Source organism: Asterias rubens, chromosome 16, assembly GCF_902459465.1.
Source record: "Asterias rubens chromosome 16, eAstRub1.3, whole genome shotgun sequence".
Classification (NCBI taxonomy): domain Eukaryota; kingdom Metazoa; phylum Echinodermata; class Asteroidea; order Forcipulatida; family Asteriidae; genus Asterias; species Asterias rubens.
This window is the reverse complement of record NC_047077.1, coordinates 11,217,937-11,506,294: the sequence shown is the minus strand read 5'-3', so window position 1 is coordinate 11,506,294 and position 288,358 is coordinate 11,217,937. Positions and strand designations below refer to the sequence as shown.

The 288,358-nt window shown below is 38.8% G+C and overlaps 17 protein-coding genes across 22 annotated transcripts; 8 read left to right on the top strand and 9 right to left on the bottom strand.

The window, feature by feature from the left end:
• Positions 1 to 5,325: 5,325 nt before the first annotated feature.
• LOC117300696 (protein ABHD13-like) lies at positions 5,326 to 15,016 on the bottom strand. Of its 3 annotated transcripts, none has more exons than XM_033784436.1 (9): positions 14,910 to 15,016; positions 12,892 to 13,238; positions 11,547 to 11,749; positions 10,938 to 11,169; positions 9,680 to 9,780; positions 8,352 to 8,605; positions 7,371 to 7,475; positions 6,505 to 6,612; positions 5,326 to 5,703 (listed from the first exon to the last, which is right to left on the bottom strand). In XM_033784436.1, the coding sequence occupies exons 2-9, from the start codon at positions 13,140 to 13,142 to the stop codon at positions 5,599 to 5,601; spliced, it is 1,359 nt and encodes a 452-aa protein (XP_033640327.1). In that variant the 5' UTR covers positions 13,143 to 13,238; positions 14,910 to 15,016; the 3' UTR covers positions 5,326 to 5,598. The 3 variants fall into 3 exon arrangements, with proteins under 3 accessions (XP_033640327.1, XP_033640325.1, XP_033640326.1); XM_033784434.1 differs by lacking the exon at positions 14,910 to 15,016 and adding an exon at positions 14,602 to 14,897; XM_033784435.1 differs by lacking the exon at positions 14,910 to 15,016 and adding an exon at positions 14,616 to 14,897.
• Positions 15,017 to 15,110: 94 nt separating this feature from the next.
• Positions 15,111 to 31,708, top strand: LOC117300697 (signal transducing adapter molecule 2-like). Its single transcript, XM_033784438.1, has 13 exons — positions 15,111 to 15,234; positions 18,034 to 18,118; positions 20,335 to 20,410; positions 21,154 to 21,249; positions 21,621 to 21,700; positions 23,193 to 23,276; positions 24,381 to 24,460; positions 25,246 to 25,456; positions 26,087 to 26,181; positions 26,856 to 27,038; positions 27,617 to 27,855; positions 28,439 to 28,554; positions 29,271 to 31,708. Exons 1-13 carry the CDS (start codon positions 15,192 to 15,194, stop codon positions 29,551 to 29,553), a joined length of 1,671 nt encoding a protein of 556 aa, XP_033640329.1. The 5' UTR covers positions 15,111 to 15,191; the 3' UTR covers positions 29,554 to 31,708.
• A 2,788-nt stretch (positions 31,709 to 34,496) lies between these two features.
• LOC117300695 (schlafen family member 13-like) lies at positions 34,497 to 40,561 on the bottom strand. The gene is made up of 4 exons (XM_033784433.1): positions 39,314 to 40,561; positions 38,455 to 38,577; positions 37,281 to 38,028; positions 34,497 to 36,234 (listed from the first exon to the last, which is right to left on the bottom strand). The coding sequence occupies exons 1-4, from the start codon at positions 40,359 to 40,361 to the stop codon at positions 34,641 to 34,643; spliced, it is 3,513 nt and encodes a 1,170-aa protein (XP_033640324.1). The 5' UTR covers positions 40,362 to 40,561; the 3' UTR covers positions 34,497 to 34,640.
• A 201-nt stretch (positions 40,562 to 40,762) lies between these two features.
• Positions 40,763 to 45,072, top strand: LOC117301113. Its single transcript, XM_033785000.1, has 3 exons — positions 40,763 to 40,892; positions 42,744 to 43,806; positions 44,984 to 45,072. The coding sequence occupies exons 2-3, from the start codon at positions 42,747 to 42,749 to the stop codon at positions 45,070 to 45,072; spliced, it is 1,149 nt and encodes a 382-aa protein (XP_033640891.1). The 5' UTR covers positions 40,763 to 40,892; positions 42,744 to 42,746.
• Positions 45,073 to 46,085: 1,013 nt separating this feature from the next.
• LOC117300694 (non-classical arabinogalactan protein 31-like) lies at positions 46,086 to 91,035 on the top strand. Of its 2 annotated transcripts, none has more exons than XM_033784432.1 (4): positions 46,086 to 46,186; positions 66,366 to 66,754; positions 87,626 to 87,885; positions 89,667 to 91,035. In XM_033784432.1, the coding sequence occupies exons 3-4, from the start codon at positions 87,699 to 87,701 to the stop codon at positions 89,933 to 89,935; spliced, it is 456 nt and encodes a 151-aa protein (XP_033640323.1). In that variant the 5' UTR covers positions 46,086 to 46,186; positions 66,366 to 66,754; positions 87,626 to 87,698; the 3' UTR covers positions 89,936 to 91,035. The 2 variants fall into 2 exon arrangements, with proteins under 2 accessions (XP_033640323.1, XP_033640322.1); XM_033784431.1 differs by having other exon boundaries at positions 87,626 to 87,969.
• An 11,376-nt stretch (positions 91,036 to 102,411) lies between these two features.
• Positions 102,412 to 114,523, bottom strand: LOC117301133 (60S ribosomal export protein NMD3-like). Its single transcript, XM_033785023.1, has 12 exons — positions 114,228 to 114,523; positions 113,111 to 113,245; positions 112,432 to 112,525; positions 111,466 to 111,675; positions 110,772 to 110,941; positions 110,188 to 110,284; positions 108,729 to 108,846; positions 107,217 to 107,371; positions 105,945 to 106,106; positions 105,149 to 105,288; positions 103,972 to 104,042; positions 102,412 to 102,650 (listed from the first exon to the last, which is right to left on the bottom strand). Exons 1-12 carry the CDS (start codon positions 114,269 to 114,271, stop codon positions 102,493 to 102,495), a joined length of 1,554 nt encoding a protein of 517 aa, XP_033640914.1. The 5' UTR covers positions 114,272 to 114,523; the 3' UTR covers positions 102,412 to 102,492.
• A 4,750-nt stretch (positions 114,524 to 119,273) lies between these two features.
• On the bottom strand, positions 119,274 to 121,770 carry LOC117301043 (Bloom syndrome protein homolog). Its single transcript, XM_033784926.1, has 2 exons — positions 121,592 to 121,770; positions 119,274 to 120,637 (listed from the first exon to the last, which is right to left on the bottom strand). The coding sequence occupies exon 2, from the start codon at positions 120,539 to 120,541 to the stop codon at positions 119,366 to 119,368; it is 1,176 nt and encodes a 391-aa protein (XP_033640817.1). The 5' UTR covers positions 120,542 to 120,637; positions 121,592 to 121,770; the 3' UTR covers positions 119,274 to 119,365.
• A 2,477-nt stretch (positions 121,771 to 124,247) lies between these two features.
• LOC117301154 (phosphatidylinositol 4-kinase beta-like) lies at positions 124,248 to 157,393 on the bottom strand. Of its 2 annotated transcripts, none has more exons than XM_033785050.1 (15): positions 157,291 to 157,393; positions 146,057 to 146,767; positions 144,602 to 144,719; positions 143,582 to 143,841; positions 142,307 to 142,485; positions 141,388 to 141,478; positions 140,682 to 140,821; positions 139,989 to 140,222; positions 139,340 to 139,501; positions 138,021 to 138,203; positions 136,251 to 136,382; positions 135,404 to 135,537; positions 134,878 to 135,010; positions 133,914 to 134,034; positions 124,248 to 127,620 (listed from the first exon to the last, which is right to left on the bottom strand). In XM_033785050.1, the coding sequence occupies exons 2-15, from the start codon at positions 146,682 to 146,684 to the stop codon at positions 127,433 to 127,435; spliced, it is 2,703 nt and encodes a 900-aa protein (XP_033640941.1). In that variant the 5' UTR covers positions 146,685 to 146,767; positions 157,291 to 157,393; the 3' UTR covers positions 124,248 to 127,432. The 2 variants fall into 2 exon arrangements, with proteins under 2 accessions (XP_033640941.1, XP_033640942.1); XM_033785051.1 differs by lacking the exon at positions 124,248 to 127,620 and adding an exon at positions 133,702 to 133,841 and having other exon boundaries at positions 133,942 to 134,034.
• A 690-nt stretch (positions 157,394 to 158,083) lies between these two features.
• Positions 158,084 to 161,762, top strand: LOC117301153. The gene is made up of 4 exons (XM_033785049.1): positions 158,084 to 158,629; positions 159,135 to 159,275; positions 159,500 to 159,654; positions 159,876 to 161,762. The coding sequence occupies exons 1-4, from the start codon at positions 158,098 to 158,100 to the stop codon at positions 160,302 to 160,304; spliced, it is 1,257 nt and encodes a 418-aa protein (XP_033640940.1). The 5' UTR covers positions 158,084 to 158,097; the 3' UTR covers positions 160,305 to 161,762.
• Positions 161,763 to 163,981: 2,219 nt separating this feature from the next.
• On the bottom strand, positions 163,982 to 175,904 carry LOC117300845 (dihydrolipoyllysine-residue acetyltransferase component of pyruvate dehydrogenase complex, mitochondrial-like). Its single transcript, XM_033784694.1, has 13 exons — positions 175,758 to 175,904; positions 174,951 to 175,030; positions 174,553 to 174,635; positions 174,002 to 174,142; positions 173,097 to 173,201; positions 172,421 to 172,603; positions 170,805 to 170,945; positions 168,762 to 168,847; positions 167,467 to 167,607; positions 166,523 to 166,604; positions 166,006 to 166,086; positions 165,212 to 165,351; positions 163,982 to 164,238 (listed from the first exon to the last, which is right to left on the bottom strand). Exons 1-13 carry the CDS (start codon positions 175,880 to 175,882, stop codon positions 164,109 to 164,111), a joined length of 1,518 nt encoding a protein of 505 aa, XP_033640585.1. The 5' UTR covers positions 175,883 to 175,904; the 3' UTR covers positions 163,982 to 164,108.
• Positions 175,905 to 176,199: 295 nt separating this feature from the next.
• Positions 176,200 to 182,553, top strand: LOC117301203 (COX assembly mitochondrial protein homolog). Its single transcript, XM_033785108.1, has 4 exons — positions 176,200 to 176,277; positions 178,287 to 178,391; positions 179,085 to 179,175; positions 180,974 to 182,553. Exons 1-4 carry the CDS (start codon positions 176,247 to 176,249, stop codon positions 181,110 to 181,112), a joined length of 366 nt encoding a protein of 121 aa, XP_033640999.1. The 5' UTR covers positions 176,200 to 176,246; the 3' UTR covers positions 181,113 to 182,553.
• Positions 182,554 to 183,102: 549 nt separating this feature from the next.
• LOC117300952 (zinc finger protein 62 homolog) lies at positions 183,103 to 190,859 on the bottom strand. Of its 2 annotated transcripts, none has more exons than XM_033784822.1 (2): positions 190,587 to 190,859; positions 183,103 to 187,062 (listed from the first exon to the last, which is right to left on the bottom strand). In XM_033784822.1, the coding sequence occupies exon 2, from the start codon at positions 187,017 to 187,019 to the stop codon at positions 185,262 to 185,264; it is 1,758 nt and encodes a 585-aa protein (XP_033640713.1). In that variant the 5' UTR covers positions 187,020 to 187,062; positions 190,587 to 190,859; the 3' UTR covers positions 183,103 to 185,261. The 2 variants fall into 2 exon arrangements, with proteins under 2 accessions (XP_033640713.1, XP_033640712.1); XM_033784821.1 differs by having other exon boundaries at positions 190,648 to 190,859.
• Positions 190,860 to 192,093: 1,234 nt separating this feature from the next.
• Positions 192,094 to 197,124, top strand: LOC117300953 (MICOS complex subunit MIC27-like). Its single transcript, XM_033784823.1, has 6 exons — positions 192,094 to 192,127; positions 193,005 to 193,262; positions 194,131 to 194,185; positions 195,094 to 195,189; positions 196,187 to 196,374; positions 196,879 to 197,124. Exons 1-6 carry the CDS (start codon positions 192,113 to 192,115, stop codon positions 197,035 to 197,037), a joined length of 771 nt encoding a protein of 256 aa, XP_033640714.1. The 5' UTR covers positions 192,094 to 192,112; the 3' UTR covers positions 197,038 to 197,124.
• Positions 197,125 to 198,787: 1,663 nt separating this feature from the next.
• On the top strand, positions 198,788 to 205,774 carry LOC117301162 (survival of motor neuron-related-splicing factor 30-like). The gene is made up of 7 exons (XM_033785064.1): positions 198,788 to 198,863; positions 200,318 to 200,383; positions 201,083 to 201,231; positions 201,962 to 202,049; positions 202,834 to 202,925; positions 203,395 to 203,521; positions 204,084 to 205,774. The coding sequence occupies exons 1-7, from the start codon at positions 198,810 to 198,812 to the stop codon at positions 204,231 to 204,233; spliced, it is 726 nt and encodes a 241-aa protein (XP_033640955.1). The 5' UTR covers positions 198,788 to 198,809; the 3' UTR covers positions 204,234 to 205,774.
• A 5,211-nt stretch (positions 205,775 to 210,985) lies between these two features.
• Positions 210,986 to 222,367, bottom strand: LOC117300836 (ras-related protein Rab-32-like). Its single transcript, XM_033784681.1, has 6 exons — positions 222,027 to 222,367; positions 216,142 to 216,267; positions 215,500 to 215,578; positions 214,559 to 214,740; positions 212,982 to 213,125; positions 210,986 to 211,260 (listed from the first exon to the last, which is right to left on the bottom strand). Exons 1-6 carry the CDS (start codon positions 222,027 to 222,029, stop codon positions 211,147 to 211,149), a joined length of 648 nt encoding a protein of 215 aa, XP_033640572.1. The 5' UTR covers positions 222,030 to 222,367; the 3' UTR covers positions 210,986 to 211,146.
• A 356-nt stretch (positions 222,368 to 222,723) lies between these two features.
• LOC117300858 (very-long-chain (3R)-3-hydroxyacyl-CoA dehydratase 2-like) lies at positions 222,724 to 231,261 on the top strand. The gene is made up of 6 exons (XM_033784707.1): positions 222,724 to 222,892; positions 225,475 to 225,592; positions 226,516 to 226,623; positions 227,547 to 227,708; positions 227,881 to 228,019; positions 229,446 to 231,261. The coding sequence occupies exons 1-6, from the start codon at positions 222,777 to 222,779 to the stop codon at positions 229,523 to 229,525; spliced, it is 723 nt and encodes a 240-aa protein (XP_033640598.1). The 5' UTR covers positions 222,724 to 222,776; the 3' UTR covers positions 229,526 to 231,261.
• Positions 231,262 to 238,050: 6,789 nt separating this feature from the next.
• LOC117300706 (solute carrier family 12 member 8-like) lies at positions 238,051 to 284,276 on the bottom strand. Its single transcript, XM_033784458.1, has 12 exons — positions 284,170 to 284,276; positions 282,629 to 282,973; positions 256,100 to 256,246; positions 255,014 to 255,205; positions 254,319 to 254,553; positions 253,408 to 253,697; positions 251,383 to 251,529; positions 249,595 to 249,724; positions 248,428 to 248,781; positions 247,751 to 247,836; positions 246,701 to 246,876; positions 238,051 to 239,183 (listed from the first exon to the last, which is right to left on the bottom strand). Exons 2-12 carry the CDS (start codon positions 282,836 to 282,838, stop codon positions 239,009 to 239,011), a joined length of 2,142 nt encoding a protein of 713 aa, XP_033640349.1. The 5' UTR covers positions 282,839 to 282,973; positions 284,170 to 284,276; the 3' UTR covers positions 238,051 to 239,008.
• Between the last annotated feature and the right edge of the window lie 4,082 nt (positions 284,277 to 288,358).

The window sequence follows — 288,358 nt, the reverse complement described above, 5'->3', positions numbered from 1 at the left end:
GACTTCCTGCATGCACGATTTGTACCAAGCCTAATGGAAGTAAACATCAAATCTTATATTTTATGGAGATTGGACCGCTAATTCTTATCAACTTTTGATATGATGAAAGGGGGCACATCTCAAAGCTTTCTTTCATAGTTCTTGGATTTTATGTGGAAATTATGACACAAAATGTCAACTTTCCCATATCACATGTGCAGTATTGTGCCTGCAAGAATACTCAAAGAATGTACAAGGTCACACAACCTCCATGGTCACACTTATTGTAAACAACGTTCACATGGTCTATTTTGACCCCTTATAGCACAAATGGATGCACAGCTCCCATCCCACTAATGTATTGCACACATGACGTCATTGACAAGCATCTTTGATGTAAAACGATGGAAACGTGCACGCGTGTACGCGCTGCACGACTCTCAGCCAATGAAAACTTCACGCGTGCACGTTTCATAAAAAATTGTACACAGAAAGTGACTCCAAAATGTTGGAAACGCCATAGTTTTTTTTTCCTTATTTTTTTTGAAGGTTTTTTGCCTCACATTAAAAATAGTTTCTTGACAAAGTAGCTCCATATTGAAATAATATATAAAAAACTTGTTGTCTGTGTGTGTGTTATCGCTGGTGTAACTTATTTTTCATTCTTGAAACTTTATTTTATAGGTATTTTTAGGCAGCTGGATGGGCAAGCCCTCCGATGTTTGAGTTTACAGAGTGAGCCTCGCCCTCCGGGTTGGTGCAGGTTCGATTCCCGCTTATGTTTGTTAGCTGTTTGGTTATTTATTTATTTATTTATCTGGTGTGTGTTTGTTTTTACTATTAATTTTACCCGAACAAAATATTGACATATTAATCCAGAGGTCGTTGGTGCAGGTCTGCCCCAGTCAACCCAAAATAAATTTGTTAAAAATTCACATTCAGTTTTCATTGTGGTCCATGTTGGTTGCAATTTACACGGGTAAACTCGCGAAACAAGGGGCAGTAATGTAGAACTCCCACTCTCAGCTAGATGGTTAAAGAATTCACAGTTTTTATTACAATTTATTATTAAATTTGTGGTTTATATTGACAATTTATTATTTCATCTATACTTTTTAACTTGATTTAATTGGATTTGGACACTAAAATGTCAGTGTATTCTTCATATTATAATACCGCACACGCACTGACGGTATGTTTCATATACTGCAGTCACACGACCATCACAACAACGCTCAAAGGCGCATAACCAAATTATAATGTATGCGTGTATTGACCGCAGAAGTGGACTTCCGAGAAACTATTATGCATCCACGCGCGGAGGGAGGATGCACAGCAGATAGAACGGCAGTAAATAAAGATCACATGTTCTCTGTTATTAGCCGGCCGGCATCAGAAAGTTGGCTGAATGCCAGTACACGGGTTATTAAAGCGAGTGTGTTGTGCACTCGTTGAATGACATGGCATTGCGCTATGCGAAAGGGGCCCGAATAGGGTGACAATAATTATTCTTAGAAAATAGTTTTTGAAAATACAGTAGGTTAATTAGCGAAGTAATCCGAATAGAATGGGGTAGGTGTGTTTTGGATTGTGTGAAGTGGGTGGAAACAGTTCTTTGAAACTGACGTCACTTTAAATTTTTATTAAAAAAAGAATGTTGTGTTTTTTTTCTCCCTAAAATCAGGACCATACAATAATTATGATCAAAACAACACCTTTCAGCGAGACCAATGTTTGGTTATTTCGAATGCGTAATATGATCACAACAGGTGTCGGAAATTGAACAAGTCGGTGTTTGTGTAGTGTACATTTCTAAACAGTAAAATGTACAAGTTTTAATAAAAATGTTCCCCAAATATGGAGCTAAATTGATAAAAACACGAAGTCAAGCTGGAAAATAACTGAAATGGACTCATAACGTGAAATACAAGACGAATACAAATCATATATTTTTAAATAAGAGTCTGTGTTTTACAAATCAACACAAATACTTTTTAAAGTAAAAGTCGGTGACGGTTTTTCTCTGTTAGTTTCTACGATTCCCGTAACTCCCATTGTTACACATAATTATGTTCTTTCTTATGCACATATGCAAAGAAAAAAGCTGTTTACTTGTTCAGTGACAGTTTTATAAATATATATATGCCTCCATCAAAAATCTTTAGCAAAATAGATTGAACATCACAAGACCACTAATCACGTTCAATTAGTTTTTGTTATAATCTGGTTGTTTGTTTGCTCCCAATCTTTTTTGATCACCACTTTGTGACGGCGGTCGACAGATAAAATTGATTGGCTATATATGGGTGGTCGGTGTGTAGGGGCCTCTGTCAAAGCCGCGAATAAATATTTAATGTAGATAATTATAAATCCCCCATAAATTTCCCGAATTTGTAAAAAATATAATCCTATAATGATTTTTAAGGTCAGGTCATCGACCGATTGTTGCGCGACCAATAGATATTTCAATAGCGCAACGCGATCGGTCGATAGCGCAGCGCGATCGGTTGATCGCGCAGATTGACCGATGTTTTTATTCACAGCCTACTTGGGAAAGTACTAGGAACACGGTGCAAACACACATCGGTGTATACATGGGTAAAACCAAGATTATGATTATATTCTTTATCCCCAACGCAAATTTTGACATAATAGAAAATGTTGATGAGATCATTTTTATTTGACTACCTCGGCCCCTTCAGCAGCCATAATCTTCTTTCGTCCATGATTCCTTTCTACGTGACTGAACACTTTCATCCCAATGATATCCATGCTAAAAAGCACAGTGCAGGGACTCGAAGCATATGCTCCTGCATGCACAACAGTTCGTGTCAGTTTCACAACATTGATCAAGAGCAGCTTATATAGCGCCCTCTTTTGATAAAATACAGTTTAATTTCCGTACCTAAAAGGCACCGGACACATTTTTGTCTCCCCTTCAAATTATTGTAAAAGCACGCACTGCGTTTTTTTCTCCCCTTCAAATTATTGTAAAAGCACGCACTGCGTGGTAAGTGTCAAAGACCAGTATTCTCACTTATCCCAACATATGCATAAAATAACAATTAATCTGTGAAACTTTGACACAATTGGTCATCAAAGTTGCAAGAGAATAATGAAAGAAAAGACACCCTTAACTGTTGCATTTTTTTTTTGTGCTTTCAGATGCTTTCAAAGACTTAATATTAATTTAAGAAATTACCTCTTTCTCAAAAACTACTTCACTTCAAGGGAGCCGTTTCTCGCAATGTTTGTCATACTATATATAAACAGCTCTCCATTGCTCGTAACCAAGTAAGTTTGTTTGCTAACAATTATTTTGAGTAAGTTACCAATAATGTCCATTATTACACAAAAATGCCAAAATCAAAACTATCATCACAATTTTGTAAATTAATTTATTACAAGATGTTTGTAGCCCTTAAAAGCAAAGTAATCCTTTGTTTTTTCTTTAACCATTCAATTGTTTGAATCCTATAGAAATGTAGATATTATATACAACAATGTAAACAAATTATTTAAAAAGATGGTAGTTTTTTAGAGGCCAATGAGTAGCACGGAGGTGGGTCATGTCCATAATGCAGGAAGAATAATCCGTAATTGGAAACAAACTCTGAGAACAAACCAATCTGCTAACCCAGTGTAATGTGTGAACTTTCTTATGTTTTTCTAAACAAAACCCCAATGCGTTGAGGTTTTTCACAGAGGCTGAAATAGGTCCCACTTTTTACGAGTGTGCTGCTGATAAGTAACGTTTCTCAGATTAAAATGTTTGGGGATATAAACTGATTCAAAAATACTATTCAAAGCTGCTGTACTTCTAGCCAAGTAGGTTTTTTATTACCATTCGTTAATTTTAAGAGTGACGACTAAACCAGAAGGGGCCTACCTATCATTGGAAGAAAGTACTGTACTTTTTATATAAAAATCTGCATAATAATAACTTTATTTTGCATTACTTCCTGGGGAGAAAAAAAGAGTCAAAATATGAGCTAATAATAAGTCTTGCTAGTTTGCAATGATTCGGTTCATAACTTTGACTAATAAGCAAATGTAATAGATAAATTACTTTTAATAAACTATTAATTTAAATAAACTACACTCTAAAAACTATAGAGTTGAATCCAACACTTGCATGAGTTCGAAACGACTCTGGAGCGCCTTGGTTTCAGACGGTGATCTTGTCATGAGCCGAACCTAATGTAAATGTTATGTTAAACTTTGCATGTCTGAAACCAAAATTTATTTGGATCAAACTAGTATAGTCTATTTGTCTATGTATCCAAAAACAACTAGTACAGTGAGTCATTCAATATCAAAACCATAGATTGGACAAAAGTAAATAACTGTTGTATTTCATCCACAACTCAAATCATGCAGTTCATGCCTTGAACTACACAGGGCCTCTGTTGCCCGCCCCCCCCCCCCCTGGTATTAGCCTCGGTGCACCCTCATGACTTTGAGATTTCCCAATGGAAGTGCCCTTTGCAAAACGAAAGCAGCCTTGCCCTCTCAAAGTTAAAATTCCAGGCCTGGCACTAGTAACTTTATTTCTTTAGAGGAAAACAAATTATAATAACAATAATTGCTTTTCTAATCTCATTGCTTTCTATCATGACAATTTTTGGGACCTTATTTATAGAGACAGCATCTTAAAACTTATACTTTACAGAAAAAGAAGCTTAAAGGAACATTACAGAATTGTTTTTTGCTAACAAAACAGTTGCTGGCAGTGTAAGCACTTCATGTAATCCACCATATACATCAACTGACAAATCTGTAGAAGTTTGAGATCAATCGGTCACGAGAGAATAGTGAAAAAAACGATTACAAATTTTGCATTGCATCGACGCAAAAAAAGAAACGAATGAAACGATCACTGAGCGATAAACTCCAAACGCGAAGTTAGATTTATTTTTTTTCATCAAATATGACATTTCAGACAGAAATATTTCAAGGGAGAGAATACCATCTACTACCATCATCATTAGACCATGTAAGTTTGACGTAAATCTGTGATCTTCACAATTTTTTTCTTACCAATTCTGTAACGTTCCTTTAAATTAAACAAATATTACAGAGCTCCAAAATTACACCAAGAAGTGTCTTAATGAAAATAAGTGAAAAAAAGTTTTGTCTTGGAAACTGAAATTAGCTTTAAGCCAAATTGCTTTACAAAACAAATCACTTTTGTTTTGTTTCAAGGCACTGGACACGTTTGGCAATTATCAAAGACCAGTATTCTCAGTGTATCCCAACATATGCATAAATTAACAACCCTGCGAAAAATTTTGCTCAATAGGTCATCGAAGTTGCACAAACAACTTCTTGTGCTTTATTCAGGCCTGAAGTCTTTTATTATTGAGTGAGAAATTACCTTTTTTTTAAAACTATGTTACTTCAGAGGGATCCGTTTCTAAAAATTTGTATACACTGCATTATCAACAACTCGACATTGCTTGTTACCAAGTAAGTTTTTATGCTAACGGTTATTTTGAGTAATTACCAATAGTGTCCAGAGCCTTTAAGAGGTTAAATTTTACTAAAGAGATTAACAAGTGTCAAGCATGTAATTATGTAAATTAATGTTGTCCCTCTAAACTTGAAGAGACAATTTTATCATACTGTTTCTACAGGATGTCTTGAGGAGGTTGCATTGATGTCCTGAACACAATGAGCACCAGAAGGTAAGACTGTGATAGGATCCGTTTCTCGATATGTTACCTGAGGGAAAAAAAAGACAAATATTTTCACTCCAATCCTGTTTTTCATTTTCTTGTTACAAGACCCAGTTCCCAAATCTACACAGCAAAGTATATATTTTATACACATTGTGTAACCGCGATGCCTCAAAAACTCAAAAGTTCATCCTACAAGAATGTTACAGAATTGGTAAGAAACAAAAATCGTGAAGATCACAGATTTACATAAAACTTACATGGTCTATGGAGGATGATAGTTGAAAACATTCCTTGAAATATTTCTGTCTGAAATGTCATATTTGATGAGCAATTAATAATCTAACTTCGCGTTTGGAATTTATCGCTCAGTGAGCGTTTTATACATTTTTATTTTGGCATCAATGCAATCCAAAATTTGTGATCGGTTTTTCACTATTCTCTCGTGACCCAGATGGCCAATCGATCTCTACCTTCTACAGGTTTTTCAGTTTATAATGGTGAATTACATGAAGTGTTTACACTGCCAGCAACTGTGTTGTTAGCAAAAACCAATTCTGTAATGTTCCTTTAAATTTAAATTTCTCAGACTAATGTTGCTATGTTAGATGATTTAGGGCAAGCTTTTGCATAGTTACGGAGGAGGCAATGAAAACCCAACGACTGTGTATGATCAGGATTTGCTCGTCTGGAGGTTGCTATTCAAAAGCTTGCCACCAACCAATTGACATAGCAACTGTCTCAAATTTAAGTGGTAACTTGTGAGTAATGAAGTCATAGCTCCAAACTTAATTTTTAAAAATCAAGTTTGCAAATGGAAACTTCATAATCAAGCTACTCTCTGTACCTTTGTGAGGAATTCTCGGATGACAGTGAAGTAGCCATTGCAACGCCACGTCTCGTTGTGTGTACCGCCCTCAAACCGAATCAGCTGCTTGTGTCTTGTGCCGCATTTCTGTACCATACAAAAAATATGCAAAGTAAAAGGTAGGGTACAGTATTCTGTATTAAACAATAATAAGGGTACCAAATATTAAACCACAATTGAAACAGGGGTGGATTTCACAAAGAGTTAAGACTAGTCTTATCTCGAGTTAGGATGAGTTACTAGTCCTAACTTAGGACTAGCTGTACGTTTTTGATATCTCTTAGGACTAGTCTTAAGTTAGGACTAGTCCTAACTCTTTGTGAAATCGACCCCAGATTGGGTAAATTTTTACATGATTTGGGACTGAACAAAAATTTTTTTACTAGAGCCAGATTTGAACAACCGATGGATAGCTCAGATGGTAGAGAGCCGTCACATTAATCCGGAGGTCATTGGTTCAAATCCTGCTCTAGTCATTTTTTCATGGCATTCCCTGCTTCTGAATCGGCCGATTCTTTGCTTATAGTAAGCAAAGCCATGACAATGTACCCAGGTCTGAGGAACAGGGCCCAATTTTATGGCGTTGCTTAACGGTAACATTTGCAGAAACATTTGCTAAGATGCAAGCGTATTTCGAGGATTAGCAGAAAAATTAGGCGGTAATATTGCGTGTTTGCCATGGATTTGCGTTGTGACGTCATTTATTTTCTTGCATTTTCATGCCTTTTGATATGCTAACGGTTAGCAGCACTATGAAATGGAAATCGCACAGTGAGCACAAAATCGGCCGCTAAGCAGCTCTATGAAAAATGGGCCCTGGTTTTAAAATTTGGAGGATGACTTACGCGGAATAAATCACTCATCATTCTTGCTGGTACTAACTCATCATCAATGCCTGAGATGAAGAGAGATGATGAGCGTATATGCTTTGTCTTGTTGATAGAAAAATACTGTAGAGAGATAAAAACAAAGTTTGTATAATTATATACCTTTACTTTTTCTCCTTACATGGGGTGTCGTGGCCGAGTGGATAAGAGCACTGAACTCAAGCTCTGATGCTTCTGTTCAGCAGAGTGTGGGTTCGGATCCAGGTCGTGACACTTGTGTCCCTTACCAAGACACCTAACTATAATTGCTTCTCTCCACCCAGGGGTAAATGGGTACCTGTGAGGACAGAGATGGTTCTTGTGATTGGTTTAGCCGAGTAGCACATATATTGCGCACAGGCTGTATACTCCCCAGGGAACTGAGATGGTTTAAGGAATGATTTAAGGCCCAGTGACCAGGGGGTAATAATGCCGGAAGCGCTTTGAGACACCCCTTGGGCGTGAAAAGCACTATATAAAAACGGTCTATTATTATTATTATTATTATTATTATTATTATTATTATTATTATTGTAAAAACTTGACATTTTTGTGCAGGTTTTATGACCCATTATTTTGTTATGGTCCAGTAATCCACCCTTTCATACTGAGCATCCTTTGTCCTCACCACTTTACTCCTATTGGTTCTTAGCCACCAATTATTTCTAAAATAGAAACTTTGAAAGGCTATAATTTTACCACTTTTCTGGATCCCTTCTTTCCCTTAATCCTTTGCTCCTCTTTTTTGTATAAATGGATATGTATTTGTTTGCACTTGCTTATGCCTCTGGAGAAGGTTCGGTTTGGATCAAAAAATAAGGCCATCTACCCTACTCACTTTGTAATCATATAGTTGTATACATTGTTGAAGATTTTAACAGTTATGTTAAAGTGTCTTGCTCAAGAAAATTAGCAAGAGAACCAACCACAAATAATTGAACTTGAATGTCGCCAACTTACTTTATTTTTAACAATAAATAGAGGAATCCATCTTAAAAACTCCATCTTGAAGAGCACAGATCCCATATCAGGAATACTCGTAAACGTATTCTCTACAATCACACCAGCTATCCGTCCCTTATTGCAGGATTGAGATGCTACATGAATGGCTACAGCGCCCCCTAGTGACCGACCGAAGACAACAATGCGTCGCTTGTCGATGTCGCCTCGTTTGTGAAGATAGTCGAGACCTGCTTGTGCATCGAGGTAGAGACCTGTGGTCGTAAGAGATAAGAAGAATCAGAGATGCAAAATGACGTAGAAGGTAGGGGTCAAATGCAGGGGTGTGCTTGAAAGTTGAACACCTGGTCAAGGGGTCAAAAAGCTGCAGACTACCTGGCGGTTAAAAGTAGATTGCATTTAATCGGAAATTGACTTAAGTAGGAAAAATTACCACACAAAATGTCAAATTTCCCATATGACCCATGCAGTGTCTAGTCCACCAGGAAATGCCATTGAGCGTACAAGGTCACTCTTTTTGTTGGTACAGGTCACCAGTCTATATGAGGTTCTTTTAAGAAGAGAAGGGGTAGGTAAGGGTAACAGTGAAGAATTTTCAGCCTTCTAAACTTCTTGATTCTCAGAGTAGATTTAGACAGGGTAATTGACATAATATTACTTCAGTGCAAACATACAAACAGGGAAGATTTGAAAAGGGTTAGTGCAGCAATGGTTTATGTTTCACAGGGCGTAAATCTGGGTACAAATGGGTTTGTATGAGGTACACAGAGCTTTACAAGGCATTAATCTGGGTACCAATGGGTTTGTATGAGGTACACAGGGGGCGATTTACGGGTCATTAATCTGGGTACAAAGGGGTTTGTATGAGGTACACAGGGCGATTTACAGGGCATGAATCTGGGTACAAATGGGTTTGTATGAGGTACACAGGGCGATTTACAGGGCATTAATCTGGGTACAAATGGGTTTGTATGAGGTACACAGGGCGATTTACAGGGCATTAATCTGGGTACAAATGGGTTTGTATGAGGTACACAGGGCGATTTACAGGGCATTAATCTGGGTACAAATGGGTTTGTATGAGGTACACAGGGGGCGATTTACATGGCATGAATCTGGGTACAAATGGGTTTGTATGAGGTACACAGGGCGATTTACAGGGCATTAATCTGGGTACAAATGGGTTTGTATGAAGTACACAGGGGGCGATTTACAGGGCATGAATCTGGGTACAAATGGGTTTGTATGAGGTACACAGGGCGATTTACAAGGCATTAATCTGGGTACAAATGGGTTTGTATGAGGTAAAGATCTAGGCTAAAACTCACCTGCTTCACTAACGCGTCCCTCACTCCTTCCGTATCCTCTGTATTCTAAAAATAGAATATTACACCCGGTCATGTGATACAACCCATGCGCATTGAAAAACCTACAAAAAAATTACGAAAACAAATAATTAGAGAAATTGACTAAATTTACATTTTCAGCCCTAGTAATTTTCTGTTGACCTTTGGAAGTCAGATATTCTGCAGGAAATTACGGTAGAGTAGAACAGTCTCTACAAGAAACCCATCGTAATGTCATTACTAGTCATGTCGAACTTTAACCCACAGCCTCGGGGTGACCTTAATGATTTGAGGGGAAATACAAGTGGCCAGCATTGTCGCCACGGTGGGCGCTGCTGGGCGGGCCTGCCCTGAACTCACAATTTTTGCCCAGCACTCTTAGTAAAATACACTTTGCTGCCCAGCACAGATTTCAAATATTGTCCACTTTGCATTGATCTGAGACACAGCTAACGATGAAGAGTATCGCATGTCACAGAGAAAGAACACAATCAAAAAAGGCCATCAGCTAATTGCATGGCCCCATAACACAAACAGTTTGGCAACCTGGCCCCACTCCAGCCATAATGGCCCATAACATGAATAATTTTTGTTGATCCCCTTGCCCTCGGTAGACTTCCCGAAAATGTTATTTATTGCCCACCACTAAAATTGGTCTAGCTGCAACCCTGCAAGTGGGATGGGAAAAGTAAATGTTCTAATCTTATCTTGGGCACCTGCGGGTGCGGTGCACTACTGTATGAAAAGCTGTATAAATAAATAGTCTAACAACAAATCATCTTCCGTGAGTCTCTGAATTAAGTGAATCGTACATACTGAAAATGTTCTGAGGAGCATTAACGCCATTGGACACTTTTGGTTAACAGTATTGTCCAAAGGCCCACACTTTGTCGTGTATCACAACTTATATATAAAATAACAAACCTGTGAAAATTTAGGCTCAATCAGTCATCGGAGTCGGGAGAAAATAACGAGAAAACCCACCCTTGTTTCCGCACGTTTCGCCGTGTCATGACATGTGTTTACTATCAATCGGTAATTCTCGTTGTCGAGCATTGATAATTGTTTCAATGTTTTCTCATAAAGTAAAGCATTTCATGGAATAATATTTCAAGAGAAGTCTTTTACCTTTACCTTCTGTAAACCCTGTAAGTTATTTGTCAATTTGTAAACTTTTTGTTTGTTTTCTGTTCCGAAAGTGTATAATGGCTTTAACACAACACCCATGTTAAGGACTTACCGATGCGCAATATTCCCAGCATTTCCGTGAAAGAATAAAACCGTCGGTGCTCTGCTGAACAGTGGTTCCTTTTGCTTGAAGAGTACAGCATGGATTTTGATTCTATCTGAGGTCTGAATGTAGAGGTTCTCATGAGGTAGGCCAGTTGAAGCAGCCGAGGCAACGTAGTAACGAGATGTTATCGGCTCGTCAGGAAAATACAGAAGGTCATCCTGTACATTGTAGGCAAGTCCTGAAAATTCAAATGTAAGTTGGGTTTTAAAGGCACTGGACAGGTTTGGTAATTACTCAAAATAGTTGTTAGCATTAAAACTGACTTGTTAAAAGTATAGATCTGTGGATAACATAAAACATTGTGTGAAACGGCTCCCTCAGAATTAATGTAGTTATCGAGAAAGAAGTAATTTTCCACTAAAATATTTGAATTAGATTTTGAGGTCTCAAAATCAGCATCTGAAAGCACACAACTTCGTGTGACAAGGGTGTTTTTTCATCCATTATTATCTCGCAACTTCGGCGACCAATTGAGTTCAATTTTTTATGGAAAGTATTGGAATGAATGTGAACTGAATTGAATATACAAAACAAGAGTGGACGATAGAGACTCACCAAGCAAAGCAGCTAGCACCAACAGCAATACCAGTGTTGAGTCGTACATACAGTAGCACAACACAAGTACCAGTATCCACGGTGTACATAACCCCCAGAATGTTGCAATGATATAAGACACTAAGCTGTAGATCAGCTGACAGAGAAGGACCAATCGAGACGGGGACCTGTTCTTAAGTTGTCCTTTTGGGCTCGCATTTGGCCTAAGATATAACAATAATAATATAATGGATTTATATAGCGACAAAATACCGAAGGATGCAAGGCGCTTTTAAGGGAGAAAAAAAGACCAAAGGGATGGTGACAACCAGCTACAGATTTGAAAACAGAAAAGTCTAAACACCCTTTATTGAAGGACAGAACAGTCTGAGCAATTTTAATGGAAACAGGGGTGGATTTCACATAGAGTTAAAGGCAGTGGACACTATTGGTAATTACTCAAAATAATTATTAGCATAAAACCTTTCTTGGAGACCAGTAATGGGGAGAGGTTGATGGTATACAACATGAGAGACGTCTCCCTTTGAAGTGCCATAGTTTTCGAGAAAGAAGTAATTTTCCACGAATTTGATTTTGAGACCTCAGATTTAGAACTTGAGGTCTCGAAATCAAGCATCTAAACGCACACAACTTCGTGTGACAAGAGTGTTTTTTTCTTTCATTATTATCTCGCAACTTCGATGACCGATTGAGCTCAAATTTTCACAGGTTTGTTATTTTATGCATATGTTGAGATACACCAACTGTGAAGGCTGGTCTTTGACAATTACCATTAGTGTCCACTGCCTTTAAGACTAGCCTTTATCTCGAGTTAGGACGACTAAACTCGTCCTAACTTAGGACTAGCCATACGTTTTTAATATCCCTTAGGACTAGGCCTAAGGTAGGACTTATCCTAACTCTTTGTGAAATTGACCCCTTGAAGACCGTTCTATAGGCGAGAGGCAGTGGTGATGATTTTATATTAATCAGGGTGTATTCAAAGACGAGGGCCCAATTTCAAAAAGCTGTTAAGCACAGAATAATACCTAGCAATTTCATTTGCTAAGCAAAAAAGTTTCAATAATGTCATATCTGCCTTACACAATGGACCCAAATTGGGGTCAGATTCAACCATTACTTGGGCCGATTTGAACTACAGTTGGGATGGTCCAACTACAGCTGGGCCAGTCCAATTACATCTGGGCCAATCCAACTGCAGTTGGGTTGATCCAACTACAGTTGGGCCGACCCAATTACAGTTGGGTCGATCTAACTACAGCTGGGCCGATCCAACTGCAGTTGGGCCGATCTAACTACAATTCAACTATGATGGGTTAACTTTAGTTGGGCAGTACAGACTGACCTGCGTCTGTGTGTTGCATTGGCTTGACCTGCATTGTTAGATTCCACATTGCTAGCGTGTTGTTGCATTTCTTGATACTCAATAGAACTCTGGTTGTAATTCGGTCGTTCCATACTGTCCACGTACGGCCCTCGCTGATCAAAATCACCGGCCAAAATTGGACGTCTCATCGCTGTTCTAGTCCAGGGTACATTGCCGCACTCTGATCGGATCTGGTGATGAGGGAAGGTGTGGGTTTCTTTCTGGTGCATACAAAGGCTTTGATGATAAAACCTCTTTTAGAGAGTCCAGGATAGAACTGCAGGGAGCTGGTACATGAGGATACTTTCAAGAGAGGAATCCCAGAGCTGAAACATGAAAATAACATCAGAATCAATAAAACTATCATTACATCTAATCATTGTTTACCCCTTGTTTAAGGTCTTTTTTTTTGCCCCTCTCTATCTGTCTTAAATCATGTATTTCAACTTGACAGCTTCTGTTACACCTATTTTACCTGTTCTTGTGTGTTGTGTTGTCATTTAGCCTTTGAGATGACGTCAACCCATTAATTATTATACCAGTTCATGGGTCCTTTCGGTTAATAAGCAATTTACAATCAGTTCTATGTTCTCCAAATAACATCGTCATTATGAATACATTTTATACAGGAATGTGTATCGAGAAATAAACTTTTTCGACAAAATTTGCTGTTGTTCACAGGTAGACCCAGTAACTGGGGCACTGTACTTCTTTTTCTTTTAATTTGTCATTATCAATATCATCAGTCGCTAGAGAGATCCCTTTTTGTAAAATTAGTGAAAAAGTGGTGGCGCCATACGAAAAGTTGTCCTTATAAACGTTTTCTACCTCCATGTATCATGTCATGGCCCTGTCGTGATGTCAAACCATAGTGTCAAACTACATTGTACTTAGTAGAAACTATACCCATGAGCGGGGAGCCTTTTTTATAGTTTCTAGAAGTAGGGCTGTTAAAACGTTATCGTTTTACGTTATCGAATATCGATCGTAACTTAACTAAAAAGTAGTAGTAGTACTACTCTTACTCTACCAGCCCAGCACTGAAGCAGTACAACTTACATTACATTTACAATTACATATTTTTTATAATATAAATATAACAAGCAAACAATTTACTTTACTTTAGCCTAACGATTAGATGGATAACTTTCCGTATGGCGCCACCACTTTTTCACTCATATTTACAGAAAGGGATATCTCATTGAGGTAAATTAAATACTATATTATTTCATATCGAATGAAAAAGTGGTGGCGCCATACGGAAACTTTTCCGATTAGATTAATTTCTAGTTGCGATAACGTAACCCGACGGCCGACGTGGGTGTGGACCCTGGAGTAATTCGGTGTGGAATTTGGAGTGGAAGGTTAAAATAAAAGTTAATTTATTTTATTTTAATAAACAAAATGGTGATATTGAGCGCAAAGTTAAAGATTTTGCGCACGCAAGATTAAAACTTGCCTGTATACAACTCAACACAAGTTCAAAACTAGCACACGAAATTCAGGCTTGCGCGGGTTTTTGATTTGCGCTCAACATAAGAACTTCGAAACATGAAGCGTAGTCGGCTTTCACATTGAAAGCTCTCAAGCCAAACTTCCCTTAGGCAAACCATTAATTATTTATATTAATTAGTACACTCTTCATCAAAATTGTCTCCATTCAGGAAAACTAAAGGTTCCAAGACTTACACAATTTCACTTACAGTTACACTGAAATCAGGCCATGGGGATTTTAGGAGTTCGGGAAAAGTATCGTCGGATGTGTTTTTTACATGGTTAAATTTCATCTCTAGAGGGCGGCCATGTAAAGCTTCGCTTTCTATTTTGCGTACGTGTTTCCTTGCTGATAGTCTTGATTCGAGACGCTCTTGTTCATAATCCACAGCCGTCTGCCGGAGGATGGAGAGACCGTTCACGGAAATTAATAATATTGGCGTATTGAAGTAAGACTAGTGCAATGAGCCGATAGCCGGGAATTCTATTTCTATGTTTCTTACCCAAATAATATGCGTGGATGCTCATCGGCATAAGGTTTTTGTTGAAATTTAAAGCATGGAGAAAGTCATAGTTTAAAAATTTGCTCGTCATCCCCCCACCTTGACAAACCGACCACATTTTGATCATGTGTTGTTTTGTAATGTTTACGATGACGTCATGGCTAGAAAGGGTAGATGTGATCATGCGCACAAGTGCATTGCATGACCTGCGAATCTGATGGTCACGGACGACGTCTGAGGGTAAATTACACAGCAGTATAGCGTCAAAAACTTCCTTACAAAATGCCGCTTTTTGGGGGATCCTCACCTTTCGACCAAAGTGTTGGTAAGTTGAAATTAAAGTAGAGTAGATAAATACTATGTCAGTGATTTCCTAAGTTACTAGGATATTTATGGATGCATTTTTGTTTGATTTAGAGACTAGATTTGACTTACGGAATATATAAAAACTGTCGCTGTGTTTCCCCGTTTTATAAACGATGGAACCATCCTCATGAAGCAGGTTGCATATAATACGTGACATATAAAAGGTAATTTGATAAGACAATAGTTTTTCGTGAGTGTGGGACCGGTCCAGTTGCGTGGATAAGGGATTGGTTTTGTTAATAACTTAAAGATCCGCACATTTTGATGTGGATTGTTTATTCATGACGAGATAAACATTAAACAAAGATGTGTTTTTTTAGGGATTCAGGTTGATAAAATTTAAAAACTCCAAACATAATCTACACAGCTAGTAAATTCTTTTAAAAAAACTCTTTTTAATTTATAACTAAACTGATGCCAACATGGGCCAACCAACCATAGAGGGCCAACCTAATCAAAACAATCTCACTGATGATATGACTTACAGTACACTCTTCGCAGCTCTTAAGTCTTAAAAATAAAATATAGTGGACTTAAGTTTTTTCATGGAGGTAGACGGTCCCACCACTTGACTCGGGAGTGCCTCATCCATCCAACAACGGGCATGCTGGGATGAGTGAGCTGATGAGGGTGTACATCCATGCGCATTGTTGGAGCGTTCTCGAAATTCCCTGACCTAAGAAAAACCCTGGGTCATCTTGCCTGTTTACAAAAGACTCGATCAAATCAAAGCTCTGTTGTTTACCGTGGTTGCAAATAAATTGATTGATAATAAATTAATTTATATTAGTGACAATTATGATGACTCAGACTCATAAGCCCTTTCCACACGGACAAAATGTAGCCAGGGTCCCTCGCTACAAAAATTACGAGCGTGGATTGTTTATTTGTTATCACCATGTGTGACTGATTTTGTGAGCTTTCACACTGCAAAGTTAAAAAACTAACAACCCTTGTGCGCCATGAGAGTGATATGACGAATTGTTAATCCCCTTTTTTGGACAAGATAGCACCACAATAGCATGCGCTGTATGGGCATTTTCACCTAGGACGTCGTTCAATAAACAAGGATTCCTTTCACCACGTCCTTGGTCAAAACTTCCGCTAGTGTAAGATTTTGTCGTAGGTCCGGACCTCCGACAAAATGTAGCAATGTTGGACAAGATTTGACAAGGGACCCTGGACACTCCAAAAATTATTGTCCTTTCACACGAGGTGAATTTTGTAAAATCTTACAACCATGCTACAATTTAGCAAGGGACCCTTGCTAAATTGCTCTCGTGTGAAAGGGGCTATAGAGGAATCATCATGATGTAATCTGTCCAACCTCACTCGCGAGTCACAGTCATGAGAATGTGTTTGTGCATTTTTCCTCTATGGTTTGTGGCAATATGTCTCATTCACACTTTTAATTATCAGAAGACCAAAGTATTTTCATTAGAAATGAAAGGTGACAAAACATCCCCTGAAGGTGATCCCTCTGCTTCCCAGGTTGTGTGTACCATATATCGCCGACAATATATCGCGATATTCGATATAATCGCGATTAATTAAATTTGACATCATCAGTCTTCAAACTCCCAGTGAAAGTTGTAGAAGAGACAGTCAAAGCAACAGAGAGGTGTTCTAATGACCTATTCTTCTGGTTTTACTCCAAACCTATGGGGTGCAAGATGTCTCAGCTAGGAAATACATCGCGATATTGCGATACTTGCGATATATCGCGGCGATAGTCGCGATATATCCGCGATATATCAATATTTCGATTCAAACCAAATCGATCCGATATTGAAATCATTTCCAAATTAGTATCGCGATATTCAATAATATCGTGGTGTCGCCCAAGCTTAGGTGGTATGGCTTTGGACTGACACCTTGTACAAAGATGTTGACAAAATAGGGAGACCACCACCATATTAGGCAGGCATGATACTCTGCCTACTTCAGTCTGTGTCCGAATTTTTGCAAATGGAAAAATCTTAAAAATTTTTATCAAATAGCCTAAAAAGACTATCAGAGCCTACACCATGTGTTTAGGTCAGTTATTAGACTCAATCAATTATTCCTACTTTTTCCAAGTACCAAATACAGGGTGACATAGCTCAGGTGGTAGAGCACCCACACGCTAATCTGCCATGGGGTCAATGGTATTGGTTCAAATCCCGCTCTGGTCTGTTTGTCTTAGTTCAACCAAAACTAGAAGCCAGTGTCATTGCAAGTGGGTACCACTAACCATGAGTTTAAATTACTTTTAGGAAAGTTCTTAATGCCACTGGACACTATTGGTAACCGCAAAGACTAGTCTTCACAGTTGGTGTATCTCAACATATGCATAAAATAACAAACCTGTGAAAATTTGAGCTCAATCGGTCATCGAACTTGCAAGATAAGAATGAAAGAAAAAACACCCTTGTCACACGAAGTTGTGTGCTTTCTGATGCTTGATTTCGAGACCTCAAATTCTAAACTTGAGGTCTCGAAATCAAATTCGTGGAAAATTACTTCTTTCTCGAAAACTACGTCACTTCAGAGGGAGACGTTTCTCACAATGTTTTATACCATCAACCTCTCCCCATTACTCATTACCAAGTGAGGTTTTATGATGATAATTATTTTGAGTAATTACCAATAGTGTCCACTGTCTTTAAAGAATTGTTTTTCAAATAAATGCATGGAGAACATTAAGTTGCTGTATGTTTGTACTAAGTCCAATGTTTTTAAATAAAATGTATGATGAATTTATTTTTTAACCCTACAGAGAAAGCAACAAATGACAACAATGTTGCTGAGGATTGGGGAGTGATATTAGATATATGCGATAAAGTTGCCGGCAGTCCACAAGCGTAAGTTACATTTCAAACATAACCTTTCTACTGTCATAACTTACTCAGAGGAGAGAAACGTTGAGTGAAGGTACTTGCTCAAGGACACAAGTATCACCAGGGCTAGAAGTTTACAGGGCTGTGAGCTTCGTTTTTGAAAGGGCAAGGACACCAAGGCATTTTCACTTCAGCAAAGGGCACCCTATGAGGAAATTGTAAATTTCTACTGCTCCAGAGCATTTCAAGTGCACCAAGGCAATGACAAGGGGCAACGGAGGCAATCGCCTCCGTTGCCTCCGTGAAGTATCAGGCCTGAGTTTACACTGAGTTGATAGTGTCACTGTCAGGCCAGTAAACTTATGACTGGTCAATGGTTAATCCCAGGAAGGTTTTGGGGCTGTACACAGACATACACCAATTAAAGGCAGTGGACACTATTGGTAATTACTCAAAATAATTGTTAGCATAAAACCTTACTTGGTAACGAGTAATGGGGAGAGGTTGGTAGTAAAAGACATTGTGAGAAACGGCTCCCTCTGAAGTGGAGTAGTTTTCGAGAAAAAAAGTAATTTTCCTCGAATTTGATTTCGAGACCTCAAGTTTAGAATTTGAGGTCTCGAAATCCAGCATCTGATAGCACACAACTTCGTGTGACAAGGGTGTTTTTTCTTTCATAGTTATCTCGCAACTTCGACGACAAATCGAGCTCAAACTTTCACAGGTTTGTTATGTTATGCATATGTTGAGATAAGGCAAGTTAGAAGACTGGTCTTTGACAATTACCAATAGTGTCCAGTGTCTTTAAATAATAACACTCAGTGCCGTAAAGTTGATTGGTCCATTTGAAAATACATGAGGTGAATGAAAGAGAAATCCTTGTGACCTCAGAGCTTGGGTATGTAATTAAAAGCGAATATACTGGTTAATCCCAAGAAGGTTTTGTGCCTGTACACAGACATGTACACCAATTAGAAAAGTCTGAGATAAACAAAAAAGGTGTCTCTATTCAAAGTTTAGCAGTTCAAATAAAAACATGCATATTAGGTTGTGGCCGTGTCGGGACTGGGGAATTTTTTTCTCATTTTGATTCTGGTCATGTTCACAAATTTCTGGTCCAGTGAACGCTTTTGAGCCACAAGCCCTGTAGTCTTGTGGATTTTCTCCTGAACTCTTGCCCTAATTATGATGGGGTTCTAACCCAACGCCAATTACTTGACCCCAAGAACTCAAGTTCAAATTTCTGGTCCAGTAAACGCTTTGAGCCACAAGCCCTGTAGTCTTGTGGATTTTCTCCTGAACTCTTGCCCTAATTATGACGGGGTTCTAACCCAACGCCAATGACTTGACCCCAAGAACTCAAGTTCAAATTTCTGGTCCAGTAAACGTTTTGAGCCACAAGCCCTGTAGTCTTGTGGATTTTCTCCTGAACTCTTGCCCTAATTATGACGGGGTTCTAACCCAACGCCAATGACTTGACCCCAAGAACTCAAGTTCAGTACAGTGGACCACTTGGCCATGTCCTTCTACCGTACCAGCTGGGGTGGATTTCACAAAGAGTTAGGACTAGTCTTATCTCGAGTTAGGACCAGTTACTCGTCCTAACTTAGGACTATCCATGCAATTTGTATATCTCCTAGGACTAGTCCTAAGTTAGGACTAGTCCTAACTCTTTGTGAAATCGACCCCAGGGTTTGCCCATAGTGACTAGCCAGAAGTTTTGATTTTATTGTTCCATCAGCTGTTTCAGTCGTCAATATTTCAAATTAAATATTTATAGACGATTTTTAACAAGCCAGCTGAACCACTTGGAGAGAATTCTGACTTGTCCTCAGATGTTTGAACTGGCATTTAGCCAGTGGATCACTGGCTAAACAACACTCCAGGGAGAACAACACTTCATGCTATTAAATACTTCAAGTTGACTAGGCCTATGAATAATTTAGCAACAAAAATGTGCATACCTTGGAAATCTAAATCCCTGAAAACAACAAAATCCCTGAATATACGACGATGGAGAACAGAATACATGTAAATATACGCCAGATATTAAATATTATATTTTGGGGGTTTAGCAGGGACATTTTAAATTGAAAACAGATTTTGTTGATGTTTACTAGTCGTGGTGTTTTAGGCCTATATGAGGTCTATGAATGTTCATACTTTGAATATTAATGTTATGAATAAGTCTCTCAGATTTCAATCTGTTTCAATTCCATCATTTATTTCTATAACAACAGAGCTAAAGATGTCTTAAAATCTATAATGAAGAGGATAAGGAATCCAGTTCCACTTGTGTGCCTGAAGGCGATCACGGTAAGTCACAATTCAAAATAGTGTTCGGCACCTTACAGCTTTAATAGAGGTGACCTCAATCATCCATTATCTTCCACTCTTATGTCACCTCACACCAACAATTTTGGACTGGGATCAGATTGGTACGAACTTGAATGTACAGGTGACCGACAACTCCCGCATTTTTTTTTAATAAGGATTTTTGGTTAATTGTCTCTCTTTCATGCTCTATCTTTATGTATGCTTATCTTTGACATTCTTTACAACAAACTAGTGGTAATTCGTATTTACTTATTTTTGCCCAATAACGTTTTGTTGAAACCAGAGGCCTTTTTCAAACCTTGGCTTGGGCTTGGGTTCAAGCTTGGCCTCCGTGCGCTACGCATTGGAAACGCAGTGGCTTTTAATATGCTTTTAACCTGCGTGTTTGGAGCTGGGCGTATTGCACGCTGTGATTCAAACATCAGCAGAAGGAGCCTGGGGCCGGAGCCAAAGTTGAGGTTTGAGAAGGCCCCTGATGTGGATGTCACAAAGATTTAAGACTAGTCTTATCTCGAGTTAGGATGTAGTTGGTAATATCTTCGAGGACTCTTCGACCACTAGTGCATGAGCCACAATGTAAATTAATGCATCTGTGAAAGACTGAAAAAACTTCATGTTGTGAATTTGGCACCTTCCTAATTGGACTTGTTGTCTCAATGAAACATGGAGGAAGGTTTGGTTGTAAAAATGGATAACTATGGTTTTTTTTTTTTTTGTTGTAGCTCTTGGGTGCATGCGTCAGTAACTGCGGGAAGGTGTTCCATCTAGAGGTTAGCTCAAGAGATTTCACTTCAGAAGCTCGGACAATAATAAACAAGGTGAGATAGCAATGTTCCAAGGTTGTCCCAATCTAAGCTAAAGCCAACAATTCGCAATTAGTGTTAATTGTTTGTCCTTTTCAGTTGATTGGTCCATTTGAAAATACATGAGGTGAAGGAAAGATAAATATTTAATAGGACTTCACAGCTTGGGTAGTTAAAAGCAAAGGTGCTAGCTATCCAAGGAAAGGCTTTTGTGCATGTAAACAGACATAAGACTAGAGATGGCCAAAAATGTGTCTTTCCACATCTTCTAGAAAGGTGGAAAAGTTTGTTGCCAACAACCCACAATTAAATAAGTGTGCTAAGATATCTAGAAACCAATACAAACTAATATTGACTATTTTGTAATTGTTTGTTCTTTTCTGAAGGGTCACCCTAAAGTTTCTGAAAAGATGAAGGGTTTAATCAAGGAGTGGGCGGAGGAGTTCAAGAACGATCCACAATTAAAGTAAGATTTGAGAGACAATTTTTACTTTCGTTTAAAATTGACATCCTTAATGACAATACTATTTGTGTCAGCACAAATCTAAACAGTAGTTTGCAGCAGAATAAATTAAACATGTTTAAGCAGAAGAAAGCATTAGACGAATTGTGTTTTTCCTTTTTGAAGGCAGTGAACACTATTGGTAATTTTTCAAAATAATTATTAGCATAAAAGTTACTTGGTAACGAGTAATGGGGAGAGGTTGATAGTATAAAACATTGTGAGAAACGGCTCCCTCTGAAGTAATGTAGTTTTCGAGAAAGAAGTAATTTTCCACGACTTTGATTTCGAGACCTCAGATTTAGAATTTGAGGTCTTGAAATCAAGCATCAGAAAGCACACAGGTTTGTTATTTTATGCATATGTTGAGATACAGCAAATGAGAAAACTGGTCTTTGGTATATACACCAATAGTGTCCATTGTCTTTAAAGCAGGAGAAAGCATTACACGAATGGTGTTTTTCCTTGTTAACAATTTTGATGGTGTAATATGTAATAATTTTTGTAATACATTGTTGTACCGGTACTGAGGGCCTCCATGGAAAGCAGTGCTGGTAACAGTTTTTTTTGCTAAATGTGTCAGGACCAGGATTTGAACCCACACCCTGGGCCCAATTTTATAGCGCTGCTTAACGGTAAGCAAATTTGCATGCTTACTGTAGCAGAAAAATTTGCTTAAGCCTTAGCGTATTTCACAGGTTAGCAGAAAAACTGGGCGGCCATATTGCGTGTTTACCATGGATTTGCATTGTGACGTCATTTATTTACGCGTGGTAAGCACCGGAAGGTTAGCATGCCTTTTTCGTGTGCTTACAGTGAGCAGCGCAATGAAATAGAAATCGCACAGTAAGCAAAAAATCAGCCACTAAGCAGCACTATGAAATTGGACCCTGGTGACTGAGCCACCATAACCTAAATCTAGGTCACCGGACCTCAGGGGTTCGATTTCACAAACATGGACTCATTAGGAGTTAATAAAAACTTAAAGACACTGGACACTGTTGGTAATTGTCAAAGACCAGTCTTCTCACTTGGTGTATCACAACATATACTTAAAATAACAAACCTGTGAAAGTTTTAGCTCAATCGGTCGCCGAAAAAACACCCTTGTCACATGAAGTTGTGTGCTTTCAGATGCTTGATTTCGAGACCTCAAATTCTAAATGTGAGGTCTTGAAATCAAATTCGTGGAAAATTACTTCTTTCTCTTAAAACAACTCCACTTCAGAGGGAGCTGTTTCTCACAATGTTTTGTACTATCAACCTCTCCCCATAAATCGTTACCAAGTAAGGTTTTATGCTAATAATTATTTTGAGTAATTACCAATATGTCCACTGCCATTAAGGCTAGTCCAAAGTAAGAACAAGTAACTTATCCTAATTCGAGATAAGACTAGTCTTAATTCTTTGTGAAAGCCACCCCAGGTAATTTATTTACTTTTTCTTGTACATTCAGCCTGATAGTACAACTTTACAACAGTTTAAAATCTGAAGGAATAGATTTTCCATCGACAGACCAGCAAAGCTCAAAGGTAAGTAGGTATAATCAGGGGTGCGTTTCACTCGCGCAAACCTATCGCAACTGTTCACGCAAAGGTTTTTTTATTTTTGGAACGGTTTTTGCTTTTGGATCTCAATATGGCGGTGCCCTGAAATGAAGATGGCGTGCACTGTACTAGTATTTTTTTAAACTTTGTTTTTGCTGTATGTAGTCCTCTTCTGTACATCATTACATCAACTAATTAGCTGTGTTATTTCAAATCTTCAATATCAACAACCAAAAGTGCAATGTAATTATGTTTGTGACAAAGAAATAATACCGTATGTTTGTCCGTCATTTTAAAAACCACTTGCCAACACCTCAGAAGTGTGTTCGCGTAAAGTTGCCAACGTTTGCCAAACGGTGACGGCGCACAACTCATTCCAATTGAAATTGTTGGCTACCGTGCACAAACGTTGGCAATGTTTGCACTGGTGGAACGCACCCCAGCATTCTAGGGAGGGTATACCTTTGGTAATCACGCCAAAACATTAATGAGCGTAAAATTGAACTTGGTGCAAAGAAGTGCAGCTGTAGAACATTTTAAGAAATCCGCTCTCAGGAATGTGGTTGTATAGAAAGGGGGGATTGAACATTATTTGATTCTACGAAATGTTTCATTGGTGAAACATTTTTCAGATTGTGTATTTCATGGTTCGGTTTATGGTGAAATTCTGCGCTTACTGCTGTTAGATTTATACACTAACAGGACTATGTAAGCTCAGAATTCTAGTGTAAGCAGCCCCATGGTGTTAAAGACATTGGACACTATTGGTAATTGTCAAAGACCAGTCTTCTCACTTGGTGTATCTCAAAATATGCATAAAATAACAAACCTGTGAAAATTTGAGCTCAATTGGTCGTCGAAGTTGTGAGATAATAATGAAAGAAAAAAACACCCTTGTCATACGAAGTTGTGTTTTATACCACCAACCTCTCCCCATTACTCGTCACCAAGTAAGGTTTTATGCTAATCATTATTTTGAGTAATTACCAATAGTGTCCACTGCCTTTAAGCAACATGTAAATGTGACCTACGACTCCTCAGCGTAAATCATCACTATTTTCAGCTAAAATTATTTCCTAATTATTATTTTTTTTTAGGCACCGTCACCGCGACCCTGCTCCATCAAGTAACCCAGATGTTGTGTCAACCCAACAAGAAGAAGACGACATTGCAAAAGGTAAACAATTATATAAAACTACTGCAGCCGTTTTAACGAAACGCTAGGATTAATCCTATCTCAAGTTAGGACGAGTAACTTATCCTTACTATTAATCTTAAGGTCTGCATGCTACAGTGCAGGGTTGGGACTCGACCTTAGTCCTAAGATTAATCTTATTTTAGGAAGAGTACGGTGAAATCGACGGCTGGGTTCTTATATAGCGCTTTGTCAATTTTGAGTATTTGGCCTTGTAACTTATGCAAGATTTTGTTTTTACTCATCAAATTCGTATGCTTTAGGGTCTTTTGGGGCCCAAATGCTTTTTTTACAAAAGCACCAATCTTAAATACACCAACAAATCGAAACATAAAAACACTAAAGCATTATTTAAATCAGTTAATTGTTGATGATCATGAATTAAAAGATTTGTTTTTACAAATCCAAAGTTATGTATGATGTTACTTACATATAATTTAGTAGTTACGTTTCACTCCTAAGCTAGGAGCTTCGTCAGACTGGTGACCATTTCCAATACCGAACTGCCTTTTATACCCTTTCTTGGTGGACATAGAGGGCGTTGTAGGCGTGGTTTGGACTAATTGGTTGTAAATGTTCTGGAGCTTGTAAGCCCAGTCGTCTTTGTTGAGAGTGTTCTCCCTCTATGTCTGATCCAAATGGCCTCCCGATTTGTTAAAAACGAATCTTTGAATTCACTAAAACATTTAGCCTTCAAGAAAGACTCTGCTGGGATGGAAATGTCAGCCCACTAATTTGTATTGGTAATTTGTTCCTACTTTCCACAGCTATTCGACTCTCGTTACAAGAGACCGATAAAGCGAAAACATCCAGCCTTTACCCCTCTGCCAGTATGTATGCCAGCGTGACGCCAACACACACTACATCATCACCAAAAAGGGAACCTAGAAAGGTCAAAGCACTCTATGATTTTGAGGCTGCTGAGGATAACGAGCTGACGTTCAAAGCGGGAGAACTTATTAGCATTTTAGATGATAGGTAAGGTTCAATAATAGGGAAATTTCAGGACGCTTGGTGGCAGCAGACTTACCAGGTAAAATCCATTGTTCTCTGTAATGTGCGCGGGCTCAGAACTACGTAAACAATGATGGAAATTGACATGGTAAGTCTGCTGCCACCTAGTGTTCCAAAGTCTCCTGTTGTTTTCCATTAGGTAATATCATTGTTGTTTGAGGTTAAAGGTCATAGAATTCTTCCTGCGAATGCGCGTGCCATACAAATTTTCACGTCACAAATTTGCAACAAACAAATGGCATCACTTGACTTGTGCTCAAATCTTGCGAAACCTTCTCTGCAAAAACAGCCCTGTAATTTGTATCGCGTTTACATTCACAGGAAGTATGAACCAAGCTTTAGGCCGTCTCCATATTGGCTGATTTAGCTATGGCTGTGAATGTACAAGCACCAGACCCACATGATACTGTGAGCACCAGCTTTTGGAGCTTTTTGGGGCATTAAGCGCCAGTCCATGACTTTTGTCCCTTAAAATGGTGGACGTGGACACTATATTAAGTACTTTCTATTTGGGCTGAATGAAATTCCACTGCAAAGTATTCAAACAAATGTAAGCAATGACAATTCATTTTTTTATTTTTTATTTGTTTGCAGTGATTCTAATTGGTGGAAAGGGGAAAACTTCAGAGGGACAGGACTCTTGCCATCAAACTTTGTGACTGCAGATCTGACAGCTGAGACCGATGCAGGTAAGTTCAGTCGGAATAAGCTAGGGAAGTAACCAATGTTGTAGTCATGGTGGGTGGTGCCAGACGGGCCTGCCCAGAACTTACAAATTTCACGTAGCAAAATACACTGTGCTGTCCAGCACAAATTTTCCCTAGAATTGCACTTCAGCAATGATGGCCCCATATCTAAACATGAATTTTGTTGTTGAATCGCTCGCCCTTTGTGGACTAAATTAGATTAAGAGCCCACCACTAAAGTTGGTCTAGCTTCTTCTTTCCATGACAATAGCTAATGGGTTGACATCTCACGAGTTCTAATTACAGGGTCACAGTGTTAATTAGCTCAACTACTTTGCGTTCTACAACAAAGGCAAGAAACATTGAATGCTCGAGGCCTTTTCAAAACAATGCGATTAAATGATAATACACACCCTCTCTTGGTGAAATACCTCGATGCATTACATAATAGATACAACTAACGCCTCGTCCAAAGACTTGATGTGTCTGTGCATGCTCGGGAAAAGGTTTCCCCCGGATTGCAATAATTACCATCGCTGGTGTGCACACTAAAACTGTACTCCAGCTGTGGCGGCGCTGGTTCTAACACAAAAGCCGCCGACAGGATGTTCTGCATCTAATGTTAACTTATACTTAACAAGCAAAAAATGTGACTCCTAACTTTCTTATCCTATTAGATATTCGGGAACGGGAAAAGAAAGTGTCGTTCGATGAGGAGGTTGAGGTTCGGACGATCGAAGCGATGACTCCAGAGGTCGTTGACATTAACGAAGATCAGATGGATAAATGTATTGAGATGTTACAGAATGCCGATCCAACGGAACAGAGACCAGATACACAAGAAATGCTTGTCTTAGAAGGTCAGTCCAAGCAAGTCTAATTTCTTGTTGTCTGGGATGAGATTTTTTCAGACTTTTGTCTGATTTCAGACTTTTATTTAAACAAATATTTAGCTCTGATTACTTGGGTGTTTTTACTTTCTAAACATCTCCTTCTCCTATGGAACAAGTTGCCAGCACTAGTAAAATCATCTGTTTCTTGAACCCATTTTGAAATTTGAGTTAATGGTTTGATTTTATAGAAAAGTTTGCGGTAACACCATGTAATAACAATCTCTAAATGAGTTGGGGTGGTTCTAAAAAGAACCGTTGGATTAACTCGACGTTTCGATCAGTATGCTCTGATCGTCTTCTGGTTTGATTTTGTTTACCCATCGATGTTTTCTTAGGTAGTGCATTTGTATTGCATTTCTCTACCACAAGGTATAAGCTTAGGCTACTTTCTATTTTGGATTTCTCCATAGCTTAGGCTCAAGTTTCAATTTAGGTAAATATGTATATTATTGTTTGTATTTAGCACCATGAGCACTTTGATGGATTTGTGCGCTGTTTAAGCTTTCGTTCCTGTTATTATATTAATATTTTCTTAATCTTTACAGATACCTGTAAGAGAATGAACCCTCTCATCGATCAAGAACTTGAATCCGTGGATCGGAAACACATGGATCTTACCGTACTCAACGGCAAGCTGGTAGATGCATTTGAGATGTATCATAAGTTAATGGAGGAGGCACCTGTCTACGGTTACTCCCTCAAGAACACTAACATGATGACTGGCGCACAGCAGTACCCACAAGGAATGCCTGCTCAAGGCATGCCTGGATATGCTGAACAACCTGTAAGTATTTCTTCAATTTTACCTGGAAATCATAGGTTTTTTGTAATAATTGTGTGGTTTGGCCAAAGGAAGCTGAATTCACAATAGTTTTTTTTTCTTTGTATTTATTTTTGGTTTTAAAGGCCCTAATGAGCAATTTGGGATATTCTTAATGATTTTATATTTGTGATTTTTGTGAATTTGATCTGAAGTCTGAAATAAATAATAATAATAGTAAATGTATAAGTTTTATATGGCTCGCGTAGCTACCAAACAAGGTACTCAAGGCGCTGAGTATATACAAACTTTCAGAAAGAAAGAAATAATTCTAAAAACTTTTGAAGTCTTATATAGCGCACGTATCTACCAAACAAGGTACTCAAGGCGCTGAGTATATACAAACTTTCAGAACGAAAGAAATAATTTTGAAAACTTTTGCAGTTCTCTCCTATTGGCACGTGATTGCACATATCGACCCAATAAGCTAGCTTGTGCATGGGATGAACACTGCACCCGTATAGATAGACCCAGCCCCAACTTTGTTTTCCTTTTCAAGTCACACCTCTGATGTTATATTCTGCTTTATTTTCCACCCTCCTTCAAGTATGGTCAACCCCAGGGTATGTACGTACCTCAAGGGGCACCAAGTCAGATGGGCCAGCCCATTATGCAGCAGGGGCAGATGACGATGACACAACCTGGTCAAGTAATGTATTCACAGTAAGTCTATCTCTCTCTCGTCTTATCCGCTAAGCTAAAATTAGCAGGAAACCAGTCTCTGTCTTTGCATGACGAATGATAATTTAGCTGGTTACCTTATTCCAGTTATTGAAAATGTTGCTTAGCTACATTTTGTGTGCTTGAAGTTACTGGACACTTTTTGGTAATTACTTTAAATAATTGTTAGCTTAAAAAAAATTACTGGGCTGTTGGTAGTTAAAACATTGTGAGATACGTAGTTTTTGAGAAAGAGGTAATTTCTCACAATATAGTTGTCAATAAATACTGTTTGATAATTTTATAATATAGTAATATGGGCTTTTATTTTTTATATTTTAGCCTTTGCTCCTACCGTTGTGGTCACTGAGAAATCTGTGATTCATAATGCGCTATATAAATGATGTTTAATATTTTTTTAGCCACCGGGCAATCTCGGTGGTCTATGTGGTAAGACACTGCTCTAGAATTGCAAAGGTCGTGGGTTCGAATCCACCCAAATAATTATATGTAATGCCTGTGGTTTTGTTCACAGAACTCGGGAAAGCAATACAGTGTAGAGTACACAAGTAAATAAGTAATACAGTGCTAACAAGTAAACCATAAATGGTATTCTTATCCCCCGATGCGAATTTCCATCTATTAAATCTTTTTATTGTTTGATGAAAGGAAAACAGAATTGCAGAATGTAAAAAACTGTTGATTGTTTTTATTTGCAGTCCTGGAGCTACCCCAGCCTACCAGACCCAACCAGGCCAACAACCCCAGGGCCCCAACAACATGACCCAATACCAAGCCATGCCAGTCAATTCCATTCATCAGATGGGTGTCACTACATCAACATCCTACACAGCCCAGGGGAGTGTACCTACAGGGGTGCAGGGACCCCCGATAATGACACAGAATTACATAGCACCTGCAGGTGCACAGCAACTCATGGCTGGGCAGCAGCAGCAGCAGCAACCACTGCAGCAACAGCAGCAGCCAATGTATAATATGTGATCCTCCAAGTAAATGTCGACAGGGCCTACACAGAGCTGTGTAAGCATTAAAAAAACGCCAAATTATGGGGTTGTTGATCGGGAAACAAATGTTGGTTATTTATCCTGTGGTGTAACTAGGTACATGTACTGGAACACTGGGGGGGGGGCAGTGTCTTACAAGCATTTTTTATTAAGTTAATTTAACTGAGTGATTTGCCTGTGGATTTGTTTTCACAGAAATTGTGGGAAAGTAAACGGTGCGTAATACACATCGGTGTAATGGGTAAAAACAAATTATATTCTTTATCCCTGATGCAAACCTGACATCTATTAAATCTGAAGAATTGTTTGTAGGCAGCCAGTGTCATAACGACTGTTACTCTAGTAACACCACTTACATGACTCGCATTACATTCAGCCTCAGTAACGGAACTCAAGGAGAATTTGAGAGGTCTTGAGAATTTAAGGTTAAATAATTTGTATAAATAACATTGTAATGAATCAAGTCATGAAATTCACTCCCAACTGTGTAGCAACGGAATTATCTCCACAGTTATTTTGTAAATATTAAAAGATATGTAAGTATTTCTATGTTGTCTTGAATATCATACTCCAACATTAGGTCTTAGACCTCTGTCATGGTGTCGCCATTAAGCCTGGGCGACTGGTGCAACTAGTGTTGTCGTCACAACTATTGACTGTTTATTTGTGTCGCGACTATCGTTATTAAACTACTTACCTCATCGTGCCGCCATGACTACTACGAAAAAGTCGCGACTACCTGTGTCATGAACCATATGTGTTGCTCACGACTATTCACATAACAAAAACATAATTTACTTTATATGGAACACAATCAGACATCAGTGACACAATCCTTCTAACATTTCAGACAGAATTTCACTTTATTGTGCTCCGCAATGCTTCTTGAGAATTAAAAGTTAGTCGCGACAAGTGTCAAAGTCGCACTTATTTGAGGCGGGACTTGTTGAGAAGTAAATTTCACTAGTCAGTCAGGCTAGTCGCCATCTTGTTTTTCCTACCACTCAAAAAGTAATCCAAAAAGAGGCCAGGGGGAAAACATAGTCTGGTACCTTTCTAGTAGGATGGGAATCAAAATTGCTTTTCTGTACAAGGAGCAAGACTTAATGGCGGCAACATGATGATGGACTAATAATTTCCATTCACTTTAATAGTCACTCTATGCTTGAATTAATCTTTAATAGGAGATGAATTGAAGCATCAAACATTAACTTATAATTTTGTGTAGTTTTATTTTATTTAATTAATGGGAGGAACATTACCTTAACTCATAATGGAAACCGCATGGTTCGATAGACTGTGCAAACCTCAAGCGTATTCAAATATTTTTGGGACCACTTTGGTCTCCTGTACATGGCTTTAAAACGCAAAGGAAACGCTTTATCAGTTCCAATGTTTGGTTATGCTTAAGACTAGCACAGTCTATAGAAAACACCTTTCAAATTGTGGGAACTGTTGCTTCTTTCCTTTAAGGGTAGACTTGATGAAAAGTCGCTAGTCGTTGTCTATTTGTCTGCCATTACATGCACATGCGTCTCCAAAACACATTTCCTGTCGTTCATTCAACAGTCACAGTGCGATTTTAATGGTCGTAGGTAGCGCGTGACGTTGTCCTCACACACATGTTAGGATCGAGGATGTGACTACAGAGGGAACAATACACAGAGCAGTGGGTGCCAAATAAGACCGCACAATTACCAACTTGATTTCAAGACTACTTTAAGGGGGGACTCCCTGTTATCATTGATCATAACATGCCTGTGGCTACACATGAAATCAGGAACTCTCACCCAGTAACTGCACTCAAGCGCATATCATTAATAACGCTTCACAAATTCAAAATTTTGGGGATAAAAAGCGATATATTTTTCCATAACCACATTCATTCGAAGTGGAATGATTCTCAAAATGCTTTATACTAAATCAAAAACTGCCGTACTTCTAACCAAATAGGGTAACTTATATTGCCATTAATTTTGAGAGTAATTAACAAACGTATATTTGACCTTATTAATGGCCTGATGTTTGACGACCCCAGCAGACTCCGCTTGGGTCGAAACATCTGGGCCCAATTTCATGGCTCTGCTTACCGCAAGGACAGAATCCGCGCTTACGGAAGCAGGGAATTCTGTGCTTACGGCAAGCGTATTTCACGGGTTAGCGGCGAATTTTGGCTTCTGCGCGTGCGTACTTCATATTAATTGGTATTCTACACTTACAAGGCATTTATACCATAGGTCCTTTTTGCTGGTATTAACCATTAAAATTGCTAAGCATTTTTCAACAGCTACATACAATTCTATTTTCTCAAACTGTTTTGCATAGCATGGTATTTTACATAACGACACATTTCTGAAAAGTGATTTGTTTCTTTGATTGGAAAAGTTTTACATGAAAAATTTGATCCAGTGCTGTATCTCGAGCCTTCTATTCCTTACTTGAAAATGTTTGCAAGAAAAAGTTATTTTAACAGGTTTTTTTTAATCAAGCGAAACTGACCCTCAGATACTTCTTGCATGTATTGTTTCCATTTTCCACTGTACATAAATATATCTGGAAGCATAATTTTATGTATAAAAATGTTAAATAATTTTATTATATTATTAAGCAGAATTTGTGTCACCCATGTCATAAGGTAATGAATAAACAAATAAGTATGCCATTCTTTTGGAAGGTATTGTTCCTTTTTGCGTCGTGGGAATTTTTACCACTTATGCTATAAGAAGAAAGTATTGACCTTTATCATGCCGCCTCCATCTTGGCCATGCTCCTCATATAGAATAACAATAATGAATGTTAATTATAACTTTGCAAATAGGAACCAGACTATTTTGTCCTTCCAGCCTCGGTTTGGTTTCATTGATATCAACAGGAGAAATTCAAGATGGCTGCCCATGATAAAGTTCTATAGCATTGGTTTATAGAAGAGTCCATACAATTAATGATGTAAAACTATTTCAGGAAATTTTCTCCAAAAGAGGATCTTTTCTCACATAGATTATTATTTTGACAAAATTTGTCATTATGATTTAGTGTGCAACACATGTAGTCTATCACATGTATTACTGCCATCGTAGCTCCCTTTGTGACCATGGGAGATGCTCTCCCAAATCCTTTGAAAGATTCTGATAACTCAAAATACAAATATTTAGACCCAAATTCTTAAAACAGGTGCGCAGATATTATCTGCTTACCAGGCACCTAATAGCAGTTATAATTGTTGGTAACTGTAAGCAAAGGAAAAGGCACACAACTTGCCATTAGATCCCAATTTCATAAAGCCTGTAAGCATACAAACATGCTAAGCACAGCCAAATCTTGCTTTTTAAGCGAAACTGGTCAATTTGCTAAGCAGTATTTTCTGCTTAACAGCTTTATGAGATTAGGCCCAGTTCTTGCGGCCAGATGACTGACACAACGATGATAGTCAATGTGAGGGTACAGACTTGAAGCATTTCACATATTTATTGAGCTTTAGAATAATCAGACTTTTGAACAACGGCAAAAATGTGTTACTTTTCAACCAATGCTGTGTCATTTCTTTTAAAGAAACAAAAATAACACATTAATATAACATGATTGAAATTCTCTCTACTTTAAAGCAATTGGACCCTTTCGGTAAACAGTGTTGTCCAAGGCCCACACTTCGTGTATCACAACTTCTATATCAAATAACAAACCTGTGAAAATTTAGGCTCAATTGGTCATCGGAGTCGGGAGAAAACAACGGAAAAACCCACTCTTGTTTCCGCGCGTTTCGCCGTGTCATGACATGCGTTTAAAATAAATCCGTAATTCTCGTTAACGAGAATTTATATTGTTTTGCTGTTTTCTTAAAAAGTAAAGCATTTCATGAAATAATATTTCAAGAGAAGTCTTTCACCATTACCTTATGTAAACCCTGTAAGTTATTTGTAAATCTGTGAACTTTTATTCTGAACCGAAAGGGTCCAATGGCTTTAAAGGCAGTGGACACTATTGGTAATTACTCAAAATAATTATAAGCATAAAACCTTTCTTGGGTACGAGTAATGGGGAGAGGATGATAGTATAAAACACTGTGAGAAATGGCTCCCTCTGAAGTGACGTAGTTTTCGAGCAAGAAGTAATTTTCCACAAATTAGATTTCGAGACCTCCGATTTAGAACTTGATTTCTCGAAATCAAAATGCACACAACTTCGTGTGACAATGGTGATTTTTCTTTCATAGTTATCTCGCAACTTCGATGACCAATTGAGCTGAAATGTTCACAGTTTTGTTATTTTATGCATACGTTGAGATACACTAAGAGGGAAGACTGGTCTTTGACAATTACTAATAGTGTCCAATGTCTTTAATTTGGTTTGTCATTTTGTATTTTTCTGTATTATTATTTAAAACTTATTATACCAAAAAATATTAAAACAAAAATCCTACTCCTTTCTCCAAGGGACAATTATCCTAATATGTGACAAAACTGTATTTCCTTTACTATAGGAGCCTACAGTAAGCGCCTTCAGTAGTATAAGGGGAAAAAACGGAACTATTTTTTGGCTCAAAGTTAAGACTCTGATAAGCAAGCTCTGATATTCATAGCTTTTTGAATGTGTTGAGTTTGTCCCGGTTTTACTATTTTCTGTGCTAGTCCTCTAAACACATTCATATGATGCACATATGTTTTTTTCCCCATCAAAACAGTTTTTTGTGGTCACATTGTTCTCATCTCCTGGGCCCAATTTCATAGAGCTGCTAAGCACACAAATTTGCTTAGCATGAAATTTCTTCCTTGATAAAAACAGGCTTACCAACCACGTGATTTTCAGGATAAGAAAACAACAGCTGAATGCCAGCAACAAGCCATATGCAACAAATGGAAATTTGGTTGGTAATCCTGTTTTTATCCAGAAAGAAACTTCATGCTAAGCAAATTTTTGTGCTTAGCAGCTCTATGAAATTGCACAGGGCTACATGTATGGTTCCACTTTCCCCTTACACACTGAATCCATCAAACTCGGGTAATCTCAGAGAAGGTTTAATATTAAGCATGGTTATGATTTTGGCTGAGCAGTTCAGACTCCATCTGATTAGATCAAACCCATCATGGCCAGGAGTTTGTCATCTTCAGAGGAGCCGTCTTCATCATCCTCGAAGTATGTTTCGATCATTTTCAATTTTATCTTATCACGTTTCATCTCGGTTATGAATAAACAAATGTCAAAACTCAAGATTTCACACTTGGTTCTGGCCCTAGATACCAAGGCTGCTATATAATTTGCATATCTGTATCTCTTCAGTATATCTTCATTTGGCATTAAGCCAATCACCACTTGGTTCTCCCGCCCTGCAAAACCTTCTAAACTCTCAATACGTATACATTGGCCACGCGCAGGGACTTCGTGTGTGCCTTGTATGGCATGAACATTTGGGAGAATGTGAAAAAGGATCAAGCTGTAGAAACCTGCATGCTGGACATCAACTATGCGAAAGACGTGTTCTGGAATTGTAACAGGACCTAAAAGAAACTCAGAAATAACATACAACTTCTGAAGATTTGTTAGCTTCTGTGTCCCATACCCGAGAAGGGAAACTTTTCTCTCCTCCAACAGATCTTCGTCAGTCGAGAGGGGATGATCTTGACTTATAAACGTCTTGTAAAGTGTACAAAGATACTGCCATTTCTTTTCTAAAAGACACACCACAGCATCCCTGACAGGGGCATCATATCTACTTCTATCACCAAGAAGATGTTGCAAGAAGATTGGAGGAGTCACTGCGTGCTCTCCTCTCGCAAAGCAAGATGATGCGAGGCTGATTTTAAATGTAGCATCTTGATCACCATCTTGGCTTACTAGTAATTCTTGTGTGAGAAGGCAAAAAAAGAGTACAGCATGGAGGACTTGTGGGTGTGGTATGCCATTGTCTCCTATACCCATCTCTATCAACTGTTGGTTTATATCTCGGTACAGAGTCATGCACTCTTTTTGCTGTGGTGTTGTCATACACCTGTCTGGTGCAGCTCTGTCGTCGCTTTTATCATGACGAATAAGGGAAATCTCATTTGGACTGTATCCCATAGAGATAAATTTGTTGATGGTCTTGTGCAGTGATTCTGTTGACAACAAAGTTGGTCTTAGAACAGGTGGTTTACCCTTGAAGTCATGGGCTGTTGTTGGGAGTTCACCGTAGGCCTCTGTGGAGACGAAATGCTGAAAGAACTTGGTAATTTCTTCAGAGTTTCTTATGACGACATTCAACGTCACTGTTGAACCATTTGATTCCTTGATGAATTCTTGTAATGTTTTGTAGTAATGTTCTTTCTCAAGGCTCTGTGATTCGTCGCATATGATCACAATCTTAGAGTCTTGCTTTGTGCAAACCCAGATGCAAACACATCTCAACCAGTCTACATGATGGTTCTCAAGTCTCAATAGCCCCATCAGTTCTGTCTTCCTCACGGCAAGACGTTTCATATCCGGTGTGAAATTCTTAATATCTTCCTCTAAGTTTGTTGCTGGAACATTTCTCCTACTGAGTAAGTTTTGTGTGTCATCCAAAATTAGGTATTTGACTGTCTGAGGCATCGTCCCATCTTGCAACTTCCTGATGATGTTCTTAAATGCCTCCGAGAGACAAATTTTACTCCCATGTAGAGATGAGTTCTTTGGAAACGTCAATTCTCTAGGAGAAAGCAGAATAAAAACAGGAAGTTTCCATCAATTATATAAATGGTAGTATCTCAAACCTAGTGCCTGCTCTTTGAATAGTCCCGGGCTGCCAGAGTCCAGGGCCCAATTTCATGGCTCTGCATACCGTAAGCACAGAATCAGCGCTTACGAAAGCAGGGATATCTGTGCTTACGGGTTAGCGGCAAAATTTGGCTTCTGCGCATGCGTATTCCCCGTTACTAGGCATTCTACGCTTACAAAGCTAGCACAGAAATTCGGCGCTTGCACGTAAGCGGGGAATCGTGATCGTAAGGACAGAATTCAGCGGTAAGCAGAGCCATGAAATCAAGCTCAGATCTCACAGCAGGGTACCTGACCCATTTTTTATTATTTATTTTTTTGCGGGGGGAGGGGGAGGGGGAGGGGGGTCAAACTGACACAGAAACTGGTTTCAAAAATGACATGTTAACCTGAATTCTGAGTAAGTTTGACCCATTGATGGGTCATTTAACACAGATTGGGTCATACTGACCCAGAAAAGGGACGGGCCTCACTGTTACCCGAATCCAGGGCCAATAATGACCCAGGAGTTTTTTAGAGGGCACATGAGTTATCACTTCGGGCAGGATCTAGATTTGAACTCATATGAGTTTGTCTCAAATTAGGACAGGCCATCAGTTGTTTTTGCTAATTGGTGTAAGCATAATTTCTAACTAGCTGTGGTACATGCAGGACAATCTCCGACGCTGCTTGGAGGAGGGGGGGGGCTGGGTGCAGAGGACTAACCCTTTTTCAGACATTCAGTGTTAACAATGCAAAGTCGCTGATTTGTCGAGCTAGTACTCTTAGAATGCACTACTGGATGCAAGGATGCCACTATGATCACTTCTCCTCCTTAAACTTCTTAGGAGGGAGGTTGTTCAGAGGATGAGATGCTGGGTTTATATAAGCCCCACCAACTATGTGGCCAACTCTGACGAATCCCCACCTCTGTGGCCAACTCTTTGTCAGAGAGTTGGCCACACATGTGGGGCTAGATTTATTGGACAGGTCACTCACCTTACATATTTTGCCATCTGTACATTTGATGGGATATACAAGACCTCTTCAACCTCAGCTCCATCCAGACGTAGCTGCTTGGCTCTCTCAATGCCAACTACCGTCTTCCCGGTCCCTGGGTAGCCCTGGATGCAGACATAGGGGACCTCCTGACACGTCTTCAGAGCCAAGAGCTGAGATGGAGTCAAGAGGTTCATTACCTGGACTCCCATCAAGTCGTTCATGTATAAGTAAGTCTCGGGTGTGAATGCTGCTATGGCGATGACAAGGCCACTGACTAATACTTGTAGTTTCTGGAGATGCATCTGGTGGTAGCTGGCTGGTTTGTCTGCAGGATGGTAACAGAGGAGACTCTCAATGAGGCCTGGAATACAGTCTTGATCTGTTGAGAGGTCACACCAGCAGCTCTTCGTGAAGAACCGACCTTCTCCGCTGTGTTTAGTTAGAAGATTATCAAGCTCTGCTGCTGCTCTTCTACAATATCGCTCCCCATCCTCTGATGACCCTAAGCTTATTATAAATGGAACATCAGTTTCAGTGAAGACTAAAACATCACATTTTACACCTGCAGCCGTTGTAGGTCTTCGAATGCCTATGTCAGAGAGTATACACTGAGAAACAACACATACTCCCTTAGTGGTCGTAAACCTGTCCTTCAAAGCTTGGATGACGTTTTGGAGAAATGGAGCAGCCGTGTTATGCACCAGACTGTTGTAAGTCTCTGGCCAAATGTGTAGACCTTTCTTTACTGAAAATATAACATACATTGTTTGATTAATCTACACCTGGAGCATTAAGTATGCTAATGAAATACTAGTTGAGAAAAATTTGTTTTTGCCCTTGCACTGATGTGAATTTTAAGCACTGTTGTACTTTCCCCAAGTCCTGTGAACAAAATCCATATAAGCATACCACTGGTGGGATTTGACAGAACCCACGACCAACTGCTAAAAACATAGGAAATGATAAAGCCACAGATCTAGCTCTGTGTACTAAGATGTGCTGTAGCTTGGCAAAGGTCGTTGATTCGAACCCTACCCGATCAACATGCATGTGTGGTTTTTTTAGAGGACTTAGGAAAGTACCGAGTATAACTAATACACAAAGGTGTAAAAAGGGCAAAACCAAATAATTGTCTTTATCCTGATGCAAAATTAATATATACCATTCTTACTTGTAAACATTCTTTCTTGAATGTCTCTGTGGGAGTTTTTTAGAGCAAACACTTGGCAGCCACCGGCTGTGTAAGTACTCAGCTTTTCAAACTTCTGTTGCATCTCGTAACTGCATCGTTCCTCTGGGGTGAAAAAAGAATAATTAGCCACAGTGATGAAGTGTTAAAATATTAAAGGGAGGAAGATAGTTATCATCTCAATCTGATTAATAAAAGAGAAAGTAGAATTAGCTGTTGCAATCAACTTACCAACCAAAAGGACCGAGGGTATAAATGAAAAAAAACATATTTAAAAAAATGGGCTGCCGTTTCGACCATAGCAGACTCTTTCTCGAAGGTTAAAAGAGTTATAATGAATTGGATGATTGCTAATTTGTTTACTAACATAGTTTTCAGGTGAATATATTTCTCTGGGGGATTGTACTGGTAACCGGTGCGGTTCCAGGTGGAAATATTGCTCTATAGAGGATTGGTACTGCTATGAACTTTAGAATCAATCTACTTTAACCATTTTTTAGAATAAGTAAGCTTTTAGATGAAAAAATAGTTTTAGTTCTCTTGAGGATTGGAACTTAAAATCGGCCTTCGAGACCGCACAGGCTTAGGTCCTTTTGGTTGGTAAGCAGTTTGCAACAGCTAATTCTAGTTTAAACTTTAGAATCAGCGAGGTTTTAGAATCAGTGAGGTTTTAGATGGAAATATTTATCTGAGGATTGGTACTGGTATGAGCTTTGGATGGAAATATTTCTCTGGAAGATTGGTACCGTACTGGCATTCTGAATGAGATGAGGTTTCAGATTATTTTTATTCCCCTAATACCTGTTGCCAGTCCTGCCTGGTTCAATCTGTCTATACATACCAGCTAATTTCTCCCGCATCGTTGCCTCTATCCAAACTCCAAACTTCATTTCCTCAACCACCTTTTCTCCATCTTCATTAACCTCGAAAATATAAGATTCAGGCTTTTTCTGAAATACCCCTCCATAGAAAGGATTCACTCGAATCTCAACAAGATACTTCTCTTCTCCCAAGGTCTGAAAGAAGATGTCCCAGTGCTTCCCTCGTGTTGGAACCTCCTGCTTACTCCCCCAGATTTTCCGTTTGATACATTTGTCAAGATGACTTATAATCTTAGATTTTGTTTCTTCAGAAACCTCCTGACCAATCACTTTACAATTGGTGTCTTCAATACCCACGATTATCCAACCTCCCTCGTGGTTTGCGAATGCACCCATGTAGTCTGATGCATGTTTTTCAATGTTAGCAGCCAGCGCCTTTCCGTCTTTCAACTTCTTAAACTGGACTGTCTTAGACTCCGGTGTGTTGAAGGTGTCACCCAATTTGAGTTTTAAAAGTCCAATGATATGACATCGATCGTCATTAGATGCAACTTCTGGCAACTCTGGGCTCTCGACTTGAGGTAAGTGTTCATCGAAATCAAAGTATGGGCGACCGGTGGCCGCTCCTCCGTCCCCCCTCGACAAGATCGTCATCACCTGGTGGTAGCCTTCCACAAGCTCTGTACTCGTGTCTGTTGGTATTCTGATGTTATAACTCAAAGTGGTCGGTTGTGAAGTTGGTTTGGTATAATAATACAAGTACTCCGAGGAGGGACAACTGAAATCGAGACACTTCTGCCACTGAGGAGGCTTGAGTCTCTTACAGAGTTCTCCCCAAGTGCCTTCCCTCCATTGGTCAATGCGTTCCTGTGCCACACCCCTGGTATCATTTCTCAGTTTCAGAACTTCTCGTTGTTTTGAGTTGAAGGCTGCGCATGCAGCACGCACAAACTTCTCCCGCTCCGTTTTCATCAGCAGTGCTTCGTCGTTACTCGGTTTTGCCTTGGAAAGCGTGATGTGAATATCCATAGTGAAATCACTGGGAGCAAATTCGCCACGGGCAGCCATGTTGTTTCTAACACAAGCTCAAATAAGATTAAAATCGAAACCGAAATAAAACAGAGACTGTTCAAGGTATTTTTTTTCTAAAGATGTAATTCAACGGGTATTTCCAACTTCCATAGTTCATGGAATGTATTGTTAGTGTATACTGTTGTTTGCGTGCAATGAAAGAGCTCTTATTTCCACCTTTGAACTTGACATGCACTTCGCCCTTCGTCTCAACAGTGGTAAATGGAAGCCCATAATACAACATTATTCATTACAGATAAACATAATAAATATTCACAAATGCTAACAATGTCTGGGTACGTGTCATTGAACAGCAGGGTATATTGCGACATCGCTCATGATGGTAACCTGACTCAACATTGTATGAATTAAATTTGCCTCAACTCAAAGCAGGAACCATAGATTGAACGGGAGAATCTTGCTCTGACGGGCCTGGTGCTTGCATCCATGTTTTCCCAGCACGGTTCTCCGATATAATTATATACTCGCTCTCTCAACTCATCTCGTTAAAGGAAGTGGACACTATTGGTAAATTACTCAACATAATTTTAAGCATAAAAACTTACATGGTAACGAGTAATGGAGAGCTGTTGATAGTAGGCCTATAAAACACCGTGAGAAACGGCTCCCTCTGAACTTAACGTAATTTTCGAAAAAGAAGTAATTGTCCACAAATTTGATTTCGAGACCTTAGAATTAGATTTTGAGGTCTCGAAATCAAGCATCTGCAAGCACACAACTTCGTGTGACAAGGGTGTTTTTTATTTCATTCATATCTCGCAACTTTGACGAACAATTGAGCTAAAACTTCCACAGGGTTGTTATTGTATGCATATGTTGAAATACACCGAGTGGGAAGACTGGTCTTTATAACAATAACCAACATTGGTTATTACTCAAAATAATTATTAGCATACTGACTTGTTAACGAGCAATGGGGAGCTCCAGCTTTTTGAAAGGCAAAGTATATACATGTTGATTTTGGAACCGTTCGATTGTTTTAATCATAAATGTAGATAGGCCTATCTCCCACTTTCAAAAGGTATAGTAGCGTTTTTGAGTTGTTGCCGACAATTTTGGAGCGGTCATGTCCCCGCGCAGGAAGAATAATCCGTTATTAGGCCGTGTCCGAAACGGCGACTTCGGCTACAGCTACGGCTAGATCGCGCGCGTCTGCTATTCTTCAACACTGGTAGACGCGCTGATCTAGACGTAGCTGTAGCCGAAGTCGTCGTTTCGGACACGGCCTTAGAATACACAATCTGCTTCCATTTATCTATAGGTTTTTTTTTAAACCAAGAAGATGATTCTGAAACCGGGCAGGCAATCCGGACTTTAAGGATTACTAAGAAGTAACCTAAATATAGGTTTTCTCGGTCAAATTCAGCAAATGAGCAGTCAAATTCATTTTCATGCGTTCGAATTAAAGCTGTTTTGCCTCTCCAGTTGTTACTGCGTTTCAAATGCAGAATTCGGCCATTCAATTTCGTTTAGAGTCGAGTCAAATTCCTTTAGCACTCTGTTCAATTGAGTCTATTGCATTCCTTTTCGTGACACACACGCCTCAAGAAGTTGCATATGCATTAACAATGTAAATCATTCTTATGTAACAACTCCCCAAACCTGCTGCGTGGGGGGTCGTCGCGAACCGTGCCGGAATGTTCCGAGAGCACACGAAAAGTTCCGAACCGCTGTAGAGGTTAGTTTTTAGTGCCTTCCTCAAGAAGCGTCTGCGAATTTGAATGCTGCTTTGACGAATTGATAAGTTGAATGAATATTTTGTTAAATCGAATGACGCAACATTACATTTGACTCATCATAAAACGAAATCGAATGATCCTTTTCAGTAGCATTCGATTGTCGCGCGAAATAGAATAGCTTGGTGGTTAAATTGGCTGCTCATTTGCCGAAATTGACCGAGAAAACCTATATTAGTAAACTTGCGGGTACAACCATAATATAATATCCCTTTTTAGGGGGGTTTGGCTCTGAAAAGAGCCGGGCCCAATTTCATGGCTCTGCTTACCGCCGAATTCTGCGCTTACGATCGCGATCCCGCTTACGTACAAGCGCCGAATTTCTGTGCTAGCCTTGTAAGCGTAGAATGCCTCGTGCAACGTGTGAAGTACGCAAGCGCAGAAGCCCAAATTCGCCGCTAACCCGTGAAATACGTTTCCGTAAGCACAGAATTCCCTGCTTCCGTAAGCGCCGATTCTGTGCTTATGGTAAGCAGAGCCATGAAATTGGGCCCTGGTGTGGTCTCGACGTTTCGAACAAGTATACTCTGCTCGTCGTCAGGGTAGTTACCTCATATTCTTCACACAGTGCAAAGCATCAAACGCCATGTTTACAGTTACTATTTTGTTTGTCGAGGTGCAGAACATGGCCGACAGAACCGCCAATAAACTGCTTCAAATTACCATCGACGTACATATAATGAAAAAGAAAGACGAATTAAGACAAGAAAAGGAAGATATCATCAGAAAAATAACTGCTATCTCAAATTACCAAAGGCGTGGTGTCATCAGAATGCGAAACTTACAACATGAGGGGCACACCAGAAAGAGTGGCCTCCATGAAAAAGTGACAGCGAAGCACCTTGACCAATGGAAGATGATTATCGATCAAGAAGCTTTAAAGCTCATACCTGATGACTGGGATATTTTTGAGTTCTGCAGCCAATCACAAGACGAAGAATATCTATTCTGTCACGTGACACCTTCCGTTCGACCAATAACATTGGAGTACAGCCTTCACGTGCTATCAGCTGCCGCTGACGTCACGCGCGTAGTCAGGAACTTTGAAGAAGCATTGGCTATTCTGATACGCAAGCAACTATCGGAGAGACACTCCAAACCAATAGAATCGCAGCAATTGGATTTTGAATTCAACCGCTACCACTCCAACTCCGCATGTCAACTTTGTCATGACTTAAAAACAACCGCAAATGCACAGTTACAGATTTTCCAAAAGACTATTTTCATTTACAAAGATAAAGGCAAAAGTGAGAACCTTTCCCTTGACCGAGAAGAAATTACACAAATATTTGATAAAGTTTTATCAAACCTTATCAGTGCTTTGGCAAACTCCAGTGGTGGTGTCATAATTGTTGTTGATGATAGAAACGTCTTCGAGGTAGAAGATGGAAAACTCAGCGAGAAATACCAAGATCTTGTCACTGAATGTCTTGAAGAACACATAAGAAATAAGATATGGGGGAGGATGAACGCATCTCCTACAAGGAGGGAAAATTGGGACGTCCAGTTCCCGATCGTTGGTGGAGAAAAGATTGTTTTCACTGTCCGTGTTTTGGCTTTCTACGGCGGTGTGTTTGAGGCTGAGCCAATGGCTTTCACGATGGCGGAGACATCTGGGTTATTTAAAGTCATCAAGATGAATTTTGAAGATTGGTTCGTATCCATGATGAAAAGACACTTGGAAAGTAAGTATAAGGCTAGCGCTGTTTGTGCATTGCCCAATTTCATAGAGCTGCTTAACGGACGATTTTGTGCTTACTGGGAAATTTACAATTAATAGCGCTGCTTATACCGTAAGTACACGAAAGGGCGTGCTACCCTACCGGTACTTACTGTACGAAAATTAATGACGTAACAATGCAAGTACATTGTGAACGCGGGTGAAGAGCAAGATGGGCGCCTACTTTTCTTGATAACCTGTGAAAGATACGATTACACCTTATCAATTTCTTTTTGAAAATTTGCTTGCCGTTAAGCAGCACTATGAAATTGGTTCCAGACCATCCAGACGCTAACTATAATAGGACATCCCGTGTGTCTTGTGATGTTTGTGGCAGCACATGGGTAAATATCTTTTAAAGGCAGTGGACACTATTGGTAATTACTCAAAATAATGATTAGCATAAAACCTTTCTTGGTGATGGGTAATGGGGAGAGGTTGATGGTATCAAACATTGTGAGAAACAGCTCCCTCTGAAGTGCCATAGTTTTCGAGAAAGAAGTAATTTTCCATGAATTTGATTTCGAGACCTCAGATTTAGAACTTGAGGTCTCGAAATCAACCATTTGAACGCACACAACTTCGTGTGACAAGGGTTTTTTCTTTCATTGTTATCTCGCAAGTTCGATGACCGATTGAGCTGAAATTTTCACAGGTTTGTTATTTTATGCATATGTTGAGATACAACAACTGTGAAGGCTAGTCTTTGACAATTACCAATAGTGTCCACTGCCTTTAAGTACTGTTGGTTCTGAAAAGAATCGGTGGTTGGTATCTCAGCACAGGGGCCAATAGAGCTGCTTAAGCAGAAAAGTTGCTTAAGCACGAAAATAGCTTGCTTTTTTTTTACACAAGTTACTGGCCAAAACTCCATCCCATATACATTGCTTATGACTGGTACTTAGCTACTGTTTACTTGCATAAGAATTGAGTGGGGTCTTGGCCGGTAGTCTGATTTTACTAAGCAAGGTTTTTTTGTGCTTCAGCAAAATTTTATGCTTAAGCAGCTCTATGAAATTGGGCCCAGTTTGGAAGTTATATACTTTGTAGTATTTCATTTCATTTTCACTTTCTTTTTCATAATAAGTGCATAATATTGACCATTCTATGTATTTTGGTTTATTGGTTTTGCCTAAACGCAGATAAAGAATTAAAAAACGAAGCAGCCACAAAGTTACGTAACATCGAAGAACGAAGCTCCAACAAAGCGTGCGGATCATCAAGAGAGTGACGTCATATTTTGAAACTCACGTGCTGTTACTGATGAATTGAACTTCCACTGTATGTATGCGCCTAAATTTATTTTTTATTGGATGCAAATAACACGACGCGGCCCGTCGCGACGGGCCCTGCAATACCTATTATATTAAAAAGTACGAGTAAGGTTTCACATTGGTTATGGAGGACGAAACGTGGGCCATCTGCTTTTCTGGTATATCAGAATAGCAGAAAAGCGGATTTTATGTTTTTTATATGTTTTACTTTTTTTCACGAAAAGTGGCCATGGGCTGGATGGAGGATGGTGATTCAAAACAGCTATCAGAAGAAACGTGTACCCATGTTTTCCGTGGGGGACCGAATCTCTGCTGCCACACCGACGTATTGTTGTCTTATGGGATCAGGGGAGGGAGGGAGGACTAGACTCCCTTGGGTGCACAGACTCTACCATATGCTACAGAGGAATCTAGGTGTATCATTCAAAACGAAACACAGAAGAAAAAAAACACCCCATAATTATTGCGATGTGCTATGTGTGTACCTTTTGTCGCAGCACTTTTGTTTAGTGCACTCTAAAAAATATATTAGTAAAAACAACACTAATTAGTCATATGAGACATGTTTTGACTAACTTAGATTAACAATCATGTCTCCCTACGACAGTACTAATTAGTGTTGTTTTGACTAACATATTATTTTTAGAGTGTGGTGCCCCGGAGATCCCCCCCCCCGCCCCCCATATTATGGCAAACGGTGTACAAACTTCTTCTGATAGCGCCCTCTTTTGAATCATTGGAGGACCGAATCTCCGGCGGACAGAATTCCTGGGACAAAATCACCACTGCTGCTAGTGCTGTACTGGGACAGATTTTTCGTGCAGCTCAAACCCAAAGTGAATTGCGCCCCCTACAATTGCATAAACGGGTTACATTATAAAGCGTCGATTATCGACCTGAAATAATAAAACCAAAGATAGTAATAGAAGAGCGCCGTATCGTCGTAGCTCAAAAACACATACAGTAGCACACTTCGTCAATTTGGTGCAGTACGGTGTACGTGCATTTTTCGGGCTCAAGCACTCCGTCTTTGATTGCCAAGAATTTGAGGAAATTTCTCCAATTAAAAAGGTAATTATTCTTTAGAAGTATACGTATTGACTATTGTGAACAGTTGTTTAAATAATAGATATAACTGAACCTTCTTCTTGTGTTTAAAACGGTAGTTTCTGTCGGTTTCGATTTGTGTTTCATTTTTTGAAGACGGCACTGTTTTGGGAAGTTGTGTGCAAGTTTGTGCATGTGAACTCAATGTCGCTTATGACTTCTCTGTCCTTACTCTATGGTATGACCATGTTAACTGTCCCCTGAGGAGTAATCTGATGTAGGACAAATAACGGGACCGTGGCCTCTGCAGTGAAAGTTGCTTGATTCTCCTCCATGGAAACATAATTTCATTGTGTTTTGTTAAGGGGGGGCAGGGGGGGGGGGGGGGGCGGCGCCCCCCCCCCGCTCAGAACCCTTGCCCCCCCCCATATGAAATCAGAGAAAAGTATATTCTTATAGGCCTAATATATAAATCGTTTAAGGCTGCATAAAATGCTGCCGTAAAAAGGAAAACTTTTATTCATATATCAGTAGGCCCTATGTGGACTATAACATGAAAAATGCATGGAAACGCGCGCGCGATCGTATTGGCGGTAAATGTTTGTTGTGGTTTTGCGGTTACAGAGATTGCAGGGTGTGACAAAGCTCTGTTAAATATGTGGTGGTCTGAACGCAGACCAATAGCTTAGCCAACAACTTAGTCAGCTCATGGAGGTAGAAATTTCTACCTCCATTGTCAGATGCACTACAGAGAAATTTACTACAGCAAAATGGCCAGCGAAAAAGGTTGCTTAGACCATTTCTTCTCCTTTGACGAAAGCGGTGCAATTGAGAGGTAGGCCTATTTTAAATATCCATTTCATAACTAAAATGTGATTATTAAACGCCCACAATTTCAATCCTGTATTTTTTTTTGATGGCTTATGTATACACTTGTTACAATAAGGCCAAGTAAAAAAAAGAAACACGTTTAGTGTCTGGGTTTCTCAAAAAAAGGAAGGAGGGGCTTTTTATTTTCTATTTCAAGATGGCCGCCATGAATGTCAAATATCAATCGTTTTTTCCTGCTGCTGAAATACACAAAACATTAATGAAACAGTTTGGTCAAGGCATTCAGACAAGACATTCAGATTTTTTTTTTGCTGAGATCATTTAAAATAACCCTTTAAAAAAAAAAAGAAAAAAAAAAATGTGCATAAAAAAAACCTAAGAAAAAAAAGGAGGTGTCCTGTAAAAAGGAAGCGGGCGGGGACGCTAAACATTTCTATTTTTCTATTTTTACTTGGCCTAATATTATTATGTTTTGGGTATTTACACACCCACAGAGCCTATTTGAGAATGCCGTGTACAACTCTGAATTGGTACTTGGTGATCACAGTTGGTAATTTAATCCTTTTATACAGTCGAAAAGTTTTATCTTATACAAAATGACAAGTTCTCTAAGATTTTGTTGTTTTCGTTTTGGTACATAATAACTCAAAACGAATTGTTAGCATAAAAACTTACTTGGTAACGAGCAATGGAGAGCTGTTGATGGTATGTGAGAAACGGCTCCCTCTGAAGTAACATAGTTTTTAACACACAAAGTAATGCAACAAGAGTGTTTTTTCTTTCATTATTCTCTTGCAAATTCAATGACCATTTGAGAATCTATTTCACAGATTTGTTATTTTATGCTTGTTTGAATACACCAAGTGAGTATACTGGTTTTTGACAATTACCAAGGTGTCGAGCTAGGATTAATCCTAGCGTTTCGTGAAATCGGCTGCAGTACCTTTAAATTTGAATTGCTAAATGTTCACCTCTGTATGTCTACTGCAACTATTGAAGGCCCCCTGATCTTGCTGATGAGAAGATTCCAGCCCAGACAGTCTGACGCCTTCATGACACTGACAATGGTATTGCGCTGTTGGTTATCATGGGTGCCTGGTTGCTTCTAATTAGGGCCTACGAATACATGATATTTGATACGGATGGTACTGGTAGGCTATTCTAGACACAAACCCCAGGGAGTGTGTACTGATTGGAATTGGCGGGATGCATACAAAATTCATTGTAGTTTTACCCATACACTGATGTCACATGTGTGTCCACTGTATACTCTTTTCTGAATTCTGCGAAAAGAAATCACATATTACTCGGGTGTGATTCGAACCCACGACCTTTGCAATTCTAAAGCAGTGCAGACAAATATTGTTGAGCGCGATTGGAATTTATACTTCTTCCGAAATTTGAAGTCACAAAATTGCAATCAGGAAGAGAAGCTGTGCTCAACTGATGCAAAATCCTTGCATCAAAAACAAGGTTGTTTCGTCGACATCCGTTTCGCACTTGCAGGAAGTATGAAGTGGACTTTAGTGTACTGGGCTGAATGTCATGGCTCTGACTGAGTAGTTACGATGTAGCCCTTGCCAATAATTCACACAATTCTTCTTGAGTCCAACTAAACCTGTCCACACTGACACTGTGAATACATGTATGATTCATCCAACCTCTATAAAGGGTTTTTGAGAAAGTGGTAAACTAATGTCAAGAAAATAATTTATGTCTGAAAATTGTTTTAGCATACATCGTATCAATTGGGTGGCATGGTTGGTCTGTGCGTAAAGCGCTCGCCATTCACCAAGGTGAATCCGGTTCGATTCCCGGCCAGGGCCATATGTGAGGTGAGTTGTGCGTTGGTTCTCTGCTGTGCCTCAAAGGTTATCCAGACCACCCGGTTTTTCTCCCTCGGGGAAAAAATCAAACACTTTCGATCTTGGCTGTGCTCCATGGTCATAATCGGTTGATGTGGCTGGTAGCCAAAGGCGCCCTTGCATGGCCTGCTTCTCGAACATGTTGTACCTGTAGCCGCGTCCTTTGCAATTCAGCTCTTAGCCGCGAGTAAGGATGATTAGCCCCCTAAAGTGTTATTATTTATATTAAACGATTCTCCTCTCCTGAAAACATTGCTCGGTGATTTTCACTTTTTTCTAAAACTTTCTGACCACAATGAAGCTGAAACCTCTTCATGTAAATTACATTACATACATGGTGTACATCTCCATTAATAGCAGTGAGTGAGTAGGGATTCATGTCATGGCCAAAAATCAGGGCCCAATTTCACAGCACTGCTTAACGGTAAGCAAATTTGCGTGCTTACTGTAGCAGAAAAATTTGCTTAAGCCTTAGCGTATTTAACAGGTTAGCAGAAAAATTGGGCGGCCATATTGCGTGTTTACCGCAGATTTGCATTGTGACGTCATTTGTTTTTGTGTGGTAAGCACCGGAAGGTTAGCATGCCTTTTCGTGTGCTTACGGTTAGCAGCGCTATGAAATAGAGATTGCAAAGTAAGCACAAAATCGGGCGCTAAGCAGCGCTATGAAATTGGGCCCTGATCTACATCTACAAAAGATATCAAAACCCTCAGCTTTAGTCCTGGCAGTTCATGTACATTGTAGGTCGTGGTACATGTATATGGCTGATGATTGCTGTCAGATAAGCATGTACTATCATACCATATGGTACTGTCTGAATGCGGAGTACCGTAAGATTAAAATAAATCAATGTGACACACACCTATTTTTTTTTTTATTTTTTGTATATCAAAAAAAAAATTCTTTGTCTGACTCTGAGATCATTACAATTAATCCTTTTTGGTTAAAAAACATGTATTAAAATTGTGTATTTTGTATATATATATTTTTTTTGGGGGGGGGGCTCAAATACCAAATGTTACTTTAACAACACTTTATATTGAATTGTCAGCCATTTGGTGTGCTATCAGATGCCTGCTTGTATGAATTTCACATCATGCCCATTCCAGGAACTACATTACAGGAAACACCTGCATCAGTGACCTTAAATTCCTTGTTCTAGTTTGTTAAGGAAAACAAAATACAGTCCCCATCATTGTGTGGTAACCCAGAAACCCAAATAATGCAGTATTCACTTCCCTATGACTGTACATTATCCATGAATGTATCACATGAATGTTACGATACAATGTGTGTTCGCATTTTGACATGGCTCCTCGATAGATCTGTAATTTAGAGGGTGAGTGTGACATGCAGAGCGGAATTAAAGATACATCATACCTTTAGACAACAAAAACTACATACTTGAAGTTGTATTGTCATGTTCTCGGAACTACATTACAAGGGCAAATAATAATAATAATAAAAAGATATATGTAAAGCGCAAAATTGCCAAAAAGGCCTCAAAGCGCTAGATACAAGGTAAAAATTTCCAAAATACAACATTACAATACAGAGGGTTTCCGAAGAAAACAACTTAAAAAGACAATTACAAAAAAAGCTATGAGGCAGTTTAAGAAAAAACCCAAATCTGGACCAGCCAGTGAAAAATTAGAAACAACTCTACAAAAACAGTTAAAAAGGAAACAAAATACAATTAATTAAAATAATATTGCCTAAAAAGGTATTTTTGGACACAAGTACTTTCCCCAAAATAAAAGGCTGTAACGTAAGCAATAAAATGGCTGCTGACAAAGATCTGGCATTACTGTTACTGTTAGTGTTACACTGTAGTTGCTTGAATTACTGTTTCCAATTCTCATTCCCATGCAGAATCAAACCTTCATATGATGACTAATGAATGGTAGAAAACTGATCAATCCTTTACACTCAGTTGTCTTGAAACATAATTTTGCTCATTATCTTATTTTCACCCAATCTCCAGTAACTTTTCGTTACGCCCTTTCATGCACTTGACATTGCAAGAAATCCAATAAAATGATAATGATGTGTATATTTGGTTTGCGGTAACACCATGTGTGTATCTACTTGCCAGGTAGAGTTGTTCTTAGGGAACTGTCTTGCTTTATTCTACTGCCGTGGAGTAGATAATCGGAGGTTCGGAAGACTTCTCAGTTCTGAAAAGAACTGTCCTGCTTTTTAACTATTACCAGGGCGGATGGTATAGAAATTAGACTGGACTACTACTTTAGCTTATAGGATCGAAAGCAAGACAGTTCCCTAAGAACAACTCTACCTGGCAAGTAGATACACACATGGTGTTACCGCAAACCAAATATACATTGATACCTCACCATGCAATGCCTCAAATCCTAGATAATGATGTGGTTTAATACAGTACAGATTGCCATACACTGTAGCACGACATGTAGGATCAATCAGTCCTGATACTTCACAGGGGCAGCGAAGGCAATTACCTCCATGCCCCCTGGTCATTGCCATGGTGTTAGGGTGCCCTTTACTAGTTAGAGAAAATCCCTGGTCATTGCCGTGGTGCCCTTTAAATGCTCCAATACAAATTTACAATGTCCTCATCTATAGGGTGCCCGTTACTAGTTAGAGAAAATGCCTGGGTGCTCTTGTCCTTTCAAATTAAAAATAAAGCATGTATCAGGCCTGCGTTCTTCTTCCATGCCCACGACCATTTGCAAGGAGTCCAACAAAATGATTATGATGTGGGTGATAATCCAGATTGCTATAGTGCTACATCTGAGGTAGAATTATAGAATAACGAAGGCTTGACACTTCATTGATGCAATGATTGCCTCTGTAGACCATTTGCATTGACATCATCATGCTGCCATCTTAAAGGCACTGGACACCTTTGGTAATGCCAAAGACCAGTATGTACATGTGGTGTGTCCCAATGCATATATGTATAACCTGTGAAATCTGTGAAAACTTGTACTTTGGTCACCGTAAATGCAATAAAATAATGAAAGATAAACACCCTTGTTGCACAAATGTTTGTGCTTTCAGGTGCCTAATAAAAGGCTTCAAGGCAATAATGTCTGCTATTATTTGAGTGAGAAAATACCTCTTTAAAAAAAAGTAACATCAGACGGAGCCATTTCTCACAATGTTTTATAACTATCAATAGCTCTCAGTCTCTCGTTACCGAGTAAATTTTTATGCAAACAACTATTTTTGAGTAATTTACCAATAGTGTCTCAGTGCTTTTAAAGGTAAAATGATAATGCAATTAGAAAAGGCACACAGTGTGCAATGTTGTTTCGACCTCTAGCTGAGGGCACATTAGAAAACGCACATCTATTATATGCACTATTTGCACCGCTGTGGGCGTTGAGGGCGACTGACTCTTTGTCAGTCGCGATTCTGGTGTCCACCGGATGGACGTTTTGGGCGGAAGGTCCCAAAGTTTTAAAAAGATTTATTCCTCGTGCCCGAATTACCATTGGGAAATCTGGAGTGGACGGCAATGGTGAAACCACTGGGTGGGTGTCGATGGCTTAGGACCAAGGTAGTATCTATAGTATATGCTTTCGGGAAGGAAAGGTAAACTTTCTTATTTTCGACTATTTAGACCCATGTGAGGGAACATGTGTTTCACTTGCCGGGCACAATGGCGGCCAGTCCTTTTGCGCTTGGGTGCATTTGTATGGGACATAATGGCACCCTTTGTAAAATCGTTGAGAGGTTAACAATGGCACGTTTCTTGGTGGTATCAAGGGTCCATGGTGGTCGGTGGATTGCTTGCGGGCCCATGGGTGTCGCATGAGTGGGTACATGAGTGTAAGTGCAAGTGCCAGCGCGCACACAGACATACAAGATTGATTTTATCGGGGTAGAGAGTACCATAGAGGATGGTGGTGTGTTGAGATAACTCTATGAACCATTGAGGGTCGTGCTAGTTAGTTAAAAAATTCCGTGCTTGGCGCCAGGTTTTGTTCTTTGCCGTAGCTTGTTGGGGTTAAACTGCAGAGCTTTTGAGATCCGAAATATTCGGCGCTTCGGATCGGTACCCTAGATAATGGTCCGGAGTTCAGTGCTCCAATGGGGAGAGCCCCCCTTTTATTTGGTTAGCTTTGCATCCATGTTTTAGATAAACCCGGAAAAATTTGTAATTTAAATGGGAGTGCCTATCCTTGGTGAGCCTTGCATAAGGCATGGGTAGTGCCCCATAGTAATGAACATGGTAAGTGGGTGTTTTAAATTGGTAGTGCCCATTTTGTTTAGCTTTACATCGGGGAGTGCCCCAAGTAATGAACCCGAAACAATGGCCGTTTTAAAAGGGGGGTGCCCATCTTTGGTTAGCTTTCCTTCGGGGAGTGCACCAAGTATAATTAACCCGGAAAAATCGGGTGTAAATATGGGGAGTGCCCATTTTTGTTTGCTTTATGCATGTATCGGGAAGTGCCCCAAGTATAAACCTAGAAAATGGGTGTTTTAAACGGGGAGTGCCCATCGTTGGTTAGCTTTACATCGGGGAGTGCCCCAAAGTTACGAACCCGAAAGAAAATAAAAAATGGGTAGGGCCCATCTCTGGTTAGCTTTAGATCCGGAAATACCCCGAGTATGAACCCAAAATGTGTGTGTTTTAAATGGGGAGTGACCATCTTTGGTTTAGCTTTCCTTCGGGGAACGCCCCAAGTAATGAACCCGAAAAATCGGGTGTTTTAAATGGGGAGTGTAGTGTTCACGTGATCACACTCGGTTATGCAAATGAGTTGACCTCGTGTAAGGTCACACGGAGGCAGAATGGAAAACTGAGGAACAGAGAATAAAGCACATGTTGATGCAAAGAATGAATTCGTATATTATTGCTTTTAATAGTGTTGATTTAATTTGTTAGTCTATTAAGACATTACAGGAGTGCCTATATTTGTTTAGTTTTATGTTCGGAAATGCCCCAAGTATGAACCCGGAAAATGGGTGTTTGAAATGGGGAGTGCCCATCTTCTTCGGGGAGTGCCCCAAGTATTGAACCCTGAAAATTGTGTGTCTTAAATGGGGAGTGCCCATCTTTGGTTAGCTTTCCTTTTGAGAGTGCCCCAAGGATTGAACCCGGAAAATTGGGTGTTTAAGATGGGAAGTGCCCATCCTTGGTTTTCCTTCGGGGAGTGCCCCAAGTATGAACACGGAAAATGGGTGTTTGAAACGGGGAGTGCCCATCTTCTTCGGGGAGTGCCCCAAGTTTTGAACCCGGAAAATCGTGTGTTTTAAATGGGGAGTGTCCATCTTTGATATGTTAATTTTTGGTTTTTACCCATATACACCGATGTGTGTAGCACTGTATACTCAGTACTTTCCCCGAGTCCTGTGAAAAAAAAAAAAAAAAAAAAAAAAAAAAAAAAAAAAAAAAAAAAATCACAGGCATTTTTACTCGGGTGGGATTCGAACCCACGACCCTTGCAATTCTAGAGCAATAAAAACAAAAAATTAATATTCTTTATCCCGATGCAAATTTAACATATTTGATATGCTTTCCTTCTGGGAGTGCCCCAAGGATTGAACCCGACAAATCGGTTATGTAATGGGGAGTGCCCATCTTTGGTTAGTTTTATTTCCGGAAGTGCCCCAAGTATACACCCGAAAAATGGGTGTTTTAAATGGGGAGTTCCCATCTTTGGTTAGCTCCTTCGGGGAGTGCCCCAAGTATTGAACCCGAAAAATCGGGTGTTTTTAATTGGGAGTGTCCATCTTTGTTTAGCTTTCTTTCGGGGAGTGCCCCAGTAATGAACCCAGAAAAATTTGTGTTTTAATTGGGGACGGAATAGCCCATCTTCTTGTTTTGCTTTTCATCGGGGAGAGCCCCAAGTAATAAACCCGGAAAAAAAAAAAAAAAAAAAAAAAAAAAAAAAAAAAAAAAAAACGGGTGTTTGAAATGGGGAGTGACCATCTTTGGTTTTTCGTCGGGGAGTGATCCCATTAATAATACTATAAAATAACAAAAAAAAAAAAAAAAAAAACCTTTGGATGGCGAGTGCCCCACTTGGGTAGGCCTTGCGTAATGAGGGATTGCCCTGAGTAATGAGCCCTGAAAATGGCTGTTTCTAAACGGGGAGTGCCCCTCTCTTTTGGTCTTGGCCGGCACTGGGGCGTCCCCCTTGCTTGGGCCTTGGAAGTTAGGGAAAAACGGGGAGTGCCCCCTTAGGTTTAGGCGTATTTTGGTTTAATCGGCCAATGGACGCTGGAAAATCTCTACAGGCAAAATGAGGTCTAGTATTTGGAGAGTGCCTACATCCAGAGATCATGATTTGAAGCTTTTAGACGTACAAAATAAGTTTATATACTTGTGTAGAGCCAGTAGGGGAGATGACCTTAGCTTTTATCCACACCGGGTCTTCGTCAGATGTATAAGCAAACACAAGCAACATAGCAGAAGGAGGGCAAAGAACTATGGGAAGGCTCAGAAAAAGCGGAAATTATACCCATTCAAAGTTGTTATCTACAGACATGGGGTGGCTACGATCCCTTAAGAGCAACGCAGTGAGGACAGAATGATGGTCAATGGAAGGGTGGATTACCGGCCAAAAAGGCTAGCTAGTAGGGGAGTAGGACTTTCGTATCTTATAAAGTTAGAAATAAAAGGAAAGGCAACGGGGAATGCCACACTTCCGGTTTTGGCGGGCAGCAGGGGAAGGCCCTAGGAAATGGACTTGGAGGTGTGCACTTTGAAAGTTTGGTGCCTCTGTTGGTTTGGCCTTTGGCCTTAGTTAGCCTTGGTAAGAGGGCGGTATTTATAGGTACGGCTCAGGGGGAGTACCCCCTCAGTTACCCCTTAGTATGAATGGCGTTGCGTTTATGCATTGAGTATGGTCTGAGAGAGTTCTAAATGGGGAGTGCCTTTATAGCGGTTTTGGCACCATAATATACGAAACTGGCCCGGTTAATGGGGTTCCTATAAGACTAGAGCTCAATAAAAGAAGCTTCTTAAAGGAGGTTTGGCAGATTGTTTGCACTGGTATCACGGTTGTAACGTAGCTTATGTCATGGCTCTACGATCGTAACGTTGCTTATGTTATGGCTCTACGATCGTAACGTAGCTTATGTTATGGCTCTCCTTCGTAAGTACGTCTCCGAGTTCGCTCCTCTATCACCCGAGGACATCAAAGAGAAGCAGTTGTATGTGCCGAGAGACACGGATGTCTGTTTCCGTTGCCGAAAAAGGGGTAAATTTTTATCGAGACTGCAAGGAAATACTCTAAGTTTTCTTGAGCCGGTTTTGCATGGTGGACTTTTAGTCAACGTACATCGGGGGAAGGGAGCCTCGGGATGATATTTGGGTTTTCTATGTGCATGTTCTAAAGTGGGGAATTATTATATATTCAGGTTTGTTCGAGGAATGCCTCGCCCCCCCACTTACTAAAAAAAAAAAAAAAAAAAAAAAAAAAAAAAAAAAAAAAAAAAAAAAAAAAAAAAAAAAAAAAAGTAAAATTGCACGTAGAACACTGAGTCGCTTGTAGTGTTGTGGTTTAGTGTGTCAAATAAAACAATTTGAGCGGTTGGCAGTTGGCGCTAAGAATGGCATTTCTATGTGAAATGTATTCATTATTTATTGTCTGAGTTTTGTTTCCTTTTTATATATTTTATAGATCGGTCGTTGGCCGTTGGAAATGTTTTACAAGCTGTGCTTTGAACGGTTTCTCTCTTGATTAAACCTAGGAGTATAGGCGGTTCTTGAAGATATTGGGAACCCATGTGTGGGAGCGCTCATCTTGCTACCCCTTTGACCATGTTGCAGCTCAGGCTGCAAGGCGGCGCAGAGGTTCGTGTTTCTGGGTAGATATATCATGAGTTGTTGCAGGGCCCCCTGATGGATCAGAGCCAAGTCCTGCTAAAGTTCTTTCAGGTGTTTGCCGGCCTAATTTTCAAGCCCTGCGGTTTCGAGACCCAGATTTATCTTGTAGCTGGAAGGTCTGCACGATCATCCCCAGGCGTGGAATGACATATTGACTGAGCGCCCTCACGCCGGCCAGCAGATAGGGCGATGGTTGCGTCAGGGCGTAGACCTGTTTGAGTTTTCCCAACCCTTTAGAGGGAAATACCGGGGTAGAACCTTTGACTCGGCTATCCTTCCACCCAGGTACTTTTCTAACGCCCCTGTTTGCAAGGAATTCACCCCTTTCATTAATGAGACAATTTCGAAGCGCCTTGTAGAAGGGTCAGTGGAGCTTTTGGGGCGGTAAAAAGCACGAAACCGCCGAGGTGTGTCAATGCGCTCACCATCGAACCACCCCAAAACAGACTAGTTTTGTCGATGAAGGGACCGAACATCTGGTGTAAGGATACACCTTTCAAATTAGTTCAATTGGGGGATACTGTGGAATCGATTAGTCGAGGTGGAAAGTTCTCGGGAATCGACGACGCTCAGGGATACAAACAAATCCTTCTAAATGAGGGGTCTAGGACCTTCTGTGGCTTCGAGTGGGCGGGATTCTATTTTGTTGACACTACTCTCCCGTTCGGTTTCAAAAACAGTGCCTACATATATTCCTCACTTGGGTTTTGTCTCTCAACCTGGTTAAAAAACAGGGGCATTCACACAGAAGTTTGGATCGTCGAACGGTTCATTGGAGAGTGTGCTGGAGAGGGGAAGTCTTGTTCCTAAAGGCAGAATGTTTGTTTTTGTTTGTTTGCAGGGCTCGATAAGCGACTCGAGTCAAAAGGCTGCTAGAGCGTTGTATGTAGTCTGTTACATGCAGTCACTTGGATACTTCATCAACCTGAAGAAGAGCCAATTGCAGCCGGTTTCATGGATGATGCATTTGGGTCTAGGTTTTTTTTTCTTCAGACTCCCTATCTTTCTGGATCACGGATAAGAAGAAGTGCTCATTCGCCCATGTTAGGGAGGACATGTTGAAAGCAGGTTCGGTGCTTCTGAAAAAGATGCAGCACTTTGTCGGAAAATGCCAAGCTTCATTTTAGTGTTCATTGCTACTTCCCTTTTGTCCGGGAGTGTTGCTCCTTTATGGTCGAGTTGGATGAGGTCACACCTGTTCATTTAACTCAACCGGTGCGCGATGAAGTGCTCTTTTGGCGTTTTGTCGGCACCAGCGACAGTAAGGTTGGCGTCGGATGCCTCTGATCATAAAAGGGGTGGGTATTTGTCGCTTCCCGGTCAAACGCCATCACCTTCGGCGTTTATTGGTCATCTAATGTGCAATTTATAACAGAAATCTGCTACAAAGAGGCACTGGCTTTGTATTTTGTTTTGCTGTCAGAAATATATACACTCTTGGACAGAAGAGTCGATGTGCAGGTAGATTCACAAAGTCTCTCCTTGAAGCTAATTTCGGCCTAAAGTTGGAGTGGGTCCCAAGTGGGGAGAACCAGGCAGATTTTCCATACAGGGAGCTTTCTAGAGCGGGCGCTCGTCTTACAGCGTCGATGTGGCACTTCCTGCAAAGGGAGCTCGGTGGAAGTTCGGGGTTTTCTGTGGGTCTCACGACACTGCTCTCCAATGTTCCGAAAGGAAGATTCCCAGTTCCAGGCTCGTCAGGGGTAAACGTGTTTGCACAGTCATGCCCTCAGGGTGAGCAGCTGTATGTTTTCCCTCCCTTTGTGCTCATTCCAGCTCTGATCAAGTTTTTCATCGAATGGGGAGTGTGTCGGTGACAATAGTAGTGCCGAAGCACCACCATCCAAGGTCCTGTTGGCCGCGTTTAGTGTATTGTGCGACACGGTCTTTGCGCCTAGAGCGGAACTCGGTCAGACGGGCATCCTGGTATTTCCGTCAAGGCGAGGATATGGAAAAACTCAGAAGGCCTTCGATTCGAGCTTTGGGCATGCGAGTGTCGTTTTCCTGCGGATGGTCGGATTTCGAGGGAGGTTTGTTTGCCGCTCAACACCCAGTGCTTCTAGTATCTGATTTGATGTTCAAGGGTATGAGGGGATTTGGTTGGCCAGCGTCGCTGGTTGCCAGGTTGAGGGTAAATGGCGGAGCAAGATCGGGAGTCTTGTGCAGCGTTTTGGCAGAGCCCTGTCGAGCAAAGAAGCCGGAGTTGGCGGTTCTAGACGGAGGTGTAAACGACATCAGCAAGGCTGGCGGTGCATGAGTAGAGGAGTTGCTGAGAGTTCTTGCCTCAGCGGGTAAACGTTTGTAAACCAAGTGTCAGGGGATAAAGTTTGTATTTTCTCTCCAATGATTGTATAACTCAGTCAGACCTAGTAGGTCAGGTTCATTTAACGGTTTGTGGGAGTATGAAATCACAGAGACGACTGCAAAGATGACTCAGGTCAGTTTTGGTCTTGCGTACCGGAGTGCACGTGGATTTAGATATTTAGCTCAGGTTCCTTTTACCCCAAACAGGTTTTGGTAACCGTACTGTTTTCTTTCCTTTCCTTGTCTCTCAAGCTCGACCGGGTCAAGGAGAGTCTTAAAGAGTTGGACGATCGTTTTGACAAGTTTGACATTCAATACGCAGAAAAGGAGTTTGATAAGCAGTTTGTCGACCTTTCTTTGGAGCAATCATAGCTCAGGCTATTTCACTGACGGCGAGGGCTCGATTCAGCGACCCTAGAGGGTGTGGCTAAGTTTTTAGCGGATCGAGACTCAAAGGGTCGAACACAGGTTCATGCCTTGGGTTGCGAAAATTTTGGAAAAAGTGGACCTTTTGGCTGTGGGTGTGAGCGACATCTTTCAGCCGGAACAGTCGATTCATACATTGGTCAGCTCAGGGCCTATTTCAACACAGGTGGAAAGACACTTCCTTGGCGGCAGAATTCACAATGGGGCAACCCTTGTATTTCCTTTCGAGTGCGGAAATATTTAAAGGCAACGAGGCTTGAGCAAGCCCGGGTGACGCCCAGACAAGCAGTCCCCATTTTCTCGGACAGGATCAGGTGGCTCGCAAACGAAATCAGGAAGTGAATAACAAAGCTTCAGGAGACCGACCATGTACACTTCGTGGGGCAGTTCATTTTGTACAAGGACTTGGCTTTCTCCTTGTGTCTATGGTTGGCAGGAGGTAGGTCGGAAGACCTAGGGTGAACGAAGACCAGTGAAATCACTAAGATTTATGGCAGAGATCTTCTTCTCAGCCACACTATTGGCCAAACTGTGCGGCAAGGTGGCTCATCTCTCGTTGTAATCCCCAATTAGATAGTGAAATGGACCCGGCAGGGGCTTTGGAAGGCGTGGTCAGGTTTGCACGGGATACGGACATCTACACCGGATCACAGGTCGTTGACTAACAAGCCGTTCACTGGAAACGGCCCCACGAATCGCCTCAAACTATACTTCTCAGCTTCGTCAGATCCGGGTGACCGCGTCTTAAGACCCTACGGTGGAAGGGCGGGAGTAGCAGCCACTCTGCGGTTGCAGGGAGCCACGGACCAGGAAGTGACGGATCACTGCGGATGGGTGACACAGTGAGCGTACAGACACCACACTTGGATAGATGGATAGAGTAACCAGGCGCCGCACCACGGTTCTTTTAATAAGGAAGGCCATTGAGGATGAAGGAAAGGAGCGGCCATCGCCAGCAGACCAGGCTGGGGAGTTCTATCAGCCCTAAACTCCGGCTTCAAGGCTGAGAAGGCTTTTAAATCTCCAGCAGGGCAAGCAGCGACGGTGTGAGAGTTGGATGAGAGATGGGGGGAAAGTGGGGGACAGTGGCGTGCGGATCCTGGGTGCGGGTGAGGAACCTTTTCTACCCAGTCCTCAATCCATGTAGAGACCGGAGCCCAGGACGAACACAGCGGTGCAAATAATTTACTATTTGCACCGCTGTGGGCGTTGAGGGCGACTGACTCTTTGTCAGTCGCGATTCTGGCTGGGCTAAGGTGAGGGCGTCAATAGCGGTGGGACTGTCCGGCGGACCCCTTTTTGTATTTGGGTTTTGGGTTTTGGGGAATTCTTTTTACCCCACCCACCCTACCCCTTTTCGCTCCCGGTTCTGGTTTCTACGTTTAGAACCTTTTCTACCCAGTCCTCAATCCATGTAGAGACCGGAGCCCAGGACGAACACAGCGGTGCAAATAATTTACAACTTTCTTCTGACCCCGAGGGCGCCCTACTCAAATGGCATACGTGTATGAGGTCCACAAGCCAACTGGTCATTGCGCCCTCAGTGCCCCTTGAAATTATTCCAGTAGGAAATTTACATTTTCTTTGTATACGGGTTGCCTAGGGAAGTATCAGGCGCGATAGTCGAGAAGAAAGTTGGCATTCTTTGATTAGGGTATCGTCTTGCAGAGATTATGGTCAGGGTCAGGATTGGCAAATATTAATCAGTGAGAAAAAGCCTGTTAGAATTGAAAGCTTTTAACGCCTCATTAAATAGAACTTTCCAACTCTCAACAAATGAAAATATTCGTACCATTGCGCTTATAAACATTTGATACTTGTATTTAAAATATAATTACCCTTGTCGTCGACAAGTCTGATGTGTTCACACCCCAGGAGTACATGTTCACTGTTTACAAGAAGAAAAATTGAAAGAATAACACTTCAAAGTTTTTAAAATTTTGTTTTAAGTGCTCGGCTTAATTCATGGGTTCATATTGTTTTCATTTTACGAATCTTGACAGTGATAAAGATTTGTGTTAAAATTCATATAAATATCAAATAAAACAATCGCTATGTGAATAATGAATATAAAGTGCTTGAGTTTTGTCAATCTAGATTCTTTATTTGGTGTCCTTGTAGCAAACATCTACCCATTATTGTGGCTATGCGAAAAACCCAAATGTTTGAAATGTTCACATGTACACTATTCAAATGCCTACACTGTATATTTTTGTTGTCCTGGTTCTTTCAGGGTGAATGCATCAAGATTCGAGACACCCTATTGGCTAAACCACGAACACGTACATGTACTATAGATTGTCATTTCACTAGTCTCCCAGCTTTACCATCCTTTGTAATAATAAAGGGCTCCTTTTCAACACTGGACAAGCCAGCTGGACCACTTGGTGAGAATTTCGCCTGATCCGCAGAAATTTTAATTAGCGTTTGGGCAGCGGTCCAATTTTATGGGACCGGAGAGTGCTGCAGTTCGCATGAACAGTGAATGATGACAAAAAAGCAAATGTTTATGAGTGCAATGGTGGGAAGATGGAATGTTTTTTTTAGGCGGGGTCATGTTGAGTGGAACATTCCATCTTAAAACGAATGAAAATATTTGTATACCTGTAGTTAGGGGATCAAGACACCGAGTGTCAAGAGTTTTGATGAAATCACTATTATTGGACCGTAGTTGAAATATGACACCCTTGAGCAAGATTCCAGCAGTTATTGATGACTCTGCTGGAAACTGGAGCTGGTTTATTTATGTCATGGTAAGGTGTTAGGCCAAATAAAACAAAAACATGTTTAGCATCCTTCCTTTTTTTTAAGCCCCAGGGCCATTTATTTAAGACAAAAAGCTGGGCTATTTTTTTTTTTTTTTTTTAGCTGAGTAGATCGTAAAAAAGTAAAACATTTCTTGTTAAAAAAAATTAAACAAATAAAAAGGTGGTGGCTTCTAAAAAGGAAGCTGGCGGGACGCTATAAAACATGTTTTTTTATTTTTTATCCTTACTATGACCCTGAAGGCAGGACTGATGAAAATTGAAAACCAGTGGTGTCAAGTTTGATCGATTTTTCAATGCATCCCCTCTGATTGCGGAGGATGCAGGACTTTATATCAAAATATGAGTTGCTTATCACTGGGCTGGGCTAGAATTTTGGTGTATAAGTGACCATAGAGTAAGCTTTTTCATGCCCATCAATTTCGTTTAGAACGTCCCCAAAGCAGATATTGGTGAGAGGTACATTATGGTGCATACTGTATCATGTGTTTGAGTCGTGCGATATTTGTTTTCATTAGCGTTGAAAACACTGAACTTGTGACTTCCGTTTGAATCCATTATACACTGTCAGTACAGAAAAAAAAAAAGTTCACGGATTTACAAATAATTTACGGGGTTTACAGAGGATAATGGTGAAAGACTTCTCCTGAAATATTGTTCCATGAAATGCTTTTACTTTTTGAGAAAACATTAAAACATTATCAATTCTCGATAGCGAGAATTACAGATTTATTTAAATCACATGTCATGACACGGCGAAACGCGTGGAAACAAGAGTGGGTTTTCCCGTTCTTTTCTCCCGACTCCGATGACCGATTGATCCTAAATTTTCACAGGTTTGTTATTTTATATATAAGTTTCCGCACGTTTCGTCGTGTCATGACACGTGTTTAAAATAAATCTGTCATTCTCGATATTGAGAATTGAGAATTGTTTTTACATTTTCTCAAAAATTAGGCTAAAGCATTTAATGGAATAATATTACAAGAGAAGTCTTTCACCATTACATCTGTAAACCCTGTAAGTTATTTGTAAATCTGTGAGCTTTTAATTTTTGTTCTGTTCAGAAAGTGTCCAATGGCTTTAAGGCCCAATGACCAGGCCCAATGACTAATGTAAAGCGCACTGTCATTGATATGTTATCGTAAAAAATGTGCTTTCCTGTAAGAACTAGTTTAAACCACAAATCAAAGTGGGGTAGCATACTGTAACAAATTGCAGGGGATTTAAAATAATCTACAAAATTCTACATGTACCAACAAAAGGCATGTCAATCGTTCTCCTTGGGGAGTGTCTGGGCTAACATTTAAAACAAAAAAAGTGTCATTTTTCGTTACTGTCAGCTTCGTTTATTAACTTCAAGGAAATTCGTGATTCGAATTTCAACAGTTGTTTATAACTGGTTACCGACCAAACCCTATTATGTATACACAACCCGTGCTGATATTAATACATTGACCGATATTCCCGGCTTGGTTGGAAATGTAGAACTAGAAACATAGCCGATGAAATCAGAGCAGAATGTTATGAGAAGCAGTCTATTACAGGCCCTGGAATCCGAAGCGCTCAGGGGCAAATGGCTAAATGTAGATCGGACGCTACAGTCGTGGGTAATACTCCGTCCAATTTTAATACGAAACTCGAGAAGTGTTTTCGTTTGAAAACGCCAATTTCAACTTGCAGGGAAAACGATAGCTCAAGGGTAGTGTCACATTCGAGGCAATTTATAGGCAACCAGTTCCAGGCAGTCTCTGACAAGAAAATTAATTTCACATTTCAGTTCTCTTAATATTTTCCTGGGATTACAGGCTGCAGAATGTCTCTTTTGCTGCCAAAGGGTTTGTTGAGCAAGCAGTGCAGTTTGTTGCCTCGAACTTGCCTGAAAAACTTGTCCTCTAGTTGAGTTTTGGCAACTGACAATTTCAATTCTCTTATTATTTCCTGGGGTTACAGATAGAAGAATGTGTCATGTACTGTCAAAGCGTCAATGGGAGACTTTCTGGGACGATAGAGGGCAGCAGACTTACCGGGTAAATCCATTGTTCTCAGAATTATGCGCATGTTCAGAACTAAGTAAACAATGGAAATTTACCCGGTATGTCTGCTGCCACCTAGCGTTGGAAAGTCTCCTATTGGCAAGCAGTGCATTTGGTTGCTCCCAAATTGCCGGGAAAACATTGCCTTCTGCGACGTGGTCTAAATTTGAGACTAAAGCGTACTTGTACATGTAGTTGAATTTTGGAATTGATGAACACAAAGTCATCTCACGTAGAGCAGATAGTTATGAGAGAGCCATTTTGCTATCGTTGCTACGGACATTTAACAACTTCTTCACAAGTCTATGGAGTCTCTATGGCAATGGATGGATCAAGCCATCATAAATCATGAATGATACCCTAGAGTTAAACTTAAGCTTAGCAATCGCTGACCTCTTCAATAACCCCACCCCCTAGCCAAGGTTTGCTCTTTGACTACCAGCCACTTCAAGTTGTATTCACAGGTGCCTATGTAGATCTTACTGGCATGAAACATGTTCAAAACGATATAAAGCAGGCTGCGATTTCTCAGGATGTTTTTTCAAAGGGCCCGAAATTGTGGAGGCTAATGCCCCAGTCTTGGCCTTGGTGCCCCTTTTAAAGTTTCCAAGACTTTTAAGTTTTTCAAATGGAAGTGACCTTTGCAAAATGAAAATGACCTTGCCGTCTCAAAGATGAAATTGCAGGCATATCATTATGTTTTCTAAAACTCTTAATGCATGCAAATTTCCATGAAAGAAGTACATGGGAATCGCTAAAGGGAGAGAGAATAAGTCCACATCGTGTCCAAAACAAGATGTCTGGGAAGTTCAGGGTGAAGAGGAATCGAAGGTCGCAAGCCATTTTCTAGGGGTGTACTTGTTTTTCTTTCATTCCTAATATAAGGTTCTCATCCAGTCCATCTACCTGAGCAGCTCTTTTGTGTCATTTAAAGTAATGATCTTTGAAACGTCTTCTTCAAAGTTGTCGGTGTAATTTGCAAAAAGCACTTTGTGGTTTATCGAATGGACAGTACAGTAGCACAAAAACAAATCTGATTTATTCCGTTGTTCTGGAACTGATAGTTGCGTGTTTTGATCGCAGTACAAGCAGCAATTTGTCCAATGGTATTGATAATTTAGGATGGCAAGATTTTAAAATTCTTTCAGTTGTGACTTCTTTTGTTAATAATATTATCATCAAACAAAGCCAGCCTAAAGAGACACTCAAGGCGCGCTTATCAAAGAATTTCAAAAGCCCCTTCCCTCCACCCCCTCTTGTCTCCCTATTCATTGTTTACCTCTTGCTTTTTTTCTGTGTGTTTCGTACTCTTCAATTACTTACATGTACGGTAGTTGAATACCAGTAAATGTTTTTATGAAAGACTTTGCTTCGGTTGAAACATTAGGCCATTTGCTATTTGTATTTCTTTTGCAGAATTTAAAAAAAGAACACAATATGAACAATTTCGCAATAAAATATGACAATAAAATATGATACCCAAGCCTACATCTGTATGGACTGTATAGAGGGGTAACCCTGTTTCAGCCCCAGGAGTGGGTGACAATGGGCCCTGGGAAAACATTGTAGCCCATCTTGAAGTGGCCTTCCTTCCTCGTGTGTCTGGCGACATGCATGAAAAAAATCAACTCAGCATTTAATACGCCTCTCTTAATATAAATGCATGATGGCATAACTCCTACCCAAAATGAGGCTATTGGCGCACGTCCGCCACCACTTGCAGTGGCTGCGCCTATGGCCTTGTTTTGGGTTAGAATTGTGACATACCTCATGCATAAATATATTAAGAGAGGAACTTTGATTGGCTGTTATTTTCCCGCTTCTTTCTGGATCCTTTCCTTAATCCCTTTCCCCCTCTCTTTTTTTATAAATGGATATGTATTTGTTTGTACTTGTTTTATGCCTCTGAAGAAGGTCCGGATTGGATCGAAAGCTAAGGCCATCTACCCTATTCATTATCATTAAATATATTAAGAGAGGCGTATAATCACTCAAACCAAACCAAACCATTTCTTCAATGCCTTCCGTTATGGAACACTGCACAGAACTTTTCAACCCTGCATTGAAACCTTGAGGTTTCCTGATAGTAAGTGAAATGTGACTACACTATTTGTTATCTAACAACCACCCTTTTGTTCTCTTGTTCCTTACAGGACTACCCCCTGGACTACCAGCATTGTTGCATCACATAAAGGAAGTCACTATTAGAGCAGTACCCTCACACAGTGCTACCCTCACACAGTGCGCGGCTAGACAAGCTTCACATATCAAGTTGACGAGCCGGGATCCTCATCTACCCACGTTTTTGTTTGTAGCTGGTGCAAGTATTGGAGCGGTTAACGCTAAGAACTTCAAGAATGAATCCGGGCTACTTCGAAATGCTCCTGCAAGTTATCATTAAAATCTTGGACTAATAGTCTCCGAACAAGTTCCCTGAAAAAAAGGGTGAACTTGACGAAAACATTGTGTAGATACTTTGTAGGTTTAGACCTACTGCAAGAAAACTAAACTTGACATCGGTTGCATTGCCATCTTAAGTCAGGTAAGTTGAATTGCTCTTTCAAAATAGTGTTTGTTTGTTTGTTTATTGTTTTTGTTTGTTTGTTTGTGTATTTTGTTTAGATATTAATCTTCTTGTCGAGCAAACTTGGCAAAGCTTGATCCCACAAGGGGATTTTTTAGGATGTTGGACACTTCGTACCTTTGCCACTTCATACCCTGGACACTTCGGGACACTTCGTACCGTAACCAAATTGATCACTTTGTACCGTGGGCGGGGTACGAAGTGACCATCAGTCGAGTTGCTTCATACCCTCAGCCATGTCGCAGCCATGCCACGTACCTTCATTAAAATGTGTATTCCTCAACAATTTAATGTTCATACTTAATGAATTGTAATTTTTGTTTGAATTATATGTGAATGTAATTTTTAATGTGAAATTAATATTTTGTATAAGTTAATTACGCCAATATTTTTTACAAATAATTTAAAGTCAAACAATCACGCAATCGTCAAAATGGCTCCTTCTACAATGAACTTTCTATTAGTATTAGTATTATCTTGTCAATTCTGTTGAATGTTTGTTAAATGTTGCTGCATAGTGATAGTCCTAACGAGTTAAGTTAGTTACATTATAAGGAATGCTTTGAGCCCATGAATGGGTTATAAGCTGAGCAAACTAGGAAAGAAAGGGTTTTGACTCAGCTCCCCATCACCTCGATTTATTATAAATACATTGATTTACATGTAACAGCTACTGTACATCAATGGTCTGTTCTCAATCTGGGAAAATAAGGAATGCTTTGAGCCCATGAATGGGTTGTAAGCTGAGCTAGGAAAGGAAGGGTTTTGACTCAGCTCCCCTCCCCCACCTCGATTTATTATAAATACATTGATTAACATGTAGCAGCTACCGTACATCAATGGTCTGTTCTCAAACAATCTGGGGAACAGGTACATGCAGGTTTAGGAGATGGATATCAATGAAGAAAATCAGATTATTACACAATGTCTCAACAAATTCAACTCCAAAATGAAAGAGGATCATCTGTATTGGTTTATTTGATTGTCTGACTGATAATATTCGTACTATTGCACATCGAGTTCCGTTTCTCAAAAAATCAATTTCCCCAACTTCCACTTCATTTCCCCTTACCATAATATCGAACATGGGATTCTTCCGCATTCGGGCAGGAAATAATAGAATTCCAAACAAACATCCAACTGCTCACTCGGAGCAAGTGTTTATTAACAAATCACCGTGGCGCCAAGCGCACACCGCGACCAAATTAACTGTACAACCGCAAAAAAAGAGTGTACGTGCATTTGAATAAAGTTCCGTTGTAAAACGCTGCCACGCGGCGGTACTTAATCTCGGATTTAGCATCAAAACCGGATGGGTAGTAGAGCGTGCGAGTGGATTGTCGATTAAAAGCCCAAGGGGTTTGAACATTGTGGGCATCGTCAACTTGCTTTTCGCCGTCGTTCTAAGATTAGGGATAAGGTATTTTCACCTGCAAGATGTTATTGCTCCCATCTCTTCAAGACAAATCTGCACTTGATTGATTTTTCGGAGGCTGAGATGTTATCTGGAAAAAAGTTTATCTGACGTCAGGATGTTGTTTTTTTGGAAGGAAATAGTTTGTCATGTAATTTGATTGTTAAATAAAAGTAATTTTAACAAATTTGTTTTGAAAATAAATAACTGAAAATCAAAATTCAGATAAATTAATACTCAGCTGGCCAAGATCATAAAATTTATTTCATTTCTGATTTTAAACTAGTGTACAAACCTTATTGTTAGATTATAGTGATCTTATGCTATAGACCATGTGAACTTTGTTTAGCATAAGTGTGACCTGGTGCATTCTTTGAGTATTCCGGCAGGCAAGATACTACACAGGTCCTATGGGAAAGTTTACATTTTGTGTCATAATTTCCACATATCCAAGAATTATGAGAGTAAAGCTGGACAAGTTTTGAGATGTGCCCCCTTTCATCATATCAAAAGTTGACAGAAATTAGACTGTGCAATCTCCATAAAATACAAGATTTTATGTTTTCTTCCATTAGGCTGTGTACAAATCGTGCCTGGAGGAAGTCCAGGCTCTGTGGCTCTTTTGTAAACTTGTGATGTCACAGGTAACATCGTCTATTCAATACTTTAAAATCAAAATCTGGGGTGGGATATTTTTTAACATTGACCATTGTGAATGGCCCTTACTGCCGATCTGTAGATTAGAAAACCCATCTGAAGCTAGTCAAGGTTCATGATTTTTTTTTTTTTTTTTTGTGTACAGACGTGTCTGTTTGAGGGTTTAAGCCAGGAAACTACTCATACATGTATTTGGAGATGATGATGTTAAAAAAATTGGTTCATTTGAGTCACTATACATTGTATGGATTTTTGAAGCCATTCAATTATTTTTAAATCTAAATTGGGGGTGGGACTTTTTTGTTTAACATTGATATTCCGAATGGCCCCCTTAATGTTAGATTAGAAAACCCAAGTGAAGCCTTTTTCTAGAATTAATGTCGGACCCTTCGTACCTTTTCCACTTTGTACCCTGGACACTTTGTACCTTTGTAATGTAACCAAGTTTGTCACTTCGTACCTTGGGCGGGGTACGAAGTGGCAAAGGTATGAAGTGTCCAGACACCTTTCTCTCTGTCTGAATCTGAAGCAAGTCAAGGATTGCACCTTTGGAAGCCATAAAGCTTGTGTAACAGATCAATTGATACACACTGTTGGGGTCAGTTTTCTATTGATTTGGAGGTCAGTTATTGATCCAATGGCAGGATACACCCCAGGGGGTCTATAAATACAAGGCATTGATGTCCACCATAACCCTGAAAGAACTTCCCTTGGTCCAGTTACTGGTGTTGGTTAGGTAATTGGATCACTGATTGGCAAAGTGTTTGATAATGCTGAAGAGCAAATACCATAGAGCAAATAATGTGGCCCTTTCTCTTTATACGCAAGTAAGCTTCATACATTTACATCTACGTCTATTCAGCTACTTGTCAAAGTCTATTCAGCATCTAGACAAGGATGGTGATGGTGGGCGGTTTGTGTGCTCAGTGGGTGCCAAAATATATACAAAAATAGAGATGTGTGCAAGTGAAAACATGACTCTTGCATACCCACTAAAGCAAACAGAGAAAAAAAGACAAAGGCGGTACCGGGGTACGTACTTTCTATTTTTTGTATGTAAGCGTCCTACCTGATAAAGCACATAGAGAAAAGACTTAGTTGGTACTTTCTCTTTTTGCTAGTAAGCTTCATGACCACTATAGCTAAAGCAAATATCATAAAGAAAAGACAAAGGTGGCACTTTCTCTTTTTGCAAGTAGGCTTCATACTCACTAAAGCAAATTTCATTTAGAAAAGACAAGGTGGTACTTTCTCTTTTTTTTTTTTACTGGGGGGGGGTAATGGTTTATTGTTTATTTCACAAAATCATAAGTGAAAGCAAGACACAGCGTTTTAAAAGAGAATTAACACTTTGAACATTAATCTTGGTAAAAGTACAGAAAAGAAATCCCATTTATAATAGAGTCTAGCCAACTTATCGTTAAAGGTATTTAAATAAATTATTCTTTCGCTTGAAATAACTTTCTCTTTTTGCTAGTAAGCTTCGTACCCACTGTAAGAGTAAATCATTGCCAAAGTATCGAATTGGACAGATCCCAGTCTCCATGACCACTACAGGACAAATTCACAATGTACAAATGCCATTTTGTGTATCAAATTATAAACATTTTAATTTGTGACATATTATGTCGTAAAGAGCCCCAAATCCAAGATTTCCTTCGGCACAATTGTGCACAATGCTCAAACTCTACAAAGGAATAGTAAAATCTTATACTTTATTAAGATTACACTGTCTGATTTTTAACAACTTTTGATGTGAAGAAAGTGGGCGCATCTCAAAACATGGTCAGCTGTCACTTTTGTCTCCTGAATAATATAAAGACGATGACGAAACGATGAGACCAATTATGAACTCACTCCGCGGCAGTGTTGTTAATAACTAGAAGTCCCCTCGATCCACTAAGCGATAGTCGTCTCGGTCGATTTTCTACCTTCCGCCCAGGCAGAGCCTTTAACAAGTATCTTATTAAAGTCTAGTGGGACAATTCTTTTCAGAAAAATCTATTTGAAAAAATCTGCAGCAGTAGAATTTATAGCGTGACATTGAGTTCTCAATTAAAGAACATATTATCTACACAGCTAGTACAGATAGTGTGGTGTTACTGGGGTAACACTATAAGTTAATAAAACCAGCTGCCTACTCCGAATAATCATGGTTTCAAATGCAAGCCCACGGTAGAAATGACAGTGTTACAAGAAAACCTTTAAAAAATAGGGACCAGTGAAAAAGCTCCTGGACTTGTGAAATGACAAGCTAGCTGATCCTGCTGGCCAGTCACTGAAAATAATAATAACTTGGGGGGCTAATCATCCTTACTCGCAGCTAAGAGCTGAATTGCGAAGGACGCGGCTTCAACGTGTTTGAGAAGCAGGCATGCAAGGGCGCCTTTGGCTGCCAGCCACATCAACCCATTATGACCACGGAGCACAGCCAAGATCGAAAGTGTTTGATTTTTCCCGAGGGAGGAAAACTGGATGGTCTGGAAAACCCTTGTGGCACAGCAGAGAACCAACGCACAACTCAACTTATATATGGCCCCGGCCGGGAATTGAACCGGGGTCACCTTGGTGAGAGGCAAGCAAAATTGCGTCAGGCAAACCCTGGTACAAGTGTGCCACTCAAAACATAAATCATGAAACTGACGACAACTGTACAGTAAACGATTTCCCTTGTTTGTATAGCGGAGCAAAATGTGTCAGTTGCTACTCAAAAATCATCATTTTCTACTCAATATTAGCATTCACAGTGCACAAAATCTGTTCAGTCAAAATACTTGGCTACGCCAAATTGCTAGATGAGTCGTTCCTTGCTAAAGAAATAAAATTGACTGGCTTTCTTGCTGCTATGTAACCTACATGCATGTACATGTACATCTACATAGGACTCTTCCTCTGTGCTGTACATGTAGAAAAATGTATGCTGCCTTTGAAAACAATGTGAATCTTTTGAAATTAGTGGCTTCTTGCGAGTAAGATTTGAGTTATGAAGCTTTAAAAAATTTCCGCCCCACCCAGGTCAAAATTCCAGTTGAACCTAGTTAAACTGGGTTTAACTGGAACTAGTTGAAACCAGTTGATAAACTAGTTAAACACAGTTAAAACCAGTTGGTTTAATATGGAAAATGGACAGAAACCAACTGGTTTATAATTTCAACCTAGTTGAACACAGTTAAACCTAGTCCAAACCAGTTGGTTAATATGGAAAATGGACGAGTTTGATCACTATCCAGTTGAACCAGTTGACCCCAGTTAACTAGGTTCAACTGGAATTTTGACCTGGGCAGCAATGGACCCTGTTATCCGGGATGTCACTGTAGTATGATACAAAAGTGTAATGCCATCGGGGCAAGTATTTCTACTGCTAGGCAGATCAGTATGATTCTATGGATAGTATTTGTGTTTACTACTTGTCCTTGGTTTAGTGTGTTGTCCATGGTAGGAATGTCCACCATTATCCCATTTGAGTCCCATTAGTAAAAAAGAAAACGTCATTCATTTCTATAATGGGATCTGAGTGCATTTACCGCCTGCTCTCTTCACTTGGCACTCTAGACATTAATCACATCTCGGGGAGATGAAGACAGAATGCATTTCTTTTAATCAGAGTATTGTTCTTGTCCTGTCACGTTCAGCGTCTTGCAGGACTCTGGACTGACTGATGGGGGGGGGGGGGGTGTGTAAGAGAGGACGGAGGCTGATGTGAAGTCAGTAACCCCTTCTCTCTAGTCATTTCTCGGGCCGAACTCCACAACCAGGTAATTTGTTACAGAAAAGAATCCCAACCAAATTTACCGTTTCACATTCACATGCTGTTCATTGTACTAAATACATCTTCAATGAATGGTATTCTGCTAAATTTTGCTTTCCAAAATGATGAATTTGGGCCCAATTTCATAGTACTGCTTACCAAATATGTTTGCGCTTATGATGCCCTATATGATATGACAGGGTGTAGTGCTGAAGTGTACTGGAGTGCCATGAATTTGGGCACAATCTGTTCGTAGCTGCTTGTAACACATAAATGTACTAATTATTAAAGGAACACGTTGCCTTGGATCGGTAGAGTTGGTCTTTGAAAATCGTTTGTAACCGTTTGTTATCAAAATGCATAATATGGGTAGAAAGATGTTGTAAAAGTAGAATACAATAATCCACACAAACATGCCTCGAAATTGCACGGTTTTCCTTTTACCTCGTTGACTAACACGTCGGCCATTTATGGGAGTCAAATTTTTGACTCCCATAAATGGCCAACCGTGTTAGTTCGCACAGTAAAAAGAAAACCACAAAATTTCGAGGCAAACTTGTGTGGATCATTGTATTCTACTTTTAAAACATCTATCCAACCATATGCATTTTATCAAAAACAGTTAAAAACGGTTTTTACAGACCAACTCGTCCGAGCCAAGGCAACGTGTTCCTTTAAAGGCAGTGGACACTATTGGTAATTACTCTAAAATAATTATTAGCATAAAACCTTACTTGGTGTTGAGTAATAGAGAGAGGTTGGTACATGTAGTACAAAACATTGTGAGAAATGGCTCCCTCTGAAGTGGAGTAGTTTTCGAGAAAGAAGTTATTTTCCACGAATTTGATTTCGAGACCTCAAGTTTAGAATTTGAGCTCTCGAAATCAAGCATCTGAAAGCACACAACTACGTGTGACAAGGGTGTTTTTATTTTCATTTTTATCTCGCAACTTCGACGACCGATTGAGCTCAAATTTTCACAGGTTTATTATTTTATGCATTTGATGAGATACACCAAGTGAGAAGACTGGTCTTTGACAATTACCAATAGTGTCCACTGTTCTTTAAGCACCAACCAATGTTGCTTACATTGCAATCTCCGGAGCTGGGGGATCATTGATCTTTAAAATCTGTTTCCATTCAAAGCATCACTTTATTTAAGTGTCAGTATGGTAAATTTGATAGCATTTTACCTTCGTGGGGTCCTGACCGAAGAGAAAGGCTATTTCAGAAGTTTTCTCGACAGACATATAGAATTCCTGTAATTTAATGTCTCAGTGTGTGGTCATGGTTGTATATATTTATAAAGGGTTAACAAAACATTTCGTTTCTCAACATAAATATACAATCAACTTGACACACTGGTCGTATACGGTTACTCATTATACATGTATGTTAGTCTGCCATATGGATGTTATTAGTGAGCAAGTTCGGGTGGCGACTAGAACAACTCGACTAACAAGAAACCATGGAGCACAGGGATACGGACTTTATCGAATCATGCACTAGAGCATGGTCAATTTGCTCATTTCGAGAGCTACCTCACTGTTTAGTCTAATCGCTCACCCGAACTTTCTCTCAGAGAAGGTTCTGTTGGTCATCAACAACTCTCGCTCTCAACTTGTGGACAAGTTGTTAATAAATTGTTGTCGTACTGATAGTCGAGTTGCAGTGATTTTGTGATAATAACACTCGGCTCTCTGTCAGAGCCTAGACTGGGAGGGTCTATAAAAGTAATATATAGTATTTTATAGAGTCCTGTCCAGCAAGTTGAACAACCAGCACAACTGTGTTGATAGATTAATAATTAAATTCCTCTACATACAGTGTGTTAAATTCACAGGGCATGAAAATTAACTGGACCATGGTTAATTTCATACCACTAGATCCCAAATTCAGATAAATTTGTCAGTTGACCTTTTAGGAAAAAGGGAAATTTTCCTAGGCTGCCGTGCTTGGGAACCAGGAGTCGATTTCACAAAGAGTTTGGACTAGTCCCAAACAATCTATTTTTTCCTTCATGTCCTAACCAATCTATTTTTTTCCTCCATGTCCTAACTTAGGGCTTGTCCAACATGTATGTAGGAGATAAGGCTATTCCTAATTTAGAAGGAGTAACTTGCCCTAACTCAAGATAAGACTAGTCTTAAAGTCTTAACTCTTTGTGAAACCCCGGACTGGAAATTACATGCATGCCACCAAGGCCATGGCCTCGGTTGCCCCTGGTCTTGGCCTTTGTGCCCCTTCTAAAGTTTTCCATTGACTTTAATATTTTCCGATAAAAGGGCCTTTGCAAAATGAAAAATGGCCTTGCCCTTTTACAGATGAAATCTCAGGGCTGAAACCCACCCCTGGAGTGCATGGTAGGACTGTCAACATAACGCACCCACTCTGTGCTGGGTGTGTATTTACACTGCAAGTTCAACATAAGTTTAATGTTCTGGTATGAAGGATGAGTGTTACATGTTTGGATGTTATACAACGGTAATAGATTGTGAATTTTTATTGGTTGAGATCCAAGTGATTTGCTACAAAGATGGGCTACCTGGCTGAGGGGAATACGAGTTAAAAATGCACCCCAAAGGGTACATTGTCTTGATCAAGCCCACTGTTTGTCGATTCCAGGGCCTTGTACAACATCTTGAAGAGCCCTGGGTCCCAGGTTGTAAATACAATGGTACTGCTAGGTAAATCTATTTACGGTCCAGTTGGATGTGCCTGGGGAAAAGTGAAGCAATATTTCTGTTCACGAAAACAACTGTTGTTTACAATTCGTTTGATTTTTAAAGGCAGTGGACACTATTGGTAATTACTCAAAATAATTGTTATCATAAAAACTTTCTTGATTACGAGTAATGGGGGGAGGTTGATAGTACAAAACATTGTGTGAAACAGCTCCCTCTGAAGTGACGTAGTTTTCGAGAAATTTTCCACAAATTTGATTTCAAGACCTCAGATTTAGAATTTGAGGTCTCGAAATCAAGCATCTGAAAGCACACAACTTCGTGTGACCATGGTGCGACAAGGGTGTTTTTTTCCTTTATTGAGCTCAAATTTTCACAGGTTGGTTATTTTATGCATATGTTGAGATACACCAACTGTGAAGGCTAGTCATCGACAATAACCAATAGTGTCCAGTGTCTTTAACTGTGATATCAGTTGTTGTTGTTGTTGTTGTTGTTGTTGTTGTTGTTGTTTTTTCTGAATGTGGAAGATTATGTCTTTTGCGACCTTCAGGTCTGGGAGATCACCCTTTGAGAGGACAAGGCCATTTTAACTTTTCAAACAACACTTGTTCATTTAAAAAAATTTAAAGTCTAAGGCCATGTCCGAAACGACGACTTCGGCTACAGCTACGTCTAGATCAGCGCATCTACCAGTGTTGAAGAATAGCAGACGCGCGCGATCTAGTCGTAGCTGTAGCCGAAGTCGTCGTTTCGGACACGGCCTAAGGAAAGTATTTAGACAAGCATTTTTTTAAAATGATATCGAATTACACTTCTAATCTGAAGGGTTGCTGTTGCCCCGCCAGTCAAAAGGAAAAACATGCAGTTTAAGAAATAATTCAAACAAATATTTGTGTATCTTGTTGAAGTTGTTTTCTTAAAAAAATTTGGACATAATTTAAAATAAATGTTTGTTAAATTTCATACTGGAAGGCTAGCAATTTTTTTGTTACTGTACGTATTATGCCCCCAGGGATTTGTAAAATGAACCAATGGGGAAAAGATTGAACTAACTGCACAGGCTAAATAAAGTATCTCGGTCAACTGCATAATTATTGGCATACTTTTCACTTTGTTTGCATTGAAATGAGGATTATAAACTGTACAAAAATAAAAAATACTGTTCTTTGGAGAAAAGAGAAAAGTTGCTTAGTCCTTCTTGAGCGAATATCAAGGCCTGCCTAAAAAAAATGCACTGGCAAGGTGACCATAGCTAGCGCCACATGCAAACAAAACAAAAAGGACAAAAAGGGGCACCGTGGCCAAAACTAATCCTTGGCCTTCATGTATTTCCAGATCTGGATTTTTAGAATCAGTAGTAAGTTTGATGACGGTGGTTCATCAGTCTTTTTTTTTGTGTCTGATTATTCGTAGAAAAACCTCCATGACCGCTTTTCTCTTTGGATTAACGTCTTTTGAGTCAAACTAAGGCCGTGTCCGAATTGGTGGCTACGGCTGCGGCTACGACCATTGCCAGGGGTGTTGCTAAGGGCGTCCTATACTTCAATGCTTGACTTGATGACGCGGCGATCCGGCCGTAGCCGTGGCCGTGGCCGTAGCTGCCAATTCGGATCCGGCCTAATTTAAATGCAACGTACCATCAGCTCTGGATGGTTAACTGCACTTCTTAAGCCTTTTCATGTGGGTTTTTGTATCCATGGTAACGACATCGTGAAGAGGTATTGAAAGTTCGTTCCAATGTGGACATCAATGGATCAGTTCAGAGTGGAGTTTAATGACTGACTGAGAAGCCGAGATGCAAGCATCCGTGAAGATTTAGGCTAATGTAATGCATAGACTTCGCTCATTAAAGGGACGGTATATACGTTTGGTAAAATCACTCTGGAAATTAACTGCAATGCAAGCTTTTGATAATAGTTTATGTACATTAAAATCATTTTGAGACATTTTACTTCAAGTGCATGTGGTTATAGTTTATGTAAAAAGAAAAGATATCAGGTTTTTTTCCCGAAAATTTGAATCTGAGATGCGTTTTTGCTCAGATTGTGTAGTTGGGATTATTCTTCCGGCATGGACATATTTGCTCCGGATTTTCGGGGCTAAAAAATAATTCTTCCTTTTGAAAATGTATTACCACTCAAAACAATCAAACGGTTTCCTAAAACCCCCCAAAAAACACTTGGCCTTTAAAGCCACTGGACACCTTTGGTAATTATCAAAGACCAGTCTTCTCGCTTGCTGTATCTCAACATATGCACAAAATAACAAACCTGTGAAAATTTTAGCTCAATCTCGGTCGTCGAAGTTGCGAGATAATAATGGAAGAAAAAACACCCTTGTCACACGAAGTTATGTGCTTTCAGATGCTTGATTTTGAGACCTCAAATTCTAAACTTGAGGTCTCGAAATCTAAATCGTGGAAAATTACTTCTTTCTCGAAAACTACTCCATTTCAGAGGGAGCCGTTTCTCACAATGTTTCATACTACCAACCTCTCCCCATTACTTGTTAGCAAGTAAGGTTTTATGCTAATACATATTTTTAGTAGTTACCAATAGTGTCCACTGCCTTTAAATAAAGGAGCATTATCGCCGCAAATAGTTGTATCAGACAACACCATGACACATCTTCTTTTACATTTTCTCGACCACAAAAACCCTGCTTGTGAAAGGAGTGACCTTGTTAATATTCCGTGGCACATCCTGGCAGGCAAGACACTACACTGGTCAAGTGGTCGTTGAGTTGGTACTCCCATGGTACACCACAGGTTCTTTTTCACAGAGGACATGGAAACAAAATCCTTCCTCCATGGTCTATCTTAAGTGTGATGTACTTTCAAGGTAAATCACGGCCCACTTCACACAAACTTGCTCCACTTGTAAAGCCTGGTTCATACATGAACTTCATGCGAATGTGAAGCGACTTTTGACGTCACATGGCTGTCTTCGCAACGAAGGTTTTGCAGCAGTTCAGCACATTTGCTATTGTGAATAGTTATTCATCACGAATTTGTGATGTCAAAATTCATATTTGCAGGAAGTATGAACCATGATTTACATGTTGGAGTTTTATTTATAGGCAGAGGTAAAAAATATCCAGAATTCCTGAAAGAGGGAAGCAGGAGTTTTTTTATATATTTTTTTATTATATAGATTGCCACCATTCTTTATTTAAATTTCACACAACCATTGGCTTTTCCACTGTTTAACACACATTGACAAAATTAACGTGTTAGACAAGACAGTGAATAACACAGTGGTTTTTATTCAGTTTTTATAATAAAAAATAAAAAAAACATCTTTTTAAAAAGTTATTAAGTAATGAGTTACTAGCCTGACCTGCGGTTCAGGGTAGAATCAAGCCAAGCTTGTTTTTGAGTGTTTTTTTTTCTTTTTCTGAGAGTTGAACAAAATGAGCTACTTTGATAAATATATATTTGGCCCGGTAACGCCATGTGTGTATCTACTTGCCAGGTAGATTAGTTCTTTTGACATCTTGTCTGGCTTAATATTCCACTTTCGCGAGGTAGATTTTCGGTTTTTTTAAGGAGACTTCTCAGTTCTGGAAAGAACTGTCCTGCTTATTAACTACATTGTACCTCCGCGGAAGGTAGAAAATCGTCTGGGACTACTAATTTGGCTTTGTAGTGGATATAAGTGGATCGAGGGGGACCATGCAATGCCTCAAATTCCATATTTAAAAAAAAAACACCTAATTTTCCTTTCCTTTACAATTGTATCAGAGATATCATTGTTGCATGCTGTTAGATATGCTCTAATTATTTCCCGCAGTACAAACATGATGACGGAATTGAGTCATTGACATGAATAGCCCATTGATGTCAGCCAGCCATCATATTGAATTATAAATGAGTAAGGTCCCCTAAAATGCACGTAGGCACATTGTGGATGTTGTGGGTTGTAATCATGGTTATCGATTTGTACGGTATCAATACTACATTGAGCATGTAGTGAGTGCAGTGAAGCAGCAGAAGGTATTGATTCCCAAAAAATGTTAAGAGTTTCTGAATTACAGCCAACTCGGTTAACATGTTGAGACCTGGGACCAATTTCAAACAGCTGCTTTTTAAAGGATTTGGGTGCTTCTTATGTGACACAAAACACATAAGTACACAAAAGATTTACATTAAACTTACATACAGGTACGGTTTAAAGATAATGATAGAACATGTAAAAAGCTTCCCTTTAAATATTACTCGCTGCAAGGTGCTGTAGTTTTTGTGAAATCAGTAAAACAATTTAAAGACAGTGGACACTATTGGTAATTGTCAAAGACCAGTCTTCTCACTTGGTGTATCTCAACATACATAAAATAACAAACCTGCGAAAAAATTTTTGTCACACTCTTGTCACACGAAGTTGTGTGCTTTCAGATGCTTGATTTCGAGAGCTCAAATTCTAAACTTGAGGTCTCAAAATCAAATTCGTGGAAAATTACTTCTCACTCGAAAACTACGTCACTTCAGAGGGAGCCTCTCCCCATTACTCGTTACCAAGTAAGGTTTTATGCTGATAATTATTTTGAGTAATTGCAAATAGTGTCCACTGCCTTTAACGAAAATTATTTAAGCACGTTTATTTTAACATACTTATTTTATCGGATTTATGCAACTTTCCTGAAAAAAAATATTAACTTTTTTTCTTCTTCAAAAACTTGAAGACTGATAAAGCTGAAACTTCTTCATATGTGAGTTGTGTTACCGGTATGTACATTACGTCATCATTCACAGTGAGTAGGGATTAATTTCATGGCCACAAACTTCGATTCCACAAACATGACCCTGCAACATAAAAGGAATTGTCACCAAGATTACCCTGCTCTGATTAGTAACGAGTGAACTACTTTAGTAGGAGGCGGATTTAGTGAAGCATAGCTTTAAAGATATCCCTTCCAAATTGCTTTTAAACCTTACCTTTAAGGTATATACTTGGTGATCCCTCTTAAAGCCATTGGACCCTTTCGGTACAGAAAAAAAAAAATGTACGGGGTTTACAGAAGGTAATGGTGAAAGACTTCTCTTGAAATATTAGTCCATGAAATGCTTTACTTTTTGAGAAAGTGGTAAAACAATATAAATTCTCGTTAGCGAGAATTACGGATTTGTTATAAACACATGTCATGACACGGCGAAACGCGCGAAAACAGGAGTGGGTTTTCCCGTTATTTTCTCCCGACTCCGATGTCCGATTGAGCCTAAATTTCCACAGGATTGTTATTTTATATATAAGTTGTGATACACGAAGTGTGAGACTTGGACAATACTGTTTACCGAAAGTGTATAATGGCTTTAAAGGAACATTACAGAATTGGTAAGAAACAAAAATCATGAAGATCGTAGATTTACATAAAACTTACACAGTCTAATGATGATGATAGTTGAAAACATCCCTTGAAATATTTCTGTCTGAAATGTCATATTTGATGAGAAATCAAGAATCTAACTTCGCGTTTGGAGTTTATCGCTTAGTGAACATTTTATTCATTTGTGTTTTGGCATCGATGCAATGCAAAATTTGTAATCGGTTTTTCACTATTCTCTCGTGACAAAGACGGCCAATCGATCTCAAACTTCTACAGGTTTGTCAGTTTTTGATGGTGGATTACATGAAGTGCTTACACTGTCAACAACTGTTTTTTTTTTAGCAAAAACCAATTCTGTAATGTTCCTTTCAATTTGATTGCCAAAAAATATATTGGTTCAAAGTCTACACCAGCTTTTGGTGATAGTATAAAAGCGAGGTGACACCTCGTTTTGTCTTTCTTAAAGGAACACGTTGCCTTGGACCGGTCTAGTTGGTCTTTGAAAAGTGTTTGTAACTGTTTGTTATAAAATGCTAGATGGTTGGAAAGATGTTTTAAAAGTAGAATACAATGATCCGACCGTGTAAGTTCGCAAAGCAAAAGGAAAACCACGCAATTATAAGACGAATTTGTGTGGACCATTGTATTCTACTTTTAAAACATTTTTAACAAACGCTTTTTATACTGCCAACTTGTCCGATCCGAGGCAACGTGTTCCTTTAAACAAGAGCAAAATGCTTTCAAGATGCTGCATGTCAACCATCAAAGGAACCTCATCCCTGAAGACTAAATGTTCAATAAGGAACTCACTTAGATTGTTGTTTTTTAATCTTAAAATACAGAGGGGTGAAACCTCTTTTGTCTTTCTTAAAATGCTTTTCATGATGATGTGTGTCATCCATCAAAGGGTCCTCATCCTTGAAGACTAGCTTCAATAAGGAACTGCCCTAATTCTTCATCTTCAATTCCTTTGAAGACAAGCTTGACACCTTTGGTAATTGTCAAAGACTGATGTGTATTCTCACTTGGTGTATCCCATTCCCATCATATGCTGTAGAATAAAAAATCTGTGAAAACTTGGACTCAATTGGTCATCACATTTGCAAGAAAATATTGAAACGAAAAACACCCTTGTTGCACAACTTTGTGTTCTTTCAGATGCATAAATGGCTTCAGGCCTGAAGCCTTTTATTATTTGAGTAAAAATTACATGTTTCTGAAAAACTGAGTGAGCGGTTTCTCACAATGTTTTATACTATCAACAGCTCTCCATTACTCGTTACCAAGTAAGTTTGTAGGCCAACAATTATTTTGGGTAATTACCAATAGTGTCCATGCCTTTAAGGCTGGGGTTTTATTTTGATTCCAATAGAGATATTAATCAGAGGCAGGACAGTAGGACCTGATATCAGAAAAATGCGAAGCAACAAATGTCACAAGACAAGTTTTGACCAATATTGATTGAAGAAACAGTTGCAACCAATTTAGACAACGTTGATATCTGATCCTTTGCCCCCAATCACATAGACCAGCATGATTTGTTATTATGCTAGGCTCATCTCAGCAATAACAAGGCACGTCCCATTTGGCCAGTAACCAACTCGTGAGTTTCTGTTTGAAGACACCGGACACGTTTGGTAGTTGTCAAAGACCAGTATTCTCACTTGGTGTATGTATCTCAACATGGATAAAATAACAAATCTGTGCCAATTTGGATTCAACTGGTCTTTGAAGTAGCAAGAGAACAGTGAAAGAAAATACACCCTTGTTGCACAATAGTGTGTGCTTTCAAATGCCCAAATAAAAAGCTTCAGGGCTGAAGTCTTTTCAGATTCAAATTATATGCAAGTTACCTCTTTCTCAAAAATTACAATACTCCAGAAGGAGTCGTTTCTCTCAATGGTTTAACCTACATGTACATTAAAGGAACACATTGCCTTGGATCTGTCGAGTTGGTCTTTGAAAATCGTTCTGTAACCGTTTGTTGTAAAATGTATATGGTTAGAAAGATATTGTAAAAGTAGAATACAATGATCTACACAAATATGCCTCGAAATTGCACGGTTTTCTTTTCACCCTGTCGACTAACATTTATGGGAGTCAAAATTTTGACTCCCATAAATGGCCGACCGTGATAGTTCGCGACGTAAAAGGAAAACCGTGCAATTTCGAGTGATACTTGTGTGGATCATTATATTCTACTTTTAAAACATCTTTCTAACCATATGTATTTCATAACAAACGGTTTCAAACGCTTTTAAAAGACCAACTCGTCCGATCCAAGGCAACGTGTTCCTTTAACAGCTCTTCATTGCTTGTTACCAAGAAAGTTTTTATGCTGATATTTATTTTGAGTAATTACCAAAAGTGTCCTTGGGTCGATTACACAAAAAACTAGTCCTAAGTCTCTTTAGGTTGAAAACTTAAGGCTAGTCATAGTTACTCGTCCTAACTGGAGATAAGACTAGTCTCAACTCTTTGTGAAATCCACTCCTCTGCCTTCAACAAGGCACATCATAAAATCTGGCCGGTATACAACTCTGAGTGGGTTTGTAAACGAAGCGCACAGGGAAGTATTTGCAGGGTAGTCTTGTATGGTGTCGTGCAAACCATGTTCATTATTCAGTTTGGTGCTAACCATGTTCATTATTCAGTTTGGTACTAACCATGTTCATTATTCAGTTTGGTGCTAACCATGCTTATTATTCAGTTTGGGTCCCACGGTGTCGATCCAGACAAGATCAAGTGTCAAATATGATAATGACATCGGGTATTAATTTTACATGCAATGATATGTGTTTGGTAAACTTCAATCTTGTACCATGGGCAAAGTACAATTAACATCCTGATACCTGTAAGCTGTACAGCCATAGAGCTCTGTGGTACAGGCCATGAGTAAGGATTGTTGGGGGGGGGGGTCTGAATGTGCACTTACAGACCCAGGACACTATTGGTAATTGTCAAAGACCAGTCTTCTCACTTGGTGTATCTCAACATATGCATAAAATAACAAACCTGTGAAAATTTGAGCTCAATTGGTCGTCGAAGTTGTGAGATAATAATGAAAGAAAAAACACCCTTGGCACACAGAGTTATGTGCTTTCAGTAAATTTGATTTCGAGACCTCAAATTCTAAATCTGAGGTCTCCAAATCAAATTCGTGGAAAATAACTCCTTTCTCGAAAACTACATTAATTCAGAGGGAGCCGTTTCTCACACTATTTTATACTGTCAACCTGATCTCCCCATTACTCGTTACCAAGAAAAGATTTATGTTAATAATTATCTTGAGTAATTACCAATAGTGTCCACTGCTATTAAATTTCATAAAAATTCACCCTTCGGTACAATGAGCAATGTACGATGATCAACCTGCATGGGGGGGGGGGGGGGGGGGGTTGAGTGCACACTGCACATGTTAATTTCACTATTACGTGAGTCCTTTTCAAACTGCATCTCTTATCCCCATGGAATACATTTGTACCATGGGCAATGTATGTACACAATTTATGTAGGATTACTGACAACCTACTCGTACATGATCATCTGCAGGGGTCGCAAGGGGGGGGGGGGTATGGAATGCACACTTCAATTTTACCATCACATGCACTGATGGCATAGTACTTGTATGTGTTTGGTTAACTTCAACTTTGCACCTTAGGCATTATGTTGATAAACAAGCTATGTAATGATACTATGGAGTTAAAAAAAAGTGATGACACTTGTACCATGGAGGTACATCCAGGGTTGTACCTGCAGGACGATGGCTGGGGTGAGGTTGGAATCAACATTGCAGGGTTTTATCTTAATGTTTTCAGTGAATAACCAGCGGGACTTGGGCCAAATTTCATGGCTCTGCTTATCATTAGCAAAGAGTCGTCAGAGCTTACGGAAGCAGGGAATTCTTCACTGGTTCGTGGGGAATTTTGCGTTCTGCGCGTGCGTACTCAACGTGTTACTAGGCATTCTATGCTTAACAAGGCTAGCGCAGACATTCTGTGCTTGCCGTGCAAGCTCAGAATGGTGATCGTAAGCTCAGTTAGCAGAGCCATGAAAATGGGGCCAGCTGGCTTGTCCTGTACTAGTGTGTTTACATGTTGTAGATTGATTGAGTCTGCATTTGGATTAAATCATCAGTTAAAAAAAAAAAAAAAATACTTATTTTGGGGGTTTTAGCAGGCATGATATTTTTCCTACAAAAAAGGTTCTTAAAAGTTAAGTTTTTTTTTCTGATTTTGTTAAGACAAATTGTGATTAAATAGCCTGAAATGTACATTTGTATGAGAGCATACACCATGTGTACATGTACTTGTACTCAATCAAAAATTTTTACTTTTTTCCAAAGCCCTGTTTTGGCTTAAAGCCATTGGACCCTTCCGGTTCAGAAAAAAAAAAAAAAGTTCACAGATTTACAAATAACTTACAGGGTTTACAGAAGGCAATGGTGAAAGACTTCTCTTGAAATATTATCCCATGAAATGCTTCACTTTTTGAGAAAACAGCAAAACAATATAAATTCTCGTTAACGAGAATTACGGATTTATTTGAAACACATGTCATGACACGGCGAAACATGCGGAAACAAGGTTGGGTTTTTCCGTTGTTTTCTCCTGACTCCGATGACCGATGGAGCCTAAATTTTCACAGGTTTGTTATTTGATATAGAAGTTGTGGTACACAAAGTGTGGGCCTTGGACAACACTGTTTACCGAAAGGGTCCAATGGCTTTAACATGGGTGTGAATTGCATGTCCTCCAATTTGTTTGCACATTTGATTACATACCTACGTACAGATCTAAGTAAATAAATAATATTATGTTCTGCCAAATCATAAACTCCAACTGCCAAGGTTTAATGACACCTAATCCCATGGTCAAGCGTGGTGAAAAGTTACTTAGCATAGAATAGTATCGCTTAGCAGAAACAGGTTACCAGCCAAAATTACATTAAGTTTGCTGTGTTGTGGCTGGTGCCCCACTAAATTTTTGCTTTCCACATTTCATGGTCAAGCGTGGTGAGGGCCCAATTTCAAAAATTTGCTAAGCGTGGAATAGTATCACTTAGCAGAAACTAGGTTTCCAGCCAAAGTTACATTAAGTTTTCTTTGTTAATAATAATAATAATAACCCAATTAAATAGCACCTTTTCCTAAGGTTGCAAAGCGCTCAGAGAATGACAAGAATAAAACAACAACAATGGGAATGAAACAAAAATTTAAAAAAAGGAAAACCATGACCAGGCAAAGCTTGCAGCATTGAGCCGCCGCTAAATTTTTGCTTAGCAAAGAAATTTGTCGAGCAGTATATTCTGCTTATAACAGCTTTATGAAGTAGGGCCCTGGGCCCAATTTCATAGAGCTGCTAAGCACAAAAATTTGCTTAGCATGAAATTTCTTCCTTGATTAAAAACAGGATTACCAAACAAATTTCCATTTGTTGCATGTTGCTTCTTACTGGTATTCAGCTGTTGTTGGCTTGTCCTGAAAATCTCGTGAAGATTTGGTCGGCATTCCTGTTTTCATCAAGGGAGAAATTTCATGCTAAGCACATTTTTTGAACTTAGCAGCACTGTGAAATTGGGCCCAGACTGCTCACCCTGAACAAGTGCACCTTGTACTTGGAACAGCTTTTGATATTAAAATGTAGGCCTATTGTTATCAGGTCCTTCCCCTTAGTCTTATCTGTAAACCACAGATACATGTGGACTGTAATTAAAAATATGGCAATATTAATCACCATTTTGTTAATTATTAACAAGTTTAAGGTGTACTGTCCTTCATTAATTGATATAAGAACTGCTTGATTAGTACAGTGTACTGTTTGGAACATCTCACAGAGTGTTGAGTTTTTGGAGTTGTTTAGCAGCTGTTAATAAAGTTGTTTTGAAAGTTTGCTACAATTTTTTTACACACTGCAAGAGCTCTTTATATTTTTCTTGTTGGGTTTTTATCAAGTCAACCATGACCACGGAATGGTGAGTGTACACATAAAAGACCGTTGTGCGAGCCCTAGTTTTATCAAGATTGGATTACTGTAATTCCCTTCTTTATGGCATATCCAAACGTTCTCTGACCCGCCTACAGAAAGTACAGAATAAGGCTGCACGTATTGTTTTCATGAAGCGTCGTTGTGATAGTGCTACCCCTCTCTTGAAGAAACTCCACTGGTTACCTGTTAATAAGCGAGCTGACTTCAAAATCTGTCTACATATCTTCAAGGCACACATTCTGAAATACCCAGTAAACATCTGTGAAATGCTTCAGCAACATCAACCATCACGCATGCTGCGTTCTTCCTCACGCAACCTTCTCACTGAGCATAGGACAAGCACTAGTGCAGGAGACCGAGCCTTCTCAAATGCAGGCCAAGCTCTGTGGAACTCACTTCCTGATAGCTGCAGAAAAGCAAGCTCAGTTGATTCATTCAAGAAATTGCTAAAGACTCACTTGTTTTGTCTTTGATTTTGACTTTTGATCTGTGTTGGACATATCCAAGCGCTTTGTAACCTACGGAAAAGGCGCTATATAAATGCTAGCTTATTATTATCGAAAAAAAAAACTTTTGTTGCTATGAAAGTGACCATCATGTAGGGTAGGCCGTTTGCGCTTTTAAACGGGTACACCGATGCAGCACGCAGCATTGATTGATTTCTATGGCAAAAGCATGCACCATCACACACAACGCTTACAGACGCCATGTTGTGGGACAGGTATTTGAATGGTAACATCATATTCGATACGCGTCTATATACCGTTCCATTTTAGCCTGCATGCGTAAGTGCTGTATACTGCCGGTGGCTGCAGGCCATTGCTGGGTCGTGGCAGCACGATGTTTTGTACACAATTAAATGGACAAATGGTTGTTGTTGTTTTTCTTTATGTGACTTACAAATGTAGGTGTTTTCCAGTCCTCAACAATTTGAAAAATTTCCGCAACAGGACAGCAATTCTCTTTTTCTAATAACCTTCTCAACCTTCTCAACCTTTGTGTCTTTTAATACAGGCTTCCCTTTATCACAAGTCGCTTCCAATAGAAGCCCTCCTCAAGTCAGTCCAGAACTCCTGAAGAGAAAATTATGTCGACAATTCCAGGTGGTTGCTTTGTTGCCCCAGATAGCCTTCGACGTCTCAACCAGAAGCAACATGCCCGCCAAGCCAAGCAGCAGCAGGCCAGTGGTGGACCCCAATCACCTCCCCTCTCTCCCCCTCTCTCACCCCCTGCAGAAGTTCCTACATCACCCTCACTGGCCAAGTTTATCACAAGTAAGACATTTTGGACTTTTTTTGTATGGAATTCGTGGAAAACATGCGCAGACTTTTACGTACCAGAAATCGGATCCTTTGATGGTAAGCCCTTACTGTTGTGGCTTTATAGAACCTCACTGTAGTGGGATGACAACTGCATGCCAGGCTGACCATATTTGGCTTTAGTAGGTTTAGGAAATGCATGAATGGTCAGTCACTGTCTGTTTGCTGACACGCCCACTCTTCATCCAACTTCTGACACCATTTTAATATCAATCGTAATCAATGTCAATTACTTCAAAACCCGATTCTGGTCTCTACGTTACTTCAGAGGAGTAATTCTCACAGTGTTTTATACTATCAACAGCTCTCTATTATGAGTATACAGTGCTAACACACATCGGTGCATGGGTAAAAAAACCTAAATTAAAAATTGCACTGAGAAAAATTCACTCCCTTCAACTACGAGACCTGTGAAATCAAATTCCATTTGTAAACTCTTTGCCAGTAGTATTTTCTTCTCTTTTAGCATTTTGTAATTTTCCTGATGCAAATTTAACATCTATTATATCGTTGCGGTACCCGCTGCCAAAACATAGGATTCGAACTGCCTCTAGCTGCCGGGCAACCTCGGTAGTCTAGTTGGTAAGACACTGCTTTAGAATTGCAAGAGTCATGGGTTCAAATCCCACCCGAGTAATATGCCTGTGATATTTTTTCACATGACTCGGGAAAGTACTGAGTATACAGTGTTAACACACATTGGTGTATGGGAAAAAAAAACTAAATTAATATTCTTTATCCCCGATGCAAATTTAACATCTAGATTATAGCTCTCTATTGCTTGTTTCCAAGTAAGTTTTGATGCTAACAATTATTTCGAGTAATTACTAATAGTGTCCAGTGCCTTTAACGCAAAGCCAGCAAGTAAAAGAACAGTGGTACATACATGTAAAAACCCTTAATGTGAAATTTGAACCAATTTGTGTACAATAACATGTCTTTGACCCTTGATATTTGACGCCCAATGGTCATTTTCCCCCTCAACAAAAATCACTACATGGTGATGTCAGTTTTGAGTGTGTAGTGTTCACTTTATTATCACTGTATTAGCATGAATGTTTCTTTTCAAACCAAATCAATGTAGTAGTGTCAATCTCAGATCTTTGTGGAATTAAGCCATACAAAGGTTTCTGTCTCACCAACAAGATTCTTCACCATTTGTATTGACATCACCCTTTGCTTAGTAATGGACCCTCCCCATGAAATATGCTAATTACCTTCACGCATGCGCACAGACCCTGTTGGTTGGCAAACGCCATAGAGTTGTGCACTAAGCAGACGAGCGATCGCGCCTGCGTCACGCAGCCATTAGCCGTGTACAAAACAGCGCGATATTCCCTCATTTTGCCAACCAAAATGTTAGTGCGCACGTGCTATGTGCAATTTACATATTTCATGGGAAGGGTCTATTAAGATTGATTTTGACTACAGATCAATTTGAAGTCTTAATAATAACGGGCTGTCGTGGCGCTTCGAAGGCTTTTTCAAACACAATATCAACCTGTACCCTTGCAAGTACCAATTTCTACCCCGGGGTGAAGAGAAGCAAAACTAGTAAAGCATCTTGCTCAAGGATAGACACACGTGTCGTGACCGGGATTTGAGCCTGCACTCCCATGACTTAACCACTAGAACTTAAATTTGATGCGCTAAACCACTCGGCCATGACAACCTTTCCACTCTTTGTGAAATTTTGCCCCATTTTCTTTTGCTAATTCTTCCCTCTTCGTTTTTAGATGCTCCCTTGAGATTCTCCGAGATGTTTTCTCGTTCTCGCAGCTCCAGTACTCCTCCTGGTACCCCGCCATTGTCACCGTGTATATCGCCACGTAAATTTCCTGGTTACCTGGACGGAGAGACTCCACCGCCGTCTCCTTTCTTATCACCACGGAAACAGTCTCCGCTCAAGCCTCCATTTGTATCTCCTCTTAGCAAGGACGCCGAGTCCGGTGTAGAAACAATTGAGGCCAAGTCTAATCGGAACAGTCTGTCTCAGTCATTGTGAGTGAGTGCAGGGGTGAGTTAGACTTCTCTCAAGGAGTTAGGGTTCGACAGTAGTAAGTTAGGATGAGGTATAAGAGGTTTCTTAGTTGGCGTTATTGTTCAAATAACAACAATAATAATAATAATAATGAATACTTGTAAAGCGCCGTAAAGCATGACACTCATTGCGCATTAAAGAGAAGAAAAAAAACGTAATTCAAACAGAAAAATGATTATTGAACAAATGAGTTTTGAGTGAAGATTTGATGAAGATTATATGTTGCAGGTTGACTCAAAAAATTGCACTGAGAAAAATTCACTCCCTTCAACTAAGAGACCTGTGAAATCAAATTCCATTTGTAAACTCTTTGCCAGTAGTATTTTCTTCTCTTTTAGCATTTTGTAATTTTCTCCATTATTTCATGTTTATGACTAGAGTTGTCAATGTACATTTTGTTCAAAATATCATTAAGCTTTTAAGGCAAAAGCTGAACTTTTCTTATTAAAAAATTTTCTGAAATTTTGCCTTTAAAGGGAAATATTATTGTCTTATAAAACCTAAGACAAGGTGGAAAAATAATATTTCCATTATTAGCTGTTCTTTGAAAATAATGATGCCCCATTGGCAAATGACATCTTCCTAGAGCACATTTGAATCTTAACTTGTGGTGATTTTAACTTCATGGTGTAGTGGGATAAAATTGCCGGATAATTATTTGTACAATTTTTTTTTTTATAACCAATAACCAATAATTAATAACCATCCCAGCACAAGATGAGCCAATAAGGAACCTCCTTTTGGCTTTAAGCAGAGGGCGCGTTAATACAAATAACATTAGTGCATAAAGCTGTGTCTGAAAAACGGCAACTTCGACTACATCTACAGCTAGATCAGCACGTCTGCGAGTGTTGAAGAATAGGCAGACGTGCTGATCTAGCCGTAGCTGTAGCCTGAGTCGTCATTTTGGACACGGCATAAGGTCTATTAGTGACTGTCTGTTGCTAAGTGCGTTGGGTAGCCTATGCCTCAATGCATGTGAAGTAGTGCCCAGGTCAAAATTCCAGTTGAACCCAGTTAACTGGGGTCAACTGGTTCAACTGGAAAGTGACTAAACTCGTCCATTTTCCATATTAACCAACTGGTTTGGACTAGGTTTAACTGTGTTCAACTAGGTTGAAATTATAAACCGGTTGGTTTCTGTCCATTTTCCATATTAAACCAACTGGTTTTAACTGTGTTTAACTAGTTTATCAACTGGTTTCAACTAGTTCCAGTTAAACCCAGTTTAACTAGGTTCAACTGGAATTTCGACGTGGGTGATCTAGCCGTACATGTAACTACTAGCGGCAGTACGGGTAGGCCTCAAGGGTTTGTTTTTGTTGCCCTTACCAATAGTTGTTTCATTCATTGGCCAGTGATTAATCAATAGCCAATTAAACCAAAACAGTTATTTGTTACTTACTGCTGCCGAATCGCACCCCTGAGATTGAGGAAACAAAATAGTCTGCTTCCTACTGGTATAACAGTATTCAATATCAGCACTGAACACTGGGTACTAACCAAGATTGCTACAGCTTAAGGGTCTATTGTAGTTGCATCTCCAAAAATGTTTAGAGGCGTTTTTTGAAGAAATGAGAAATGCAAACGATGACCAGTTTATTTTTTGAATGAGGTTATTTATAAATATGTAAATAGGATTGTGAACTTAGTGTGCCAAAATAAGTTTGTGTGAATAATAATTAGATGATTATTGTACAGTTGTTGATAATGGGACACTATTAGCATGTTAACCAAGATTAGAGTTGAATTAAACATTTCATTTAAAAAAGTAAGAAGTTGTTTGTACCACTACAATCAACATGTGTTTTTTACTTTTAACTCTAAAGAGACGATTCATTTCTTTATTGTCATCACTATACGTCCAGATATTGCTAATATTATTAGCACTTTATGCAAAAAGGTTTTTGCAAATTGTTTATTTGACAGACTTTGTTTTATTTTTTTATTATTATATCAACATTTGAAACATTCAAAATATTAGTTCATGACTTTTACTTTCACTTTAAAGTGAAGTTTGGCAATTCTTAAGGAAGTTCTGGACATTTCTGAACAACCTACATGCGACTGTCGTTGTCTATAAATATAGTATTTAATCTTAAGAATTGTTGTAAAATAACAAATTATTTAAGAGGAAACGTAAAAAGACATATACTCGCTGCCATCTGAATTGTATTTTAAATTCATTTTAATATACAGTTAAGAAATAAGTTTGTACACAGAAAGGACAAAGTGAAAACACTCAAATGAAATTAAGTGTAAAGCCGTGTTTGACTGGCGACTTTGGCTACATTTATGGCTAGATCAGCATGTCTGCCAGTGTTCAAGAATAGGCAGACTCACCCGATCTAGCCGTAGCTGTAGCCGAAGTCGCCGTTTCGGACACGGCCTATTATTCACAGTGCCAGTAAGTTTGTTGCTAAGGTCTAGATGAAATAGCCTTCTCTCAAGACGCTTGCATTTCTCTCTGATGGTATTCACCACAAACAGCGCCACCACCGCTAACATGTAAAAAATACTGGTGCGAGCCACAGCGTAGTCTGAACATCTTATGTCACACGGCGAGGCTCATGCATGACGCCAGACACCTGCCCTGAGCCTACATCAATCCCCTTCCAAATGCACCTTTGACCTTGCACTCATTTCAATTGGAGATTCACAGTCAAATCCTCTGTACATGTTTACGTAGAACAAATGTACATATATGTACACATTTTTATGCATGCTCGAGCAGACGACTGAAGTTGCAGCTGACAAACATCACCTCGGACGAATCACAACACAGATACAGATACGTCACTGCACAATTATCCAATGAAAACATTGTATCCAATAAAAACAATTTGTCTGTGAAACCAGTGCCTGTTGTGGATATAGAAAGAAAACTATTCTTGCGGCAGCCGACTCCAGTGCTTGCACCAGTCTTCTTGAATCTTTGCGTAGGGGGTGGCCTTGTTCCTGTTGGGTACAATCCAGGAAATAAGGTTTATTGCGCAGAGCAAAATATCAAGAGAGGGCGCTGTTGAACCCACACAAAGATATAGGCGTTGCGTGCGCGAGTCGTGCATGACAACATACACCGCAGAGCAAATTGCCCCTTCCAATCACAACAAACCTTATGGAGAGTACCTTGACAGGAGGCTAGTCTAGACTCCGCAACCGCTTATGCTAGATATGCCAATGTAACTGAAGTTCGAACTAAATTGTTTGGTTAATTTCTGGATTGTATATCAACCTGCCAGTCCTGATATTAATGATATTATTGAATGTATATAAACTTATGTCATTCAACTTATAAAAAGGATAAAGGCAGAATTTCCTGTCTTTATTCAAGTTATTGTACATTGTGTTGGGGTTCTGAAAGCAAAAGAAAGAACCCAGAAATATGGTGGGCGAGACGGAGGGTGAATTTTTTTGAAGAACCTTTTTTCCCCTGTAAAGTTATTGTTTAAAGGTCCTTAAAATCGACAGATTCAGATGAGGATTTTAAAGACAGATTTTGAGGGATAAAACGTTAGCTTTTCAATTAGTAAACCAGAAGGGAAACTGACTGGGTTATTTTTTTACATAATTTTGGGTTGAACAATTTGTTACATTTTCTTTGTTCAACCCAAAACTATCAAATAAAACAAAAAATGAAGAAGAAGAACCAAAAACACCTGCACCAAAGAAGGATGTTAAGCATGGATGTTCAATGTTGGTTATCAGTGAACTACTTATTTACAAGTAATGACAGGAATATTACAGAATTGGTATTAGTAAAACAAATAATGAAAGTCACAGATTTACATAAAACTTACACGATCAACTGATGATAATAGTAGAAAACATCCCTTGAAATATTTCTGTCTGAAATGTAATATTTGGTAAGAAATAAACAAAACAAATTTCCCACTTGGAGTTTATCGCTTAGTGAGCGTTTTATTTTATTTATTTATTTGTAAGCAATGTCATGCAAACTGTGTTATAGGTTTTTTACTATTTTTGCTTGACCCAGATGGCCAATTGATCTCAAACTCTTAAAGGTTTGTCAGTTTATATACTTTGGTGGATTGTATAAAAGCTTATACTGCCCACAACTTTTTTTTTTATAGCAAAAACCAATTCTGTAATGTTCCTTTAAAGTGAGGGACGAGACATAAAATTATATGTTTAACTTCACAGGTGCAAAATTAGTTAATTGGTTTACTGAAAATATACAAAATATGTTAATATAAAACTTATTGAAGAGTGTGCTTATAAATGCTTGTATCAATGCAGGCTTTGTTTATTTATTATTATTTTTTAATTTTATTTAAATATGTTTATTGGTTCAAGGTAAGGTACAGGTATACTATAAATAACTAGTCATTGAAAATGTTAAAATAATTGATGAACTTCGCAATATCTTGTTCAACACTATTCAGAGTCTGGTAGTGTCTAGCATTCAACTTCTCAGTGGATAAATTTAGTTCCTCTTAGTTCAAGTGGTTTTTTTTTGTCTTCTATAGAAAACTGAAAAATATCATATATTTTTGTAGTGTTGGGCTCTTTTTCTTTTTGCTGATAACAAGTTGCATGTCTGCTTTCTAACGAATTAGGAGATTTCATTCGCTAACAGGAATAGACAAACAATTGTTGTAGTGCAATTCAAGGCGCTTTACATGAGGGGCCAATAATTATATTCATGTAATCCTTCTCAGCTTCCTGGGGAGTATACAACCCCTGGCTGCTTTTGCACTCCACGTTTTTTTTTTTTTTCAACCTCTACCCTCTCAGGTACCCATTTATACATGTACCCTAGGTGAACAGAAGCAATTTTAGTAAAGCATGATGCTCAAGTGTTTTGACTGGTAGTCGTTGGATATGAAACCCAGAAGCGCAATTTGTTTCTGTAATCCACTAACCCCTTGATAACTTATATCGTCCACATTGAGGGCTTAGTAAACATTTCGTATAAGGGTTACAAAATGATTTTAAATGGGCATCTTGAAATATTGTTAGAAAAGTAAGCATTTAATACTAGATGAAAATCCTTTGGGGATGAAGACTATTCATTTGGCTTTACCCATATACACCGATGTGTACTCGTTTAGTATACTCGGTACTTTCCCGAGCCCTATGGACAAATCACAGGCATATTTTTCAGGTGGGATTCGAAACCTACAACCTTTGCAACTCAGTGTCTTACCAACTAGACCACTGCACAGAGATTGCTTATTGAGCGCACTTTTGCAAGATTTATTAACTGTATTAATTTTTCAAAACATTGACATTTAGTACCTTACCTTTAACATGTATCATTATAACAAAAATATTGTAACATAAGGGGTCTTTTACACCTATAGTCTCTTGCCCCAGCATAGCCTCCATTCAAGCCGTCATCTATCACTACATTGCGTCCAATTGGCGGTTTAGGCTGGGGGCTAGAGTCAAGGTTGAGTAAGCACCCAGGCTTTTAATTGGTTTGATTTAAGTAGAAAATTTGAATGTAGACAAGGATGCTGTTCATTTAATAATTTAAGAAATTCTGTGCAAAATGCAGCACGACTAAAACATGATAAATTTGTATTTCACATCCCTACCAAGGACCTGGGTCCAATTTCATGCGCTTCTTACCCTAAGCAAAGAATCGGCGCTTACAAAAGCTGGAAATTCCATGCTGTAGTCGAGTGCATTTCGCGGGTTAGCAGGGAATTTTGTTTGTGCGCTTGCGTACTCCACGCTACTAGGCATTCTCTGCTTACACAACTAGCACATAAATGTAAAGCTTGCCATGTAAGCAAAGAATGGTGATCGTAAGCGTGGAATTCAGCGGTAAGCAGAGCTATAAAGTTGGGCCCTGGTCTTGAGTTGGTCTCAAGTGCGTCTGGTAATATCGTACTGAGTCAATCACAGCTCAATTTCATAAAGCTGCTTAAGCACAAAATGTAGATGAGCATTGCAAAATTTTGCTTCCCATAACAGGGTTACCAGCAAAAATACCATGTCACATTCATCATATATGTGACTGGTATTCTGCTCATTTTTGCTCTTTGAATTTGGCCCCTGGTCCAAGCCAAACATGCCCCCAAATTTGGATGTGTTTGGGTAGATATTGGTTTGAAAACAATAGGTACTAAATATGACACCTCGTGTATTCATACCTGAAATTGTTCAGTGTGATTTCACGAGTCCAAGTCCTTTTTGGGTACTTGTACAATGTAGGTCATGAAATATGTAAATTGCACATAGCGCGTGCGCACTAACGTTTTGGTTGGCAAAATGAGGGAACATCGCGCTGTTTTGTACACGGCTAATGGGTAAGTGACGCAGACGCAATTGCGCAAACTCTATGGCGTTTGCCAACCAACAGGGTCTGTACGCATGCGTGAATGTAATTAGCATATTTCATGGGAAGGGTCCATTGCATTGCTGCCTTAATCTTAATTTGTAGATTTTGTGTGATCTTATTTTAGTCATTAAAGTTTTACTTTTCTCTCTCACATGTTTATTTCAAACTTTAAACAAATGTTTTTTGTTTTCGAATACAGTATGCTAAATAAAGTAAGTGTGTCTAATACAGACACAGCACTTGTATTGTTGCCACTGGTGATATAATTGTCCTAAAATCAGCCGCTGCTTATACAAGGTTCCCAACACAGCGAAGACAATATGCGACTGTTGATAGTTTTAAGATCAAAAAGAAAACACACCTTATTACATGCCATTTTTAATAACTTTTCTTCTTTTAAGCACCTTGATATGGGTTTTTTTGCACTTTATAAATGTCTTTATTATCATTATTAAAGGCAGTGGACACTATTGGTAATTACTCAAAATTATTATCATCATAAAACCTTTCTTGATTACGAGTAATGGGGAGAGGTTGATGGTATAAAACATTGTGAGAAACAGCTCCCTCTGAAGTGACGTAGTTTTCAAAAAAAAAAAGTAATTTTTCACGAATTTGATTTCGAGACCTCAAGTTTAGAATTTGAGGTCTCGAAATCAAGCATCAGAAAGCACACAACATCGTGTGACATGGGTGTTTTTTCTTTCATTATTATCTCGCAAACCCAACGACCGATTGAGCTAAATTTTTCACGGGTTTGTTATTTTATGCATATGTTGAGATAGACCAAGTGAGAAGACTGGTCTTTGACAATTACCAATAGTGTCCACTGTCTTTAAGTACGATTCAAATTAGATCTTGTACACTAATCGCTTTCCACTCACACACCCATAATTCAGAGCTTCCATCTCTTCATGATTCTGCAGAAAGTTCCCTGAAAATAAAACAATCTTTCAATGTTCTGATGGAACAGATTTGAAAAAATATCTGTTTATGGACAAATTGTTCAAATTAATGTTGAATGTGGTTCTAACATTGCAGGGTACCAGCTAAAATAACATTCGTCTTGGTGTGATTGGTTACCGGCTATTATTATGCCAAATGATATGTACACTGCACCTGGTTTGGTATAGACTCAATGACAATTCGTTATTGCTGCCCCTAACACACATTCTGCTGTTAATGCAACAGTCACAGTGTGATTATCGTTCATGCAACGGTTGTAGGTAGCATGTGGCAAGGTCAGTCAGCACACAGCTCTAACCACTAACTCACGCACATACTGGGATCGAGGATTTGTGTACCGTCCCTGTAACTACATCGCTTAACAATTACAGACTTGATTTCAAGACTAGGTTTGGTACTACTTTTGTGCTAAGCTAAAATCAAAGGTTAATTTCTTAATGAAAGTGGAAACTTTGTCGGAGACTGGAATTTCACAACAACATTTTTATATCTGTCATCAGTGTATGATATTACCATCGTTAATCAAGTTTGTTTATAATTATAGACAAGATGGCGGTGTTAATGGATAAGTTCAGGACTTCATTTTCCTTTCCTTTCAGCTATGAAAGTTATATCTTTCAATAGGTGTTGGTTCTCATAAATCATATGGAGCCAAAAAAACTGGCAGTTTCACTTTTTCAACCTCGCAAATATTTGTTAATGACTATTAAAAGGGCTAGGTTGTTTGGTGCCACTGTCTTTCATAATTTTGATGCAAGTATCACTAGGTGAGGTTTTCGGTAACACTCTGTGAAAATCTCTGTTGATTAGTGTTGATTCTGAGAAGAACCTGTGGTTATTGGGAGGTTAAAGGAACACGTTGCCTTGGATTGGACGAGTTGGTCTATAGGGTTTGTAACCCTTTTTTACAAAATGCATACGGCCGGAAAGACGTTTTAAAAGTAGAATACAATGATCCACACAAGTTTGCCTCGATATTGCTTGGTTTTCCTGTGCGAACTAACACGGTCGGCCATTTATGAGAGTCAAAAATTTGACTCCCATAAATGGCCGACCGTTAGTCGACGAGGTAAAAGGAAACCGTGCAATGCGAGGCATGTTTGTGTGGATCATTGTGATCTACTTTTACAACATCTGTCTACCCATATGTATTTTATAAAAAAACGGTTACAGACGCTTTTCAAAGACCAACTCGACCGATCAAGACAACGTGTTCCTTTAAGCTGCACGTTACACGCGCAAAAGCGTAAACGTCAGAAAATTGATTACTTCTAGGAGACGTCACCACTTCGGGCTTATTTCATTCTCACGTGGGACGTCTGCGCGCAAGTACGTACCTGGCATAAAAAATGTTAACTTCAGGTACGCTAAAAACATGAGATTTTAACGACACAATTTTTTTAGCGTGCAGCTAAACCTCCCTAATGACTCATCGTCATGCTCATGTTTTTATCCTGCATTTTAATGTTTTTTGTTTACTGTAAGTTTGGATCAGTATTCTCTGATCGCCTTCAGAAGAGTGGCAATGATGTTGGAGCATACTGATGAAACGTTGAGTCATTAACCATATTTGTTCTTTTCAGAACCAACACTGGCATTTTCAGGCAACATAGATTAGTGCATAAGGCCTTGCACGCATTTTTAGGCAAAACTTGATAAGTAGCAAGGCTATAGACTTGCACACATTTGAAAAGTGTGCCTTGTATGCATTTTCATTCAAAATTTAACTAATACACAAGGCCTTGTTCACCTTGTTCAAAATTTGCAAATATGCAAGGCGATCATCCTTGTACACCTTTTCAGGAAAAGTTTGACAAATCTTGTCACTTTTCCTGAATAAATTTGACAAATACAGGCCTTGTATGCATTTTCAGACGAAATTTGTACGCTTGTCCAGGCAAAATTTGAAAAGGCTTGTACACATTTTTAGGCAAAATTTGACAAATACATGTATACAAGACTATAGCCTTGTACACATTTTCAGGCAAAATATGACAAATATACAAGACTATAGCCTTGTACACATTTTTAGGCAAAATTTGACAAATATACAAGACTATAGCCTTGTACACATTTTTAGGCAAAATTTGACAAATATACAAAGTACACATTTTCAGGCAAAATTTGACAAATATACAAGACTTTATAGCCTTGTACACATTTTCATGCAAAATTTGACAATTTATGATACATGACTATATATAGCCTTGTACACATTTTCAGGCAAAATTTGACAAATATACAAGACTATAGCCTTGTACACATTTTTAGGCAAAATTTGACAAATATACAAGATACACATTTTCAGGCAAAATTTGATAAATATACAAGACTATAGCCTTGTACACATTTTCATGCAAAATTTGACAAATATACAAGACTATAGCCTTGTACACATTTTTTGGCAAAATTTGACAAATATACAAGACTATAGCCTTGTACACATTTTTAGGCAAAATTTGACAAATATACAAGACTATAGCCTTGTACACATTTTTAGGCAAAATTTGACAAATATACAAGACTATAGCCTTGTCAACATTTTTAGGCAAAATTTGACAAATATACAAGACTATAGCCTTGTACACATTTTTAGGCAAAATTTGACAAATATACAAGACTATAGCCTTGTACACATTTTTAGGCAAAATTTGACAAATATACAAGACTATAAGCCTTGTACACATTTACAAGACTACAAGCCTTGTACACATTTTCAGGCAAAATTTGACAAATATACAAGACTATAGCCTTGTACACATTTTCATGCAAAATTTGACAAATATACAAGATACACATTTTCAGGCAAAATTTGATAAATATACAAGACTATAGCCTTGTACACATTTTTAGGCAAAATTTGACAAATATACAAGACTATAGCCTTGTACACATTTTTTGGCAAAATTTGACAAATATACAAGACTATAGCCGTGTACACATTTTCAGGCAAAATTTGACAAATATACAAGACTATAGCCTTGTACACATTTTTAGGCAAAATTTGACAAATATACAAGACTATAGCCTTGTACACATTTTTAGGCAAAATTTGACAAATATACAAGACTATAGCCTTGTACACATTTTCATGAAAAATTTGACAAATATACAAGACTTTATAGCCTTGTACACATTTTCATGCAAAATTTGACAATTTATGATACATGACTATATTTAGCCTTGTACACATTTTCAGGCGAAATTTGACAAATATACATGTACAAGACTATATAGCCTTGTACACATTTTCATGCAAAATTTGACAAATATACAAGACTATAGCCTTGAACACATTTTCATGCAAAATTTGACAAATATACACATTTTCAGGCAAAATTTGACAAGTACACACGAATCATAAGATCATCTTTTCTTCACAGTCTATAATAATTGTGAAGACATTTGTTACAGTGCATTAGTAACTGATTCCAGTATTAACTGTTACAGGTCTGTTACAATTCATGGTTTGTTTTAGTATCACGCCATTTTGTGATTTCCATATTAACATTATAATACCGTTCTACATATCATGACAAGGATGCCTTAATAGTAAATTTAACCAACTGTACAATGGGTGTTTGATTCCAGTGTTTTCTGTCACTTGTGATGACCATAGTACATGTACATGTCACTTCACACACCAATACCAAGGCAACTTTACAAAAGGTTCCACAAGGGCGTATGTTAAAGGCACTGGTCAATGACTGCTGGACAACTTTGGTGATGGACCCTTCCCATGAAATATGCTAATCACATTCACGCATGCGTACAGACCCTGTTGGTTGGCAAACGCCATAGAGTTGTGCATTAAGCAGACGCGCAATCGCGTCTGCGTCACGCACCCATTAGCCGTGTACAAAACAGCGCGATGTTCCCTCATTTTGCCAACCAAAACGTTAGTGCGCACGCGCTATGAGCAATTTACATATTTCATGGGAAGTGTCTATTGTTAAAGACCAGTATTCTCACTTTACATTTGCATAAAATAACAAATCTGTGGTATTGGTCATCGATGTTGCAAGAGAATAATAAAATGAAACACTCTTGTTTTAAGGTTGCACAACTACGTTACCTCAAGTTTTTATGCTTACAACTATTTTGAGTAATTACCATTTGTGTCCAGTGCCTTCAATATTTTGGAAATATATCATATATTCACACCAATGTCAAGTTGAACCCACAACCTTCATCCAACTGAGCTATTTATCCCTTGGTATTTTAAGCATGTATCTTTTGATTCCATACAAGATATTCTGACCTGAACCATTTTTTTTCTAACTTGACATTTTTTTAATAATCTTACAATTTAAGCTAGCCACATCTTAACAAGCAACAAATGGACCCAGATATATCCAGATTGAATAATTGAAATAATTACCTGAAATAATTGTGTATCGTACAATAAGCAAGCCATACCTTTATAAGCAAGCAATAGATCCAGATAGATCCAAATTTGATTCAGATGGATCCAGATAGATCCAAGTGGATCCAGATGGATCCAGATGGAATAATAGCAAATATTAATTGTTTATCTTACAAAAGCAAGCCATATCTTTATGAGCAAGCCATAGATCCAGATGGATCCAGATAGATCCAGTTCTATTTTTATCTTACACAATTCTCCATATGAGGGGGGGGGGACACAGACTCTCCTGCCACACCGGAATGCTGACAAGTCCTGTTCAGCCCGGTTCACACTTCATGCGAATGTGATAAAAATGTTGGCGTTTCAGGGCTGTTTTCGCAGCAAATGTTTCACAGGAGTTTAACACAAGTCAACTGATGTGAATTATTCGCTGTGAATTTGTGACATAAAAATTTGTATCGCATTCGAGGGAAGTATTTGCAGGAAGCATTTGCAGGGAGTATGAACAAGGCTCTAGTCAATGCTGTCTCTGCAGCCAATAGCTGTAGCCGGTTGATACAGACCATCATAGAGCAAGTTTGATTGGGCACAATTAGTCAACTCATAGTTGACTACTGACCAGCAATGTACATGTATATGCGCAGTGACCCACTCACTCGAACCACTCATTTGGATGTCTAGTTAACCTTCTGCCTTTTCGCTGCACTGTCACTGGTTCCCCTCTGCGCTTAACACATATTAGAATGTAACATGCTGTTGGGACCAGTTAAGAAACCATGGGCTTGAGGCTGGTTCCAAATGGTCGACCACACCGAGTCGAAATAGTCAACCTTTAGTTAACCATTGTGCACACTCGAACTTGCTCTTAACATCTTAAGCTGTAGCCATTGATCCGGCTGCTCCTCCACCTTCCATATTCTCCTGATCATCTTCTGCATCAGTAAGACGCAAGTCATCCAGCATCTCCTGTAGACTGATACGAGGAGCATCATCCTCGTCACTTGATTCCACGGCAATGTCCTTATCACGATCTGCATCACAACCAAGACAATAAGGACCATCAAGATATCAATCAAAGTCAATGATAACATTGTTAACAAGCATGCAAAAGAGCTGTGCACAAAACAAGAATAGCATTAGCTGTTGCAAACTGCTTAACAACCAAAAGGATACGGTATGCAAAAAAATAGTTAGTAGCCTGACGTTTCCACCCTAGCAGAGTCTTTCTAGTTAGCCTTTTTAAGATAAGAAGGCTAGGATCGAAACATCAGGCCATTAACTTTTGTTGTAAAAACAATGTTGATTAAACTACAGGCATGTTTGGCCCTTTCAAAGAATTACAAAGTATATGGGCAGACCAATAGTACATATGGCTTTTACTGATTCCTTGTCACCAATGTCACCTTGTTCTACTGCCTCCCATGCTCACCATCTTGGGAGTCAAATTGCAAGTAAAAATGATAGTTCGCGTGTAAAGGCTCTCGATACCGGGTATTCCTATGCTGACAACACAAGGACAAAGGCCTGGAGTCGGGGATTTCAAAATAACCATCAACGTATAAAGGGAGAATTGGAGCATGTTTTCCGACAAAATCAGGCCTCTTTTTGTGGGTAAAACAAAATGCTGCATGAAGAGTGCATGCTCCGTTATTTGTTCATCCAATGTGACACAAAAATACAAGTCACATTCCCAAGCATGAACTTTGAGAAACCTGGCATGATAACACGTCATCAGGCGTTAACTGGTTATTACAAAAATTACCGACAACTTAAAGATGCAAACTCGTGAACTGGGAAGGATGTATCATTCCAGGAATTGCTTACGACTTTGCTTTGGAGGCAGTGGACACTATTGGTCAAAATAGTACTCAAAATAATTACATGTATTAGCATAAAACCTTACTTGGTAACGAGCAATTGGGAGCTGTTGATAGTATAAAACAATTTGAGAAATGGCTCCCTCTGAAGTGACGTAGTTTTTCGAGAAAGAAGTAATTTTCCACGAATTTGATTTCAAGACCTCAGATTTAGAATTTGAGGTTACGAAATCAAGCATCTGAAAGCACACAACTTCGTGTGACAAGGGTGTTTTTTCTTTCATTATTATCTCGCAACTTCGACGACCAATTGAACTCAAAATTTTACAGGTTTGTTATTTTATTCATATGTTGAGATACACCAAGTGACAAGACTGGTCATTGACCATTACCAATAGTGTCAAGTGTCTTTAATCATGAAGAGACAATGCTACTAGCGCAGAAATTTGGCCCTTGCCGTGCAGAATTCGGGGGTTAGCAGAGCCAAGTAGTTGGGCCCTGATATTAATGATAACTGACAATCTAGATGACTTACCCAAGTAGATGTTGACATTCTTTCTGTAATCTGTATCCTCTTCAAGGTCTTCGAGGAAACCCATGTAATCCCTGGCAAGAAAAGAAACCAAAATATTAGGTTCATTCCAACAAGAAGTTGTATTCTATTTCTTCTAAAAGGGACGGTATACCTTTGGTAAATAAAATGCTCCAAAATTTCATGACCATAAAAACGTACATCGTAAGAAGCAATGCAGGAGCTGATAATGTATGAGATTTTGAAAAACAATTCCCCTCAAAAAAATGTGGATTAAGAGAGAAGGATTAAAAATCATTTCAAACTGGGAAATGTATCTCATATTCCAATTATGGATTGTTCTTTCTGAGTGGACATAACTGCTCTAAATTTGCTGCGATATCTCAAAAATGCTACCGCCCTTTGAAATGAAATTTTCACAGGTTAGTTTCATGATCGAATGGTTCCCAAATCCAAAAGGTATACTTTGCATTTATCTTTTGCATTTATCCTTCATGATCAAATGGTTCCCAAATCCAAAAGGTATACTTTGCATTTATCTTTTGCATTTATCCTTCATGATCAAATGGTTCCCAAATCCAAAAGGTATACTTTGCATTTATCTTTTGCCTTTGTCTATTTTCTTGCGACTCTGATGAACGATGGAGCTTAAACTTCTGCTGGTTTGTCACTAGTTGTATGTTGGGGCACAAAAAGTGTGAATACTGGTCTATGACTATCAATGTTGACTTCAATGATGAAAGGCAGGGTGATCGTATGATTTTCAATAAAGATCAATACCAAATATCAGGCTTGTTATCTACATGTTAGTTGCGGGTCAAGGTGGGATTTGAACCACACTTCACAGGGATGACTGGTAGGGCGGCACTTCCATGGCAAAACAGCTTAACATGAAATAATTACATTTTGAGAAAAGCAAGTACTATACAGAGATAAGCTATCTGCCATATAACGGGGAAAAAGTGTAAACAGAGGCCGGGATAGGACATGTTATTTTCACATCCATACAAAACATGCCTTGAACTTTGAAATTGAAAAAACACCCTAAATTTACCTGAACATTTTCCGATATATGAAACCATAAATTTTGAGTTACTTTGATTTGACATGGAAGGGCCGAGGGGAAGGTAAGATGTATGGCAGTTGAAGGCCTCGGTGGGATTCGAACCACACTTCTTACCTGTCTGCTTTGTCAGTATTCACTCCCTCCTCATCCTTACGGAGCATCTTCAGTTTCCAGTTGCGTTTACGATTACGCTTCTGACGATTGCCGTAGTATTTCTTGATCAGAACGACATCAGGAAGTAAATCAGCTCTCATCTGCAAAAAGAAAGAATGAAAGAAAATTAGTCTCCTGACGTTGACTAGAGCAAGCTAGAGCAAGCTAGTCGAAACGTTGAGACCAATTCAAAAACTTACTGTGCAGTAGTGCAATACGATCTTATAAGCTACAGTAGTAGTCCAAGCCTATTTTCTACACCTTCCGCCCGGGTAATACTTAAAAAAGCAGGACAGTTCTTTTCTGATAAATCTACTCCGCGGTAGTAGAATAAAGCAAGACAGTTCTCTAAGAACAAACTCTACCTGGCAAGTAGATACACACATGGTGTTACCATAAACCCAATAATATTGATGCCTCACCATGCAATGCCTCAAATCCTGTATAAAATTAGACGGATCGGCAACATTTGGGTGGGGCACCTTGTGACTTAATAGGCGATATCTTTTTTTTTTAAATCAAAAAAATCCTAATTATTGGCTGTTAGTTAAAGTTTTTTTTGTCAGCAGTGACTCTCCCCCCCTGGACCAAATTTCATAAAGCTGCTTAAGCACAAAAAGTAGCTAAGCACACACAAAATATGCTTACCAAAATAAGGGGTTACCAGCCAATGTACTATGTCACATGCACAATTTGTGACTGGTATCCTGCTCATTTCTACTAAGCAAAAAATAATGTTGAGCCCTGATCCACTTACCTCTGCAAGGTACGAATTGTTGACGTTGGTTCGGGTGAAATCAAAGCCAATTGCCAGGTCCCCGGCACGCAGCAGGTGCCCGAGATGGCTACGGCAATGATACTGAGTATCACATACACCCATATCCTGAGTACGCATCACCCACACATCAGCCAGTAAATGCTGCAAAAGAAGGAAGGAAAAAAATGAAACAAAGTTTGAGTGTACAATTTAGGTAAACTCTTGATCACAACACTGAAAATATTTTCATACCTGAAATTTTTGACCGACACTTCGGTCTTCATCAGCAGGATGTTGAACCCGTGACCTTGCCTACACGTGATCCCAAGAACGTATGAAAATATTTTCAGTGTTTTGATCAAGAGTTTACCTAATGTATCTAACTACCAACACAGATGAACTTTCACACTAAAGTTTGAGTGTTTTAGCTTGTTACCCTTTGCATTAATGTCATACATGTATATGCAGCTAATGTCTGACACATCAGGAGAATCACATTCGCTTGCCACTTCAGGAATGAAATTGCACATAAATATTCATTCATTCATCAACTTACTCATGGTTTTGTAAACATTTACAATTCACGACATCAACCGATTTGCAAATCAACAATAAAACTGTACAACTTGAAGAAAACACAATGAAATAACAACAAAGGATTTATAACAAAAAGATGTGTTATACCTCGGTAACAAACTGTGAAGTTTGATTGGTCAGGAACCAATCATGTGATGTGCAACAAAAATGCATGTAAGATGGCTAAGGATGCACGCTGCGCTTAATGCACAGCCCAGCAGGCAACATGAAAAGTGATGTACACCGGTGTACATCACCTTGATCGTTCCCAGTGTTGGTCGATTTCCAGCACTGTGTACGAAACACCTGCGGGTTCGAGGGAACAGTCGGGAATTGTTTCTTGTTCGTCTGCTTGAATGCAATGAATACTGATGATGAAAGTAGAAAACATTTCTGTCTAAAATGTCATATTTGATGAGAAATACATAAAAATTATTTCCCATTTGAAGTTAATCGCTCAGTGAGCGTTTTATTAGTTTTTTAAATCGACGTCATGCAAAATGTGTAATCGTTTTTTCACTAATTTTGTGTGACCCAGATGGTCGATCGATCCCAAACTTCCACAGGTTTGTCAGTTTATGTATATGGTGGATTACATAACGTGCTTAACACTGCCAGCAACTGTCTTGCTAGCAAAAACCAATTCTGTAAAGTTCCTTTAAATGAACATTTTCAGGAATAATTTTCCTATCACACCTTGTTTGATCTTGAGCCATGGCCAGCCACATGGGGTTGTTCCTTCTCCTCGATCCTCTCTACTTGCAGGACGGTGAATTCAGTCAAATGTTTAGGGTTGTCACACAAACTACTGAAAGGACTACGCCAGAATGAGGAGGCAGAAACATCAGCGACTATCGACAAGAAATGACAAATCAGGATTTTGTTTCAGAGGTGTGATTGTTCAGAAGTAAACAGTGAAGGTACACCTTTGGTAATTACTCAAAACAAATATCAACTTGAAAACTTACTCGGTAACGAGCATTGGAGAGCTGTTGATAGTATAACACATTGTGGTAAACGACTCCCTCTGAAGTAACGTAGTTTTTGAGAAAGAGGTAATTTCATAAAATAATAAAAGACTTCTAGCTAGAAAACTTTTATTCTTATCTGAAAACACACAAATTCGTCCAACAAGGTTTTTTTTTTCTTTATTTATTTTCTCGCAACTTCGATGATCGATTGAGCCCAAATTTTCACAGGCTTGTTATTTTATGGTTATGATGGTATACACCAAGTGAGAAGACTGGTCTTTGACAATCACCAAATGTGTACCTTCCCTTTAAAACTGTTTTCAAAAAAGGTTTTCAGATTAAAAAAAATTTGTACACGACTTCAATTTAGAAAGAAATATTTCACAGAAAATGATGGTTCTTGTCTGAACTTCATAATCAGAGCCCGATTTCACAAAGCCTGTAAGCAGGAAAAGCTGCTACATACATATAAGTATTGCTTAACAAAAACAGATAACAAGCCAAAATTAGGTTTACGTTATTAATGTTGTGACTGCTGCCCCAAACAATTTTTGCCGAGCAAAGAAATTTGTCAAGAGGTGTTTTCTGCTTAACAACTTCATGATACTGGGCCCAGTAAGCTTTCAGACTATTTTTGTCAGCTCTACCGATCCTGTATATCACCTTGAACAGAAAGTTCCGTTTAGAGGGTGAGAGGGTTGTTTTTAGCAGGCCTTGAATTTTTTTTTGGAAGAGGCACAATCTTCTTCTGGTACGGGGCACTTCTATGAGGAAAATGTCAGTTTGTATTGCAACTTTGCGAAGGGCACCACAGCAAAAGTACAGGACACAACGGCAATGGGAGACTTTTGGGCGGTCCTCTTTCACAGTTCTCGCCAGTAGTTCGCATGCTCAGACCTTACTGAGCATGTGCGCGCACGCTCAGAGCCGCAAAAAGGGACCAACATGTTTGCTGCCACCAGCGTCTCTAGCGTCTCTCAATGCTGTGGGTGCCGTAGGTTATTTTGAAGCCTGGTTAAGGGTTGAATCCAGGGCCCAATTTCATAGAGCTGCTTAAGCACCAAAAGTAGCTTAGCACAACAAAATTATGCTTACCGGAATAAAGTTACCAGCTACAATACTACTTTACAAGTGCAAAATGTAACTGGTATCATGCTTAGTAGTGCTTAGCAGAGAAAAGTTAAGGGATGGTTTCTGCCTAAGCAACGCTATGAAATTGGGCGCAGGGCCGTCTTACCTTGTAATGTAAGAGGGTCGATAAACTGTAAGCCACTAGTAACTCTGGTGCAGAGAACTAGCTGTCCAATGTTACCCAGCGACCTTGCTACCTTCTTAGGCAGGCAAACAATCTCATCCTGCAATGAACAATATGCAATATCACGCTTTAGTCAAGAATAGTAGTAATATAGGATTTGAGGCATTGCATGGTGAGGTATCAATGTATATTTGGTTTGCGGTAACACCATGTGTGTATCTACTTGCCAGGTAGAGTTGTTCTTAGGGAACTGTCTTGCTTTATTCTACTGCCGTGGAGTAGATAATCGGAGGTTCGGGAGACTTCTTAGTTCTGAAAAGAACTGTCCTGCTTTTTAACTATTACCAGGGCGGATGGTATAGAAATTAGACTGGACTACTACTTTAGCTTATAGGATCGTAATTAACTGTACTGCCGCGGAGTCAGTTCTGAAATTGGTCTCAGCGTTTCGACTAGCTTGCTCTAGTCATCGTCAGGAGACTAGTAGTAATAATAATAAAAGTTGCTTCGTACAAAGCGCTTAAATCTGTCGCTTACTGACGCCCAAGGAGCTTCGACAATTGAGTATTTTCCTTTGAGGTATTATGGAGCTTGAAGTATGAGACCTATTATTGTACAACGCACCATGTAATGGTTAACGAGGTGCTGTGGTGCAACTGCAATATGCTGCCAATCAGACTAGGGCCCATTTTCGTAGAGGATTATCAACCAAATTTACAGATGATTTTCAGGATGCGCAAACATCAGCTGAACACCATTAACAAGCAATATGCAACAAATGGAAATTTTGTTGGTAATCCTGTATTTATCAAGGAAGAAATTTCGAACTCCTTGTTTTGAATCATTGGCTAATAAACCATTCTAATCTAATCTAATCTAAAAATGTATAATCTAAAAATGCTGGCCACAAATCTAACTTTAAGCGTGAATCAGGCTTAATAAACCCAGTTCATACTTCCTGCGAATGCGAAGCAAATTTTGACGCGACAAATTCGCAATGAATAATTTGCAACAGTTGACCTGTGCTCAACTCCTGCGAAACATCAAAATTCGCAGTAAGTATGATCCGGGCTTAAAGGCAGTGGACAGAGCTGTTGGTAGTAAAAAACATAGTGAGAAACAGCTCCCTCTGAAGTGACGTAGTTTTCGAGAAAGAGGTAATTTTCCATGAGTTTTATTTTGAGACCTCAGAATTAAATTTTGAGGTCCCGAAATCAAGCATCTAAAAGCACAGAACTTTGTGTGACAATGGTGTTCTTTCTTCCATTATTATCTCGCAACTTCGACAACCAATTGAGTTATATTACAGGTTTGTTATTTGGTGCATATGTTGAGATACACCAACTGAGAAGACTAGTCTTTGACAATTACCAATAGTGTCCAGTGTCTTTAAGGGATAATAGAAATAAGAAAGTCTAGCCCCTACATGGAGTTGTCTTACCTTACATACAGGCACAATCTCCACAGAGAAGGTGTACTTATAGACGTATGTATTATTATGAATATCATGAGATATCAACTGCTGTGCCGTCTTGTATCTGAAAAGCGGGGAAAAAAAGAGCTTTTTAAAGACCTTCTATTGACCCCTAAGCACTGACGTCATATGTGGCTACTGTCTGCCATTGATCTGCCATTTCATGAGACCATTTCTCAAAAGAACTCACAGGGGTCGAAATTGCCCCTAGCCCAGGACTAGCAGATTTACAGCCGGGCTACTCATTTTTCCAGTTTGATAGTCCAGCGGGCTCGTGTAAAAATAATGCAAAAATCAACATCACAAACAATAATGACCTGTGCTGATGGTATTGTAAAATGAAATGTAGAATGCAATACTTTCGGTGACTAATTTGTGCCTTGACTAAAGACGTTGTGTTTTTCTGGCTACCAAAATCTCATCAGGGCTACTAAAAATTCTGGGTTACTAGCCCTGCTGACTAACATGAAAATACACTTAATTTCGACCCCTGTTACCTGGCAACTAGATACACACATGTTGCACACTCGAACTTGCTCTATGTTACTAACCTGCATGGTACAGCATTCATAAGAAAGTCCACCATCTTCCGAGCATGATCCTTAGTAGTGTAAAAGAAGTCAAGTCCTTCGTCATGTTGCTTGATGTTGAGCGTTTTGACATGCATGCTGTGCTTTAGGATGTACTGCTCCAAGTAGAAAAAGGTCTTCTTGTGAGACGTCTGGAAAATCAAATCAAACAGGAATCAATTTAAGTTTCTCAAAAGAAGTGCCTGCAGAAAATGATCGTTGTGATTCATTTCTAAAAAAACTAGAACACCTCATTTTAGTAATAATTTAAGAGAAGATATCTACCATCATTATCTTCAAACCGTGTAAGTTTAGCGTAAGTCTGTGGATGTTTGAGTTTTGTGTTGTACAAAAGGTTACCAAACCCTTTAAAGAAGGGATCCAAGGGTAAAATTCTGTTTTGTGATACACTCATTTTTCAAGGATGTTGGCAGCACTCTCTCTTGCCAAACAGCCTTTGAGGCCGTGTCCAAACCGGCGACTCCGGCTCCGGCTACAGCTACACAGCTAGATCAGCGCTTCTACTAGTGTAGAAGAATAGGCAGATGCGCAGGATATAGCTGTAGCTGTAGCCGAAGTTGCTATTGCGGACATGACCTTAGTCTGTATGAAAGAGGCATGTGGTCACAAGGAGACAAAATGCCTGAGGTTAAAGAAGAGTAGAGATGATAACCACCTTCTGTCTGAGTTGGACAACAGCTTTCCAGAAGTCCTTAGCTTCAACTCGATGACAATCAGGACACATCTGAGTGCTGACGACAAACTCCACGACGAAGACTTGCTCTAAGATGGCCCCGCCCATAACCTCCATCTGGATCGACAGCTTCAGCTTGATACGACGAGAATGCGGCTCAGTCCATATGAAACCAGCATCGATCAGTCTCACCTGTAGGTATGGCGGGTCAAAGGTTATAGGTTATTAAACAAAAAACAAAATAAAGTCATTTGTAAAGCGCCTCATGCAAAAGCCTCTGAGTGCATAAAGGGAACAATAAAGTATACAATGAGTGAAAGAAATGATTACATATAAGCAGGTTACAAATAAGCAGCTTCGAACAAGAGTTTTTAACAGAGATTTAAAACTGTGTAAAGAACTGGCCTGGCGAGTTTGCACAGGAAGACTATTCCAAAGAAATGGTGCTGGGTAAGAAAATGATCTGTGGCCATATTTGACTAAATTCATATGATGCAACTCAGGATTCCTGTAATGTACACATGTAATATAATTATTTGCACTTCTGAATATCTGCAATTTATGCTCATTAGGGACAAAGTTTTGAATTGTTCCACATAATGAGTAAGTCTCGCGCGTATTCAAACATCTGGAACAAAGTTGGTCCAAACCACATTGAGTTTTACATGTGGACAATTCAGTTTCTTGAGAAAGTAGAATCAGCTGTTGCAAACTGCTTGAAAAGAACCCGTTGTATACATGCAAGAAATAGTTAATGGCCTGACATTTTAACCCCAGCCGAGATCCTTTTTTTCCCGTCAGGATAAAGAACATAATTTGTTTTTACCCTTACCCACCTGAGTGACTGTTCACAGAACTTGTGAATGTACTGAGTGTACAGTGCTTAATACACATTGGTGTAAGAGTAATAACAAATTATACACTACTCAATGACTGTTCTTACAATACCTTACTAAGGCCTTTGAGTTTCTTGAGACATAAAGCAAGAAGTTCTCTCGACTCCAAGGAACACTTTACCCAATGGGCAGGAGGTTGAAGATATCTGAAAACAACACACAGTTTAAGATGAGGATTAACAGCTTTTAAAAAAAAGTCAAAATTCATGCATTGTCGACAGGGTTCGAATTTGGGGGTAATAGAGGGAGCCGTTTCTCTCAATGTTCTATACTAATAATATAACAATATCGAAGTCTTATAGCGCACGTATCTACCAACAAGGTACTCAAAGCGCATAGTATACATACATTTATACAGAAAGATGGGTTATTTAAGTTATGAATTCTGAGACCCAATTATGTAGCACCCTATCAAAGCCAGGACAACACCGGGGCAAACCCCTTCTCTTTTCGATAAGGGCACTGGGACTAAGGGCTTTACGACCAAGCAATGGTCAAGTGTCTTGCTTTAAAAGGACACAAGTGTTACGACTGGGAGATTCGAACCCACACTCTTCTGATCAGAAACACCACAGTTTGAATTCGGTGCTCCTATAATCGCTCGACCAAGACACTTCCACAAACATCCCTCCAATGATTGTGACCAACTAAGTTTTTATGCTAACAGTTGTTTGAGCAATTACCAACAGTGTCCAGTGCCTAAAAGTGGACGAAGGTGTTCAAATACAAACCTCTCACATGATTTGCAGAAGTAGATGGTAGCTTGCTTTGGGATTCCTTCAGTAATATCAACCTGTGTTCGTAGACAAGCTACACACATATTAGCCGGGTTGGGCTGGATTGGGGTACCGCACTGGCAACACAAACTATCAAGAAAAAAGAAGACATCACGAATCAAACATTGTCAAATGAAAAAAAAAACCTTAATACGGACTCCTACATGTACTTGTGCTCTCATTGTATCCAGACCTTGCTCTTATAAGGTTGGGTCATTATTTGGTTTTGACCCGGAAATGTTGTTGTTTTGTTGTAATTTCTATCAGAAAGCTTACTAATGGTTGTGGAAGTAAGCAGCCGGAAAAATTATTTGGTCAGAATGCACCTGTAGATTAGAAATTTATAAAAACAATTTAAACTGAGAATCGATGCATGCATGAGTCATTGATATATCCCATTTTGTAAAAATGAGTGAAAAAGTGGTGGCGCCATACGGAAAGTTATCCAACATATGACGTTGCTCCAATGTCGTGCATGCATAAGCACTGTTAAATGGCGGACTGTCTCTCGCAATGTAAAACCAAACCTTTAAAAATTTCAACACACCATGAAGTGAAAGTGTTATTGTTAAAAAATTGGATAGATGATTTGAAAAAAAAATATTTAGTTTTTGATTGTGAACAATTTTCCTGTGTTATCCTACTGAAAACACATGACACCAGGATATGGTTCCACCATATTATATGAGTATGGCTATTGAAATAAGTTTTGTCATACAAATATATCATTACGGAATGTCATGTATTTTACTGACGTATCAAAAACATGTATCGGTAGAGCTAGAGGAAGGATGGACTTTCACCTTAAAATTGGCAAACTTCTTGTTTTTTAATTTTAGGTTGGGGATGAAGAAATGCGCGGAAAAGTTTCCGTATGGCGCCACCACTTTTTCATTCGATATGAAATAATATAGTATCTTATTTACCTCAATGATATATCCCTTTTTGTAAAAATTAGTGAAAAAGTGGTGGCGCCATACGGAAAGTTATCCAAATGCGCTGCCAAATGGGCGATTTTATTTTTGACAAAACCAAGTCTAGCATATCTGAGAAATCCAATACTTCTACTTACATAGTTCCTTCAGTACTCGTCTGTTGTTGATCTAAATACTCCATGTTGATCAATACACCTGTTTTCCGTTATTCTAGTTTTAATCTCGATATTAAATTATTGGGGAGAAATGATTGTGCAACACTTTCGGTCATCAACCACACACGTGTATGTTAAATACCACTCGACCTTAAAAGCAAGGGCGAGTTGGTCAGTAAAGTGCAACAGCTCAGTAACAGCTCGTTAACATTGCCAGACGAGTTTGACATACATGTACAATTAGATGGCTACATTGGATGGTGCCGAGTTGGTCAACACGACACGCAACCTCGCTACCATGGGCATGCAGCACGCGACAGTGCAACACTAACCCCTGGAGAAATACTTATGAACTAACTACAACAACACGCTGCAATCGATAGGCTAACCAAGCATAAATGCAACCTCGTTGCCATAGGCAGCATCCAACCCTCGAACCCTGAAGAAACTTTTGGGGCCGCAAAAAAGGAAGGCACTAAATACTAAACTCCACAGTGGTTCGGCCCATCGGAGAATACCCGAACGAGAATGACCTTATGACGTCATTTTGCATATGCTTGCATCTTTTAAACATGAAAATATAAACAACCAGGTCATAGTGGTTAGTCCACTTTTATGTAACAACTCCCCAAACCTGCTGCTACAACTTGAATAAAGAGGTCTGAAGCAGTGCTTGCATCTTTTAAACATGAAAATATAAACAACCAGGTCCCAGTGGTTAGTCCACTCTTATGTAACAACTCCCCAAAGCTGCTGCTACAAATGTACTTTAATATAGAGGTCTGAAGCAGTACTGATCTTTTAAACATGAAAATATAAACAACCAGGTCCCAGTGGTTAGTCCACTCTTATGTAACAACTCCCCAAACCTGCTGCTACAAATGTACTTGAATAAAGAGGTCTGAAGCAGTACTTGCATCTTTTAGACATGAAATAATTAACAACCAGGTCCTAGTGGTTAGTCCAATCTTATGTAACAACTCCCCAAACCTGCTGCGTGGGGGATCGTCGTGAACCGTGCCGGAATGTTTCGAGAGCACACAAAAAGTTCCGAACCGCTGTAGAGGTTAGTTTTTAGTGCCTTCCCACAAAAAAGCGTTTGGTCTGCACCGACCATGGAGTCCACAATGGAGGTGTTTCTGCAAAAAATGTTCAAACACGGCATTTTTTTTAAAGAAAAAAAACCGCTATTTATTTATTTCTCTCCTTTGCATTCCTTCAATCCCTACTCAATACTAGCCTTGCCTTGGTTCACAAACATTAAGGTTGAACCATGGATATGCTGGTTGATGAAGTTCAATGGCCTCCATGGTTGAACAATGTAGTAAAATTGACTCAAGCAGGACTTGAACCTGCGACCACCTGTTCAGCCCAAATTCTTAAAAAAAATTCTAGTCAATTTGATTTGAAAGTATAGTTTGCAAAATGAAAAGCACTAGAGTTTATATTAGCGCATAAAATTCATTCTTCAAATTCTAATTGAAGTGTTTAATTATTTAGCTAAACCAACTGATAAAAGGAAACATCATTTAAAAAAGAAACACTTTGACAAAGCTGTTGTTCATTAAAAAGGAGTACAATTTTGTTTTTATTTCAACAAAATACGAACAAGAAAAGAACTTTTCAATGTTAAACAAAACATGAACTTTATTAATAAGCAGGCAATACAATAGGTAAGACCAACTTTCTTCCTTGTGTATAGACCTTATGCATTGACGTCATCCAGCCGCCATCTTTGAGGTCAAACGGTGACGAAACAATCAAAACGCACATAGATCGACCAATGAACAATCTCCTTTTGACCTCAATGCGGGGGCGCCGTACTGAAATGACGTCATGTGCATAAGGTCTAAAGCAGCGTAGAACACGTTGCCTTGGATCGGTCGAGTTGGTCTTTGAAAAGCGTTTGTAACCATTTGTTATATGGTTAGAAAGATGTTTTGAAAGTAGAATACAATGATCCACACAAATTTGCCTTAAAATTTGCCTTGGTTTTCCTTTTACTTTGCGAACTAACACAGTTGGCCATGTATGGGAGTCAAAAATTTGAGGTCAAAAATTTGATTCCCATAAATGGCAGATTGTGTTAGTCGAAAACCATGCAATTTCGAGTGATACTTGTGTGGATCATTATATTCTACTTTTAAAATATCTTTCTAAAACTGAACCCCAACATATCTGCCTAAGATTGTTCTCCCAAAGAGGCATCTTTTTCTGTTTAATTTATCACTTCATGCTGGACCCCCACCCCCAAAGATATGTAAGAAGGAAATAGTAAGAGCAAATTATTCACACTGGACACTATTGGTAATGACTCAAAATAATTGGTAGCATAAAAAAAACTTACTTCGGTAACAAAGCAATGGAGAGCTGTTGGTAGTATAAAATATTGCGAGGAACAGCTCTCTCTGAAGCAACACAGTTTTTGAGAAAGAGGTAATTTCCCACTCAATTAATAATGAAAGACTTCAGCTGAAGCTTTTTATTATGCAAATTTTGGAAGCACACAAAGTAATGCAACAAGGGTGTGTTTTCTTTTTCATTTTTCTTTCGCAACTTCAACCAACCAATTGAATTCACAAATTTGTGTGGATCATTGTATTTTTTTATTTGTAATATAAAAAGAAAAAAAAAAAAAAAATCCTTTTCTTTTTAAGATCTTTAGTTGCATGGTTAACCTTTAGAACACTTACGTTTAGGCAATAAAGCTATGAAACAACAATTTTGTGATCATACTTATGTCTAATTTGTATCCTTTTGCACACAATGGTAGTCTAAAATATCATTTTACTTGTAATTCGTTTTTCACAAAAAATGGTGTAGTGGCTAATTTCAAACGTGAGTAACTCAGCAACGTGATACACCCCAAAGCTTAGACACATACCAAATTACTGCTGCTGATGCATATAACTCAATTCTTAAAAGTGCCTACATCTGACTCATTTTCACAGAGTGGGTCACAAATTGTCTGTAATAGACTGTGCAAGTCTCGCGCGCACCGGAGCGAGATAACACGACAACTGAAGAACGTAATTTTTTTATGAATCAAATCTTTGCTTAAATTTTTTCTTAATGCCGAATCTGAACAACAAAAATTCCCATTAGAGCTTGTTTAAATTAGTTTTAGCTTTTTAAACAAATACACAATTATCGGTTAAAGTCTATGTATAGACAAAAGTAAAACTCTGGGACAAGGATGTTTGTTTGATCTTAAATGTTTTGAAACCCCTTTTGTAAATCTACGCCCGAATGTGAAACTACTGAAGGCTGATTTATACGCGGACGCATGATGGTCGCAGGGGCGTTAGATAAACGCATTACGCATTTTAAAGAGGAAGCCGACGCCTAAGCGACCAATGAAAAGGCGTTCAACCCTGCGCGACCAAAACAAGCGTCTGCAAAAGTTTCGTGATCAGAGATGGGCACAAATTCTTAATTTTTATAAGTAACCTGACCTGAGGTCAAGTTTAAATATCGGTTTTTCTTCGTTATTATGTTGACTTTATTTTTACTTTTACATATGTTGTTAATTAGTATTACATTTTTAACAATATATGTCATTTTTATGGTCATAAACTATATTAAACTAAAGTAATGGACGAAACAAAATCTCCCCCAACGTAAAACTCCATAAGGTTGGTCCCGGAAGTTCAATTTGCGCGAGACTTGCACAGTCTATACCTTAGTGATTTGTGTCGTGACCTTTACTTTTAAAAGCAACCACGGTTGATTTGCAGTTCAGATCAATCTTTGGTCCGAGCAAAATCTATGGTTTACGTTATACTGTTAAAACACCATATTGATAATACTACCTTTGGTTCAAAACACGTGAAATAAAAAAAACACCAAGAGACATTTGAATAAGTGGACACTTTTGGTAATTACTCAGAATAATTATTAGCATAAAACCTTACTTGAAAAGGAGTCATGGTTACGAGAGGTAAATGCTGAAAATCAAGTTGAAAATTTGGTTGGTAACATGCTAAGCAAATTTTTGTGCTTACAGGCTTTATGAAATTGGACACAGGATACCAGTCAAAGACTTATTCTGGTCAGCATAATTTTGTTGTGCTTAGCCACTTTTTGTGCTTCAAGCAGCTCCATGAAACTGGGCCGATGTTTATTTGAAAAGAGCAAAATCTATGCTTTAAAAATACTATTTAAACACATTTTGATATGACTTTTGGTTCATAACTTGTGAAAGTAGAAACACCAAGAGACGTGACAGAATATAATCTACAAAAAGGGGCTTAACAAAAGTCAGGTCTTTTACTGAAAATTTTGCAGTTGGCACATTTTTCTTTTTAATGTTATTTAATAATTCTTTTTAATGTTATTTATCAGGAAAAGAAAGTAGACAATAGAAATAAAATATTTTTTCTGGCAATTAAAATTTACCCCCCCCCCCAAAAAAAAAAAAGAATATTCTTACAAATTGCACCCCTGTTGGCAATAACTGTTTTGGCTTGTTTCTAAACACTGACATTTTCATCAAACAATTCTTTTCTAAGCTTGATCGCATCACAATCATGATGTTGTCTCATTGAAGAATGGTCTTGGTGAAAGACATTTCTCGTTTACCTTTCACGCACAGCGCGACTGACTAGCTCATTCAAGTCACCAAAGATAGAGCCTACTACGAACCTATGGTGTACAGCGGCGGTAGCGCACAAACCGGCCATTACACCCTGACTTAGCCAAAGAACCGCCCCCGCCAGAAACGGCTCTTCGGCTAAGGCAAAATAATAAAAAATACCAGTTGATCGTCCGGATTTTTCAAAAAAGAGGGGGATGAGGGCCTTTTGTATTTATTATTATTATATTTTTTCCCAAGATGGCCATTAGTATTTCAAATCAAACAGGCCACAAATTCTTCAGTTTGAAACACTGCAAACTTATTTTATATCTATTTGAATGAGGTCCTGTGTTAACATTTACAAACGTATTTTCATGACATTTTTTACTAATTTCTCAAAAACTACAGCACCTCAGTAAGTAATATTTGAAGGAAAGCTTTCCACTATCATTATCTTCAAACCCTGTAAGTTTAATGTAAATCTACGGACATTTTGAAAAAGTACCCAAATCCTTTAAATAACACAGATCAACGTTGAAATGCCTCAATCACACTCAGCCCCGCTGTCACTCTCAGCCTCACTATCACTCTCAGCCTCGCTATCACACTCGCTGTCAGTCTCGCTGTCAGTGTATCCTAAACATGCTTTGGTATATTCGTCCTCGTCTGCCTCATCTTCGTCATCACTAGAGTCGTCGTTGCTAGCTGCTACAAATGCACTGCCTGTAGGTGATGAACCGACTAGATTGGTATTAACAATCGCCCAGACACGCTCTCTTATTACTTTAGTACCAAAGAAATATCTTTCACAGAATTGTGAATAAGAAAATGAAAAAGATAGCTCATCTAAGATTTGGTTTACTGTATAGGTTGCCAGGCCACAGCCTAGATCTCCAGTGTATAGATGCTTGCAAGGTCCAACCAGTTCATCTCTTAACTCTTGGAGACTGTTTTGTACTGACGTGCATTGGTCTTCTGATACCGAACGAGTAACTATTTCAAAACCGTTAGCCGCCTCTAGATTCTTTATGAAGTTTTCCTCCAAGTAGCTTGGACAGGCAGAGCAAGAATCATCCCCACAGTTGCAGTTAGATGCGCAGTTATCGCAACAGTTATGCGGCACAATTTCTTTAACTTCTTGTGAGCCTGCGGCTACAGGAAATGCTGCTTGTAGCACGCCTCTCCTACATTGTGAGGTGTCAAGGAACTCTTCCATCTGCTTCTGAAGTGGTGTTTGTCTGTGTCTTCGGTACTTTATGAGGATTGATGAACCCTGTTGGCCATCATGCCCTACTCTACCACTCAGTTGCACATAGTCGGCAAGTTCGTTTGGTGCACCCAAAACGACAACATTGTGGGTCCCTTTTATATCAGTCCCCTGTCCAAAGTCCATTGTCGCAAAGAGAATACGACAAGCTCCCTCGGGGTCTGAAAAACTGTGTTGAACCTCTTCCTTGACATCACTGTGTGTATTTTCATGAAACATACTGAAAAATTTCGGATCCACAGGTGGAGTCTTGCTGTCGAAAATAGAGTAAAGTTCGACACAAGTTGCTCTAGACTGGCAGTAAACGATAACACGCTCCATCTTTTCCTTTCGGCTGTACAAATCATCAGCAAGCCAGCCAAAGATCTTTTCCACATCTTTGAGTTTTGTTTTCAAAACAACATGCTTGAAATTTTCACGAACTTCTGTGGCATCTGTCACGTCAGCCATCATAGCTATCCTAGTTCCAGGCTAAAGTGAACTTAGAAGATCGCCAACAATGTTGCATATGATTTACTGAAAGTGGATGTTTCTCCTGACAACTGGCCCCTGAAAAGAGAATTTTTAAAATAAATGTAAAAAAAATACGCTCAGAATTGCACGTCTGCAGAAATAAATGTAAACAGAGAAGAATTAATGTAATAGTTTAGAACTATACCCAGTTAGTTACTTGGGTGCTGTACTCCTTTTTATTCTTCGTTAAGTTTTGAAGTATGGGACCTATGTACTACCAATAATAACAAATTTAAAAAGAGTACAGCGCACTTGTTGCGATATATCGTAACCCTCCTCCTCGGCCGTAGGGAGGAGGGTTATGTAATAGCGCCCCAGCCCAGTAACTGGGTCCATTTAATAACTCCCTACTTCAAGAAACTATGCGGGAGCCTTATAGTTCCTAGAATAGAGAAGTAATAACTGCAGTGCAACATCAAAGATGTACACACTCTGGATCAACTTAAACGCCGCCTTCTCAAAATAAAACTCATTGGTTAAACTCTGAATAATTTTGTTTGTATGTTCTCAACCTCAATTGACACAGTCACAGGACAGCGCATAAGGACTCTGTTTGTGATGCACTTTTTTATTATTATTATTATTATTATTATTATTATTAGTATGTTGTCATTATTCAGCCTTCGATCTAGAAAGACCATGGGGAAAGCATGGAAAGACTAACTGTGCTGGGGTCGAAAAACAGGCCATTATTCCATTATCATTTAACAATTTTTTTGCATAAAAATCAAGACGGGAGCAAAGCAGTATTAGTTTTTCTAAAAAGATTGAACGAAATGCCAGTAAAAAAGTGTCAGTATATTTACACAGAAAGAAAACAACAAATGTGATTCCCTCGACTCACCACTTCGTTGTGATAAAATGACTCTCGTCGATGAATAGCCGCATACACGACGACAGTACGCGCGCCGAGTCCAAGTGCGGAAATTCTCAGCTTGTCCTTTGCTATGTATGGAAAAAGGGCTGGCTGCAAGTAAGAAAAGGACTTACGTCGGAATTGTTTGCCAATGCAATCTTCCTCAGTTGAGTTATTCGTCTTTGAATCCACCAACTATGACGACTGAATCTATCCCGGCTATATTCAGAGACGAAGTTATTTATCAAATCATTCAAAACACACAGGCAATTCTTCTTTTCTCGTGAAAATCGCTCTTACAGTTACACATAACCCTTACTCTATGATCGACATAAACTGGCAGCCATGTGATAACACTAACACTAACAGCATGGACGAATGTGTAAACATGACCCTACATTCTGACACACACCAGTCGGGGACTCTATGGGGGGGGGGGTCACCTTGATCGCGCGCTGATTGGTTGAAAGGTGCAAGTTGGTTAAATCATACCGTATGAGGGCGCTGTGGCGATTTACAAACTGAGCGTGTATTTTTTCACTTGGCCCAAATCGAAAGATTTGGGGAATTTTTGTTCTCTCAAAGTAAACAATGACGTCATCCTTTTGACAAAAAAATCCTCAATTACACCCAAGATATAGCAGTGAGGGAGTTCAAATTAGCACCAGACCACTCAAGTGGGGTGTGCGCAAAAATTGACCGCAGAAGTTAGCAATTTTGAGAGGGGTCAGAAATTCACTATTTTCTCAAAGTTCCGATCCTTCTTAGGGTGAAAAGTTAAAGTGTCACTTCTAGTCCAGAAATTTGGCGCTCGTATGTACTTATGTATAGGGAGAATGGTGATCGTAACCGAGAAATTTAAAGAAGGGGTTGGCCATTGCCACTTAAAGGCAGTGGACATTGGTAATTACTCAACATAAAAATTAGCATAAAACCTTACTTGGTAACGAGTTATGGGGAGAGATTAATAGTATAAAACATTGTGAGAAATGGCTCCTTTTCGAGAAAGAAGTAGTTTTCCACGAATTTGATTTCGAGACCTCAGATTTAGAACTTGAGGTCTCGAAATCAACCATCTGAAACTAAAGCACAAGACTCCGTGTGACAAGGGTGTTTCTTCTTTCATTATTATCCCGCAACTTCGATGACCGATTGAGCTCAAAATTTTACAGGTTTGTTATTTTGTGCATATTATGTTAAGATTCACCAAGTGAGAAGACTGGTCTTTGACAATTACCAATATTGTCCATTGTCTATAACCCAACAAATTAAAAGAGGGGGTAAGCCAACCCGGCCGCGATTTTTTTTCCCAGGATGGTAAAGGCCAATTGTACACGTATTCCCACTGATGGATAATTCAGCGTCAAGTGCATGGCAGCCAATGGGAGCGTGTATGCAAATCTAATGGCATTTACCATCCTGGAAAAAATAATTTTGCAACCCGACCGGCCCTTACCAAGAAATAAGGGGGTGGGTACTCATGAAGGTGGGGGGAGTGGCCACCAACCCTAACCATGAAATTTAAAGAGGGGGTACTAGGCCATCAAACCTAACCGAACCCTAGAAATTTAAAGCGATTCAGTTCAAGGCCAGAAATAAATGAATCCAAATGTACAATTTCTAATACTTTCAATAATTTTATTATTACAAAAAATGCACTTTTGTACATACTGGAGGCTTACCAAAATAGCATTACATGTACATGCTATACAAGCGATACATTAATTCACAAACTACAAAATAAACCATGATTGAGTGAATTGAGTGTGGTCTTTTAAATCAGTTGACAACATACTAAGCTCATAAGCACAACAGTTGCTTATCATTGGGAAAATCATGCTTAGCAAAAAAGTAAAACATCATTGAAGTTGTCTTTGTCACTGGTACTGGTGGCCTGCCAACATTTTGCTTAGAAATAAGTGTGCTCAGCATGTATTCAGCTCAAAAGCTTACTGATCATTTCAAACTATAAGCAACACCAAAACCATTTTTTAAAGCTTAGAACAATTTCTTTCTAAGCCAATAAGTAGGTAGGTACCAGTTAGAAAAATTTAAACTATTTGGCGTTTTGGCTGGTGACCATCTCTCTGTTTTATACCAGCTTCTGGAACTTCAAACAAATTGCAAAGTGTAGTGCAAAGCGAAGTTTGGGGCAACAGTTCTGATGTTTGCAAAGAATACAAATTTAAGGAAACAGTGTTGGTTAGCGTTTGAAAATAATGAAGCTGTGCTGGTTTCACAAATAAAATAACACTATGACAAAATAAATGATAAATATAATTAATTACACTCGACCAATCGGAGCACAAGATTGCAGATTTTTAACATAAGCCTAAATAAATTATAATTCCATACTTTGGAAAATGATTTCCCACTCTCCAGAAATCCTACAACAATATCACAAATCATGCACTTGCTTTTTTTATATCATGCAAAAAGACCTTAATATAGCTGCAACCACCTAAGTCTAGTTAAATTGTCCAATTTCACAGCACTGCTTTAACGGTAAGCAAATTTTCGTGCTTACTGTAAGCAAATTTTCGTGCTTACTGTAGCAGAACAATTTGCTAAGGTGTAACCGTATTTCACAGGTTAATTTGGAAATTAGGCGGCCATCTTAAAGGTTCACCGTGGACTTGCATTGTGACGTCATTTATTTTCGGAAGGTTAGCATCGGAAGGTTAGCATGCCACGTGTGCTTACTGTTAGCAGCGCTATGAAATGGAAATCACACAGTAAGCACAAAATCGGCCGCTAAGCAGCGCTATGAAAATGAGCATGTGTCTGCAATCTCAGACATGGATCAATGTACCAAATAAGGACCCGACTATTTTTTCCTCAGCCTCGTTTTGGTTAGAGAGAAAAACAAAATGGCCGCAGCTAGATCAAGGTTTCTACTAAACACACCCCCACTGAAGTAGTCTCCAATATGGGCCAACTTATCAAACACAACACAAATACACACCAGAAAGGATGGGCCATAAGGAGACTAATCATTAGAGGTCAGAGGTCAGTTTAAGGTCATACCACCTGGGTCACTTTCCTGACAATCATTAACATGCAATTCTCAGACCACATACACCCAGGTCTACTCCTCCTTGATCTATATCACAACTCCAAGGTCATTTTGAAACCATTCTCAAGTCATTCCTTCGCACGACCCCTCACAAAAGTCAGGGAGGTCATTTTAAGGTCACATCAAATCAAAATATGACATAGCATAAACGGGAATTATCAAGGGGCTTTCAAAAAAAAAAGGTATTGCAATGTTGTCTAACCCAACTTTCAAGCAATGTTTGCATTGATGCACTTCACCAACTTTACAAAATTGCCAATTAATAAGATTAGAAGACTTCATGGCTTGATTTCAGAAAGAACCGAGATTGATCTTAAATGACTAAGCAAAATGTATTGTCTGTACAAATCACTATGGTAATAATAACAACTCATCTTAAGATGAATCTAAGTGCTTAGTGAAAACCTAGCCTAGGGCAAGTTTGGACCCACTCAACATGAGACCTGTGACCAATTTCATAAAGCTGTTAAGCAGAAAAGACTGCTAAGCAAATGTCTTTGTTTAAAAGCAAATCATTAGCAGGGCACCAGCCACCAGTTGCAACAGTGTAAACATTGTGGAATTTTGGCTGGTCACCAGTTTCTGTTAAGCAAGATTTCTGCTGTGCTTAGCAAGTTTTTTGTTTTACCCTAATAGGCTTTATGAAATTGGGCCCAGATTAAAAAGCTAATACCATTCTTAAACATCAGACATTGAACCCACATTTCCTCACATGGAAGAAATGAACATCTCAACTCATCATGACGGACAAGTTTCTCCGTCTAAATCGCCACAGTTCAAGTTTCTTTACACAAATTCTTGCATTGTTTTTGCCAATTTTCATCTACAATAACTACTAATTTGTTTTTACATATTTGCATTTATTTTTGTGACAGGCACACATTAAACAAAGTTGACCAAATCTACAGTGCATTCATAAAATGACAGATGTCCAAATGTTTAAATCGGATCAAGAATGTTCAAATATTATGATCAACTTGGACCGTTATATCTTAAATATTTGCGAGTGGAATTTTCTCAAAATACACCCGTTCCTATAATAAAGCATATACATAAATAAATTAAATTGACTATTATATTACTTTTTGTGTTACTTTACCATAATGCCGACATAAGAACATTTTAATACCAACAGGATGATTATTGTCCCATCTGGACACCGAATAATTAACTGACAAAATTCAACAAGTTTTTCCTCACACTGCAGTGTGAGGGAAAAGTAACAACAGTGCACTGTTTAGTTTTTGAACATTGTACTTCCAAAGTTGACGGGGGAGAGTTCAAACTCTAGAGGGAGTCGAGTCCATTTGTCAGCAACTTATTACCCCAGTAAAGGGACCAAATTGTATTGTCTGTTTTAGCAGAAATGAGCAGGATACCAATCACAAATTGTACATGTGACATGGTAGTTTGGCTGGTAACCTTAATCTGGTAAGCATAATATTGCTTTGCTTGGCTACTTTTTATACGTAAACAGCTCTATGAACATGGGCCCAGGTTTGATGTTCCCCTCTTTTGTTTATTATTTGCAGAATAAATAACAGATTTTGAAATGCATGGTGGTCATGTCAATTCTTAAATCCACTCACTCCTGCAACCCTCTTAAAACTACCCCCCTCTGGATTGAGAAAAGCCATTAACAGACAATTTACAACTAACAACAGGAAGGCGTACATTTTAGAAAAGAGAAGCGTACCCCACTGGATTTAGAACAGCCATGCATACATGAAGTAGCATTCTTTATAAATGAGGTTAGATACCCAAAATGGATTTAGAACAGCCATGCATTTTGTGGACTCCCCTAGAAGATGTGAAACAGCCAGTCGTTTTTAGAAATTCAATTCACTAAGATCATCTGCCCATTGCCAACAGGGTCCTATAACATCATATAAAATATCAGTAGCTGTATATCTGTACATTCTATACACTGTATACACATGCAAATTAATTGTTATTAATATGCTAGTTATTTACAATACATGAATATTCATGATTAAAGAGGAAGTTAACTTTGAAAGTGTCCCGGCACGGCCCTAATTCCATCAAAATGCTCCAATTTACAGGAACTCAACATTTCAACACAAAAATGTGCCAGCTAGGCCTCAAGCTAAGAATAGGCAGTTCTCAAGCTAAGAAAAGGCAGTTAGAGGGTTCAGTATCACAAATCCATCAAAATATCCCACTCTATGTAAACCCAACTCCCAAATGTTTTGACTCTGATAAGATTAGTGTGCCTTGTGTCATACTAATAGTGGGTGGTTTGGGGGTACACTGCCAAATCCATCAAAATATCCCACTCTATGGAAATCCAACTCCCAAATGTTTGGACTCTGATAAGATCAGTGTGTCATCCTTCATGCTAAGAGTAGTTGGTTTGGGCATACACTGCCAAATCCATCAAAATTTCTCACTCTATGGCAACCCAACTCCCAAATGTTTTGACTCAGATAAGATTGATGTGCCAGGTGTCATGCTAATAGTGGGTGGTTTGGGGGTACACTGCCAAATCCATCAAAATATCCCACTCTATGGAAACCCAACTCCCAAATGTTTTGACTCTGATAAGATTAGTGTGTCATCCTTCATGCTAAGAGTAGTTGGTTTGGGCGTACACTGCCAAATCTATCAAAATATCCCACTGTATGGAAACTCAACTCCCAAATGTTTCGACTCTGATAAGATTAGTGTGCCAGGCGTCATGCTAAGAGTAAGTGGTTTGGGGCGTCCACTGGTTGCCTCCATGCCCCCTGGTCATTGCCTTGGTGGCCTCGAAATGCTTCAGTAGAAATTTACAATTTCCTCATTTCCCCTTTCCGAGGAAAAATGCATTGGTGCCCTTGCCCTTCAAAAAACAAAGCATACATGCCCAATGATGATTCACCGGGTCATTCCTAGACACTCATATGAAGATTCCGTTGGTGAGATATTGGAATCCATCATACAGTCTAGTGGTGAGTGAATGCATGCTGGACTCCACCATGTTCTGAGTCCATAGTTGAAGCTGTTCCTCAGTCAGATTGATGTGAAATCGATCTCGGAAGGCTCGGACTGTACTCGCTCCTTGCTTGAAACACGTCAACTGGGAACCTGTCAAGGGTTAAGGGTCAAAGGGTTACGGTTATTCAATAATAATAGTAACTAGACATTAGGTGTTTGTGAACAAACACAAAGCTGTTCCGTGTTCTTTTGCTTGGATTATGTGCTAAAACGACCAAGGAGTCTATAACTGAAAACAAGAGTAGAAAATGTTGAATAGTTTCTTGAGTTATCGTGCCACTTCCGGTTAACCCGGAAGTAGAGGTCGACATGGGGTCACGGTAACCTAAGGCTAATCTCCAATGCCCAAGGAGTCTCTAACTGAAAAAAGTTTGAAAAATCGATATTGACCCGGAAGTAGAGGTCAACTTGAGGTCACGGCTTTTCAATAACTCCTAAGGGGTCTAAAACTGGAAACAGTCTGAAAATTGGACGTTTACTTCTTGAGATATGGTCCCACTTCCGGTTGACCCGGAAGTAGAGGTCAACTTGAGGTCACGGTTTTTCAAAGTTTATTTATAATGCCTAAGGGGTCTAAAACTAAAGAAAGTTTAAAAATCAGTTGTATAGTACTTGAGATATGGTCCCACTTCCGGTTGACCCGGAAGTAGAGGTCAACTTGAGGTCACGGTTTTGTAAAATTAATCTCCAATCCCCAAGGAGTCTTTAACTACAAATAGTCTAAAAAAGGGCAGTTTACTTCTTGAGATATGGTGCTACAAAGATTTCCCAATTAAATATGCAAATATGGGTCACGTGGGTAATTAATTACGATTTTTAACATTTTTGGGGGGTCGGTGGTTTGATGTTTGATCTAGTACGATTTGATTTCACAGAACTCTTAACCACCAAACTCTGCGCTTATGATCACCATTTTCCGCTTACAAACATCATCGTGTCATGCATGCACACATGTTATGTTGGGCTAACAATTGAGAAAAAGAAAAGGCAACACTATCAATATAAAGGTAAGAATCTAACTTAAATATTGCAAAAAGAAATATTTTTTTTAGTTTTGGGGGATAAAAAAAATATTATTCCCTTGGTAGATTCGAACTCACACATGGGATAGTTAGTATTGAAAGCGCGACTGTTAACCACTAGGCTATGAGGGCCAATGCATTGCTCGAGGGTTTACATGTATATATATCAACAAAGGGGATTATGATCCGGCGAAATAATTCTCGTGTCATGATTTTGCGAACATTGTCACTAAATATGAACTGCTAACGCCTTTAACTATTAAGTAGGGTTGAAATGTAGTATTAGATGCCTTTAGGTTTTTTTTACGAGGACGTCGTCGTCGTCAAAAACCCCTATTCAATTACGCACGTTCGTCCACGGAGGACGCCACCTCTGAGTCTAAATTTGACATTTTTTCACTCATTTCTCAAAAACTACAACACCACAGCAAGTAATATTTTAAGGGAAGCTTTCAACTGTCATTATCTTCAAACTGTTGAAGTTTAGTGTAATTCTGTGGACACCATGGTATGTCGTCGTCGTCAAAAACCCCTATTTATGTACGCACGTTCATTAAACGAAAACCCTACACATTCGTGTGCAAAGTATATTGGTCCAGAACTCGGTTAGGAAACGAATAAAAAGACACTTCGCTGTGGTCCAGAACGTAAGTAGAAAAACAAGAAAAGGAGACTTGAGTAGACTCCTCTCAAGAAGTCACAACTCATGATAGGTACATACTGAATTGCATTTACCATAGAGAATGTTTAACAATAACATGGAAGGGACTGCATCCAGTTATATTCAAACGCGTAGACTCATCTCAAGAAGTCACAACTCATGATAGGTACATACTGTATGGCATTTACCAAAGAGAATATTTAACAATAACATGGAAGCGACTGCATCCAGTTATGTTCAAATGAAGATTACGTGGCTAATTAATTAAGATTTTTAATTTTGTTTACGTTTAGAGTAAAGCTTATGTTCTAAGCTTCAATTTGGTATATGATTTCACTCTTTTGAACTTATGGTCTAGGAGAATAGACTTAAATAAAGAGCGTGTACAAATGCTATGGGGTTTTGGCGGAAAAAAAGAATAATAATAATAATAATAATACAGCCCTGATACTTCGGCTTTTAAGGGGCACGGCAGTTTTGCCTTGACTTTTTGTAAAAATTTAGGGCACCAAGGCAATTTTCAAAAATTTGGAAGGGCATCACGGCAATCATAAAAAGTTGCGAAGGGCACGACGGCAGTTTGAAAAAAAACCTCCGAGTTGCCTATAAAAAATAGTTCTTCCAATTTTTCCATTTTCTAACTGTTACCCGATGAAAAAAGAAAGCATTCATCTAATTCAACAAAATAAAGAACAACTACTTACAATGCACAATTCCTAAATAATTTTTGTTCATACGTAATCCTACTATTGGTCATGCACGTTGTGTAGTTTTTCGTAGAGACGCTAAAATTCCCACGTAACTGCTCCATTTTGACACGATGTTGACAGAATAAATGCATGCGGTGCGCGACGACTATGCTGTACATGATGGTACATCACATGTACCAAGCATGGGGAAAACCACTATCCCAGCATGCAAAGGCACGTCGAGTCTTTTTCTCAAGGCGTTTAGCGTTGGTTCGCGTAATTTTACCACTAGAGGGCGTTTACTCTCACGCTATCGCTCTGTTCCGAAACGCCCTCTAGCGTTCGATGTTTCGAGTATATTTTTTTGTCGCACGCAAAGAACAACGACTAACGGGCCTGAAATCTGCTGTTGTGCCTTACGTGCGTGAAATTGGGGTTTATTTCGTTGCGTGAAAGTTACACAGACATCGGGCCTTTTTGGCTTATTTTCGAACTTTGACAACGTTGAATATAATTTGTTTTCGGGAGGAAGGGCACGGCGGCAATGATGAGAAAAGGGCACGGCAATCATTGCCGTGAAAAATTGGTTTTTTGAAGGGCATTGCGGCAACGACGGCAATTGCCGTCGTTGCCGTCGTGAAGTATCAGGGCTGATAATAATAATAATAATAATAATAATAATAATAATAATAAAAATAATAAAAATCTCGACGAAAACAATACCTGTTCCGACGGTAGGTCGGAACAGCTAATAATAATAATAATAATAATAATAATAATAATAAACTACTGCATTAATAAGGCGCACTTTACTAAAAAAATATTCACAGGCACTGGTCAGGAAGAAGAAAAAGATTAAGGTAATGTTTTGTCAAGATGTTGGAAAGCAAGCATGAACAAGTGTGTTTTAACTTCTGCTGGATGTTGAGTATTTGTCTGAGGTATTCCGGAAGTGAGTTCCAGAGTCTCACCTGCGTAAAATCACACGTATTGACCTCCTGTATCGATGTCATATGCGATCCTGTCTACCACACTTGTCATTTTGGAAGTCAAATTGCAGATACAAATTATGACAATTGTTTATAAATATTAACAATTATTTTGAGTAATTACATAAACCACCGCGCCATAATGTTGACCGCGTGAGGGCGGTCTCAATCACTACCAGGGAAATATTCATTCATACCCCCAAAGAGTTATTACAGATTGGAACACATTACCACCACAGACATCTTCATCCATCATGGCCAAAAAGATATTTAAAGAAGTCGTTATAATGCACCTTTAAAGCAACTTTAAACTACAGCGCAACAAAAGTGACAGAACGCCTTTAAAACTGTGCAGGACGAATCGCCTATACCCCGGGAAGTGATAAAAATGCTATTGAGAGCGCCCTCACTCGGTCAAAATTAAGGCACAATGCTAGAAAGGTGGTCAATGAACTCACCTGACTGCAAGACCTCTACTAGTTGAACCAGTTTATCTTGGTGTTTCCTGGCAGCTAACAGTCCTAAACCAATTACTAGTGAAGTGTTTAATGAACTCACTTGACTGCAAGACCTCTACTAGTTGAACCAGTTTATCTTGGTGTTTCCTGGCAGCTAACAGTCCTAAACCAATTACTAGTAAAGTGTTTAATGAACTCACCTGACTGCAAGACTTCTACTAGTTGAACCAGTTTATCTTGGTGTTTCCTGGCAGCTAACAGTCCTAAACCAATTACTAGTAAAGTGTTTAATGAACTCACTTGACTGCAAGACCTCTACTAGTTGAACCAGTTTATCTTGGTGTTTCCTGGCAGCTAACAGTCCTAAACCAATTACTAGTAAAGTGTTTAATGAACTCACCTGACTGCAAGACCTCTACTAGTTGAACCAGTTTATCTTGGTGTTTCCTGGCAGCTAACAGTCCTAAACCAATTACTAGTTAAGTGTTTAATGAACTCACTTGACTGCAAGACTTCTACTAGTTGAACCAGTTTATCTTGGTGTTTCCTGGCAGCTAACAGTCCTAAACCAATTACTAGTAAAGTGTTTAATGAACTCACCTGACTGCAAGACCTCTACTAGTTGAACCAGTTTATCTTGGTGTTTCCTGGCAGCTATCAGTCCTAAACCAATTACTAGTAAAGTGTTTAATGAACTCACCTGACTGCAAGACCTCTACTAGTTGAACCAGTTTATCTTGGTGTTTCCTGGCAGCTAACAGTCCTAAACCAATTACTAGTTAAGTGTTTAATGAACTCACTTGACTGCAAGACTTCTACTAGTTGAACCAGTTTATCTTGGTGTTTCCTGGCAGCTAACAGTCCTAAACCAATTACTAGTTAAGTGTTTAATGAACTCACTTGACTGCAAGACTTCTACTAGTTGAACCAGTTTATCTTGGTGTTTCCTGGCAGCTAACAGTCCTAAACCAATTACTAGTAAAGTGTTTAATGAACTCACCTGACTGCAAGACCTCTACTAGTTGAACCAGTTTATCTTGGTGTTTCCTGGCAGCTAACAGTCCTAAACCAATTACAAGTAAAGTGTTTAATGAACTCACCTGACTGCAAGACCTCTACTAGTTGAACCAGTTTATCTTGGTGTTTCCTGGCAGCTAACAGTCCTAAACCAATTACTAGTTAAGTGTTTAATGAACTCACCTGACTGCAAGACCTCTACTAGTTGAACCAGTTTATCTTGGTGTTTCCTGGCAGCTAACAGTCCTGGCAGCTAACAGTCCTAAACCAATTACTAGTAAAGTGTTTAATGAACTCACCTGACTGCAAGACCTCTACTAGTTGAACCAGTTTATCTTGGTGTTTCCTGGCAGCTATCAGTCCTAAACCAATTACTAGTTAAGTGTTTAATGAACTCACCTGACTGCAAGACCTCTACTAGTTGAACCAGTTTATCTTGGTGTTTCCTGGCAGCTAACAGTCCTGGCAGCTAACAGTCCTAAACCAATTACTAGTAAAGTGTTTAATGAACTCACCTGACTGCAAGACCTCTACTAGTTGAACCAGTTTATCTTGGTGTTTCCTGGCAGCTAACAGTCCTAAACCAATTACTAGTAAAGTGTTTAATGAACTCACCTGACTGCAAGACCTCTACTAGTTGAACCAGTTTATCTTGGTGTTTCCTGGCAGCTAACAGTCCTGGCAGCTAACAGTCCTAAACCAATTACTAGTAAAGTGTTTAATGAACTCACCTGACTGCAAGACCTCTACTAGTTGAACCAGTTTATCTTGGTGTTTCCTGGCAGCTAACAGTCCTAAACCAATTACTAGTAAAGTGTTTAATGAACTCACCTGACTGCAAGACCTCTACTAGTTGAACCAGTTTATCTTGGTGTTTCCTGGCAGCTAACAGTCCTAAACCAATTACTAGTAAAGTGTTTAATGAACTCACCTGACTGCAAGACCTCTACTAGTTGAACCAGTTTATCTTGGTGTTTCCTGGCAGCTAACAGTCCTGGCAGCTAACAGTCCTAAACCAATTACTAGTAAAGTGTTTAATGAACTCACCTGACTGCAAGACCTCTACTAGTTGAACCAGTTTATCTTGGTGTTTCCTGGCAGCTAACAGTCCTAAACCAATTACTAGTAAAGTGTTTAATGAACTCACCTGACTGCAAGACCTCTACTAGTTGAACCAGTTTATCTTGGTGTTTCCTGGCAGCTAACAGTCCTAAACCAATTACTAGTGAAGTGTTTAATGAACTCACCTGACTGCAAGACCTCTACTAGTTGAACCAGTTTATCTTGGTGTTTCCTGGCAGCTATCAGTCCTAAACCAATTACTAGTTAAGTGTTTAATGAACTCACCTGACTGCAAGACCTCTACTAGTTGAACCAGTTTATCTTGGTGTTTCCTGGCAGCTAACAGTCCTAAACCAATTACTAGTGAAGTGTTTAATGAACTCACCTGACTGCAAGACCTCTACTAGTTGAACCAGTTTATCTTGGTGTTTCCTGGCAGCTAACAGTCCTAAACCAATTACTAGTGAAGTGTTTAATGAACTCACCTGACTGCAAGACCTCTACTAGTTGAACCAGTTTATCTTGGTGTTTCCTGGCAGCTATCAGTCCTTGTAGCATCAAGATCTTGAAATATTCAAACATGTCACTGCCTAGACCGCCCATCACCTACACAGGTACAATCAAGCCAGGAGACACATGTTAATTTTCACTCATACATTTGTATTGTCAGTAAAGCCTGGTTCATACTTCCTGCGAATGCGAATGCGTTACGAATGTTGACGTCGCAAATTCGCAACGAACAATTCACAGGGGTTGACTTGTGCTCAACTCTCTTGCGAGTATCGCAGCGAAAACAGAGTTGTGACGTCAAATTCATGTCAAATTCGCATCACATTCGCATTTGCAGGAAGTATGAACCAGGCTTTAGTCTCGTCTCTGTTCGTCCACAAGCTGGTTACTACAAGCCTTGGCTTATCAAATCAGCCTCCATACTGTCTCTGTTTGTCCGTTTGTCTTAGCTCTGTTTGTCCGTTTGTCTTGGCTCTGTCTTTCCACCAGCTGATAACAACAATCCTCTGCAGTTTTTCGCTATTCCTATTGACGGAGAGCAAGTTTCGTTGGGGTGTTTAAAGATCTGATAAAGACATAGCTGGAGCTGTTTATGACCGGCTGGCTTCACGTGTTAGGCGGGTAAGCTCATTTATGCGAACTGCAATATATAGACCCAGACTGATTACTACAAGCCTCGGCTTCTCGAATCAGCCTCCATACTGTCTCTGTTCGTCCGTTTGTCTTGTCTCTGTCCGTGGCTTTTCAAATCGACATCCTTACAGTTGAATTCTTATGCTTTTTCAAGCCTATAATAAGTCAGTCTAATCTATCAATTATGACTTTGTATATTCTATCACATTTTTATAACCAAATGGAAATAAACGTAATTGATTAATTGATATTATTAACTTGATTTCCTTTTCTATCATCTAATCTGGATCAATGTTTACTACTTACCTCAACAAACTCTGCAGTCAGCTTGAAGTGGGACGCTTCAAAGCCAAGATTCCTCGGTGATGACGACAAGATGAAACCGAAGTCAATATGGATGATGTGTCCAGTAGGATCCAGTAGAATGTTACCGTTGTGTCTGATAGTCAAGAGAAAATTAACTATTAATCAACGGACCCTTTTCAAGAAATATGCTAATTACATTCACGCATGCGTACAGACCCTATTGGTTGGCAAACGTCATAGAGTTGTGCACTAAGCAGAGGCGTCACGCAACCATAAGCGGTGTACAAAACAGCGCAATGTTCCCTCATTTTGCTAACCAAAATGTTAGTGCGCCTGTGCTACGTGCAATTTACATGGGAAGGGTCCGTTGACCATTTACATTTTTTAAGGTCTACCTTTAAAGGGTTTGGGTACTTTTTGTACGACACAAAACACAAACGTCCACAGATTTACATTAAACTTACACGGATATTGATGGTAGAAAGCTTCCTTTAAAATATTACTTGATGAGGTGCAAGATTCTTACCTATCCTTTACCTGTATCAGGTAACAGACCAAGCAGTATGCAGCACAACTCTGTACAAAGTTCTTCTGTGCTGTTAGGAATCCCTCTGTGCTAGGCCCACCGAACTCACTATAGAAGTAGTGGAGCAATGACACCTGTAATCAATCAATCAAGTCAATCAATCAATCAGTCAATCAATCAATCAATCAATCAATGAAATCAGTAATAATCTAGAAATAAAAATCTAAGCATTTATATAGCGATCTTACACATAAAAGGTACCACAATATTTACAAACAAAAATTACAAGCAATCAAGCAATTAACAATAAAAAGAAATGAGAATGAAATAAATAGCCTAGAAAGCAAAATAAGTCTGAAAAAAAGGTGAGTTTTAAGCAATGTTTTGAAATCAGAAAGTGAAATAGCAAGGAAGATTGTTCCAAAGGTTTGGGGCAGCTGCAAGATCGATCAATCGACAATTTTGCAGTGCAGACACTGAACGTGGCCCAGTTTCTTAAAGCTGTTATAACAAATTCTGCTTAGCAAATTTCTTAGCTAAGCAAGAAATAACCGAGGTATCAGTCGCAGCAATGGCAACTGTATGGTGTTCTGGCTGGTTACCTATTTTTGCTTAGCAAAAGTGTTTTGTGCTAAGCAAGTTTTTTTTCACAACTCAGATATTAATACAGTCAACCCTCATTTAGCGCTGTGTTACTTTCTCTGGTGGGTTGGAGCACTACATCCTACTACATAACTGCTTAGTATTAATATTATTAAACGCATTCAGTCTTAGTTCTTTGTGAAATCGACCCCAGGTCACACAAATCTTTTCAGAAACCGAATTGAGAGTTTTTGATGTCACTGACCTTGCTGTTCTTCTTAATCTGATGTAGAGATACAGCGTTGATGATCGGCTCAATTAGTCCACTGTTGTTTGACGTCACAACGATGTGAGAAGGACGAACGAAGAGAGGAACGTGCTCCTGCTTCCAGATGTTCTACACAAGAATACAACAACATCAAAGAAATTAATGATTTGATAGAGGGTTTGCGTACTTTTTGTACGACACAAAACACATTTGCCCAAAGATTTACATTAAACTTAAACGGTGAGGGTGACAAGGGTGTTTCTTCTTTCATGGATATCTCGCAGCTTTGACGACCAATTGTGCTCAAATTTTCACAGGTTTGTTATTTTACGCATATGTTGAGCTACAAAAAGTGAGAAGACTGGTCTAGTGTCCAGTGTCTTTAATGAGGCAAACATAAATTTCGCATTTTTGGGAAGGTACTGAGTGTCTAGTATACACATCAGTTGCTTCCTACTCTGTGGCCTGAAACAGGGTTACCCCCTTCACAGTCCCTAAGGATGTAGTCATGGGTATCACCCACTAGGAGCCACCTACTCCTAGGGCTGAAACAGGGTTACCCCCTTCACAGTCCATAATGATGTAGGCATGGGTATCATCTACTAGGAGCCACCTACTCCTAGGGCTGAAACAGGGTTACCCCCTTCACAGTCCGTAAGGATGTAGGCATGGGTATCATCCACTAGGAGCCACCTACTCCTAGGGCTGAAACAGGGTTACCCCCTTCACAGTCCATAATGATGTAGGCATGGGTATCATCCACTAGGAGCCACCTACTCCTGGGGCTGAAACAGGGTTACCCCCTTCACAGTCCGTAAGGATGTAGGCATGGGTATCATCCACTAGGAGCCACCTACTCCTGGGGCTGAAACAGGGTTACCCCATTCACAGTCCGTAAGGATGCAGGCATGGGTATCACCCACTAGGAGCCACCTACTCCTGGGGCTGAAACAGGGTTACCCCCTTCACAGTCCGTAAGGATGTAGGCATGGGTATCATCCACTAGGAGCCACCTACTCCTAGGGATGAAACAGGGTTACCCCCTTCACAGTCCGTAAGGATGTAGGCAAGGGTATCATCCACTAGGAGCCACCTACTCCTGGGGCTGAAACAGGGTTACCCCCTTCACAGTCCCTAAGGATGTAGTCATGGGTATCACCCACTAGGAGCCACCTACTCCTGGGGCTGAAACAGGGTTACCCTCTTCACAATCTGTAAGGATGTAGTCATGGGTATCAACCACTAGGAGCCACCTACTCCTGGGGCTGAAACAGGGTTACCCTCTTCACAATCTGTAAGGATGTAGTCATGGGTATCATCCACTAGGAGCCACCTACTCCTGGGGCTGAAACAGGGTTACCCTCTTCACAATCTGTAAGGATGTAGTCATGGGTATCAACCACTAGGAGCCACCTACTCCTGGGGCTGAAACAGGGTTACCCTCTTCACAATCTGTAAGGATGTAGTCATGGGTATCAACCACTAGGAGCCACCTACTCCTGGGGCTGAAACAGGGTTACCCTCTTCACAATCTGTAAGGATGTAGTCATGGGTATCATCCACTAGGAGCCTGGCTTTTCACATAGCAATTATGGTTAAGTGCCTCGCTCATGGGCACAAGTGTCATGACCAGGAATTGGAAACAACACTCTACTGCCGACAACACCAGAGCTTGGGTCCGGTGAATGAGACCGCCCGGCCAAGATATGCCACAATGAGAGAAAAGCGCCCTCTAAGTCCGGTTGCATAGAATGGACAGCAACGTACCTGTAGTTGCTTAAGAAGCTGATAAGCCAATAACTCCAGCCTGAGATCGTCTCCACATTTAACGATGACCGACTTGAGATGCCAGTTAGGAAGATGACCATAAGGTGAAGATGCTCGAATCCTCTTAGCTTTCTCCTCCCAAGGTTCCTTCAGAGCAGCGGCTGATGGATCCTCAGGATCTCGCTGTCAAGATTCAAATGGAAATATTCATTGTCATCAATTCAAGTCTTTATTGTCCAATCTTTGAAAAATATAAAAATGGAAAATTGACATGTCTTAAATTGATTAAAGCTCTTAAAATATCTTAAACATCTCACACAACAAAATATAAAAAGAAGTTAAAGGGTTTGGGTACTTTTTGTAGGACACCGAACACAACGTCCACAGATTAACATCAAACTCACACAGTTTGAAGATTATGATAGTAGAAAGCTTACCTCAAAATATTACTTGCTGAGGTGCAGTAGTTTTTGAGAAATTATTAAAACTAGACATGATAATTATTTAAGCATGTAAAACGTTGCTTTACTGACAAAGCATGTAAGACTTTGTTTTACTTGTTTCTCAAAAACTACAGCACCCCAGCAAGTAATATTTTAAGGTTAGCTTTCCACTATCAATATCTTCAAACGGTGTAAGTTCAATGTAAATCTTTGGACATTGTGTTCTGTGTCCAACAAAAAGTACCCAAATCCTTTAAGACAACAACAATATTTTAGACAGTGCAGTGCAAAATATAAATTTGCAAGAGTGGTTAATAACTCAACAATTTGATGCTCCTAACTTAGGATTAGTATTAGGACGTAGGACGAGTTAAAGAAACACGTTGCCTTGGATCCGTCGAGTTGGTCTTTAAAAAGCGTGTGTAACCGTTTGTTATGAAATGCACATGGGTAAAAAGATGTTGTAAAAGTAGAATACAATGATCCACACAAACATGCCTCGAAATGGCACGGTTTTTCTTTTAACTCGTCGACCAACAAGGTCGCCATTTATGGGAGTCAAAATTTTGACTCCCATAAATGGCTGACCGTGTTGGTTCGCACAGTAAAAGGCAAACCTCAAAATTTCGAGGCAAACTTGTGTGGATCATTATATTCTACTTTTAAAACATCTTCCTAACCATATACATTTTATAAAAGATGGTTACAAACGCTTTTTAAAGACCAACTCGTCCGATCCAAGGCAACGTGTTCCTTTAAGCTCCGTTTCCATAGACGTTAGGATGCATTGCTACTCGTCCTAACTTGAGATAGGATTAATACTAGCGTTTCGTGAAATCGGCTGCAGTATGCTCTGATCCTCTTCGTGATTCTTACCTTGAAGTAAGTACTTGGTGCTGTCAGGTAATCAGTTAGTCTACGTCTGACGTCTCCTGCAGCGATATACACTGGTTCCCTGCTATCGGTACTCGTTATACTGTCATGTGACATCTGGGATATGGTATCACTTGAACCGTTCTTCTTTGAATATTGGTAAGACTGGAGGAACATAAAGAGAAGTTGGTGATAATTGTTTGTTTATTTATGGATTCATTCAGGCTTTAAAGGCACTGGACACTATTGGTAATTACTCAAAATAATTGTTAGCATAAAAACTTACTTGATAACGAGCAATGGAGAGCTGTTGATAAGATAAAACATTGAAAGAAACGGCTCCCTCTATAGTGATGCAGTTTTTGAGAAAAAAAAGTAATTTCTCACTAAAATATTTGAATTTGATTTTGAGACCTGAGAATAAGATTTTGAGGTCTCCAAATCAAGCATATGAAAGCACACAACTTGTGCAACAAGGGCGCTTTACTCTTCCATTATTCTCTCGCAATTTTGGACGACCAATTGAGCTCAAATTTTCACCGATAGTGTCCAGTGCCTCTTAAGGTATTTTAAATAAGGCACCATATAAATGCATTTGATTATGATTTGTATTACTACATCTCAAGACGGCTACGAGGGGTGCTCGTCTCACCTGTAGTATCTCATCGTCTTCTTGGGACCAACAATCGTGATCCGAGTCGTTCTGATGGTAGACAGAGAAGGTTCCCGGCGGTGTCTGCGATATCTGATTGTCACTGTGGAAATACTTCTGAAGATTCTCCTCGGATTTGGTGTAACGGAGCGTGTTCTCCAGGATCTTCTGAGGCAGTGGGGAGGTGTGCTTGTTCTCACACTCCAGGACTTCAACATAGATGAGGTATGGAGCCTAGTAATAAGAAGAATAATGATAATAACAATGGTAACGGATATTTATTCTTAAAGTTATCACACATCAATACCGACCACGAGAGAAACTGACTGGGCAAATTTTTAAAGGACTCTGGGTGTTGAACAAAGAATTGCTTAGTTATCACACAAGCGCGAGCAGAAAAATATAGCGCTTCTGCGTCCCATATCTAACGCGGCTGAAGGCCAAGGCGGAGTTGGATATGGGACGCAGACGCGCTTTGTTTGTTCGCATTCATCTAGCGCGTGTGTGAAAACGTATTTATCTTCGAGCAAACTTGCCATGCAGCTAGAACACACAAGAACTGTGATGAAATAAAAAAAATTGAATTTAAATTGAATTGAAACTAGCCTAGCAAAAAATGCACAGGGAGATTATTCCAAAGAAATGGAGCACACAGACGGGTAGAGGAACATGATCAGCTGGGCTTTTTCTTACCTTGTCTTTGGAATTGAGGACAACTCCAGACGCATGAGGAATGCGTACTATGTGATAGTCAAAGTCAGAGTGGGTCGGGAGCCAGATCCTAGCTGGAAGATTCATATTGAGCATCGATAATTCTGCTAGCAGTCTGCTCGCTGAAAAATAACAAGACACAAAGATTTAAAATCAGAGGACTTAAAGGCACTTGACACCTTTGGTAATTGTCAAAGACCAGTATTCTCACGTGTACCTCAACATATAATGCATAAAACAACAAATCTGTGGACATTTTGACTCAATTGGTCATAGAAGTTGCAAGAGAATAATGAAAGAAAAAACACCCTTGTTGCGCAAATATGTGTGTTTTCAGTTGCTTAAAAAAGTGTAGTAAAAGACTTCAGGCCAAAAGCCATTTATTAGGAAATTAACTCTTTCTCAAAAACCATGTTACTCCATATGGAGTCGTTTCTTACAATGCTTAATACTATCAACAGCTCTCCATTGTTCATTACCAAGTCATTTTTATGCTAAGAATTATTTTGAGTAATTACAAATAGTGTCCAGATTAACATCGGGACAAGATTGTACTTTATTTTTGCTTCCTTATTTAAAGAACGTCTGGAGAGTTGTTTGTCTGCTCTCATTAATCAAAAGTTTCGCAACTATTCCCAACTTTCCTTTCTCTTATTCCTTTTTCTCTTAAGACTCTACTTGTACTTACTTCTCATTTCTCTTGTAGGTAGCCCTTGGAGTCTATTGCCAATAGCCATCAGTGCACTGATAAACTGAACCTCAACGGCTAGCCTTGGTGCCTACACAGAGAAACATAAAATAACATAATTTGGGAGGCTAATCATCCTTAGTCGCAGCTAAGAGCTGAAGTGCGGAGGACGCGGCTACAGCGTGTTCGAGAAGCAGGCCATGCAAGGGCACCTATGGCAGCCAGCCACATCAAACCACCATTATGACCACGGCGCACATCCGGGATTGAAAGTGTTTGAATTTTCCCGAGGGAGGAAAACCGCATGGTCTGGAAAACCCTTGTGGCACAGCAGAAAAACAACTCACAACTCAACTCACATATGGCCCTATCGAACCAGGGTCACCTTGGTGAGAGGCAAGTGCTTTACGCACAAACCAATCATGCCAACCAAGCCAAACTTCCGTTTGGGCCCCAAGGAAATGGAAGAGTCTTCTAACAACATCAGACAATCACCTACAATACAGATTTTTAAGACGTCACTCAAATCTCACCCGTTTTCAAGAGCTAACTGAACGTTGCCATGAGCAATGACCATTGGAATATGGCAGCAAATAAACGTAACGATTGACTGATTGAATTAACCACATTCTGCTTTAGGCAGAGAAAATCACAAATGTTGCCCAGCTTGATATTTGGCCTTAAGAAAAGAGTTTGAAAATGTTTATGGGCACAGGGCCTGAGCTTTTCAAATAACAATTTTTCTGATTTTGTTTTCTGGGGACAAACCAATCGGAAATCAGATTAAAGTAGGAAGAGTATCAGGCCTGAATTGAAGCCAATTTTGAACACTGTCATATTTTACGTTTTGCCGAAACGTAAAAATGTTAACATGTTACCGAATGACAAACAATGGGCACATGATATCTACAATAGTCACCTGACAATGGCACTCCAGTTTGACCTTTGACCTCCCCTTCATTGCATTCAAGACATTGGCAGTGTTATCAAAGCAGGTGCAGCCGCTATCGAAGGCATGACCCGAGGAGAGGTCACCCATAGAGGCTGCTGAGGTTGTGCTGCTGACCCGGCGAAGAGTGACAGCTGATTGGACAAGAGCTAAACACAAATTCAAATAAATTACAACTAATTATTAGAGAAACTTTAATAATTACTAAATGTCAACTTCCAATATTAACACTGGGTAGAGTAACCGCTGATTGGACAAGAGCTAAACACAAATTCAAAATAATTCCAACTGATTATTAAGGAAATTTTAATAGAAAGTGAATATCGACTTCCCGTATTGACCAAGCATATAGTGACAGCTGACTGGAGAGAAGCTATATTTTAGCAGGGGTACCGCAACAATTTAAAACATAAATGTTGAAATTGCATCTGCAATGCACTTTCCCCCGAGTTCTGCGCAAAATAAATCACAGGCATAAAATACTTGGGAAACAAAACAGAACTCAGAAAAAGTACTGAGTAAAAATATCACAGGCATGTTACTCGGGTGGGATTTGAGCCCACGACCCACTGTCTAGAGCAGTGCAAGGGTCATCGGTTCGAATCCCACCCGAGTAATATGCCTGTGATATTTTTTCACAGGACACGGGAAAGTACTGAGTAAACAGTGCTAACACACATCGGTGTATGAGTAAAAAAACTAAATTAATATTCTTCATCCCCGATGCACATCTATTACAACTTAAAGGCAGTGGACATTATTGGTAATTACTCAAAACAATTAACAGCATAAAATCTTACTTTGTAACAAGTAATGGGGAGCTGTTGATAGTATGAAACATTGTGAAAAACGGCTCCCTCTGAAGTAACGTAGTTTTTGAGAAAGAGGTAATTTCTTACTAAAAGAATAAAAGACTTCTAGCTAGAAGTCTTTTATTCTTATTAGTTTTCTAGAAAGAAGTAAATTTCCACGAATTTAATTTCAAGACCTCAGATTTAGAATTTGAGGTCTCACAAGGGTGTTTTTTCTTTCATTTTTATCTCGCAACTTTGACGACCGATTGAGGCAAAATTTTCACAGGTTTGTTGCATTTTCACAGGTTTGTTGCATTTTCACAGGTTTGTTGCATTTTCACAGGTTTGTTGCATTATGCATATGTTGAGATACACCAAGTGAGAAGACTGGTTTTTTGACAATAACCAATAGTGTCCAGTGTCTTTAATGAAGATAGTTTTGAATACTCACAACAAGAAGCGTCTGATCTTGATCTGGAATGAGTCTTCTTCGTCGGTGAGAGGACAGTAGGACTCAGAGGTGGGTTACTCACACTACTCCCCGAGCAATCTTTCTTACTACTCTTACTCGCCGGTCTCAACTCCTCGGATAAGATCAGTCTCTTGAGTTTAGTGCCTCGTGAGTGTTTACGGGTCTGGACCCCCGTATCCTGCATGTAGGCGTCAAGGAGCCAGACTACTTGCAGTGAAAAGTCTATACTCGATTTACACCTGTTCATCAATGCAAACAAAGTGTTTTAAATAAGTGTTTACAAAGCAAGCTGGAAAGGCAAACCCCTTCGCTTAGCGATACACTGTAAGTGTAACAATATGCCTTTCTTAATATTTATGCATGAGGTACGCCACAATGCTAATCCAAAATGGGGCGATGGGCGCAGCCACTGCAAGTGATGGCGGACGTGCGCCAATAGCCTCATTTTGGGTAAGAATTATGACATCATGCATAAGTATTAAGAGAGGCATATGGGACATACAAGTTGGGACATATATGAACAGCTTTACAATCCATCTGAAGGACTTACAACATTTGTTTATTTTAGGTGTCTTGCTTAAGGACACAAAGGTCACGCCAGGGACAAAAAAAAAAAACCCACACTCTGCGTTTAATAATATTAATATCTAGTTCTTGTACAGCACATTTTACAAAAACCGAATCACAGTGCGCTTTATTTTAGTACCATGTCATTGGGCTAGGAATGTTCATTCCTCTAATCTTTCTCAGCTACACAAGATCAAACACAAGATCAACCTCTACCCTCGCAGGCGTCCATTTATACCTCTGGGCGGAGAGAAGCAATTTTGTAAACCCATCTTGCTCAGGGACACACGTGTTAGGACCGGGAAACAAGTCCACACTCTGATGACTTAACCACCAGAACTTGAATTTGATGCTCGGCCATGACACCTTACAAGCTTGAGTCCTGTGCACTTGACATACCATGTAGTGAGCAATACAACAGACAGGACTTACCGGTGAATAATGTAGGGTCGCAGGACCTCTGCTAGATCATGCATATGGAGATAAATATTGAGAACTTGCGGCAAGTAGAAGTCAAAGTCCGCCTCTTCTAAACTGAATAATTTGTTGGCTGCAGGAGAAAACACAAATCAAAGATTTATATTAAACCATATTTGCCTCAACCTTAAGCATACATGTTTCACACACCGTACATGTGCTTGTTAAAGGCAGTGGACACTTTGGTAATTACTTTGGTAATTACTCAAAATAATTATTCGCATAAAACCTTACTTGGTAACAAGTAATGGGGAACTTTCGATGTTATAAAACATTGTGAGAAACGGCTCCCTCTGAAGTGACGTTGTTATCAAGAAAGAAAACAATTTCCACAAATTTGATTTAGAGACATCAGGTTTAGAATTTGAGGTCTCGAAATCAAGCATCTGAAAGCACACAACTTTGTGTGACAATGGTGTTTTTTCTTTCATTATTATCTCGCAACTTCGATGACCGATTGAGCTCAAATTTTCACAGGCTTGTTATTTTATACATATGTTGAGATACACCAGGTGAGAAGACTGGTCTTTCACAATTACCAATAGTGTCAACTGTCTTAAAGATTTTATTTGGCAACAATCCCACGCGTAAGTTCTCTTGACCCTCTTTCTTTCTTTTTCAGTTGACTGAACATTCAAGAAAATCCAACTTCCCATACTATCAGGGTTTGTATGGTGGAACAACTATCCAAAAGCAAATTGCGTAACAACAACGCTCTCCCTTAAAGCCATTATACACTTTCTGTAAACAGTATTGTCCAAGTCCCACACTTCGTGTATCACAACTTCTATATCAAATAACAAACCTGTGAAAATTTAGGCTCAATCGGTCATCGGAGTCTGGAGAAAATACCGGGAAAACCCACCCGTGTATCATCGCATTTTGCCGTGTCATGACATGTGTTTAAAATAAATCCGTAATTCTCGCTAACGAGAATTGATATTGTTTTACTGTTTTCTCAAAAAGTAAAGCATTTCATGGAATAATATTTCAAGGGAAGTCTTTCACCACTACCTTCTGTAAACCCTGTAAGTTATTTGTAAATCTGTGAACTTTTTTTTTCTTTCTGTGCCGAAAGGGTCCAATGGCTTTAAAGGCTTTATGAAATTGGGGCCAGGACACCACGACAATACACCGACCCATTAGGCTCCGCCCACGCCGCACGTATGAGCAACAACACGTGAGCCTCTCCAATGCCATTCTGCACAAATCTGCCGCGCCCACAAGCATGCACACGCTTGTCGGACTTTATAGTGTCAGACTTTTGGCTGCGCAATGGGTTGTGATTAGTCAATACGCAATGGGGCAGAGCATAATGGATCGGCCTATTGGGCCCAGGACACTACGACAATCGCTGTGCGTGCCGTGAGTTAACTCGAGGCCTGATGTTGGTACAATGTTTACACTCACCAATATAAGTCTGCACACCAGGCTCTTTGGAGCTGTACAAGTGGGTAATAGCAATGGATGCATCAAGAAGCTTAGATTCAAACAGTCTTAAGAGTAACGACTCCTTCGGAGGAGGCAGTTTATCTTTGATACTGATCGTAACATCCACCGGGGTGATTCCCTTCTGTACCACAGTTGGACTGCTGCTAGAACGATCCTCTTCAGTTTGTTGTGGTATCTCACATACCAACGACACAGGCAAGTTGAGGCTTAGGGTCTTGGGGTCCAGGGTCTCCCCGTTGGTCAGGTCCCCGTTAGGGCTCATTGGGGAGCCGATCATCGGACATTGCACTTGGTTTGGTTCATCAGACCGGAGCTGCTCAGCGCCGACCCTCAGCTTACAGAATCCATTTGTGGGACCTCTCCCCTGATCAACGGTCTTTGCGTGGAGTTTACTCAGATTAGTCTCTGTGATGTTCTTCATACTGAGGTAGTCGGTACCGCCGTTCGGCTGGTGGTGGTTCGACTCCGTCCCGTTGACCTCCGTGTATTCATCCTCTTCTGATATGACCTCTGAACTGTGACCATTCACCATGGTGATATCTTGGTGTACTCGGAGGGGGTTTGTGACCTCCGGGATTTTCTCCATCTTCAACTTGGCGAACAGTTCCAGTGTTACCTTCCAATAAGACTCACAGTCTTATCCATCTTGGACTTCTCTTGGAACAAAACCTGTGAGAGAATACGAAGAAGACAAGTTTAAATTTCCTAAGATAAAGGTGCCCTTTACTAGGAGAAAATGTCTCGGTGCCCTTGCCCTTCCAAAAGGAAGCATCAGGCCTGTAATATTCATCTACAACATCATGTACACGTGTAGGGGCTGGATCATGAATAAAGAGAGTTGCAAAACTGATCTTAAGCATCGATGTACTCATCATTCTAAATCCTATATTTTTCTCTTTTTCACATCAAAACATACATTTTTGTGAAAATCATGCAAAATGTGAAATGAAATAAAAACACTTTTTTTTTAATAACTATTTTTGTTCACACGACGCCAGAAAGCCTTGAGGATACAGTGCTTTACACACATCAGTGTAGAAGTAAAACACAAAATATTCTTTACCCTTGATGTAACCTACACATTGTACCGACATCATGTACAATACATGTGAGAAGACCCTGGTTATCATGGAGAGTAGAGTCCACCGATGATTTAAACTGACCATTTTGACCTTTAGAACCCAACTGATAAAACAAGCACCAACTGACCATTTTGACCTTTAGAACCCAACTGATAAAACAAGCACCAAAAACAAAACAGCGAGTCTGTTGTTAACACACCAGGCACTGATATTAATAAAGGTAGTTTACTGATTATTTATAGAGAATGAATTTAACCAATTTATAGCACAGTTCGAACCTACTTCTTGTAGCAGGGTAAGGCTAATAGTATAATACTCTGTTGGGACCATAGAGCTATATTAACTATAGCGCTAACTTGCGTTTTGAAGCCTTCCTGGGCGCAGACATGTTTGATGTGTTTCGTGAATTCGGAATTTTAAGAGAACACACATTGCCCCGATTATTTTACATTCGGCGTGTGCGCTTACGTACGCAATCTGTCCACTCGCGTACGTCCGCGCTACAAAAACCGTAACTTCGACTTGACTGCCTTACTAAAAAAAGTAAACGCGCCTCCTTTTAATCATGACGCACATGACGCTCGCAGTTTGTGCGCTGATCAGCAGATTGTGCGTTCACATTTACTGCATTTTTTGCTTCCATGGCACATGGAAAAAAGAACAAACGCACTATCATGCAAATAGCCGTACAATTGCCGTACAAAATTTCAAGCTTTTGTATTGGTTTGTACATAAACATGGATGCGCCCACACGGCTTTGAAACCTTAGTGCGTGTATAACGGGGTGCACTGTTAATGCACTAGTCAATATAGCTCTATGGTTGGGACATACATGTTACAGATGTACACCTGGCGTGAGTGCATTTTGGCGACCCCCAACATTGGTCATCCGCTGAGCGTTTATCGGGTGTTGGTTGAATCGCGGTGACAATACTGTTCAGACCAATAACCGAGTTGTTGGGCTTGGCTAGGGTCGCTAAAACCACTAAAACATACTCCTGTAGTAGAGAACCTTTTCGCTGTGACACACACTCTATATGTACATACTTAGGTTGCAATTTGAGTGCACTATTACTACTTTTTGCATTTATAAAAAAAAATGAACAAAAATGAAACAAAGTCAAACAGTGACTATGCCAGGAAGTCAATATGCAATGTCAACAATAGATTGTGCTGTACTTGTCTGTAGAAAAAATTTGATAAATTGCACATACATTGTTGTACATGTAGGTAAATCATTGACAAAGGATAATGATCAATATGTATGTACTTTGAACTGTAATTACACACACAACATGTGTTGCAGTATGCATTTACAACCACAGTGTTAGAATCATTGTGTACATGAACAACTGACTTTTGATGTTGTGCCAATATTATTATACTTTGGACCAAAAACTTTTTTCGCCAGTGAACTTGAACTGATAAATACATGGGTCATGAACGTAGCTTTAAAATAGAGACAATTTTGTTGCAAAGGGTTTTAAAGATAGTCCTTGCCGCAAGACTTCTGGTTGGTGGTTACAGGATGGTTTTTTGAAACTAATTTATTAGCACAATGAACAAACAAACTTATGTACAAACAATATTAGAACGAAAGCTGCCATCCCTGAAACAGAAAACCATTGCCCCTACAATTGTGCAAACTGTTAGCTCCATGCAAGTCATGTGATCAAGGTCATCATATCACATGACCAAGGCCACAGCATCATCATCACAAGCTTAATACAACACAAACCATGTGTGGCCTTGACCTTCACTGGATGCATACATGTAGTCTTGACCCTTGACCTTAACATATGGTTTGAGTGTCAATAACAACAAACAGGCCAATGGCAACAACTTAACAATTTGCTATTTTTAGCACTGTACACAGACATAGGTAATGTATAAATCACCCATACAAACCAGCAGTTTAATCAACAGTACAGTGTACATACATGTATACCAGTAGTGTTCACACTTAATAGAGGCCCCTTGGCCAAATGCCAGTTGAAAAACCAAGGACCACGGTCAAAATTTCAGTGTTAAAAAGCATCCCTGTTTCATTTGAAATACGTGTTACGACAAGTGCAAAGCTGACGGGACTCGTGAAATGAAAAATTAATTGGTAATGCCATGGAGGAAGGCATGCTGGCCACTTAATTAAGGGCACACCCTGCATCCGTTTTATACAATAAATTTACAAGAACACAATGTTAAGTTTCAGATTCATCAACTCGTCTCAAGATGAATCTTATCAGGTTTTTTTTTTTCAATTGAGCTGGGCACATCTATTAAGCGATCACATCTATTAAGTATTGCATATCAGTGAGTCAGGATAAATTGCAATCAGCTTTCAAATTCATAAATGATCAGTCATGGTGATAAATAAACCGCAAGTACGCTGAGAGTAGTACTACAAACATAAACCCTGGAACCAATCAATTTATTCACACAGATGCAAATGTAAAGTGTACATAATGCACTGTGTTTAGATGACTATATTATTGATTGTCCATTTGTTTACACTACATGTGTACAGGATACGTGTACAAACTATCACACAGACAACATAAATCGTGACAATTGCAATTGTATTGTATTGGATAATATATTAATATTGGATTGTTCCAACTGAATGGTTCTATTGCATCACACACAAAATAACAAAGGAAAACAAACAACAAACCTTAAACTACATACAAACACTTCTGCTTTAAATACACACACGATACTTGATTACTGGTCATTTACTCAAGTAATGCATTTACGACCCTTCCATGTTGCATAATACCAGGCATGTGAGTAACTAGATCCATCAAAGAAGAGGAAAAGCGAAAACTGGGCAAGAAAAAAAGAGGAAAAGATAATATTCCTATTCTTTTTGTACACAGAAAGTGAAGAAAAAGAGAGGAAAATCAAAACCCCCAAAAAGCGAATCTCTCAAGCCAGATTAAATAGTAACAACAAAATATAAACATTTTGAAGGTAAGGTATACAGGGATGGTAATCAATCAAATTAATGGCAATAAAAACATGTACAAACATGCACTTAGTTAGAAATGCAGCAGTTTTCAATAGTATTGAAAACATTTTGAGAATTAAAACGCTTCCTAAACAATGTAATACAGACCATAGGGGTATTGTGAAGGGCAAGCCGAGGGCTCAATTTCTCTAAAGCATAAAGATTATTTTTAAGATGAGTTTTGAGTTGTCATTGTCACATGTGATATTACACTTTTCGTAGCTCTTTGTAAAATCATGGACTATTTCTACCTCCATGGTGAAATCCAGAGTCGGCATGGGTTGTTCACAGCCTTGTACAATTACAAGGCTGCACACATGTACATGCCTGTCTGTGAATGTTATGGTAACGAAATCCAAGTCAATTGTAACCAAATTACCACACAGTCCCTGTTGGGTGTCAATGGATTGAAGCAATACATAACACCATTGTATTCAATCTAGGAGCAAAAGGTCCCACACTCAGCAGGCTAGAAATCTCTCCCAATGCCATGATGAAGTTGTTAATCAGAGTTAGCATGTTGAACCACAGAGGAACTTTCTGTTTGTTATTAAAACAAGGTCACTAGAAAACAAAAATCTACTTCAATTTTATTCCAGTTTAAGGAACTGGACACTGGTATTAATTACTCAAAATAATTTTTTGCAATTTTTTTTTTTATTGAGCAATGGAGAGCTTTTGAATATAAAACATTGTGAGAAGCGGCTCCCTCTGGAGTACAAACGTAATTTAGTTTTTGAGAAAGAGGTGATTTCTTACTCAAATATTAAAAGGCTTCAGACAGGACTGAAGGCTTCAAGCAGCATCTGAAAGAATCCTATAGGCCTGAACTATTTAATATTTGAGTAAGAAATTACCTTTTTCTCAAAATCTACGTTATTTTGTACACTTCAGTGGGAGACGTAATATCAACAGCTCTCCATTGCTTGTTACCAAGTAATTTTTTATGCTAACAATTATTTTGAGTAGTTAAATTTCACCAATAGTGTCCAGTGTCATTAAAGGATTTGTGAATGGGCGACATGTATTTGTGAGCAAAACAACCATTCCTGGAAAACGAAGGCAGAAGCTGCCACAAATACAACTGGGATAACAACTGATATAAATAAGCTTCACACTTGCAGTAGAGAGGAACGAGGAGCATTTGCAGCTTTTCTGCATAACACCCACACAAGCTTGTTTCCAGTGAATACATACTTTAGCTTAGTGATTGAAAGTCAACCCTTTGACTAGCAAGTCATTGACTGCGATTGAGAATACTACACCGCCCACATAGAGTGGGAATAAATTAAAGTAATTGCATCTTCTACTTGACAGGAATAAAGGCCAGCCAAGGGGCCCCTAAGAAACCAGAACAATGAGAAAGAGGAAATTCCGAGAATTAAAGGGCTAGCTGTGTCAACCAACAGCAAATTCAGAATGTGCGTAGGCCTAAATATTCAAAGGGGTGCAGTGCAGTGCCTTCAGATTTGGCCCTTTAGGCTAGGCCTATTACAAAACGTTTGTTATGTAGGCCCAATGAATTTATTGTTGAAAAGAATCAGATTCAAATCATGAATGTCCCCTAAAATTGTATGGCTTTTGTGTAAGCCCATGACAAAGCACAGTCCATTATTTTAAAGAACCATATTTTTGACTCCACAAAATGGCTGAGACCGTGTGTTCCGCTTGGAGTGAAACAAGAGGCAAGTTTATGATTATTCTAATGCTGCTCACTAATAACAACACACTGTAGGCTATGAACAACTCTTAAAACTCTTAAAGGATTTGGGTACTTTTAGATTAACATTAAACTTACACGGTTTGAAGATAATGATACATGTAGTAGAAAGCTTCCCTTAAAATATTACTTACTGAGGTGCTGTAGTTTTCGAGTCAAACAAGTCACAGACAAAAAGTATTAGGGGCAACATTTGATCAATTTGACATAATTCCCACCATGTTCCAACCAACCATAGTCAAAGAAAGTCCTGAATAAATAATTTCCTGTACAATCACTTCCTACATTTCCTTTGGGAGACCCCCACCACTTGATGACCTTTATTTGTGGCTTTTCAAACGAAACAAAATTTCTGTTCGCCACTATTTTCCCCGGCATTGCCACTGAATGACTGAGAAAGAAATAATAAATAATAATAATAATAATAACACAGCATTTATAAAGGCGCGCTAAATCTGGTGAAAAACCATTCCAAGGCGCCAGTCAAGATGGAAAGAAGGAAAATTCTCAAGTGTTGGGGAAAGCAAGTGTGAACAGGTGTGTCTTAAGTTGATGCTGAAAGATGGAGATGTCATGGATTTTCTTGAGGTTTTCAGGGAGTGAATTCCAGAGCCTGGGTGCTGTAATGGAAAACCCCCTGTCCCAGTAGCTGGCTAGACGAGACCGGGGAACAAGGAGCATGTTGCTGGTGAATCTAAGACCTGGCCTTGTAGTACAGGGAGTCAACATGTTTTGAATATAGAGTGGGGCTGAACCTTGGAGTGCCTTGAAAGTGAGAATGATTATTTTGAATTTGATGCGTTGTTTGATGGGAAGCCAAATACATCAGTTTTGTAAATCATCCATGTTGATTTGTACAGAAATGAGTGTACACATGGGCCTTTAAAACTAAATGCAAAAACAAAATGCCCATGGCTCTCGGAACCGTTTGTATCTTTTTTTTTTTTAGTGGTATATAAAATACAAATATACAAATAACCTTTGAAATTTTGTATTCAAAAGGTGGTACTGTAGAGTTTTTTAAATATTGCTGAAAATCTTGTATAGACCGTATTGAATATGACGTCATTGCTCTAATACTAATAACTGACCTACAAGATGGCGTCTGTGTGCGAGTGCGTACGTGTGTGCGTGCATGTGCCGCAGAAATCAAACCGGGAATGTTGCGTGCTGCGTGCTTCAATGATGTATGCGTTTGGACGCGCATATGGTTTGCCCTACAAGATGGCGACTTTTCATAGCAAAAAGGGGTTATTCAATAGGGTCCATTTAAGCATCTGAAAGCGCACAACTTGTGCGGCAGGGTTGTTTTTTCTTCCATTATTCTCTCGCAACTTGGAATCGTGATCAATTGAGCTCAAATTTTCACAAGTTTGTAAAATTACAAAAGAGTGTATGTATTGCCACAGACACTACCCATTATGCCAGGGCCCAGATTCTGACCACAGGACTAGAATATTGCTCATGCATGTCATAGAGCATAGACTAAGGACCAAATCATTGCTCTATGCATGGAGCATAGCATGGAATGACTCACTTAGCTTTGAGAATGCAGGAAAGGATTCTATTCATTACAAACTCCCACTAGAGTGCTACACAGACTAAAGGGCTTAATTCATTGAGACTGTGTTACATCCTAGATGTCTTATGTCTACGCCCACTCACAGACAAACCCTCTACACAACAACTACACACACTTGGAGAACTCACTGCTGATAAAAGGCCAAAGAGAAGAAATACCATTTGATCGTCCCCTCCCTCATCCTTTTTTGAGATCGCATATTATTTGTTACTATTTTATATTTCACTCTTTTTTTTCTTCAAAATCAAAGTGACAAATTTTCTGGAAGAACTTGTAACTACATCAAGTTTGGTGGTGACTCCAAACTGAAGAATTGGTGGCCAATTTGAATTAAAATGCTTGGTAGCCACCTTTGAAAGACATTTTAAAAATGTATAATAAAAAGGCCCTCATCCTCCTCTTATTAGAAAAAAAAACCGGACGATCCAGTGGTACTTTTTTACTTGGCCTTACATTCTTGATGTCTTCGCCCACTCACAAACAAATCCTACACAACAACGAACTCGATGCTGATATAATAATAATACTCTGCAGAACAAATTGAAAATGTTACACCTGAACGATCACATGGAGGTGTTTCCTCAATTCAAATAATTGGACAGGATCTGATTGCTCAGTGATCAGACAGAGTTCCACTTGGCTAATTTACCATGGCGTGTAACGTGGAAAAAATAAATCAGGGTTTGTAATCGAATGCCACTGTCAGTCAAAGTATTATTTTTGATGAAATCAAAACTGAAAAATTAAAATTAAGAACAATGTTTTTCTTGTACAACTCATTGGTGTAAACCCCTTAATTACAAACATAAATCAACTTGGTAAGCTGATCCCGTAGGTACATTTTTTTTTACCCGTTTTTTTTATACTATTGTACAGTGCATCCTTTATTCGAACAAAACTTTATAGTTTGTTTTTACCCTAAACCAGTTACACCAAAGTTAAGCAACTCAGTACATGTACTTTCCTGAGTATTAATTGTAAAAAACAAAATCCTCAGGCAGATCACTCGGGTGGGATTTGAACCCACAACTTCTGCCTACAGATTTTTTTTACACAGAACACAGGGAAGGACTAGTACAAAAAATAGACTGCTTCATATACACATTGGTGTGCTTTAGTGTAAAGCCCGGTTCATACTTTCTGCGAATGCGAAGCGAATTTGACGTAAATCTGACGTAACCCTCCTTTCGCAGCAATATCTGCAAGTGAGTTAAGCAAAGTTGAACTGCTGCGAATTATTAGCAGGAAGTATGAACCGGGCTTTAGGGCACCAAAGAAAATCATATTATTATTTCCTGATGCAAAATTAACACAAATGAAACCTTGTAATGTGAATAGTTGCCTTGATTTGGTTGAAGACAACATTGATAAAAAACCTCCCATCAATATCCTGTCTAAGGAAAGGAAATGCCACTACAACATGCAGGCCTGACAAGATACATACATGTACATATTTCATATTTGACCAAATCATTTCAACATCTGAAGGGATCTCCAACAAAGAAGACAATGAATCTCTTTATCTGATTATCCTTGACTGGGAGATTAAATAAGGGGATTAAATCTGAGCCACACAATGGATCTTATCAGGGCACCCTGCTCAAATTCCACCAATCACTTAGTTGGTAAACATAAACAAATTGCTAAGCAAAAAATAACTGATTTACGAAATCAAGGCTTGGTATTTGCATGGAGGTGGCATTTGCAATCATCTCTTGCCTGTAGTTTGCTGAACAATCCTTGCAGAGTAGGTCATTATCTTTAAAATGCACCGAACATGAAGCAGGTAAACCAGGGCTCGGCTAGCCCAGCGTACATTGTCTAGTTAAAACTACTATGGGCTAGTAACCAACTTGCCCCTGTGGGCTACTAAAAACCGTGCAACCTACTTGTTTAAAATGCTCATGAATATTTCTTCCATTTAGATATGAATATTTACGCTATTTTGCGGCAGAAAAACAACAGTGAGTACCGAGCAGAAAATTGTATTTTTTGACGATGTTTTTTAATTTCACTCAACAAAAAGGAAATACAAGCATTATGAATGTATATTGAGTAGGGTGGGGAAAGCTTTAGGTGTACAGTACACAGGAAACTTCAGTTCTGGCTGGCTAACGGTCGTAAAACTTTCACCCAACAACGCTGATTTGAAAAACATATAGCGTTAAGGAGGCCATATAAGGCTCACAGGGGAGCCTTATAGTTTCTAGAAGTAGGAATTATGCGCTTACGTCAAGCGGATAGTGTAGTTATTGAGAAATGAGTAAAACAAGTTACACACCAAATTTTTGTCTCAGGAGCTGAAAATTATTTGTGCATGTACATGTAAAAAGTATTTTCTTAACTTGGTTTTACTCATTTCTCACAAACTATAGCACTGTATATTTGGTTTGCGGTAACACCATGTGTGTATCTACTTGCTGTTAATAAGCAGGACAGTTCTTTTCAGAACTGAGAAGTCTCCCAAACCTCCGATTATCTACTCCACGGCAGTAGAATAAAGCAAGACAGTTCCCTAAGAACAACTCTACCTGGCAAGTAGATACACACATGGTGTTACCGCAAACCAAATATACATTGATACCTCACCATGCAATGCCTCAAATCCTATAAACTATAGCACCTCAGCAACTATCATTTTCAGGTAAGCTTTCTACTATCATTATCTCCAAACGGTGTAAGTTTAAGGTAAATCTGTGTACATTGTGTTTTGTGTTACAAAAAGTACCCAAATTTAAAACTACAAAAAAAAAATCAAATTCTTATGACCTTGATCGATTATGAATGGTGAAAAAGAATCATTGTCATTTTAAAGTTTGAAACATGTTGTGGTTATAAATGCAGAAGAACTAGCTTGTATCCATTCAATATTTAAAAAAATCTCCCTCAATCTAGTTCATGGGCCTAGATAGGGACAACATATAAATAATAAAAAGGCAATATGGAGTTTTAAAAACTATGCAATATAATTTTGTAACAATCATCATAGTAAAAAAAAATACAAAAACATGCACCGTTAAATGCAGGCAGGTAGGTACAAACGTGGAGGAAAGTTAAGGGAAATATCTGTATACGACCACCATTTTATTTATCAGTCATTATGAATTAGTTTCTTTACTTCTGACTGAGATTGCTGAAAGGATTTAGACTAAAGTTTAGATTTTATAAAACAAAACAGTACCACAAAATTAAAACTTGTTTACAAATACATGTAGGCCTACCTGTTCTGTAAAAAAAACTATAAAGAACCCGACAAACAACCTCCCATCCCAGGCAAACAGTTTAGACTCACAAGACAAGAGTAACAACAGAATTATTAAAAGAATAGTTTATTTAATTAAAACTAAACAGCATCAATTCTCGTTCTTTGAGTTGACTTACCAACGGATGACCAGTTGAGTTTACACCCTAAAAAAAAACCCAAGTAAACATTTTTGGGAGGCACAGACCATAAAGAGCAAAAAGACAAGGCATAGCCAAAAAAGAAAGAAACAAAGTCACTGCAGCAGACCCCTCCTGGCCTGGCCCCTCAGACCATGGAGGAAGAAAATAGAGACCAACCCTTCCTCACCAATCACGCACCCAGGCCGTGAGACAAAAAGTGACCGCAAAAGGTACAGAATAAACAACGGACAAATTGTGTGCGGATAATACATGTCAACGAACTTTCATTTTTTTTACCAGTACAAAATTATCTCGACACATAAATTTTAAGCAAAACTAAAATTGCAACTTCTCTGTAACATAAATCACAACACTGGTACAAATACAACTTTCCAACAAACACATATGACCGTTTACCTTCCTATCCAAAGATACAATTTGCTGTTGAACGGGTCTTAAAATGGGGAAATACCTCGCCGATTTCGCCCATAGTACTTGACGGCAGATTAATCATCGCTGAAAAACGAATGGGACTGGCTGAAAGAAATGACGTCATTTAAAATGAAATAACCTTAAAATAATTCAGTGTTTTTTTACAAACACATAGATAAAAATACATGTATTTGTTCTAATAAATAAACTTGTCATTAAATAAAATATTTATTTATTCTAATTTTATTATAATATTTTTAAAAGTTATAATATTTAAAAGTTTATTATTGAAAGTAGTTATTGTAAGTTCATCCAGGGTCATTGCATTCCACATCTGCTAGTGCTAGCGACAAGACGGCGGTAGACATGGTGAATGTAAACAACAGCAGAGAGAGACAGGTGGCCTGCTTTACTAGTAAAGTTGTTGGAAATTTCTTTAATTTATTAACCATTGTCGTTTGTAACTCAGTCTTTACATGCTTCGATTGAGTTAGATTTTTTGCGTAAATACTGTCGAAAATCGAAGAAACATTACTTTTTAAACTTACTCCTGTTTACTGTCACATTATTGTTGTTTTTTTCCATTCTTCAGACAACAGTCTTGTTGACGGTGTTGACTGTTGTAAGCTTTGTAGTTGCCAGTCGGATGGTATTGGTACCGCTACGGTTTACAGGTATATGCAACCTTTGCTGCAGTCTAAGCCTCTTTGACCTATATGATCTAAAATAAGTAGTAGTACTAATATTAATAAGAGAGCGTTGAGAATAAATATCCAGATCTGATTCTGCATCATGGATGACCTCAGGGATCCGCAGTCCTTTGGCGTCTTCTTCAGCAATCTTGAAGATGACATTCCCAAGATGGAGATTGTGGCCATGATCATCTCCTTGATCTTCCAAGCGACTGGAATCCGCGTTCAAGAAAACGACTTCAGCATGAGGCATTCTAAGCCATCTAGATGTAACATTGCTAATGTCAATCTTCATGACCTTGAACTCCAGCGACGTACTGTTAAGGCGTTACAGCAGCTGAGTAATCATTACATCCCTAAGGGGTTGGTGAAGAGCGGCCGGACTCTAAGAGTCGACTACTTTCAGTCTAACAATCTTCCAAGAGCTCCGATGAGCCAACCGTCAAAGAACCAGACTAATGAGAATACATGTTTAGTGAAGTATCAGCAGATGGGGAACGAGACGAGATCCTTGGAGTTCAAGAGAGGGGGGAACATCTTGGAGAAATACATGAGGAAAGTTCTGTCAAGATACGTTTGTGGCTTTTTGAACAGCGAGGGTGGACAACTCATGATTGGGGTAGATGATGAAGGTATTGTGGAAGAATTGTAAATTTTATTTAGGAATAAGTAACTACATCAATAGTATTAAATCCAATTGGAGACTTTTGGACAGTCCTTTTTCAGAGTTCTTGCCAGTATTGCCCGTGCTTAGACCTACACTCGCATTACTGAGCATGAACCATTCTCCGTTTACATCTTAGTTCGGGCCGTAATTTCAGGGACCTTAATACCGCCGCATTCTGCGCTAAGCAGATAGAGCCATTAACTCAGGGCCTGGTTTGAATAACTTGAGATTTTGTCAGACTGTGTCTGTGGATGAAAAGCAATCAAAGAAAATTTATATTTTAACCAAGGTCTTATGTTTTTAAATGTGTAAGCAAAAAACAAATATAGATTTTAGAAATATGAACTGAATATTTTATTTGGATTTCTCAACAAACACCCCGTTTTTTTTTTTTAATCTTTCAGCTGTTCAGTTTACAAACATTTACTGAGGTACAATTTGTAAAGTATCTTTGTGTTTTCCTCTTTAAGGTTTTGTGCAAGGTGTCCAGTGTAATCACAAGATTGAAGACAGTTTCCGCATCATGTTCGATCAATTAATTCATATGTTTGATCCACCCGTCTTGCCCCCAATGTATCGTCTGGACTTCATACCTGTTAGAGATGATAGAGGTTAGTAAAGGTCATGGGGTCATCTACAGGGGTCAATTTTATGAGCCGCTTATGGGAAGGGCCTAATTTCATAGAGCTGCTAAGCACAATAATTGGCTTAGCATGAAATTTTTATCTTGATAAAAAAAGGATTACAAACCAAATTTCCTCATGATTTTCAGGATAATAGTTATTTTTAGTACATTGTATTTACCAAAAGTGTCCAATGCCTTTCATTTACTCAGATAGAATGACTGATCTGAAGGTGGTTGCGATCGATGTTAAAGCAGGTCATTCAAACATGTTGTATGAGACACCGGAGGGAGAGGTGTTTATCCGACGAGATGGGAGTGTGCAAGGACCTCTAAGAGCCAAAGACGTTCAGGCATGGTGCCGTCTGGTTGGTACAAAATCTTCTCTCAAATAATAATAATGATGACACGACTTTTCGAATGCGCACTTTCTCTGATTAAGATTCAAAGGCACTGGTCTATGTCAATCAAAGAATTCTCAGATGTGTTCATATACCAATCTGAAAAGATCCGTTTTCAGAGAGTTTTGGGGGGAAGGTAACCATGAGCCATTTTTCTTAATTCTGTTTATCAATATTTTTGTTTCCAGAAAATAAGTGAGGAGAACCAAGACAAAGAGAGACTCCTCAAACACCAGATTGATGTTCTTGAGATGCGTCTTCAAAATGCAGAGTGGACGCAGGGTCAAGAAGTCCAGACTGAACAAATAGAGAGGTCACAGGGTCACCGAGGCCAGATAGAGAGGTCACAGGGTCACGGAGGCCAGACTGATGAAAAAATAGAGAGGTCACAGGGTCAAGGAGGCCAGACAGAACAATTAGAGATGTCAAAGGGTCAAGGAGGCCAGACAGAACAGTTAGAGATGTCAAAGGGTCAAGGAGGCCAGACTGAACAGACTCTACACAGATCTGTCCCTACAAACAGTCTAGGCGCTAGACTGTCGCCAACAATGTCATCACAGGTTGAACATTACAAGGGCCTTAAAAGAACCAACTCAAAATTTTGCGCTATTCTTTAACAAGAAATACAACCTCATCAGCTTTCAAAGAGCTACATGTACAGAACACACAAGACCTAATTAGTCTTTCAGTGCCTGCAAAGTTGTAAATGTTAGATCTATTTTTTGTATTCTGAAAGTGCAATTATTGTACATTTTTTACGTCATTAACTCGCCTTTGGGCTACTAAAAGCTGTGCAATCTACTTGTTTATAGTGAATATATTTCTACTTTTTTAAATGTGAAGTACATTTTTTGGTAATTTAAAATTATTTTTGAGTGTGTGAACGTTACTTCGTTAGAACATTTAACTGGTTGTGATTGCTACCATTAACTGACCATGACTTAGACGGAGAGAGAATTTAGTACAGTCCCTTGCTGTAGTGTCAATCATCCACTGCATGATTACCATTGTACACTGGGAACAAGACAAGGATAATAAAAGCAATAGTAAAGATAAACTGCATTAAAAACAATGGCAATGGACAAAACTACATATTTAATATACATGTACAATTTTTTTCTGAAACTGGTAAATCTGGTTATTTAATTTGATACTCCTACATAAATGTTTGTTATTATAATTGTTAAGTGTCATGTTTATATGAGGCAATTTACAGGCAACCAGTTTCAGGCTCAAAGAAAAAAATTCAAATGTTAATTTTACATAATTGTCTTGGGGACAGTAATAAATTCAACGTTTGTCACCGATTCATTTTCTGTCGCAGGACAATATTTTGAGTTCAACACGGCAAAAGTGCGATGTTTAGCGCAAGCCAAGATAGTATTAGAAAAAAGTCTCCTTCAACCTGCAGCACAGCTGGTTGCCTCCAAGTTGCCTGTAAAAATTGCCTCATGTGACGAAGCCTTAAAATTTACAAATGAATGCATATAGGCAGTAGATCGATTGAACGAGTGCTGTATTAGTTAGCACAATTTATATCAGTCTAGTCACTATCTGTTTTGGTAAAATGCAAACATTGTCCGCACGAAAAAATTTCCAGTACAAAAACAGAAATGAGTTGAGCTCGGTGCATACTTCCTGGAAGTGCGAATGCGATAATAATTTTGACGTCACAAATTTGCATAAATAAATTCACAACAGTTAAAACGTGTTCAACTCTTACCAAACATTTGCAGAGAAAACAGGGCCGTGGGACTTAAAAAAAATCGCTTAGCATTCGCATTCGCAGGAAGTATGAGCCGGGCTTTACTGCACTTGTTCAAATGGAACTATCTGAAATGGAAACTCATTGAACCTAAGCACTGACCAGGGTCCATTTTCAAGAGCTTCTTAAGCCTAAAAAAATTGCTAAGCAAAGGAAACCTTTGCTTACCAGAATACAGTTACCAGCCAAAGTACTGTGTCAGATATATACATCCTTTGACTGGTGTCCTGCTTATTTTGCTTAGCAGAAAATTCCCCTCGGCATTCTCTGCATAACAGACATGCAACTTTCTACTGTGCAAAAAAAAAAAGGAAATGGTCGATCACTTAAATTTTGTTCAGTGTTTTTCAGTTTTTCAGCACGGTTATGAACAGAAAAGGAGGAAATTAGCTAAAACGTTACATGTCAGGCTTAAAGGGAGGGTACATGTTTTTGGTAATTGTCAAAGACCAGTCTTCTCACTTGGTGTATCCCATCATAAGCATAAAATAACAAGCCTGTGAAAATTTTGGCTCAATTGGTTGAACTTGCGAGAAAATGATGAAAGAAAAAACACCCTTGTTAAAAATTTGTGTGCTTTTAGATAATAAAAGACTTCTAGCTAGAAATCTTTTATTATTTTAGTTACATTACTTCAGGTGGAGTCGTTTCCCACAATGTTTATATTATCAATAGCTCTCCAATGCTCGTTACCAAGTCAGTTTTTAAGTGAATATTTGTTTTGAGTAATTAAAAAACATGTATACTTCCCTTTAAGCAGCTCTCTGAAATTAGGCCCTGCAGAGTTGAACCTTTAGTCATTTTAGCACTTGATAAATAACCCAACCGAGAAAACCAAGTCCGTCAGCTTGTCAGGGAATTTTAGGTACCAGAATGTTTCAAATGGAAATAACCTATTATTCAGAATCACAGTGGATTATATTGAATGGTCAGAAAGTACAAGGGTTACTAAAAGGAGTTTTACAATTGAACATTTACCTTATGAAAAAGCAAATAATTGTTCTGGACATTTTTAAAATGAAGTCCCGCAAATGGCTTAGGCCCCTAATTATTCAACAAAATATAATTATCTGTTTTCCGTAGCAACAACACAAGATTAGAACTACAGTCCCAAAATCAGCATCCACAAACCTTTTCTGTTTACCATCTCAATTATTAATAAAAACACTCTGGTAAAAACATGAACTTTCTTACATATATCTTATAATTCAAAACCTCCCTACAAAAAGGTTAATTTCTTAATAATTAAATAAAATGAAATAAACACAATACTTTCATTTTCTTTGATTTTCCATTAAAAAAAAGCTGCAAATCACTCCAGTAGTCTATATCTTGTTTTGATTAATGAATGAGATAAACACAAGTCGCAGTCCGGAGGATCTAGTGACAGGTTTGATGAGAGGGGGGGGGGGGATTGATTTTCATCACCAGAGTTTAGAATCCTGGTATTGACACTTGTGTAAGCAAGACACTAAACCATTATTGCTTCGTCATTTGAATAGGACGTAAAGCCGTATGGTCTGCAATGCACCTAAAAGAACCCAGGACATGTACACTTTTCGCAAAGAAAAGGGGCTTGCCCCCGGTGTTCCTGAAAGTGGCTGCTGAATGCGCCACAACACCTTGTAAACCCTTATATTATGAGGTGCTACATAAATATGGGTTTCATAGTTCAAAAAATTAAAACCCTTTTTTTGATACAAAAGTGCTAAGATTCGTTCAAGCACCTTGAGCACCTTATTGTTGCGCTATATTTAAGACTCAATTATTGGTATTAGTGATGTGCTATGGAGGGACTTTTGCCATTACTAATCCAGAGGGCTATTATTATACAAAGGACTTAATTGCATTTGGCACCCCACTGAATCCAGCACAGTCGGCAAAACAAACTGTCATCATCAATGGTATGTTGGAACTTTCCATTAAATACTAATTTTGGTTTTACCCTCACACTGATGTGTTAGCGCTGTATATTTAGTACTTTTGCGAGTTCTGTGAAAAAAAATCACATGCACATCACCTAGGTGAGATTCGAACCCTGAAAAATACACATCACTAACACACATCTGTGTAAGGGTAAAACCAAAATTAATATTCTTTATCCCCGATGCAATCTTAACATCTATTAAATTCTTTCACGTGCTTTGAAAACTAAACGAGAAAGCCGCTATAAAACGGACAAATGTCATTCGTTTTTTGACGAACCTTTTATAAGAATGTAAAAACAGCACTCATCAATCAGACTAGAGACAAACCAAGGCCCCAATTTCAAAGAGCTGTTAAGCAGAAAATCTCGCTTAACATTATTCTGCTAAGCATTACTAAGCAGGACACCAGTAACATTTTCTACATGTAAAATGGTGTTTTAGCTGGTAACTTAGTTCTGGTAGGCATAAATTTGTCCTGTTAAGTAAATTTGTTTGCTTAAAAGCTGCTTAAGCACAAAAAGATGCTAAGCAAATTAAAATTGTGCCGACCAGAGTAAGGTTACCAGCCAAACAACCATGACACATGTACCATTTGTGACTGGTACCGTGCTCACTTCTGCTTAGCAGGAAATTGGTAAGCAATATTTTCTGCTTAAGCAGCTCTCTGAAATTGGGGCAGCTACAGTGGGTTAAGGAGGGAGGGGGGAGGGGGTGGTGGTTATTGCTGATTAGAGAAGCATTGTGTGTGGTTTTTCAAGAAGCGTTTTGAATTTCTGCAGCCACTGAGCTCCAACGGCTCCATCCACAACTCGATGATCACAGCTCAGTGTTACATTCATTATGGTTGTTGCCCGGTACCTGTAAAACAGAAAAATAAATAAAGACTTAACTGCAGATTCTATTGGCAGCTGTTGATACAAAGACAGCTTAGCCACTAGCCAGAAGCCACTCAGTAATGACTGGACACTATTGGTAATTGTCAAAGACCAGTCTTCTCACTTGATGTATCCAAACATAAGCTTAAAATGACAAACCTGCAAAACATTGAACTCAATTTTCCATCAAAGTTGCGACATAATAATGGAAGAAAAAACACCCTTGTCACACGAAGTTGTGTGCTTTCAGATGCTTGGTTTGGGGACCTCATAATCTAATTCCGAGGTCTCAAAATCAAATCAAAATATTTTAGTGGAAAATTATTTCTTTTTTGACAACTAAGTTACTTCAGAGGGAGCCGTTTCTCACAATGTTTTTATACTATCAACAGCTCTCCATTGCTCATTACCAAATAAGTTTTAATGCTAACAATTATTTTGAGTAATAGTGTCCAGTGCCTTTAAAGACACTGGACACTATTGGTAATTGACAAAGACCACTCTTCTCACTTGGTGTATCTCAACATATGCATAAAATAACAAACCTGTGAAAATTTGAGCTCAATTGGTCGTCGAAGTTGCGAGATATGAGTGAAAGAAAAATAACCCTCTAAATCTGAGGTCTCGAAATCAAATTCGTGTAAAACTACTTCTTTCTCGAAAACCATTGCACTTCAGAGGGAGCCGTTTCACACAATGTTTTATACCAGCGACTTCTCCCAATTACTCGTCACCAAGAATGGTTTTATGGCAATAATTATTTTGAGTAATTACCAATAGTGTCCACTGCCTTTAAGCCATAGCAATAGCCATAACCAATACATTTTGTCAGATCTTTGAGTGATCTTTGGCTGTGGCTACTGCCACTGGCTCTGGTTGTTATGTTGACAGATACACATAATGCAGTGCTTAAGCCGTAGCCACGGCCAAGCCATAACTCAGCTGGAAACCCTTACCCTTCATCAGTGTCTTCATCAGGTACCATGACATTCTGCAGGGCACCAACAGCTACTGCGCATGACTGCGTTGGATTGATGATAGTGGCAAATTGTTTGACCCCGAGACTACTAAGGTCAGATACTGTGATGGTACCAGCCTAGAAGAGAAGATAAAACAACATCAATGTGGATCCAAGAAAAAAACAATAGATTAAACACTGATCATCAATAATAATAGTAATAACTAGACACAAGTTTCTGTTACATAACAAAAAAAAAGGTGCAAAGCATGACGAATCCAGATATTGTTTGCAGACCTCAAACGAGGCAAGGGAATATTTCCTTAACTTCAAATTTTGGTTCTGAACAAAAGACGATCTCCAATGTGGTCATTCTCTAAGAAGCGTATTGTCACCTCTCCGATGATATAAAGATTGTATAAAATCAACATCAGTGTGGACCCAGGAAAACAATAGAATAAACATTGATCAACAATAATAAGGCATATAAAAAATACCCAAATGGCGATTTATACATTTTTAAAGAAGTATTTTATGCCTTGGATAAACAACATTAAATTTAATCATCCTCATATCCGAAGCTGAAATATTTCCTTCTGAGTACTGTCAGAATTTAAGATGCTCTTTTGTTATGCTCTTTGAGTCTAGTGGGAAGGTTACGCCCGGTTTCTTCGACATGACTTAGAACACGCTCTTGCTGCTATGGGTCAACCTACCAGAATTCACAAGCTTTCTTGAAGATAAAGTATGAAATGACTAAATCATTGTGAATGATTGGAGATCGATTCTTACTTGATATTCCTGAGGATTAAGAGTTCCTTCAACAGCTCTCTCTGCTAGCTCCTTGGCTTCTTGATTAATTGAACTAATCCCCTACAAGAAAAAAACAATTTAATTTTTTTATTGTCATGTAATCATCACAAACATTTTCAGCAGACAAGAATGAATCACATGATGTTAAGGTGTAACAAAACCCAAATAATGTTCTGTACATATTCTCCCAAAAGTGAGTTTGGAAGGGGCTTGTGAGTTAGTTTTGATAAGTTGAAAGTTAACATTAGACTAACAATAATCATCATCTCGAAGAAATAGGTAGTTAGGTCTCTTTTAACCGTCAGGTTTCCGACTAATGCAAAATCCAGCCTATTTGACTGACCTACCGGAAAGTCACACGACCAGTACCGAATCACTTTTCGTGGCGCTACATCACATCGTCATTTGAGTGGATGAAACAAGGACAGCGATCCGACTTGTTCACGACTATCCAAAAATAAACCACCCCAACTCTGCCTTAATATCTTATACTGACCTTTGTGTCAGCGCTGAAGATAACTGGAGTCATCATTCCTGCTTCAGTCTGTACAGCAATGTTAACGTCTACATGATGAAATCTGCAGAACAAACAAGCAACACAGTTTATTGGGATATTGGGGTATCCAAGGTAGTAGAATAAAGACAGACAGTTCTCTAAGAACAAACTCTACCTGGCAAGTAGATACACACATGGTGTTACCGCAAACCAAATATACATTGGTAATGGGGTGGTTGCAGTTTCTATATTTATACAAAATGTCCAATCTCAAAATGCTCAACAATGACTTCAGCAATAATCACTCAGTTCATTAAAGTTGCTCCCTTGGTTTATTCTAGCTTGTAACTTCACAGACTCACAAGTTCAAGTGATCAATAATACACTAGTTCACAGTGCAAGGATGAAAGTCATTGCTCACAAAAAGGTCTGAAACTACACATGTAGGAATGATACACATTCTGCTGCTGTATGATGAAATTATGGCTTTCCACCTGAACGGTAACCCCTGGAGTTATAGATTCCACTGAACAGTGTTCTCAGCACTACAGAAGTAGACCAAATAGCAGAATTTTATTTATTATTTATTTTATTTATTTTAAATCTTTAGACATACACAATAGATACAAGTTGTACAGGGCTGTCAAGGTTAAAACAAAAGTATAAAAACTGTCATCAAAAGATGTGTAAAACCAGACCCCTGCCAACGATAAAAATATAGTTTGTGTTATATTATGGAAAAAGGAACGGCAGATCATCTCATCCCTGCTAGTGGTAATTCTCTTATTCACTATTTCACTGTTGTTTCACTGTGTGTCAATGTTTTACCTTTCACGTTTCGCCTAAAAACTTTGTCATTTGGTCACGGGATTGAAAGGGCTCTTATATATGTAAACTAGCAAAGAACTTCTGTAATTTACGACGGAGGTTTTAAAGGAACTTACTGTCTTATTCTATCCTCCATCCATGATGAGTTAGCTTCAGGGACTTTCAAACTTGCTAAGGCTGTAGCTTTAACTACAAAATCATTTAGAGTCAGCTCAATACCATCAGCCGATACAGTCTCATTCAGGTCAGAGGTCAACCTGGTTATCAATGTGGAGGAAGAAAAAACAGAATATCAACAAAATATTCAGTACCACAGAAATTGATTGATTTATTTTATTTATTGGTGTTGTACAAACAAAATGACCCGCAGCAGTAGCTGAAAGTGTCACTTAACAACAGTAAAAATATAAGCACATGTAAAAATACAAACAATCACATATTAAAGGGCAATAAATTAAAGCGTACAATATTTACTAAACCATTAAAAATAACTATTACATTTGAGCAGTTTTTGCTTGAACTCCAGTCATACTCGAGTCACCATTTTCAATGACTTGCAACGTGACTTGACTTAGGGGAAAATGACTAGTGACTTGTTTTGACTTGATTTGACTTGACTTGAGGGAAAATGACTTGACTTTACTCGACTGTGCAAAAAATTATTTGAAAATTTACAATTGACTTCAAATCATTTGATTTTAAATGCCTTAATGATCCAGGGTGGATTACACAGAGTTAAGACTAGTATTCTCTCGGGACGAGGACTAGCCATACCTTTTTTAATATCTCCCAGGATTAGTCCTAACTCTTTGTGAAATTGACATCTGTGCCCAGCATATTTAAAATCGTGCTTGGTTTTGTACACTCCACAAAGAGTTGGCTTGCGGTCATCAAACAACACTACCCGTCTTGTTGAAACAAAATAAATCTCTTGCTTCAGCTGCTTAAAAATCCTTCTCTTTTGCGGCCCCTAAACTTTTGCATAGTCTCCCCCCATCTCTGCGCTCTGCTGATTCATTTCATGTTTTCAAGAAGCATCTGAAGTCACACCTGTTCCCACAATGATTGTTTGGCTGACTATGATTTTATTTTGCAAATTTGTATTATTGTTGCCATGTTTCTCTGTTTCATCACAAACCACTGTGGTCTTGATGAAATGGTGGTATAAAAAACAATTTTGTATAATAATAATAAAAAGAAGAAGAAGAACTACTTATATAGCGACAAAGCGCTTTACAAAACAAATAAACAAATTTATACAAGAAAAAAGCAACAAATAAACTAAACAATATAAGATTACAAAAAAGATTGATTGAACAGGTGGGTTTTGAGGTGTGATTTGAAGAAGTCCAGTATGTATGTATGTATGTTGAAGTCTAGATGGTGGTTGATTGATTGAAGGAGCAAATACCTGAGCAGATGTTCAACGTTGACTTCCACTGTCAGAAAGTAGTGAGGGATCGTCTGCTTTGATTGAGTTACTCTGTTTGCTATGAACTGCAAAGTATAAAATACATGAAGAAATTACCAACAAAGAAATTATGACAAAATAAAGGAGAAAATAAACTACACTCAAATGAATACTGCAATGTTTAGAGAGTGGGAATAAAGAAAAAACAATTAAATCCCCCCCCCCAAAAAAAAAAACACGTAAGTATTACAAAGTTACAATTTTGTTAGCACAGCAAAGCGGTTGGTATTAATTTGGGTTTTTACCCATATACACCGATTTGTGTTAGCACTGAATACTCAGTACTTACCCGAGTTCTGTGAAAAAAAATCACACGCATATTACTCGGGTGGGATTCAAACCCTTTGCAATTCTAGAGCAATGTCAAACCAACTAGACCACCGAGATTGCCCGGTGGCTAGAGGCAGTTCGAATCCTTTGTTTAGCAGCGGGTTTGATATCTTTCTTTGCCTCTTAAGGTCTGAGGACGCTGGTTTGAATCCCAACTTCAGACCAGGGCCCAATTTCATATAGCATGTAACATGTGTAAGCACAAAAATCTTGCTTAGCAAAAAAACCCAAAAAACTTGCTAAGCTAAAATAGATTACCAGCCAGAATACCATACAGTGTACATTACTGGAACCCCACTCATTTCTTGCTTAGCAATGATATTTGCTCAGCAGAATTCTCTGCTTAAAGGGAAGGTACACGTTTGGTAATTACTCAAAACAAATGTTAACTTAAAAACTGACTTGGTAACGAGCATTGAAGAGCTGTTGATAGTATAAAACATTGTGGGAAACGACTCCCTCTGAAGTAGCATAGATTTTGAGAAAGAGGTAATTTCTCACTAAAATAATAAAATACTTCTAGCTAGAAGTCTTTTATTTCTACCTGAAAGCACACAAATTCGTCCCACAAGGGTGTTTTTTCTTCATTTTCTCGCAACTTCGATGACCAATTGAGCCCAAATTTTGATGGGATACACCAAGTGAGAACACTGGTCTTTGACAATTACCAAACATGTACCTTCCCTTTAACAGCATCATGAAATTGGGTCCGGTGTGGATGGGGTTGCTAACTCTACATGAATGCTTAAATTTCTCCATCTTTTGATTTTCCTTCCACATCAAAACATGCTTTTAAGAGTCCCTTGGTTTTATTATAAGAAAAGACCAGGGCCCAATTTAATAAAGCTGTTAAGCAGAAAAAATTTGCTTAGCACGAAATGTTTGCCTTGATAGCAACAGGATTACCAACCAAATTTCCATTTGATTTTCAGGATAAGCAAACAATGGCTGCATACCAGTAACAAGTAATATGCAACAAATGGAAGTTTGGTTGGTAATCCTGTTTTCATCAAGGAAGAAATTTATGCCAAGCAATTTTTTGTGCTTAGCAGCTCTATGAAATTGGGCCCAGGGCCGAAAATACTGCTTAGCAAATAGTTAACGGTTAGTAAATAGCGGTGATCGAATATAAGGATATTGCATCAATTGGTATATGAAAAATATTTAAAACAAATTGACGGACTAGCTAAAAATCGAGCTGGCTAGTTGAAAAATAAGGTAAGGGCTGTTGAAACTTTAAGGTGTGTCTAATACGACCAAGTAGGGCCCCCAGAGCAACTCATGATCTGTGTGGAGACATGCCGATTCGCAAATACATTTGGAGTTGATTTTTTTCGACCAGAAATTTTGCATCATTTTGAAAATCCTGGGGACATCCCTGAAACCATACAAACGGAATAAATAAAATAAATAAATAAATAAATGTACATGTTGAGGGTTAGATAGTAATAATAATAATACCAACACGTATAAAGCGGCTTAATCATGTTGACATGCTCTAGGGCGCTTAACATGGCATTAGTAGTGGACAAATTAAAAAATAAGAAGAATTATAACATTGGGAGTAAAAAATTCCTTTAAAATTTCAACCTGTTAGTAAACATATTACCTGATAAATAGAATTCCTGAAGTATAAAAAAATGCAATTGATACCTGTCTTAGTTCTCCTACTGGTACGTCTGTAAAGGCAGCACCAGGCATTGCAGCTAACGTTGGTACACTTACAGCCATCGGAGTAAAGGACTCTATATCAGCTCTACGGACACGCCCACCTGGACCACTCCCGGATACATCCTTGAAAAATAATCAAAACAGGGCTAAATTTCATAAAGCCTATTAGCACAACAACTCACTAAGGAGTGTGGCTCGGCAGAGTCAGGTTACCAGCCTAAATTACATTAAATTTGTTTTGTTCTGGCTGGTGTCCTTAAAGGGAAGGTACACGTTTGGTAATTACTCAAAACAAATATTAACTTAAAAACTGACTTGGTTACAAGCACTGGAGAGTTTTTGATAGTATAAAACCTTGTGAGGAACGGCTCCCTCTGAAGTAGCATAGATTTTGAGAAGGAGGTAATTTCTCACTAAAATAATAAAAGACTTCTAGCTAGAAGTCTTTTATTCCTATCTGAAAGCGCACAAATTCGTCCAACAATGGTGTGTTTTTTTCATCATTTTCTCGCAACTTCGATGACCAATTTAGCTCAAATTTTCACATGCTTGTTATTTTATGCTTATGTTGGGATAAACCAAGTGAGAAGACTGGTCTTTGACAATTACCAATTGTGTACTTTCCCTTTAAGCAAGACACTTACCCATTGATTCGTCCTTCAGATGGGACATAAAACCACTGGTCCCGTGTGTTGTGTAACGCACGTAAAAGAACCAAGTGCACTTATCGAAAAAAGAAGGGGTTCGCCCCGGTGTTTCTGGCTGTGGCTTCTATATGCGCCGTAGCACCTTGTAAACCCTTATAAGGTGCTACATAATTTGGTCTCAGAATTCATAACTTCAATAACCGATCTTTCTGTTAAAATCAGGGATGAGAAAAAAAACTAACTCTGAGTGCCAAGCTTGAAAGCATGCAGGGTTGAAAACTTACGAACATGAAGTTTTAAAAGCCCTACTCTGGGGCATTATTATATGGTTATATTTCCATTTCTTTTAGAATTTGATCTTACTTTCTTTCTTTTTTTGTTTTCTTTTTTTTTTGGGAGGGGGGGGGGGTAATTTTTTTAGGGCCAACAAACAGATTTCCATTTTAAAACGGAGGAATCAAATCCCTGTAAAAAGAATTTAGCGCCTTGAGTACCTTGTTGGTAGATACATTCGCTATATAAGATTTTGATATTATTATTATATTGTTGAAACAGAAATCCATTTTCAGCTAGATTGCCCATTATACAACCTTAGTTTAGGGAAATTATGTTGGCTTATATTATTTATTATATTATTTATACAAAAACTTTGAAATTCTTGGTAGGGAAGATAGGTTTAAGTTTTTGTTGGACACTCCCGACAAAGCTATAATTAATTGCGTCGCCAAGTATGTCTTTTGAATTACTGTTTTAAAAGAAAATCAAACTGTGTGATTAGGCTTCTCCAATGTATTTGTTTTTGTTCTTAATAGTTAAAATTCCTATCCGTATGCCTTATTCATGAACTGTAATTTATTCTTATAATATTGTTACCCTCCCCAGGGTTATGGGGCATGTTTAAGTTTGGAATAAAACATACACGTAATACAATACGATACAATTATTACTTACCATGAGATTGATCCCTTTTTCGGCAGCGAGCTTCTTAGCAAGAGGACTAGCAAACACCCGCTGGCCTGGGGAAGAAGGTCTGGGCGTAGACGGAAGAGGTGGAGGTACGGGTACCTGAGGCTTGGCTGCTGGAGGGGGAGGAGCTACTGGTGATGGTTTAGGGGGAGGTGGGGGTGGAGTAGGCTACAGGGAGTAAAACAAATGAACAAATGAGAGGCGGTCAAAAGAGGGAGTTTTGTTTGTTTTGTTTGTTTCTTCCCATCAAGGGAACTCAGCAAACTCCCACAAGGGGATATAAACGCCAAGCTGGCAAACATTTTGCAAGTCGTGCAAGGAGTACTACTGTTAAGGACCCCCTCCCCCCAAAGTTGTAGTTATCAACATGTTTTAGTCAAATTACATTGTAGGTCAGTACATCATCATTTGACACACCCTTTAAAGTCAATAAATGTATCTTGAAAATTGAAAATTTAAATAGAAAAGGAAGGAAAAAGAAGAAAAATGTGGTTTTGTTCAAACAGAATGTAGTGAATCATAGCGATTGGGATTTCTACGCCGCTGCTGACACACCATTTCCCTAAAAGGCTACAACGTCTCATCCTTAAACATGAATAAACTTTCCCCCTAGCAAACTTTTCCCAAGTGATTGAAATGTGACATCTCATGTATTTCTTACTTTAATGTCTTCTTCAACAGGAGCAGCTGTGATGATTTCTCCGCTGTCTTCAAAGTCTTTGAAGGCTGCAACATCTCCTTCATTCTCTGCTATGATGCACAGGAGCTGTAGACATGGAACAATTGACAATATTTAGACTGCAGGATAAAATCGTCGGCTCAGAACTATAAAGTTGCTAAGTAAACACTCTCTCCAACTTCAAAACTAAATTTAAAACTTACTTGTTCAGTCATATAGCTTTAAATACCGTCATTAGCCGAGTTCTTTTTGCACCAGGAGTGTCTTTCTGACAGATTTGGTGCTTTACAAAAATTTTCATTATTATTATTATTATTATTACTATTACCATTTCTGAATTATGTCAGTTGTCATGGTCAAGTGGTTAAGAGCATCGAATTCAAGTTCTGGTGGTTAAGTCATCGGAGTGTGGGTTCGAATCCAGGTAGTGACACTTGTGTCCTTGAGCAAAATTCTTTACTATGCTTGCTTCTCTACACCTATGGGCATAAATGGGTACCTGCGATGGTACAGGTTGATATTGTGTATGAAAAAGCCTTCGGAGCGCCACGGCAGCTTGGGGCAGTATACTCCCCAGGGAGCTGAGAAAGATTCTGAGCTTTTATTCTCTTCACCCAGGGGTACAAATGGGTACCTGCGAGGGTACAGGTTGATATTGTGTATGAAAAAGCCTTCAGAGCGCCTCAGCAGCTTGGGCTGTATACTCCCCAGGGAGCTGAGAAAGATTAAAGGGATGTTATCGAGACAGTTATTGTGAAAAGCGCTATATAAGAATTTGTTGTTATTATTATTATTATTATTATTATTATTATTAGTTCAGTCATTAATGTATATGATCTCTTATGGAGAAAGTTCTTTAAAATGATAAGATAAGCTTATGTCCTCACCCTTCCAACAGGGATGTCCTTGGCTCCTTCTTGAACAAAGATCTTAGCTAAGAAACCTTCTTCTGGTGTCTCGAATCCCATCGTTGCTTTGTCAGTTTCAATCTCACACAATAAGTCTCCCTCACTCAAAGAGTCACCTTCCTGTAATAAGATCAAACAGATAAATTTTAATAATAACAGTCTCCAGCGCCCAATTTCATAGAACTGCTAAGCACAAACAATGGGAGACTTTGAGACGCTAAGTGGCAGCAGACCTACCAGGTCAATTTCTGAGCGTGCGCACATGACCAAGAACAATGGATTATACCCTCATCACATGAGCGCACCGTTTCGCCTACCGCTCTAACACCTCGTCAGTCGTGAGACACCACCGTCCATCGATCAGTTCAGCCAGCCTTTCATTTGTGATGAAGTGTGACCACTTTATACAAATGCAGGGCAGATTTAATTGACCCGGCGACTAGATAGTTGTAAAATTTAGCCAACATAATCAGCCCAAGACACGGCTAAGATCACACACTACTTGACATCCACTTATCTTCCTACTTTACCTGTTTTTCCCACCTGACTACAGTCCCCATCTCCATGGTTGGTGATAGTGCTGGAAGAGTTATCTTGAAATGTGATGGCAAATCTGTTGATAAAGAGGAAAATACACATTGTCCTTTCATAAAAGTATTCATATTTGTAACAAAGTGTTTCTCAATGCTTCTTTGAATAATAAATGGGATAACTTTCCGTACGGCGCCACCACTTTTTCACTCATTTTTACAAAAAGGGATATCTCATTTGAGGTAAATTAGATACTAATAATACTATATTATTTCATATTGAATGAAAAATTGGTGGTGCAATACGGAAACTTTTCCAATAAAAGTAATTGTTACATAATTTTATTTTAAATTTATTTTAATAATTAAATTAAAAAATAACAAAATTACAAATTCACCTTCTGCTGAGGAGTAAAACCGGACTGGATTTCTTATCCTCCATGTGTGCTGTGGTTGATGAAGATATCTGCCAGTCCATCTAAACATAAATCAAACAGTTAAAGCCATTATACACATTCGGAAAAAGAAAACAAAACAAATAGTTCACAGATTTACAAATAACTTACAGGGTTTACAGAAGGTATATGGTGAAAGACTTCTCTTGAATAATTATTCCATGAAATGCTTTACTTTTTGAGAAAACATTAAAACAATATCAATTCTCGATATCGAGAATTACGGATTTATTTTAAACACATGTCATGACACGAAATGCGCAGATAACTTTCCGTAAGGCGCCACCACTTTTTCACTAATTTTTACAAAAAGGGATATCTCATTGAGGTAAGTTAGACACTTTATTATTTTATATCAAATGAAAAAGTGGTGGCGCCATGCGGAAACTTTTCCAAATGCGCTGAAACAAGGCCCAAGGCAAGGGTGTGTTTTCCCATTATTTTCTCCCGACTCCGATGACCGATTGATTGAGCCTAAATTTACACAGGTTGTTATTTTTTATTATAGTTGTGATACACGAAGTGTGGGCCTTTGGACAATACTGTTTACCGAAAGTGTCCAATGGCTTTAAATGGATTGATTACCAAACAATATCCTAATCCCACCCGCATCAACTGACCAGCAAAATGTCAAGATTACAACTTGATTGAGTCACTGTATTAAGTCACCGCACTGTGTGTGGCTACGGCAGTTTTTGGTCCAGCCGGCCTTTCTCAAAAACACAATAAAAACTCAATAAATTCGCTTACCTTGATGCTGCTCTACAGCTATGAATACTCCCAACAGTTGCAGCCTTTAATGGATCAATTTTTACCGACCTGCACAGAGCCTGAGCTCTGAAACAGGCCCGAAATACAGGACCCGATCTTTGCATTTTTTCGGCAACTTCTTCTCGCTCGAGAGACTTAACTCGAACCGGATATCGAGGTCATGGGTTAAAAGGTCACGCAGTCAGGCCATTATTTTCATTTTTTGATAATTTCAAACAACAATTTCAACATCATGTACGAATGTAATATGTTGTTGATGGTTTTCATACGCACTTTAGGTCATCATAAGTGTTTTGTTTCAATCTTTAGAAATAATGCGGTCTTTTTATCTATAGAAATTGGTTGTAAATTGAGTGGGAGGGGCGCCTGGGTAGGCGGGGTCAACTCTATATGACCCAAAAAATGAAAAAATGCTCTTGAGGGCGCTTGTCCGAATCATTAGTTTGTAAAAATCAGCGCATAAACATCATGGCAGAGGAAAATAAGTCAAAAAAGTTCGGTAAGATAAAAGAACTCGGAACCGCATTTAAAAGCATTAATTTCAAAGATGATCCTTAGTTTTTTTTATTAAAAGGGTTTAAAATTTTATGCTTTGCCTTGCATTATCAAAAGTTATTGCATTTGAATCATGTTTTTCTTGAATAAATAATTAATATAAATCGATCATCGAAAATGTTTTGTGTTGCTTGTTGTTGTTATGTATTCTCCATCCATGATGATGTAATCACATTTAATCAGGGGCCCAATTTTTTAAGGAGCTGCTCAGCCTCAGGCACAAAATTGTGCTTTCTAGTTTGCATACATTTTGTTTACTAAGGCTAAACCTTAACTTAAGCCTGGTAATACTACTCCAGGACCAGTGGTATCGATCCTTTTCATTCATTGTTTTTACTAAAACGTTTACAAGTTTTAGTTAGGGAATAGCACAACGTAGCATCTGCATGAATGCTGGTCATCTCGCCACCTGACAAGCTCGTCACCAACAAAGTTGCCCCTGCAAAGTCACCCCCTACCCAGCTCGCCCCGGGTTGAAACAAAGTCGCCCCCCTGGCAATCTCGCCCCTAAACAATGTCGCCCCCTAGCAAAGTCGCCCCCTGACAATGTCTCCCCCAGCCAATGTCGCCCCCCTAGCAAAGTCGCCCCCAGATGTTGTTCAGAAAATAATTAAGGCTACAATAATTATGGTAAAAAAATATAGTTAAAATATTTTCAGAAAAATTTCCATCTGAAGTAATGTGCTTGTGGAAGATCTAACCCTAACCCTAACCCTAACCCTAACCCTAAACCCTAACCCTAACCCTAACCCTAACCCTAATCCTAACCCTAACCCTAACCCTAACCCTAACCCATAATTATTTTCTGGGGGCGACTTTGCTAGGGGGCGATATTGGCTGTTGGCATTGTCAGGGGGCGACTTTGCTAGGGGGTGACATTGTTTGGGGGCGACATTGCAGGGGGCGACTTTGTTGGTGGCGAGCTTGCTAGGTGGCGAGATGACCAGCCCTCATCTGCATCTGTTAGCCACTGATTGTACAAACACCAGGGCCCAATTTCATAGAGCTGCTAAGCACAAAAATTTGCTTAGCATGACACTGCTTCCTTGATAAAAACAGGATAACCAAACAAATTTCTTTTTGCTGCATATTGCTAATTACTGGTATTCAGCTATTGTTTGCTAACTCTAAAAATCATGTCGAAATTGGCTTAGTAATCTTGTTTGTACTGTTCTCGATCACAGCTTTTGCTTGATGATCAAGCAAAAGCTGTGATCGAGAACAGTAAATTCAATTACAAAAAGCCCATTAACTTTCTTAACAACTAAGAGAACTGAATGAAATTTCAGTTTAAGTTAATTAATAAGGCCAAATTAAAAAAATACCAGTTGATCGTCAGGATTTTTCCAAAAAGAGGTGGATGAGGGCCTTACTATTATATATATATATATATATATTTTTTTTTCCCAAGATGGCTGCTTCAAACAGGCCACCAATTCTTCAGTTTGAACCCACCGCAAACTTATTTTATATCTATTTGTTGCATGAGGACCCGAGTTAACAGGGTCGGATTATTACACTAAAAGAAAAAGATTTGCTGGTAGGCATTCACCTATTTTGTTTTATGAAACAGACGGTTACACGTGTTCGTGAGCCTCACGTTAGATTCGGGGAAAACCCCTAGGCCAGTCCTTTTGAAAGGATGGATTTTTTTAAATTTTTATTATATTATTTGAAAATCAAAAATCAAAAATAAAAATAATTTTAAAAAAGACACGGCCCTAAAAAGGATGCGGGCGGGGACGATCAACTGTCATTTTATTTATTTGATTTATATATTTATTATTTGACCTAAACCCAGGAAATTTTTCCAGGGAAAACCCAAGGTAGGGACTAAATAAAGACAATCCACTGCCCCGGTGTGATTCGAACCAGGGTCTACGAGAAAAGATACCACTACACCAACCCGACCACCCAATAATATTTTTGTAAACTTTATGATTTTTTTTCCAGTTTGGCAGAATGATGAGACTTATCTCCGAACTGTTGAAAAAGAAGTCTTGATACCAAAGAAGATGCGAGATAAAGCTAAAGTACGATGTGCTGAGTATGTCGATGGTAAGTGGTGAGGTTTATAAATAATAACCATATTTATAACACGCCTTTTTTTCAAAGAATACAAAGCGTTACTGCAAGGTGAGTGGGACAAAGTTTTGAATTATGAGACCTAATCCATAGCACCATGTAACAGTAAGGTGCTGTGGCGCAATATGTATTGCCAATCCAGCCAGGAACACTGGGGCGAACCTCTTCTTTTTTCGATAAGTGCACTGGGTTCTTTTACATGCATCACACAACACAAAAACAAAATAAAGTCTGTCCTGAGCCAATATCAATGTGGCTCATCAGGGCTATGTTTAGTTCCAGTTTCCCTGGCATCAATAATCCCCATGGACAGGATGCCAGTCCATCACAGGTTATACTCCTGAGCTCTCCCCGGTACCCATTTATACTCCTGTGTGGAGAGAAGCAATTATGATAAAGTGCCTAAAGGACACAAGTGTCGCGACTGACAAGGCCAGAAATTTCTTTCATAAACCAGTATTAAATGTCTCAAATCCAAAATGGCTTAAAAACTTAAGGAAAATTTCACAAACACAAATTAGTGTCTCCAAAACAAATTTATAATTCTCTTCTGAAGGAAATCTGAATTATTTACAATCCAAATTTTAATTTGAGTTTAAATTTTAGTTTTAAACAAGCGCTTATATATAAAATTGTTGGTTTTTTTTCCCACTTTTATCCCTACAGCTTTCACCTCTTGTTGTCGTGAGAAGGGATTACTGATGGCCGTGCAGTGTAGGGAACAAAATAACGCATTGAAAAACTGCCTCACAAACTAGTAAGTTATCAATTATTCATCATTCATAAATACCTCAGACAGTTTCGTTATTCCTGTTGGTGGAGAGTGCGCCACGTTGGGGGTGCTAAAAAACGGTTGGTAATGACCAGCTGGAGCTCTGTTATAACCGGTTGTTTCTCCTTACGGGCGATACGGGCGCTGGTGGTGAGTTGGCCGCGCGGTGTGTGAAAGGAAAACGAGAAACGTCTTGCACCAAGACTAACTCCGCGCACTAAGCATATCCGAAAACTGTCTCAGTCATAAAAATGCAACATGCGTACGGAGCTCAAGGACGTCGGAAAACGGATAAGTTTTACAGAAAACGGATAAGTTTTACAGAAAACAAAGTTTTACAGAAAACAAAGTTTTACAGAAAACAAAGTTTTACAGAAAACAAAACTAATATTCTTTATCCCCAATGCAAATTTAACATCTCTTATAAGTTTTAAAAGGCATTTATGAATGGGAATAAAAGAGTAGTGACTCGTTCTTAAACTGCGGTTTAAAACCTTGCAGGGTCGTGGCGGTGCGATAAAGGCCCGAGCCGAACCACCACCCTGCCGGTTTAAAACGGCCATTTAAAGGCAGTAGACACTATTGGTAATTACTCAAAATAATTATTAGCATAAAACCTTACTTGGTAACGAGTTATGGGGAGAGGTTGATAGTATAAAACATTGTGAGAAACGGCTCCCTCTGAAGTGACGTAGTTTTCGAGAAAGAAGTAATTTTCTGCGAATTTGATTTCGAGACGTCAGATTTAGAATTGGAGGTCTCGAAATCAAGCATCTGAAAGCACACAACTTGGTGTGACAAGATGTTTTTTCCCATTATTATCTCGCAACTTCGACGACCAATTGAGCTCAAATTTTCACAGGTTTGTTATGTTATGCATATGTTGAGACACACCAAGTGTGAAGACTGGTCTTTGACAATTACCAATAGTGTCCAGGGTCTTTAAGAACTCACCGCTACCCTTTTATTCCCTTATTTTAACATTGCACCTAGCTATGGAGTAAACATGTTACCCAGAATGTGCCCTCTGTGCTTTTTTGGGCCACATAAGTTTGCAGGGCCCAACTTCATAAAGCTGTTTTGCAAAAAACACTGCTCAACAAATTTCTTTGCTAAACCAAAAATGAGTGGGGCACCAGTTGCAACAATGTAAACTTTTTAGAACTTTGGCTGGTAACCAGTTTCTGTTTAGCAAGATTTGTCTGTGCTAAGCAAGTTTTGTGTGCTAAACAAGTTTTTATGATTACTGGTTTCATGAAATTTGGCCCAGATTGTTTGTTGCTGCTTGTTAGTGTTTGGATGAAATGTTGGGTTAGAAGGAGCAACACAAGAAGATGGAAAACCAAAGAACAAAAGTAGTAAATGAGATAGGGGGATATCTGTGTAAAAAAGAGAAGGCAAATTTAAAAAGGTTCATTAGTCATTTCTTTTTTGTATGTTCAGACCATGGGGTTGAATGATCTGTAGGCGCCTTATCCACAGGAAACCGAATATAAACTCAGACCTGATGATCCATATTGGCTCGAGACAGACTTTACTTTGAACTTCTCCACAGTTCAAGCATGTTTATCGTGTGATTAATGCTACCCCCTTCGCTTTGTTCCAGCTACAAAGATTACCATTAGACCATGGGGTTGAATGGTCTGGAGGCGCCTTATCCACAGGATAACGGGTATAAACACATGCCTAATGAGCCATCTTGGGACAGACTTTAACTTTTTAACTTATCCACAGTTCAAACCTGTTTATGCGATTATTGCTACCCCCTTTTTTTTTCTTCCAGCTATAAAGATCCAGAATTCTTTGAGATGTGCAAACAGGAGTACCTTGCAGAGAGGGCCGAGTTCAGATCCACCGGAATCACACAGAAGAAGAAGAAGCTACTAAAGGAGCAGCAAGAACAACGAGAGCAAGCAACGTAATCCTTAGAGATCTTCATTTATAATTGAGATTCTTTATGGAGGTAGTAATATGGACAGAGGTTTTAAAAACAGACATGTACGGATAGAGTGTTTAGATCTTCCCACCATGGTCACTCGGTAAACTCACGCACGGGGATATAAACACCAAGCTGGCAACAGCCAATATCTCCTCATCACACATTGGTTTATCGTCTCATTTATAATTGAGATTCTTAATGGAGGTTTTAATATGGACAGAGGTTTTCGAAACTAACATGAACGCTTCTGTATGGATAGAGTGTTTAGATGATCTTCCCACCAGGGTAACTCTGCAAACTCACACACAGGGATATAAACAACCAAGATGGCAACAGCCAATATCTCCCCATACAAACATTGGTTTACCATCTCATTTGTAATTGAGACCCTTAATGGAGGTAGTGATATGGACAGAGGTCAGAGGTCAAACTGACATGAAGTAGCTGTATGGATAGAGTGTTTGTTCGATTGTTTAGACGTTTTTCCTACCAAGAAAACTTGGCAAACGCCCCCAGGGGGATATAAACACCAAGCTGGCAACAGCCAATCTCTCTCATACACACATTGGTTTAATGTCTTTGATTATGAATTGCACAAATTAAGAAATTGGGATTCAATAACTAAACAACAAGACTCATTCTAGCCATTGTGAAATCAGCGGTTAGCCTGGTAGGATTTGAACCTACAGCCTTGTGATTGCAAATCATGCAGTCCTTTAGACACTGGACAATATTGACTGACAGGAGCTGAGAAATTTCATCCGAGTTCAGGCTTTTTTAGTCTGCCTGTTAAACAAAAACGTGCTGTAATTTTCTCAAAGTAAAAAGAGTCCGACTCTTTGACCTACTTCTCCATCACTGACGATTTGGTTCCAAGAAGCTCCTTCGATCTTAGTTTCAGACCTCCGCAAGGAAAGACTCTCACCTTACCCAAGGTCTTATTTCGGACAGGCATTTCCTTTTACATCGTCGTCGCGATAAGTTGTCGGGGAGGTCAGTTTACATTACAAGCCTAATTTGGTCATTCTAAAGAACAATTTAGGTACTTAAAAAACGTCCAACAGCGGAATTACATCACACATAAGGATAGATCCACTGCTCCCTTCTCTTGGGATTGGGGCACATACTTTATTAGGTAGTGACTACCTAAATCATGCTTAGTCAGAAAACACAAACAAAATTAAAGGAAATATCAAGGAAAACTGTCAAGTGGATTTATTACAAAATGTGTAACAATTATAAACGTTGATCATTTATAAAATAAATTGTGTACTTTAAATATAACCAAAAAAAGTTTGTCTCTGAATTTCTTCTTGTTCAAATAATTAATGTAATAATTCTAGCTGTAACTGACTAAGAATCATCATTTTGAGAAAAGAGTAAAAGAAGTCACAAAATAATTTTCGACTCAGTGAGACGAAAATTATTTTAGCATGTAAAATTTAACCAGTTATTATATTATAATACCACAACATACCATAACTGGTTAACACGTTTTTACATGCTAAAACTGAGACACAAATTATTTTTGTGACATTGTTTTATTCTTTCCCAAAAAACTACAGCACCTCAGTAAGTCATATTTTAAGGGAAGCTTTCTACTATCATTATCTTCAAACCCTGTAAGTTTAATGTAAATCTGTGGAGATTTTGAAAAAGTACCCAAGTCCTTTAAAGCCATTGGACACTTTCGGAACAGAAAAAAAAATAAAGTTCACAGATTTACAAATAACTTACAGGGTTTACAGAAGGTAATGGTGAAAGGCATCTCTTAAAATATTATCCCATGAAAAGCTTTACTTTTTGAGAAAACATTAAAACAATATCAATTCTCGATATCGGATTTACGGATTTATTTTAAACGCATGACATGACACTGCGAAACGTGCGGAAACAAGGGTGGGTTTTGCAGTTATTTTCTCCCGACTCCGATGACCGATTGAGCCTAAATTTTCACAGGTTTGTTGTTTTATATATAAGTTGTAATACACGAAGTGTGGGCCTTGGACAATACTGTTTACCGAAAGTGTCAAATGGCTTTAAGGTAATGAAAACCAGAAACTTTTAAGGATATAAATGTGATGTTATTCATTTTTGGAATAATTAAGTAAATTTGTAAAAATAACAGAAAAAAGTGAAAAAGGAAATCTTTTTAAAACAAAAAAGGCCTTCAGTTCACAGGTCCATAGTAGGAAGCTCATTGTATGTACTACAAAAATAAGAAACTTACCCGGTATATGTAAAAACTACATAAAGGATTTTAAAAGGCACTTTCATATAAAAACAGGTCAAAGCTCACAAAAGAGTTCACGTTGACAAAATGTGCATGTTTTTTTGTAATAAGTCAAATTTCAAAACAAATTGAAACAACCAACAAACAATGTGTTGTAGTGCTGGTTTCTGCTCAACTCAAATATAAAGCTAAAAGGACAATATCAATTTCATAGCACAGTGCAGAGTGGACCGATTATCAGAAAACGTAAGATTCAGTCGCCCGGCGCATTGACATCTAGAGTCGGTTGCACTTAACGTATGTGCGCATGCTCTATGTATATCACTATACAACCACTAGTTTTTGGTCCTTTCACGAACTTGACCTACATTTAAGCTGAAGCCTTATTTATTTCTCCATTATTATTCAGCCATTCAGTATTCTATGTTTTGTCCTCCATACGTTGTTGTTTGTTATGAGTGCAACGTATGCATTTTTTAAAAAGTGCTTGCACTTAAAAAAAAATTTAAGCTGTGAATTCTAAACTGGCCAAAGAATTTTTTTTAGTAGAAGGCAATGATGGAAGGCAAATGGTTAAATACTAAAAGTTGCAGCACTTCGTTGGAAGTTAAGCATTTCATATACTTGTTCGTATAATTTTAGTAAACTGGAAAACACAAATCTTGTATATATAAATGTCTAAAATCACCTTTTTACACTTTTGCATAGTATAGTTACAAGTTAACTTTACAAATATTTGATTTTGAGGCACTTAAACTAAAAATAAAACACTTTGCATATTTATGTCACTGAACAACAACTTGAGACAAACATGTAAGCTGAAGCTCGAACTGTGAATTCTAAACTGGCCATAGAGTTATTTTATAATAGAAGGCAACTGGTTAAAACACAACACTTTTTCATTAAGCACTTTGTTGGAAGTTAAGCATTTTAATTACTTGTTCGTATCTTTTAGAAAACTGGAAAAAAAAAATAAAATTCTTGCATCGTGTCTAAAATCACTTTTACACTTTTGCATAGTATGTTTACTTCACAAATATTTGACTTGGAGGCACTCACAATAAAAAAATTATATAAATTCTTTGCATATTTCAAAACAATGGAAAAACTGTTTTGTGACAAAACTTTAAAACTTGGTGGATGGAATCCATCCCCTGTCTGCGCTTCAAGTCCATAAGAAATTGGAAGCACTCAAACACACATAAACCATAAAGGGACACTTTGTATATTTTCAAAATAATCTGAAAAAACTATTTTGTGATTACACTGGATTATAGGTTCAGTGCCAGGCTGGGAGGGGGCTCACTCCCTCTCTGCATTTATGTCATGTATGACAATTTTGTATTCATTTATTTCTCTGTCTTTTATGTAAAATACTTTTTTACACTCAGAGATTTGTTACTTTGTCCATGTGAGGGTTGAGGTTCTACCAGCTGTTACATACCCCCACCCCGCCCCCTTCGAGCCCCAAACCTTTGCTTGATTTTTTGTATCTGTCTTTCGTATGTACAACTTGGGATACAATAGCAAAAGAATCCTAATTGATTGTGGAATTAAATTAAGGAGAATGGACGAGAAAGTGTAGATTCTGGAATAGAATGTACGACCCGAAGGTCTTTGGTCTAGATTGCGTAGACTTGTGGACAAGTCTTTAACTGTTTGCCACGGTGAGATAGTCGAGTTGTGGCGGTGTCGTTTCTGCGATTGAATACTGCTCTCGCGAGATCACTGCTGGTTGCCGACTTGGGACCGTAGTCGACGTGAGAGCAGTAGTAAGCTTAAGCAGTAGTCTCGCGAGGATACCGCGGGAATTGCGGGGAGATTCCAAATAGAGTCGGAACGCAATCACCGTGACAGACATTTAACGACTTGTCCACAAGTCTAAGATGTGCGATGTATCTATACTATTTCTGGCCATTGCTTGAAGTGACGTACTTCATGATGTTCCCAGTCTTCCTGACCGAGTATCTTAGCGTCACAATACGAACACAAGTAATTCTTCATCATTTTCTTCTTAGTGGCACTACTGGGAGACTGTGTAGTCCATGGCAACCTCGACTGTGCTTCATTACTCATTTCACTCTGTCCTAATTTGGTCTTGGTGGGCGTAGTTTTGGTGGACGTAGTCTTGGTGGGCGTTTTCTTCCCCCCATTGACAAGTGAACTGACACTGATTTTCAACTTTGTCCCTGTTTTAAACTCCGAGGGCTGCTCTCTTTTAGGTGATTTCTGAACATCGCGATCAACGTAACATTTTTTACGAAGTTTCCCGTTCACTAAGATCATCTCACATGTAGGACTGTCCTTTACATTGTTGTTATACTTTATTGGTGAGCTTTGAGAGTTATCTTTGGTCGAGACATCATCCATGTTCAAACTGACCATGTTATTGTCGTGGCTTTGCATGTGGATGGTGTACTGAAACTTAAACGGAGTTGTAAAATCACAGATGCTGCAAGTGTAAGACTTGGGTGCTTTGTGGACTTTGCGATGCTTTAAAAAATCTTCTTTGTTCGTGGAGTTGAAGTTGCAGTTTTTACACCTAAAGGTCATAAGGTCAGTGACGTGAAGAGCGGCGTGCTTCTTGAGGGAGAACGACTGGCTCGTCGAGAAACTGCAATAGGTGCACTTGTAAGGGCGTAACCCCTGATGCATGCACATATGCTCTCGAAGGGATTTTGGAACAGTGGATGCGAACGGACACTCCATGCATTTGTAAGGTTTCTCGCGGGTGTGACTGCGGATATGAATATTCAAATGACCTTTCTGGCTGGATTCGTACGGACACATGTCACACTTGAACGGTTTGGCTCCGGTGTGAATATACATGTGCTGGGTGAGATTGTGCTTACGTGACGAGGTGTAATCGCACTGAACACACTCATAGATGTGATCGTGCTTGAACTTCTTGACATGCATCTGAAGGATGGAGAGATGCTTAGAGCGGTACGGACACCCCGGACATTCAAACGGCCTGTCTTTACTATGCACCTGCATATGTACCCTCAAGTGGTTCCGCTGTATGGTCGAATAGCTGCATTTGGAGCATTTGAAGGGTTTCTTACCGCTGTGAATACGCATGTGGATAAGGATATGCCCTCGTTGGCGAGCGCGGTAGTTACACAGATGACACTGGTACGGTTTCTCACCGGTGTGTATTAAGGTGTGGTTGGAGACGGCGCTGTAGTACAATGATGAGAAGGAACAATAAGGGCATTCATAATGCATTGTTTTCAAATTCTTCTGGATGCGGTGAGGTTGGGCCTGCAGGGGAGCCTTATCAAATAGATGGTTAGCTTCGTTCGATATCTGTTGTACAATCTTGATGGCATCCAAAGGAACTGGCTCATCCTCCTCGTGGAAATCATACACTGAACTTTTATCAATCTCGTTATTATTCTCCTCTTTGATCTTGATCCCCATCGTCTCATCGTCATCTCCTTTATTGTTCATCAACTGATAGTCATCTGCTGTTGCCATGGTTTCCAAGATGCTATCCTGAGATTCAGACGACATGTTGGGGTTTGTGATGGTTTCCGGGAGATTCTTTGGAGCTGAGTCCTTGAAGAACTTCGTAGCCTTTGGGAGACTGTTTCCTACTCTAATTATCAAGCTGCTCAGTACTTCTTCACCTGCCACTTCAGCCGAGATAGACATTTTTTTCTCTAAAAGTATAGCCAGGAGAAATGTTCTTGAAGATCTGTTAACAAAACAAAAATTATAAAAAGACAATTAACATTTCCATTTTATTCATTTCGTATCCTGTCACTATAGTTTAACCGCACAAATTACTTATCTTTGAACAAAATTATATCAAAATATTTACACAAATATTGATGTGGATAAAGTTTGGGCAGAAACACACATTATTTGCCTATAATACTGGCTAGTTTGAGATTTCGAAAAGGGACTAAATTTACAAAATTATGTTGGATAAATAAGTTTAATTTTAAGACCAATTACTAATCTTAGTATCCTTCTCAATCCAATGGCTAGAACGACCATTACACTACTGAAGGGTTGCACCTCAAAAAAAATTCTGGACCAGAAAATATGTAACATGTCCAAAACCGGAATGAGTAAAAATAAATCTATCTACACAGTGATAATATAAACTGTTTTATATGAGCAAGCTAGCACTAAGACAAGATCTCATTTGTCTTATTTTAGAATTGAAATATATTTGCCAGACTCAAAGCCACACTTGAACTTAAAGGAACACGTTGCCTTAGATCGGACGAGTTGGTCTTTGAAAAGCGTTTGTAACCGTTTGTTATAAAATGCATACGATTGGAAAGATGTTTTTAAAGTAGAATACAATGATCCACACACATTTGCCTAAAAATTGCGTGCTTTTCCTTTTCGTTTGCAAACTAACACGGTCAGCCATTTGTAGGAGTAGTCAAAAAGTTGACTCCCATAAATGGCCGACCGTGTTAGTCAACAAGGTACAAGGAAAACCACGCAATTTCGAGGCATGTTTGTGTGGATCATTGTATTCTACTTTTACAACATCTTTCTACCCATAATATGCATTTTATAACAAACGGTTACAAACGCTTTTAAAGACCAACTCGACCGATCCAAGGCAACGTGTTCCTTTAAGTTTTTTATCTAAAAGAAGAGGCGCGGTTTTATTTCTCAAAAATACAAGACCTTAGACCACTAGACTTGTATATTCATAAGTTTACTGGCCCTACACTACAAACACTGGTCTGTGGCCTGGACCAGTGTTAATTTTGAACCCTGCTTCCATTCCTTTACTCTAACAATTTACTTTTAAAAATACAAGAAGAAAATTACTTACTGCAGGGTAAATTTAAAATAAAATTCATGTTTAAAATGATTTTGCTTATTGGATGGATGACATTTAAGGATTTGATTCACTGGTGCTAATAATAAGTTGGCATAATTTTGACAATTGTCAAAGAAGAAAAAAAAACTTTTCAACGTAACCAAAGTGAAATTTATGAATTCTTATTGGTATTAAACAATTATTGTTTTTCTTTGACAGCCAACTTAAACTCCTCTTCCAAGGGCCATTAAAATTATTTGTCAGTGTGAAATTTTCTCATATAATGGCACAACAAAACAATTATAGAGGAAACTAGTGGCTCTAGAATCATATTTGTAACAAATTATATTAAAGATATAAACGGTAAATGGTAAATGACCTTAAACATTTGTTGTGTCATTTTTATTTAAAAAAACATTTCTTATAAGATGGTGGTCATGGTAGTCAGCTTTCTGCAAAATTATTTCATCTGAAATGGCCCTTGATTAGAAATCAATGATGAATACTCCGGGATGTGATAGGCAGTTGAAAAACCTTAACTGTGAGCACACAGCGCGAAAGATTGCGAGCATGAAAGATTGGGATCGTGAAAGCTTGCGAGATCGATAAATTTGCCTCTGGTTTTAAAGTCTCTACTCTGGTGTGTTCTATGTATGGTTTTTATCTTTATGTTTGTATTAATCCAGTCTCAATTTAAACAATTCTTTTTATAGCTGTCAAGCATAAAAATCAAGTAGCAAAATCGTTAGGCACTTCAGTCCTAAAAATGTAAATTTTATGGAATTTTTGCAGGTTACATATTTCTGCCAAGCAAGATTTGTCTACGTGCTTAGCAAGATTTTATGCTTACAAACTTTATGAAGTTTGAACAAAATGCCTAGAGCTGCTAAAAGGACGAAAAAAGTAGCTAAGTATTTCTTAAAAACTTCTTTTTATCAATAGTAAGCAGGATAACAGTAACAGATCATAGGCCTACATGTAAAATGGTTTTAACTTTTTTTTTTACTGGCAACTGGCAAGCATAATTTTGTTCTGCTTAGCTAGTTGTAATTGTTGTGTTTGATGTGTAGCTCTATGAAAATGGGCCCAAATCACAAGACCATACTGTACTTGGATTTTCATGCCTTTTGCTAAACAGAAAGTTGAAAAGCAAAATTGCCTATTTATTATTAAGGGAATCAGTGTGTGGTGAAGAGGTTTTCAACAAGTGGTTTAAACCGGCGCCGAGGCCTGGACTTGATAATTTTACCGAGACGAAGTCAAGGTAAATTATCAAGGGACAGGCCTCGCTGGGTTTAAACCACTAGTTGAAAACCGATTCAACACACTTTGATTCCCATTCATAATAACCTTTTCGGTCAAAAAACATCCACACTTTTTGGTCAAAAGGTAAAATAAATGCACAAATTTTAATTGTTCAATGATTTCTTTCAACACAACACCCCTCCAGCTATGAAATGGTAAGGCCCTTGGGTAAACAACTCCTTATAAGGAGATGATGTGCGCGTCGCGCGTATCGCGTGATGTGGCACAACTGTTTCAGCCGTTGCTCTCGACCAATAGGAATGAAGAAACTGTCTCATAAGCGCTGGTGCAAGCTCGCGTGTCACGCCCATGTTAGCACACTTGTTACTGGTGTTATATCATCCGTTCAAACAACCCCTCGTGATGCCCTCTCTCGACCAATCCGAATGGATAAACTGTATTTATGAATTATCATCATCATGGAGGAAAAGTTATAGCTATTTTTCCCCCATTTGAAGCAGCTCTATAAAATATCGGACAACTTTTTTTGCTAAATGAATTCATTATTGAAGACAATTCTCAAATAACAAAGTCCAAAATAACAAAGTTGCTTTTGCCCAAGTAGTATAACTTCTAAGAAATTTCACAAAGTTTAAATCCCAGGCCGGAGTACAATGGAATGTAGTCTAGACACAACAAGCATCCATGCATTGTATATCTGATTCAAAATGACACCCATTGGTACTGTACGTACGTACGTACAGGCATGACAGGTGGTTGGAGTTCACACACAGCGTGTACTTTGAATTTTCACGAAAACGAAATCACCCACCCCTACCCCTCCCCATAGAGTAAGAACAGAGAGTTACCAAACAACTTGTGGCAACCTTTCCCACCATTTCCCTGTTATTAAATACCGGAAAACTCACACAATCCCACCATGACCATAGTAAAAGATACGACCAGATTGTAGGTTTATACCGATAACTCATCCGGCCTTTTAAACTTCTGGTGCCGAAAAAGTTGCAAATATTCTTATGCCAACTCCGCCATTTAATGCCATCGTGTTACGATAGCACAGTGCGTTGATGAAGTCGCTGTACACTACATGTATAGAAATTCACCCACACACTTTGTGCACGAAGTCCGAAGACCAGCAACATAACTTCACAATTCTTACTCACCATAAAATAAACTGCAAACTTGCATACGGAATTAAATGAACTACCACTCTTTACTCTTTACTCTTTAATTCTGAGTGTACTGGGTGTACTGTCGGCGACGAGAAACTGTTCAAAAGTTTGTGTCAAACTTGGTTGAAGCATGGAGGATATATTCCTCCAGTTGAAGTCCTCGACGAAGAACGTATTATTCTGGGCTAGTCAGCAGATCTTCAGGTAACGGGTACGGTACACCCACATTACGGGGGACGGCGGCCCCACAAAGTGCATGATGTATGGAGGGCAGTTTGTCAACTTCACAACACCACACGCACAGCAGCGATATCATACCGCATGACAAGTTTCACAAGCCAAGCAACTTTGCTGTGACAGTCGATTCGTTTTGGAGGTCCGTTAGAGGTCACTTTTGCCCAATCGATTCGTTTGGAATTGAAATTATCGAAATGAGAAGACAAGTAAAGAGAACATAATGAGGGGGGGGGATATAATACCTAAAACATAAACCAACTTGCTCTACAGTTTTCCTATACTTCAGTTTCACAAATCATAAGAGAAGAAAATGAAGGGGGGGGGGGGTATAACTGTGGTAGAACTCCATGGGTCACATACAAAAAAAAGGTACCAATGCCTGCAGTTTTACTTGATGAGCTGAGTTGCACAATAACTATATTTCCAAATCATAGGATGGACATAACCTCCATCAGGTAGGGCCTACATAATAATAATAATAATAATAATGCATTTATAATGCGCCATCTATCTAGTGTACAAGATCCTATTCCGAGGCACAGAACAAAAAACAATACATACAACAAAAAAGAAATGTAGAACATAATACACAATTATACAGTCTACTGTCAAGACATGTAACGAGCTAAGTGTAAGAGGATTTAAATAAATGAGTTTTAAGCAAGTTTTTAAACAATTGGAAGAGAACTAATAACCTATACTTTCTGTGTACATTCGATTCATTTCAATTCACCTCAAGTGTCATGTCATCCATAGGCGCGGCACAATGTGTGGAGACTCATTACGAATAATAGATCAAAAGTATACCTTGTTTGTACAAAATTAGTCACAAATTTAAAATTTTGATTGTATTTAAATAGTAATGTGACAGTCAAATTGAACTAGGCATCCCTAACTATTGGTAAATAAGTTTGGTTTTTGTTTCTTCAAAAATGCACTTGACTTGAATTTACGAAAATCATAGGTTTTGCAATTTTCTGGAATACAGTACAGTACAGGTGATTCATCAAAGGGGTTAACAAGATACATTACATTTACACTTATTCATAAAATAGTTGATCCATTATCCCATCACATTAATAATAACAAATTGTTTTTGAGAAGCTTTTTGAATCGCAAAACTTTTGTTTTGAGAAGCTTTTTGAATAACCACACCGTACACGTGTTTAATTTGTACATCGCAATATGATGAATAATGCATGAGCTTTCGTTAGGTTTGTCATTATTGATGAGGTCAAAGGTTACTCTGATGACTCGCTGCACACACGGCGAAGATCGAAATGGCCGCCAGACAGGTAAGTTTGTCTTCTTTTTCCCCTCGCCTCCCGTGAAATCGGTAAAGGTGAGGAGTTACAGACTTTTTACATAGTTGTAGTGTGGCTTGGAGTTTCATTTTTGTAATCATCACGAATCGGACTTAATTGTGGTTGTTGATTTATGAACGAGTTGAGTTGAATTGTTCAACTGGTTTATTATGAATTTGATCATTGTGTGCAGTGCATCCAAAATTGAAATGGGGCTGTGCACTGACTGTGTGTTTATGAAGAGAGTGCAGGTTCAACTTCAACTTGAAGTTCAAGTCTTGATCTTGAAAATTGATTGAACAGCTCCTTACTTACTACTAGGGAGTAACTATAGAATACAGGGCCACACGTGACTTGGTTGGCGACAGCCCTACCGTTAGCCCTAACCCTACCTTAATGGATAACTTTCCAATCACTCAATACTCATCACTTTTTCACTCATTTTTACAAAAAGTGATCACTCACTCTCAGTGTTGAGAGTTAGTTAGATTAGAAAAAGGATGAGGCTGTTGGGCGCAAACTTTAATCCTTGCGCAAACTGCAGCCTCTGCTGAGCGCGCAATGGCCCGAGTTTAAATTTGTGCGCTGGTTTAAGTCTGCGCACCAGGGGCTTTCCTCAACAATCAGCAATATACACGCTGAAAATGCAGGTTAAAGGCCGAGCTGGAACTCAGCGCGGGGAGCCTAAGCCTGAGCCGGAGCCCAAGCCGTGGTTTGAGAAAGGCCCCCGATATGCCACGCCAAGTTTCAGGCCTTGCGCAAATTTGGTGCTGTCTGCTCAACATTTTTGTTGACCAACTTTTGCTGTGCCCAATAAGTGTTGATAACTTTAAGTGTTGTGACAACTATCTATCTTTGTTTTTTACAGATGAGGCGAATATTAAGAGTAGCAGCTTTGCCTGTGTTAGGATCAGCTGGTTTAGCTCTTGGTTTACCAGTGGTGAAGGCTGACGCTGTTACTAATCCAGGGGAAGCCAAACGACAGGGAGTTCTACCCAGGAATCTATCCATATATGATGATGCACAAGTGGAGTACCAGATCAATCCAGTTGATACCAGTGGGTACTTGTATCAGGCAGTTTCTATTGTCCGGCAGAATGTGTGGACAGTTTCTGATTCTGTTCAGGTAAGATTGACCCCTTACCCTGACACCCCCCCCCCCCCCAACAGTACAGGATCAATCCGGTTGATACCAGTGGGTAACTTGTATCAAGCAGTTTCTATTGTCCGGCAGAATGTGTGGACAGTTTCTAAATTTGTCCAGGTAACATTATGTGGGCCTTGTTTGTTCTCTGGTCCACACCTTGTATGTAGCGTTTAAACCATAGAGCTATATATATATTGACTAGAGCGCTAACTTGCTCTGCGTTTTGAAGCCACCCTGGGCGCAGACATGTTTGATGTGTTGCGTGATTACAGAACGATCTTAATTTAAGGAGAACACACATTGCCGCGATTTTTTTTTACATTCGGCGTGGGCGCTTACATACGCGACTGTCCATTTGCGTACTTCCGCGCTATGAAAACTGTAAGTTCGACTTGATTGAGGTACTAAAAAAAGTATACGCGCCTTTTAAACATGACGCACATGACGCTCGCAGTTTGTACGCTCATCAACTCGGATTGTGCGTTTACATTTGCTGCATTTTTTGGTTCGATGACACAAATAAAAGAACAAACGCACTATCATGCAAATAGCCGTACAATTGCCGTACAAAATTTCAAGCTTTGTATTGGTTTGTACATAATCATGGATGCGCCCACATGGCTTCAAAACCTTAGTGCGTGTATATCGGGGTGTTAGCGCTCTAGTCAATATATATAGCTCTATGGTTTAAACACACCAACACACAACTGTACAGATCCTGCAAAGCTATTGTTTTTTTTTATTATTGAACAAAGAAAATCTTGATTTTTGGCAACTACTCTCGTTTATACTCCGGACCTTTACCCAACATTTTAAGGTTTTTTTGATTCATGTTTGTCTTTTTCAGGGTGCAGTAGAGAAGGTCAAACAAGCCTACAAATTTGCCGAACAGAAAGAAAAAGGTGATAGCAAGATTCCTGTACATAAAACAGATCATAATGACTAGTTTTATAATTAACAATAAACAATACACAGACTAGAGTTCTCACATTTGGTTGATTTAAGTGTTAGAGCTATTGAGTTTAATGTCAAGGAGTTATTGTTGTGGGTGTCATGTTTGAGCGATTACAAGCACTGGTGTTTCTGATCAGCAGAGTATGACACTTGTATCCTCAAGCAAGAAAGTAATGGGGAGAGGTTGATGGTATAAAATATTGTGAGAAGCGGCTCCCTCTGAAGTAACGTAGTTTTGAGAAAGAAGTACTTTTCCATGAATTTGATTTCGAGACCTCAGATTTAGAATTCGAGGTCTCGAAATCAACCATCTAAACGCACACAACTTTGTGTGACAAGGGTGTTATTTCTTTCATTATTATCTTGCAACTACGACGACCAATTGAGCTCAAATTTCCACAGGTTTGTTACTTTATGCATATCTTGAGATACAGCAAGTGAGAAGACTGGTCTTTGACAATTACCAATAGTGTCCAGTGTCTTTTAGTTCACCTTACTTATGATGCATTCTTGGTTTCATTACCAGAAGTATCACATTTCTTGACTGCAAACTAATAATATTGTTTTATGTCTTTGTTTATGTTCGAATACTACCTTGGACCAAAGAACACGTTTGGATTGGATTTTAAATGTTTACCTGACATTGAGTTTCGATCATTTTACACCAAGTGAATGTGGTTATGTATGTCAACAGATATCAGTTTTTATGCCCCCAAATTTAGCCAATATGCCTGGATGGAACTTTCAATTCAATTCAAATTATTACAACCATCACTACTACATGTGTAAAAAAGATAAACGGAACAAAATACACAGTCACATAGATATTTGTATTTTTCCCCATATTTTCTTGAAGATATTGTTGAGTTTGTCAAGACAGAGGAAGGCTTCTACCAAAGAGCAGGAGTTATCACCTTGGCTGGTCTTACTGGAGTTGTTCTAGCAAGAAAAGGTAACATCAGAATGTAGAACCTTTTTGGTGTTTTCTTTCGTACAGCAGATTGGAAATGGGGAAGATTTAGGGTTAATAACCACAGATTTGTTTAATGTGGTAACCTAGGCCTGCAGCAGATTTCACAAAACGCTAGGATTAATTCTATCTTGAGTAAGGACGAGTTACTTAGGATGGGTTCAACTCGTCCTAAGTCCTTTAGATTAATCCTAAGTTTGGTGAGATCAACGACTGGGCGACTAGTGATACTCACTTAAAACCTTTGATTAGAAGCTTGCAGCATTTATTTATTATTTGCTTTAAGATTATATTGTTTCTGTACAATTTAATGCGCTTTAGATTTTGTTACATTTCTATGTACTGTTTAATTTTCACAATTGTTTTTTTTTTTTTAAGAGTATTGGAATAAACGTAGCATTGAATTGAATTGAATTGTTTGATAGAAAATGTGAGAAACATTTCACTTCAATATAATGTGGTTATGTAAAAAGAGAAAAACAGTTTGTTTGCTCCAAAATTTGAATCTGAGAAGCATTTCTCAGATTGTGTATTCCTATTAGGGATTTGTTTTCCTGCGTGGACATATTATTTGCTCTGGATTCTCGGCGATATCTCAAAAACGTGTCCACCTTTTTCTTGTAATGCTTTCCATTTTGCTGTTCAGCACTTTGAGGAATGCCAATTCATATTGCGCTATATAAATACTGTTTTATTGTTGTTATTATTATTATCAAAGACCAAAGATATAGACGATGGGACCTATGTTTACATTTAAACCGACCTCTGTTGACAAACCACTGTGTACGTCATGTTTCGCCGGGCAAAAAGACGCATAGTCATGGTAAGATTGCGTACACTTTCTAGCTGGCTGTCAAAACACAAAGGTTTTGCCTGGCGGTATGCGCGCAAATCATGTAATGGTTTTCAAGTGACGTCAGAGGTCACATCGTCTATACTTTGGCTTACAATTTTAAAGCGTTCTTGTTTGTCTTTCAAGGAGGGATGCTGAGGAAGATTTTTTATTCTGGTGGTCTGATGACAGCGACTGCCTCTCTCTGCTATCCGTACCAGGTTGTTAGGATAACCAAAGCAGAGTATGAAGCATTGAAAACATTCTGGAGTGACAGTGTTGGGAGTGGAGTGGCTGAACGAGTCAAGGAAAGAATGAGTGGAGCCATTGCAAAGGTATGCATGATAGACTGGTGCCTTGTCTTTGATATACCATGAAGGCTCTGGGTATACCAGTGAATGGATGTCATTGGTCAAGCAAGTGCTGCATGCTTGTATACCACTAAATAATATCAGTTATAAGGTTTTCCGGTGGCAGGTCGATTTTGAGCCACATGCGAAAAGAAGTTGGGGGGGGGGGACACAGGCTGTTTGATCAAGCTGTTTGATCCAGCTGCTCCTTGTTTGTGGAATTTGTTACCACTACATATTTAAACATCTAGTTCCTTAAGTACTTTGAAATGTCAGCTGAAAACGCATTTGATGTCTCCGGCCTTTCTAGCTTATTGTAATTTGATCATCATTTTCCAGGTATAATTTGGGGGTTGGGGGGGGGGGGAACTATTACTTTGTATTATTGTAGGCGCCTTGGGCTGTCTATCGGTGGAAATGTGCGCATTTTGCTATTATTATTACTATTATGTGGTGAAAAGCAGGCTATATTAATTTTGCTTTTTGCAGAAACAAACCGAAGAACCAGTTATGTCCAATCAAGAAGACACGCCCACACCTGGTGATGATGTCACAGAAACAGCGCCCTCTACAGATGCTGTAGAGTTGCAGGCTGACCATGGAATGTCAAACCCCGAAGATAAAGACATGTACACAACGAGAACGTGATGGTTGCTGAAATCATTCAAATAAAAACAACTTTTAGATTAAAGGCACTGGACACCTTTAGTAATTGTCAAAGACCAGTATTCTCACTTGGTGTATCCAAAGTTATGCATAAAGTAATTTTTTTTTACTAATTTGGTCACCGAAGTTTCAATTGAATAATGAAAGAAAAGACACCCTTGTTGCAACAACTTTGTGTGCCTTCACATGCCATAATAAAGGGCCTCAAGTCTGACGTCTTTTAATATTTGAGTGAGAAATTAAACCTTTTTTTCAAAAACTTTGTTACTTCAGAGGGAGCCGTTTCTGACAATGTTTTATACTATCAACAGCTCTCCATTTCTCGTTACCAAGTATTAAGTTGTTATTCTAAATATTTTCACAGTTTTGTTTTATAAATATAAATGCATATGTTGGAATGTGCGACAAGTGAGGAAACTGGTCTTTAAAAAATACTAAAAGTATACTTTACGAATTTGTAGCGGTATGGCCACATCTTCAGTAATGTCAAATCAAAAGTATTTATAAACTAGTAACATATGTTGACTGTCAATGTATGGCATATACAATACGATTGTGAGTGGACGTCAGTTGGAGTTTGGAGTTTATGATTTAAAATAGTGCATGAAGAGTGCATGACTAATTGTTCAAAAGTTTGATTGAGAACTTAGACAACATCATGTTATGTCCATTGTTGTATTTGAAATAATGTACCAAAATATCAAAACAATTCTGCATACAACAGTGATGGAACAAAAACGTTCTGTGTAGTTTGATATAACAATTGTTATTGTTGTTGCACGATATGAGTATCTTGTAATGTTTTACCCTGAGAATGTTATTGAAATTTATTCAAACTGATTTGATTCATTTGGAATTGTGAAAAAAAATAAATGATGAAAAATACAGTTTCCTTGGTTTGTCATTTGTTCCCTGCTTTGACTATAGTGTGATTCATATTGCATGGGTTCTATGTATAATATAGACATAATTATGGGCTTGCAAAACAACCGAACTCCAAGTAACCTAACAAGACTCAGAAAGAGGGAGACGAAACTGAAGATGGAACTAAGTACATTTTAAGGCCATTGCTTTGCAACAGACATTGGTGAAGAGGCGTTCCTCCTGCAGTGGAGTGAAAATTCTTTGTGTAAAAGTTGAAGCAGAAGCAGTAGATTATCTGAGGGTGAAGTTTTTTCTGGATAAGATAAAGGGAAAAGTATTTCCTTAAAGAAGGTGGGAGACTTTCATTTCGTAGCATAAGATGTCTGCCCGACCATGGAGGCTACCTCCATGGCCTGACCATGATGCGAATAGCCAGGGAATAACTAATTCAACTATGTATCATTTTAGGTTGAGGATCAGGGAAGATACAGTATCCAACTACCACCAGGGCCCAATTTCATAAAACCTGTAAGCAAAATACTTGCCAAGCACAGACAAGATTAGCAACAGGTTTTTACCAGCCCAAATTACATTGCTCAAGATTGTTGGGACATGCTGCCCCACTAACTAGTTAAAAAGCTAAGATTATCAAACAAAAAATTGTCAAGTAGGGCCCAGTTTCATAAAGCTGTTCAGCAGAAAATACTGCTTAGTAAGTTTCTTTCCTAAGCAACCAAATTAGTGGGGGCACCAGTTGGAACAATATAAACTTTATAACACCAAGATTTTCTGCGCTTAGAAAGTTTTGATGGAAAACTGCTTTTTGCAGAAACGTACTCTAGAGGGCGCTATTTACAAGTTATTAGATTTACAAACAACAGCATAGCAAAATGGCAGAAGATTATTCGGCGAATTTACTCACTTACCGAGCCCAACTCCAACAGGTTAATATCACATTTTCTGCTTCTTTCAGTTAAAGATATTGGTGTTTGGGTTTTCCTGAAGATGTTGTGTTTTATTTGGTTGTAATCTAGTTAATTTTGAGTGATTTGTGTGACGATTTGTTCGGTTTATTTTGCTGAAAAATTATGCACTGTCCAGTGGTTAGTAAGACAACTCGACCTACCTGAATTGAGACTAGAAAGTCTCGTTTATATTCTTGATGAATAGGATTTCACTTGAGTATTCAAAATGAGTTATTGTAATTTTCTCCCAATTTAATATAATCCATAAAGAAAAAAACTTCTTGAAAACAAAAACTTCTTCTTCTTGAACTTCTTCTTCAACAAAACAACAACTAATTAATATAATAAACGGTCCTACTACTGTACTTGCCGTCAACTCGCCAAGCCGTCAACTCGCCACCAACTCATTTTCGTGCCGTCAACTCATTAAATTTACATGAAAAATCTATAAAAGGGGCACGAAATGTTAAGTCTGGGATAAACTACATATTTCTCATGGTTTTTGGTAAAAATTCATTCATTCTCAAACACGACTTTGTGTTGATAAAAAAAAAGTACCAATCATTGTAATTTTGGGCCAAGACTAATCAATGTGAAAAAGCAAGATGGCGGCCGACAGTTTTGCTGCTTCGAGATAATTTTTTAACGAGAAAAAAACTAAATTTTTATTCCGAAATATGACCTAAAACTTACACGAATTCTCTTAGAGCTGATACTTTACAGTTCTATGCTTCTTTTGTGGATTTTAAATGTATATTGGAGGAGTTGACGGAAAGTTGACGGCGCAAGTGAGTTGACGGCGAGTTGACGGCAAGTAGTAGGACCCCTAATAAATGGTCACTTCTTGATTTGAAGAAGTGACCACTTATTAGTTGTTGTTTTGTTGTGTTTATAGGCCTAGTTATACTTCATTATTTAATATTACAAACAAAAATTCAAAATATGGAGCACAGAGTACAGACATTGCCACATTTTTGACTCTTTGATGAATTGTTTTTTATGTCTCTAAATGTGTTGTTTTCATTCGTTAATTCATACAACATTTATTTCCATATCACAGAAAGACAAGCATACAGAAGTTCATGCAGAAAATAGCAGTAATGTAGACCCAGTATTATTAGGGCCCTGTACTCCTTTTTTTCGAAATGTTTACATTCTCGATCGAACTAGCACGACCAAGAATGTCAAACTTTCGAAGAAAGGAGTACAACGCCCCAGCTACTGGGTCTACATAACTGCTATTTTCTGCATGAACTTCTGTATGCTTGTCTTTCTGTGATATGGAAACAAATGTATGAATGAATTAATGAAACAACAAATTTAGAGACATAAAAATCAATTCATAACCTTTTGATTGCCACAGACTGACAGTGACAGAAATCATTCATCATTATCAAATTATCTCATTTAATCAAACATTCATTTTCCAACAGGTTGAGGCTGCATTGACAAACGATCCTGAAAATGAAGAACTAACTAAGCTTAAAGCAGATTTACAGGTAGGATAGTACAACATCTTACAAAAATTACAGTGGATAAATGTAAACAAAGTTGAGTCTGATTATTATTATTATTATTATAATAATCACAAAAATAGCCACATGATAGGTTTTGTATTGCGGCAGAGTGGCCACACACAACGCTGGACTCAGCTGTGGTGTTTCTATTCAGCAGAGTGTTGGTTTGAGTCCTTATGTCCTTTTCCTTATTGCTCGGTCATTTTGATTGGACATAAAGCTGTAGGTTCTGTTTGTTGTGTATCGCATAAAAGAACTTAAAGGAACACGTTGCCTTGGATCGGTCGAGTTGGTCTTTGAAAAGTGTTTGTAACCGTTTTTTATAAAATGCATATGGGTAGAAAGATGTTGTAAAAGTAGAATACAATGATCCACACAAACATGCCTCGAAATTGCACGGTTTTCCTTTTACCTCGTCGACTAACATGGTCGGCCATTTATGGGAGTCAAATTTTTGACTCCCATAAATGGCCCACCGTGTTGTTTGCACAGTAAAAGGAAAACCACGCAATTTCGAGGCAAACTTATGTGGATCATTGTATTCATGGGTAGTAACTCACATGCCTGGGTTTTATCATCCAATTTTATTTGAACAAAACACTCAGAGCAAATTTATCTCCTCTGTTTTGTGCTCGGACACTCTGTTTGTCAGTCATTTTAACAGTACGTTTCTGTTCACAGGACGTGATAGACTTAACAACAGACTTAGTACAAGCAGCACCAGGATCGAGTGATCCTCAAGAAGAGGAAACAGTCGAAGCCGCCACTGCTGAGATCACCAGATGGAATGTTGGTGATAGGTGTGAAGCGATATACAGTGTAGATGGACTGTAAGTACGAGACTATGTGTATTATTATGCAGTCATGGAATCAGATGGAGGTCATGACCTGAGTTACAGGCACTGGACAAAAATGAAATTTTGCAAACTTCACAATCAAGTTCTTTTTTTTTTTTTTTCTTTTTTTTTCCTTTCTTTTTTAATGGGGGGGGGGGGTGGAGTGGGGGAGGTTGCATGGCGAAAATTGTCTGCATTTATACACACCTGTGGGCTAGTGAAAACACTTTCGGGCAACCAAAAATTTTGGTTTGTTCGTCCGGCAGGCGAGTACAAAAACAAGTTATGATTATTGTTTGATAATTATTTCCTAGGGTTGTCATTTATGACATAAATCTTCACTATTATCTTTGAGTATAGACGATGTGATCTGTGAAATCACATGTTTACAAAAGAGCCAACAAGCTTGGACTTTCTGCAGGCACGATTTGTACACAGCCTAAAATCTTGTATTTTATGGAGATTGCACTTGCAAATTGTTATCAACTTTTGAGATGATGAAAGGGGGCACATCTCAAAAGTTGTCCAGCTTTTACTTTCATAACTCTTGGATTGATGTGGAAATTATAACACCAAATGGCAACTTTCCCATATGACCAGTGCAGTATCTTGCCTGCCAGACTAGCCAGAGAATGTACAAGGTCACACTTATTGTAAAAAAAGTTCACATGGTCCATAATTCTTTAATTTTGAAATTGTTTTGTTTAATTCTCTTTCCTTTCAGTTACTACCAATGTACAATAGATGAGGTTCACAACGACAGCACAGTTACTGTAACATTTGACGAGTACGAAAATACAGAAATAGTTCCTGTAAGTTGACAAGTAACCTTAGGTTGGCGGAAAACCAATTTCCTTAGGTTTAACTTGCCGTTGTTTATACTGTCTTGTCAGTTCAACAAGGTCATCTCCTAAATTAGCCTTTATGTGTCCATTCTCGGTGGACAGTGTTGTGGGCGGGCCTGCTCAGCTGTCAATTTCACAAAACTTTTCCTAACTTGAGACTAATCTTAGGAGTCCCAACCCTGCACTGTAGCATGCAGACCTTAAGATTAATCCTAAGTTAGGACGAGTTACTCGTCCTAACTCGAGATAAGACGAGTCCTAACTCTTTGCGAAATCGACGGCAGGACTTATAATTTTTGCTCAGCACTCTGAGCAAAATACAATGTGCGCCATAATATAAACAGTTTGGAAACCTGGTATCATGCCTGCACTCCTGTGTGCTTCGTGTTTGGAAGGGCAAGGGCACCAAGGCATTTTCTCCTTGGTAAAGGGCACCCTACGAGTAAATTGTAATTTTCTACTGGATCAAGGGCACCAAGGCAATGACCAGGGGGCACGTAGGCAAGTGTCAGGCCAGTGCCTGAAGCTTGCACTTCAGCAATAATGGCCCCATAATTAAACATGAATAATTTTGTTGATCCGCTCGCCCTTGGTGGACGTTAAAAAAAAAAGATTTACAGCCCTCCACTGAAATTGGTCTAGCTACAATTTACATAATTCTTATTACTCTTCAGGTACAAACAAACTGCTTGTGTCTCAATTGATGGAATATTGTTTTCTAGAAATCTCTACAAATCTTTTCAATTGGCAGATTTCCAAGTTAAAACAGACTGAAGAAACAGAGAGCAGTAATAAGAGGACGAGTGAGGAGGCTGGCTTAAGTAATTCCAAACCACTATCAAAGTAAGTTTGAAATACATTTACCTGAACATTAAGCAGGGTCCAATTTCATAAGTGGAAAAAAATTCCTTAAAAATTTTCTGCTAAGCAGAAATGAGCTGGATACCAGTCGATAATTATGCTTGTTGTGGCATGGTAATTCGGCTGTTAACCTTATTCTGGTAAATTTTCTCAGATTGTGTATTCCAGATTATTCTTCCTGCGTGGACATAATTTGCTCCAGATTTTTGTTGGATATCTCAAAAATGTGACAAAAAATTAAATGAAACATTCAACAGCGCAAGCGGCAGTTACAGGACGGATACAAATATTAAACATGATAAAAACAGTGAACAGGTAGTTTCATTGTAAATAGGAATAAGACGATCAAACAGTTCCAAAAACCAAGTGTATATTCTGCCTTTAAGTGACATTTATAACTCTTGTAAAGTGTTCGTCTCTTTCTTAAAATTTCCTTGACTTTTTCTTGAAGGAAAGAGCTTCAGGCCAAGCAGAGAGAATACAAGAAAAAAAAGACACAAAAGAAGATTGATCGTCAAAAACATATGGAACAGAAACACGAAGAGCAAAAGAATAGCTGGCTCAACTTCAGCAGTAAGGTAAAGAGGTAGTAGTTACCTTAATGGGTCTGGGTACATGTTTGGTAACTACCTAAAACAAATATTAACTTAAAAGCTGACTTGGAAACAAGCTTCGGAGAGCTGTTAATAGTATAAAACATTGTGGGAAACGACTCCCTCTTTTTGAGGAAGAGAAAATTGCTCACAAAAATATTAAAAGACTTCTAGCTAGAAGTCTTTTATTCCTATCTGAAAGCAGACAAATTCGTCCAACAAGGGTGTTTTTTTCCCATCGTTTTCTCGCAACTTCGATGACTAATTGAGCCCAAATTTTCACCGGCCCATTAAGTTATGCTTATGCTGGGATACACCAGTAAGAACACTGGTCTTTGACAATTACCAAACGTATACAGTGCCTTTGACGGGTCTGGGTACTCTTTGTAGGACACAAAACATAATGTCCACAGATTTACCTCGACTTCGTTTCGGTAAAATTATCAAGAACCAGGCCTCGTTGGGTTTAAACCACTAGTTGAAAACCTCTTCACCACACATTGATTCCCTTATTTCTATTACTCCTTTTTTGTTTTACACCTGACAGGCAATCAAGAGCAAGAAAGGCATGACAAAGAAGAGTATCTTTGCTTCACCAGAAAGCACCTCAGGAAAGGTTGGAATCGGAACGTGTGGCGTCGGTGGTGCCCCCATGACAAAGTTCGACCGCCCTAAACACAACGTTGTCAGAAAATAACAGATGGATTGACGCTAGCTTGAACTAAATGCCTTTCAGAACTGTAGAGGAGAATCACAATATTCTTTGTTATGATGAGGACTGGTTTATTTATTAACGACACTGTGAGTTACCTCACTAGAGAGACACCCAGACTAAGAAAGAAACTTGCTGAATCAACAAGTAGTTGTGGGTCTGGACTGGTTCCCTGTTGTTACCTGCAATGACAAGAACCAGCGATGTCAATGTATACATTGACATGTGTTTTACAGTAAATGTACGTCCATATAACGATGTTTTCTAGACTGGTCTCCTGTCCTTACCAGCAAGGATAAAGACAGGTATTGGGTCCACAGAACCAGTGAAATCATTGGATACAAGTATGCGTATTACAGTTCATGTACGTCCATATAACAATGTTTTTTAGACTGGTTCCCTGTCCTAACCCGCAAGGAAAAGGATGGGTATTGCCTTTACAGAACCAGCGAAATCATTGGATACAAGTATGTGTATTACAGTTCATGTACGTCCATATAACAATGTTTTTTAGACTGGTTCCCTGTCCTAACCCGCAAGGAAAAGGATGGGTATTGCCTTTACAGAACCAGCGAAATCATTGGATACTAGTACAGGTATTACAGTACATGTGTACATCCATATAATGATGTTTTATATGTAAACAAGTCTGTAGAATTTGCCTGCTAAATGAATGCGAAATCAACAGTACATCTGCACCACGTGACGGTCAATATATTGTCAGTGGCTTGTCTCCAATTTTGTGGCTATGGCTTCAAATGTTGCTGAGGGTGTTGCTAAGGTCATCCTAGATACTCCCAACACATGATGCTGTGGAAATCAAGCGGTAGCCGTAGCTGTAGCCGCTAGTTCGGGTATTGCCTTTATAGTCAACAAGAGGCTTGAAATAGTCTGGGCCCTTTGATGTATCATTGGATTGATCATAGCGTGCTACGTAACGGATACAGGGAATCTGACTACTATTGGCCGATGGACCAGTCCATTTGAATTACCACCAGAGGGGTGTTCATAGAGAAACAGCCGGTGATATTTTTTATCTTGTTTATGTAATTGCTTTATTGTAATAATTAAAATTGTTTGTTGATGTGTATCGTAAAGATTCAATCTTTTGCACTTGACAAGTTTCATTGGAAGGTCCTGCGGAAAATTGATTTGGTCTTTTCACATTTGAATTGCTTACCTGAGGAAACTCCTAGGCACTTTCTGGGTGTAGGATAGGGATTAAGGGGTAGGATTAAGGTAGATTATACCCCTAGGGTGACAAGTTCCCAGGAAAAGTTTGAAATAACATGGGGTGGCGTTGAGGTTTAAGTTCCCTTGGAATTACTGGGTTTTATTTCCCCCTGAAAATTGGTTATGTGTTTTGGCTAGGGTCCCTCCCATTAGCCTTTTTTAAATATGGGGGCAGGGCCTTGAATTTTGTTGTTGAAGCGACACATCAAATTCCTCTGAAATATGTATTTAAACTTTGCAAAGGGCACCACAGCAATTACTCTGTACTCTGAGCAAAATACAGTGTGCTCCATAACATGAACAGTTTGGAAACTCCAGACTCAAAACTCCAGGGCCCAATTTCATAGAGCTGCTAAGCACACAAATTTGCTAAGCGTGAAATTTCTTCCTATGATAAAAACAGGATTACCAACCAAATTTCCATGTGACACTCGGGATAAGCAAACAACAGCTGAATACGAGTAACAAGCAATATGCAACGAATATAAATTTGGTTGGTAATCCTGTTTTTATCAAAGAAGAAATTTCGTGCTAGTCAATTTTTTGTGCTTAGCAGCTCTATGAAATTGGGCCCTGGTTGGTTTGATCACACCATGGAGGTACAAATTCCTACCTCGTGAAATTTCTACCTCGTGAGCACAAAAAACATGAACACTGTCTGCAATGGGAGACTTTCCAACGCTAGGTGGCAGCAGACATACCGGGTAAATTTCCATTGTTTACGTAGTTCTGAACATGCGCATAATTCTGAGAACAATGGATTTACCCGGTAAGTCTGCTGCCCTCTATCTCCCCAGAAAGTCTCCCACTGTCTGCAATCCTGTATAAACAGTAAACATCCCTAGCAACTGATCCATGATACCAATCTGATTGAAAACTCACACTGGAAAATTAAAATCTGTACAGATTCTGTACAGAGTGGGTAAAGATTGGGTAAACTTTGAAATTCAATAAAACGAGACAAATCATAATAATTTGATTTTTATGTTTCTTTAATTATTAAATTCTGTGAATTTTTAACAATCGAATTAAAGATAAATAAACGGCGTATTTTAAAAAGTTGTTAGTTGGTCCACACAAAGATTAATATAAATGTATGTTTGAGCAAATTACCAGGCTAGCTACATGACTTTATAATACAGTGGCAACCCTTTTGAGAAATATTTTTGCGCTGTATAATCCCCAAATTTTTTATGAAGAAATGCACATTAGTTTTTAAAAAGATACTTTATATTTTTTTATAAAAAAAAAGATTGCATTAAAGAAATGGACATTAGTTTCTGGAAGAGTCGGAACATTTTCCAAAAGGTTTCATCAGTTAACTCCCAAGGGCCCCATCATGGATCTGCTTACTGTAAGCAAATAGTCTGCGCTTACGGAAGCAGGGTATTCCGTGCTTTAGGGAAGGGTATTTCACGGGTTAGTGACTCCACGCTACTAGGCATTCTTAGCTTACACAGACAGTCTAGAATATTGGCACTTGCACCTTAGCGGAAAATGGTCATAATAAGCACAGAATTCGGTGCTAAGCAGAGCCATGGAATTGGGCCCCACTGATCTAGCTCATTTTGGGAGCCCTCCTCAACGGCCCCCATTACCACATCCACCAGAGTGTGCTCAGCAAATGTCCATTTCCTTACATGGGCATTACATGGATCATTGCTGTAACATGATGTAAAAAAAAACTTTCCCAGCATGGGTGACCCTCCTGCACTAAGAAATACTTATCAAACTAAACTTGGCAAACTATTATCACAGTACATGTTTAAAGCATGGGGCATCCGATTTACTTCATTTCCAAATGAGGTTTTATAATGATAACTCTCTACCATTACTTTAAAACACAACCAACTCAATCTAAATTAAGCTAATTAAGTGACACATATTATAAAAAATAAATTTACACACACTTGGATGAACTACAGCACCATTGAAAGAGATCATATATTTTAAAATATTGGATCAGCTCAAAAGTCGATCATTGCAACTGCGGTAAGAACACAACGCCTTCAAATCTCATGCGTTTACAGAAGAATCCATTCCAAATTATGCACCAATTATTCGTGCTTCACACTCAATATATTCCTTCAACCAATATTACAGTTGGAAAAAAGCGCGCACTGAGTATATAATTTTTCAGCTGTGTGATGCGTCACAAAATCAGACTGCACAGCGTGGGCTGGATCAGACTGTGGACGAGTCGTTAAATGTCTGTCATGATGAAAGTGTTTTGACTCTCTCCGCGGCAATGGCGGTATTGTCGCGAGACTGCTGGCCCCAGTCTCATTTTGGGTGCGTTCGTTTAGCCTCCCCGGGTCTACCCCACGGTGCTCACTCGGGTGAGCCCCTGACAAGAGCTAAACGAACGACCACTCACCGCTCTCTGGTGACGTCCTTTACCTGGGGCCAGCCCCCAAGTGACCCACTCCACAAGCAAGGCACTTGGGGCTGACCTGGGTGAGCCCCTTGCGAACGCACCCGGGCAGACCGGGGATGACCCAGGGAAGCTAAACGAACGCACCCTAAATGGGGGAGTAGTCGGCAGCCAGCAGCTCCACACGAGAGCAGTGATCTTGTTAGAGCAGTTTTCGATCGTGGAGACATAAATCGTTTTGCTACCTTCAAGACTCGACTATGGCCTGAACAAACCATTAAACGACTTGTCCACAAGTCTAGGGCTGGACCCAAGCTCTGAAGTCTGACCCAAAACCCTAGCCAAGGTCTGGAAACGCTAACTTATTCCATCATAGATAATGCCATAGTGCCTGCTGAACCTTGGTATCAACTGGCACAGTTGGGTAAGATCTTTCATAGTAGGTTCAACTCCCGCTCTATTCATTTTCTTTGTTCAACCCCAAACCAATAAAAGTTTACCCAGTAAGTTTCCCTCATGGGTTAATACTTAATCAATACTTCTCTCGTCATCATGCAAAAAAAATATTTACAAAACTAGATCTGCTGTAATCATTTATATTTATCACTAACTTTAGTGCAATTTATGTCAAAAATGCATTTAAATATAAACTATTAATTCATTTGAGATTAGACCTCACATTATGATTACATACATTTGTCTTTTTATAAAAGTATAGAAATTAGATTTCAAAAGCGACAATGAGATAGAAGTTTGATATTAATGTATACGAAAAATAATTTTTAAAATCAATCTAAATATTCAATCAGAGCTTGCCTTCCAGCAGCTGCATGTAATCTGAAATCGATCTCATTACTGTCTTAAAATGTTTCTGTTTGTTCAAGCGCCTTAATTTAAACAGCCAATAAAGGATGATCTCAAATATATAGATATTACAGTTTTCTAATAGCTGGAGTCCATCCAGGAAACATAAAAAATATAACGAGCCTCTTACCTCAAGTTAAAACATGGTAAAAATTGGTTTTCTCAAGAACGATCCGAGCCAAATTTCTGAAAAACGTGGGGTCAAACAAACCCGCGCGACAAAGGAATCGTGACGTCAGTGGCTATTTGGTGTGGAAATGCCAAAGCTGGAGAACTGTGTTCAAAACCAATAGGGGAAATTCGTCACTGGCACCAGGGTCATTATAATAGATAAGCCGTTTTTGACTCTCGGCTGAAAAAGCCGCGCGGCCGGGTGCAATTTTGACTCTATTTATTTATTACTAAATGCAAATTTTGAGAGTAAAATGGTTATTAACCGGTATCTGCGATGTCTATTTGGCCATAAAAAGGTAATAGTTGACATATTGAGATCATCCTTTATTGGCTCTTTAATACCTTATTGGTAGATCACAAACTAATAAAGACTTTACAATACAAGAAGGCTCCATTGAAGTTGAAAATGGAATCAAATTTTCTCCATGTAATTACACACAATTCTGAATGGATGTGTATGGCACAATGATACCAGGGTTTGCTCCTCTGGAGGTTGCTATACAAAAGCTTGCCAGAACCATTTGACATAGCAACTATCACTTTAGACAAATCCAGGCGCGCACCGGGCGCACAAGTGTTAAGCATCGCCCGCCACTGCTGCGGTGTCTTCAATGCCTAGATTGTGCACAAAAAGACACCGCAGTTGGTAATTTTCCAATAGAGGGCGCAACCAACTTTGTTCCGTCGGATTGGTCTATAGTCTGAGGAATTTTAAGTGGAAGCTTGACACTGAGCAAGCCAATGTACCAGCAAATCTAACAAGTAGAAGGCTTTGGGCCCTAGAGTCACCTCACTAGTGGAAGTGTCATGGCTGAGCGGTTAACAGCACTGAGTTCAAACTCTGGTGTTTCTAATCAGCAGAGGGTGGGTTTGAATCCCCAGCCGTGACACTTTTGTCCTTAAGCAAGACACTTAACCATTGCTTCGTTCCTTCGGATGGGACGTAAAGCTGTTGGTCCCATGTGTTGTGTTACACATGTAAAATAACCCAGTGCAATTATTGAAAAGAGAAGGGGTTCGCCCCGGTGTTCCTGGCTGTTGCTGCTGTATGCGCCGTAGCACCTTGTAAACCCTCGTATGGGGCTACATAATTGGGTCTCAGAATTCATCACTGCAATAACCTATCTTTATTTGTATATACTCAGCGCCTTGAGTACCTTGTACATTCGCTATATAAGACTTCCATACAAATATTATTATTATTATTACTATTATTATTATTATTACTAGAATCAAGGTCTGAAAGTAGTTATTATTTCTGGAAGAGCACAAAGAAAATCAACCTAACACAATGGAAAACATGTGTTACTCATGAAATATAAAACAAAACCACATTTTCAAAGTTGTACAACTATAAACTGCCTCTCAGACCATGCCTCATATTTAAATGCAAATTCATTAATTCCAATTGTTAACTTATTCATTCAGGAAAAAAATCATAGAAAAATTTATTCTGACAAAGGAGTATGTTAAGTTTCTTGATCAGTATCCTCTATTGTAAAATACAACCTGTTTATATACAAAGAATCCTCAATATTCATGATTCTCGCATATATTTACATGATTATGTAAATTATCAAATTTGCGCAGTGTGAAGTGGTTTGGGGTTCAGTGTAGAAAGTCAATGTCATCAAATTTAAACTGTAAAACGCTTACAGGGTGAGGTTTATTGAAGTAAAAAGAATGAGTATGACTGGATCATATGAAAGAATCAAAGGCACTGGACACTATTGTTAACTACTCAAAGTAATTTTTAGCATAAAAACTTACTTTGTAACAAGTAATGGAGAGCTGTTGATAGTATAAAACATTGTGAGAAACAGCTCCCTCTGAAGTAACATAGTTTTTGAGAAAGAGATAATTTCTCACTCAAATACTGAAGACATCAGGCCTGAAGCCTTTTTAAGCAATCTAAAAGCAAAGAAACTTGTGCGACAAGGGTGCCTTTTCTTTCATCATGCCCTTGCAACTTATGTAGATGACCACTTGAGCCAAAATTCTGGTCTTTGGCAATTACCGAAAGTGTACAGTGTCTTTAATCCAGGTCTTAGGACGAGTTAAGTTCCGTATCGATAGACGTTAGGACGCATTGAACCCATCCAAAGTTAGGGTGGGTTACTCTTCCTAACTCGAGATAGGATTAAATCGGCTGCAGTGCCTTGAAGTTAAGATCTTCCTTAGTTAGGGCAGGCTGGAGTCATAAGGTGCGAGGTGGGATGGGATTAAGAAAGGAATGTTTCTCAGACATTATCGTCAGCAGCATGATCCTTTGCCTTCTTGTTCACCTTCTTGATTTGAATCTATCGCAAAGCCGTCTGCGTCACTTTCTTTATCGTCGTGGTCAATGGTTTTGTCATTTGCAAGGATCTGAGAAGAAAAAATAAAAGTATGAGGTTATTTCAAAAATTGATCTGAAATTGAAGCGAACAACAAAACCCCTTGGAGGGTCACATTAATAATCAATAATGTCATAAAAATGTATTAGAAAGATAGATAGATAGATAAAATGGTTTATTAAAAAAAAGTCCTCGCAGCACAGAGGCTGAATTACAACAATTGTTACATTTAAAAATTAGGTTGAGTAGGACACTATAAAGCCACAATTTTACATTTAAAATTATTGCACATTGAAATTAAAATTGAAATTATTTACTCATTTCTAAAAAACTGAAGGAACCTCAGCGAGTAACTTTTTTAAGGGAAGCTTTCTATCATCATTATCTTGAAACCATGTAAGTTGAATGTAAATCTGTAGACATTTGCATTTTGTGTTGTACCAAAAAAACCACACCCTTTAAGGCGACTAAAGGTCGTAGGTTCAAATTCCAACCTAATCAATTTTTTAATAAAACTATTTAAGAGAGCAATCCTGGCAATATTCCTGCCTGAGTTCTTTAGGCTTGATATTTGGCCCTTCATTCGTTCATTCATTCATTCATACAACATTTATTTCCATATCACAGAAAGACGCGAATACAGAAGTGCATTCAGAAAATAGACAATTATATTAAAGGCAGTGGACACTATTGGTAATTAATCAAAAAAGTTATTGGCATAAAACCTTACTTGGTAAAGAGTAATGGGGAGAGGTTGATAGTATAAAACATTGTGCGAAACAGCTCCCTCTGAAGTGACGTAGTTTTGGAGAAAGAAGTGATTTTCCACGAATTTGATTTCGAGACCTCAAGTTTAGAACTTGAGGTCTCGAAATCAAGCATCTGAAAGCACACAACTTCGTGTGACAAGAGTGTTTTTTTCTTTCATAGTTATCTCGCAACTCCGACAACCGATCGCGCTCAAATTTTCACAGGTTTGTTATTTTATGCATAAGTTGAGATAAACCAAGTGAGAAGACTGGTCGTTGACATTTACCAATAGTGTCCACTGGCTTTAAGCAAACTAATAAAAGAGGCATACAAAATGGCCATATAATAAACAAGAACTAAAGAGGTAGTGATATGGGGGCAAATCCCAGGACAGAAAGACAGATAAAAAAACAGAACAAAAAAAATAAAAAATAAATAGCAAAAATAAATAAAAGAGAGTAACAAAACAGACCAAGAATGGAAAACATTTAAAGCCATTGGACACTTTCTGAACAGAACAAAAATTAAAATTTCACAGATTTACAAAGTTCTTACAGGGTTTACAGAAGGTAATGGTGAAAGACTTCCCTTAAAATATTATTCCATGAAATGCTTTACTTTTTTAGAAAACATTAAAACGATGATCAATTCTAGATATCGAGAATAACAGATTTATTTTAAACACACGTCATGACATGGCGAAACGTGCGGATACAAGGGTTGGTTTTCCCGTTATTTTCTCCCGACTCCGATGACCGATTGAGCCTAACGTTTCACACTTTTGTTACTTTATATATAAATCGTGATACACAAATTGTGGGCTTTTGGACAATACTGTTTAGCGATGTTTTGCGATTGCTTTAAGTGAGAACAAACATTTTACTAAGATAGGCTGACCTACACTTTTACTAATGGTAAAAGTTTTGAAACAATTTCCTAATTTTTTCTGAGGACAGCAAAAATGGGAAATCAGATTGAAGAAGGTTTATGTCTGGTTCTTACCGCTGTGACTAGGAATCTAGCACTCTCATCGATGTTAATATTCTCTTTAGCCGAGGTCTCAAACCATCCGATGAATCCTTTATCTTTACAATATTCATCCATCTGGGCACTGTTGTTAACCAATCCCTCCTTAGCTTGGTCACACTGTCAAAAGAAATAATAATAGGTCATTCTTATATAGCGCATTTCAGAATTAAAGGAAATATCAATACGCTTTACTAAATGCGCTTTACAACAAAAAATACATGCTTGCGTTTATTTACTGAGAGTTGTAATAACAATAACTAGACTTGAAGAGTTCGTAAAATTAATACAATGGGGTTTAGGTGGGAAAAGTATATATAACATCAACATTTTATACTGTAAATTAATGTGATATTTAAATATTTAAATTTAGTCGTAACTTAAACATAACTCTTATTAAATAATTATTATTTGAGCTTCTAGTTTGAACTGGAAGAAAAGCTCTATTTGGGCCAAGGATAAAATCAACTACTCACTCTAGTTACTTATTTCAAACAGACACAAAGATAATTATTTTATCTGAATAATAATAATAATGATAATACCAGACACTTATTTAGTGCATAATGCAGGAGCCCCTACGACAACACAAAATACAAAACAATGAAATTAGAAAATATATAAAGCACTTTGTTACAAAAATATAGAATCAAACAAATGGGTCTTTAAAAGTCCCTTGAAAATCTGAAAAGAGTCAGGTTTGCAAATTGAACTGGTAAGTTATTCCATGAGTATATAATGAACAAATCTGCGCACAAAATTCATGCCTAAATTAAACCTATATGGAATTCAGCTGGAAAGAAAAATCAGTAGGAAAGAAAAATTAAAAGGAAAGAAAAATTAGAAGGAAGAAAAATGTTGAGGAAAACAAAGGTGATTTTTGACTGAGAGCTGTAACCCTCAATAATAATACAAACAATTATAAAGAACATTTACCCAAATGGTTGCAAAGCACTGTGAGAACGAGAATAATAAATTAAGACAATGCAATGAGCTGGAACCTCAAAATGAAAACAGTTAGGACTTCCAGGTTTAAACCCGATTCATACTTCCAGCGAAATGCTTAGAGAGAAGTGAATTTTCTTGCATCACAATTGGAAAAACACAAAATCCACAAAAATCCACAAAATTAAGGCGCTCCAGGCGTAGTGTTTCTATTTAGTAACACCACTGGTATAATCCCATTAGCCTACATCACGGACATGCTTCTAATAATTTCTCAACAGCAACGACCATGACGACTTTGATCATCAGCCTCCTGTTCACCACATTTTGTTGAGCCTACAACCCATTGTGTCTCTTTTGCCAATAGATCATTTTCTGTATATGGACCGAGAATCTGGAACAAACTTCCACAATACATCAGAGATTACCACCTCACTGCATACGTTTAAGACACTCCTGAAAGCTCACCTGTTTTAGGAGGTGTATCATCAATAACGTTTCTTCTGTTTGTGCCCATACATCAGCACCTTAGAGTAAACTTTTGATTTTTGCGCTTTATAAATTTCTTTTGATTGATTGATTGATCGATTGATTGAACTTTATTTTACCTTATTGGCCAGTAAGACCACTGGTATATTAGTACCGTTAGCCAACTGTACTTTACTATCCAAATCATGTTTCCATTTTGCTACTGCTTCAAACGTCGACACTCTCGTGACATCAAATACGATAAATGCTCCAACTGCCTCCTTGTAATATACTCTCGTCATATTGCCAAACCTCTCCTGACCTGGGTAGAGATTAAGAGGTCAAAGGTCAGGGGTTAAATCTTGATAAAGATACAAATTAATGGTTTTAAAATAATTAGAATGTTTTTTTAAATAATAAGAAACAAATTAATTTTGGTTTTTCCCTTACACCGAGATTGCCCGGTAGAAAGAGGCAGTAGATAGAGGCAATTTGAATCCTACGTTTTAGCAGCGGGTACCGAGCAATCTCGGTGGCCTATAGTTGGTTCGACACTGCTCTAGAATTGCAAGAGTCGTGGGTTCAAATCCCACCTGAGAAATATACAAAGCACTAAATAGTAAACTTGCGAGTACAACCATGAATATAGTATCTCTTTTGAGGGAGTGTTGGCTCTGAAAAAAGCCGGTGTGGTCTCGACATTTCGAACAGTATACTCAGCTCGTCTTCAGGAGATAGCTGGACTACTGGTGGTGGTTGGTGCTCAAGCCATACATCAGCTCAACCACCACCAAGTAATCCAGCATTCTCCTGAAGATGAGCTGAGTATACTGTTCGAAACGTCGAGACTACAGCGGCTCTTTTCAGAGCCAACACTCTCTCAAAATAGATGTTATACATGGTTGTACCCGCAAGTTTACTATTTAGTACTTCTTATTCTTCACACAATGCAAAGCTTCAAGCACCATTTAAGTAATATACCTTCAGGCTTAAGATCATAAGTCTTTGTATAATTCAAAGCTTGAGATCAGACGGCCCTCTCAAGATTCAATTTGACATTAGCAATGACCTTTGACCTTACCAGCAATATCCCATAACTGTAACCTGATGAGTGTGTCTGCGTCCCAGTTGATAACCTTTAGGGCAAAATCCACACCTATCTGAAGGGAAAGTGTTTCAGGAAATATACTCTACCACATTAAAAACACACACACACACACACACACGGGTACATATAGTTGACTTCAACACATAAAAGTGAAACCAAAAAGCACCCTCAGCGACCACAACGGAGGCAATTTTTTGACGATACACTGTAGCTGTCTTTTTACTCACCCAAAAAACAGTGACTTTATCGTCCATGTGGCATTACCCTTTACACAAGGGGTCTATACAAGGCTCATGACAGGCCTATATAATAACTTCTTTTGAACCCATAGATGTAAAGGCACTGGACACATTTGGTAATTGTCAACGACCAGTATTCTCACTTAGTGTACAATCCAAAGATATGCATAAAATAACACATCTGTGAAAATTTGAACTCAATTGGACATCGAAGTTGCAAAAGAATAATGAAAAAAAAAACACCCATGTTGCAAAAAATTGTGTGCTTTCAGTTGCCTAATAATTCCATTATGTACAACTTCTTCAAAGTTAATAAATTTCTAGGAATAACATGGCTGCCGATCTTCTTTTATAACTGTATAAAAACAAAGGATACAGTCGCTCTGTAGTGTTGAGAGAAGAATTGATGGACGTATCTTTTAATAACGCTTGTTTTGCCGACCCCTAAATCTCCAATCACCAACACTTTGTATAAATGCTCTCTCTTTTCTCCTGTGGTCGTCTGAAACAAATTAAAAAAAGATATATAATTACTTCATTTTACTTCTGTAAATTAGTACTGAAATGGCCTGTTGTTGCCGAGCGGTTTAATAAGAGCACTGGTATAAAAGTAGCTAAACACAACAAAATATTGCTTACCAGAATAAGGTTACCAGCAAACTACCATGTCACATATAATTTTTGACTGGTATCCTGCTCATTTAAAATTGGTAAGCAATATTTTCTGCTAAAAGCAGCTCTACAAAATCGGGCTCAGGAGAGTGTGGGTTCGAGACCCTGCAGCCGATTGCACGAAATGCTAGGACTGATCCAATCTCCTAACTCGTCCTAACTTAGGATTAATCTTAAGCTCCAGCGAGACATCATTATAATTTTGTTGTCCTTCGTTTAGGACACTAAAGCCATGAAAAAAAACATGAAAATTACGATAAACAAGATACTCAAAATAACCCCAAACACCCCCCTTGTGTCACATGATGGTGAGGTTACTAAAGCCCTTTTCACACTACAGAGCCATTTCCCAGGTGAACCCCACCGCCACCCCAGCAACTGTTCACACTATCCCAATTGGAACTCTCGGGAGTACTATTTCCCGGGAATATGCATGGGCGTTTCACACTAACGATCAAACCCCAGGAAATGTGGTTAACATGTCAGACTGATACGGTGGACGTAAAAGTTGGGGGAAGTTAAACCCACTTTTGTTCTCACTAGCTTGTTTTTCACAGGAAAACGTTTTACCCTTTTGTTAACCCTACCCCTGAGCAGGTTTATTTTTTTCCTGGGAATGGAATTTCATGAGAAGTGTGAAAAGGGCTAAAGTTTGATCACTGTAGAGTATCAGAGTGGGACTTATAGTAAACACACGACACATTGATCATCCCAACCCAAACCTTACACAAATGAATTTTGGTTCATTAGTGCTGATGATTCAGGAGGATTTAAGCTTCGATTTAAAACTGGGAATCATGGTTTGACTAAAATTCAATCGGTGCTGAAAAAAACAACACCCCCCTCCTCCCCTGTTGCCCCTTCATCTTCATTAAAAGTCTTGTTGTATTTGTTGTTGTTATTGTTGTTGTGTTTTTTGTTTTTTTTTTTTTTTTTTTTGGGGGGGGGGGTGATACTTCTTGAAAAAAGGGACAGATTGTGTTGTTACATGTAGAGAATAGACCTAATGTAGGTGTTATATGTAGTTGCTAAATCAAGCACTTGTTAATTTTTTTTTACTAAACTCCTCTGAAATCAATCCAGGTTTTTGGGACTTACACTATGCGTACAAAACATATTTGCTAAAACTTGTTTTGTAATTCTAAGAGGTGTCTGGTACATTGTTGTACATTGTCCCTACACAATGCCTAGTCTGGTCACAAGTGAGTGATCAATCTGAATTCTTCAGACTGAATCCATTCCAACGTTGCTATTTTGCAGTAAAATGCGCCATTGTGACATCTTCTAAAGAAAAGTTATATCATTATCACGGTTCATTAGAGATGTCAGACACCCATACACAATTCTGAATGAGATACGGAGCCAAGTCTTTCCCGATCTGGGCCCAATTATTTATTGCAAAAACTAGCTACAAAAATTGAAAGCGCTCAGAAAACTACGAGATTTTAACTTAATGTGAGTTCTGCTACAGGTTCACATGTAAGCAGAACAAATGTTTTTCAGAATAAGGTTACCAGCCAAAATACCATGTCAACGTGAACAGTTTGTGTCATGTAAGTTGCGAGATAATAATGAAAGAAAAAACACCCTTGTCACACGAAGTTGTGTACTTTCAGATGTTTGATTTCGAGACCTCAAATTCTAAACTTGAGGTCTCAAAATCAAATTGGTGGAAAATTACTTCTTTCTTGAAAACTACGTCACTTCAGAGGGAGCCATGTCTCATAATGTTTTATACTACATGTATCAACCTCTCCCCATATTGTTACCAAGTAAGGTTTTAAGCTAATAATTATTTTGAGTAATTACCAATAGTGTCCACTGCCTTTAACAGTAGATTGTTGAGTTAACCTGACATGCATTCATAATAATAATAACATGCATAAAGAACGCTCCTGCACAGGGTACAACAGAACTTTACAAGAAACACAGAACAATAAGCAAATAAATAAAGGCACTAGAAAACAGTTTGTCTCAATCAACCATTGAACAGGAAAGTCTAGAGACGTTTCTTAAAAACTTCAAGTGACTCAGCTGAACAAGTGTGTATCTAGATGTAAAACACTTCACCCTTTAACACCATAATTTAAAGTTCTCACTCTTGCCTACAAAGTTAAACATGGTCTAGCCCCTAAATAAATCTCAGAATTACTTATTCCCAAAAAGCAACCTACAACTCGTGTTCTCCGATCATCATCTACCGCCCCACCTGGAATTCAACTCTGGTCCTATCCCCCGCACTCGCTATGGAAACCGCTCCTTCTCAATCGCCACTCCCACTCTTTGGAACAATCTTCCCTTTCACATCCATGCCTCATCTACACAGGACTCATTTAAAACCGCCCAAAAACACACTTATTTAAATCCATCTAGTCTATTCAGTCTCTGCTATTTCATCCCACTTTTAATTGTAATTTTTTGTTATCTTACACTTCCTGTTCAGCGCTTAGAAACCTTGTATTAAGCGCTATATAAATGCATGTTATTATTATTATAATTTATAATTCTTGGTGTCTATTGTTTGTTATGTATTTACTTATTTCTCCAGGGGAAAACAAATGTCATGCTTTTTGATATGACAATTATTACAAATCTTGATTCTTCATGTTCTATTCTCTAATGAATTCAGGTGGATGTTTTACTTATTTTTAGTGTGTTTATTTCTGTCCTTTTAATCTGTTTACACTGTAATAACTGTTTTAACTACCAATTGTTTTATTCTTTTGTGCCAATGGGAACTAAATTTCTGTATAAATTATGATGCGGAAAATAAAACATTCTAATTCTTAATCTAATTCTTATACCTGATATCTGATACAAGTTTGTAGGTCAGAACAAATTTTGGAAATACCCCACTCTAACCTTTTACCTGGAAAACTCCTTCCTTCAAAATATTGAATGATCAAACACAGAGATTGTTTCGAGTGTGAACTTTGAACTGTATGAACAATACTTACATCTAGTCAAACACAGGACAATGTACAATAGTTTGGCTAAAGATTAACGACACACTGTCACACACTACCGTTTTCTGTGTACTCTGACACAAGATAAATTGATAGTATACAAGTTAACGCAGTGCAAAGATTGTAAATATCACTGAGGGTAATTTTAAACTTTTGACTTCTGACTTTTGTACTGTGGAGACTTTAGGCCTACATCCCGTGCATTATAGAAAAATTAAATGCGTTTGAGCCATTGCATGGTGAGGTATTGATGTTTATTCAGTTTGCGCTAGCACAATGTGTATACTTTGCTGCATAGATTTTGTAAACAGAAGTGTCTCAAAAGAAAAATTACATATATCTGCGAACTAAATAAATCCCTGCACACCAACATTGGAGTTTTCATCTGTGTTGTTTACACACAATTGCAATAGGGTTAAGTGAGGACCTCCGATTTTGAGTCTCCGTAACGCTACGTTTAAAAAAAAATTCAGCCAGCAATAAATTCAGTTTCCTTTTTACTACATACTCATCCAAAACTTTCTTAACACACACTGCATTCTTTCTACAACTTTTTTTTCTGAAAGCGCCTAGGCTGGCCTGCACCTAAAGGCTGGCTTTGTACACAGGCAGAGACTGCTCTGCTGTTGTTCATAAATGTATTGCACAAATAAAGACAACTACCCAGCGTAAGTCTTGTAACACCCGTTTCACAGAATGGTTGGTCCGACCTCATCCAGGTTCAAGCTTTAAAAATATTAAGACGTCAGAGCAGGTGCTTGACAGCAAAACAGCTGTGTGTAAATTTGGACGAAAAAAACGGGCACATGTGTTGTGTACAAATATAAGTTGGGTCATACTTTGGTAATGACCTTTAAAAAAATATTTTCTATGGGAATGTGAAGAAAGCTTACTAAATACTAAGTTACAAGGTCCAAGATATTTAGCTTATGTACTATTTGTGTATAAGATTTCAAGAAGTCAGCAATTACCAAGCACTCTAGTCTAACATCACTGACCACGCGGTGGTCTGTCGGGCGGAGTAGACTCGAATGCTGCAGCCATCGATTTCACCAAACTCTTCCTAACTTAGAATTACATGTAATCTTAGGACTTCGGACGAGTTAAGTTCCGTATCACAAGACGTTGGACACATTGAGCCCATCCTAAGTTAGGACGAGTATCCTCGTTCTTACCCGAGATAGGATCAATCGTAGCGTTTCGTGAAATCGGCTGCAGAACTCATCCCTCCCATCCAGGCATGGCACCCCAGGCTGATCAGAGAGGTCATCGACACAGTTCCTCAAGACAAAGTCTTTCACATTGTGATTTCGCTCCCAATCTTTCTGACTAAAATGGGTCTCCTATATGCACAGGGGTCTATTTTCATGAAGAACTTAGGAATTAGGACTTTTCCTAGGAGATATTCAAAACTTAAGGCTAGTCCTAAGTTAGTACGAGTAACTCGTCCTAACTCGAGATAAGACCAGAGTCTTAACTCTTTGTGAAAGCCACCCAAGGGTAGTCACATCCCCTCCTCATTTACATGTAGACGTGTCATCTCTGGCTCAGTGTACGCTCAGGTTCCTTCACCACACTCCCTGTGCTTATCCCCACATGATTCAGTTCAGTGAGCACACACTCCCTACCTAGTTTAGGCTTCAGTTCTAGTTCCTGCCTGCAAGCCCAACTTATCCCAGTGTTCCTCTTCCCACCTACACTCCCTGTGCTTATCCCCACATGATTCAGTTCAGTGAGCACACACTCCCTACCTAGTTTAGGCTTCAGTTCTAGTTCCTGCCTGCAAGCCCAACTTATCCCAGTGTTCCTCTTCCCACCTTCGCGTACCATTGAGCCAAACCAAACTACCAGTTCATCTCCAAGGCATTACTTAAGCAAGCCACTGGCATCCTCCTGAAGATGATCAGAGATTACTGATCGAAATGATGAGTTGCCAACCATCCGGCATCAATTCTTTTCAGAACCAACACAACTCATATTTTACCTGAATGGGTTTACCTGTGACAAGGGCTGGACCTTGTGCAAAGGCAGTCTTCCCGGAGCGCACAGCAACGTAAAGCACCTGATTACCTGATCTTATTACATTTTAATATTTATTACTTTTTATTGATTTTATGTAATTTATTTCAAAACATAATTTAAAAACATAGCCTAAAAAATTATTGAAAAGTTTCGATATGGCGCCACCTCTTTTTCATGCGATATGAAATAACTAAATCAAATTTACTTCAATAAAATATCCCTTTTTGAAAAAATGAGTGAAAAAGTGGTGGCACGCCATACGGAAAAATATCCAAACTTATAATAAAAAATGATATGCTCAACCTGTAATTGGCACTATTTTAGTTGAACTTTAAAGTTTTACAATATTTGTAATACTAGTAGTAGGCCTCACAATTATCACAATATAATGGAAAATTGGAAAGAGCCATTTTGCAAAAATGAATAGTCCTACTAATTAAATTACTAAATATTAAATTATACAGGCCTGAACTAAACTTAAAAACACTGCACAGTAAATACACAAAGTCCCAAACAGGTGCACGGGGTGCACAAGTGATACAAACTCGGTTGAAGAAAAGCTAAACATTTTGTGAGTCACAATTTATTCATAACAACTCACCATTTTCTGTTTCGTCCTTGAAAGTTCTGCAAGGTGGGCGGCTGTGGTCCAAAACTCTATAATATGGTCCAACCTTCTCAACACACACAGTGCTATAAACTACTAGTACTATACTAAAACTACAGACGAGAGTCGAGGGTCGCTCAAAATTCCACAAAAACACCAGCAAAAACCATATGCAGTAACCAAAACCAAACTAACTAAAAAATCCAGATAATAATAAGTAACTTGGCACCCGCATAGCGGTATTTGCAGTATCAATTGCCGAATCAACGTTTATTTAGTTTCATTATTCTGGTAAACTTTTGACGAGCAGTCTTGGCAAACACTACCGCACACAAACTTTGATCACATGAAATAAAATAAAGTAAAGGGTAAACCCATTGGATCATCATGTGATGACAATTTGCTATCCCTGGTATCCATCCAATGTAATGATTAAAGAACACACTCTGCAAGGACACCCGCTAACAAAAAGATCTGGGTATGGCCTCTATTTTTCACTTGATTAGTAGGGCGGGGCCAGACTAACTCACTATTTAATCAATAGACTAGCCAAAACGGGGGGAAATTAATGAACATCATCTTTGGCTAGTCTATGTATGTCTAGTCCCCTGAAGTTGAATAGTGTGTATAGGTATAAATATGTTAGCGGGATCTGGCTACATTCTTTAGGCGGTGCCAGCGAGCAATCTACACACACACAGTACACGGGGAGATAAGGCCAAAATCGCCCCACCAGGATCAAGCATGGCAGCCGGTGCAGGACAAACCCCCGGAGACAGTACTAAACATCCAACAAAACGTCAGGTTTCAGGGCTGGCTACGGCGTATTTGGTGATCTACAATGTGGTACTATGTGCAGGGTAATTTCACATTTGGATTAATTGTATTTGATTTCTAAATACTATGTGCTGTAGTTTGAATGAATGGTGGTGAAAATAAGTCGTTCTCGCTCCCAGGCCAGGGTGCCTACCACTACTAACTAGTACCAGCAGAATACTATACTGTGTGGGTGTCGATGAGGACTCCGCCAGCACTGGTCGTCGTACGTACCGTACGTGTACACCGTGTACAATCAAAAGCCACACATATTGGGCCTATTTAACGAGGGGCTTATCTACAAGGAGGGGCCCTGGGAATTGTTGCAGGCATCATTTGTAAAGGGAGGGTCGTGATTTGAGGCATAATTGAGGCTGTTTCTTCCTCCGTCATTATGTCCATGCATGATTGTGAGGTAGCTCACCTTGTCATTCTTGTTGGAATGTTGAGCTGTAAATTGTCTGGATCTGGATCTGGATCAATATTCTCAACGCTCTTACTAGAGCAAAACGAGAAGAGTGAGTGTGCGCGGTGCAGTTTTTAGTTACTTCTTAGGTGAGATATGACGGCTCTTTTAAAGATCTTATTGTCCGTGATGGCTATGTCCATTAAACATCGCTCTCATCACAGTAATGGCGACAGTGATGAGACTGATGTTAAAAGAGAGCCATTTATAGCTCAACAAGGTGGGCTTGATTGTGTGAGGGTACTCAAAAAACAATGAAAAATGGGTCAATCCTTGATGAATTGATTTTAATTTTTAAGCCATTTATTTATGATAAATTATGAATATGGTTATGAATAAAGAAGTAAAACAGCTGAGGTTTTGGCACTTTTGTTGAACCAACTCCATGGTTGAACTTGGAATGTTGGTACAGACTGAAATTGAAATAAATATGTTGAACATGTTTTTTTAATACAAAAACACAGACACTGGACACTTTCTTTGTTTTGCCCACTCGGATCAGATTTATGACTTTTCACTCGGTCTAAGACGGAATATTGATGATGTGTCAATTACAAGGACTAAAATTCTTTTACATTTCACTCGGGTTACAACATTTTTCACAAATTTAATTGCAAGTTTCCCTTGTGTCAACTTATTGTACGTATGTAAAAACACAAATGTATGTAGGATTCAGGCCTGGGTATGAGATTTTATAGTTTTGCAAATTTGCAAATAATCACAACCTCCTTTCCTAAACTTATATAGTTGCAAATTTGCAATGAATCATCACAACATCACAAATAAAATCCTGACTGTAGGGAGGAGTGTATCATACAAATCATTCCAACTAGGAATTTCATTCCAACTAGGAATTTCATTCCAACTAGGAATTTCATTCCAACTAGGAATTTCATTCTTGTGCAGGATGGCTCAAAAGAAAAGTGTAATTTAAGACTATTTTTTAAGGTACATCTAGACTCTGTAACTGGGGCCCAATACTCCATTTTTGAAGTTTTGACATCGAGGTTGTAGTAGTAGCTAAAATGACAGCAGATGTTTACCAGGGCCGGCTGGGTGATTAATTTATGCAGTGGCAGGTCTGTATCATTTGTACTATACACTTTTGAAAGGGCAAGGGCACCAAGGCAATTTCTCCTGTAAATTTCTACTGGAGCATTTCAAGGGCACCGAGGCAATGACCAAGGGGCATGCAGGCAATCGCCTTTGATGCCTCTGTGAAGTATCAGGCCTGGTCTATGTTAAATCATGGAGGAAATAAAATACATTATGTGTCACACCAGGAAGAAGTGAGCTTGTCATACTTATTTCAAAGACCTTTTTAAAATCATGTTCAGATAAGATCAGATATGATAATGTGTCAACTACCATATTGTTTGTTTGTACTTCATGCATCCAATTCAAGCATGTTGTTATTATGAGCTGGGCTCACCCTTTACACTAGTCTGGCCTATGTCTGGTAAAAACTGTGCTACCTAATTGTGTATGCTCAAATATTTCTTCTAGTTCAGATGTGAGTAATATGTTTTAAAATGTGTTAACATTATTCGAGTGTGAGAATGTGTACTGTAACTTAATTTGACCAAGAGAGATTAGTTGCTATAGCTGGCAGTGCTTCTCTCTGGAACCCTTGCAGATTTGTTGCAGTAGCCTGTTCAAAACCCAAACAGCTCTTGGGAAAGGGCTAGTTATTCCAGGCATGCAATGCTACTACTACTTATAATAATAGTAATAATTTTTGTTTTAATATAGCGCTTTAAACATATTCAAAGGGCATCTGAAAGCACTTCCAACATTATTACCCCTGGTCACTGGGTCATTTAACTCATTCCTTAAACCATCTCAGCTCCCTCGGGAGTATACAGCCTGTGCAACAAATATGCGCTACTTGGCTTATTAAATCAATCACAATAACTATCTATGCCCTCACAGGTACCCATTTACCCCTGGGTTGAGAGAAGCAGCTATGGTTGAAGTGTCTTGCTCAGTGACACAAGTGTCACGACCGGGATTCGAACCCACACTGTGCCAAACAGAAACACCAGAGCTTGAGTTCGTTGCTCTTATTTGCTCAGCCACAACACCGTTCTATACTAAATGGTACAGAGTTATTAACTAATTCCAGTGTGTCCCCTTTCTCCCCAACTGTCATTTCTTCAGATGGACGGCTGTTGGTGTGATGGGTATGCGCCATTATCTACAGAGCAAGTCTCACATTGGTGTTTATGATGCAGTCGAGATTCCACTCAAAGTGTTTCAGACTGCCGCTATTTTGGAGGTAAGACAAGGTCCGGAATGGTGGCTACTACGGCTACGGCTACGGCTGCCATGCTTGCATCATCCTTTAGTAACACCCTTAGCAACAGTTGTAGCTGTAGCCACCAATTCAGATACGACCTGGGAATGATTGATACTACAGACTTTGGGGTGCTCATAATGTTTTGCTGTTTGAAAAATGTGTGTAGTGTTTCAATTCAATTCAATTCAATTCAATTCAATTCAAAAAACTTTGCAGGCAATTACAATAGCAGACCAGCTCCATATAAAAATATTAAGAGAAATATACAATATACAATAATTTAAAAATATAAAGATTACTTGAAAAAATGACAAGGCAGATTATGTACAAATGGTTGAAACCACAGCAATTATAAACAAGTTTATGGAGCTTTAAATCGACACCAGAGCCCAATTTTATGGTAAGCAAAGAATCGGCGCTTACGGAAGCAGGAAATTCCGTGCTTATGGCAAGCCTATTTCACGGGTCATCAGGGAATTTGAAATTGGCCCCTGATCACAGTTCCAGTAAACAAAATTTTTGGCCGACCATCCTGTCCTGCAATGAACAGAATAACAACGAGAAGGACATACCGGACGCAATTGCTGTACTTAGATCGAACTAGGGACGATTTGTCAGGCGCCATATGGAGTTAGGTGTGCACACAGACCGGATCCATATGAAGCACGTTCGTCCCACATACAGAAAGACTCAACTAGTTACTAGAACTTGAGCAATAAGTCTAGGGTCACACTATAGACATTTTCCGGGCAAAGCTATATGTTCCAGCCAGACCAAACCCATTTTACCATTTTTTTAGGATGAGTGCGGACATTTTGAGAACTTTGGTGTGAACCAGGCATGAGGTAGTGAATATGAAATTAACAAAAGACTTATGATTTCTGATTTTGATTTGATCGCAGGTTGTTCACTGTGCTATTGGAATTGTACCGACCTCTGTGATGCTCACTGGATTCCAAGTCGTCTCAAGACTCCTGCTAGTCTGGCCAATCGTACATGCTGTACCACAGGTAAAAAAAACTACTGACCAATCGCACGTCAGCTTATATTGCCCTTGCATGGTATTCTTCCTACTAGTCTGATATCCAATTTTGCTTGTCTATGGAAAAATTTTAACAGTTATGATTAAATAGCCTGAAATTTATGTTTAATGAGGTCAGCCCTTAAAATTTGAATATTCATACTTTTTTTCAAGGACCAAATATCATTCCTGATTGCCCCTTATTCAGTTAAAAGGATTAAAAAAGGTCTATATGAGGACATTTTTCAACATTCTATTTCAATATTAAAGGCAGTGGACACTATTGGTAACTACTCAAATTTTTAGCATAAAAACCTTCATTGGTGACGAGTTATGGGGAGAGGTTGATGGTATAAAACATTGTGAGAAACGGCTCCCTCTGAAGTGACATAGTTTTCGAGAAAGAAGTAATTTTCCACGAATTTGATTTCGAGACGTCAGATTTAGAATTTGAGGTCTCAAAATGAAGCATCTGAAAGCACACAATTTCGTGTGACATGGGTGTTTTTTCTTTCATTATTATCTCGCAACTTCGACAACCGATTGAGCTCAAATTTTCACAGGTTTGTTATTTTATGCATATGTTGAGATACACTAAGTGAGAAGACTGATTTTTTACAATTACCAATAGTGTCCAGTGTTTTTAAAGGCAGTAACCAGCAGGGAATTGCCTCAGGAAGTATCAGGCATGATTCAGGTTTGATTTCACTAGACCAGAACCTGAAGTTTGAAAACAGTGAAAACAATTTTATTCATTCTTTTCAACCATTATTTGGTGACTCTAATGACAAATTGAGCTTAACCTTTCACAGGTTTGTTATTTCAAGTATGGTTACTGGTCTTTGACAATTACCAATGTTATCCATGCCCTTTCAAGTTCAATCGCAATTGATTTTGGTTTTTGCTCACTAGGTCCAGAATGAGCTTAGCGTTATATTATTCCTACTGGCCTGGACAACTACTGAAGTGATGCGATACGCCTTCTACACCCTGGGTCTACTCAATCGACTACCGTATGCTCTGACTTGGTCGCGCTACACTTTCTTTATTGTGCTTTATCCAATCGGAGTCACTGTAAGTATACACATAATAAACCTGGGCCCTATTTTATAAAGCTGTTTAGGAAAAAATTCTGCTTTACAAATTAGTGCTGTGACATCTAATATGGTGTAGCTAAACTTACAGTTCTGCCGTTTTATAGTTTTCACCATCGAATCTTATCATTGAATCTCGTTGATACGCACAGGGTGAACTTCTGACCATCTATGCAGCCCTGCCACATGTCAAAGAAAGTGGACTCTTTTCCGTCACACTACCCAACAATCTCAACGTTTCATTTGATTACTGGAGCTTTCTTATCGTCATCATGTGTACTTATATTCCAAGTGAGTATCTGACCCCAAAGGCATTTTTTTCTTTCTTTCTTTATTTCTTTATTTATTTGATTTTGGGGTTGAACAAAGAATTGACTAGAGTGGGATTTGAACCAACGACCTCCGGATTAACGTGCCGGCGCTCTACCAACTGAGCTATCTAGCCCTATATTGGCGGTGTCCCTATTTTGTCAATATCTTTGTTCGGGGGTGCCAGTCAGAAGCCATACAACCGTTGATATCTTTATTTATTTATTACACGTTCAACAGCACAATGGGGGATTTTTAGGGCGTTGGTGGCAGCAGACTTACCAGGTAAAATCCATTGTTCTCGGCCTTGTGCGCATGCTTAGAACTACGTAAGCAATGGAAATTTACCTGGTAAGTCTGCTGCCACCTAGCGTTCTAAATTCTCCTAGCGCCAATAGACCAAACCGAAAAAACAAACTTGGTAGTGCTCTCTACTGAAAAAAATTAATGACTGCGGTACTGCGGTGTCTTTGCATAATCTAGGCACTGAAGCGGTTGCAGGAATGGCTCGCGGTGCTCAACACTTGCGCGCCCGGATTGATGTATAGCAGGATAAATAGGAAGCTAGATTAAATGCTCATTTTTTGGGGGGAGAAAAAACTCTGGGAGAAAAACCCCCAATGGGGAAACCCATACAATCAGGTAGGGACCTGAAAACCCAATCCACATGCAAGGCTCTGGGCTGAGGTCGAATTGAGGTCCACAGGGGTGGAGGGCAGAAAGAAACCATCTTGTTCATTTCTTTGTTTTCTTTTTCTTGTGTGTTTCTTACTTTCTTCCTCTCTGTCTTACTTTATTTATTTATGATTTTTGGGGTTGAACAAAGAATTGGCTAGAGTGGGATTCGAACCAACGACCTCAGGATTAACATGCCGGCGCTCTACCAACTGAATTATCTAGCCCTATATTGGCGGTGTCCCTATTTTGTCAATATCTTTGTTCGGTTTATTTATTTATGACACATTCAACAGTACAATGAGTGCAAATAGCAGGGTGAATAGGAAACAAGGTTAAGTTTTAGATGGGGAAGGAAAACCTCCAAATGGGGAAGACCCGCGCTATCAGGTTTGGACTGAAAACCCAATTGAACATGCAAGGCTCCGGTCTGAGACGGGATATGAACCAGGGTCTACAGAGGTGAAAGGCAGAAAGTAACCACTGAGCCATATTGATTTATGAATTCTGGTTGTAAAGCTAAGGATACTCAGAAAGCAAATTAATCACTGCACTAGCCCAGAACCCCACGGAGAGAAGACAAGGGAGGAAGTTTCGGTTTTAGATTTAGGAGGACAAAAACAGAGAATTGTTCCAGGGAAACTCCACGAAAACCCAACTCACATAGTGCCACATAGGTGGGATACGATCCTCTTGTTGAAACTGTTTTGTTGTTGTTCTATTTTGTTTTCAGTTTTCCCACGTTTGTACTCTCACATGATCCGTCAACGCAAGAAGGTGATTGGTGGAGTAACAACCAAGAAACAAGATTAAAAGGTCAAAGGTCAAAGTCAAAAGGTCAAGTACTAATGAATGAGGACACACTTTAAGTAATGGCTTTGGTTTTCCTATGGCTACGTCTCAATGATGCCCATGCGTATACTTTAGAATGGCTACTGAAGCCGGAAGCCCTAGCCAAATACAAAACGGCTTTGGCTGTTCAGGCCTGATGCTTTGTCTTGTAAGGCTAAGACATTTTTTCCTCAAAATTGAAGAGCATCTTTGTGAAGGACAAGTAACTTTCTACTGGAACATTTCAAGGCAGGCCTCGAAAAAACACAGGGCACCACAGCAAATGCTGTGGTGCCCTGTGTTTTTACTGTGATGCCCTTTGCAAAGTTCCAGTAAAAATTTACATTTTCCTCATACAAGTGCTCCTTAGGGGAAAATTTATGTGCCCCTTTAAGAGCGAAGTTCAAGGTCTTTCAAGGGACACCAAGGCAATGACTCACCTCTTAGCCAAAGCCAAGAGCCAAAAAGCTCTGAGCCAAAGCCAAGCCAAACAGCCCTCAATTCACTAGACATGACTTTACCTTCAAAGTTAAAACTAATAATTGTTCAAAAATATTTCCAATGTGAATGAATTTGATCGGGTGTTGAACCTGTTTGGATTTGAGTGTTGAAATTCATTTGAATTCTGATTTTGGTGTGGTTTACAGAAATGTTTTGCCAAAATGAGTCGGATATAATACAAAATGTTGAGTGATGTTGTAAGTACGGACGATTTGCAGTGCACAGTGCCCTCTACAGTTTCACCGGAGAGGCCACTTTTACAGTGTATCATTGGGAAAAGGTGAAGAAGTTTTGGTGATAACAGTGCCCACAGCATAGACCTTATCACAAATACTCTGTGTGTGCGTGTTAGGCGTGGAATGAGGTGCATGCTGGTCTAGCTAGCAATCAAGTTTGTTCGCTAGCTAGACCAGCATGCACCTCATTCAACAGTTAGCGCTTGCGTTATGGGTATTTGCAAAAAGGTCTATGAACGTGGTTATCAATGGGCCTGTGTGACCAGTCTTTATCCACATGGGTAAGGACAGGGTACCAGTCTTGGGTAATCTTTCTTTGGTCGACCCTTATTTGGTAAATGGCTTCTCCGGGGATAGACTATAGAGGGCGCTCTGTATTGCAAATCGCCCGTAACGATTAAATTACAGGGTAACAATTTTCCTTATAAATCAATTCTGTACAATTTTATCATGAAGCTTGGAAATTCCAGATAATATAAATTGTGTTAAATTTCAAAGAGTGCATTTTTTTTAAATCTGTTGTCAGCATGTTTGCCAGACTTGGATCTGTTGACTGAGGCAGCAATGTTGAAATTCAAAGCTGATGAAGGGTTGTTAAAATCTCAATCATTCTTGTAGTTGTTGGGTAGGATACTTCAGCCTGGGTTAGAGTAGAGTGCAAATAATTTGTTAGGGTAAGAGTATAGTAATGTTGCCATTTGTCGCTAACATATAAATAATTTTCACTAGTTTTTATAACCTTTTTTTATTTGGACAAACTTTGGACCAGCCATTTTAATATTGTGTTAAAATGTTTTAGTTGCACGTCTTAAAATAATTTCATAGTATAAGATCACTTTATTATGAATATTAAGGTTTTGTATGAAAATTTCTGATACAACAGTAGTCTTATGAATTTTGGTGATACACATACTATACACCGATGTGTGTTAACTCTGTATACTCGGTACTTTCCCGAGCTCTGTGAACAAAATCACACAGATATTATTCGAGTGGGATTTAAACCCATGACCTTTGCAATTCTAGAGCAGTGTCTTACCAACTAGACTACCGAGATGGCCCGGTTGCCAGAGGCAGTTCGAATCCTATATTTTAGCAGCGGGTAATGCAAGAATTTAAAAGTTGTAAATTACAGTAGCCTTGTTTCAAGACACAATTGTTGTATACTTGATATAGGATATGTTTTCAAAAGAGGGCGCCATCTTCAACCAACCATACAAGTCTGTATGAGGAAGATGCACTTTCGTTAATGGATTGTTGAATAGCAATTGCGTCTTGAATCAAGGCTATGTTCGGTTTTTTTTTATACATCAATTCAAATTATTATTTGTTGTTGATTTTAAGTACAAATTTGCTGTGTGTTCTTAGAGAAATTGCTGTGAATTTCAACTGAAATGAGAAATAATGGAAAATACCTCCTAAGGACCATGATGGTTCAATCCGGTGCAATGAGTTTGGAAAATTTAAACCAAATTATTCATCTTTCAAAAAACAAATTGTAGACCACCTTATTACCAAAGTGTATGGGTTTTAGATTTGTATGCCTGGCCCAGTGATCAGCATGTGTTGTCTGGCTCTGCAGTATATTTTGCTTAGCAACAAATCTTAATAAGCACCAAACCCTGCTTAGGCAGACAATATCCCGAGTAGGATTTTGGAGGATTTTAGGACCACAAGTAGAGTGGTAAAGTTTGTGTAAGATTAGTAACAACCCACAGCTAGTGGTAAAATTGTGAATAAACTTTCAATACAGAACATACATGTAAATATCCCACCAAAATATGAAGTGTCAACTTGAATGCATGTGTGTACTTGGACAGGTTTAAGACCTTGGCCCAATTTTATGAAGCTGTTAAGCGGAAGATTCTACTTAGCAACTTTTTTGTTGCTACGCAAGAAATGAGTAGGGTACTAGTCACAGCATGAAACTGTATGGTATTTTGGCTGGTAACCTTTTTTGCTAGGCAAGAGTTGTCTGTGTTTAGTAAGGTTTTGTGCCAAGGTGCTTTATGACATTTGGCCTTAGCAGAATTGAGCAGGATACCAGTCGCAAATTGAACACGTGACATGTAGTTGGGCTGGAAATCGTATTCTGGTAAGCAACATTTTGTTGCGCTTAGCTACGCTTTGTGCTTGAGCAGCTCTATGAAGCTGGGCAATAGAAGGGTGTTTTTGTAGTTATCTCCAACATCAATGCCATGTTATACAGAATCTACAACAGTCAATCAACATCCGAGTCTAGTGATGTAGAAATGACAATTTATATCATCCCTAATTTATTGAACAAAATGATGTGTTATTTTGAATGTGATGCCAAATAAAAAGGAAACCAAATGAAATGAAATTTCATGACATAAAAGTTGTCTGTGATGATATTTTATTGTAGACAATCTCAGCAGTGCTGTAGTCCTCTGAACCACGATGCTCAGAGACCAAGTCTCGGTCCCCCAAAATTTAACTGAGACCGGCCTCGAGTCCCCCATCACTGCATCACCCCGAGGTGTAGCGCACCAAGCTAAATCAATCACAAGAACCACCTCTGCCCTTACAGGGATCCAGAATTTACCCCTGGGTGAAGAGAAGCAATTTAGCAGTGTCTTGCTTAAGAAAAACACATAGCCCCTGAACTTAAGATGAAGAAAGGAAAGCGAGGACTGTACCCGGTATATAATTTTCAAAGATCCTTTTGGTTGAGGTCCTCGGTTTAAATTGTTGCACCTACCCTTCCCGCTCCCTCCCCCAACACCACACCACACACACACATACAGTTACGGATACGGTATGTGGTGCCCTGACATCTATTTTTCCCTTTTCGGGAGAAATTCTCTGTGGGGCACCACTATATAACAAGGAAAACCTTGTGGGGTAGCATTGTTTCATTGTTAAAAGTACCCAGTAAGTTGGCGTGTGTACTGTTGGGGCACACACACATATGCAAGTGTGTGAACACTTGCAATCGTGGACGCTCCTTTGTTCAACTCTTTGTGATAGCAACCATGGACCCATTGTCCCATATGTTATAGGTCCCCGGTTTGAATGTGGATACAAACCCACACACTAGACAAGGAAAACGCTAAGCCCCTTAGGCTTTAACGCCGGGCATAAATAAGAAGAGATTTGGATGAAATAAAGAAGCTTCACTCGTTACCTGATACATGTGACATTGATTCTATTTATTGGTACAGTCATATAATCAACACATGTCTTGACTTGTACTGAATACATGCAAAGCATATAATCCCTATCATTAAACATACAGTCATTCTCTATGGACTATTACATCTCTACATTTCTCACCGAGTAATCCATTGAGCCCCGCCCACCATATTGTCTGTCGACCACACCCGACCACACCCATGTGTAATGTGAATTAAGTCCAATATAGTGTGGCATTTGTACATCAAGCCCCCAATGGGGTCAAAACTCCTTGAACTAAGACTAAGTTAATGGAATAGATGCTTGATAAAATGATGGTTGAAATAAGAGAATTGTCAAGATCCATAAGGGTGATGATCATGATATAACTTTCCTAAAATGGTTGAGAAACTGGTAGTAATTTAAACAAGCAAGTGAAACATAGCACAATATTTTGGGTGTACAATGGTGTCTTTAATAATAATATTTGGGGTTGAACAGAGAGTTGACTAGTGTGGGATTCGAATCGACGACCTCCGGAAAAAAAAGTGTCGTTGATGCAACAATTTGGGAGGCTAAGCACCCTTACTTGCCCTGTGTGGCCTCAAGGTTGATGGAAAGGGCCCAATTTCATGGCTCTGCTTACCGTAATCACAGAATCGGCGCTTACGGAAGCAGAGAATTCTGTGCTTACGGCAAGCATGTTTCACGGGCTAGCGGCGAATTTTGGCTTCTGGGCGTGCGTACTCCACTTTATTAGGCATTCTACGCTTACAAGGCTAGCGCAGAAATTCGGCGCTTGCACGTAATTCAATTCAATTCAATTAAAAAATGGTTTATTAAAACATGACTCGCAGTTAAAAAAACTGAATTGCACATGTCAACATCATAATATGTTAAAAAAATTACATCAAGTATAAGTTAACATAGAAAAGGACATCAAAGCGGGGAATCGTGATCGTAAGCGCGGAGTTTGGCGGTTAGCAGAGCCATGAAATTGGGCCCAGGCCTTTTCACACAGGGAATTTTTTTAAGGCAACTTTGAGGCAAGCAACCTCACTAATGAACCCTTTGGCAGCACAAGATACTTCTTCTAGTTGTTACTATAGGAACAAGTTTTCTTATTGGAGACTGCCTGGAACCGGTTGCCTGTAAATTGCCTCGTGTGACTTGGGAAGGTACACGTTTGGTAAATTATTACTCAAAACAAATATTAACTTAAAAACTGACTTGGTAACGAGCATCGGGGAGCTGTTGGTAATATTACACATTGTGGAAAACGACTCCCTCTGAAGTAATGTAGTTTTTGAGAAAGAGGTAATTTCTCACTAAAATAATAAAAGACTTCTAGCTAGAAGTCTTTTATTCCTATCTGAAAGCACACAAATTCGTCCAACAAGTGTGTTTTTTCTTTCATCATTTTCTCGCAACTCCGATGACCAATTGAGTTAAAATTTTTACAGGCTTGTTATTTTATGCTTATGATGGGATACACCAAGTGAGGACACTGGTCTTTGACAATTACTAAGCGTGTACCTTCCCTTTAAATGGAATTGGTCTATAACCCAATCCAAAAGGACACACCCTCTCCTCTGGCTACAAGCTAAAAAAGTTCCTGAATATGTCTTACTTTTTGAAATTAACTTTGGAATGTTTAAAATGAAGTATGAACATTGCACTTCAGTTAAATAGTTTGTGACTCATAAATTATACGCCAAAATCTATCATTTTTACTAAAAAAATCTAGCAGCATTGAACTAAGATTGTACTTGTTAGTAATACTAATAATTATGACACTTGCATACAAAAAAAAAAAATATCCACAAACTTTGTTTTCTAGCTAATAGAGAAAGTGGTATTTCTAAGTGACAATAAGATAAGACTTGTAGTCAGTTGCGGTGACACCATGACTGTAAGAAATATCTTTTGATTAGTTTTTTTTTTTTTTTTTTTTTCATGCAAGTCGCCTCACACACAAGGCCTGAAGGCCACTTCAAGGTGTTGGCTACAATTATATTTTCCAGAGGCCGTTGCCACCTACTTCTAGGGCTGAAACAGGGTTTCCCCTTTCACAGTGCATACGAATGTAGGCTTGGGTATCATCAATTCGAAGCCTGGCCGGTAGAGCAGAAAGAACTACCTCCCCAATTTTATGTAGCAAGTGTCACGACCGGGTTCCGAACCCACACCCTGCTGATCAAACACCAGTGCTTGAATCCGGTGCTCTTAACCACTCGGCCATGACACTGCCACAGTGGTGGCTCTGTGAGAAGAGCCGGTTGTCCGCTCGATATTTCAATACTCTAACCCCCCTTCTGGAGAATATTGAGTATCCTGATCGAAAAATGTCAAACAGAAACTGGCTCTTCTCAGAGCCAACGCTACCCAAAGAGATATCTCTCATGGTGTCAACGCAAACTGTACTTATTTAGCTGACAATACTTTTTCTGCAGGGAACGATTTCGTCCAGCAATTTTGCATAGCAAAAAATTTTGACTGGAATGTTTTGTGCACAATGAATACAAATGTTGAGTAACAACTGAGACATTTTGCAGAGCATTTTGCATCGCATTTTGCTCTGCTACATTGTATGTAAGGGAAATCGTTCACTAAATTGTCACTTTTGTATGTGAGCTACCAAGTTTCATAGATTTGAATTCAAACTAAAAGGATAAAATCTGCAGCTAAATTTTTCACTATCAAAACCAAAAAACTCTCTCTAATCGTCCAATTATTTAAATACAATTTCAACAAAATTATATATCCACATATACAATATATATACCTTACTCATTTTATATGCCTATGTGTACATTCAACTATAATATTTCACAATTCATTTGCACATTGTATTATTTTTCGTTTATACATTTTAATCTTTAGTCAATCTAATCAGCTGGAAGAATCGGGTGTCTTTTTTTTTTCCTGAAAATTGTCACAAAAATGCAACATTTTGCCACTAAACAAAGGTGGACAAAATTTAGAACAAATGTAAAATTTGAAAGTTTGAAATTGAAATGAAAATTTACCCCAAGACGTACCAGTCATTTGAAAATAAAGACTGGTTTTACCAGGACCCCCATCCTAAATTAAATATTTCAATATTATAGTAAAATATTATGTATAAATATTCATAAAGTGAAAGTATCTTATGGTGTGACCATTTCTATTTTTTGAAATATCATTTTTCAATGATAAAATAAATTGTAATAAGAACTCACTTTCATGCCAGGCCAAGTAAACAAAAATGAATAAATTAAAATTGTGTGTCAGTATAAACATAATTTCATCTTAGATTAAAAGTACATTTTTTTGAATCTATAACACTAAACATACAGAAAGCTAATCAACAATAAATTATTTCAATCACTACCTTTGGCAAACCATTTTTGGAAAAAATGTCAAAAAACTGTTAATCTGTTGAGCAGTAAGCCTGTGTCTTTTGAGCGGCAAGTTGACAAAAAATTTGGCCTAGAGCTTTAGTTTTGGCATTTTCTAAAGGCAATGTCACACAGGGCACTGTTTTCAGGCAACTTTGAGGCAACCAACTGCACTGAATGCAAAATGAATACTTTGGCAGCACAACAGACTGAAACTCAACGTGCCCAGGAAAATAATGAGAAAACTAGAGTAAAGTAAAGTCTGTGCCAAGCCAATATGGCTCATCAGGCCAGTGTTTATATCCGACTTCCTTGGTATTTCCAAACGACTGAGAATATTTCTATTCCCCCAGAAATGCCAGTCCATCACAGGTTACTCCCCAGTTCTCAATTGTACTCTTGGTTGGAGAGAAGTAATTATGATATAAAGTATCGCCTTGCTCAAGGACAATAGTGTCCGGACTGCTCAGGTCAGGATTCAAACCCACATTCTGTAAATTACAGATCTTGAGTCCACAGCCCTAAACCGTTTGGCCCCGACAGAAAACAGAAACATGAATGAATTCTTTTTGGAGCAGTAAACTGCCTTGAGCGACATCCCCTGAAACATACCAGTGTTTTAAAAATGAAAATCATAAAAGTTTGAAAAATATCAGTTGTTTAACAGTTTTCTTTAAGTAGTTCTTGAACACAATTATTGAAGTACTTGAACACACTCATTGAAGTACTGAGAGACGAAACCATAGACTAGTTACAATGTCTGTACCCTGTTAAACAATATACAAAAAAATACTATATTACTGGTGTGACCTTCCTACACTTTGGTTAAAAGCTTTCTACTTACAACTTAAGTATAATTTATTTACAACTACACACTGTAAACAAATCCGTGCTTGAGATTCTGCGCTTACTTGTAGCTAAGCATACTTCAAAAGTTAGCAGGAAATTATGCCATTTGCGCATCTACGCCAGGTAACTAAAGAATAAAATGCCATTCATTTTACATTGCTGCTAACTGGTGCCCTGCTAACCTTTTTGCTAACAAGCAAATCAATTTGGTTTGCAAACTTGCTAAGCAATTTTTTTCTGCTTACAAACTAAATTTCATTATGATATTTACTGGCTAAGCATCCTACTGGCTTCAGAGACTATTTTTTATTTATTTATAGTCGTTTTTACAGCTGCTAATATGATTCCATGTATATATACAAAACTATTTTTTTTCCAAGTTCAGTTTTCTCTTGCTCTTTTTTTTATAGACTACTTATCTATACAAAGTTTACATTCACTTTATAGTTAACTCAACATCGAACCAATTCTTGAATTGGGTTCAAAACTAAAAATCTGAAATCTTAGATGAATACACCAAATCTGGCTGCTTGTCACCAATCTCTCTCTCCATGGCCCCATTTCATAAATCTGGTACTTTTGGTAAGAACAACACCTTTGCTTAGCACATGTACGTCCATCTAATATACCCCTTACATTATGTCATAACACTTTCATACTGCATCTTCACTGAGGCAAAAAGAAGCAATATCAGTGGACGACAGCTGGGCCAAATTTCACAGAGCTGCTTAGGTCAGAGCCCTGTTTTCACAGCCAAAAGTTAACTGATGCGAATTATTCGTTGCGAATTAATGTGTTGCCAAAATTCACATCACATTCGCATTCGAAGGAAGTATGAACCAGGCTTTTATGACCAAAGAAAAAGAAAACGGAGAACTCTCAGCTTGATAGTCCGCTGTGAATAAGGAGTATCAATTCCACACAGGCATCAACCATTTAGAGACCACTACAGAATAGTCATCACCATACGACCACATTTAGTTTTCCTTGACTTTTAGAAACAATTAATTTGTGTACAGGTGTCCAACACATAGAAAAAAAACACCTATAAAACCCTGCAGAAACTTTGTTTTGTCGTAGAAACAAAGTACTATGTTCTTATGGGATACACCGAAAAATATCAAATCAGGATATAAGTAGGTCATATCTTGCAGCCATTTTCAACTGCTTTGGGGATTTTGGAAAAAAACTGTTTAGGGCCGCTTTGGTCTCTAAAAGGATTAACACAACTCTTCCCTCTGTTGACCATTGTTCATAGTTAAAGAATCTTTGAAACACAAACACCTAATCAATATTCATATGACTTAAGTTTAAATGTTCATAGATTATCATTTACATATTCATTAGACCTGTATAGTTTCCCTTTACTGCTCTTGGCCATATTCAAAGTCATCAAAGTTGGCATTGTTGACCATAGATTGGTGATAGCGCCCTCTGGAGGCAAAATCTTGATTATCTTCAGTGAGCTGTTCAGTCATGATTTGTGGTGAGAAGTTTTGTGAGTGGACAATCATCTGCTCTTCTGGGGGCGGGGATCTCCTATTTGAGGGAGGGGGGGGGGGAAGGAAAAAAACAAGTCATTAGCATGTAAACATTGATACAATTCATTTGCATGGAAAGAAGAGTTTGTCAATAATAATTATGTCATCTACAAGAAAATGCAGTTGTGTCAAATGTGGCTCTGAGGATGAAAAAGGAAACTTAAGATCGACAAGTAGAGATGTAAACAAATTGCTTTGTTTTTCAAAGTGTTGTATTTTGTTGAAGTGAAATTTATTTTTATAAAAAAAAAAAGATTTTTTGATACACAACATCAACTTTTTTTTTAATGACCTGCATGGAAGCAGAATTTCAAAAAAATGCTATAAAATATAATTTCTGAAAAGTCTGTAAATTCAGTCTTCTAATTCCTTTACTGTAAAAATTGAGAACTAAAATTTGCAGACAATGTTTAAAGGCAGTGGACACTATTGGTAATTACTCAAAATAATTATTAGCATAAAACCTTACTTGGTTGCGAGTAATGGGGAGAGGATGGAAGCATAAAACATTGTGAGAAGCGGCTCCCTCTGAAGTGACGTAATTTTCCACGAATTTGATTTCAAGACCTCAGATTTAGAATTTGAGGTCTCGAAATCAAGCATCTGAAAGCACACAGTTTAGTGTGACAAGGGTGTTTTTTTTTTCTTGCATAGTTACATCGCAACTTCGACAACCAGTTGAGCTGAAATTTTCACAGGTTGGTTATTTTATGCTTACGTTGAGATACACCAAGTGGGAAGACTGGTCTTTGACAATTATTATCGATAGTGTCCAGCGTCTTTAAACAATAAATTAGTTTTGTTAATCCTCACCGATTCTGTATAACACCTCAGTAAATGGAAGTCTAGGGTAAAGTTGAGTGCAAGTAGAAACCTTTCAAAGTTTGAAAATCTGGTGTCCGCAAATTATTTATTTACTTACCAACCTACTAGAGTGGTTGCCAAGTGTAAGGCCGAGTAAAAAAAAAAACATGTTTCTCATCCGGGTTTTTTAAAAAAAGGAGGAAGAGGGGCTTTTTATTTTTTATTTCAAGATGGCCGCCATTCTTTGTTAAAATGTCAAATATCCATTGTTTTTTCTACTGCTGAAATACACAAAACATAAATGAAACAATTTAGTCGAGGCATTCAGACAAGACATTCAGATTGTTTTTGCTGAGATCATTTAAAATAACCCTATTTTAAAAAAAAAAAAAAAAAAAGGAGGCGTCCTGTAAAAAGGAAGCGGGCGGGACGCTAAATATGTTTCTTTTTTTACTTGGCCTATTCTGCATGCTAATTGTGATCAAGGGTTAACATGCATAACAAGAACACATGCGCTTTGCTCAGCTATGCCTTTTTAAAACCAAAAACCCAGATAGATTCCTTTTCATTTAAAAATTTCAAATCATCATCCCAAAACAGAAATTGTGAAATGATGTCCGTTGATTCAAAAGAAATATACATGAAGTAGGAATCAATGTGAAATCATTAATCAACTTTTCCTGAAGAAAATCAGAGCATACTGATCAAAACATCAAGTTGTTGCAAAGCCAAGTTCAGTTGTTGCAACACCAACATTTCTTTCTTTTCAAAACCGCCACAACTTTTTCGAGAGATAATACTTCTATAGTGTTAATGCAAATCTTACTAGAATTAAATTATGTCAACTAAAAACAAATAGAACAACTGGTTTAGACAAATGTTACTACTGAGAATTTTTTTTAGACTTTTAATATTAATCATCATTATTTCAAGAATATATTAATAATAGACATATAATTATTGCAATTGTCCCCTTTTAATCAATATATAGACTGTGCAAAACCATAAAATTTTTCCCAAGAAATCAAATCTTCTTTTAAAATTCTATATAACACGAACAACTTGATCCAATTGTGGCCTTTTAGTAGGTAACAAGTATATTTTGCTTCAAAATCTGTTTTATAATTGCACTGGTATTCTTTATTTTTTATATAGCATTGCACATGTACTTCTGTGTTTATTTCTTGGCATGTTACTAGCCATGGCATCCAATACTGAAACCAAATTAAACGTTGGGACTAGGATTCGGACCCACCCTCCGGTGACTTAACCACCAGGGGTCGATTTCACAAAGAGCTAAAAATGGTTGCAACTGCAAATCAGTCGTAGTTGCTTAGTAAAGTGTGATGTCACAATGCACATCACTATGGTGATACTGACAGTTTGTCTTACGATGGATTTTATTGCTTTGTGAAATCGAGCCCAGAACTTGAATTCCATGCTCTTAAAGGATTTGGGTACTTTTTCAAAATGTCCACAGATTTACATTAAACTTACAGGGTTTGAAGATAATGATAGAGGAAAGCTTCCCTTCAAATATTACTTACTAAGGTTGTGTAGTCTTTTAGAAATGAGTAAAACAAGAAACAAATAACCTTGTCTCAGGAAGACGAACATTATTTTAGCATGTAAAATCCCATTAACCAGTTATGATATTATACCAAAACCATAGCATAACCGGTTAATACGTTTTTACATGCTAAAACTGAGACAAATTTATTTGATTTACTCATTTCTCAAAAACTACAGCACCTCATTAAGTAAAAATTCAAGGGAAGCTTTCTACTATCATAATCTTCAAACTGTGTAAGTTTAATGTAAATCTGTGGACATTGGGTTTTGTGTTAGGAAAAAGTTCATAGACTCTTTAACCACTCGGCCATGTACATCTTTTAGTACATTAGCGCATCTTACTACTTCTTAGTACTTCTAGGTGTCAATAAATAAATAATCAATAATTAACAATAAATAAATAAAATTAGTACCTCCCAATATCTCAGAGTTCGTTCAATGAAATACATAATGAAATAAATTGTGATCTTTAAAGGCAATCTTTTAGCTATATTAAGTAACAACGCTTATATTTCAAAATGTGACTAAATTGTTAGTAAATTGTGGGTTTTAATTATCATAAAAGTTAACAAAAACATTTACTTTTGGATTTGGATTTTTTTTTTAACTTACAGGCATTTGTCCCTTAAAAACCTTTTGATTTATGAGTATGAAAATGCAATTAAAAAACCTTATAGCACTGAGCCGACAAACCATAACTAAAAAATCAAAAAACAAATACCTTATTTTATGAACAATGGAAGTCAAGTACATAATGAGAGTAAATATGAATAATTTGAATAAAGAGTTGTGACCAGTCTAAGGATAAATAAGGGAATAAAAGGGTAGCGACGAGTTCTTCAATGACGTTTAAAGCCGGCAGGGTCGGCGGCCGTGTGATAAAGGCCCGAGCCGAAGGCGAAGACCTTTATTGCACGGCAACGACCCTGCAAGGTTTTAAACGGACGTTGAAGAACGAGTCACTACTCTTTTATTCCCATTCATAAATGCCCTGTTGTTAAAAAACGTTAACAAATACAGTTTAACAATTGAAAATTCAAGGTTTGAAATATTTTTTTCCAAAACTTTGTGAAGAATTTGTCGAGGCGCGTGGGTTTTGTGTACGCACGCACGCTTAGATTACGCGCTGATAGCTATGAATTGCGCATTCGGCATGAAAATCTTGCGTGCCCGACATGCGGAAGCCAGCTCAGTGTGCACAGAGCTCCAGTGTGCATTAACAAAAGGTTTATGCACACCCACGTGACCGCTCTCCACCAATAGGAGTAGAGAAACTGTCTGGGGTATTTATGAATTACGGATTAAGAACTTTGACCAGGGCTTTCTCCAAACCTCAGCTAAAGCCCGGTTCCAATCGTGATGTCACAGAGCTGTCTTTGCAGCAAATATTTTGCAGGAATTGAGCACAGTTCAACCGTTGCAAATTATTTGTTGCGCATTTGTAACGTCAAAATTTGTATCACATTCGCATTTGCAGGTTTTATGAACCAGACTTCAGGCTCCGTTTCTGGCTATGGGCTTTATTTGATGTTTGAAACACCGTGCAAAATGTACACTGCTTCAAAACTGATGACAGAGCCAAAGCCAGAGCCGTAACCACCAAGACTTCGTTTGGGAAAAAGACCCAGAGTAAGATATTTCAGCCCATAGTTGCTTTTACATTTGCAACAACTTTTGCATTTTTCTTTTTACTCGCAAATATACTTTAGATGAAGTTCCTGCAGCTAGTTTTTCTTTCTGAGTATTTCAAACAACTTGTGGCAACTTTGGCATACATTGTATTTCAGCCTAAATTTATTGTACTGCTTACGTTAGAAATTCTGCACTAACAATCATCATGCTTAAAGTCATCAATCATTATGCAAAGTTTGTGAGCTTGTTGAGTAACCAAGAATGTTGAGTAAAGTTAGCTTGCTAGGCTAGACATTTCATGGGGACAAGAGAGGTCTTTGCCCCCATGCCCCTGGTCCTCATCTCGGTACCCCCTTAAAAAATTTCACATTTCCCCAAAAGACGTTCCCTCTGCAAATAAGTCACCAATCCCACCTAGCTTCATCAGGAAGAACAAGATTTACTACCAAAGAAAAACTTGATGTTAAAGGCACTGGACACTTTTGGTAATTACTCAAAATTATTATTAACATAACATTTTACTTGGTAACGAGCAATGGAGACCTTTTGATAGTAATAAACATTGTGAGAAACGGCTCCCCCATAACATAGTTTTTGAGAAAGAGGCAATTTCTCACTCAAATATTAAAAGACTTCCACCCTCAAGCCTTTCATTAGGCAACTGAAAGCAAACAAATTTGTGCAGCAACGGTGTTTTTCTTTCATTATTCTCTTGCAACTCTGATGACCAATTGAGTCTAAATTTTCAAAGCCTTGTAATTTTATGCACTTGATGTTGGGATACACCAACTGAGAATACTGGTCTTTTGACAATTACCAAAGGTGTCCAGTTGCCTTTAATGGTACGCATCATTTAACTGGTCCCCCTTCTCTAGCAGTCCATCCGGTTCATATTCCCAATCTAACTGGTCCCCTGAACTCATGATACGCGAGTGGTGATAACGACTACGCCCTTGGAAGTCTCCGTTCTCCTCCGTGATCTGTCGCTCTTCGATCATCCCCGGGGTGGGGAGTAACGGGGTCAAAATGATTTGGTCTGGTGGGGGTGGCCCCGATCTGTGGTGAGGGGGGTAAGGAGGGTGGTGGTTTTGGGGGGAGAGAGAACCAGCCAAATATAACAAATAAGTTTTTTTGATCAAAATATTGAGGCTGAACCACCACCTGTGTTTGGAGAAGTTTCATGCAAATTTATTTTAATTACTGGTATGTAGCATGACTAGATATTAAGGAGAAAGAACTTTGAACCGTTTGTTACCACCACCATAAGCAGTAAATTTGAATAAATCAGCATATTAAAGAGATGGTACAACATTGGTTTGCAAGTTGACTTCAAATATGTAGCATGAACGAACCCTTGAACCGTCTGTTATCATCACCACAAAAATATCCAAATAGTAAATCGGAATAAATTAGCATCGAAATGTTCCAACATTGGTTTGCAAGTTGATTTAAAATGTGTAGCGTTACCAGAAAAGAAGAAGAAACCCTTGAACCGTTTGTTACCATCCCCGAAAAAAATTAAAGTAGTAAATTTGAATAAATTAGCATATATTAAAGAGTTGGTAAAGTATTGGGTTTGGGTAAAGTAATTTCCTTTTTGTAAAAAGTAAGCTGTACATTGCAAACTTGTTCTTATCTGATAATCAAATGCTTTTGTTAAATTTAGAACTTTATCCAAATCCACTCTCCGTCTCTTGCATACGTTTGATATTTCAATGATCAGGGAGATTTTCAAATGTGTTCATCAGAACATGGCTTTATTTTCAGGGAACTGTCTGCAGAATCAGGAAGAGTTGTCAGCTCTGGTGCGTTGTTACTACAGAGCGGAGAATTTAGATTGGTATGGGAGATTGCTTAGGGAGTAAAGCCTGGTTCATACTTCATGTGAATGCCAATTCGATACGAGTTTTGACAACAGATTAACTGAAGAGAAACATTCACTGCGAAAACAGCCATGTGACGTCAAAATTCGCTTTACATTTGCAGGAAGAACGAGCCGGTCTTAAGGCCGGTTTATAGTCGGTCGCACGATGGTCGTGCAGTTTGTAGTCATCACTGAGGCCTAAAAACTGTGTCTTTTTTGATCGCGCGTCAAGATTTCCATCGCTCGACCATCGCGCGACCGACTATATACCGGCCTTCCAGGGTTTCATCCAGCGATAAGAGAGATTGAAGAGGAAGAAATTCTCAAGACCCATCACCGTTGACATGACAGCCATTCCACATGCAGAATCCATATGAAGTCTGACCAGCTGAGCTTGACCTTTACTTGACCTGAAGATGACCCCGACTAACATTAAAAAAAATCTACACCCATTTTGCCTGAATCCCAGTTCATACTTCCTGCAAATGCAAATCGAGTTTTGAGGCCACAAAAATTGTAACGAGTAATTCGCAACTATTTAACTGTGTTCCAACACCTGCAAAATATTTGCAGCCATGTGACGTAAAAATTCGCTTCGCATTCGCATTCGAAGGAAGTGTGAACTATAGGCTTTAAAAGTTACAATTCAAGTTTCCTAACAGGTTTACAAATTAAGTACAAAAACAGTGTTTTATTTTAACAAAAGCTCCTTATTTTATCTCATATCAAACCATGTGCATTTCTAGATGGAGTGAGTACAGAGCTAGAGGTCAAAGGGTAAAGGTCAAATAATTCAAAGATTAATACATTAACATGACCTTCCAGCCAGCGAAAACCAAGAGCAAAGTAAAAAAAAAATCGGTTGAAAATGAAACAGAAAAGTGAAAGTGAGAAAGACAAGTCAATAGAGCAGAAAGAAACCAATGACTAAAATTCAAATCTCCATGCAGATTTAACTTGATTAAGAGTACATGAGTAACAACGTTTAGTAAGCACAAATGGGTTTCACTAAGCAAAAAACGATTACCAGCTAAGTTACCAAACGTTAGCTTACACAAATATTTGTCTGCGTACTAAAGTCTTTTCATAGATGTAAATGTTGCATCAGGGATAAAAAAAATATATATTTGGATTCACTTATACACCGATGTGTGTAAGCAATGTATACTCAGAACTTTCAGAATTCTGTGGAAAAAAAACCCCAAAGGCATATTACTCAAGTGGGATTCGAACCTACCGGGCGATCTCGGTGGTCTAGTGGTTCAACATCGGCTCTAGAATGGCAAAGGTCGAGGGTTTGAATCCCACCCTAGTAATATGCCAGTGGATTTTTTCATTCAAGCAAGTAAATGTACCTATTATGTGGTTTGCTGTAACACCGTGTGTGCATCTACTTGTCAGGTAGTTTTTGTTCTTTAGAGAACTGTCTTGTGTTATATTCTACGTCCTGGCAAGTAGATAACCACATGGTGTTACCTCAAAGCAAATATAGATACAGTACTATGCAATGGCTCAAATCTCATATGTACCTTGTATACAGTGCTTTACAAACATCGGTGTATGGATAAAACCAAATAATCGATCAATTCCTCTAGCTGTCTAGAAGCGACAGTTCCCGCTTATCAGATTCGCTAATCACTTACCTGCATATCCTGTTGAACAACGACTTGATCCACTGGAAGAATTTGAATTCTGAGATACCCGGCTTAACGCCCGGATTAGCTTGACCGATGTAGATATAGAGGATTAGATAAACTGATACATTGGCAAGAGCATAGCCCCACTGGATTGCAAACATGATCACGATGGCTGCCAGGACCTGAAGGAAGTTTGAAATGTTGAAATGTTATTAAAATTTACAAACTTTGTGATCTTCGTTAAGAATAACAACTTAGATAAGTTCAATACATAATGGGAGCCTTTTTTATTGCTACATGTAAGTACTCACTAAAATGCCATTCATAAAATGTCTTGTTTTTGCCATTTGCTGTTTAGTTTTCTTCTTTTTCTTAAAGTAGCTGGTTTTACAAGCAGTTTGTGTAGTTTTGTATATTAAAGAAGTTTGAATAAATTTCTTCCTCCAGGGGAATATTTTTTTTTTTTTTTAAAGTACACCTAAATAAAATAAATAATAATAATAAGCGTTCTTACACAGAAAAGGTACCACAACGCTTTAACGTACAAGCAATCAACAATTAACAATACAAAGGAATAAGAACGAAATAAATAGTCTAGTAATTTGCTAGTAAGAAAAATAAGTATGGAAAAGGTGAGTTTTAAAGGCAGAGGACACTATTGGTAATTACTCAAAATAATTATTCGCATAAAACCTTACTTGATTACGAGCAATGGGGAGCTGTTGATAGTATAAAGTATTTCTTTCATTATTATATCGCAACTCCGACGACCGATTGAGCTCAAATGTTCACAGGTTTGTTATTTCATGCATATGTTGAGATACAGCAAGTGAGAAGACTGGTCTTTGACAATTACCAATAGTGTACAGTGTCTTTAGGCGATGTTTTGAATTAAGTAAGTGAAATAGCATGACATGTTAGATATATAGAAGATTGTTCCAAAAGTTTGGAGCAGCTGCATAAAAACCTTTGGGAGATGAAGAGTGCCTGGTTTGAGGTTTTGTTGGAATCCTTGTATCTGTAAGCACTGTTACCATGGTTACCACTTAAACTCACCCCAAGAAATGACACCCATCTATTGCAGAATCTGGAGTACCAAGACGTTGGCATGCGATCCACCGTGGCAAACGGCTGATTTTGATCTGATGGGAAATAAACAAGACAAAGCTTATAAATTATCGTCACATTATTGTGCTGTGTCATGGCCAAGCGGTTAAGAGCACCGGATTCAAGCTCTGGTGTTTGATCAGCAGAGTGTGGGTTTGAATCTCTGTCGTGACACTTGCTACGTAAAATTGGGGAGGTAGTGCTTTCTGCTCTACTGGCCAGGCTTTGGACTGATGATACCCAAGCCTACATCCGTTTGGACTGTAAAAGGGTTAACCCTGTTTCAGCCCTAGGAGTAGGTGGCAACGGCCTCTGGAATTTTTTTTTATTGTAGCCCACACCTTCAGGCCTTGTGTGTCTGGCGGCTTGCATGTGTGTTATCAGTACTTTCCCGAGCTCACAGGCATATGACTCGGGTAGGATTCAAACCCAGAACCTTTGTAATTCTAGACCAGTGTCTTGCCATTTGACTGACGACTCACCATGTTTCTTTTGCCCATCGTCTCTGTCTAACGTAGTTTTTGAGGACAACCAATTGAGTTCAAATTTTCACAGGTTCCAGTGCGATTTACAACCAAACTTGCAAATGGCTACACAGTTTTGTAAATTATGTTGAGTCAACTCACCATGTTTGTCCTGCCCATCATCTCTGTCGAGCAGTCCTTCCTTATCACTAACATCAACCGGACCATCACCCCCGCCTTTAGTCTTAGACCATCCATCATAGTCTCCGCTTGGTTCTGCACCTCCTGCTGGTCCATCCTTTCTAGGAAACAACTTCTCAGCTTTTTCAATATCTTCTTTAAATTCCTTCATGTCGTCGTCTTTGGTCGCGTCACCCTTGAGGGCGCCATAACCTTTGTCGTCGCTTTTGTTGATGACGTGCGCGAGGAGGCTGTCCTTCTCTTTCTTCTTGCCGTGACCGGCGGCTTTTTCTTTGTCGTAACTCATAGCGAGGGAGAAGTAGGCATAGTCCATTCCTGTAGAGAGTGAAGTACAAAACAGGTTTTTAGGAAAGATGATGTTTTTTGTAATGATGGGATACTTGTAATAACACTCAAAATAGAGGTGTCACGCACAAGTTAGCCAATAATACTGATGAATAAAACTCAGATAAAGAGTCTTGTTTTGAGGCTTCTAAATGTATATAGATGACACGCATGAGATTTCTAAATAATTTACCGGAATTCCATTGGGGTTTTTTGCCCTAAAAACAAAAGAACATATTTTTTTTTTAAAGATCCAATTTCTAAAATAAATATATATATTAAACCATAATGACGACCCAGATAGCAGAGTAGGGCTTTTAAATAAATTTATAAAGGTAAATATTAATATTGGGCTTCATGCTTGCAAGTTTTTGAGCTTGCATGCTTACAGGCTTTGCGCTCAGAGTTTAGTTTTTTTTTTAAACAACCTATCACATCCTTGACACCAGGGCCCAATTTAATGGCTCTGCGTACCGCTAACACAGAATCGACGCTAATGGAAGCAGGGAATTCTGTGCTTACAGCAAGCCTATTTCACGCGTTAGCGGCGAATTTTGGCTTCTGCGCGCGTATACTCCCTGTTACTAGGCATTCTAAGCTTACAAGGCTAGCGCAGAAATTTGGTGCTTACACGTCAGTGGAGAATGGTAATCGTAAGCGGAGAATTCAGCGGTAAGCAGAGCCATCAAATTGGGCCCAGGTGTCTGGGTTGGCATTGGATTAATTGGGATGGGCTTGTGATGTAAGGCGATCTTTTTAATTTTGTTAACGAAATTTTTAAAAACTTGATCCCGAGAGGCTAACCTGCATAGGTGACTAGAAACGGCATGGTCACAATTGGACCCAACTCATTCACATGCCCAATGAAGATGAATAAAATAGCCACAAAACACACCACAAGAGAAGCAAATATAGGCTCCTTATTTGGTCCTTTCTGTAAAAACAATCAAGAATGATACAACAAATGTAATTAGTAATGTGATGTAGGAGCAAAAGATGCATGAAAGTGAGACCAGAACAACAAGCAGGAAATTATTCAAGGAAAACAAGTTTGAAAAGTTTTACTTTCTCTTGAACAACTTGTCTCTAAAATGTTGCCGAATATCCTCTCATTACTTAAAGGAACGTTACAGAATTGGTAAGAAAAAGAAATCGTGAAGATCACAGATTTACATAAAACTTACACGGTCTAATGATGATGATAGTTGAAAACATCTCTTGAAATATTTCTGTCTGATAAATGTCATATTTGATGAGAATTAAGTAAAATCTTACTTCGCGTTTGGAGTTTATCGCTCAGTGAGGGTTTATTCATTTTTATTTTGGCATTGATGCAGTGCAAAATTTGTAATCGTTTTTTTTTCACTATTTTCTCATGACCCAGATGGCCGATCGATCTCAAACTTCTACAGGTTTGTTAGTTTATGTGTATGATGGATTACATAAAGTGCTTACACTGCCAGCAACTGTTTGTTAGCAAAAACCATTTCTGTAATATTCCTATAATAGTTTTGACATAACCAACTGCTTGGATTGATTTAACAATGAGTTGAGACTACTCTTTTCTAGAACTCTTTTCTGGGATGGGGATGAGCTATTCATTCTATCTAATTTTATTACAAATTTATTGCACAAAACTAAGGGCGGGTTGAATGCTTCCTAACTTCCATGGCAACGGCGCTGAACCAGTCGTAAATTAGGATCTGTGTAAGGCAGGGGTGAGAGTCATTACTAAATAAAAAGTCTGAAACTTGGATACAAATTTAAAGGTATGTCGAAATGATACCATTTCTACCGTTTGGTAAACCCTGGGGTTATAGATTCCAAGGAGCTTTTGGGAACAGTATCCAAAGCACCAGAGAAGTAGACCAATGAGCAGGATTTCTTTATTTGTTGAAAAAAATATTGTTTGATTTTCTTCACCAGGCCGACATAAAAAGTCTGAATTCGGCCAAAAGTCTGAACAATCTCATCCCCGATAAGGGTCGTCTTAGCGGATTGGTTTGTGTTTTGAACACCGCTACTGTTGGCTGGCTGATCGCAACGAGAGACGGGCGCTACAAAGAAAACGGGTCGCACTAAATACCCAAAAACTCATGACCCCTCACGAAAACTCACGACAACAATTTTCAAATGCACTTTAACAGAACATTTGAACAATTATAAGTCTACCGTTAAATATATGCACAAGAGTCATATGCATCTAAAATCACTTTCAAACTGTTACAAAAATTTGCTTTTTTTACCCCGAATTTAGTACCCAATGGAAATATCTGCTAGGTTGTCTTTCGACTGAATAAAACATCTAAACATCTAAAATCACTTTCAAACTGTTACAAAAATTTGCTTTTTTTACCCCGAATTTAGTACCCAATGGAAATATCTGTTAGGTTGTCTTTCGACTGAATAAAACAACTAGGGTAGTCCATCTGGCCTGTAAAATAAATAACGTGGTAAAATTCTTTTTCCTGCAAGGTATGTGGAGCTATGCTTTGAAATACGAGACCTATTCCTTTACGGCACCGTGTAATGGTTTTTGAGGTCCCCTTTGGTAAGGAAAAGGGTTCAGTGTTTAAAAAAGTTTTTACTCACCCCATGTCCGAGGACTTTGATGATAGGTATGACGTTCTCATTGGCTATACACTGTAGGATCCGTGGGGCTCCATAAAGACCTCCTAAGCAAGAGGATAAACTGGAGATATACAAACCCATCAACCAGAGAAAACCAACCAAGGAAACCTGACAGGGAAGAAAAAGCAAAATCATTATATAAATCCATAATTTATTCATTTTTTATAAAGCGCAAATTCCAATACAGTATTTTTTGTTTTCAAATACGCTAAACAATTAAATATTAATAAAAAAAATACAAGAAAATACACTTTAAAGAGAAGGTACACTGTTGGTAATTGTCAAAGACCAGTGTTCTCACTTAATGCATCTCAACATTTTATATGCATAAAATAACAAACGTGTGAAAATTTGAACTCAATTGGTCATCAGAGTTGGGAGAAAGTGATGAAAGAAAAAACACCCTTGTTGGACGAATTTGTGTGCTTTCAGATAGGAATAAAAGACTTCTAGCTAGAAGTCTTTTATTATTTTAGTGAGCAATCACCTCTTTCTCAAAAACTATGTTACTTCAGAGGGAGCCGTTTCTTACAATGTTTTATACTACAAACAGCTCTCCAATGCTCGTTACCAAGTCAGTTTTTAAGTTAATATTTGTTTTGAGTAATTACCAAACGTAAACCTTCCCTTTAAAAATATACCTATATGCACAGCCCCCTTTAACCATAGCAAAATTCTGTACACACAACATGCACTAGCAGTTCTTTTTCCTGTTTACATGTAGAAACATCTATTTTCTAATTATCTCAAGCAGAAAAAAATAATCCAAGTAATAACAGGACTTAAAATAATGGAGGCTATAAACAAGAAGCCAGACCATAGACAAGGACAGTTTTGAACATTAAATAAATTAAATTTTCAACTCTCTCTCTATAACAAGACCGCTGGGACTGGCCAAATTAGCTCGCTATAAAACGGAAGTTAAATTGCAAGTAAAAAATTTAATCATTTAAATTTAATCATTTAAAACTACTTTAACGTCATCTGTTTAAAGTTAATGAAGACTACATATAGGCCTATTCTACCTATTGTATTTTACACACTGTATCTGAGCTATTTTTTTGCCAAATAGACGCTATACAAGAATCTATTTTAATAATTGAAATCACCATTGAATGATTTCTTGTTTACCATAGCAACATGCCAAACAAAATGTTTCAGTTCATTCTCAGAAACATCTATTTCTACATATTCAATTAAATTTTTCAATTCAGGGGCCGTTTTGGTAAGCAGAAGCTTATAAATGGACAAAAAGATAGATGAACATAAGACATACGTGACATATCATCCATAAGCAGAGTACAAGTACAAATAATAACAGGAATTTACAATCATTTAAAACAACTACGTTATTCAGTTATAAACACACACAAACATGACACAAATTTTACTGATCAAATACAAAGCATCAGTTACATCATTGTTGCCGAGGACAAAAAATGGAGAAATAATCCACAAAATTTTAACATGACATAATACATGTTTTTTGCCTGGTAACGTTTATCTGCCAAGCAAAATTTTCTTCTGCTAAGCAAGTTAATTATGTGCAGAGAGCTTTCTAATAATGGGGCCTAGAGCCAATTTCCATGCAGCTGGTTTATTAAAAGCCAACAATTGTGATTAAAAATCTCCAGCTAAGCACAGAAACTCGGGAAAGTATTGAGTATACAGTGCTAACACATTTCGGTGCACTGATAAAAAAAACCAATATTCTCGATCCCGATGCAAATATAACATCTTTTACACTTGCAAAATAAAAATGGCCCGATGTCTCAACCCTAGCAGAGTCTTTCTAAGGTCTTTTTTTTTAGCCTTCGAGAAAGACTCTGCTAGGGTCGAAACGTCGACCATTGACTATTTTTTTGAATTTATTCCACAAGTCCTTGTAGTTGATAAGCAGTTTGGAACAGCTAATTCTACTTTCTCATCTATTGGACTTGTGTAATTTTGCCTTGTTCCGACGAGATACAAAAACAAAATACCCACCCTCTCAGCGATCATGTAGTCATTCTGCAGTGCCGAACGAGCACATGTTGCCCCTAGCAACAGGGCAAACAATAAGTACAAAATAGTAGTGACTCCCATAGCAGACAGAGTTCCAAGCGGGATGCTCTTTTTGGGATCTTTAAGATCACCGCTCATGTTGATACCCGCCATGACGCCCGTTGCCGTGGGGAAGAAGACACCAAAGACGGTGAAGAAGTTCTGGCCCTCTAAGTAGGACGGGCCGGTGTTATTGGTGAAGGCCAGGCTGTTGAAACCAAGGACGCCATTTTCTGAGGATGATCCAGAAAAAGAAAAATAGCAAAATCTAGCTTATTGGTGAACTAAATTTAAAATCCTAACAAAATCTCTTGCAGACACACCACTTCTCACAAAAGGAGATTTATGTACGCAGTGTCACTGCTAAAACTCACTTGCTTAAAGGCAATGGACACTTACTCAAAATAATTTATAGCATAGAAACTTGCTTTGTAACGAGCATTGGAGAGCTGTAGATAGTATAAAACATTGTGAGAAACAGCTCCCTCTGAAGTAACATACAGTAGTTTTTTATTAGGCATCTGAAAGCACACAGATCTTCGCAACAAGGGTCTTTTTTCTTGCAATTGAGTCCAAACTTTCACAGATTTGTTGTTTTATGCATATGTTGGGATACACCAAGTGATATTAGTGATCCAGCCGTCGATTTTACCAAACTCTTCCCAACTTAGAATTAATCTTAGGACGTAGGCCGAGTTCAATTCTGTATCCGAAGACGTACGTAGGACGCATTGAACCCGTCCTAAGTTAGGACGGATCACTCGTCCTAACTCTAGATATGATTAATCCTAGTGTTTCGTGAAATCGGCTGCAGTGCCTTTGAATTGCTTCATCAAACAAGTTACAATTCTTACCATCGTGGTGAGACTGGGCAAATGTCCCGACCAGGAAGTCCAACGTGGCGATACCAAGTACTGCTAGTAGAATCAGCTGCATCTTGACCACCCACTTCACGCCAGCGATGTTAACGGCTAGTAAGAGGAGGATAGTGGATATACCAACACCACGGACAGCCCAGGAACTGTCCCACTGGAAGGTCTCTGCTATGGACTCCCCGAAACCAGTGCAGTAGAGAGCACATGCTACTGTCTGTAATGAGAAAAAAAAGTTTTAAATAATCGAAAAAGATATTCCTAACATTGGACAAGTCCTAGGACTCTCTAGGAGTTGATAAAAACTTAAGGCTACATGTAGTCCTAGATGTAGGATTGTGGTCTCCCTACTTAATATTTTTTGTAAGCCTTACACACAAAAAATCCAGGTTAATTTTTTCCACTTTACCCGTGATTATCAAATTAAAAGGGGTGCATGTTAGTATGAACATGTTGACATCCAAATATCAAAAGTGGGTTTTTTTTAGTGGAAGGAGGAAAACCCTTGTGGCTTATAACATACAATACAAGTGTAGGATAAAACCAACACAGAACTCTACTCCCATATGGCCCTAGCCGGGAATCGAACCTGGCCACAGTGGTTTAGGCTTGACTAGTTGAGTAGTAAATTCCACTAGTCCCCCAGGCCTACAATGCATCTGCGATTTTCTACTTACCTGGCCAAAGACGTATAAGATCCCCAGAGCTCCACCTATCCGAGCCCCTAGAACCTTGGAGACTAAGAAGTAGACTCCGCCGCTTTCTATATGACATCTCTCACAGACACCGATTGCTGCTAGTGCTGCAATCAGAGCTACTGATACAGTAAGGACTACAATGAGACAAGACAGGCCGATACCAGCGTTACCCTGTGGAAAAAGAATGGCAAGATGAAAATATCAGTAAGAGCAATGAGGCAAGACAGGCCGATACCAGCGTTACCCTATGGAAAAAGAATGCCAACATTGGAATCATCAGTGAGAGCAATGCGAAAAGACAGGCTGAATAAAGCATTTCCCTGTGGCAAAAGAATGGCAAAATTAAATTATCAGTAAGAGCAATGAGGCAAGACAGGCCGATACCAGCGTTACCCTGTGGAAAAAGAATGGCAAGATGAAATAATCAGTTATGGAGAGCAGTGAGGAAAGACAGGCTGAATAAAGCATTTCCCTGTGGCAAAAGAATGGCAAGATGGAGAGCAATGGTACAAATTGGGAAGAGTTCCTGAATAGAACCCGAAGAACGCTGAGCTCGGCTGCCCTCTGTGTAGTCTGTGGAAGCGGCGTATCAATACCACATGATACGCGTGTATAGCAAAATGATCACCGCGTGACACACGTGTTAGGAAAAATGAGCAGCAGGTGATCTGGGTGTACGGCAATATCTTTATTTTCAAACTGTGTGAGTTAATGTAAATCTGTGGACATTGTGTTGTGTTTTGTGCCCTACAAAAAGGACCCAGAACATTTACTGCTGGATGCGCTTCTACATTCAGTATTTTCCGTCTGAGGGACTGTCGTTTGAATTATTATCTCATAACTTTTTTTAAGGACTTTGGATATGGTAGAGTTCACAAAGAGCTAAGACTAGTCTTATCTCGAGTTACTTGTTGTAATTTAGGACTAGCCATATGTTTTTAGTATCTCCCAGGACTAGTCCAAACTCGTTGTGAAATCGACCCCAGAGCTGCCAACTCTCTGACTTGGCAGAAATTTCCTGGAAAATCAAACCAATCTTATTATAAAACGGTTTCCACTACTCACCACAACCCAACCTGTTCTTAAGAAGATCACCACACCAAAGATGTTGATCATACACGACGTGAAGACACCATCCCAGGTACCGAAGAGTACGGGCTCCCTCACGAAGAAATTAGCTTTCCACCACGGCTGTTGGCTCGATAGCGACCCCTGGAAATACAGCGACAGAAAGCAAGGAATGCAAAATTGAATTGGTTGGAAAAAAGCAAATTGGATTCCGACTGGAAAGTTAATTATGAAATATGCAGAGATTTGATAAAGCCCTGTTCGCATTGGACTTAATTTGGGTAAACTAACCGAGCCAATGGGTAACTTACCCATTTTAAGTCCAATGCGAACAGCCCAGGAAGTTTTCCTCCCAGGTAACTTACCCAACCCGAATGGGTAGTTTAACCAAGCCAAAGGTGCCCAGGAAGATTGACCAGGTCAGTTTAACCGAGCCTGAAAGTCCAATGCGGACGCGACGACTCGGTTAAATCTCCCATCCGTCCGTGGCCCGAAGAAGCTGACATGTTTTGTCATGGAAGAATAATATTTTCGTGATTATCAAACTATTCAATGTCACGCAGGGGGCCAGCTCGGTAAGTTTACCCACGGTCTCGGTTGTTTACCCGAGTCAAATAAATCCAAGTGCGGACGCTGGTAAGTTTCCCCTTTTGGAATGTTAACCACTGTCTCAGTAAAACGTTAGTCCAATGCGAACACGGCTTTAGATTGAACTTCTTGTTTATTATAGAGCTGTCCGTTAAAGAGAACAGTGTCTTACTTCATAGAGCTTCTGCTGCAGACAATTCTGCCTACAAATATTATGCATCTCAAAACTCAGCATGATACCATGCAGTCAGATATTTTGCATTTGACATGGTACTTTGGCTAGTAAATTACCTTAAAGGAAAAGTACACGTTTGGTAATTGTCAAAGACCAGTCTTCTCACTTGGTGTTTCCCAATAAGCTTGGGCGATATCACGATATTATCGAATATTGCGATATTAATTTGGAAACGATTTCGATATCGGATGGATTTGGTTTTAATCGAAATATCGATATATCGCGATATATCGCGATAATCGCGATATATCGCGATATATCGCGATATCGATTAAATATCGCGATGTATTTGCTAGCTGAGACATCTTGCACTCCATAGGTTTGGAGTAAAACCAGAAGAATAGGTAATAAGAACACCTCTCTAATGCTATGACTGTCTCTTCTACAACTTTCACTTGGAGTTTGAAGACTGATGATGTCAAATTCAATTAATCGCGATTATATCGAATATCGCGATATATTGTCGGCGATATATCGTGAATAAAATAAATCGATATCGCCCAAGCTTATTTCCCAACATAAGCATAAAATAACAAGCCTGTGAAAATTTGAGCTAAATTGGTCATCAAAGTTGCGAGAAAATGATGAGAGGAAAAAACACCTTGTTGGACAAAATGTTTGTGTGCTTTTAGATATGAATAAAAGACTTCTGGCTAGAAGTCTTTTTTCATTTTAGTGAAAAATTACCTCTTTTTCAAAATCTATGCTACTATCAAAAGCTCTCCAATGCTCGTTACCAAGTAAGTTTTTAAGTTAGTATTTGTTTTGAGTAATTACCAAACATGTACCTTCCCTGCAACAGGCAAGATATCGAACCCTATAAAAAAAAAGTAGGAAAATGTTAATAGAGTACCAGTGGTGACCTACATGTAAACATGTAACAAGCTTTAGAAGACTTTTCAGGCTATTTTATATTGAAAAAATTAGATTTTTCCTAAGAGCAAAAAAAATTAATCTGAAATCAGCCTTAATAGAAGAATATCATTCAGGCTGCTTAAAGACACTGGCCACTATTGGTACATGTAATTACTAAAAATAATTTTGAGAACGAGTAATGGAGAAAGGTTGATGGTATAAAACATTGTGAGAAACGGCTCCCTCTGAAGTAATGTAGTTTTCGAGATAGAAGTAATTTTCCACGAATTTCATTATTATCTCGCAACTTCGACGAACAATTGAGCTCAAATTTTCTCAGGTTTGTTTTGTATGCATTTTATGTTGAGAAACACCAAGTGAGAAAACTGGTCTTTGACAATTACCAATAGTGTCCAATGTCTTTAAGGAAGATTATCATCCAGACAGCTTAATAGGTTGAGCATTATCATGTTGTTCCGAGCACCTTTTGTGCTTTTTTAAGCAGCCATATTGGGCCCATAGACATTAAGTGGTATTTGGTCAGCGAACCACTGGTGAGGGTGAACACCCGACTGTCAGACTGTCCCAGGTCGAAATTCCAGTTGAACCTAGTTAAACTGGGTTTAACTGGAACTAGTTGAAACCAGTTGATAAAGTAGTTAAACACAGTTAAACCCAGTTGGTTTAATATGGAAAATGGACAGAAACCAACTGGTTTATAATTTCAACCTAGTTGAACACAGTTAAACCTAGTCCAAACCAGTTGGTTAATATGGAAAATGGATGAGTTTGGTCACTTTCCAGTTGAACCAGTTGACCCCAGTTAACTAGGTTCAACTGGAATTTTGACCTGGGGTAGTAGGAAACTTTGGAGACGTGGGCGGCAGCAGATCTTACGGTCCTTTTTCGGCGGCTCTGAGCGAGCGCCCGCATCAGTACTGAGTGTACGTCTGAGCAGGCGCAGTACTGTGAAAAAGGACTGTCTAAAGGTCTCCCATAGTAATAACGACATTCTTTTAAAAACTTACATAGTTTTACATGATTTACTGTACATTGCATGCAGTCTGGAATATGCTATGGCCTGTTCATTTGTTGGCAGGCGTATACATTGTAATGCACGTAAAAATGTATACTACAATACTGTACATAACCCAGTGATTTACAATTACGGTAACATGATTAAAGGCTTGTCAAAATTTAATTTCACCTAACACCCTCAGGTTGTGCTTGTTTGGTTGGATTCTGATTGGGGGACTGCTCTCATTAACTGAAACTGTATATTGTTTTTCATAACACAATGCCAGCATAAACCAAACTGTTCTGGAACAGGACGTACTGGACACGAGTTCCCCCAAGGATAACAAGCAGTGTACATGTACATGAGTTTTTGGGAGTGTTTCTTCTAGGGTAATTAGCAAAAATTCCAAAATGCTGACCTACCAAATATTGAGAAGAAATCTGAAATTTAGTTGTATGACAATGTATCTCATTTAATTTTCAAGAGGCTGAGAGACTTCTAAATATTTGTTGAGTATTTTTGAATTTTTAGCATTTACCATTGTTTGCTATAGGAGTTGTGCACCCTTACCTGGTAGGTCTGCTGCCCTCTAGTGGCAGAGCTTTCAAAAAGTCTCCCATTGGGTCTGTCATACTGGGTGTACATGTGCAACCTTAAAGGATTCGGGTACTTTTTCAAAATGTCCATAGATTTACATTCAACTTACACAGTTTGAAGATAATGATAGTGGAAAGCTTCCCTTCAAATATTACTAACTAAGGTGGTGTAGTTTTTGAGAAATGAGTAAAACAAGTCACAAATTCATTTTGGTCTCATGAGACCAAAATTAGTTTAGCAAGTAAAATCCCCTTAACTGTTAACCAGTTAAGATATTATACCAAAACCATAGCATAACTGGTTAATACGTTTTCACATGCTAAAACTGAGACAAAAATTATTACTTTTACTCATTTCTCAAAAACTACAGCACCTCAGTAAGTAAAATTTCAAGGGAAGCTTTTTCTACTATCATAATCTTCAAACTGTGTAAGTTTAATGTAAATCTGTGGACAGTGTGTTTTTTGTTAGGAAAAAGTACATAATTATTTTGACTAATTACCAATAGTGTCCACTGCCTTTAAGTTACCAATTACTGACTCCCGAACAGTCTAATAGTTTGAAAGAGAGAACTAGTCTACGAAAACTGCATACATGTACATCTGTTGTATTCTTTTTCATGCAACCCTTCCATCATTGCAGTCGTCTCCAGTAACCTTTTTTTTTTAAATTGAATTTCCTGTGGACAGCAGCTGGCAAGGATTAGAGAGCTCTCAGCCGAGAGTATTTATTCTAAAGGCCATCCGAATCCCTGATGACTTTAATTGATTCTTTACAACAGTAATTAGTTTAATTTAGAATCACAATAACCAACAGCACAGTGGCAGGATTAAATGGCTCTCCTAGAACCTGTGTAAACCTGTATGGCATCATTATGCATTGATAGGCAGCCTGAGTATCTGACGTCACACTTTGAGGCTCGGGAATTGCGCCAGAATGCCAAAGCCTAGGTCCTTTCATAATCACCTTTCACCTACATTAATTTCACATGGAGATACGAGCAAAATCCTATGATTATTAGCACAAAGTAATTGAGCTTACCAGAGAAAGGTTACTAGCCACTTAATCTTCGAACTTGTCTTTGTTGAACAAAATTCAAATCTCTTCTCAAAACTTATCTTATGTCACAGGTTTTCAAGGGCTAATTGTTTTGTGTCTGTTTTTCTTTGTTTTGTTTTTGTTTTTGGTTTTACTGCACCTTGAACACCTAGCAGGGTGGATACATGAGCATTACAAGTCTTATTGTTATTATTATTATTATTATTATTATTATTAGCCAAACCATGTACGTGTGCCATGTCTTACTGTTTGCAATTGATTTCCTGCTTATTTTTGGTTAGCAGAAAATTATTACATGTTAGCACCATACTGGATTCTTTGGGTGCGTTCGTTTAGCTCCCCTGGTTCAACCCCGGTGCGTGGCATTTTTTTTTACCAGGACGAACTTGGGTAATTATCTGCACACACTTGTCCTGGGAAAACAAAACGCCACACACCGGGGTCGACCCAGGGAAGCTAAACGAATGCACCCACTAAAAAACAGCTACATGATCAATGTGGGATATATTAGGTCCTGGTTCCAATTTCATAGAGCTTCAGCCAAACAAATATTGCTTGAAACATTTTTGCTAAGCATAATTGAGGATATCATTCACAAATTGTACATGCAAAATTGTATTATGGATGGTGACCTTAAATTCTGGTAAACATAATTTGTTGTGCTTAGCTGCTGTTTGGTGCTTTAAAGGCACCGGACATTATTGGTAGTTACTCAAAATAATTGTTAGCATAAAAAACTTACTTGGTAACAAGCAATGGAGAGTCGTTGATAGTATAAAACACTGTGAGAAACGACTCCCTCTGAAGTAACGTAGTTTTCGAGAAAGAATTATGTTTCCACTAAAATATTTGAATTTGATTTCAAGACTTCAGAATTAGATTTTGAGCTCCTGAAATCAAGCATATGAAAGCACACAATTTATGCGACAAGGGCTTTTTTGTTTTATTATTCTCTCGCAACTTCAACGACCAATTTTCACAGGTCTGTTTCTTATGCATGATATGTTGAGATACACCAAGTGAGAAGACTGGTCTTTGACCTTACCAGAATCACCAGTGTCTTTAAAGACAGTGGAAACTATTGGTATTTTGTCAAAGACCAGTCTTCTCACTTGGTACATGTATATCTCAACATATCATGCATAAAAAACAAACCTGTGAAATTTTAGCTCAATTGCTCGTCGAACTTGCGAGATGATGAAAGGAAAACAAAACCCCTGTCACACAATTTGTATGCTTTCTGATGCTTGATTTCGAGACCTCAAATTCTAAATCTGAGGTCTCGAAATTAAATTCATGGAAATTTACTTCTTTCTTGAAAACTACGTTACTTCAGAGGGAGCTGTTTCTCACAATCTTTTATACTACCAACCTCTCCCCATTGCTTGTTACCAATTAAGTTATTATGCCAATACTTATTTTGAGTAGTTACCAATAGTGTCCACTGCCTTTAAACAGTTCTAAGATATTGAGTCCTGTATGCAATGTTCACATCCTCTCACAGTCTCATCATTGAGATCACTCAAGCATCACATTCCCCAGCAGTATTCAGATTTTCTTATTGATGTACGAGACATGATACATCTGCCATCACCTGCGTCTTGACCTTTTAAAAATTTTATTCCCTTCTTCAAGGTTAGGAATAAGATTCATCAATTCTTTTCACTCCAGTAAGCACGGAATAAATCTAGCCTAGAATAGTAGGGCATGATATTTTTTTCTGGAATATAGTGAAATTTCTGAAAATGCTAATAATGTGTTGGGTGAGCAGCCCTGATACAGCATGGAGGCAACAAAGGTGATTGCCTCCATGCCCCCTGGTCATTGCCTTGTTGCCCTTGAAATGCTCCCTGATACCAATTTACAATTTACTCATAGGATGCCCTTTATACCAAGTATAAAATGCCTTGGTGCCCTTGCCCATTCAAAAATGAAGCATACACATGTACAGACCTGGGTAAGGTTGGCGGTACAGTGTGTCATGTGTAAATCTCTTTTGAACAGTGTTGGTTCTGAAAAGAAACGGTGGTTGACAACTCAACGTTTCGATCAGTATGCTCTGAGCGTTTCTGATCGTCTTCTTCTCCTGAAGACTATCAGAGCATATTGATCAAAACGTTGAGTTGTCAACCGCCGGTTCTTCTCGAAACCAACACTACTCAAAAGAGATTTACACATGGGACACCACGAACCTCTACTAATACTCACACCATGCAAAGTTTCAGTCCTTCTTGAAAATAGACAAAACGTTTGAGGACATGGTGTACTTGGTGAATTTAAAGGCACTGGAAACCCTTTGGTATATTGTCAGTCTCAAGTGGTGTATCCCCAAACATTTTCATGCATAAAATAACAACCTGTGAAAATTTGAGCTCCATTGGTCATACAGGAGAAGTTGCATTAGAATAATGAAAGGAAAATCATCCTTGTGCCAGCTTTATGTTCTTTCAGATACATAATAAAAGGCTTCAGGTCTGAAGTCTCATAAATTATTATTTGAGTGAGAAATTGGCTCTTTCTCAAAAACTACGTTACTTCCGAGGGAGCCAATTTTTTCACAGTGTTAAACACTATCAACAGTTTTCCATTGCTCGTTATCAAATAGGTTTTTATGTGCTCATAACTATTTACAGTAATTACCAATAGTGTCCAGTGGCTTTAACAAATTTTTGAGAACACATTGCCTTGGATCGGGCAAGTTGGTCTATGAAAAGCGTTTGAAAACCTGATGTTATGAAAGGCATGGTTGGAAAGATGTTTTAAAAGTAAAAAATTATGATCCACACAAACATTCCTTGAAATTGCGTGGTTTTCCTTTTATTTTGCTAACACGGTCAGCCATTTTTATGGAGACAAAATGGCCGGCCGTGATAGCGCACGACGTATAAGGAAAACCGTGCAATTTCGAGGAATAGTTGTGTGGATCATTAAATTCCACTTTTAAATCATCTTTCCAACCATGCGTTTCATAAGAAATGGTTTTCAAATGCTTTTCATAGACCAACCTGTCTAGGCAACGTGTCCCTTTAATTTAGGAGTGATATTTTATTGACGCAATGGCCCTTTCACACAGTCACTAAGAGCAAACGTCCTCCTCGGTAATGGATGCCCGTTGTCTGTCACTTCGTTCAAAGGCGGTTATTTAACAAGTTTTCACATGACTTCTTAATACACAAATTTATCAACATCCCTAGTTTTTGAGGGGGCGGGGTGAGGACATGTAAAGGTCATGATTTGTCATTCACTGAATGCTTTCTTCAACTAGTGACACGGACTGTACATGGGAGTTAAAGGCAGTGGACACTATAGGTAATTACCCAAAATAATTATCAGCATAAAACCTTCCTTGGCAACGAGTAATGGGGAAAGGTTGATGGTGTAAAACATTGTGAGAAACGGCTCCCTCTGAAGTGATGTAGTTTTTGAGAAAGAAGTAATTTTCCACGAATTTGATTTCAAGACCTCAAGTTTAGAATTTGAGTTCTCGAAATCAAGCATCCCAAAGCACACAACTTCGTGTGACAAGGGTGTTTTTTCTTTCATAGTTATCTCGCAACTTTGATGACCAATCTAGCTCAAATTTTCACAGGTTTGTTATTTTTTGCATATGTTGAGATAGACCAAGTGACAAGACTTGTCGGTGACAATTACCAATAGTGTCCAGTGTCTTTAAATGTACACGTAATGTAATATCGTTAAGGGTCCTTGGTTTATGGCATAGAGATCGTTTGGCGGTTTTAACACGGTTGCTATCTTTTGGAGGAGGTCTGGATCCCTGTTAAAAATAACAAGGGTCCTTTCTTATTATTTTTCTAATTTATTTACATCAATCTGAATTTAGTTAAGATCTTGTGTGGAAGGGCCTTAAAAAGACACAATTGTCAAAGACTAGTCGTCTCACTTCGTGTATCTCAACATATGCATAAAATAACAAACCTGTGCAAATTTTAACTCAATTGGTCATCAAAGTTGCGAGATAATAATGGGAAAAAAAACCTTGTCACACGAAGTTGTGTGCTTTCAGATGCTTGATTTCGAGACCTCAAATTCTAAACCTGAGGCCTCCAAATCAAATTTGGGGAAATTTACTTCTTTCCCGAAAACTACTCCACTTCCAAGGGAGCCTTTTCTCACAATGTTTTATACTACCAACCTCTCCCCATTACTCGTTACCAAGTAAGGTTTTATGCTAATAATTATTTTGAGTAATTACCACTGCCTTTAAAGGCAGTGGACACTATTGGTTATTGTCAAAGACCAGTCTCCTCACTTGGTGCATCTCAACATATGCATAAAATAACAAACCTGTGAAAATTTGAGCTCAATTGGTCGCCGAAGTTGCGAGATAATAATGAAAGATAAAACACCCTTCAAATCAAACCAATTCGTGGAAAATTACTTCTTTCTCAAAAACTACGTCATATCAGAGGGAGCCAATTCTCACACCAATTTATACTATCAACCCACCTCTCCCCATTACTCATTACCAAGTAAGGTTTTATGCTAGTAATTTTTTTGACAAATTACCAATAGTGTCCACTGCCTTTAAGGAGCAGGCCACATTTTGTACATGATCACCTAGAATACTCTCTGTTTTTGGGGATTTATTTTTTCTTAAATTATTCTTTGATTTGAGTTGTAATGTTAATTGTGTAAAGTGCAGAGCAGTATTAACTTGGGCATGGTTGTTTTCTTGCATGCTTTAAAATCTCTGCAAATGTCAAAGCGTTAGACAAACTGTTTTGCAAGAAGTGGAAATAGCATCTTAAGACTTCCAGCATTCAACTTTGTAGTGAACGACTTCCCTTTGATTTATTGGATGTAAAGGGATAAGAAGAAGTACTTGATGTTAGTAGTTTGTTTTTATTAGTAAGTCTTTAAAGTTTTTATTAGTAAGTCTTTAAAGTTTTTATTAGTAAGTCTTTAAAGGAACATGTTGCCTTGGATCGGTCGAGTTGGTCTTTGGAAAGCGTTTGTAACCGTTTGTTATAAAATGCATTCTGAAAAAAGAAAGATTTTTTTAGAGTAGAATATATTAAGATCCACACAAGTATCACTCAAAATTGCGTGGTTTTCCTTTTACCCCGTCGACAAACACGACCGGCCATTTATGGGAGTCATATTTTTGACACCCATAAATGGCCGACCGTGTTAGTTTGCAAAGTAAAAGGAAAACCATGCAATTTCGAGGCAAATTTTTTGTGGATCATTGTATTCTACTTTTAAATCATCTTTCTGAACCATGTATTTTATAACAAACGGTTACAAACGCTTTTCAAAGACCAACTCATCCGGGCCCAATTTCATGGCTCTGCTAACTGCCGAATTCTGCGCTTACGATCACGATTCCCCGCTTACGTGCAAGCGCCGAATTTCTGCGCTAGCCTTGTAAGCGTAGAATGCCTAATAAAGTGGAGTACGCACGCGCAGAAGCAAAAATTTCGCTGCTAGCCCGTGAAACACGCTTGCCATAAGCACAGAATTCTCTGCTTCCGTAAGCCCCGATTCTGTGCTTACGGTAAGCAGAGCCATGAAATTGGGCACCGATCCCAAGGCAACATGTTCCTTTAAGTGCTACCACTACCTTCCTAAGAGTGTACAGTGCTTAATACACACCGGAAGGGTGCAAGGGTAAAATCAAATCATAGATGTTCCTTGTATAGCCAAGCCACCAGAGCAAAACGCTACACATTCACAAAATGTATCATTTGCCACTCAAAGATCATCACTCAATAATTAGCATTCAGTGTGCACACAACTTTTCAGTCTGGATATTCTTCTATGCAAAAATTGCTGGATGAAATCGTTCCCTGGTGACTGGATCCGTCTCGCTGATGAGGGTGTTACAATTAATGATGATGAAGAGGTCTAGATTTTAGTCACTTGTCAAGAACGCTCTGCAGTCTCATTAAAGTAAATGAAATTCTAAGGAAGCCTGGGATGGGGGTGGGGGAGTAAACCAGTAAGGACAAATTAGCAAGCCCATAATAAATGAGTGATGTAGAATTACTAAATATCTGTTCAGGCTTGAATTTTCCACTTTATTCTGGGTTTTTTTGCAAGAATCTTAAATTGTTTCCTTTCAAAAGCCTCAAAAGACTATTTATAAGGCCTATAAAATATGTACATTACTTCATAAATGTGTTATATTTAGTTATGTAAGCCAGCACATACTTACTAAATTGTCCTACTTTTTGCCATGTGCCTGATTTTATTTTATCATTCAGTTTCAGAAAGTTCAGAAAGTAGTGATTATTTTTGTATCTGTAGCATCTGAGGGGGGGGGGGGGAGTCGAATAAACCATACATAAATGAAACTACGTAGCAGGCCTCAAATTAATCCACAGCACCCACAGCAATTGTTGTGGTTCCCTGTGTTTTTGCAGTAATGCCCTTCGCAATACAAATTTACGTTTCCAGAGAAAAACTGTTGTACCCCATCAAGAGCGAAAGTCAAAGCCTGACGTTGTACATGTACTCTGTAAAAGACTAGATGAGGAGACCTTTGGATGCAGGAGAAGACTAAGCAGTTTGACCTGCATCTTATCTTCTGTGGTCTTATTCTTCTCGCTATTATGAGTAGTTTCCTTGAGGCATCTTACTGTGAGTCTTACATGTACATTCCCATGATGGCACCTGCATCTTGGCAACATCCGCATCTTACACTATCATCAAAAGACTTCAAACTTAAAGGGTTTAGGTACTTTTCGTACGACACAAAACACAATCATCTACAGATTTAAATTAAACTTGCACGGTTTGAAGATAATGATGGTAAAAAGCTTGTTATTTAAAAACATTACTTGCCTAGACGGTAATTTTTTAGAAATTAGTACCCCAAAAAATCACCAAAATTATTTTCATCCCAGTGAAAGGAAAATGTTTCAGAGTGTAAGAAAAATTGTACAGCGGATTTACTTGACTCTCCTGAAAACATAGCTCTGTGATTTTCCCTTTTTTTCTCAGAAAACTTGATGACTAATGAATGTGAAATTTCTACAGGTAAACTATATTACATACTTCATTCTAGTGTGTAGGGATTCATGTCACGGCCAAAAACTTGATCTACAAAAGGTATCAAACAGAAGAGACTAAAGTGTTATTCACAAAACACCATTAAGATTCATCTTTATAAACGAGTTGTATACATCTGCTTTGCTTAGCAATTAAGATTGTGTGCCGTGGCCGAGCGCCTTCTACATGTATGGGTAGTTCACTAAACCCAAGCTCTGGTGTTGTCAGCAGCAGAGTGTGGGTTCGAATCCTGGTCATTATATTTTTGCCCTTGAGCAAGTCACTTTTAATCATAATTGCTTCAAATTTGGTACGGTAAGTGCATCCTGCTCTACACGCCAAGCTCGTAGTGGATGATAGTGACAACCATGCCTACATCCTCACAGACTAATGTAAGGCGATATCTCATAGAAAAATGTAAAAAAAAAAAAAAAAAAAATCTCAGCTCTTTGTGAAATTGACCCTAGAATCAAAATTACTTCAACAAGCACTCAGAGATCCATTTCATTTATAGTGTACTTTGATACTCTTGAAATATCTATGAGATATTTTATTGAATTGAAAACCCAAGACCACCAGTATTTGTCCATTTGTGAGTTACCGGTAATACAACTGGCCCAACTGACCTATAAAGGGCCTGTGGTCCAGTCTTAACTTCGAGCCCTGCCCTTTATTTTTGTTTTTCAAATTTGGAAATTGATAGATTATGCATCTAAACCTGACGTACATTGTCGTCCGCGACAGACGTCTGCCAACTACTACAAGTGATACTACTAAATTGATAGAACTTCTCTAATATTGCACAGATTCACATAATAACATACACCGGTGAATTCAGTGCAGTTTGGTCAGTACTGTTCCAGGTTCATACATTGTGTACAAAGTGTCAATTCAAAAGTAATAATTAATAGGAAAAGTAAATAGTAATAATTAATGTAATAATTACATGTAGTATGAAAAGTCAATTAGTAATAATTGATATGAAAACTCAAAACACCCAGACAAGAGAGAGGTTCCCCACAATCACGATGATCCAGATGTCGCGATTTAAAAAAAACGAAAAAAATACCCACAATGCGTTTAATTTTGAGGTCATCTGTATTTATTGAACACACTGTAACGCTATGGTGTTCTATTTGCATACATACATAGCGTACAATTGACTGTTATAAAGCATACCATATGGTGCAGTAGATGATTTCATGAATAATTCTGCTATAAACAGAGGACGTCACTGCCTTCCATCTCACTGTGTGGAGACCTGCTGTGTTGTATTGTAGGGCAACCTGCTCTATGGCATGGCTGGTATGGGCAGTGTACAGATTATTGATTAGTACTGCTGTGGGATTTTTAGACTTGTACACAAATAATCTTAATAGGGGTTGATGCATGGATCATAGTTTAGCTACATGTATACAGTTGTAATGTATGTATCATGGGTGAATATATTTTCATTCCTATGAACTGTGTACATCTTGTGATGTTTGAAGTTTGTAAAGGAATTTGCCAAACATAAAAACAAAATTGTGTACAGAATGTACCACGGTTTAAAAAGAAATCTCTGGGGACACTACATGTACTGCATAAGCAGTACACAAACCATAGAGCAATGACCTACATCTAAATTGTATAATGATAAGATTTGGAAATTCCTGAAAACAGCTTAATATACGAAGCCATGTGGTTTTACAAATGCAATGTTAAAGACAGTGGGCACTACTGGTAATTGTCAAAGACCAGTCGGTGTTTTCCAACATATGCACAAAATAACAAACCGGTGAAAATTTGAGCTCAATTGGTCGTCGAAGTTGCGAGATAATAATAAATGAAAAACACTCTTGTAACACAAAGTTGTGTGCGTTTAGATGGTTGATTTTGAGACCTCAAATTCTAAATCTGAGGTCTCAAAATCAAATTTGTGGAAAATTACTTCTTTCTCAAAAACTACTCCACTTCAGAGAGAGCTGTTCATTACATGTACAATGTTTTATACCATCAACCTCTCCCCATTACCCGTAATCAAAAAAGGTTTTTATGATAATAATTGTTTGAGTAATTACCAATAGTGTCCACTGCCTTTAAAGTTCAGCAAATAATGAAGAGAGAAAGAATTGATTTGGTCAATGTAGAATATTTCATAATTTCTGGAGGTTTTGTTTGGAGTCATGGCATGGTGAACTGGGCCCAACTTCATGGCTCTGCTTACCAACAAATTTTGCGCTTACAATCACCATTCTTAGCTTACTGTGCAAGCGCCAAAATTACACGCTAGCCAATGTAAGCAAAGAATGCCTAAAACGTGAGAAAACGATAAGCACCAAAGCAAAAATGTCCCTGCTAACCTGTGAAATACATACGCTTTATGAAAATTCCCTGCTTCCCTCAAGGGATTCCCTGCTTCTGTAGAGCCCATAAAAGCTAAGCAGAAAAAACTGCTTGTAAATTTCTATTTTGCAAAATCAAAAATTGAGTCGACCACAAGCCCCAACAATACAAACTTAATGTAATTTAGGCTGGTAACCTGTTTCTGCTAAGCAAAACTATTACGTGCTAAGCAAGTTTTTATGCTTAAAACAGGCTTTAAGAAGTTGGGCCCTGGTCATGGTCTGCCTTAATATTAAAATGGAATGGACCGGTTGTTGGCCCAACCTGTGTGTTTATTGCCAGTCGTGTTTGAAGTTTTTCGGTTGATAGGTTTGTATGATTTGATTAGCAGTAAAGATCTGTATGGTTGCCTAGTGTCATGTTTACATAGGGCTGGTTAGGACTGATTGGCAGTCAAATACTGGTTGTTATGAAGATTTGAAGAGGTGTGGGGGCATGATGAAAAACAATCCTTGATTTTGTGGAATCAAACTTTGGACACAAAATGGCGGACCGTACATGTTCTGCTTCCTGTATTTCATGAGACTATCTTATGTTTTTCAATCATTACTCACTAATTTGAAAAACACTGGTAAAGGTGTCCTGTTTGTGAGCAAATCTCGTAAAGGAAAAGGAACAATTCAAACAGTAGAGTGATTCCAACGGTAGAGTTGTGAGAGATTTGAAGGGCAATTTACCCCCTTATGTACTTTTTTCTAACACAAAACACAATGTCCACAGACATTAAACTTACACAGTTTAAAGATAATGATAGTAGAAAGCTTCCGTTATTAAAATATGACTTACTATAGGTGCTGCAGTTTTTGAGAACTGAGTAAATTAATGTCACAAAAATAGTATTCGTCTCAGTTTTAGCATGTAAAAATATATTAACCAGTTATGGTATGTTATGGTATCATAACTGGTTTTGTTTTTACATGTATGCTAAAATAATTTTCGCCTCACTGAAATGAAATTATATTGTGAATTGTTTTACTTGTTTCTCAAAAACTATCAGCACCTCAGTATATAGTACTTGAAGGGAAGCTTTCTACTATCATTATCTTTAAACCCTGTAAGTTTCGTGTAAATCTGTGGACATTTTGAAAAGTAGCCAAATCCTTTAAAACACATTTAGGACCATGCAGTAAAACTTCGATAGTGGTTTATTTGTTCAATGTTAAAAAGCATTATTTCATTTGAAATATTGACAGTGTTGGTATTCTTAAAAACTCAACTTTAAACATTTATTTTTTAAAAGGCATGACCTTTGAATCTTTTTTTATGTGTTGCTTTTTCTTGTGGTGTGATAGTGTTGATTGACTCATGGATTTATCTCACTGTGTGTTGTTGTTTTGTCTTATTGTTTGTATAAATTCATGTCGGTCTAGTTGTACAATAATGTAATTTCTGTATTTTTGCTTTAAAGGCAGTGGAAACTATTGGTAATTACTCAAAATAATTATTAGCACAAAACCTTTCTTGGTGACAAGTAATGGGGAGAGGTTGATGTTTCAAAACATCGTTAGAAACAGCTCCCTCTGAAGTGCCTTAGTTTTCGAGAAAGAAGTTATTTTCCGTGAATTTGATTTCAAGACCTCAGATTTAGAACTTGAGGTCTCGAAATCAACCCTCTAAACGCACACAACTTCGTGTGACAAGGGTATTTTTTTCTTTCATTATTATCTCGCAAGTTGGATGAACGATTGAGCTCAAATTTTCACAGGTTTGTTATTTTATGCATTTATGTTGAGATACACCAACTGTGAAGGCTAGTCTTTGACAATTACCAATAGTGTCCACTACCTAATAAGTACAAAATGACGGTACAGTGTTTTGAGATATTTTATGAAAGACGCTATAGAAATAAACTATTATTATTATTATTACACTATAGAGAATAATAAAGGCAAAATGGACTGAAAGAAGGTTAGATTCTTCTGGTCCTAATTGCAAGACACTGAAAAAGTGAAGGGCAAATCCTGTCAGAAATGTATAATTGGTTTTCAGGACACATGCAATAATCCTGTACTGTTACGTTGATACAAAAACAATGGACCTACAAGAATAAAAGCAAATTGATTTTATAGCCCTAATTAAATTTTTTCAATTTTCTAATTTTGATAAAAATGTTATAATTTTATGAGCAAGATAATTGTACAGATCAGTGTTGGTTCACCCAGAGTGCAGAACTGATGTTAGTGTGTACGCATTCCTAATTAGTAATATAATTTGCGTTGTTAATTAAAATCATAAACAGGACCGAATAATTGTGTACGTGTAAAGGAGGGGAGTGACTGTACATTGGCTTGAGGGATAGTAGAAAATACGTGGGACAGAATAGAACAAGATAATTCAGGCATGCAACTGCCCGTTGAAAAAAAAAGAGGAAAATGTTCAAAGGCACAACGCAAGTGCGGAGCGAGAACGGGACATGATACCCACAATGGTACCCTAGAAAATGTTCAGGTTTATTATGCTCTTAGGTGCATTGTTAGCATGTGCTTATTTTACATGATTGTAGTTTTTGGGTTTTTTTTTTCACATAAAATAAAATAAAAAAAACGCGGAAGAGTTGCATGTCTGATAATTGTACAGATCAGTACAGAGTGCAGACGTACATGTATGAACATGAAAATGTATGGAGAGTTATGATACCAACGGTTCTTTTCAGAACCCGACCCCAACTCATTTAGAGATTACCAGGGCACTCATGTAAAGCGCATTGATACGGCTATTGTGAAATGCACTATAAAAGAATTAGTTATTATTACTCCCTGAGTGTTATCATTATTATTATTATTAGATTGTATTACGGCAAACCTTTCTAAGTCATATTTCCTCCATGCAAAGTTTCAAATCCTACATAAAAGTGTGCAGTGGTGTACGAATTTCTAACGAGTAATTTTGCGTTATTAATTAAAATCACGGGCAGGACCTAACTGTGTGTTGGTGTCATGGAGGGGGAGTGTTGTATGCATACATTGACATGCTTGAGGGTGGGGTAGAAAATACGTGAACAAAAAAATGAACATGATAAATGAACAGATCAATGAGTGCAGAAATGAACATAAATGTATGGAGAGTTGAAACCAACGGTTCTTTTTAACTCATTTAGAGATCATCAATACATTGTGTAATAATAATAATAATAATAATAATAATAATAATAATAATAATAATAATAATAATAATAATAATAATAATAATAATAATAATAATAATAATAATAATAATAATAATAATAATAATAATAATAATAATAATAATAATAATAATAAATGGCGACGAGACAAGGAACACTGCTTCAGATCGGCTCTCGATTCTATAGAAGATAAATATTGTTTCCCGCTGTTTGTTTTGCACCAAAAGTTAACTCCTTGTTGGTACTACTTGGTAGACACCACAGGGTAAGTTTGAAGGCAACTAGTCAACACCTTGTTGCTATTTTTGGTGCAAAAAGGTTGGATTTTTTTCGTATTCGGAAAACTTTCTACAACGTAGACCGCACCGTGTGCATTGAATCAGTGAACGGACGCGCGCATCATCCGCGTCCTTTGGAACATCTTGATTACAACCAGTGTTAAGTCTTCGTAGGGTTGGATATTCTATAGCGTTGCTGTATGTAATTCTCCCTGAAACTATAAACTTTCTCACAATTTTGTGATGTTAATAATGAGTGCTATGGAGCATCAATTCAACGGTGAAAGAGTGACAAACTCCCAGAGAGGAAGTCCTTCACCCGATCTGGTTGGTATGCCTGAGCAGGTGCTACCAGATCGTATCCAAACTGCTCACAACGGGATTCGTGGTGGAACCAGGAGAAAATGGAGTAAGAACGATAACAAAATTGCGATGGACTGTTATATTAAGAGTGAACCGGACAAGAGAGGATACAGAAGGAGAATGATAAGCCTATGGCAAGATAAAGGAATGTTTGAGATTAGTGAGCAGCGTCTTGCAGACCAGATAAGTACTATCAAACGGAACCAGTGGTTAACCAATGTGGAAATTGAGGAGATGAGGAGGATAGTACAAGCTGAAAGTGATGGAACAGATATTGTTAACCACCAAATACCGGATCCGGAGGAGGCGGCTGCTGCTAGCTCACAGAGTGAAGATGAGGTGAACCAGCCAGGGTTGCGAAATGGTCAGGATGATGATGGCATCGACGATGAGGAGGGCGTAGAGTTCACGGAGGAGGAAGTGCAGATTAAGCATAGGCTTCAAGAGGTGATGGAAGCGGCGAAGGGGTCAAACGGGTGGAGTATTCCAGCTTTGCGCCGGGTCCCAAGGAAAAGGCTGACAGAAATGTCAGCCGTGGTAAGTAAAGTCCTTGGGTCGGTAAGTACGGATAATTTATCGGAAACTAACCGTCTTATTTTTGCAGGGGCAGTTGTAGTAGGGGAAAAGTTAGGGGTAGAGGTGTCTCAACAAGGGAACAGTACACCATGGTGGAAACGTCGCCTGGAGGGTCAAATTAAAGATTTGCGAAGAGATCTCAGTAGAATAGAACAAATGAATAAGGGTTTATTGAATAGTTCAGACTTAAGGAATACAATTATGACAAAGTACAACGTCAAACGTAAGGGTGTGAGTGTTGTAATAGAGGAGATTAAGCAAAGGGTTAAGGCTAAGGCTGCAAAAGTGAAGAGGTATGACGACAGGGTTAGGCAATTTCACCAGAATAGATTATTTAATACCAATCAGCGTCAGTTGTTTAAGGAATTGGATGGGAAGGCTGACAGCACGCAAGCGAGCCCGAGACCAACAGAGGCAAAAACTTTCTGGGGTGGTATTTGGGACAAACCAGTAAAACACAACCGACAAGCGGAATGGCTAACAGATGTGAAAGATGAATTGAGAGGGGTACAACAGCAAGAAGGGTTCCAGATTGACGTGGACAAGGTTAGGAGACAGATAAAGAAGGTGCCAAATTGGAAAGCCCCGGGTATGGACCATGTGCATGGGTACTGGTTGAAGAACTTCCGTAGTTTGCATGAGCGAATGGCCCTACAATTGCAAGACTGTCTAGTACAGGGTAAGGTCCCATCTTGGATGACTGAGGCAAAAACAGTGCTGATCATGAAGGATGTCAAGAAAGGTAACGTTGCCAGTAATTATAGACCAATCACGTGCTTACCTGTGATGTATAAACTCTTGACCAGTATGATTGCAGAAGACCTATATCGCCATATGGATGACCAGCAGTTGTTTCCGGAGGAGCAGAAAGGCTGTAAGAAGCGGTCCAGAGGTACGAAGGATCAACTTATCATCGATAAGGCTGTACTGAAGGACTGCAGGAGCAGAAAGACTAATTTGGCAATGGCGTGGATTGACTACAAGAAGGCGTATGACATGGTATCGCACACATGGATAATGGAATGTCTGGATATGGTTGGAGTGGCTGATGCAGTAAAACGTCTTTTAGGTGAGAGCATGAAGACGTGGCGAACAAATCTGACAGCCAACGATGATAATCTGGGCAAGGTATGCATAAGAAGAGGTATTTTCCAAGGTGACTCTCTGTCTCCGCTGCTGTTTGTTCTTGCACTGATGCCCCTGTCGATGATTCTAAGGAAGGTGAGTGCAGGTTATGTAATGAAGAAGGACGGATGTAAGATCAACCATCTGCTTTTTATGGACGATTTGAAGTTGTTTGCGAAGAATGAGGCCGAGATCGACTCTTTGGTGCAGACCGTCAGGATTTTCAGTGATGACATTGGGATGCAGTTCGGTCTGGAGAAATGTGCTTCAATGACCATGAAGAGGGGGAAGAGGGTACATTCCGATGGCATTGCTCTGCCAGATGGTACACAGTTGAGGGCTTTGGGTGAGGAGGAGAGTTATCGGTATCTTGGTGTACTTGAATCGGACCATGTCCTTCACAAGGAATCAAAGGTAAGGCTGAAGGCAGAATACATCAGGCGTGTAAAGAAATGTTTGAAGTCTAAACTAAACGGGGGGAACATGATTAAGGCGATTAACACATGGGCCGTGTCTTTGATGAGGTACAGTGCGGGTATTGTCGAGTGGACTAAGGAAGATCTAGATGTCACTGACAGGAGGACAAGAAAACTTATGACCATGCATGGCATGCTACACCCGCGGTCAAATGTTAGTAGACTCTATCTTCCGAGGTCAGAGGGCGGAAGGGGGTTGCTTAGCGTGGCGGACAGTGTTAACATCGAGCGCAGAAGCTTGCATTGTCATGTCAGAAGGACCGAGGAGAGCTTGTTGAAAGTTGCACAAAGGTTCACGAGGGCAGACGAAGTTGGGCCGAAGGAGTACAAGAGGGAAAGGAAGGAGGAAAGACATCAAGATTGGAGGAACAAACCACTTCATGGCCGGTTCTTGAGGTGTACTGAGGAAGTGGCCAGCAGCAAGTCATGGAATTGGTTAAAGAGTGGAGAACTAAAGAAGGAAACAGAGGGCTTGATTACTGCGGCGCAAGACCAGTCTCTAAGGACAAATGTAATGAAGGCAAGGATAGAGAAAGCAAACGTCTCTCCTATGTGTAGAATGTGCAATAAAGCAGAGGAGACTGTATTTCATATTGTTAGCGAATGCAGTAAGATGGCCCAGACGGAGTACAAAGGAAGACATGACAAGCTGTCCAAGGTGATTCACTGGGATCTGTGTAAGAAGTATGGTGTCAAAGTGCTTGCGAAATGGTACAACCATGTTCCGGAGAAAGTTGTAGAGACCGACCAGGTCAAGATCCTATGGGACTTTAACATTCAGACCGATCATGTTATACAACATAGGCGTCCGGATGTTGTGCTATTAGATAAGACGAAGAAGATGTGTCATCTCATTGACATAGCTGTGCCAGGTGATACAAGGGTAGCTTCGAAGGAGATGGAAAAGATCGAGAAGTACCAGGACCTGGCCAGGGAACTTCGTAAGATTTGGCAGGTAAAGGTAAAAGTAGTCCCCGTGGTGGTTGGAGCACTTGGCACCATTCCCAAAGCACTGGGGAAACATCTAGATGAAATAGGGACAAATGTGAGGGTAGATCTTTTACAGAAGGCAGCGCTTTTGGGAACAGCGAGGATCCTGAGAAAGACCCTTGAGATCTAAGGCTACGGGACGTAGCCCGACTCGAGGAGTTACCGGCACAAAGGAAAATGAGATCTTTCTTTTGCATGCTGTGATAAAATGAAATAATAATAATAATAATAATAATAATAATAATAATAATAATAATAATAATAATAATAATAATAATAATAATAATAGTAATAATAATAATAATAAGACTTGTAATGCGCACATATCCACCCTGCTGGGTGTTCAAGGCGCAGATTGCACTATTAATCAAAATCTTGAGCAGGACCTACATTAACGGTCACATTAACTGTGTTCGTGTCAGTAGGGGAGTGTTGTTTGCATACATGTACATTGACATGCTTGAGGGTTTTAAAGAACAAAAATATAAACAAGATAATTGTACAGATCAGTACAGAGTGTCGAAATGAACATTTTACAAAATGTAATGTAGACCATTGTGTACGCATTCCTATTGAGTAATACTAATTGCATTATTAATCAAAATCTTGAGCAGGATCTACATTAACTGTGTTCGTGTTCAGCAGGGGAGTGTTGTATGCACAACTTTACATGAGGGTAGGGTAGAAAATACTGCTGTATAGAATCTAACGTTAGTAGAATCAGCCAGTCCTTCAGAGTCTGATCAATAATGATATAAAGCGTCTTGATGTTTGACTGAAACTACATTAAGTCAAGCCTTACGTTGACAGCCTACGATCAATCCGTCATCATGTAACCTAGGGAAGTGATTGTGATCAGGGGTGAGAGTCTCTGAAACTGGGATACAACATCTAAGGTTAATGAAAGCATTTCCACCTTTTGGTAAACCAAAGAGTTATAGATTTAGAGGAGCTTTTTGGAATAGTACCCACAGTACTAGAGAAGTAGACCAAAAGCAAGATTTCTTTATATGTCGAAAAAATACCGCTATCACGAAGCCGACATTATTAATGAATATGCGCATACAGAAGCAGGGAATTCTGCGATTACAGAAGCAGGGAATTCTGCGCTTACAGAAGCAGGGAATTCTGCGCTTATGGCTTTTGCACTTGCGTACTCCACGTTACTAGGCATTCTGCTCTTACAAGGCTAGCGCAGAAAGTCGGCGCTAGCACGGAATCGTGATCGTAAGTGAGGAATCGTGATCGTAAGTGAGGAATCGTGCTCGTAAGTGCAGAATTCGGCGGTAAGCAGTGCCATAAAATTGGGGCCAGGGCTGCACGCAATTCCCTACTTCCGTAAGAGATGATTCTTTGAGAGCCACGAAATTGGGCCTTACTGTAGGCCCAATTTCATATAAAGCTGTTACAAGCATTAAATACTACTTGACAAATCTCTTCGCTAAGGAAAAATTTATTGGGGCACCAGCCACAACAACCCCCTTGTTAATAACCTACATGTATTTCTGTTTTAAAAGCAATACTTTTCTGTGCTCAGCAAGTTTGTGTGCTTAAACTACAGACTTTAGATGAAATGTGGCCCAGGTCATTTGCAGATCTACATTACATTATCATGTGAGAGTGTCGTGGCCAAGCGGTTAAGACCACCGAATTCAAACTCTGATGTTTCTGATCAGCAGAGTGTAGGTTCGAATCCCCAGCCGGGACACTTGTGTCCTTAAGCAAGACATATAACCATTACTTCGTCCTTCGAATGGGACGTAAAGCCGTTGGTCCCATGTGTTACGTTACGCATGTAAAAGAACCCAGTGCACTTAATGAAAAGAGAAGGGGTTCGCCCTGGTGTTCCTTGCTGGATTGGCAGCATATTGCACCACAGCACCTTGTAAACCATTACATGGTGCTTAAGGATTAGGTCTTACATCTCGAAAATTCGCCCCACTCCTTGCAGATAATACCTGGCGCTTTGTATCCTTTGGCAAAAGGCGCGTTATAAATACGGTTATTATTATTATTATTATGTACCGACCATACATTATATATTTCAAAATGGCATACATGTCAACCGGAAACAGAACATCTGTTTTGGGGCCTTACAGTCTACTGTATCCAACACTGTTTTAAATAATGGTTTGGATTAGTGTACAATGTACTATTAAAAGAGACAAACTGCAAAAATAATCAATTATAGATCAATAAACAGCATACTGTACTTGTGAAGCCATGATCTGACAATACACATGTACATGCAATAGGGTGAGTATGTAGTATGTACAATGAGAAAGGTTTGCTGTTACTGTTTAGTGTTAGCACAATGTATTGATAATCTCAATGAGTTGGGGTTGTTCTGAAAAGAACCGCTGGTTTTAACTTGATGTTTCGATCAGTATGCTCTGACCGTCTTCTGGAGAAAGCTAGTCAGTTTTATTGCCATGGACACCACCATGTTTTCTTGCTAAAAAAAATAATTGTAAAAAACAAATTGTTTTTTTACATTCTTCATTCTTCATCACAATAAATCATAACTTTCTTCTAAACATTATACAATCCTTCGACCCACAACTTTCAAAATGTTGAGTTCACATATATTAGTGTATCCCATAATCCCAACCTGGTGAAATGAGCCAGATGTAGAATGTTGTCAGTGTACATCCAATACAGAGATGAAATAGAGCTTTTATATGTAAGTCGTAATCTCTACATTACTTTAACATATATAACACAGACGTTGTTAATTCAAAAAGCAAAATAGCGTTTGGGAACACAAATCCACCTAACTATCAAACTAAAAATTAATATCAAGCAATGGAATGATTTGACACAGGCGTATGCACACACATGATTGAAATCATAGTACTGCACAGGGTATGACGTCAGGGAAGGAAAGGCTTACTACGCATGCTGTGTGTGTGGGACCGTTCAGCAACGCACCGCTTAGTCTCTTCAAGGTACCCCAGGTGGGTATTCAAATCACACTCACAGTCAAGGCACTACATGGCTCAGCTCTACCCTACATACACGATCTCTTGACACCCCGTACAACTAGACCAGGTCTAAGATCTATCAGCAATACGCTCCATGTTCCTCGAACTCGACTGGTCAGTTATGGGGACAGGGCTTACTCCAACATAGCACCTAGACTCTGGAACTCACTTCCGGAATACCTCAGACAAGCACACAACATCACTCTCTTCCAGCAGAAACTCAAAACACACTTGTTCTTGCTTGCTTTCCAACATCCTGACAAAACTTGACCGGCGCCTTTGAATGTTTCTCTTTTTCAGTAAAGTGCGCCTTATAAATGCTGTAGTTTATATTTATAACCAATGAATGAACAGACGTCAGACAGGGGGGTGCGAAACTGACACACGCTCCCTATTTCATTAATATGTTTATGTGAGCTGTTATTTTTCAAATCTCTCATTTCATAATTTAGACTGTCTATTAATAGTGGCTTCTTACATCGCTCAAATCTGTCACTCAGTGAGGCTCAACATGGTCAATGAGGAATAATATCAAAGTGTTGATATACATGTAGCGCACATCTACCAAGAAATTACTCAAGGCGCTTTGTATTTATACAGAAAGATGAATTCTGAGACCCAATTAAATACCACCTTATAAGGGTTTACAAGGTGCTACGGCGCATTCAGCAGCCACAGCCAGGAACACTGGGGCGAACCCCTTCTCTTTTCTATAACTTATAAGTGCACTGGGATCTTTTACATGCATTACACAACACATGAGACCAACAGCTTTACGTCCCATCCGAAGGACGAAGCAATGGCTTAATTAGTGTCTTGCTTAAGGACACAAGTGTCATGGCTGGGACCCGAACCCACACTCTGTTGATCAGAAACACCAGGGCCCAATTTCATAGAGCTGCTAAGCACAAAAATTTGCTAAGCATGAAATTTTTGCCTTTATATAAACAGGTTTTCCAACCAAATTTCCATGTGGTTTTCAGGATAAGCCAACAACAGGCAATATCCATCAAATGAAAATTTTGTTGGTAATCCTGTTTTTATCAAGGAAGAAATTTCATGCTAAGCAAATTTTAGTGCTCAGCAGCTCTATGAAATTGGGCCCAGAGCTTGAATTCGGTGCTCTTAATCGCTCGGCCACAACACTTTCATTGGTTTATTTATTTCATTCCTTAAACTATCTCAGCTCCCTAGGTGAGCACAATGTATCCAGCCTGTGCTGCCAAATACATGTCGCGCACCAAACTAAATCATTTGCAAGAATCTCTGCCCTCCAACTCACATATTCATGACAACATAATTTACTTACAAAACTCATCGGACATCATTGTCACAATCCTTCAGCGTGAATTTTACTATATTGCACTTGCGGCAACCATGCATCTTGGAAATTTAAAATGAGTCGCGACTAGTGTCGGAGTCGCAACTATTTGAGGTGCGACTAGTCGAGTAGTAAATTTCACTAGTCGCCCATGCTTAGCCAAACTTTACTTTGAAAAGATTGAAATGTCCAATGCAGACTGAGAGATGAAACAAAATTCTGAACTTTTTACTCAAGATATAAATACTTTTTTTTGGTCGAACAAAAACAAATTGACTGGAACTGGACTTAACCTGCAACCGCCAAATTCTGCGCTTACGATCATCACGATTCCCCGCTTACGTGCAAGCGCCGAATTTCTGCGCTAGCCTTGTAAGCGTAGAATGCCTAGTAACGTGGAGTACGCACGCGCAGAAGCCAAAATTCGCCACTAACCCGTGAAATACGCTTGCCGTGAGCACAGAATTTCCTGCTTCCGTAAGCGCCGATTCTGTGCTTACGGTAAGCAGGGCCATGAAATTGGATCCTGATTACCAACTGAGCTATCTAGGTCTACAATGGCAGTCTCTCAATTTTGCCCCGATATCTTTGTTTGGTGGTGGCAGTAACAAAGCCATACAATCTGAACGAGACAACATGGGAAGCGGCAGCAGAGGGATCACCTTTAAAGGGGATGCCACTAGCCCTGATTCCTCACAAAGGCAATGAAGGCAATTGCCTTGGTGCCCTTGAAATTCTCAGTAGAGATTTACAATTTCCCAAGAGGAGCAATTGCCTCCACGCCCCCTGGTCATTGCCTTGACGCCCTTAAAATTCTCAGTAGAAATTTACAATTTCCCAAGAGGAGCAATTGCCTCCACGCCCCCTGGTCATTGCCTTGGCGCCCTTGAAATTCTCAGTAGAGATTTACAATTTCCCAAGAGGAGCAATTGCCTCCACGCCCCCTGGTCATTGCCTTGACGCCCTTAAAATTCTCAGTAGAAATTTACAATTTCCCAAGAGGAGCAATTGCCTCCACGCCCCCTGGTCATTGCCTTGGTGCCCTTGAAATGCTCAGTAGAAATTTACAATTTCCTCATAGGGTGCCCATACCAAGGAGCAATTGCCTCCATGCCCCCTGGTCATTGCCTTGGTGCCCTTGAAATGCTCAAAGTAAAAATTTACAATTTCCTCATAGGGTGCCCTTACCAAGAAGCAATTGCCTCCATGCCCCCTGGTCACATTTCGCAGGGTGCCCTTACCAATTAGGAACAATGCCTTGCCATTTCAAAAATGAAGCATACAGGCCTGTGCAACTATTCAGTTAGTCAAGCGCTGGCCTGTAAATCCAGAGGTCCCAGGTTCCAGTCCTAGTTTACTCAATTTTGTCTTGGTTCAACCCAAAATAATACAACATTTCCAGCGTTCAGTTTCCGTTTTACTTTAAATACAAGATACACAGTAGAGGTTTACAATTTTCATACAAATTGTGAAAAGTGTGTTTGGGGAAAAAAAATAGAAAAGTTTGTTTGGAAATAAAAAATAGAGAAACTTCTTACCTGCTGCTCATCGTACAGTTCCTGAATCTTCTCACCGCCAGCACCGGTCTGGTACCCATCTCCATCACCTGCTAATGCAGTACCATCTCCAGCCGGCTTATCCTCACTCAGTCCAAACTTCCCCCACTCAATATTCTTGTTCGTCGATGGTTTTGTTTTCTTCCCAGTGAGAAGAGCACTGTCAGCGTCTTGGTCGAAGCCGTCCGACATGGTGCTTGTTTGGTTGGTTGGGGTTCGAGTCAGGGAGGGACCCTTGCTCTATTGCACTCTGAGAATAACTGATTCCTGGTGAAATGGCTGCCTACATCTTAGATGTGTCACTTTGCTTGGCTGTACAAGGTGGTCCTGTTGAGAAAAAAAGCCAGAGTTAGAAGCCTCTGCTAAGCTAGCATACAAGGGGGGGGGGGGGGGAATCAACATGATTGAACTTTGGCAATGGCTTCTGCTAGCCCGTGATCTTGGCCTCTGTTGCCCTGGTCTCGGTCTTGGCCTTGCCTTTAGCCCTTGGTGTCCCTTCAAAATTGTCCTTTGCCCCTATGCCTTAGATCTCCCTACTCCTTTATTTCAGCAAAGACTGTTGAGTTGAGGACTTGGAGGATCTTTCTTTTGGAAGGCAATGATTATGGACGAATATTGCCGATGGTGCCAGCTATTCTAACAAAAAAGGGTGCGTTCGTTTAGCTTCCCTGGGTCGACCCCGGTGTGTGGCGGGGTTTTTGTCCAGGACGAATGTGGGTATCTATCTGCACACGTTCGTCCTGAAAAAAAAAAAACGCCACACACTGGGGTGGATTAATTTTGTTTGTTTTTTGTTTTAGATAAGTCTTGGCCCAAGCGTCAACGTTTGATAGAAGAAACCTACGTAAACGTACAGTTAACAACAACCGCAGTACACTAATCCAATTGAATTTTGCATAAAAGGGAAATTCTACTTCTATTTCTACATTGTTATTCTAGACTTAGAGTCCAATTAATTGAAAATCTTCAGCAGCAAAAACAAAACAGACTGTCACCAATGTCACTGTCAGTCTACCTCCATCCATGGACAGTGTCACTATCTGTCAGAAAACCATGCCACTGCAATGCACTGCCTGGCCTGGGCCACGTGAGTTGCGGCACAACAGTACACATAACGAACAACAGATCCACCTAATATTTTATATGCCTAAAGTTTAGGGAAATTGTAAAAAGAAAGGTCATTGGACATTGCATAGAGATCCAGGCTCCGAGATCCACTCAAAAATCAAGACTGTGCCAGTGACCAGGTGACAATACACGACAGACCATCTAACTGTCACTCTTGTCAGTGTCTTTTTCTTACTGAGAATGACATGGAGGGAGGAAGACCAATTAGCACAGTAAAAAGCAGATCGTGTGATCGTCAACTACTAGCTGTCACACTCACACTGTATTGTACTGAGCTGGAGATTCTTAAATTTAATAATTTACAATTTACAACGTTTTTCACCAGTTTCAGAGCTAACTTAGCATCAAAAGATCAGTGGTTTTTCTTTGCAAAACAGACATATTTAGACACTTACCTCAGATATAAATTGTGACAAATGCAGCGGGGAAAACAGCCGAATTCGACGGTTTTGCCGTGCTGCCAGAAGCCGGTTTGTATGTCACTTCACTGTGATGAGATGGATGGATGGACGGGAGCTCGGAGAAAACAAACTACACTACTGATGCAAATGAGATGTGCATACTAATAACTAGTCTAATCCTTTGACACTACAAATAAAATTCAGTAGCGCTACACTACACGACTTTTGTTTTTGACGAGAAGGAAACCAGACTTATAAATTATATTTTTTGTGAACAACAGAGGGCGGTATTGAACATTTTATGTTATGGAGTTTTGTATGAGATGCCCCCATCCCCCAACCACCAACATAATGTTTTAACTCGAAAGCCTTGTGCTCAAGATTAAAATTCTAACTTTTTCTCAATTGACTTTTATCTATGTATGGTCATTGTCAGGGGTCAGGTGTTACCAGAACTACCGTTTTTTTTTGACCTTGGGGCAGACGTAACGTTTGTAACTTTTTCTTCAACCAAATTTGAACTTGGTCCCCCTCCCCCCCCAAAAAATGATAATGATAATAAAATAAATAAAGTGGTACAGATGTTTCACGTGAGTCTCATGTGAATTTAAAATGCCGCCATACAAGGCAGCCATTTCCATATTGTTCGGGGTTCAAACTGTTGTGTACGGAAGTGGTAAAGCACTAGTTCACTAATTCGCGGGCGGATTGTTATTTCGCACGGGTTGTTTCCTAATAGGGTAAACAAGTTGTGAACAATTCCGTAATAGAGCTCCCAATTATTTTGCACGATCGACTGACGCAATGAGGACAGTTTGACACGTTTGCACAATGGCTGAACTGTAGGCCTACCATTAATTGTGCCATCGATTCGTGCAAATTTTTTATTATGGAGCGATTTAAATGACGTCACAGGTGTGGGTTAATTCATATTTTTGACCCCTGCCTGGAGGGGGACCAATGTAGGCGCTAGGTCGGCCAACCACATTGGTTTTACGTTGGCACTCTCAATGAGCCAACGTTGATTATAAATGTGACAGCAATATCGGCATTGTCTTGGTTTCCGACATGGGACCAGGGGCCGATTTCACAAAGGTCTCAAATTGATCGTAACTTCAAATCAATCGTAGTTGCTAAGTGAAGTGTGATGTCACAATACAAATCTCTATGGTGATACTGAAAATTTGTCTTGCGATGAATTTTATTGCTTTGTGAAATCGGCCCCAGGTCGGCATGACACATTGGTTTTACTACGTTAGCACTCGATGTTGAACCAACGTTGGTTATAAGTGTGACAGAAATATCGGCATGGTGTTGGTTTCCGACGTAGGACCAATATTGTCTCCAGGTTGTCAACATCACCATGTTGGCGATCAGTATTGAGAACATGTCGGTAGCACTAAGCTTATTCATTGGAGAAATGATTTTAGTGCATTACATTGTCTTGGCAACGTTAGCAATTGACCAACATGTTGAGGTCGGCATTATGACAGCATTTCTTTTGCTAAAATTGATCGGGTTTCATATCGATTGCCAATCATTTTGGGGACACCATTGGAAACAGAACGATTGCTGTTGGAGTTTGTTTGCTTGTTTGAATTTGCTTGTTTTTTAAAATTTTATTTGCAACCGACAAAATTAGTTTTTCTATAGTTTTGGGCCAATTTTGTAAGTGCCTATCATCATTATTTTGTAATTTTGTTTTCTTCATATTGCAAGTGATTGCTTTATTTTGAAGCGACTTGTTGCATATGAAGTAGAATAAAAACGCTCACATCCGAGGCATTATAATGTCTCGGAATTGAGCGGTTTTTTTTCGTTTACTTTGCAAACATACACGGTCGGCCATTTTGTGTCAAACCAACTGAAGTGCCATGTTTAGTTCACGACAGATAAGGAAAACCGTACAATTTCGAGGCATACTTGTGTGGATCATTATTATACCTACTTTCACACATTAACCATTATTATTTATTTCCTAATAATGATTTCAAACGCTTTTCCCGCCCGATCCAAGGCAACGTGTCCCTCTTAAGGCACTATTGGTAATTACTCAAAACAATTAAGTTAGCATAAAGGCTTACTTATAGTAATAATAATAATATTAAGAGACATATTTTATATAGCGCGTTTACACGAGGTACCACAGCGCTTTAACAAAACTAAACAATAAGCAAATAAATAATGGCACTGATAAAGGGAAAACAGTCAAAGCAATCAGTCATTGAACAGGAAAGTTTTGAGATGTTTCTTGAAAACTGCAAGCGACTCCGCGGAACGAATTTGATGAGAGAGACGGTTCCAAAGGCGCGGAGCATGTGCGTAAAAAGCACGATCCCCAGCAGCGGAACGCACCCTTGGACAATGAGAGCTGCTAAACAATGTGAGAAACGGTTCCCTCTGAAGTAACGTAGTTTTGTGAGGCAAGTATTTTCTCACTCAATAGTTACAAAGACTTCAGCTGAAGCCTCTTATTTTGCATCTGAAAGCACAGAAATATTATGCAACAAAGGGGAGTTTTCTTTCACCATTCTCTCGGGCATCCATAAGCCATTTCCGAGGTATGGTGGACATTATACTATAACATTGTAAGGTTTGGGCTAAATTTGTTTGTATCACCCAAACCAAACAGTGCAATTCTAGTGTCCACCATATCTATAAAAAAAAGGCTAATTGACCAATTGAGTCAAAATTTTCACAGATTTGTTATTTTATGCATATTATGTTGGGATACACTAAAAGTGAGAAGACTGGTCTTTCCGACTTTGACAACTACCAAAGGTGTATAATACCTTTAAGCTGCATTGAGTGGGTCCGTTTCCGCCTGGCATTGAACCTGCCAGTATTAATCTACCATTTTAAAACACCGTGTCCCTACTCATTTATTCCCCCCAGTGAAAATGAAAATAACTGAAACAAAAACATTGTATTAAAAACCCCAACTTTTATTTAAAAAAACATTGTGGAAACAAGTTACAAACCTGAGCAACACCGAGGGTTTAAAGCCGGCCCAATACTAAGTTTACTTGACAGGCCAGTAAATATTTTTGAGCCCTGGCCCAATACCTTGACTTTGGCCAGAGCTTGTTTTTTTCCTAGCACAAACAGTAACTGGCCCAATGCTAAGATCTGTGGCGAGTGTTTTTTTATATATATATATATTTTTTTACCACAAACACACTTGCCCAAAGCAAAGTTTTGTTAATGGGCACCATGGTTAGGAGCCCATGTAGTCATGGCACTGAAAATCTCCATGTAATAGTGGATCAGCCTATTTCCATAGCAAAATCGTTTACGGCAATCACAGAAACTTACACTTTGAGGATACCATTCAAATATACATTAAATTCCAACAAATGGATTTACCTTCCCAAGCTGCAAATATTATGTATTCTGGGTATTTTTGTCTAGTTTTGTTGATATTAATCAACCTATGTTTGTGATTAGAAACGGACAACTTTGAATAGCTAATAATGCAGACTTGTTCAAACCGATTTTCCAAGATTTAGTCTAATTTTTAAATCGTTAGAAAAATGGTTAAAACATGGCTATCAGACATCAAGTAATAAACCACAATGAAACCCAACTTGGTAAATTCAAAGTTAATTTTGGGTTGAACAAAGACAAATTTTACTAGAGCGAGATTTAGACTCGGGAATAGCACGCTAGCCCTAAAGTTGGCAGTATCCCTGGTTGGTCAATGTCCCTTTTTTCAGGGTGCCAATCAGAAGCAATTATGGCAGTTACAGGTTGAATGGCTTGTGACTGGCACCCTCGAACAAAGATACTCGCAAAATAAGGAGACATTGAAGAGCACAAGCACGTAAACCCAGAGGTAGCAGGTTTAAATCCTGCTGTAAATAAAGTTTTGATCATTCAATCCCAAATTATTGGTTTTTCATACTTAATACTTGAAGAGTCGCCTGAAAAATAGCCTGAAACACATGTGCAGCATTTGTTGATATTGTTATGCCACTTGATCTATTAGAGAGTTGTTTTGAGATTTTTTTTTCTTCTAAGAAAATGCCCTCTTTCCTAGGAAATCTTTTTCTACACCATACACATTATAGTACAGATGCTATAAAATTTCTACAGGATGAAAAACCACAACTCTAATAATGTACACCTTTCAGCCTTCACGTGTGTTTTGAAACTAAATAAACACTGTGAGCAAAAACTCTGA

Coding starts and splice junctions, on each gene's coding strand:
- LOC117300696 (XM_033784436.1), bottom strand. CDS start 13,142: ATGCACCAGAAAGAAACCCACACCTTCCCTCATCACCAGATCCGATCA. Junction 7,476..8,351: donor TATTTATTGTTAAAAATAAA/GTAAGTTGGCGA, acceptor ATCTCTCTACAG/TATTTTTCTATCAACAAGAC. Junction 6,613..7,370: donor TGATGAGTGATTTATTCCGC/GTAAGTCATCCT, acceptor TGTATGGTACAG/AAATGCGGCACAAGACACAA.
- LOC117300697 (XM_033784438.1), top strand. CDS start 15,192: ATGCCGCTTTTTGGGGGATCCTCACCTTTCGACCAAAGTGTTG. Junction 24,461..25,245: donor AGAAGACGACATTGCAAAAG/GTAAACAATTAT, acceptor TACTTTCCACAG/CTATTCGACTCTCGTTACAA. Junction 26,182..26,855: donor GACAGCTGAGACCGATGCAG/GTAAGTTCAGTC, acceptor TTATCCTATTAG/ATATTCGGGAACGGGAAAAG.
- LOC117300695 (XM_033784433.1), bottom strand. CDS start 40,361: ATGGCTGCCCGTGGCGAATTTGCTCCCAGTGATTTCACTATGGATATT. Junction 38,029..38,454: donor TCAAGAAAGAATGTTTACAA/GTAAGAATGGTA, acceptor TTATATTTTCAG/TAAAGAAAGGTCTACACATT. Junction 36,235..37,280: donor CAGATGGCAAAATATGTAAG/GTGAGTGACCTG, acceptor GCTTTCTCCTAG/AGAATTGACGTTTCCAAAGA.
- LOC117301113 (XM_033785000.1), top strand. CDS start 42,747: ATGGCCGACAGAACCGCCAATAAACTGCTTCAAATTACCATCGACGTA. Junction 43,807..44,983: donor GATGAAAAGACACTTGGAAA/GTAAGTATAAGG, acceptor GCCTAAACGCAG/ATAAAGAATTAAAAAACGAA.
- LOC117300694 (XM_033784431.1), top strand. CDS start 87,699: ATGTCGACAATTCCAGGTGGTTGCTTTGTTGCCCCAGATAGCCTTCGA. Junction 87,970..89,666: donor AGAAATCGGATCCTTTGATG/GTAAGCCCTTAC, acceptor CTTCGTTTTTAG/ATGCTCCCTTGAGATTCTCC.
- LOC117301133 (XM_033785023.1), bottom strand. CDS start 114,271: ATGGAGTATTTAGATCAACAACAGACGAGTACTGAAGGAACTAT. Junction 110,942..111,465: donor TTGTCCAACTCAGACAGAAG/GTGGTTATCATC, acceptor TTGATTTTCCAG/ACGTCTCACAAGAAGACCTT. Junction 110,285..110,771: donor ATGAATGCTGTACCATGCAG/GTTAGTAACATA, acceptor CCCGCTTTTCAG/ATACAAGACGGCACAGCAGT.
- LOC117301043 (XM_033784926.1), bottom strand. CDS start 120,541: ATGATGGCTGACGTGACAGATGCCACAGAAGTTCGTGAAAATTTCAAG.
- LOC117301154 (XM_033785050.1), bottom strand. CDS start 146,684: ATGGAGAAAATCCCGGAGGTCACAAACCCCCTCCGAGTACACCAAGAT. Junction 140,822..141,387: donor ACCTACAAGAGAAATGAGAA/GTAAGTACAAGT, acceptor GTTATTTTTCAG/CGAGCAGACTGCTAGCAGAA. Junction 135,011..135,403: donor CTGATACAGGTAAAGGATAG/GTAAGAATCTTG, acceptor CTTGACTATCAG/ACACAACGGTAACATTCTAC.
- LOC117301153 (XM_033785049.1), top strand. CDS start 158,098: ATGGATGACCTCAGGGATCCGCAGTCCTTTGGCGTCTTCTTCAGCAAT. Junction 158,630..159,134: donor GATTGGGGTAGATGATGAAG/GTATTGTGGAAG, acceptor TTCCTCTTTAAG/GTTTTGTGCAAGGTGTCCAG. Junction 159,655..159,875: donor TTCAGGCATGGTGCCGTCTG/GTTGGTACAAAA, acceptor TTTTGTTTCCAG/AAAATAAGTGAGGAGAACCA.
- LOC117300845 (XM_033784694.1), bottom strand. CDS start 175,882: ATGCAAAGATCGGGTCCTGTATTTCGGGCCTGTTTCAGAGCTCAGGCT. Junction 172,604..173,096: donor CTGTTGAAGAAGACATTAAA/GTAAGAAATACA, acceptor TACTCCCTGTAG/CCTACTCCACCCCCACCTCC. Junction 166,087..166,522: donor TCTTCAGCGCTGACACAAAG/GTCAGTATAAGA, acceptor TTTTTCTTGTAG/GGGATTAGTTCAATTAATCA.
- LOC117301203 (XM_033785108.1), top strand. CDS start 176,247: ATGGCAGAGGAAAATAAGTCAAAAAAGTTCG. Junction 176,278..178,286: donor AAATAAGTCAAAAAAGTTCG/GTAAGATAAAAG, acceptor TTTTTTTTCCAG/TTTGGCAGAATGATGAGACT. Junction 179,176..180,973: donor AAAAACTGCCTCACAAACTA/GTAAGTTATCAA, acceptor TTTTTCTTCCAG/CTATAAAGATCCAGAATTCT.
- LOC117300952 (XM_033784821.1), bottom strand. CDS start 190,727: ATGCTTCAACCAAGTTTGACACAAACTTTTGAACAGTTTCTCGTCGCC. Junction 187,063..190,647: donor AGTACACTCAGAATTAAAGA/GTAAAGAGTAAA, acceptor TTTTGTTAACAG/ATCTTCAAGAACATTTCTCC.
- LOC117300953 (XM_033784823.1), top strand. Junction 193,263..194,130: donor CAGTTTCTGATTCTGTTCAG/GTAAGATTGACC, acceptor TGTCTTTTTCAG/GGTGCAGTAGAGAAGGTCAA. Junction 194,186..195,093: donor TGCCGAACAGAAAGAAAAAG/GTGATAGCAAGA, acceptor ATTTTCTTGAAG/ATATTGTTGAGTTTGTCAAG.
- LOC117301162 (XM_033785064.1), top strand. CDS start 198,810: ATGGCAGAAGATTATTCGGCGAATTTACTCACTTACCGAGCCCAACTC. Junction 201,232..201,961: donor ATATACAGTGTAGATGGACT/GTAAGTACGAGA, acceptor CTTTCCTTTCAG/TTACTACCAATGTACAATAG. Junction 203,522..204,083: donor GGCTCAACTTCAGCAGTAAG/GTAAAGAGGTAG, acceptor TACACCTGACAG/GCAATCAAGAGCAAGAAAGG.
- LOC117300836 (XM_033784681.1), bottom strand. Junction 213,126..214,558: donor TGGTCTTACTGGCCAATAAG/GTAAAATAAAGT, acceptor TTCTTTTGACAG/TGTGACCAAGCTAAGGAGGG. Junction 211,261..212,981: donor CTAGATTCCTAGTCACAGCG/GTAAGAACCAGA, acceptor TTTTCTTCTCAG/ATCCTTGCAAATGACAAAAC.
- LOC117300858 (XM_033784707.1), top strand. CDS start 222,777: ATGGCAGCCGGTGCAGGACAAACCCCCGGAGACAGTACTAAACATCCA. Junction 226,624..227,546: donor TCGTACATGCTGTACCACAG/GTAAAAAAAACT, acceptor TTTGCTCACTAG/GTCCAGAATGAGCTTAGCGT. Junction 228,020..229,445: donor CATGTGTACTTATATTCCAA/GTGAGTATCTGA, acceptor TTTTGTTTTCAG/TTTTCCCACGTTTGTACTCT.
- LOC117300706 (XM_033784458.1), bottom strand. CDS start 282,838: ATGTCGGACGGCTTCGACCAAGACGCTGACAGTGCTCTTCTCACTGGG. Junction 253,698..254,318: donor TGCCCAGTCTCACCACGATG/GTAAGAATTGTA, acceptor GATCATCCTCAG/AAAATGGCGTCCTTGGTTTC. Junction 249,725..251,382: donor TCAAAGTCCTCGGACATGGG/GTGAGTAAAAAC, acceptor TTGTTTTTACAG/AAAGGACCAAATAAGGAGCC.